The sequence below is a fragment of the Podarcis melisellensis genome, assembly GCF_964234715.1.
Source record: "Podarcis melisellensis genome assembly, chromosome: 3".
NCBI classification, from domain to species: domain Eukaryota; kingdom Metazoa; phylum Chordata; class Lepidosauria; order Squamata; family Lacertidae; genus Podarcis; species Podarcis melisellensis.
Genome location: NC_138530.1, coordinates 62,861,150 through 63,149,507, shown reverse-complemented (window position 1 = coordinate 63,149,507; position 288,358 = coordinate 62,861,150). Strand labels below are relative to the sequence as shown.

At 41.4% G+C, this 288,358-nt stretch overlaps 4 protein-coding genes across 4 annotated transcripts; 1 reads left to right on the top strand and 3 right to left on the bottom strand.

Annotated features, from left to right (window-relative positions):
- The first annotated feature begins 7,318 nt into the window (after positions 1–7,318).
- ENPP1 (ectonucleotide pyrophosphatase/phosphodiesterase 1) lies at positions 7,319–60,564 on the top strand. The gene is made up of 25 exons (XM_081907081.1): positions 7,319–7,656; positions 27,083–27,155; positions 28,290–28,406; positions 30,633–30,758; positions 32,440–32,500; positions 36,280–36,377; positions 39,588–39,667; positions 41,797–41,916; positions 43,217–43,326; positions 44,184–44,249; positions 46,101–46,173; positions 46,791–46,899; positions 48,102–48,233; positions 49,750–49,781; positions 50,059–50,186; positions 50,769–50,838; positions 52,489–52,576; positions 53,940–54,115; positions 56,003–56,036; positions 56,133–56,287; positions 56,655–56,790; positions 57,053–57,133; positions 57,618–57,750; positions 59,702–59,858; positions 59,945–60,564. The coding sequence occupies exons 1-25, from the start codon at positions 7,453–7,455 to the stop codon at positions 60,110–60,112; spliced, it is 2,727 nt and encodes a 908-aa protein (XP_081763207.1). The 5' UTR covers positions 7,319–7,452; the 3' UTR covers positions 60,113–60,564.
- Positions 60,565–73,460: 12,896 nt separating this feature from the next.
- Positions 73,461–77,686, bottom strand: CCN2 (cellular communication network factor 2). The gene is given in 7 exon segments (XM_081907186.1): positions 73,461–74,856; positions 75,676–75,887; positions 76,057–76,314; positions 76,771–76,990; positions 77,152–77,222; positions 77,225–77,464; positions 77,467–77,686. Coding segments are annotated over 7 exon segments (1,503 nt in total). The 5' UTR covers positions 77,672–77,686; the 3' UTR covers positions 73,461–74,559.
- A 22,341-nt stretch (positions 77,687–100,027) lies between these two features.
- On the bottom strand, positions 100,028–230,279 carry LOC309366303 (uncharacterized protein; the record flags this gene model as incomplete). The annotated part of the gene is made up of 27 exons (XM_081904754.1): positions 100,028–100,554; positions 104,511–104,718; positions 112,230–112,318; positions 117,710–117,802; positions 119,392–119,519; positions 121,230–121,317; positions 122,923–123,101; positions 127,026–127,122; positions 129,166–129,327; positions 131,213–131,267; positions 133,755–133,871; positions 150,547–150,668; positions 152,959–153,171; positions 156,754–156,875; positions 160,819–160,893; positions 163,401–163,473; positions 172,191–172,310; positions 180,240–180,377; positions 180,521–180,604; positions 182,893–183,018; positions 200,049–200,209; positions 201,621–202,371; positions 206,838–206,890; positions 210,996–211,087; positions 212,792–212,923; positions 228,933–228,973; positions 230,112–230,279. 27 exons carry the CDS (start codon positions 230,277–230,279, stop codon positions 100,384–100,386), a joined length of 3,858 nt encoding a protein of 1,285 aa, XP_081760880.1. The 3' UTR covers positions 100,028–100,383.
- A 1,164-nt stretch (positions 230,280–231,443) lies between these two features.
- Positions 231,444–266,279, bottom strand: MOXD1 (monooxygenase DBH like 1). The gene is made up of 12 exons (XM_081907157.1): positions 265,993–266,279; positions 258,554–258,700; positions 257,062–257,229; positions 256,845–256,928; positions 244,973–245,152; positions 243,096–243,198; positions 240,502–240,668; positions 238,739–238,930; positions 235,962–236,021; positions 234,739–234,881; positions 233,328–233,496; positions 231,444–231,724 (listed from the first exon to the last, which is right to left on the bottom strand). Exons 1-12 carry the CDS (start codon positions 266,245–266,247, stop codon positions 231,560–231,562), a joined length of 1,833 nt encoding a protein of 610 aa, XP_081763283.1. The 5' UTR covers positions 266,248–266,279; the 3' UTR covers positions 231,444–231,559.
- Positions 266,280–288,358: the final 22,079 nt, after the last annotated feature.

Below are 288,358 nucleotides of genomic sequence, written 5' to 3'. Positions count from 1 at the left end.
ATTTTCAGTATTCTGATATTCAGTGGATTTGAGACACTAATAATTGTGCCCCAGGTGAGGTTCCCTAACATGTAAACTGGACTTTTCCTTTATTATTTGATTGACTCCTTATTTAATAATCATACTCTTTGATTAAATATGCATAATGGCAGTGAATGTTCCCCATCATTCTCTAGTCTACATTCCCATGTAAGGATAACAATTGGCAGGTAACTTAGTGCTTCAACCTGCTGGTCTCAAACACCCCACCCTTACAATATGGGGGAGCCCCTAATAGGCATTTCACTCCTTTGCTCTAGGCTGCAGTCCAACAGGTAAGGTCATTGTGCCAAAAGCAAGGACAGGGACAGGTCAGATATGGAGAGCTGAGATGCATCTGCCAGTCTTGAGTCAGACCTCCTGCTGCTCTTTCCCCAGCATGCCCTGGGGCTGCCACACCTTCCCTATCAGCACCTCCACATCGCATGGCTGAGAGAGCTGCAATGTTGCCTGCTAGTCATTCCTCAAAAGGAAGCTTACATTGATTTGTCATCTCTATTATATGGAACTAATCACAGGCAATCCAGAGGGACTGTTTATGAAATCCATCTCTGCTCTAAATGAGCAGACAGTGAGTATTCTACATGAGCATTGGCTGAAAATAGGACTCTGAAATGTCAGTGTATGATCTGTCTAGTCTTTGATCTGTCTATGATCTACCATTGATCTGTCTGCTAAAATTGTAAAGGGAAGCCTGAATTTATGGGACTGTTCCTGTTGCTTGGCCGTGGTCTGCTAATCCCAGGAGCGCATTGTCACATTTGACCTTTGGTTTTGCTCTTCCTCTGGGATATAAGGAACTGCCGCAACTGCATGAGGAATGTTAGCTGGTGGTATGGAAGTGTGATCCTCCCCTAAACTTCAGTTGGCAGATGGGTTTTCTTTGTGCTCATGATACAGTTGGCTGCTAGTTGTAAGCAAATCCTATTGAACTCAGTGGCACTTTCTTCTGAATAAATTGCAGAGGATTGGACTCACATCTTTTTTTCTGGACTGAGCAAAAGTTTTAATGTTTAAATGTTTTCCAGCATTTCGTGGACACCAGTAGACAATGCATAAAGTTTTTCCCAGGGTGAGATGACTTTCCTGGAATCACAAGAAGCCATTAATGAAATGCTCCCTAAGTCTGTGTTACAACTTTAGAATTCAGAGGTTATTTGTGCAATGAGACTCAACTGGAGCAATGAAAGTCACTGTGTCAAAAGTTATTTCACTAGTTTACGAGTACTTTCAGATGGAGGATTAATTTGCAAATTTGTAAATAACTGCAAACAAATCATTCTGGTATCTGAAAACTGGCGACGGTTTTTAAATGGAATTTTCAAGAGAAAGAGTCAATCCAGATTAAATGAAGGGAAAATAGGGACTCACATTTGATTTCAACGACATCATGTGAAAGTTGTGAAAAACATGCATGCATTAACAGCTTTGATCCCATGATAAACATCTGTCTGGAAGCCCTCTGCTATACAGAGATGATTTATTTATGGTTGTACCAAAGTCAAATTGAGGCACAGACATCTGGGGAAAAAATTGCATGACATTTCAATTGTGGTATGACCTTCAAATTATTTAGAATTCCTAGTATGACTTACTCATCAAAAGGCTTTCCTAGGCTCATACGGTGTGCTTGAAACTGATTCTGTTCACAGAAAATATTCAGTTAATCTTAGCTTCACCCCTAAATCTACTGCTGCCACTTCTAGAATATCACTATTTGTGGGGTGGAATTCACTTGCAACAAACCCACTTGCAAAAAGAATCAGAATTTTTCCAGCAAGGAAAATGTTGGGGAAATAGCCGGGAAAGTGGGGGGATAACAATTGCTTGATACACTGCCATATAATCTACCTACCGAAAAATCAAAATGACTGCTTGATGGAATCATATAAGTTCCTGAATACTTTGTGCAAACAAATCCTGAAGTTCAATAAACAAGTCATCTGGTAGCAAGCTATGTCATAAATGAAGCGGATCTTCTACAACTGGCATTGGTTATGCAGAACTCAGAAGCAGTAGAACACGCAATCACCAGCATGGTGACTCTTAATGAATACTGAACATGCCACTCATATCCTCCCCAACCAAACGAGAACAAGATGATCAGAACAAGATGTCCTAACAACACCACAGAAACATCAAAATGTCCCCTCATACCGTTCCACAACTCTTCAAGAAAAAGAAAAACCCTGTAACCCACAAAATCCCAGTGATTCCAGATGTTATTTTCTCACTTCTGAAGAGTAAACTGGACATTGAATTTGTGGAACTTCTGGCTTTAGCTCTCTTCTAAAAGATCTTTGCTTTTCCCCACCTCAGTAGTAAAGATCACCCTATGGCCTCGGAAGTCTTGAAACTGCAATTCACAAACCATTTAATCATACCTTCCAACATCTTCCAGATGAAAATAGATACCATTGTTTATATCAAGTGAGGTTTGAGAGGGTTGCCACCAAAATATCACCTTGCTGACATTTGGACTAAATTGGTTCCTCTCCCGTCTGGTGACAAATGTGAGGAAAACCTGAAGAGCAAAGACTAACAAAAAGAAAGGTCTCACAATCCTTGGAAATGAGCTCATTATAGGACAGTAGCCGACATCTTACACAAGAGTCTTCCCCTAGAGTCTGGAGGAGAGTGCAACCCACTGAAATTTATTTATTTGCAGCTGGTACTGAACTTAATGGGACTTATTTATGAGTACATAAGATTACACTGCAAGGGCTGTTACCCTTGCTGGAAAGCTGTTTACCATCATTGCCTCCTTCCTCCTACTGATATCTCATATGATGCCTCTGAGAAGATCAATGGACCCATTTACTACTATGAAAAGGTTTTTGTAGGAATCTGAGCAAGTTAACAGAAATATTTTTAATATTTATTCACATACTGCATTAGTTGTCCATGACACCAAGGCTTAATTGGGAAGTCTAATGTAGTGCAAAACTCTAAATGGCTTGAATAAAAGTTGCTGAGCTCATTTTCCTAACAGGACTCATTTTCAGGAAGTTATGCTAGAATTAAAAATAGTTATGACAATGTTTACCTTAGGAAAACACAGAGAAAGAAACGCAGTGAGAGCTGATGTAATCCAACACCCTGAGATGGAACTTCAGCAGAGACCTCATCACTGTCATAGATAGACTACTATTATTGCCTTTTGTGAATTATACACGTTTCTTATTGCCCTCCCTAAAGATGTTTGGCTGGTGCTGATGGTGCAATCTTTCTGGCACCAGGCAAAAACTTTCTTATTTACCCGGACACTTTAAATTGCTGGTGTTTTAACATGGTTCAAGCATTGCAGCTGTTAGCTGTTTTATTATTACATTATAATCAATTTGCTGTACACTGCTGTGAAATCCAAATAGGCTGAAGGATGGTATACACATTATTCAAGTAAGCAAACACATAGGGTGATCTCCACTGAAGTCACACTCAGAGTAGGCTCATTGAAATCAATGGATTTAAGCCGTGTAAATCCAACGATTTCATTGAGGTTGCTCTGGGTATGACTAACATTGGCCATCATCCATAAGTACAGTAAATAATATAGACGAAACTAAGATGGTTAGTTGATTGATAACAAAAAACCCCAACAATTGGGGATTTGGATTTAAGCACACACACAAAAACACACACACACACAGCTCTTTGTGGTATAATTTTACAAAAGCACCATCAGGTATACCACATTTGCAGCATGGAAGCCACTACAGCACCACTCTAACCATGTCACTCTGGTGACCTGAGAAACCTCAGGCAACATGGGGTTGGTCTACAAATTACTGACCAGTTACCTCACTGAAAGCCCATTGGTGTTAATAATTTTTTATGTGCTGTTTAGCAAGCATGATCCAAAAACTATTTAGGCTGACACACAAGAATGTCAACCATATTTACAGTGCAATCTTAGGCATGTATTTCCAGAAGAAAATCCAATGGTGTTTAATGGGGATTACTCCCAGGTAAGTATACATAGTATTGCAGTCCAGTCCCATTGACATAAGATCAGAGTTAATGTTCTGGAGAGACAGTTGAACAGCAAAAGCCATCAGATAGTTTCAAACATTTTTGTTAATTATATCTTTTTATACAGACAAACATAAAAAATATACATTTTTAGAATGTTAAACATATCGTTTTATAATGCTAAACCAAACAGATAATTTCTGGTAATGTTTGCTCTCATACAAAGTGCTCTTTAACTTCCTAGAAAAGGTTCATAGAAATTTCATAAATGGAATTTGCATATGTATTGCTTGGCCTTTGTACCAGCTACTGTGGTTTTCATCCTTGCCCAGCAGTGTTCATTTCTGAACATAGCTAATATAATTTTAGCACAGTCAGTCAAATAGAACAACATCATAAAAAGAAAGAAGATACAGTTCAAAAGTTTAAAAGGGCTTGTGAAATGTCCAGTACCTAGAAAATGTTGAAAATTATATATGGGTGAGGGGGTTTTTGTTTCCTTTTTTGAGAGAAATGTAAATACAGCTTATGTTGCCTCTTTCCCTTTAAGCTTTAAGTAAGATGGATGTTAGTTCCATTATCCGGATGGGGGGAAATTATGAATGGAGGACTAAAAATGCATTTCAGAAGGCAACAAGCGTCAGTGCAAAGGTGACAGAACAAACCAGGAAGGTTGGGATACAGTTGCAAATCCATTTCCCAAATGGCTGTCAATAAGTTTACAAACCTGAGAAAAAGTATTTTGAAACTGCAGTTTTAAACTTTCATTCATGCACAGCAGTGGTAGAGAGACTCAAAATTGTTTTAAGTGGTATATGTGAAGTATTTGCCCAAATGTTGTTGCTCATCTGCACAGGGCTTTGCTATTGCTATATGGTGACTTTGACTATTTTGTTCAGTCCTGAGAAGTATGTAAAGACTTTTCCGTGGGCTTCCATGGATTTTTTTTTGGGGGGTGGGAACAAATGCTCCAAGCAAGCAAGCAAAAACAAACAAACAAACAAACAAACAAATGGCATCAGATAAAAGGTCTAGTGACTAAGGGTTGGCAGAGTGTTGGTAGATCTCAGCTGAAACCCTCTGTTCTTCCTCTAGCTTCTTTCACCTTCTCCACCTTTTAATTAATGGCACATGGCTAAAAGCAGATTCACAGCCATCTCCCCACTGCATTTCCCCACACATTGTTTGCAAATGTTCAAGGCAATGTAAATAAACAAATAAACAAGGGCCAGAGAAACCTGCTCTGTTAAAAAAAGTAGAGCCCTGCTGGATTTGACATCAAGCCTGGCATCCTGTTCTCATAGTGGCCTATAGGAAGCCCCAGAGCAGGACCTCAGTGCAACAGTGATCTATTCACTTGTGATTCCAAGCAACTAGTATGCAGAGGCATTCTGCCTCTGGATAGTGGATCCAGAACATAGTCACCATGGCTAGTACTCATTGATAACCTTATCCTTCCTGAATTTGTCTAATCTTTTAAAGCAAGCTCCCACCTTATGGGAGCAAATTCCATAGTCTGTATATGAAGAAGTGCTTTCTTTTTGTTGCTCCTGAATCTTCAACATTCAGCTCCACTATCATGCCCCCTCCCCTACTTGCCTTTTAACTCAATTAGGTAAAGGTAAAGGGACCCCTGACAATTACCGTAAGTCCAGTCGTCAACGACTTTGGGATTGCGGCACTCATCTTGCTTTACAGGCCAAGGGAGGTGGCGTTTGTCTGCAGACAGCTTTCCAGGTCATGTGGCCAGCATGACTAAGCAGCTTCTGGCAAGCCAGAGCAGTGCACGGAAGCACCGTTTACCTTCCCACCGGAGCAGTACCTATTTATCTACTTGCACTGTGTGCTTTTGTACTGGTAGGTTGGCAGGAGCTGGGACCAAACAATGGGAGCTCACCCCGTCGCTGGGATTCGAACTGCTGACCTTTCAATTGGCAAGACCAAGAGGTTCAGTGCTTTAGACCACAGCACCACCCATGTCCCTTTTAACTCAGTTACAAAGTGTCAAATGTTGCAAACCTTTTCTCATAGGGGAGCTGCTCCAGACCCTTGAGCATTTTGGTTGCCCTTTTCTGAACCTTTTCCAACTCTGCAATGTCCTTTCTGAAGTGAGGCAAACGGAACAGTGCACAGTGTTCTTAAGTGTGGTCTCACCATAGACTTGTATAATGATGTCATTATATTGGCAGTTTTATTGAGTGTATGCAAAGAAAGAAAAAAGGAAACAAAGCTCTCTCTCTCTCTCTCTCTCTCTCTCTCTCTCTCTCTCTCTCTCTATATATTACAGGTGTGTGTTCCATGTGCATTTACAAACGGAGCAACCAGCTCTTATATACACAGCATGTTTCCTCTGCAGTAATGTCTTAGTTCAGTGGGGATCACTTCCAAGTAACCATGCATCAAACTGTAGCAGAAATTCCAAGGAAGGTAAGTTTGCATTTGCAAGACTGTTTCTTACTGGATGTGGGAGACAAAGATGAACATCAGATAGTCCTTGGGTTTTGTTTTTAGAGATGGTATGTAATAAACAACTATTTCCCACGGTTCCCAAGCCTCATTCTGGTGGCCCATGCCGTATCTTGCATTAAATATTCATCTTGATTTTATTTGAATCTTTATTGCTTCTTTTATTGCATATTATTTATTGTATTGCATGTTACTGAACTACCATTTGAATTATGTGAAATGCAAACTGTAATACAACAGTGGGGAGAAAAATAATAATCATATAACACCTAGCACAGCACATGGCACTTGCTACAACAGGCAGAAAAACCATTAAGTGTTCACCAGCCAATTCACAAGTGGTCCATGGGGGACAAAAAAGTCAGTTCCATCTTTGGATGATGCCTTTCCATCTTTTTTATCCGTTTTCTGTTCCATTTTCGCCTGGAGAAGTGAGTGTGATTTCTGGAAGAACCTGTGCAAATAGGAAGGCTGGAAGTCTTCCCCTCGCCCAGCCACCCACTTTCCCTTCCTCTCCGCAGAGGAAAACGCTGCCTCTTCACACTCTCCCGTGTAAACAACCCCGGTCACCTTCCTGCGCCGCCGGCTTCTGGAGCCACACATTGCCATCTTCTCAGCTTCCTGACAGATATATAATAAAGCCCTTGTGGTGATGCTGATGACCATCCTCTAGAAAGCTCTTTCAGGGGGACCAGCAGCACAGGCTCCTCTTCATCTCCCGGGAAGGGTGCGCGTCAGAGGAAGGCTCCTGCGAACAGGAATGGGGGGAGAAGAAAAAGCCACCGGGCTCCCCAGAGAGAGCGCGCGGCCAGAGGGTGGGGGCGGGGGGAGGCGAGGCAGGAACCCGAGGAACCCGGAGCGCCGAGTTCTTCCCTCGCCCACCTCGCGGCCTGAGGGAAGCCCGCCAAAGCCAGGCAGGGGGCGGAGCCACGGCCCTTTTATTAGCCGAGGGCGCAGGAGGCGCCGGGCGAGAGAATGGAGAACGCCGGCCTGAGGAACAGCCAAGCCAAGGTGGCTCCTCCGCCGCTGGAGAAGGGCTTCGGCAGCGACGGGCCCGAGAAGAAGAACTCCGCCGCGGTGCCCATGCTGGCGGCTATGGAGGTGGCGGACGAGCCGGAGAAAGCGGCGGCGCTCAGGGCGAAAGTCAAGGAGCCCAACCCCTACAAAGTCCTCTCCCTGGTAAGGAGACTCGCCGCCCCCCTCCCCGCTCCGGAGCCAGGCGCCTCGAGAGACCCGGGGACGGAGCGGGCGCAAAACCCGACCCCCGGCCGGCAAAGCAGCCTACCTGGCAGGGCTGCCGTGAGGCTCCAAGGGGACGCTTCTCTTCCACGCAGTCACCAGCTCGCTGGGCGAAGGGAAGCATTCCAAAGTGATGGTTGGTGACCTTCGTCTTTTTGCAGAGGGAGAAGCAAATATTTGCTCGGGCCACTCTGTGAATCTGGCTAAGGGACCCAAACGATGTGGCTGGCATCCTAAAGTGACGCAGGCTTTGCTAAAGCACCTAGGCAGCAGCACAGCTTCACCGAGTGGGATGCCTCTAATTTAGGAGGAACAGCAAACATGCTGCCTGACCTTTGGCAAGTCATCTCCTCCCAATACAGGGGAGAAGGTTTGAAATTGGCCACCTACAATTTTCACTGCAACGATTCAGTGCCGTAACATGTGAAACGACAAGTGAATAAGAATAAGGTGCCCCTGAGCATGTGCAGAAGTAAATTTCCTCAACATTGGTTACTCACATTCCACACCTGCATGTGTTGCATCAGACAGTAGAGGATGTTAGGAGCATGCCAGATATGCTTTAACCACAGCATCTTCCTTTTTGAAAGTATTCACTAATAGGGAGCCAGCTGATTTAAACACACTAATATTAGGGCATTGAAAAACTTTGGTGTGTGGTGAAATGGTGGTTCGCCATACACTGGACTTAATAGCTGACATTGCCAATGATTCATGTCAGTAAATTAATATTCAAGAGTCTAGTATGGTATTTGCACTCTTTAAACTTTCCTTGGCACTTGACTTTAGAGTAGTAGTTGCAAGTTGGATTGCCCCACCTTTCTAATGCAAACTCATCTGGGATAATGAGGATGGCAATCTGCTTTACTGACTATCACAGTGAAGGAGCGAGAGTTATTCCAAATTAATTACTGCACATTACACAGGAGTGGCCTTCTGCATGTGTAAACTGCAGCATAATTTATTTCAAAGGAATAGTTTGAAGGTGAATTGAGTTAAGAGTATATTATAACCTGTTCTTGGGATGAAGTGGGAAAATAATATAAACAAACAAACAAATACAGTGAGTGTCATATTAAGATGCAGCTGTGCTGCTACCCTGCCCTGCATGATTATGCCTTATGTTCACTCCCATTGCTGACCCATCTTTCTTAATCTGTCAATTACATAGTGTGATGCTGGTGGTGAACTGAGCATTTTTCTTCATCATATTTTGATGGAAAATCTGATAAAACAGAATCGCTTTTTGAGAACTTCGCTTTACATGGAATTCTGGAGGAAAGTGTGCTAATATATCCCTCTACACATTTACTCCTTTTCTGAGATACTTAGCTGGGGTCAGGGCTGTCCCAGAGGAGAACATCTGATGCAGCAGTGTTCTGCTCTTAAGAGTGAGTCACACTTCTGGACCCAGCTCAATGGGTAGTAGTTAAAGCCTGGAGATACTATAGCCTTCACCATCTCAGGATTTGAGTGTGGAATCTTAAATCTCTTTAGTGGATCACAGTCCCTTTGACTTGTAACAGAGATATCTTTGATGTTTGTTTGAAAAGTCCTAGCCCTGGTTTTGTCTCATTGTTTAGTATGCTTAAGTGATGGAGTGCAGGCAGAACTGCATGGGTTTGTGTGTGCGCTGTTTGTGTGATTAGATATGTCTAATCTTTTGGAATTTATCTATCTGGCTCTTAAGAAGGTTGTTTGGAATGGAATCCTGCTAGGTATCTAGTTGAGAATTGTCTGAAGAAATGTTTGTTGCAACTCAAATAACTTGCATCAGGGCTTTTTCTCAGCTGGAACTCACCAGAACTCACTTCTGACACCTCTCAGTTGGGCGGTTTTGCCACTGGGAGAAGCAAAGTTACAGGGAACCAGGCAGAGGGCCTTCTTGGTAGTGGCGTCCTCCCTGTGGAGCACCCTCTCTCAGATGTCAAGGAAATAAACAACTATCTGACTTTTAAAAGACACCTGAAGGCAGCCCCATGTAGGGAAGTTTTTAATTTCTGGTGTTTTATTGTGTTTTTACTATTCTGCTGGGAGCCACCCAGAGTGACTGAGGAAACTCAGCCAGATGGGTGGGGTATAAATAATAAAGTGGTAGTAGTATTAGTATTAGTATAAGAGAACAAGGGAGAAGTTCATGGTGAATTCTGGCACCCCAATTTCTAGAAAAATAGCACTGGCTTGCATCATGTTTAAACAAAACTGGTGCCTACAGTATTTTGAAACACCCATAGTTACCCACAATTGCCAATATAATTGCTGAACCTGGCACATAAACTTTTAGAATTGGTTTACTCTCCACTTGTTTCATTGTATCATGTGTGCAGCAGGTGTGAGCCTTTACAATTTTTAAAAATAGAAGTACATATCAATTTAAAAAGGATTGCCTTTCCCTCTCTAGGTCAAACGTTCCCAATTTGTTCTGTAACATAATGAGCAATTAAGATGCTTGGCTATATGACTAAAATATGAAGGCTCACCTGCTGTCAGGTTCTAAACCGATTAATTGGGTTGTGCACAGTAGGCCATAAAACCTTTGAGGTATGGACTATGACCTTTGTAAAGTTAGTCATATAGTATCTTGAATATGTTGCTGTTCTACAGTATAGATGAGAAGAAAGAATGATAGGAATGGATAACATAAAAAAAAATAGATCTGAGTAATGACTAAATTTTATATTTTCAATGTAATGGAAGATCTGCCATGACTGGTTTTTCCTATCTCATAAAGTCCACAATATTACTCTTATACTTATTTTATCAGTCCCCTTTCTCCAAAGAATTAAACTCAAAGTAACTTACTGTATAGTCTGCTCCAGTTTACTCTCCATTCAGTCTCCTCTATCTTTTAGACTATTAAAACTACAAACTTTTTTGTTTTAACATCATGCCATTTTTCTCTTTCTCTCCAACGCTTTGCCTGGTGAAGAGTTCTGAAGAAGTGAAAAGCTTCCTTACTATTTTGTGACATTTGGTTGGTCCTAAGAAATGTATTGCTCTACTCTGGATTTTTCTATGAACCAACATGACTAAATGGGCCTTTTCTAGGAGGAGGATGCATGGACCAATGCTGTATCTTTGAAGCAATAACAGTGTGTTCCTAAGCATGTCTACTCAGAAGCAAGTCCTATTGAATTCAGCAGGGCTTACTCCAGAGCAGTGGGGGTTAAGATTGCATTTTAAATAATCTTGTTAAAAATATCAAGTTGTTAAGTACTGTTGCCTTTCCAACAAGAATACAGTATGGCAAGAATACACAATGTTGATGGGAAGCTGAGGAGCAGAGAGAGAGAATGGAGTATGATGAATGTGTCTGTAGGACAGTGGAATGTAGTGTGTTTGGTGCATTGATATGAAATGTCCTGTGTTTTGGAAGCTACTGCTGGGTATTTGGGATACCAAAGATTGTTTCAGGACTGCTTCTGATATAACATTTTATGCTTAAAAGTAGATGTCTTGAACCGTTGAAGATTTGAATATTCCCACATGGAGACATTGCATAGCGATTAGTCATCAATGAACTGCATCTGCGTATGACTAGAATGGAGGATTAGGAGCCGTTATATTTTGATTATTTATTTGATTATTTATTTAATTATACATTATTTGATTGACTTGTTTCATTAATTTCACTGCTTATAATTTTTGAATATTAAGTGGTATATAAATACCTGAAACAACAATAACAACTTATTTCATCAGTTTCTAAGCCACTCTTAATTATGATCCCAGAGTGGTTTGCAGTAATTTAAATGTTAATTATAAAATACAATATCACAGAACTAATTAAAATATCAAACAACAATAAATAACAGCAGACAGCAGATGACATCAGTTGTAGCTGACATTGTTACATCAAGTTCCCCCAAAGAACTGGGTGAAGAAGTGTGTTACTAAATGCCAGGGTGCTTCCAGACTTGTTATTTTTGGATGGGATTCAATCACATACTAACAAACTCAGGTTGCACAATTACAGTTGATTTGGAGGTCTTGTGCAAGAAACCAGCTTCCTCAAAAGGTTGTACTTTTTGTGATAAGGAAAGTGATGAGAAAATACACTTGCTATGATGCCATGCCGTCTAATCTTGCAACAACAGACACGAATGCTTAGTAAACATTCTCTAATCTCCCTGCAAACATATCAGGGCAAGTGCTCAAAAGCAAGTAATCTGGTAGCGCCTCCAAACTGTAGCAGTGCCACATGCATGTCCAATGAGAGGGAATTCCACAAATGAGGAAAAGGCCCTCTTTTGTTTTAGTGCACAGCAGGCTACAACCTATGGTAGAACAATGAGATGAAACAAGCTCTCAGGTCCAAGGCAGGCTGATATACAATATTTCAACATATGATGCTCATGGGAGCATAGAATCTTGGACTGGAAGAAGCCCACAGCATTCTCTGATTTCTTCCCCCCACTGCAATTTTTATTATTTTCTTTAAACAACCAATGTTACCACACAAAGTTGTTCCAGTTACAGTACAAGCTTTTACAAGGCAGAGTATAGTATGGAAGGAAAGCAAGTATGCACCAAGGTATTAATGAACACGGTTCTTGTGCTTGTAAAGAGTCACCTTGTCAAAGGGACCTTGTGCCTTGTGCTTTACCCCTCATCTAGTACGGGCCCCCACATGACCTTTCCACATAGAAGATTGAGAGGCAGGGGGATACACAGAGCGCTGACTCTTATTTCTGCAGAAGAGGTGCAGATACCAAATCTATCCCTTTTTTGGCATGCCCCTTATAACCCTCCTGCAAGAGAGTCCTGGTGTTATTTATCCAGGTTTCCATTAGCAGCTCCTAAGCCTTGAGAAGGCCATCAGAGTTTTCTATAGGTATATCAATGTGCTGTAAAGCATTGAGGCCAGTCATCTATCTTTCAGGTTTGATCTGGTGCAGAGGGATTCAAAAAGTGTAAGGGAGTGAGTGGATTCCTTTACAAGCCAGGTAAGCCACGAATAAGCATGCCTGAATCAGCAGAAACCATGTAATTGGTATCTCCTCCAGCCTCCTTCCTGATGGTTTGACGCCTGCCTATCAAGTCTCAGATTCTATAGATTCTCCCAGGACTGGAATTGCTGATATTTATCCAAGTTTGCTGGTTTTTGTATTAATAACTCTTCCCCCCACTCCAAATTGACCCCTGTCTGGTTGTGTGCTTTGAACTTTTGATGGTAATCACTTCTACCCAAATGAAGGAATGGTGCTGTTTGCATCTGTACAAGTATGTGAGCCAGGATTAAAATCATTTTGCTGCACGAATTTCATACCAAAGTTAGTCTAACAGAAAAAGGGCAGGATATCTAGGAGCTAACAGATCTAGTTCAATTGGGGGAGGCAGGGAGAGCACTGTCTGTCTGTATTTTCGAAATAAAACTTCTAAGTGAATGCTGTTTGATATGAACATGTGCAATTAATCACAATTTACAAGTCCAGTATTATATAGCATGGCCCATTAAGTAGTGTGATTCCTTGGAAAACTACACCATTCCTGCCAGAATGCATAATCGCCGTCTTTTTAACAGAAAGAGGCAACCCTGAGTCATATGCCCTTAAATCATATGTGCTTTGGCATACACATCAAAGAGCAGGTGGTTCTTTGCCAGTGAATAAATATGTACAGTTTTTGGCAATGTACAGCTGTAACTTTATACCTCAACTTCCTAATGAACTTCTTGGCTCTTCTGGACCGTGCACCTACATTTGCAGGCTTTTGTCCCTGCTTGCCTGTGTCTCCATGGCTGCAGTGCTATTCACATTTACTTAGGAATAAGCCTCACCAAACATGGTGGGACTTACTTTTGAGTGAGCATGCAGAGTATTGCCCTGTTACCATGAGAGAAGAAACCCATGATGAACCCCACTTAACCATTCCAACAGCTTGGTCCTCTGTTTCTTGATTTCAACTCACTGATAATCTGATACGCCTTCTAAACAGAGATGGAGAACTTGTGGTCCTCTAGCTTTTGCTGGACTTGACATCGGCTTTGCATGTAGAGGAGGTCCTAGGTTCCATCACTAGTATCTCCAGGCAGGGTTAGCAGAGATGCCTGCCTGAAATCCTGAACAGCTGCTCCCAGCCAGTGTAGATAATACTAAGCAAGATGGACCAATGGCCTGTTTTGCTATAAGGCATCTTCCTTATTATGTATTTCTACTGTATTTTAGAATTTGACAGCAAAACAACAACTCACCAGTTTTGTATGTAAGAAGTGCTGCCTGTCATATTGTTTTGTTGTAAATTCAGAGTGGTGAAAGGGAAAGCACTGAAGCAGTAGGAACAACAACCTATTGCTGTTTGCTTTTATTTAGTCAGGTACACTAATCTTTTTCAGAGGAAAGTTGTGATAGATTCAATATTGTGCTAGAACAATTCAAGGAAAATAATCTAGACGAGTTATCTTAAATAAGAGTGAATTTGTCTTACCTTTCGTGTTTCTCTCCTGTTGAACTTGGCCATATAAACAATCCTTTTGCACTTTCTGTACTTAGATATGTCAGCTATTAGTTAAGTGCCTGCTCCTGCATGAAAATGAGCCATAATTTCCTAATATACACTTGAATGCTTATTCACAATGACTGGCAATGATTCATTCAAAATTATCTTGTTCTTTTCAGTAGAAATCACACCGCACATACCAATAGTTTTGGAGAACATCCACTTTAGCTGCTAATAAGGCTAGCCCTTCGGCATATTGCTTTGTGAAGTTTAGGAATAATAATAAATTTACCTCTGTTAAAAGTAAACCCTGAGCTGCTAAAGGTCAAAGCAAGCTGAAAGGCATTTGCAAACACAATGGTTTCATATAGGAGAAACTGACTAAGCACTGCCACTGGCTGACTTCAAGCAATGTATGTTCTGCAACCACACAATAAATAAACAGGCAACCAGAAGGATAGGTGTGGTGGTGGGATGACTGTTTCCAAGTTCTGAGGGGTGATTGACCATGACATCCATATGTGGCTGCCAAATAAGTACATCATGATTCAAAGCATGGCACAAGACTAGCCCTTTGGAAAATCCAAGCTAATCTGGGTTTGGTCTCAGCCATGTGAAGTGTTCTTTATCATGCAGTTACTACCACTGAATTTTATGTGTATATATATATATATATATATATGCTTTCGTAGATTTTCACGGGTACAGGAATGCAGGTTTTGGTGTCCTCGGGTGTCTTCCCGTGTAAAAGTTGGGGTGTCTAGGCGACGTTTCGACGAGGTCTCACTCGTCATCTTCAGGCTGGTGCTTTCGGCTTCTTGTTACTGGAACAGAGCAGGATCTCAGTGTTTGAGTTCCTATAAATACTGTTGAGGGGGTGTGGTGTATAGCCTCCAATGTTCTGGGCAGAGAGGAAGTTCCCAGGCTAGTGTGCCTTTTCTTCTTTTGTTCCTTAATTACTTGAGGGATATCTTGAGTGATTTCTTGAGTGATATCCTGAGTACCACTTAGGTGGGTCATTAGGTGTGGATTAGTTGCTAAAGTCTTTGTGTCTTGACCTCTTGAACTTTGTGAAGAGTTTTTCTGAGAAGATGGCTGTACTGCACTTAGTTGTGCTCTGGCTTGGCTTCGTGTATAGGGGCGAGCTGTGGTTTTGTGGCCTGTGTCAGCCAGATCTGTGTAGGGATTGCAGGGGGGTGCAGCATCCGGAGGTGCCACCATGGTTTGGCTACTGGATGGTGTCTGTAATTTATCTGTGGAGAGGGTCTGGGTTTGGGTCTGGTGTGGTTGATTGGTGATGGCGTTCTGTGTGCCTCTGGATCTGGTGTCAGTTTTTGTGGGGAGGGCTAATTTCCAGATGTCTGGCAAGCGGGATGTGTCGTCACGCTTGTTCATGTTGTGAGGGTGTTTCTCTATCTCGATGGCTTCCATGATTATTCTCTTGTGGTGATGTTCCATGTTAAAGAGCAATTTGGAATCTGCAAAATTAATTTCGTGTCCTGTTTCTTTCATGTGTTGGAAAAGAGAGGAAGTTTTTTCTTCTTTTTTGACGGCATTCTTGTGTTCTGCGATACGTGCATTTATTCGTCTGTTTGTTTGTCCAATGTACGTGGCTGGGCAGACTTTGCAGGGTATTTCATAGACCCCTTGGTTTTCCAACTGGATTTTATCCTTGGGGTTTCTGAGGATATTGGCTATTTTTTGGTTGGTGCAAAAGGCTGTTTTGATATTGTGTTTATGGAGGATTTTGCTAATTTTATCTGTAGTGCCCTTGATATATATATATATATATATATATATATATATATATATATATAAAACACATGCATTCCACATGCCACGCTTCTGCAGTCATATGTTTGTCTTGGGGCAGGACAGGGCCAGCTCTGGTTTAGTATATAAGATCCCTATAATTTACATTGCACTTTTGCACACTGATTTGCTGGCAATTGGTATGGCTGACTGGTGGCAAAGTATAAGGCTGTGCTCTTGGATAGTTCACTCCACACAGGAAGGAAACACACAAGGTAGACGGCACCTCCTGCATATGTGTCTAAGGAAGTGTTGGTTATTCCTGCATTTTCAATTTACCCTAACACAGCACACCATGCAAGTACCAAAGGCTTAAGTTATTCAATACACTCCATGCACTCCGGAGCATTTGATTAATGAAATCATTATTTCTGGATCTTTGCAAAGTATACAGACCTTCTTTCTCCAAGGTGACAGATTACAGGAAACAATGTTAGTGTTATGGTGATAATGGCTGCTTTGCATGAAATATCCTGAAGGGTTGCATAATTTGTGTGAAATTGTCAACAATTTCAGAGGTACTAAACAAAATATCTTTAAGAAATAATGATATTCAACTGGGTTGGCTTCTTTTAAATCTTGTTTAGTCGTTTAGATAGTGACCGACTCTTTGTGACCCCAAGCACCAGAGCATGCCAGGCACTCCTGTCTTCCACTGCCTACTGCAGTTTGGTCAACTACTGCAATTGCTCTTACAATTGCAATTGGTCACCCCTTGCTTTTTCCTGTAAGACCAATTGCAGTCATTAACAGTTGTCAACAAGCTTGCCACACCTATCAGCCAATCAGCTTACCACACCTATCAGCCATTCCCACCACCCTTCTGAGTAATACCCCTCCCCACCCTCTCACTATATATAAGGGTCTGGTGACTTCTGTTTCAGTGTATCTGAAGAAGTGTGCATGCACACAAAAGCTCATACCAATAACAAACTTATTTTTTTTTTTTATAATAATGTTTTTATTTGCTTTTTTCCAAGGTCAGATACATCGTCAGTTATTCAACAAAGGCAGTTTTACAGAAAGAAAAGGAAAAAGGTTATAAGCAAAAAAGAGATCTTACTTTACAAAACAATTTTTCATGATCTACTGGACTTCCCCACATCTTCCATCCCCTGCATCTTTTTCAATAAAATAAAGTTACAGCAAATTAATACCTTGTTTCCTGTGTTTTGTACTTTCCTCAATTGTATATTAGGTTTAGGGGAAATATTGTTAGTTCACAATTCCAACAGTCCTCAATATAGAAACTTTACCCTAGACTTTAGTCATTTCATCATCAGAACTTAAATTCAGCAATATCAAAAATTTGAAATCTGAAGCTTGTTGTCTAAAAACTTAACAAATCCTCAACATTCACATAACTTATAATGTTTTTGTAAATAGTCCTTAAATTTTTTCCAGTCCTCTTCCACTGCCTCTTCTCCCAGGTCTCGGATTCTGCCAGTCATTTCGGCCAGTTCCATATAGTCCATCAGCTGCGTATGCCACTCTTCCAGCGTGGGTAGCTCCTGTACCTTCCAATATTTAGCCAATAGAATTCTTGCTGCTGTAGTTGCATATAAAAAGAAAGTTCTATCCTTCTTTGTCACTCTCTGGCCCACAATGCCCAGGAGAAAGGCCTCTGGTTTCTTAGTAAAGGTATACTTAAATACCTTTTTCAACTCATTATAAACCATTTCCCAGAATGCCTTCACCTTCGGGCATGTCCACCAGAGGTGAAAGAACGTTCCTTCAGCTTCCTTACACTTCCAACACCTTTTATCAGACAAATGGTAAATCTTTGCAAGTTTGACTGGGGTCATGTACCACCTATATATCATTTTCATAATGTTTTCTTTCAAGGCACTACATGCCGTGAATTTCATATCGGTGTTCCATAACCTTTCCCAGTCTTCAAACATGATGTTGTAACCAATGTCTTGAGCCCATTTAATCATAGCTGATTTAACTAACTCATCTTCCGGAACTTCCGGAGGCGGCGCGAAACAGCAATGGCGGTCCTCTTCGCGCTGTGAAGAGGGGCTCCGCGGAAAAGGGTCGTCCGCTACGGCAAAGCGGAGACCCGTTAAGAAAAACCACAGGTAGAGTGAGCCTGTGGTCGTGGGACTCGGCGGGCACCAAGAGCGACCTCGGAAACGAAGAAGGGACCCCGTAAGGGGCTCCGGAACGTGGAGGGGGTAGCGGTGCTGTGAGTTCATCGCTCTTTCCGCGGGAGTGAAGCCGCGCGGCTGCTGCTGATGAGCGCTGACCTTTCTTCCTTGAACATTCGATTGGAATCAACTTACTCGTGAGTAAGGTTTTTGAGATTTGGGACTCTAAATTTCTGAAATTTGGCTGAAAGCGGGAGACGTTAAAAAGGAAGTCCGTCTTCCGGCTCTGTTTAAACACCAAGCAAAGAGCTATAAATCTGAAGCGCTGAGAGGGACTTTTAAGAAGTTGGAGTACACCTTGCAAATTCGAATTAAAGTGCATGGAAAGTTAAGAAAAGTTGAGAATTTCTTTTTTACAAGAGGATATAGGCAGCAACCTCTTCCTTTCTCTTTTGTGTGGATTACAAAGTTTCAAAACAGCTCTCGGGCTGTCTGGATACAAAAATCATCAGACTGCGGTAACTGTATATAAGACTTTAAAGTTACTTTGGGGCTACTTTTGTGGTTACAAATAAGGAACTGTGCATGCACCACTGTAAAGAACACGTACTCTCTGCTAGTTTAAATGAACTTTTGAAGGTTCTACCCCTTGGTTTTCGGTTTTTCTTTAACTTTTGGAACTTTTTGGAACTTTTAAAGAGGGGAATTTAATGGTGGAAACTTTTCACCTTTTTTTTTCTCTTAACTTTTGGGAAGCTCCCCCTACTGGATTGTGGAATATATAGTCTCTGGGAACTGCAGGGTTTTTTGTAAAGCTTCTGCCTGGATGTTTACCTTTCGGTTTGTCTTTCCCATGGGATTTACAATTTGACCTTGCTACATGGACAGCTGTGGAATGAGTGGAGCCGCAAAAACAAGAGCTGCCAAAAAAGCAAAACAATCTGAGCTAATACAAACAACCTTGCCGGTGCAGCCTCGCAGATCATCAGTTCCAATAGTTACAGGTCTGCAAGAAGGAGAAATTAAACAGCCAGCTTTTCGGGACATGGCTGCAGGAGGACTAGATCCTGTATCTAAGGAAATTTTGGAACAGCTGGCAGCGTTAAATAAAAAGGCAGATGAGCAGGCCTCTAAGTTTGATCAGGTGACAGCCACAATCAACAAATTGACTGACCAAGTTTCTAAAAATTTAGAGGCCATTGGAAATTTGCAGGCAACAACAGCAGAAAATCGTAAATTAGCCGAAGAAGCAAATTTAAAGGCAGACCAAAATAAAAAGAGGATAGAGGAAGTAAGAGGAGAAGTAAGACCACTGAGCAGACAGCTTAATGAACAGCAAGCCTACCTGTCCATGGCAGAATTGAAAAACCGGGAAAGCAACCTTAGGATTAGGAATATACCAGAACTTGAGAAAGAAGATTTGATCAGCTACCTGACGGCAGAAATATCAAAGTTCTGGGGTATCGCAGAAGACAAGGACTTTAAAATTGTCACCGCCTTCAGGCTGGGAAGAGTAGCAAAGAAGGACAAACCAAGAGATTGCTTGGTCATTTTGAGATCTAAGCAAGAAAAAGATAACATACTCGGCCTTCATTTTAAAAATACATTGGTGATTCAGGGAAGAACTGCAGAAATCTTCAGAGACATTCCGAAACAGCTGTTGGATTTAAGAATTGCATATAAAGACCTCGCAAGCCTACTGAGAAACAACACAATCCCTTATAGGTGGGAATTCCCTCAAGGACTATCCTTCAGCATTAAAGGGAAAAAAGTGAGAATTAGATCAGCAGAAGACCAAGAAAAATTTTTGAACGACTACGGGGAGGACCTTCGGAAAGGAGTAGCAGGTGCCTGGCCACCACCTCCGCCTGGTGCATTACCTCCAGATCTTGACAGCAAGAAAGACACTCCTACTGGCTAACAATTTGATTCAAGATGTCTCTGCAGCTATTTAGTTGGAACATTCATGGTGCAAATTCCCCTGAGAAAAGGAAAAAGATTTTTCACATATTGAGAAAGGAACAATTGGACATCATATGCCTACAAGAAACACATGTGACTAGGCTCCATAGGAGAGTTTTAATTAACAAAAAATTAGGCCAAGAATTTGTTTCCTCAGACAAAGTTAAGAAAAGAGGAGTAGTGATTTATGCAAAAGAGAACCTAGCACCAAAGTTGATATTTAAAGATGAACAAGGAAGAATTTTGGCGATTGAAATCCAAACACAAGGAGAAAAATTTTTGATAGTAGGAGTATATGCACCAAATGAGGGGAAAGCGGAATTTTACAAAAAGCTGCATGAGATAATGTTGGATCATATAGACTACACTAACATCATTTTGATGGGAGATATGAATGGAGTCGTCTCTACACATATGGATAAGTCACAAAACCAAAATTTGACTAAAGATGGCAGACTACCTAAATCTTTTTTTGAACTGACAGACAATATGGACTTGATCGACATTTGGAGGACCAAAAACCCACTAGGTAAAGAAGGGACTTTCTTTTCTGAGGCTCACCTATCATGGACAAGAATTGACCAAATTTGGATAACTAGAGGGCTGGCCCCTAAGACAAAAAAAATAGAGATCTGCCCTAAAACCTGCTCCGACCATAACGCATTGAAAATGGATCTGAGACTTGTGCCAGCTGGATCCTTCAGATGGAGAATGAATGACACTTTGTTCAGAGATCAGGAGATTGTGAAGAAGGCCCAAAAAACGTTGAAGGATTATTTTGAAATCAATATGAATACCCCGGTGGACAAGAGAACAATCTGGGACGCAAGCAAAGCTGTAATGAGGGGGTTTCTGATTCAACAAAATTCTATTAAGAAAAAACTCTGGAATGGGAAAAGAGATAAGATTTTAGAGAAGATACGAGAGGGTGAAAAAAGACTTAGACTTAACCCAAAGTCAAAAGAAGTGTTAAGAGAAATTAAGTTCCATCAAGCACAATATGCCAAATTGATAAACCAAGAAGTAGAATGGAAAATTAAACAAATGAAACAAAGATCTTTTGAATCAGCAAACAAATGTGGAAAATTATTAGCATGGCAGCTGAAAAAGAGACACAAATTGAATTCTATTACCAACTTGGAGGTTGATGGAGAAAGTATTCAGAAACCAGAAGAAATTAGAAAGTGTTTCCAGAGATATTTCAAAAAACTGTTTACTCAAGGTCCACAGGCGGAGGAGGAGATTATTCAATTTTTAAAAAGTAACGGATTGAAAAAATTATCCCAAGATAAACAAACAACCCTGAATTACAGAATAACACAGCAGGAAATAGAAAGTGCCATTCAGAACATGCAATTGGGGAAATCCCCAGGCCCAGATGGACTCACCTCCAAATATTACAAGGTTTTAAAAGATTATTTGATTCAACCATTAGTGGAGGTGTGTAACCAAATTATGGAGGGGAAGGGGGCTCCGGAATCGTGGAAAGAAGCATTCATCACTTTGATACCAAAATTGGAATCTGAAAAGACTCAACTCAAGAATTATCGTCCTATTTCACTCCTGAATGTGGATTACAAAATTTTTGCTGACACTCTGGCAAGTAGATTTAAAAAAGTTCTGAATGAAGTAATTCATAAAGACCAAGCAGGCTTTCTCCCTGGTAGACATCTGTCTGACAACACTAGGAACATTATAGATGTTCTGGAGCTACTACAGACAAATTTGAACACAAGAGCTGTATTAATTTTTATAGATGCAGAGAAGGCCTTTGACAATATATCTTGGAAATTTATGAAGAGAAATTTGGAAGGGATGGGAGTGGGAGGGGCGTTTCAAAATGGTATAGAAGCAATCTATTCAGAGCAAAAAGCTAAATTGATAGTGAATAATGTGGTGACAGAAGAGTTCAGAATTGAAAAAGGAACACGACAGGGGTGCCCCCTATCACCCCTGCTATTTATCTCGGTCCTGGAGGTACTGCTGAACTTGATTAGAAAGGATCGGGAGGTACAAGGAATACAGGTCGGAGGTAAACAATACAAGTTGAAGGCCTTTGCAGATGATTTGGTTTTAACACTACAGGAGCCAGAATCTAGTACTAAAAGAGCTTTAGAATTAATTTATGAGTTTGGTCAGGTGGCAGGATTTAAGTTGAACAAACAAAAAACAAAGGTTTTGGCGAAAAATCTGACTTCTTTAGAAATAGATGAGTTTCAGAAAGAAACGGAGTTAAATGTGGCTAAAAAAGTGAAATACCTGGGGGTGAATTTGACCGGGAAAAATTTGAATTTATTCAAAGATAATTATGAAAAATGCTGGATTGAAATTAAAAAGGATTTAGAAAGTTGGTCAAGACTAAAACTTACCTTGTCGGGAAGAATTGCAGCTGTAAAGATGAATGTATTGCCAAAGATGTTATTCTTGTTTCAAACCCTGCAGATCGTGGATAGAGTGGAGTGTTTTGGAAAGTGGCAGAAGGACATTACGAAATTTGTCTGGCAGGGCAAAAGGCCCCGGATAAAACTTAAAATACTAACAGATGCTAAAGAAAGAGGGGGGTTTGCCCTGCCGGACTTAAGGTTATACTATGAGGCAGCATCCTTCTGCTGGCTGAAGGATTGGTTTCTACTAGAAAACACTGATGTCCTAGATCTGGAAGGGTTTAACAATGCTTTTGGATGGCATGCATATTTGTGGTACGACAAGGTAAAGGTACATAAATTGTTCAAGAGCCATATTGTCAGGAAAGCTTTGTTTAATGTCTGGACTAGATACAAGGACTTATTTGAAAATAAGACACCGAGGTGGTTGTCACCAACGGAGGCGAAGACCACCAAAGTACTTAACATGGAGAGTGGTTGGGCTAAATATTGTGAGATAATAGAAAAAGTTGGAGATAATTGGAAGCTGCAGAGTTTAGAAAAAATAAAGGACAAGGTGCGAGACTGGTTTCTCTATGCCCAAATTCAAGAGATGTTTAAAAAAGATAAAAAGATTGGTTTCCAGGTGGAAAAATCAAAATTAGAGACAGAACTACTTGAACCTAAGACGAAAGTGCTCTCAAGAATGTATAACTTGCTGCTTAAATGGAATACACATACCAATAACAAACTTAGTTGGTCTCTAAGGTGCTACTGGAAGGATTTTTTTATTCTGTTCTGAGGTGTGTGTGTGTTTTTTAAAGATGTTAGGAGCACCTTACTAACATTACAAAAGACGTAATGTCCACCACCATAAATGTTTTGCCTGCCTTGACACACACTTGGACCCTCAAACCATTTGGACTGCATAATTTCTTCTAACAATGCTTATTTGCAGAACAGCAAACATGGGCAAATCAGGACCAAAATCATGTTGCTTTCATAGTCCAATTGGTTTTCATCTGGAAGATCTTCCAAACTATTATGCCCTAGTGTTCATTGTCTAGCATGAGAAAATGTTTCCCCACTTATCTGACCACCTGCTGCCATTGCCTATAATGTTTGCAAGGTGATGCTTTCTGTTTTCCTCCCACACAGAGGAAGCAGTAAGGAGACAAAAGCTCATGGCTTGAATACAATTGTTTGTTCCAATATAAACAAGCACAAAAATACCTCTCAGAATAAACCAGAACATTTTCTTCTTTTCTCCGTAACCCCAAAGCCAACTCTAAATTTTTCTTCCAAAGTTCCATGTATCATTGTGACTCTCCTGCTCAAGAATGAAATCGGAAGCTGCAATTAATGGAAAGGTCAAATTACACTTTTTGAAAACCAATTAATTGCTCCCCCCCCCCCAAATCATTGCTTTGCATTTTCCCCCAGCTGCAGTCAAACGTTTTTACACATGTTCAGAGTAAGATTTGGTATCTTTCTTCAACTTTTCTTTCTAACTCCAAAGCAATTTGGATTAGTGCATTTGAATGGAGCTCAGCTGTTTGAAGAATAGCTGAGAGAGAGGCTGCTTAACTTTTCCCAGGTTTAGGGAGAGGGTAGTAAAACTGACAAATGAGGGATAGGATATTTGCTAAATTGGACAAAATATAATTAGAGGCAGTAAGAGATTTTACTTTCTTGGGCTCCATGATCACTGCAGATGGTGACAGCAGCCACGAAATTAAAAGACGCCTGCTTCTGGGGAGAAAAGCAATGACAAACCTAGAGAGCATCTTAAAAAGTAGAGACATAACCTTGCCAACAAAGGTCTGTATAGTAAAAGCTATGGTTTTCCCAGTAGTGATGTATGGAAGTGAGAGCTGGACCATAAAGAAGGCTGATTGCCGAAGAATTGATGCTTTTGAATTATGGTGCTGGAGGAGACTCTTGAGAGTCCCATGGACTGCAAGAAGAACAAACCTATCCATTCTTAAGGAAATCAGCCCTGAGTGCTCACTGGAAGGACAGATTGTAAAGCTGAGGCTCCAATACTTTGGCCACCTCATGAGAAGAGAAGACTCCCTGGAAAAGACCCTGATGTTGGGAAAGATTGAGGGCACAAGGAGAAGGGGACGACAGAGGACGAGATGGTTGGACAGTGTTCTCGAAGCTACCAACATGAGTTTGACCAAACTGCGGGAAGCAGTGGAAGACAGAAGTGCCTGGCGTGCTCTGGTCCATGGGGTCACAAAGAGTTGGACATGACTAAACGACTAAAAACAACAACAACAACAACAACAACAACATAATTAGAAGGGAAGGAAATTCCTCAAAGACTAAGAAGTGTGCATAGTTTGTGGCCAGTCCTTCACCATAGCATCTTCAAGTGGTACTTGGACTAGGACCATGTTGTTCTTTGGAGATGCATGGAAGCAAAGTGAAACGTGATTGAGCTTCATCTTATTCTTTGAAAGTTGGCATCCACAACCTAATTTTGCTTGTGGTGAGTGCTGGGTCAATGTAAAAGTGCCACCCTACTGAAAGTGGTTGTTGGTATATTGTTATGGGAAACATTATTGATAACTTACAATTTTAACCCCTAATAGGACTACTGTATCACATCAGATACTCATACTGTTTATTTAGTAAAAATTAATTGTACTGTGTATCCAATAAAATGAATGGTTATGGATCATTTTCATAAATATTCATCTTCCAGTTTGATTTGTTCTGTCGAAATCACTGGGATGTTCTTGCTAATCATATGGCTCAACATTTCCAAGTTCTAGGTACTATGCACTTGTTGTAAACACATGAATATTTTTGTAATGTTCTGAGGTTTGTGGTGCTGTGAACTTGCCTGTGTGTGGCTTGCATGAGAACCCAAAATGACATGAATCAGTGCAGCTCATAAGTAACATTATCATTTCTGTAAGACTTCCTCACCACAGGAAGGGATTCATCCTCTCTCTACCAACCATGATGATATTATGAGGACTACTCATTTAGATGAGTTATATCCACTTGTAATGTGAAACTATTCAGCTGTGGCATTTAGAGAGGTGGCATGGTGGTATTTAGGCATTGTCCAGTTTTTAGTAAACCGTCTGAGGTTTGAGGTTTTTACTCTTGCTACCAGTAGCTGAATTCTAAATGTACCAATTTTGCCTTCTTGTTTTTCAGAAAGATAATCTGAAAACTGTTTTATGCGCTTATCCCTTTAGAAAGAACCCTCTATTTATAATAAAAACAAATAAATTATTATTTCTCTTAGAACATTTACCACATTTGGCACCATCCATCAATGTTCCGCTCTTGTGACATTTCCCTGCATTTAAGTGGAACTTTCACTGGAGCAGCTCTGTTGGACCATCCTCAGAAATGTGCAATTTTCCTATTCTGATGTAATTAGAACTTTTCTATGATGCTGGGAAAACCCCCAAAATGTGACTTAACTTTCATCCTTTGCCTGCACCACAACAGATACCAGATGGCACCCAGGAGAGAAAAAGAGCATAATAACCCTCTTCTATTTGTGTGAAGTGACAACATTAAAACTTCAGCATTGCTGGAGAAGTTGTATGCATGCAAGCTCCTCTTGGTGTCCACAACCTTAGTGTTTGTGAAGAGAAGGCAGCTGTAATTGTTCTATGGTTGCTACATTGTGGCTTAGGTACGCCAGATAATTTTGATGAAAACAGAAGCAGAAATATTCATTGTTCACCTATTTTGCCCTATGTCAGGAACAGAAACCAATCCAGCACTGGTCCCCACCCATCACCCCTAGCCTGCAAATGAAACTTAATCGACGACTTTTTCTGCATTTAAACTGCTTTTGCTTTCAAGAAAATGAATGAACAGTGAGATGAATAACAGACTGGTAGTGCAGCAGAACAGAAACAACACTGATTGTGATGAAGACAAGTCAGAATGAGGGTGCATCTGGGTGCACAGCTCAGCGGGCCAGCAGGGTGGCCCCTGCCTGGCCCAGTGCCATGGGCATGGGGGAAAGGATCGAATGAGAATCGTTGTCTTACATCCCTGGGCCTGTGGTACTTACTATTATGGTACCTGCTTTGCTTCCACACCCATTCCCAATTCCAGCCATTTATGCATTAGATGTGGGGAAGAGCATATAACAACATAACTAAGTTGTCCTAGATGCTATGGTGGGACAGATTAAATGCCTGGCTGTCATGTTTCATGAGACATGTAACATGCAGTTCTAGCTGAACATATAGAATAGGTTGGTTTCTTGTATCACTGCCCTAATGCTGCTTTAACTTCACAGTGTAGTATAATTTTGGGGAATGTTGACTGATTGCTGTTTACCCTCTTGGTTGATTAAGAACTTCCAAAGAACATATTTAATGTGTGCCCTGTGTGTTGTTCTGCATAATGTACAGTAAACATGTGTTGTACACATGATGACAACATGTCAGAGCTGTGATCGCATAGACTGGGCAGAATTGTGCAACTTCTGTTAGCTGCAATTTGAGTTCACTCTGAAAATCTTCATCAATCATTCATTTGTTGTTAATTAAATCTGCTCTTGGAACGATTGTGCTGGAGTCACCAGGGCCAGCTTCATTTCAAGTAAAAGTAATTAAAAGCACTACTTCTGTTTGCATGAGTGAAGATAAGCAATGTGAATTGGTGTAATAAGTATATATATATTGACTGCTATTATCTCTTCTGTTCTAGGTATTATGTGTCATTGTGCTAACAACAATCCTAGGATGTATATTTGGGCTGAAACCTAGCTGTACAAGAGATGGTAAGTAATGAAGAATGCTAATATAAGTAGCTGAGTTTCTTTACATATAAAAGGTTCACCTTGCATTCATTAGGTACACAGCACCCACTATTGGTTCTGCCCTTTTTCCCATTTATGAAACTTTCCATTTGTCATAAAATTTCTGTAACAATCTTGTCATAATACACATTATGAATGCAAATGATAAAGTTTTTATTAGGCCTTTTTTATTAGGAAATCTTAGTTAATTAAATGAGGGATACAATCAGATAGGTGCACTTGTGGGAATGAGTACAATGAGTCCTGCTAGAGCAATGAGGCTTCCCCCCCTTGCTCTGTGCCCCCAAGTTGGCTCGGGGGGTTGGAAGAACCTCCAGGATCACACAGAGGTAGGGGAGGAGAGCTTGTTCCATCGGGCAAGCAGAAATGCTTGCATTTATGGAACAATCATAATTGCATGACATTAAATTGCACTCAAAGGCAAGTGAAAGTCAGACAGCCATCCTATAAAGTCCCTTTACCCAAAGCCCATGTACAGTGACTAATCCATTGTGTTTATAGCTGTGGTTCTCATGTTGCTTATGTTTCATGCAAAGGCTTCCACATTGTTTTGCCAATGGTACACTTAACATACTGCAGAAAAGGCAAACATACCAAACTTGCATTGTATGCTAAATGAGCTGTTTGAGGAATTGCATGGGTAGAAATATTTATGTGTGTCACATGAAGGAGACGTTTTAGTCAGCAGATTTAACAATTTTCCTACTTTTAGGCCAGTGCAGAGCCCAAGGACATCATTTGAGCTCTGCTTTCAGTTGTGGATTATCACTGGTAGAAATGGCATATTTTGTTGCTTCTGCACAGATCCATTGAGCTAAGTTTTCTGGTGAGGAAGAAAAACCAATGGGGCTAATCAAAATAGCAGTATTGCTGCACAATCTCTATTAGTTGCAGTGGAAGTCTGTTGGCTCATATATTTCTGCGCAGATTGCTCGCCATCCATGCACAATTTCCACAGTACTTTTTGTTAGACTAAGAATTAGTGAAGGGGATCTATTTTTTCATGCAATTTTACTCCTGGGTCCATGATGAAATGATAATTAATGTAGTATCAATGTTCAATTGCTAACATCAAGTAAATATAAAACATTTCAGTCAAAACCTGCAAAGGCCGTTGCTATGAGAGAACATTTGGAAGTTGCCGCTGCGACAAAGAATGTGTTAAACTTGGAAACTGCTGTTTAGATTTCCAAGAAGCCTGTATAGAACCGGGTAAGCATCACTTTTTTGTATAAAATTTGTTCCTGTTCTTGAAGCAGCTTAGCATGTGGGTGAGCTGGGAGACACGAACCAGCTGCTGTCCTCTTACAGCTGTCCCATTGCCATTTCAAACCATCATAGTCTGATTAAAACACTCTGCATTTTTCCTAAACAAAATGCTGCTTCTAAGACTACAATGGTTATTGCTGCTGTTCCATGAAAGTGCTTAGACATTTTAGAAAATGACAGAGCCTTCTGCAGGCAAAACAACTCAGTTGCTGCATACAAGGACCAGGTCAGATGTCCCTGTATATTGCTGGTCCCTCAGACTATCTAAAGATTAGTGGTACAGGGAATGAACTGGAAGGTAGGAGCGGTAGATGGGGAAGAAACGTGTGCTCAGTTCTCTCTCCTACCTATTACTTTCCCCCTTAAGTCCTCTCCTCTGAGCTATTTCTCACCACCTGTGGTTCCCATATATGTTTTTGAAATGGCTGGGGCATTTCTGAAATGGCTGAACAGGTTTCAGGCAAGCACCTGGCTTCTGCTTTCTCCCTTCAAAACATGCCTCCCCACTGCCAGCTCATCTGATGTTTCCAGAAATTTGCCATCCAATGCCTAGCTCGGCCCTAATACTTGACTCACAGAAAACACTATACGGTGGTACCTCGGTTTAAGAACAGCCCTGTTTAAGAACTATTCGGTTTATGAACTCTGCAAAACCAGAAGTAGTATCCCAGTTTGCAAACTTTACTTCAGTCTAAGAATGGAATCTGAACGGTGGAAGGGCACTGGCAGCGGGAGGCCTCATTAGGGAAAGTGGTGCCTCCGTTTCAGAACGGTTTCAGTTTAAGAACAGACTTCCGGAACGGATTAAGTTTGTAAACTGAGGTACTACTGTATCCTATTAATGTCATGCCTTCTTCCCACCATGAAATCCTATGGGTCATGACTACTTTGCTAAATTTCACCTAGCAGTTCTGTGAAAGTCAGTGGGGATGCATGAAAACTAATACAAATTTAATGTTTTGTTTGTTTGTTTTTTACTGATAATTCAGACTGATGCCAGATCAGCAAGGTGCAGTGGTTTTGTTCTCAGCATGAATAGGAAAGTTGTATCCTGACTTGAAAGGGAGCTAAACCATAAAGGCAGTTTAACACTTTTTTTCCTGTCATGTTTCAAGAATTTAGAATTGTATGGATATCAGGCCTGGCATAGGAAACGCCAAAGCCACAATGATTTTCCTGTTCCAGAGCTCCTCTTTCTTTCTTTCTTTTTTTGAAGCAGCACTCTGCTAATCCAGGAATTACAGTGATGCAATGTCAGGGGCATTGTGGAGAACTAAAATAGCAACCCCTGGCACTCCTCTGCAGGAGTCAGCTGCACCATTCTGGGGCTCTTTGTTTTTCTCCTTCTTGGTGCTCCATTGAGTGCTGGGAACAAGTAAAAGAAGTAAGGCTCCGCGGAGCCCAGAGTAGTGCAAAGAGTGGTGCTTCTCTGTTGACTGCTTCCACTGCAGCTGCCTGCCCGCTCAAAGTAACATGAGCTGTTGTACTGCACAGTTGCTTCCTGCTGATAGTTCTGCCATCCCCGTCTTCCCCAGAGGAATGCAGGCAGTGGCTCTTCTAAGCTGCAAGGTGGATAGGCAAAGAGGAAGCATCTTCTGGGCAAGGAGTGGAGAAGATGATGAGTGGGGAGGAGCTGCTGCCTGTTCTACTGTGAGCTGCCTGTGCTGGCAATGGAAGAAAAGCATGCTTGCCTTGTACTACTCTGGGTTCCACAGCCCAATAATGTTTTCTATCTTTCCTGATAGTGGAGGGCTGGAAGTCAAATGAAAACAAATTAAACAGGCTGCAGGAGTCAGAATGGCATAGAAGGTGGCACTCTTCTTTTGGCATTGGTTGCCCACCAATGGTAGCCGAGGTGGTGACTTCTACTACTTTTTACCCAGGCCCCCATCTGCTAGTTGAGGCTGCTAGGGATTGGGGGGGGGGAATCATAGACATGGAGGTTTCCATAGAGGGCACCTTGCCAACAACCCCCAAACCTGGAGTTAGACATATGGAGAAGATATTAAAATGACTAGCTTTTATAAAGGCAACATCTACAAAAGTGCCACCAAAGAAACGACGGCTCCTTTGATTTGTACCCATATAATTGCATTCAGATAGCCTTCTACACAATACCCAGCTCAGCCATAATTAACTAAAAGTGGGGCGGGTTCCATGCATTTGCAGCTCATATATGGAACTGTACCAAATTTCGGTGTGGGGAGAAGAATCGGCCAGAGTACCTCTGCTCCTGTTCAGAAGACTGTGTGGAAAATAACAACTGCTGTGTCAATTATTACTCAGTGTGTGAAGGTAAAATATTATGTTTGTTTTATCGCTGACTGGTTAAAAGCTGTGAAAGGGAAGTATTGGACTGGGTTACTTGCTCTATTTGGTCAAGGTATAGATAGCTGCTTTGATTTGAATAATCTAAGGAAACCTATCCTTGGCTGAGATCCAAAGAGCTACTGTTGCCATACTTGGAGTTGTCAAGCACATAGACACTTTATGGGGGGAAACAACAACAACTCTTATGTCAGGTAGCCTGTGCTTGAAAAACAATAAGTAAGTGTGGCGGATTATGCCCAGTAGTCAGAAGATCCAGGCAGGCTCCATCTGGTTCTTGCTGATCTAGGGCTGCCACAGTCTCCACAACAGCATTCTGGCAATCTTAGGAATTGCCCAAAGGATTTGGGCACATTCTGTTGGGCTTTGTCTTCTCTCCTTCAAAAATGGGTTTGCTATTTGGCATTGGAGGCTGCCGCTCAAGAATCACAATCCCACCAGTTAAGTGTAGCTGAAGAATCCTTTTAATCTTGATTCCCCACCAGGACCAGACTAGATGTAATTGGGCCAACCAAATAATTTTGTCACTCACATGTCTCCACCGTTCACAGATAGAACAGGGACTTTTGATGAAGCATTTGATTTTCACCTCAAATGGAGAGCATGGGTGGTGGCGGATGAACTTTCCATCATCCCTATCCTTCTGTCATGTGTTTCATTGTTTCAGCCACTTTTCATGGTCTGACTCACCAGCAGTAGCTGCATTGGGCTAAGAGAAAAATGGCTTGAGCAGCAAAGTTTGAAGGTGCAGCATGGGAATGGGCATAGGTCCCAAGACTGCTCCTATAGCTAATAATAATAATAATAATAATAATAATAATAATAATAATATGGGAAGCAGCAGCCATCAGGCCAGCTCTGCTGGAATAAGCACTTTGAAGATTACAGCTTATTATCTCGGGGGAGGGGGGTTAAAAAGAAATGCTGTCAATATTCAAAACAACGTTTTCTTAATTGCTGCTATTATAAGTATTTAGGGATGAGATACAAGATGTAGCTTAGGTGCACACTCCCACACAATAATTATTTTTGTTTTAAAACTTTTTTTTTAAAAAGTACTGCGGATCCCATCTTAAATTGCTTTAAATTCCTTTGGGGGGCACTTTTTATGGGGTATGGGGACAGCTTCAGTAGCAGATGGGACACCACCACTTCTCCTGACCTCCAGTTGAGCACATCTCTGCTACTTACTAGGAGATAGAGTGGAAGATAGTGGTGAGGTCAGTGCAGTACAAACACACCTGCAGAACCAATCTGACATTCCTGCTGGTGCATTTGTGCCATGCCAAGCTCCCTGTTGCCTGGCCCTTCCTGTCAGCCTCCAGATAAACAGCAGCAATGTGATGGACCAGAGGGTAGGTGAGTGGGGGGAGGGCAACATACCATCTGCAACTGGCAGCTTCTTCAAGAAACAGAAGCCCCAATCCCACACTTCTTTGACTCCCAACCTATATCTTAGAATGAGTTCCTAGAAGTTGTACCCCTACTTTTTTATGCATTAAATGGCCATGTTGATGGGTTTCAATGTCAGGAAATGCATTGCTTTTAACTTCCCCTACTTGCATATCAAGTCAGTTTCCCCCCTTCACATAACAGAATGCTACTAACAATTGAATAATATACTGATATCCTTCTTTTTGAAAATAAGGAAAGACAAGCTGGCTTGAAGAAAAATGTGAGGACTTAAATGAACCCCAGTGCCCAGAAGGGTAAGAATCTGTATATCTTTTGCATCTTTCTAAAAAAGAGAGGGTGATGTGGCACTGTCAATCTTTCTGTAGTGGTTGTGCAGCAACATCTGAAGGTGTCACAGTCTCTCATCCCTGCCATCCTTCCTGACATAAGTTTCTCTCTTCATATATTTCTTGGCATTTCTTGGCCCAGATTCATGTTCACAGAGGCTGATGGGATTTGGACATCTGAACAGCCATTAATGGACAGCCACCTATGCTTTAAACCATTCTTCCAGACTGATCCTTTCCTAGTTTTCCAAAAGTTTTTAATGAGATTATAAGGATTGAGCTGTTCATCATAAGGCTTGGCCCAGACTGGTTGTATTCAGACTTTCAGTGCTCCAACTAAAATTAGTCATTGCTCCCACAAGCATCAACACAAATGTTAGTGGTAGAGACCCAGCTAAAGTTAAGCACATTAATCCCATGGATTCCAGTTGGAATTCTAGTGGGGCAAGTCTCACTTTGTTCAAGGGGACTTATTTCCAAGTAAGTGCATATAGGATTGTTGCCTGAATATATATAACTTGGACTGGATCTTACCTACTGAGAATCAAAAGAGCAGCCGAGAAGGAAACAGTATCACATTTGGAGGTGTTTTGCCCTTCTAGGCATATGATGTGGGCCAGTTTAAATGATATAGCCAGTTAAAATAAATATTCAATGAATTCCCATCCCACTCTTCATCCCAAATGAGCCCAGGGTGGCAAACATAAAAAAAGTCAAAACAATACAATTTAAAGCAAAACAAAATATATTTAAAATAATTTAAAGACCAACTGAAACATTTCAAAACAATTTTTAAAATATCTAAAAATATTTAAAAATATTTAGCATATCTAAGAACATTTAAAAGTAATCACAAACCCTCACAGTTGCTAATTTTCAAAGTTGCCATGGCTAGTGTTTTTCAGCCATCAAATGTATTTCCTATTTATCTCCTATTTACAAGTCTGGTGGCAGGTGCATGCATGTTCTCAGTGACAGCAGCTAACCCAAGTCCACTCAGTGTTGGAAAACTCATTGTCATCTTGTAGAGCAAGGTAGTGCAATTTGATAAGACCTGACTGGAGTTTTGCTTTGCCTCTTTTTGTGGAATGAAGAATCCTGGTGTTTTGTCTGGATGCATTCTCAATGTTTGTGAACATTGTAAACAAGGCAAAGCTATCAATCTTCTTGGACATAACAGTCTCTTATATGAGGCAAACTGATTGACATATGACCAAAGGGAAACAGTTTGGATGAGGAGCGTACTATATTTAACTTGAGGTTTTTCTTGCCAATGCCAAACCAGAAGACAATTTGCAAAAAGAAACAAGTTACTTCCCAACCTGTTATTTTAAATTGGCTAGACATTTCATTCAGTTAAAAAATTGGCACTAAGCATTGATTTGAAGCTCTTATGCTGCCTGAGGAATATAACTTAAAAAGATTTCATATATATAGTAAACTAGCACTTCAAGCTTAGCCATTTTTCTCAGAAGTCCTACTAATTTCAGTGGAACATTAAAACAACCTTGCTGATCAGACCAAAGGACCATCTTGTCTAGCCTCCTTTTCTCCCAGTGGCCAACCAGGTGTCTCTGGGTTTTCCATAAGCAGGACATAAGCCCAGTACTCCCTTCCCATTTGTGATTCTCAGCAGCTAGTATTCAAGACACTCCACTTCTGGCACCATAGCCATCATGGCTAGTAGCCATTGATGAATCTTACTTCCCACCAAATGTGCTTCAGAGAGCAGCCTTACCATGATAAAATCTGCTGCTATTTAAATGTTTCGTTGACTATAAAATAAACTCTAGTATGGAACAAAGAGCATGTGTGTGGAGGTGCTATCCAACTTGCAAAAGAGAAAAGGAATGATGGCTAAAAACTAAACAGAAGACAATCAGCTGCCTGCTGAAAAGTAAATGCACAACATTCTTATAGAAATATGAGAATTCTGGGTACTTAACCCCAATCCCAAGGATATTCTCTCAGCCTTTGTTTGTGTTTTGTGCCCATTTTTTTGAGATGACAGGTTTAGAACAGATTTGGTGAAGCTCAGATGATACATCCGCTCATAAGAAAAGTACAGAACTCCTTTCACACTTTCTTCAGAAAGCGTTGGTACATTTCATCACTACATTTGACTTAGAGAGGTGGATCATCAAGCCAAATCCACTGCTAGCAGCAGAAAACCTGCCTGAAGCATGTCTATCTTATTAAACGCTCCTCTCCAATAGAGGGTACTTTGGTATATAGTGAATACCTAGGTAAACTTAAAAGATCACCCAACTATTTTAGCTAAATGTGTCAAGTCCATCAAAACTAATGCAATCTCGTATTTTTGCATCCTGTTCTTACAGATCCCCAGTGATCGAGATTCTTTTAATTAATTAGCTTAACCAGTGCCCAACCAGTTCCGCAGGTTTCCCAGACATTTTTCCTAAATCTTTCAGGCTCCGGTCTGAGCTCATTACAGTACCTCTTATATAAACATCAAGTGATTGCCATTCTCTTTAATGACAACCCTTTAGGAATGCCATTCCCCATCACCACTCCTCGCCGTCCCTCCAACAGTGTGATTGTATTGTAATATTAAGGTTTTACAGGGACTGATTTCTATATGAATGTATTTTTTTTTACTAGTTAGTACTTGCAATATTTATTACTTCTAATGATAACCCTAGTTTAAATTATATGCTTTTACATATCATTTCCAGTGCATTATATTATATTTGGATATATTTATTAAATTATAATTAACAATATGTTATTGTTCTATATTTATTTGACTTCTGTGCCTTGGGGGTACCATTCTTTCTAAAATGTGGAAACTAACTTGATGAAGCAAATAAATTGAAAGGACTCATTGTAGTTACCAAGGAGATACTGTAAATGAACTTTCCAGCATATTTATTGCACTAGAGTTGCCTTTGGCTAGGATCATGGCAACATTTTTTGAAGCCCCTTATGCAGAATATGTCATTATGCTCCTTGCTATGTGTTCAGCGCTTTTTTCCCCTAGATCAGGCGTCAGCAAACTTTTTCAGCAGGGGGCTGTCCCTCAAACCTTGTGGGGGGGGGGCTGGACTATATTTTGAAAAACAAAACAAAAATGAATTCCTGTGCCCCATAAATAACCCACAGATGCATTTTAAATAAAAGCACACATTTTTTGTCATTGTAAAACACCAGGCAGGCCTCACAAATAACCCAGAAATGCATTTTAAATAAAAGGACACATCCTACTCATCTAAAAACATGCTGATTCCCGGACTGTCTGTTGGATTTAGAAGACGATTGGGCTGGATCCGGCCCCCGGGCCTTAGTTTGCCTACCCATGGTCTAGATGTTCAGTCTTTTCACACAATGAAAAAGGGTGTGGAAGTATAGCTTGAATTTATCTAAATGTGTGGCTTTTAAAAATTAGAATTGGTGAGATTGGTGCCTGTTAACCCTATTCAGGTGTCAAACAAATTGTGGAGCAGGTGACTGAGGGCTGCTGGCACCTTTGCGTCTCTGCCGGCCTTTCAAAGGATCCTGGATCAGAGGGAAGCTTAAGCATATAGAGTGGCTCCCCTCTTCAGACTTTCCCTTCAATCTGTAGACAGCAGGGACATGATGGCATGTGTGGGGTCATTGGGTGTGGTCCCCTCTCTTATTTATGAGCACATGGGGGAGAGCACCCAAAGGGGCGTAAAGAGTACTTGGAGAAAGAGTGAACAGCTAATAAATTCTTGCCTTTAACTGTCTCATTTCTAATTGCTCAGGTTTTCAAAACCTCCACTGTTGTTGTTTTCCTTGGATGGATTCAGAGCTGAGTATTTGCACACATGGGGTAGACTTCTTCCTGTTATTAACAAATTACGTGAGTAGCTTCTCTGTCTGAGCCACAGCATGTTGATCTATTAAGAATGTAATAATAAATCTAAACAGTACTTTCCCCTTGAACATGTTGTCTGCTCTCATGAGCTTCTCACACTTCCCGTAAACTCATTTTGACCCAAATGAGGGTGGCAGTTTTATAGCGGCTGATGAGTCAAAAGACAAGAGAGACTTTGATGAAGCCAAGCCTGGATTCTATGAAGGACAGGCATGATTAAACAACTGTTACTGTGGCTGGACAGCAATCATTTTGAAAGTGACCACAGTTCAAAACATGGAAAAATTTGGCGAGACAAGACTCTTGGACTCTTAAGGAGTTAGTATTAGGGATGAGGGCAGAAGAATATTAAAAATAGAATATAGTCAGCAAGAATTTCAGTTGACTTGATTTTTTTTTTAAAAAAATAAAGCAGCAACTCACACAACAAATGCCCAACACATGGTTTATTTATTTGAATTTCAAGCTGGGAGAGTTGGGGGGGGGGGGAGAGAGACAAGACAGAAGACAGTTTTGCTCACCTAAATTGTTCCTGTTGACTTCTCTTCCTGTTCCCCTCTATCTGTCCACCCTGCTTTAGTGTCTGTGTCCTATCTCATCAGGAGCAGTGGGTGTTTTTGTTTTGTGGTGTGTGTGTGTGTGTGTGTGTTATAGAGAGTTGCAGTGGGGAGATGGAAAGCCCCATTGTGCGTGAAAGCTCCATCACATCATTATACTTGTGCTTGCATATCTCTAGATCATATCCATTATGCATACTGGTGTGTAGCACTGCAAGAGCAAAGTCTATGCAGTGGTATGCAGCATACTGAGAAAACAATGGAACATTGATTGACTATATAAAAATTCAGGGGGCAGAATTAGCCTGTAACTTAGCAACATAGTAATTCCGGGGCAGTTCATTGTTTAAATGTTTAGATATCTAAAAAGTTGTAAAGAGAGTGAGAGACAAGTGCTTAGTGGACATGTTTTGGCAACAGCACAGTATTTCTAATTTTACAATAATGTAAGCATTTATGTTGAATTAGCTTGCTAATCAGAACAGGGAACAGGTACAAACACATGCACACAAACCAGTTTCTAGAACAACTTTCTTTTGCTATGTTTATTAGCTACAGCTGTCACATAAACACAGGCTAAGTTCATTTGGAAGGTGGCATGACATAGCATTGGTCTAAAAACTCTAAAGCAAAAGTAGTCAGTATGGTGCCCTCAGACTCCTGTCATCCCTAACCATGGACTATGCTGCCTAAGGCAATAACACCATGTTGGCCACCCTGTTCTGAACCTTTGAGCCTGTAGCCTTCTATCATTCTGAGACAGAGGGGATGTTGGATACTTTAATTTTGAGATGATTACCAAATATTTTCCGTGAGTTGAATTAAAGAAGCAAAATGTTTGCATGTTTAGTTTCTGAAAATCTCATTTATTTGAATATACAGTAAGGAATGTCCTTGTGGATTTGCCTAGGAGGGTCAGCTGGACTTCTTTCAGGTCTTACCTAATGCTTCCTCATCCTGCTTAATAGTAGTGGGTGGTAGGGTAGCAGCGATTACCTGAAGGGAGAATGGGAGGTACAAGGCTGTGGCGAGGCCAGCACAGTGCAAACACACCAGCAGGAGCTGGTGGCATTGATTCCTCTGCTGGAAGGTCAGGCAAGTGCCATCACCCTGCTCTGCCATCCACTACTGCTCTTTAACCTGAAAAGCCCATAGTGTGAAAAGAGGATGAGGAGTGGAGGAATAAGGTCATGGGGCATAATAAAAGCCCAGAAGGACTCCTATCAAGGTGCCATTCGTTTGATCACTGTCACGGCCACCCAGGACGGGTCCCAGCTCACCAGAGACCTCACTCCGTTGCAGTTTATTTACAGGAAAAGTTTATTGAAGATTTCTGCTTCTCGTACAGTTCAGCATTGTGGGCGTACGTCTGTCACGTTAGACCGCTGAAGTCCCCTCTGACTCCTCCCCTCTTCCACACCAACTTAATAGCCTGGCTCTAGACCACCTCTTCCTCTCCTTTCTTTTCCGCAGGGTCTTCCTGCCCCCCTGGGTTCCCTCTCTCCGTGACTCGCCTGAGGCTGAATCCTCTGCCGCCTCTTCCCCCCTCCTTCTGGCTTTAGGGCCGGGCTCCTCCCCTGAGCTCTCTCCACTTCCGCGCGCCTCTACGTTTGAACTTGGCGCGCGTACGTTGCTGCTGACCTTTCTTTCGACCGCTACACCACCCCTTGTTCTGCTCTCCACCCTTTCCGGCTGAACACCTTGCTCCAACCCCCTTTCTCTGTTCTCTCCTAATCCTGCTCCCTCCGAGAGGCTGACGACTCCACCCCCTTTACTCCGTTCCGGCTGAGACGCCTCTTGCTGCGTCTGTCTTCCACTGGGCTCCTCTCCGCTTCTCCCTTCTCCTCCCTTTTGCTTGATTAAGGTAACCCCCTTTTGAGAATCCTCTGACTCGCTGCTCAGACTCGTGGATTCCCTCAGAATTCCGTCATCTTCTTCCTCATCCTTCTGCCCCTCCTCCCACTCGCTCTCCGTCTCCTCTGTCATCTCCTCCTCTCTCCCAGAAACCCTGACAATCACGATTACCCATTTCAGAGTGGTAATGAATGGCATGTTACTTTAAGAAATGAGATGAGAAGGGCATTCTTTAGAATGTGTTTATGGTAGTATAAGTTCTGGAGATTATTTGTTTTCTTTTTAAGTTAGCACTAGAAACCAAAGACTGTCTCTGTAGATTTCTAAAGATTTAGTTTATTGATCTAGCAATGTAGGGTGGTCATAAACTGAAAACCACAAGAGGCAGAACTCTAAAGTGGAAAACTGTTAGCGTCAAAAGTTCCTATGTTATGTTTACTCTCTTTATGTTTATGAGGGTCAGTTGACGCATTCATATTGCTGTGTGGTAGCGATTTGCTATACAGAAACAAATTGCTATACAGTAGTTGTTGTCTGGGAGGAACTCCCCATGGCTCCCCCAGACAGTTTATGTGAATATAGTTGCCACTCGCTGTCACTGCAAGCCAGTTGTGCTCCAACCAGCTACCAATCCATAAATGCAGCTGGGGAAATGACCTTTGGTGCAATTGACAATTTTGTCATATTCTTATAGCACTTTGTAAAGTATTTGTATGAAAATATATATTATCTGTCAATGTGGCATTGTTAGACAATTCTAATTTTATTTTGCTTCCTACAAAAGGAAAATGTGGAACATACGCTCATGGCATGAGACCAGTGTATCCATCAAAAACATTTCCCAATCATTACAGCATTGTCACGGTAAGAGCATCTTGGGATTCCTACACACACACAACCTATGGAGGGAGAAAGTGGATTTCATTCTATTTCATTTTCAGTTCATATCATTAGTAAGAGAGCTGTAGTTATGCAAAATTGTACAATATTGCAGTCAGCACGTTTTAAGAGAATTTTGGCTCTCAAGTTCCATTGCTTGTTAATAGTGTAAGGATTCTTGTGGGAAACAGAAGGATAACTGCAGAAAATGCATAATGCAAATGTGTACCTGTGAAATGCCTAGATGCTAATACCAAGGAGGCAGACCAGTTCAGAGAGGTGGGCAGGGGCGGAGGAGGAAGAAATTAGTTGCTTGCCTAAGGCAGAGCTTTCATTTTGCTTTGTGCATGATAGCTGACAGAGACTAAAAGGGGTAATTAATGAATCTCGTTATCCTTTTGCTAATAACTAGCCATTCTCACAGTCTCAGGAAGTGCTTGGTGACTGCTTCCCTCAAATTCAGATTCCTCAGTCAATGCCATTTCTTAAGTAAAACATTAGATCAGTGTCCTGAAAAAAGCAAATTAAGCCTTGTTATCATCTTTTTATCACCTGGATACTAGCAATTACCCCTAAGTAAGACTATAAATCCCAAGCCTGAACATCTGCATGTTGAGAGCAGGGGTAGCAGGGAATTGGAGTCTTAACAACATCTTGGAATCACCGTTTTGACTACCCTTTAGAGACTCATAACCATTTAGGGTGCCTTGTTACTGTCAGTACTTTGTGGAAGAGATTCAGTCACATACCAGAGCTTTATATTTGCACAATTAAAGTGGATTAAAGTACTCTGTAATTCTAGTGCAATGAATCCACTTAAAATCAACCACAGATTTTGTGGTTTGGAAAGTGATGGGGTGAATAAACGATTAACAGGAAGGTGTGTAAACCCCCTCCCAACCAAATTAGGAGGAATGCAGGATGAACAGGGGTGCCGACTTATAAAAAATATTGGGGGGGGCGGGGGCCCATACCGACTTATAAAAAATATTGGGGGGGCCCAAGACCTCCAAACCGCTGCTGCTGGGGGAACGAAAGGGGCGAGACCCAGGCTGCCCCGACCTTAAGAGAACCTGTGAGGGCTCGCCCTTTGCGGCAGCCAATTGGCTGCCGCCGTGGGCGGTGAATATGAATGAGCTAGGGGGAATCCCCGTTTCTCGCGGGGCTGACGCCAGCCCTGCGAAATTGTTGATGGGTCGAGAGTCCGCAACCCCACCCCCTCTCTAGATCGGGAGTGGCTTTGTTTTAACTCATTACTGAATGTATTTTAAAAGGTAACTATCGTCAAACAAGGAAAATAAAAAATACCAACATAATTTTGTGATTTTACAAAGCATAATATAACTAATAATTTTCTTAAATTATTGGGGGGCAGAGCCCCCCAAACGAATTTTGGAGGGGGCTCGGGCCCCCTCAGGCCCCATGGAGTCGGCGCCTATGAGGATGAATGTTCATTTCCATATAACTGTCCATAAATAAAGCAGCTCAAATGCTCAATCAGGACTGGACAAAGCTAGCCACCACCTAAGCTTCATGCGAGCAAATCGGGATGAACGCTCAATAAAGAGGTTTGCTGTAGGAGCCCTTAGACAAAATCTGGTGAAGCAGAACACTTATGTTTCTAACATTATACATGTGTGTAATGTGATATCTTTTGGCTAGTTTTTAAAAAGTATATTTTAACCTTTTGTTTTCCAAAAACTCAGTGACTTAAAAATATGAAAGCAGTCCATCCCTTTTCATATCTTCTCCCCACCCCTTGAGTCCATGATGCTAATTGAAATACCATTCCCATCCCAGCCTTTCTTTACCCTCTTTCTTGTTCTGTCTCTCTTGCCTTTCAAATTAACACTGCCTCTTTGTTAATCTTCCCACACTCGTTAAGAGGTGTGTCCTACTAACCTGATGTCCTATGTGAATGGAGAGTATGCCCTACAAGCACCCCAAACTCTGGTGGGGCTGTACATTATAGGGAGAGATTGGTAAAGATAAGCAATATGTCAAGTTGGTTGGACCTGCAAGTGTTATTGCTCAAATACAGTCCCTTGTCCTCAGATGGTTGGACGCAGAAGCAATGTTGATACATATGCAATGAATTAATCTTATTTTTTCAGGGCTTATACCCAGAATCCCATGGTCTAGTGGATAATAAAATGTTCGACCCAAAGAGAAATGCTATCTTCACTCTCAGAAACGTAGAGAAGTTTAATCCACAGTGGTACCAAGGACAGCCAGTAAGTGCTAATTATATTATATTTTACTTATTTCATATCCTGCCCTTCCTGCCAAAAGATATATGCCAATATATTATATAATATATGCTAACAAACCATGAAAGAATTGAAAATTTAAGTATCTTTTGCTTTTATTTATCTTTTTTTTAAAAAAGGAACCTATTCTAACTGAATATGTATTTATACTATTGCTATATTTATATAGCGTCATCAGTGTGCATGGCACTTTTCAGAGCACAAGAGGACAGGTCCCTGCCCCCAAAGAGCTTACAGTCTGAAATTCAGGGCAAGAGAAACAGACAAAAGAGATGGGGGGAGGGAACTGAAGTCAGGATTGAACTATCCAGTTATTTCAATTACACATGTTTGTATTAATTACAATTAATCTTTGGAACTGTGGTTGAAGGTGGGTTTGAAGGAAATTAAGCAAGGTGTTTGCATAAAGGTTCCTTGTGAAGCAGTTCCAGACAGACAGCAAAGCAGTAAGGGCAGAATCATTTCAGGGAACAGGTGATGGAACTGGATAACTGACCGTCAAAAGGAAAGGATATGTCAGTAAAGGTATAAGAGACCAAGGCCATGGAGGGTTTGAAGGTAAAGACTAGAAGTTTATTGATTCCTCATTGGTGCAGCTGTTTCAGTTTCACATGCTTAAGCTTAGTTAGAGGCTGTGTACACAGTCCTGTTTATTCTGCTGCTTTGGCAAGTGGTGTAGAAAGGAGGTTAGCTGCAATCCATTAGGTCCATTAATTTCAGTGTGTCTACTCTGAGTCAAACTTAGTTGACTAACACCCCATCTCTATCCTGTTGTTTATTATAACAGACAACCTTTTTTGATATAGTTCCCCAACACCCACACATCAATTGATCTGATTTGAGAGAAAGAACAACTTAGCTGTGTTTTAAGCTGGAAATGTGTGGGTGGCTGTAGGCTCCATTTGAGAAGAGCATAGGAACTAGAGAGTTGAGCCAACAGCTTCATAGAAAAGGTTGGTCTTTGGGGAATGATTTAGAGGAAGGAACAGAGGCGGCATCACACGGGCATTCCAGGAGGCAGTTTTAAGTATACAGGATGGCAAGGGAGAAACAGTGCAGAGGGCTTTGAGGGAGCAGGAGACCTTTGAACATCTGAACTCACTGCTAGTAAAAGTAGACAACTCTGAGCCACATGGGTCACTGATCTGACCTGACCTGGTAAAACGTATCTCTCCATGTTACTATAAATAGCTTTAAAATAAAGTTCACAAAATTCATCATTAGAAAGACTTAATGAATAGCAATTGTCTATCCTTTCATACAGATCTGGTTGACAGCTATGTATCAAGGACTAAAATCTGCCACGTTCTTCTGGCCTGGTTCAGATGTCGCTGTTAATGGAAGTTTTCCGGACATCTATAAAGTATACAATGGGTGAGTCTCTAAATTGACGAACAACAAATACAAAAAACCCAGAAATTTAAAAAAGTTTTGAAACAGCACATCTTATTTCTTCTACCAATATCACAATAGGAAGAACATATTCCTCAATTCATCAAATAGTCATTTGTTTTTCTTTTGCTTTAACAAGGCAGGCTCATCCAATCCGTCCTTGATTTATGTCTCATCCATGTCTATCTTCCACAGAAATGGCCTTTCACTTGGCCTCTACCCATCTTTTTCTTTAGAACTGCAACTCAGCCATCTTCCCCTCCTCTCTTCATCATCCCCACCAATGAATCCCAGACCGAATGAATTAATACAAAGCAGATACAAAGGGATGCAGGTGGCACTGTGGTCTAAACCACAGAGCCTAGGGCTTGCCGATCAGAAGGTCGGTGGTTTGAGCTCCCGTTGTTCACTCCCAGCTCCTGCCAACCTAGCAGTTCAAAAGCACATCAAAGTGCAAGTAGATAAATAGGTACCGCTCCGGTGGGAAGGCAAACGGCATTTCCATGCACTGCTTTGGTTTCACCAGAAGTGGCTTAGTCATGCTGGCCGCATGACCTGGAAGCTGTCTGTGGACAAACATCTGCTCCCTTGGCCTATAGAGCGAGAAGAGCGCCACAACCCCAAAGTCATCTGCGACTGGACCTAACAGTCAGGGGTACCTTTACCTTTACCTTTAAATACTAATAAATAAAGCAGGTACTTCAGTGCAGATACACAAACATTAAAAAATGGTCTGAGGTCAACAGAATCCACCTGTACAGATTTAATGGGTAATACCTGGTCACCGTGTTTTGGAGCTGAAGTCTTTTTGTTTCGTTTTGTTTTGTTTTATTATTTAGGTCAGTGCCATATGGAGAAAGAGTAATGACTTTTCTTAAATGGCTACAGTTACCAGAAGAGGAAAGGTAAGCATGACATTTCAAAGCTATACTTGCGCTTAGGACTGTTAGCAAACCAGGACAATGATTAACTTGAATGCTATTTGCCTTGGATCCAGACTGGGCTCTTCCACAAACAGAACAATATTTGACCCTGCGGAGACTCCTGCTGGCAGAAGTGGGAAGGAAGAAATTTTTGCTACTTCCCTTTTTTCTCCACCATCCTTCTTGCCACCTCCCTCACTGTTTTGGAGGGTTCCCCTGGTCCTCTGGAGTGGATTTCCAAGGCCAAGGGGAAGCACAGCAGAAGGAGAAATGATGGAATCCATTCCTTCATCTACCAGCAGAAGCATCCCTTGGGCAGAATTCTGCTTGTGGGATCTTGGGGACATCTATCACTGCATAATGCTGTGCATTTTAGCAAGACCACCGAGTTACGCCTGTTTCCATCTCCCTGTAAGAAATGTATTCAGTTTCTAACTCCAGATGTGTAGCTGTGGTAGCAACATACAGTGTGGCGGTACATTAAAGTGTAACACATTAGTTGTGGTATGAGCTTCCATAGTAAGACTGTACTGATGCAGCATCTGAAGAAGGCCCATGTGAAAAAATAGGGTCTTGCAGCAAAGTACATTTGTTACAGCATGATCAGCACTTAATCCCCTTTAATTTTCAGTGGCAGATACTTGGGTACACATTTCACTTTCCCACTGAAATCAGCAGGATTCATGTGTGCTTGACTTTGCATGGATTGTGGTCTTAGGCTGCCGCCATATGCACATCTGCTTGGGAGTTCAGCCCACTCATTGCTTATGGGGTTGGGCTGCATTGAACCACAGGTTTTGTTGTTTTTGCTTCAGTGAACAACAAGCAGTTTCCAGAGCCATAGTTATTTTAAGCTGTTGCAGAAAAAGCGATGAAAGGTCTTGTGGCACCATAAAGCCGTACATATTTATTGCAGCACAGGCTTTCATGGAGAAAAAAGCTTTCATGCCAGCGCATATATATGCATGCCACATTATTATTATTTATCATCATTTGTGTAGCACTTTCAAGGGTTCCAAAGTACTTTTGAAGGGTTTTCAAGTACTTTTCATGCATTATCTAGTTACAATCTTAACCAGCTTAAGTGGCAGAGTAATCTAACCCCCATTTGCACTGGGCTGGTGTTGGATTACATGTCCCTCTGCCCAGCCCTGTGTGCCACCTGTGTGCAGAGTTCCCTTTTCTGCCTGCCAAATACAATAGCAGCAGGAAGTGCTTCTAGTGAGTTTCCTGGCAGTGGCAACCAGCAGAGAACTCTAGGGAGGGGCTGAGCCAGTTGAGGATTTGTTTTGATTCCAAGCCAGCCCTGTTGCCATCGTGTGCTAGCATTGCCTCTGATCCAGGGCTGATCAATGTACCATTTCCCAACTGCTGGAGCAATTTCTCTTCCCCCTTTCACCTTCCATGCTTAGCAAGGATGTGAATGTGAATGTGCTGGGGCCCCCACTGCTCCATTAAACCTGCCAGACAGTAGCAGGATTAGGAGTGCATTCTCAGTCCTTGTTATTCTTCATATCTCTCATCTGGGGAGGCAGGACTAAGGATGAGGGAGAATGGCTTGCCTAAGGCTACCTAATGAGTTTATGGCAGAGGCGAGATTCAAACTGGAGATTTCTTGATTCATAACTCAATCTGTTCTCTTAGTTGGTGTGGCACACCTGTTCTCTAATATATGTAAGCTAGGATATTCAGCTATTCTGTAAGGTGTTGCAAGTCCCTTTCTTGTTCTTGGTGCACACTTATTTCTCATAAATAATATTGAATCTAAATATTTCCACGCTTCTCTCTGAATTTATATGTAAAATATTAAAATGTTGGTGCTGTTTGATATAGACCACACCTTTACACTCTGTATTTAGAAGAACCAGATTCCTCAGGCCACAGATATGGACCAGTTAGCAGTGAAGTAAGTAACTTCATATTATTTTACTTTTGGTTTTAATGTTAAGTTCTGTAATTGCTCAGGGATGTGATTTTTTTTTTAAAAAAAGAGATTTGTTGGAAGCTTACATGTACATAAGCAGCATTTTAAAAACAGCACTTCCCAGTTCACACCTAATGCTCAGCTAAACCATGGCATAGTGTGAATTTCTCTGGTCCTGCTGCTGCTGTGCTACCCCAGACTAAGCCTGTAATCTGCACCCCTCTTACTTGGGAGTAAGCCCCATTGAATTCAATGAAACGTACTTCTGAGAAGACATGGTTAGGATTGTGCTGTAAACCATGGTTTGGCTTAGCATTATGCATTAACCGGGCCATGGTGTATTACATGTAACTGACAACCTCTTAATTTAAGCCATTAAATATAAAAGATAAGACACATCTTTCTTCTAACTATATTTGTGATGCTTTCCAATATACCAGTCTAGATTTCCATTTGTTTCTGTGTATGTATGTCAGGCTGCAGGCCTAGAGATAAAAGTTTTTTCTATGTGAGTAACTTGTTGAAATATTGAAAATATTAACATTTATTTACATGTTAAGTTATCATTGGTTTTGCCTCTCCTTTTTTTCCCCCTGCAGGTCATTCTTGCATTACAGAGAGTAGACAGCATTGTTGGGCTACTGATGGATGGACTTAAGCACATGAACCTCCACAATTGCATTAACATTATTCTGCTTTCTGATCATGGTAAGCTTATTTAAATTATGCAGGTCTTGTTTGAGCACTTCTTTTAAAAACAAACAAACAAATAATAAGTATATTTTTCAATATTCTGGTGTTTTATTGGTTATATTTTGTTTTACTGTAATTTTGTGTTGAGCTACCTAGAGAACCGTGGTTACAGTGCAGCCTATAAATTTTATGTGTGAATGAATACATATTTTCTCTAACTTGATTTGGTTCACACGCTTCATTATTTGTAATATCTCATATCAGTATCTCAGAAAGGTCCAGAATAAATGGAAGTAAATCCAGTTTAAGTCACAGTGACTTACTTCCATGTTTAGGATTGAGGTGGAGAAACAAAAACATAGGCAAAAATTTGCAACATTTATGGTACAATCGAAACAACCTGCTGGGGTGGGGAGATTGGATCCAGCAGCTCTTGGGTTGTCCCAACTGTATAAATTCTCCACCCTGGCTCAGATGAGCAGCATAAATTATGTGAGCATAACCCGCCAACCCCCACACTGCCAAAAAAATGGGATGATCCAGGGGAGTGGCTGGAGCAGGAGGGAGAAATAGCAGCGTTACCCTGATCCCAAACCTCCTTCAGCTCTTTCATTAGATTTAGTGACCCGACAGAAGCTACACCATTTCCTGTAGTTTGGATTGCTCTGTTATTGAAATGTCAAAGTCTATTGATACTACAGTGGTGCCCCGCAAGACGAACGCCTTGCAAGACGGAAAACCCGCTAGACGAAAGGGTTTTCCGTTTTGGAGGCGCTTCGCAGAACGAATTTCCCTATGGGCTTGCTTCGCAAGATGAAAATGTCTTGCGAGTTCCTGCAGGTTTTTTCCCTCCCCCCCCTCTTTCCTAAGCCGCTAAGCCGCTTATCAGCTGATCCGCTGATACGCGCTTAACAGCTGATTGCTAAAAGCCGCTAAACCGCTAATAGCGCTAATCCGCTAAGCTGTCAATGGGCTTGCTTCGCAAGACGAAAAAACCGCTATACGAAGAGCCTCACGGAACGGATTAATTTCGTCTTGCGAGGCACCACTGTACTAAGGTTGCAATCCTATACACACTTATCTGGGGGTATGTTCCATTGAACAGGATCGTGCCATTTATTTGTTGTTCATGTCTTTCTAGTAATTTTGCTTGGTGAGCTATGTTTTCTCAGTGAGCTATTCTTAAAGAGAGTCTTTCTTTCTTTCTTTCTTTGAAGGAATGGAGGCAGCAAGCTGCAGCAAATCAGCATACCTCAATACATACTTGGATAGTGTTCAAGACTTGTTTGTAGTACCTGGACCTGCAGCTCGCTTGAGACCCCAAAAAGTTCCAGATGAGTATTACTCTTGTATGTAACTACTAGACTAATTTATACTACTTATTTGTGTGTGTTGCAACTTTCAAAGTACAGCAAAATAAATATTGGAACGAGCCTGTACTACAAGAGGTCCATAACAAAATATCCATGTCAAGCTTCTCTCCTGCTTCAGTCCTGGGAATGGTTGCCCTTTGTTTGACCAAAGAGCAGGTTAAAATGTAAACTGAACAAATAAATGAATTATTGTGTTCATTACCTGCATCTGAAACAACTTATAAGCACCAGATCACAAGACGCACCTAGTTTTTGTAGGAGGAAAACAAGAAAAAAAAATATTCTGAATCCCAGAAGCCAGAACAGCAAGAGGGATCACTGTGCAGCGAAAGCAAGAGGGATCACTGTGCAGCGAAAGCAGCGATCCTTCTTGCTGTTCTGGGTTCTGGGATAGCTGTGCAGCCTGCATTTGCTCCATAAGACGCACACACATTTCCCCTTACTTTTTAGGAGGGAAAAAGTGAGTCTTATAGAGCAAAAAATACGGTATATACACAGAAGTAAGTCCTATTGAATTCAGTGGGGCTTATTCCCAGGTCAATGAGGTAAAGATTGCAGGAAAAATTATAGAACAATGCATCATTTCACTGGAGCTTTTCTCTGTGTCAACACTTCAGTGGTTTAATCACTTGAAAGGCATAACTAAAGTGTTTTGGAACATTTAAGCTGGTTGGATATGGGGAGGTAAAAAAAGAACTCTAGTTTTTGCAGGCATATTCTTCAGGGTTATATACAAATGCAACCACTGACTATCTTGAGGCACAACCCCAGTATCCTATCAATATAATACAATACAATACAATAAGATGCCACATGTAATCATACTTTGGTAGAGCACGCGACTCTTAATCTCAGGGTCATGAGTTTGAGTCCCACATTGAGCAAAAGATTCCTAAATTGCAGGGAATTGGAGTAGATGGCACTTGTGGCCCTTTCGAAATCTACAATTCCATGATGCATTTTTAGTCCACAGTCTCTTAACTTTCTTTCGCAGAAGTGAATAAATGCAATTGATTTCTTTTGGGGGGAAATACAGAGCTGGCACATTTTAAAGCAATTAAACTGATTCATACCAAGGGCATGATATTTCAAAGAACACAAAACTTGAGTAGGTTCCAGAAAGATGACAGTTGCTGCTTGTTTTTATTTATTTAGACACTTCTCTATGTTTAACTAATGTACTGAGCACTCAGAAAAATCTCACATTACTCAAGTAAGTTGTGTGTTAAATGAACGATTGGAGAGCTTTTCAGCCAAGTTTGCCTGATGCCAGCATGGGACTGTCCACATTGGTTTTTGACACCCTTGTGTATGGTAAAGAGTTGCTTTTGGTGTGGATAAGGCTATGGCAAAAAAGAGAGAGTCATGAATGCTTGCTAAGGAATATGAAGTATTATGCAGTTTTTAAATCACCATGACTTATTAGGACATCCTTTATTTTCATTTTTCTTTTGACCTTTAGGTAACTAATTATTTCATCTAACTCTTCCAGTTGATTACGAAGGCATTGTAAGAAACCTTACAGTAAGTATAGTCATTACTCTCTGCCCAGTTGTAAAATTATAGCTGCATTCTTTATCGGGCTTGCCCCTGTGGGTATGACACCAGATCACATGGAAGTGGCTCCCATGATGGGGTGTGAGAGAGAGAGAAAGAAAGAGAGAAGGGGATCTGAAAGTTTTCTATAGAAGCATTTGAATAGGTTTACCTTTCGAGTTAATCAGGTGTTTCCATTTGGGAACACTTAAAATTTGCAAGCGTAATGGGGTTAAATATGTGTTTTTAATTTCAACATTTTCAGTGCTTGGTTCCAAATCAACCTTTCAAGGCATACCTGAAGCAACTGCTCCCCAAGCGATTTCATTATGCCAAGAATGACCGGATTGAGCCAGTGCATTTTTATATGGACAAGCAATGGCAGCTTGCTCGGTAAGTGGCCACTCTTTCGTTCCTGGCTATGAAAATTTAATTTTTTTACAGGGCCCATGAACTCTACTTGTGCATGGATGCATTGTTTCATTCCAGCACCATAACACAAATTGCATGTTTCTGAGTTTTGTTGCTTCTAAGTTGGATCAAATTATATATTTGTAACCTTCCTCGAGTTTTCCCTTCTGCTAGTTTGTTGGATTTTGAGGCTGAGTTAGAAGAATTTTAAGGAGCAGGACAAGGAGTTAGTCCTGGATATGGAAAGGGAAAAGAAGCTAATGAAAAGATTTGAGAAGCATCCATGGGCGTAGCTAGGATTTAGGGGGCGGGGCGGTGGCAAAACCTCAGTTAAGTATTTTTCTTTATTTACTTGATGGGAGGGCAGCCTCCTCCCCCCGACGCCCTTGGCTATGCCAATGGAATTAGCATTACATAGTCTCAGCAAATGGTGCTTTGAATAGTAGGAAGAGGAACAAACTGAAAAAGGAAGGTTTGAGGGTCAGTGGTTGCGCTAGTCAAGCTTTTTCTTTAATGCCGGTTGGCAGGTATTGCCAGTTATCTATTCATGTCTGTGTTTTGTAGGATGCCCTCTGAGCTCAAGTATTGCACTGGTGGATTCCATGGGTCAGACAATGCATTTGCAAATATGCAGGTAAATAGGATCTCTCCCCTCTGTGCGCTTCCAAGGCTTTTAATGATGCTGAGGTAGCTTTGATGCTGGGATCTCTATCATGTTCTCTTTCTATGTTTCTCACTCATTCCTGACCACTGACCCTCCTTGCCATCTAGACTTGTGTCCTGCCTACTTAGACTTATTCCAGTTACCTGTAATATGGGGCTGGGAGGCCCCTGTGAGCTCATCTATCTATCTTTAAAAGATCCCCCACTGTATTGCTTTCATGGGACTGTTCCAATTTCAGGTTGTCTTGACAGCCAGCATTTTAAATTATCTCACTTTTGATATTTGGATCAAGAACCCATACGTTTATAAAATGCCAGAGATATGGTATTTATCTTACTTTAAATTGCAGATTCTGTCCTGTTCTGAGTGTGATGGGGTGGGATGAGACTGGGTAACCCAACATTTATTCTTCTGTACATCTGCAGAGTATGTAGTCCAAATACATGGCACAGGTATCATCCTTGTATCAGCTCTTGTATGCTAGATTTTTGTGGTGACTGGAGCAGTCTTACCAGTGGCGTAGCGTGGGGGGGTGCAGGGGGGGCCGGCCGCACCGGGCGCAACATCTGGGGGTTAGGGGGCGCAAATCCACGGGTTAGGGGGTGCAAATTACTTGCCTTGCCCCGGGTGCTGACAACCCACGCTACGCCACTGAGTCTTACAGCTAGATCTTGGTTTTATTAAATGTGCAACTTGCATGAGAATTCAAAAGAATGGTCTTTGGAGGGGACAAGTAGTAGTTTAAGATCTTTACTGTAGGAACATCTGTTGTTACCGAGAAGCATGGCATGCTAATGTTCTTTATAACAAACAGCAGCGGCTGCACAAATAACAGCTGTTAAAAAAAAACTGCCACAAGAGATAAGAAACTCACTCGCCTTGAATGTAGCAGTCTGTTATTTGCTTTTGTTTGTCTTGATGGATGCAGCTGTAGTCTGAATAAAGGTACATTATAACATTTATGTGATGACTTCAATAACATTTGCAAGGAAATACATATTGTATTTGTTCAAAGAAAGTAAAAAAGAACCTCAACTGGAACATTTGCAACAATGTAAGCCTCCTGACAGATAATGTTAGATCAAACTTGGTTTTTTGTTTTGTTTTTAAAGCTGGGTTTCCTGTATGCTGTTAAAAAGGGCTATCTCAGTCTTACATGTTTAGATAAATTTAAGGGCTACATAGACACAGGGGCATAATTAGTCACTGTTTACTTCTGCTGGAGACAGTTCTGAAAAATATATGTGAACCAACTATATATTCCTCATACACACAGTCTAAAGTAGAGGAGTCTGTTGAAAGGTCGTTTTTATTTCCCCTGAAATAACTTTAACAGAGAATCATTTCAGATGAGCTTAGCCTGCATTTGTATTCAGATCAATTTAGCAATTATTAGTTAAACGCTAACAGTGCAACCTTATAGAAGTAGTAGAAATAGAATTAATCATGCCTATTCTCAGATAAATGAGAATAGGACTACATCCTAAATGGATGTTCCAAATGAGTATGTGTTACACACACACACACACACACACACAGAGAGAGAGAGAGAGAGAGAGAGAGAGAGAAAGGGAGATGTTCGTTTCATACATATAAAATATAATTTCTGTTTTATTCTAGGCTCTGTTTATTGGGTTTGGACCTGGATTCAAGATTCAAAATGAAGTTGATCCCTTCGAAAACATTGAGATCTACAATTTAATGTGTGGTATGGTAAAGTGGCTGCTCCCCACCCCCACACCTCACAAAGCTTTTGGAAAAATAGTTTTTGATTGGACTGGAGTTTTACATGCACATTATGGATACATTTCTTATAGTGGGAAACTGCTGGACTCTGCTGTCTCTTGCCCACGTCAATTTTCAATCTAATAACAACCCTACATTTTTTTTAGCCCTTTCTTGTCCTCTTCCTATTTACTCTCTTTCTATACGTGTATCATCTTCTCAGGATTTCCATATCTTACTATTTCCCCTTTCTTGGAGCTCTCTCTACCCATTGCAAACAGCCCCACACTTAAATAAGTGTTTAACTAGATATGAGGTTTGTGTGTGTATGTGGATATTTGAGGGACGTGCCAAGATTCATGGGTCTTTGGACATAGACAAGAAGCCAAATAAGCCTTCAGCTTCACCATAAAGACATGTTTTGTTGTCTTACATTTTGAAATGCAGTCTCAACATACAGATTCATGGGAGCTGCATATTAAAGCTCTCTTGCATGGCCCTTGATGACTTGATCCAGATTAATAGCTTGTTTTCCCCTTAGCATCAATAGTGCTATCATTTTCTCAGTGTGCATTTATTGAAATGGTTGTCCCTGTGCACAGACTTCTCTTTGGGAGAAAACTATTTGTAAATACTATTCACACTTGTGAAATCCCTGTCAGTTTGAGGCTGCATTGGACTGCTCTTTATTAGGGAATGAATTTCAGCCTATCGTGTATTACCAGCAGCATCACAGCCTGCAAGGGGCCCAAGCTTTTGCTTCACCTCTAGAACCTTTGTCAACAGTGAAGCTATTGCCCTGTGAAGGAAATGAGAGAGAAATTCTTGCAGTTGTAGACTATTCTTGTAGGCTGAATCAGGGTTGGGGTTGGCCAGTGTGCAAGTGTGCCTTATAGAAGGCGTAAGATCCCAAGCTGTCTTCTATACATATGACAGGCAGTGTTTCTTGGGTAGTGAGCAGACTATAATATACTGTATTTAAAGATTTGCTTGTTCTCATATGAGTCTGCCTACTCACTGATATCTTTAGAGGAAGCACAACTTCACATTTCAATAACGTCTGAGGTCCTTCTCAGTGGTAGTACCCAGGCTCTGTAATGCTGTCTCCCAGGAGACCCACCTGTGGCGTGTGATTACTTTATTTTACTGTCTTATATTTTTATGCTTATGATCTGCTTCCAGTGGGCCTTTCAGTTGATCACCAGCATAGATAGAATTAAAAAATGTCAGCAATTCTAAAGACATGGCATTTTCATGATCATAGTTGCAAATGGACTGCAGTACAGAAGTACGGTACAGAAGTGCACCTTTGAACATCTTTGCCATTGTTTTCTGAACAACTGTAGATCTACTTGGCTTGACACCGGCTCCCAACAATGGAACCCATGGAAGCCTCAACCACCTTTTAAAGAAGGCCAGTTATATGCCGAGACATCCCAAGGAAGAAAGCCTTCCTTCGACATGCCCTTCCACACAACAGAGAACCTCTGCAGATAACCGTGGCTGCCCATGTGATTTTTCAGTAAGTATTCATGAGACCAAAAAAATATATGTAGCAAAAAACCATGGAATCCTGCTTATGCTGTGTCAACATCACTTGGCATTCAGTGATGTCAATGAGGGATTTTTATTGTTTGTAATAAGTATTTTTTTAAAAAAAAACCCCAAACCTTTAAATATTTATATTTCTAACCCAGTCTTCATAACAATGTGATACCAGTGAGGGTTATCAACCAATACAATAATAACCCAAAAATAAAAGGAGCAGATAAAATCACAGCAAGGGCAGCAATAACAAGAATAATCAATATCTGGCCAGATGGTCACCCCTGTAAAGGCTGGATGGAATAGGTGGTTTTCTGTTGACATTGGAAGCTTATCAGTGTTGGTGCTAGTCATAGTTCAAGGGAAAGGACCAACCATGATGGCAGTGAGAGTGAGAGGTCTGTCCCTCAATGCTGCATAACAGATGTCACTGGGATGAGGAACAGCTAGGAGAACCTCAGCTGTTGATCTTAGCATGTTGTTTTATAACTTTATAAGTCATTACTAGTGCCTTGAATTTTGCTTGATAGCAAGAAAATTGGGAACCATTGCAACTCTCACAAGATCAGTGCAATAGGATCAGTCCAAGGATCTGTACCAGTGAGATGACTATCTGCCACATTTTACACTAGCTATAGCTTCTGAACCATCTTCAAAGCAAGCCCCACATACAGCTTATTACAGTAATCCAATCCCAAGGTTGTCAGTGCATGAGTCATAGAGGCTAGACTGTCCCTTTTCAGGAATGGCCATAGCTGGCAAACCAGACAGAGCTGGAAAAACAGCTTTCTACTGAGACCACACCTAACAACAATGCTGGAACAAGGAGAATTCTCAGACCATGAGCCTCCTCCTTCAAAGGGAAATCTTTCCACCCAGCCCAGCCCCCAGATGATGATGTGAATTCAATTGTTCCTGTCTTGGTCATCAGATTGGTCCTTTGATGCAGGGGCGCCGATTTATAAAAAATATTGGGGGGGCGGGGGCCCATACCGACTTATAAAAAATATTGGGGGGGCCCAAGACCTCCAAACCGCTGCTGCTGGGGGAACGAAAGGGGCGAGCCCCGGGCTGCCCCGACCTTAAGTGAACCTGTGAGGGCCCGCCCTTTGCGGCAGCCGATTGGCTGCCGCCGTGGGCGGTGAATATTAATGAGCTAGGGGGAATCCCCAATTCTCACGGGGCTGATGCCAGCCCCGCGAGATTGTTGATGGGTCGAGAGCCCGCAACCCCACCCCCTCTCTAGATCGGGAGTGGCTTTGTTTTAACTCATTACTGAATGTATTTTAAAAGGTAACTATTGTCAAACAAGGAAAATAAAAAATACCAACATAATTTTGTGATTTTACAAAGCATAATATAACTAATAATTTTCTTAAATTATTGGGGGGTCAGAGCCCCCCCAAACGAATTTTTGAGGGGGCTCGGGCCCCCTCAGGCCCCATGGAGTCGGCGCCTATGCTTTGATGAGTGGGTTAGAGACCTAACCCTGCTCCACAGCTAATCTGCACAGATCAGCTGAGGGGGGAGGAGGAAGGGCTATGTGTCTGTGATAATGTTGGGTGGTCACACCCATTGCTGGCATGTGACCCTTGCAGGGTAGGCCAATGGTAAATTTAGCCCTCAACCATTGACTATTTTAGCTGGGTCTGATAGGAGCTGGAGTTCAACAGCAGCTGGAGGGCCCATAGGTTCTCTGTCTCTGAAGTGGGAGAAAGCTTTGTCACTATATCCCCTCATGGGGCCCCTGTGATTGAGAGGAACAAAGTTGGAACATAAGAAACAGGACATTTTTGTGAAATGTTTTGCTTGGTATGATGGTACACAAAATGACAACCTCACCTTTTGCTTTCTCTTGCCACAGATTCAACAACAGATAACTTTCAATACTTCAGAAAGTAAGCATTGTAACTACTTAGAGAAAAGTATAAATTAAGCAGAAAATCTTTCCAGGAGAAGCAAGCTGAATTGTGTTTTTCTTCCTCCTGCTCTAGTAAAGAAGATTGAAAAATACAGTTTGCCATTTGGGAGGCCCAGAGTTCTCCAAAAGAAGCAGGTCTATTGTCTTCTTCACAGCTACCATTATGTAAATGGCTTTAGCCACAAGATCAAGATGCCTTTGTGGAGTGCCTATATGGTTAACAAGCATGTAAGTACATTAGTAATTAAGGACACAGTTTATATTTAAAAGGGGGGAAAGAAGTTATCAGGAGATGCAAGACTAGTGAGCCTAAACAATACTAAGGTGAATACTGATACTAAGAGCTAAACCAAATGGTTCTTAGACAGCACAGTGGTTCCCCATACTATTAGAGAGTTCTTTACAAGTCATATGTTCAGCCAGCCAAACTGAGACTGGAATAATTATTGGCCAAAAAAAAAAAAAAAGCTTCACAGGCTAAACCATTTCATAGATGGCAGTCAGTGTAAGGGAGACAATTGTGAATCTATATCTGGCAATTTATGTAATATGCGGTATGCATACACAGCAACTAATGCCCCATTTTGTTAAATAGGACAATTGGACTGCATCTTCAGAAGCCACCCCAAGCTGTTTCAATGTCGACAGTCGCATTCCTTCGAACCGCAGCCAGATGTGTTCATTTTACAAAAGTCACCCCCAGCTCAACTATGGATTTCTTTTCCCACCAAGTAACTCTGTTTTCTTTCTCATTTCTAAGCAGAGCAATTTATTAGCGTGCAAAGCAAGAGTTGCAGTTTCTGCTTTTATATATAAGATGTAAGGGACCGACTGATTTATGTGCATTGAACTGCCATGCAACAGTGCATGCGCACATCACTGCGACCCAGAAGTGGGCAAAAAAAGGGGGGGGGAATGGGGCATAAGCCTTTTTTTGAGACATTTCATTCAAATTTTGTAATTAATAGTTGTTTATACATTTTTAATTTTCAGATCTGATAAAGGATGAAAGATACAGTAAAATCGAAGCATTCTTATCAAGCAATATTGTACCAATGTACCATGCTTTCCATGGTAAGGGTTAATTGTGTCTTCTCTTTTTATTTTTAAAACCACCACCTGCCACCCAAACCCCTGAAACTCACTAATAAGTAAAGATGTTAGAAGCAAGTGTGTACTTCCTCAGTTGAAGAATGGTATGAGGAGGCAGCAGGGCTGACTAACAGAGGCAGGTGAGGGGCCTGGAGGGCAGCTTCTTGCACCTCCCTGTGCCGCCGCCCCAGTTTGCCTAAAAATATACAAATCAAGGGAAATCCCCAGGTCACAGAGGTTATGTATTATGAGGCCTCCAACATCCCAAAGATGTCATATTTGCCAGCCATCAGGGGATGGTGATATGTTCATGCCATACAAAACTAGTTTGACAAATAAGAAAAATAAAGGCAGCCTATGATCTTAGTAAGGGAAATGCCAAAAAGATGCCTTTTTATCCTGCATGTGTGATTGATAGGAAAGGTGCTTGTATTTCCTTGTTCAACTGCTCCCATTGCGTTTACAGTGATATGGAACTACTTTAATGCAGTCCTACTGCCAGCCTATGCTGCAGCCAGAAATGGTGTCCATGTCATTGCTGGCCCTGTGTTTGATTACGACTACAATGGCTTGTATGATACACCCGAGGAAGTGAAAAGGTAAACATATGTCAGTTGTAGCTATTTTTAAAACCGTATTACAATTTTATGGCACTAGCTACCATAGAAAAGTTCTTACTATGGTTAATTTCTGGGATGAAACATCAGATAAAATGCATTTTGTTATCTATCTATCATCTATCTATTTATCTATCTCCCATTTTTGTATTCTCAGCAATACTGATGGGCCAATAAGTCTGTTTCACTTTCACCTGAGTTCACCTAGAAGTTCATTGTGTTCCATTTCTGCAGTCACCTGTGATTTTATTTCTGTGGAAAGTTAGCGAACAATCTATATTTCAAGTAGTTCATCAGTTATAAAAAGGGGGAGGGGAAGAGTGAAAGGAACTCCTTATTAACATACACTGATATACGAACTGAACCAATCCACAACTCCCAAACTACAGTCAATAGATTTACCACATCTATCAGCCAATCACCCATTCCCACCACCCTTCTGAGTAATACCCCTCCCCACCCTCTCACTATATATAAGGGTCTGGTGACTTCTGTTTCAGTGTATCTGAAGAAGTGTGCACACAAAAGCTCATACCAATTAAAAACTTAGTTGGTCTCTAAGGTGCTACTGGAAGGAATTTTTTTATTTTGTTCCCAAACTAATGTGAGGATCAGAACTTACTTGATCCACCAATATTCATACTTCATACAAATCTTGACTCAGAAACCGTATCAGAATATGTTTAAATACAAATTTGGGAGGCCATAGAAATTTTGAAAGAAATGTGTTTTAAAATAGCATTTAAATATAGATCCATTCCGGAGCCCCGTTCGCATCCTGAGTAGAACGTAAGACGCGACTGCGCATCTGTGGGTCACATTTTGCCACTTCCGCGCATGCGCGTGACGTCATTTTGAGCGTCTGCGCATGCGCGGGCGGCAAAACCCAGGAGTACCATGCTCTGTTACTTCCGGGTCGCCGCAGAGCGTAACCTGAAAACGCTCAACCTGAAGCACATTTAACCCGAGGTATGACTGTATGTGCATTTATAAATAATCATTTATATTGCTTTATATTATTAATAATACAAAACACATGTACAGTTTAATATAATGGGCAAAGTTAGCCTAGCCCCCTCCTAAGCTTGAACACTCCCCCTCCTCTGTCTCCACAATTTTTTTGGAAGATTTCATTTCCACCTTCCCTTAACTGTGTTTTGTTTTGTTTTGTCTGAATCAGGGAACATGATTTAATGCTGACTGAAGTTTGTTTCAAAGTAAGCCTACACTAACCATAGGATCCCTGGTTCTGACTAATTAGCAACCACAGTTAAGGGGAAATGGAAGCAGCTACTTCTGGACTGCAGCTCAGCTTTGTGGGAGAGGAACAGAGAAGGAGAGCAGCCCAGTCATTTATGTAGTGCTGAACGAAGTTTTAGCATTCAGTCCGAATACAGCCTGTGAACCTGCTACACAGATACCTACTATCATTTCGACAAATTCAATTCCTTCCTTCATCTGAGTTGCTATTGTAATTTTTCTTTCTTTCAAAGCTTTCCTTAGGAAAACAATTCTAGTTTTCCAGTTAACTAGACTCACGGTTCTGAAGAGTTCTTTTGACTTATCATGAACTCTGCTCGAAGTAACTCATTAACAGCACCATTAACTGGAAAGTTTCAGTAGGTTTTCTTTAAAACGAGGAAGTAAAGCTTTTAAAAAAGAAAAGCTACTTCCAGAGAAACACATTTCATGCCTTTGACATCTAGGGACTTGATCCATCAGCAAATTCTCCTATATGATTCATTTCAAAAATGTTTTGTCACAGCAGAACTTTCTGGTGGGTTGCATTTAGCAGGATCAAACCATTTTAATGGTGTAGTTTGGGCTTAAATGTTTTGTCGATTCCGCTGTCCATTCTATTGTGGTGTGACAAAACTTTAAAAGCTTACAAGGACAAAGTCTAAGATACTGATTTTTTAAATTTTTATTCCAGGCTCACAAGTAATCCAGAAGTCCTCATTCCAACTCACTACTTTATTATCTTGACAAGTTGTAAAAATGTTTCCCAGACTCCTTGGCAATGCGAAGGGTCTCTTGACGTCGCATCTTATGTTATACCTCACAAAGAAGACAACAGTGAAAGCTGTGCAGTGAGTAATACCAATTTCCCTCCCTAAATAAGACAGGCGCACTCTGTGGCAATCTTTTACACAACCTTTTCTCTCTGCTCCAACAGAATGGCAAGCCTGAGTCCTCGTGGGTGGAAGAGAGAATTAAGTTCCATGCAACCCGAGTCAGAGATGTGGAACTTCTTACGGGACTAAGTTTCTACCATGACAGAAAACAGGCTGTACCCGAGATATTACAGTTAAAAACTTATTTGCCAAGCTTGGACAAGGCCTAATGTGAGTTTCTATACAGAAGGAGAGAGAAAGAAAGAAACTATATTGCACAAAGTAAATGTTTTAATCGTGCTGGAAGATACTTTGTTTTGAAGATGCTTGAGCAAAATGGGAGCTGGAAAGACTCTCTGCCACATTTGTATCTCAGGGACATTTTATGGACCAACTATAGCAAAAGAGAACAGCTTCTCCCAGCCTGTTATCCACATGAATGAGGTGGAAAGTTTTTGTATATTACTAAAGTCATTCTGCCAGCCATACGTAAATGGACGCACATGCAACGTCAACAGCTCTTTTCAACTCCATTTAAGTGTACTGGAATTACTTTATTTTTGTTTATAGTGGATTATTTGTGTTAATAGTGGATTAACTAAAAGTGAAACAACTGGCATGTATATTTTTAAAAAAAGAAGAAATAATATAAATACTAAATAAAGATACAGCCATGTTCCGGTGTTGTTTTGCAGAATGTACTTATGTCAAATACTTATAGAAAGAAGAGGCTTCTGATAGCTTTGTAATAGGCCTGTAATAGTTGCTGAAAAGAAAAGAAAAAATCACTAGCATATTTGTACTGCCCACTCTCTTTTCTGGAAATTGAAAAAATACTGATTTTAAGATACTAGTCCTTTTGAGTAACACATATTTGCTGGTTAGATTTGCTGGTATTGCTTTTAAAAAATAGGGAGAGGTTATCATTTGTCATAAAGATTCCCTTTCCCCTTTGAGATGCAGGAGAATCATTTAACTCAAACAGAATAAAAGTAAATCCATATATACCATTCAGTGTTAAATGCTGTTTTACACCTAAAAGATTATTCCAATTCCATTTGCCAAAAACCCTGATGCTGGCTGATCCCAACAACTCCAACATAGAATCCGCTTTGGGTATGGGATAGGCATCAGGCATGCTGATCTTATTAATGCTTCTGAAGTCTGTACAAAATCTAATAGGCCCACCTTGCTTTGGAATGGAAACTACTCGAGAGGACCACATGCTTAGAGATTCCTTGATCGCACCTAACTCTAACATCTCCTTTATTTACCTCCTTATCTTCTCCAGCACTTTTCCATTCACATGTTAAAGATTTCAGCATATTCACTCAGAACTTTCAAAATTCCCTTTTAACATGTTCAGGAATTCACTGTTACAAGAGAATGCTGGACTAGATGGGCCTGTTCCAGCTTCCGATGTACTTAAGTTGCCTTCTGTAAAGGTGATCCCAGTCACACTCCAGTGCTAAGTATTATCCACCACACAGAAATATGCACGCCTGGTGAAACAGCGCCACCAGGTGTTCTGGACACAACATTTCATGAGCGTTTGAACACAGCAAAACACAAACAAGTTCTGAAGCATTATTTTTTCCAAGACTTTATAGAATAAAATGTGGGCTTCATTTTTTTATGGCGACTGTTTGCCACTTTAAAATATTCATTTTGCAAATTGAAGTGACATACCATCACAAAATGAAGCCCACATTTTATTCCATAAAGTGTCTTTAAAAAGAAAAAGATCTCTGCTTGTCTGCTTTAGTTGGCAGATAATACAGCATTTGCCAACCTAGTGCCTTCCAGATGTTTTGGACTACAATTTCCCTCTCCCCCAGCCAGCATTTATTTTACAAATAAATACAAATATTTACAATTTATTTTACAATGTCACCTAATTGTAAATAAACTCCCTAAGTGGTTTACCATTAATTTAACCAGTAATGCTAATATAATTCTCCTCCTCCTCCTTCTTTTTCTTCTGTGATCACTCATAGCCGAGTAAGATTTGTCTTCCATAAACACGGTTTTAAAAGTTAGTCCGTAAGTGATTGTGGAGGCCAATTCTGGATCCACATGTCCTTCCATAGTGGGGACATAGGTTTCTGGATGAGAGTTGATCATGGTGTGGATTTGCCAAATGTGCCTTCCTCTTAGCACATTTCTCTCTTTCGTCCCGAGTTCAAGCTTCTTCAAAGTCCATGACACCTTTGGTAAAGGCTGTTCTCCAATTGGAGCGCTCGCAGGCCAATGTCTCCCAGTTGTCAGTGTTTATGCTACATTCTTTTAGACTTGCCTTGAGAGAGCCTTTGAACCACTTTTGTTGACCACCAGCATTAAGCTTACCATTTTTAAGTTCGGAAGAGAGTAGTTGCTTTGGAAGCTAATAGAATTATGCTGCCACCAACGTACATAGTTGTTGTAAATGGTAGCTGTGCTTCTTTTGCATATACTTAAGCTCTAATTCATGGGGAAACTCCTGACAAGTCCTCGGTTGGCCCTTGAAGACATTGTTCCGAAGCCATGCCCACCTGCCTCACACTTGGCACCATATGATGTCAGTTGTGGGATGGACAACGCCAAGGCAGCAAAGGAGTAACCTGAAGGCCTCAAGTGTTCTCTCAACTGTGAGCTGCACTGGGATTGGCTCCACTCAGGAGCTCCAGAATCCTGCTGTAAGTGCCAAATGCGAGTCCACATAGTTCACCTCCAGTCGGGAGCTTTTCATCTCTAGTCGTGAGCAATGCATCTGGAATTGTCTCTTGTCACCAGCATTTTGCCTCCTTTGTAGGCTAGCTTCTATTCAAGTCATTCTGCAAATGCTTGCTTTGAAATAAAATTGCGTAAACAAAGGAAAGTTTTTTCCTTTGCTGAGCAGCTTGAATTTAATTAGTGTCTAATTGAACTGCCACCAACTATGCTTTTTGCACTTCATTGCCATGTAACGGACAGTGCCTTTAAATTTTTCATCTTCTATATACCCATTTGTATATATCAACCAACTGAGGATCATGCTGTGCATCTGGTGAAGTGGACTCTAGTTCACAAAAGCTTGTGCCATAATTAAATGTGTTCGTCTTTTAAGATTCGGCAAGATTCTTTGTTGTTCTAGTCAGCAGACTGAGACAAATGGATGGGTTGGGAAGTGTTACATTGTTATAACTTCTCTATAATCCGGGCAGAAACAAAGGTTTTATCAGTGATGTTTAAGTGTGAATTTAAAAGCCACAGCCAATTGTTGTGCAGTGGCAGTAAAGGCTGCCCCTGGGGATGGAGGAGAAATTCAGTTCAGTAAATTTATCAAATTTGCACTTTTCCAAAGAGAACAGAAGCACAGTAATCCTTCTCTCTTATCCAAATTTCACAATGCAGTTCCTCAACCACTGTTTACAAAAATGCATATGTTAGGGGGAAGTATGCTTAAAAGTGAAGATGTTGGTGAAAATAACATACAGAAACTCATGATATCAGGGGAAATTGCATGCAAAAACGTGTGTGTTAATCAAAACTGCATATAAAAATGTGTTTATTACGAGAAAAATCTCTTGAAAATGCTGTGTAATTTTCATGAGAACTGAACTTAAGGGGAAAATGAGAAAGAGGATGGAAACTGACAGATCCTTTCATCTTTAGCTGCTACATAAGTCTCTGTCACATATTCCACCCAAATTTTGGAAAATACACAAAAGATGTACATTTATTTACATCTTTAATTAGCTACATTTCTCTGCTCCTCTGAAAAGCGTGAGTCCTTGTAAATAGAGCACTTTTTAAAAAAGCCCAACAGTAGCAACCTGAACTTGACAAGAAAAAGCACTTTTACCTATTTCTCCATTGGTGGGCCAAATTATATGGGGCACTAAATACTCTGAATGCTTCCAGATTGAGGGCCTTTGGTGCTTCCTAATCAGTCCATGTGCTGCATATGCAAGTACATTGGAAAATCTGCACTATTGGGCTCCCTCCACATGTCCTCCAGCACGTTCTGGCCACATAAAGAGCATGATTCTCTTCCCATTTTCTCACAGGCCCTCGTTGTTGTTTAGCCGTTTAGTCGTGTCCAACTCTTTGTAACCCCATGGACCAGAGCACACCAGGCACTCCTGTCTTCCACTGCCTCCCGCAGTTTGGTCTTTAATGGTTGCTTCCATCTATCTGGAGTTGTTCTCTTCCCTCAGTACGAGACAGATATTTATGCAGAGTGAACAGCTTCTTTCCCCCCACTTCCCGGCCTGAGGCTGTTCTGTGGCTCTACCACAGGAGGGCAATATGACCAACTATTCAACATTTTCTATGACAAGCAGCACCAACAAGAATAAATATGCATATGCAGGCAGTTTTGGCATTAAGAATGGTACAGTTGAGGCCAGTATGTAAACTGGAACATGGACCCCCTTACTATTTCTTGGGACTTCTCAGGCAATCATTCCAAAATATTCTTTCTTGGTGGGACTTTGAATGCTGCTGTGTGGAGTGCTCCTTTTCAGAATGCCAGCATGTCTTTTATCATTCCATCCTCCGCCCTCCATTTTCTACCCTCGCCTCCAAAAGCCAGTCAGCATTCTGTCACCAGTGAACATGCTCAGTTCTTACAGACTCAGAGCTCCTGGCTTTATTTTCCCCAAAACGTTTCATTAATATACCATACTGCCTCCAAAGGAACTTAGAGCAGCAATTCAGCAATGCTGGAAAATCAGCCTGAGTGCTTCATGAGTCTGGGTTTCCCACTTTCAAGTCCTATACTCCAGCCAAGGAGTGGGGAACCTGTGTCCTTCCAAATATTGGTCCCCAACTCTCATTAACCATGAAGCAGCATGGCCAATGGTCCACAATAACGGGAGCTGTAGTGCAGCAATATCTGCAGGGCCACAGGTTAGTCCCGTCCCTGATGTAGGCACTGGGGTTCAGTGGCTCTGAATAGAGGCTGTTGTTATTCTTTTTAACCCATTATTTTGTGTTTGAGGTTACAGGGGAAGGAAAGTAGGTGGTACTTACCTCCCTCCCTTTCACTACTAGGTGTCTCTGCTGGATAAAAGCCCCTTCCACTAATAGAAGAAACCCTGGATCTAAGCAATTTTCTCCCCTTCTTTAATCTTCTCTCTATTGTCTCGCAGCTTGTAAGCTCTTCAGGGACAGGAGCATTCGCCTTATTACTCTGTAAAGTTCTGTGCACGTAAAACATGTAATATCCATCGGCCACACAAAATGAATTTTACTTCACTATTTCTGGTGTATTCAAAACTGCTCACAAATAAAAGAGATGAAATACATTGGAATATAACCTGACATTAGAAGCAACAATATTAAAACACGTTAAAAGTAGAGCCCATGTTTGTTTGTTTTTCTTATTAATCCAATTCAGAGATCTTTGCACATTTCTTTGTCGGCACATGCATGCTATTGTGAGTGAGGATCTCCTGTCAGATAAATGGCTGGTGTGGTCAGCTTTGCCAACAGCTATCACCGGTTGAAGCATTAGAAAGAATGGATTGGCATGAGGCCTCCGCCCCGATAAACAATTACCAGTTTCATGATGTGAACACAATCTCAGTTTGGGAACAACATGTCAACCCTTTTTGCTCGATGTTGGACATATGGGCAAAACAATCCAATGCATATACCCCTCACTGTGCTGGATTAGATAGCAATGTCCCTCTAGCCTCCCCTAGCTGTCAAACAAAGCCAGCAGAAAGTCCCAAAATGGCAGGGTGGGGCTGAGCTGGTTTCACTGCCATCATATCCTAGTGTTGGGCCCAATCTGGGCCAAGCCATACTGTACCTTTTGTTTCCACCATGTACATTTGGGCTGTGGATGCAGTGCTAGCCCCACCAGTGGGAAATTCTCTTAGAATGTCAATGGTGCCCACCTGATAGGCTACAGAACTGAGTTCCGGCAAGTTCCAGCTGGGAAAAAGCCTTGGGGACATTTGAGAAGAGGCATGCAGGGCAGAAGGAAGATTCACAGTGGAAGCCTCCTTCTCTGTGTTGATGGGCCTTCCTTCACCAGAAGCTTATGTGTCACTATTTATGCTTCAGTTAAGAATGGTGCCCTTCCCCATAGTATAAATAGAGTTACCATAGTTGGTATGAGCAGTTGCTGCAATATTGGTCCAAGAAAATAAAATAAAAGGAAACTGATACAACTTGGAGAAACAGATCTAATAATAGACATAAATTTATGGGGTAAGAACCTTTGGCTGCAGATGTCAACATGCCTGCATTGGCATTACATATGCTAAAATTATAGATGTCAGCTTTATGATCGATGAAGCAGAGGACATCTACACAATCTATCTTTATTCACTTCTGGCCTACTTCTCGAATGGCGTGAAGTTTCACGGTGAATGCATATTTCTCATGGGAATTTCTCTTTCTTTCCCCACCCTCTGATGTATACTGAATGTGTGGCAGTGGTATTCTGAAATCTTGACCTGGATAACTTGGCTCTGTCACAGACCTCACTCCCCCTCTGCATGTTCACTGTGCACATGGGAGGGGGAGATATTAGCATATCCTGGATTGTTCTACCCGTTAGCAAGTTATTTGCCTCAGGCGGTGGATTTTATGGGCTGGCAGATCAGTGCCTCCCCAGCTCATCTGCTCCTGCCTCAGGACTACAGTCCTTGCCCATACCTGAGCCAACCACCTGTTTTTGCTGGCTTGACAATTATAGTTGCTAAGGTGGTAGTCAAGGGCCTTGTCAGCCACCACTCCCAGCCTATTGGACTATAGGAGTGCTGCCACCGCTTGTCCATTGCTTATGCTCCTAAAGGTTTGCCTAGGCCACTCACCTGCGCCTCAGTCTGGGGGAGGGCAATGTGGGTGAAATAGAGGCAATGTGGGTGAGGTGGCCCTGGAGAGCTTCACAGTATATTACAGCGAAATTTTTTTAAAAAAACATTTGTCAATGCCAAAGTGGCACTTTCCAAGGTCAACTTACCCACAGTGCCTCAGTCTGAGCAAAGACTCTATGATACTCAGAGCAGTACAGAGGCAAGATAGCCCGAGATGAGGCGGGTTGTGGAGGAATCAGAAGTGAGGAAGATTGGTAGCTCAGTGGCCTCAGGTGGCAAAATATTTTGTTTCTCCCCAAGCATATCCCTCACATGTGGGGAGAAGCCTGCTGCTGGAAGAGGTCAGGAACTCAAGTATGCAGCATCTGTTTGTATGTGTAACTCCCCGTGAGGCAGGGGATATCCACCAACAAATGCTCCAATAGTATCCCTGTTTTTGACAAATTTAAATGTATTGTTTAATATTTATATTTATGTTCTGCTTTTGCATGAGTATCACCTCAATTTGCAAAACCTTTGAACGTATCTAAATACAGTGCAGTCCTAATCATGTTATTCAAAAGCAAGACTCACACTATATGCAGTACTGACTCCCTTGTAAGTGTGCTTTGGAACAAACCATTACAGTGGTATCTCGGGTTACAGACGCTTCAGGTTACAGACGCTTCAGGTTACAGACTCCGCTAACCCAGAAATAGTACCTCAGGTTAAGAACTTTGCATCAGGATGAGAAGAGAAATTATGCAGCAGCGTCGCGGCGGCAGCGGGAGGCCCCAGTAGCTAAAGTGGTGCTTGAGGTTAAGAACAGTTTCAGGTTAAGAACGGACCTCCAGAACGAATTAAGTTCTTAACCCGAGGTACCACTGTACAGTGCAAGTTGAACCACATCTATTCAGAAGTCAGTCCTATTGAATTCAGTGGGACTTACTTGCAGGCAACTGAGCTTAGGGTTGCAGCCTTATTGTGGTTACAGAACAGGTTATCTTAAGACATCTTTTCCATTTCCTGTTTCAAGTCAGTCTGAAAATGTGGCATTTTGGTAACTTCCATTTATGGACATGTAGGGGAAATCCAGAAGGGTTTTTGTTTTTTGTTTTTAAAGGGGGGTGGGTGGGAGATGGAAAAATGAAGTTAAGAAAATATTAACTGAGTTCTTTCTGTTCTCAGGTTCCTCTTGTTTTTTGGGTACAGTCTTACATTGCTTTTTCTTCCCAGTTGGCTGGATGGACTTCTTGGTAACTGTTTCCATATGTTAAGAACATAAAACATAGGATAATCTATTGAGTTAATGCCGCACCCAGCCCATTTTCTAATTAGGGCAATGATCATGCCCTAAATGTATAAGATTCAAAAGGCAGCATTTTGTTGTGGGTTCAGGACTAGGGTGATGTTGTTCACCTTGTTGGTTTTATGCCTTTCATTATATTGCTAGCAAAAGTGCTTTTTTATAGCACTGTATGTTTGGGAAAGGACTTACAGTATTAAGAAAGAATGCAAATTACCTAACTGGGGTTTGCTCTTTCTAGAAAAAGCACTAAAAAGGAAGAAGCAAATTTTCTGAAGTGGTTCATGAGTCAGACAAATGGATTCTATTCAAGAGACTTATTTACCGTATTTTTTGCTCTATAAGACTCACTTTTTCCCTCCTAAAAAGTAAGGGGAAATGTGTGTGCGTCTTATGGAGCGAATGCAAGCTGCACAGCTATCCCAGAAGCCAGAACAGCAAGAGGGTTCGCTGCTTTCGTTGCACAGCAATCCCTCTTGCTGTTCTGGCTTTTGAGATTTGGAATATTTTTTTTCTTGTTTTCCTCCGCCAAAAACTAGGTGCGTCTTATGGTTTGGTGCGTCTTATGGAGCGAAAATACGGTATTTCTAAGTGGCTATGGATTGTGGTTCATTCCTTAATTCATGCCTTTGGACCATTATAACATCACTAGCATTGACAGCAGCAAATATGGAAGCATAAGAGCTGGACAACACTAATTATTTGATACATTTATGCCCTACCTCCAAGGTGACCCCCCATTTTATCCTTGTCTCAACCTTGTGAGGTAGCTTAGGCTTAGAGATTGGTCCCATTTCACACAGGAAGTTTATGATTGACTGGGGATTTTTGAACCTATGTCTCCCCACTTTGTCTCCAGCACACTAACCACAACACCACACAGCAACTGGCGTTGTGGGTCTGAGCCATGAAATCACCCTCCTGACAAAGCATCACTGCAGTTTACCTGGATGGGGCAGGCTGCTGTTGAGGTCAGGTTTGTTGGAGAAAAACAAATACATTTAAGTCTCTTGAGCAGTTAATGTTTCTTTAAAGCATACAAAGGCACTGTTTGTCTAGCAATGTAGCCAGCCCTTGTTTGTAGTCTCTCTGTTTAAGTTAACTCCGCCCCAAAAGCTGAACCATTTTGTTTTCTCTCTCCTGATATGCTGATACAAGGGCCGAATCTACACTGATCTGTAAAAACACTATTAAAGGCTATTTTTAAAAACGGTGTAGAGCTCTCAATGCAGTGCCCTCTGGTGTCACATTTTTATAATGCATTGTTAACATTATAACCGAGCAGTGTAGATTCGCCCAAGATGTCTGCGATTTCTCTCTTTCATCTCTACTCATCCCGTAAATAGTTTCTGCCAAGATAATCTGCCAAGATAATCTGCTCCTTCAACTCCAGAAGCTGTAAAGTGATCATTTCTATATAATTCATCCAGGCTGCAAGCTCTTCTAACAAGGGTTGCATGGATACATGGGCAAAACCAATCCAGTGCTTCTTGCACAGCCACAACTTTGCTATTGCCCTGCCCTAGCCGAGTCTGATTTGTGTAAGCTTCAGTGCTGCTGCTGATGGGGGGGGCGGGGCTCCACACCACCACTCCAGCTGCTACTGGTACTACCCAGGCTCTCAAGTACTTGAGTCCTTACAAAAATGCTTCTCTCTATTGATCACATCTGCATCGCAATGGATACTGAAGTAAAAACTTGGGGAAATCAACATGATTGCTCCTGGCACAGTCAAGCGTGACACATTTATAGACAAAGATTATTCTAGCTGGGGTTTGAGGAATAGCCAACACCTCCCCTTGTGTAACTCACACATCCAGCTAGGAAAGTAACATCACTTCATGAATCACAGCAGATTAACTGCCAAACAATCACAGTAGATTAATGTCTGAGTTTGGATGAGAAATTGTCAACGCCAGCAGGTGGTGTGGAGTTAAATAGAAAGGCTTCATTCCTTCTCTCTCTCCTGCAACTTCTGCCCCTGCAAAGAAAGCAGTGAGGCCCATCACTGCCTGGTCAGAGACTGTAGTGAAAACAAACAAACAAACAAACAAACAAACATGCTAACAAAAAACATATATGAACTCCAATAATTTCTCAGTCTTGGCCAACCCTTTGCTCCCCAGTTGAATGATTCTACAGTCACCATCCCTAGGTAGAGACAGAGAGCCAAAGTGATGCATTGGATATAGTAGTATGGACATGAAGAGGAGATGAATTGAATTGAATTCACATTCCCTGCCTCAGATATGGTATCACTAGGTGACTTTTCCACCTGTCATGTTCTCTCAAATAAGTCTTCTTCTTCTTCTTCTTCTTCTTCTTCTTCTTCTTCTTCTTCTTCTTCTTCTTCTTCTCCTTCTCCTTCTCCTTCTCCTTCTCCTTCTTCTTCTTCTCTTGCTAAGAAATATCACTATATTTTCTTTATGGGATTGTCCTCAAACAGGTGGGTCCACAGTACCTGCTATGAATTTGGGGCCAAGCTGACACCACATTTCTTACAAAGTCCAAATCAATTTCTATGCGGAAGGCTCTAGCATACCCTATTTACATGGAATAACCTCCTGGATGTAGCCCTGAATGCTTGGATGAAAATCTGGAGGTGGAAAGGAGAAATAAATAAAACTCATGGGTTGGGGGTTTTGTTTTGTTTTTAGTTTCTGGTAGGACAAAAATTTCCTTGATAATAGAACTGTGATTGCTCTACCAAATGAGCTAGGTAAAGGTAAAGGTACCCCTGCCCGTACGGGCCAGTCGTGTCCGACTCTAGGGTTGTGCGCCCATCTCACTTAAGAGGCCGGGGGCCAGCGCTGTCCGGAGACACTTCTGGGTCACGTGGCAAGCGTTACGAAGCTGCTCTGGCGAGCCAGCCCCAGCATAGCACACGGAAACGCTGTTTACCTTCCCGCTATAAAGCGGTACCTATTTATCTACTTGCACTTAGGGGTGCTTTCAAACTGCTAGGTGGGCAGGAGCTGGGACCGAACGACGGTAGCTCACCCCGCCACGGGGATTCAAACCGCCGACCATGCGATCGGCAAGCCCTAGGTCCTGAGGTTTTACCCACAGTGCCACCTGCGTACCAAATGAGCTATGGTATGTTAACTGCTATGAATCTGTGTGGTTAAAAGTTTATTTCAGTAAGTTATTCATAAAACTATGTTTCATAATCTCTAGATTGTCTCAATATAGGGCCAAGCCCTCCTGTTTTATGAGCACATGGCAGACATGAGTCAAAGTGGCAATAGAGGAGACAGATGTGAGAGGGAGTTTGTTCTGGAGATGTACACAAACAAATATGCATCACATCTAATTCTTTGCCATCTGAAAAGAAAGTGGGAACATGTCACAGGCAGCAACAAATTGTGCTGGGAGGATCCTTGGTGAATTTGGGACATGTGGAAGTTCTTTTCTGTGAGTAAGCATTGGGCTGATTCCAACTTGATTTTTGCCTTTTTGCTTTTGAATTTTCATGGCAGCAACACACAAGACTGGGGAAGTACAGAATTATTTTTTCCTCTCTTTCCTACAGAAACAGTAAAGACATCAGTAGGGTCAAGTCATGTTGCCCCATAAACAAAGGAAATGAAGATAGACAAGGTGGTAACAACAAGCTTCACAATGAACTGTTGTATGGGTCTTTTCATGAGATCTAATTTAATCCTTAGATTGTATCTAATCTCTGCAAGCCACAGAGATCTCAAAACACCTGTGCTGCAGACTGGAATAATTATAAGGCAATGTGTGTCCTGCAGGTGATGACAGTGTTGCTATTATTTTTAGATGGGACTGTTAAGATACTTTATTCCTTTAGAAGTAGGGGTATTTCTTATGCAGATATTTACTCCAACCACAGCAATGTAAAAACCAGCCTTCCACAATCAGTTGAAGGACTGAATAATTGGCAATTTACAGACTGTGTTCATTGACTTATGGGATCATTCTCTTCTTAATCCCCATCCTCTCTACAGTGGAAAGGTGCTATCGCTGGACTACTAAAGCACTTCTTCAATAATTTTAGTGGGATACTGTTCTTCCCTATATTTGCTCCTTGGGGCACGTCCGCTATAGCAATGAGTTCCCACCATTCCAATGATCATGCAGAGCTGGCCAAAAACATTCCACTCCCTAAGGGAGTTGTACATAATATAGTTGGATTGGCAGTGAGGCAGAGTGCAAGCCTTCATTTATTTTCATGCAAGAAAGGTCTTCCAATTGATCAAAATGAATGGGAGGTAGGAGGGTTGGTTGGAAAAAACTGATGACTCCAGAGAACTGACTTTGATGAGATTTATGTGACTTTGCTGGCTCAAACCTTAGGAAACTTGCTGCAGGGAAACCTAGAGTGTAATCTGGATTGGCTAGTGTCAATGAGAAGCAGATTGCAAACTTGAGGCTGCAATCCTGTGCATGCATGCTTGGGGCTAAGTCCCATTGAAACACTGCAGGTTTCTGCCTCTAAGTAATTTTGCGTAGGGTTATATATCGGCTTAAATCTAAGTTTTGCCACTGAATGAAATTCAAGTCTTGCATGCATTTTTATGCTCCTTCACAGACTGAATTATTAAGACAAAAATAACATAGAAAGCAATTTAGTATCATGTGACTAGTGACTTAGCAGCACAAGGAAGTTTCAGGATAGTGGGTGTGTTTTTCTTTCTAAAAGCAGAGCTGACAAAATGACCATATGTTAGTTTTTGAGGACTGAAAACCTGTTTACATGTTACATGTTCAGCAGTGTTGGCCAGCTGACATCTGGATGCTTTAGCTGAGATTCCTGCATTGCTGGGAGTCCCTTCCAACTCTACAATTCTATGATCTATGTCCAGTAACAAGGCTATACACAATATTGTTCTTGCCAGCTTATATATGGGCAATTAGTCTCCCAGCTCGTTCTCCTGCTTAAGCCTTCCGTTCATTCCAGTGTGCAGAACTAATTGCACCCCGCCAACAGGTTAGATACATCAAGAAATACCTCCCATTGGAGTGTAGGCCATGGTGCTATCAGGGCAGGACTTTAGGGCAGAAGTCCAGGACCCCACTCAGCAGAAAAAGAAGGGCCCTCAAATGAAGCACAGCTGGCTTGCCACACTGGAAAGTCATTCACATAACCATCCAAAAAAGTAGAGGGACATGTGTAAGCCCAGCCCAGAGCAGTTAGTGTGGAGGACTGGTGGCATTTACCTGACTTACCACTACCAGCGTTACCGTGCTTTACTGGAAGGGAGGTGGGAAGTGGTGGGTAGGTCATTGCAGTGCAAACACACTGGCAGGAGCAGCAGATTTTCGCATGGCTGCCAATGCTGTGGCAGAGGCAATCTCCCCGCCACCTACCTCATCCCATGGTAAGATGAAACAATGCAGGTGACATGAGGTGAGGAAAGGACTGCTGCCCCCACTTTTCATGGAGCACTACTGGTCCAGAGTGTAAATATTACTGAGCTGCTGCCATTTCCAGTAACTGCCCGACCCAATAAAATCATGAGAAGCACAAGTCAATTTATATAAAAAATAAAATACTTTATTTTTTTTCCAACTAGAAAGGTGCAGACATGTAACTTTTGGTCACACTTCTCAACAGGTAACAAAACTGTTCCCAGGTGGAAAGATTGGTCAGCTAACAAATAAGCCACTCATTTCGCTATAGTCCATGTACGTTCATTAAGGCAGAGAGAATCCGATTTCCCTCTCCTTGTCCTTGATTTGATGATGAGCTTCGCAAGGACTCTGCTGGTGCATCTTGTTCAGCAAAGCATCATTTCGTTTCACTGCAACACCTAACCCCACTAACTGAACTTCCCAAAGAGAATCTATTTCATGTGTTAAATGAATGCATTGGATTGTATTTGAATGATAAAGCCTTGAATTGTAAAAAAAAAGATGAGGCTAACACTGATGTATCAAAGCATTAACACAAAAGGGAATAAAACTTTAAATTAACTTAGATAACTGTACAATATATATATATATGTACACACACACACATACACACACCAGTATTTACAAGATCGTAATATTACAATATTAATTAAAAAAAATCTAGCTTGTGGCAGGCAAATTCATTGCCACAAGCTGTCCAGTCTAATTCCGATTCAGTCTGAACAAACCATTTGAATCAGAACTTCAAAGCAAAATTATTGCTGTTCTAACAGAACACAATTACTTAGCACCTTGCTGGGTGAGAATTTCCAGTCCAGCACCTACCATCACGGAAAGCCGTGACAGTAGCCTTGCTAAGCGTCCTTTCTGATTGCACTATTTGGTGGAAGACATGCTAACACACCATGAAAAGGCTGCACGAGATGGCACATGTCCCCTTAAGTAATCCCTATACACCACCCCCATATACTCTGTTCTGAGGCGCAACTTCATTGTCGTTCCTCACTGTCCATCTTATTATTACTATTTTTCCTTCAAACCAATGTTTGGGGTCAATAGACAGTTTTGTCTGAAATCACATAGAACATTCTGCTTTTTGTTTCCCCCCGAAAAGCAGACATTTAAATACCTTGTGCTATCGAATCACGTTTTACAAAATGAGATGCAAATTATTAAGTTCAAGTTGACCGTCAAGTTTTTCAAAGTCTCTTTTTGGGCTTTATGCCATGTCTCCATACATCTTCCTGGAGTAGACCGACTCAAAGATGTCGTTGTCTCCAGGGCAGTTGTAGTGACACGCACAGGTCTTGATAAACATCATTCTCTTTTTCATGACCTCCCCGTCGGGACACTTGAATTCCACAGGGAGGGTGGCTGTTCTGTGAGGGGTGCAGCATCGGCCATCGGTGCAGACGCCACAGAACTTGGCCCGGTAGGTCTTCACGCTGGTGCAGCCAGACAGCTCAAACTTGATAGGCTTGGAGAACTTGGGAGTACGAATGCACTTCTTTCCCTTCTGTTGAGAGAGGAAGAGAGAATTCATATGTTTACATATCAGCTACACAAGGCTCCCATACACATGATCAAATATCTTAGTTTATCTCTATGTGTTCTTTATTTTATAACTGTCCAATCTTAAACGTATTACGGTGGAACCAGACTCAGTTGAGATGAAGCCATGAGTTGTGGCTTACTTGCCCCACTGATTTAAGTGAGGCCTAAATTCAGCGAATTTAGCCTGCATACATCTCACTTGATACAATCCAACCAGTGTAAGCACTTTGTTTGTCCCACTGGTAGAGCTAAGCAAACACACAATGAAGTCAATGATACCTAAGGATCTTAAATCTGTCTAGATTATGCCTAGTAGGTATAAATGGAGTCTCGCTTACTTCAGTGGCATTTCCATCCACATATATCAGATTGTTCATGCCTAGTTCTCTTGAAAGTTTCACTCACGTTCATTAAGGTCAGCTCAAGGAACAACAACAGCCCTGTACAATGCATTCCCCCCATTGTTGTATCCAATGATGGCTTTGCCTTAGAGAGAAGTATTTCATTTCCCTCAAGGCAGGGCACCTGATGTTCACTGAGCTCTCTAGCCCACTTAATCCCCCTGCCTCCTCTCCCTTAGAAGCTGGTTGTGGGGCCCATTGAAACAGAATGGGACACAATGCAGAGAACTGCTGTAATTGGGTGGGGGAAGAGAATTTGAGTGAAGGCATGTTCCATTAAGGCCAAACCACTGGTGGATACAAACCCTTGTTCATAGCCACCAAGTGGATCTTAACAGTCACTATGTAGAAGTGCTCTAGCAAAGCGGACCCCTATTTACCTTGATGCTCTCCTCCAGGTCTGCTTCACATGGCCTCACCATGCAAAGTCTGCTTTGCTTCTCCAGTCTGCAGTGGGCATTGTCATTGGTGACTCTGGTGGAGATGCCCATTCCGCAAGTCTTGGAGCAGGCACTCCATTCAGTGGTCTGGACCAGGCAGTTGGCACGCATCATGGATAGGTCAGGTCCATAAGTGTCTTCCAGTCTATAAGCTGGAAAAAGAATAGCAGAAAGGGTTAGATTCTAGCACTAAGAGCTCATTCAGAAGGTACCGAATCCATTGATGGAGATCACAGCATGGTAAAGGCAACCATACTCCAGGAAGTGCCCTGTGTAGGCTATCAACATGGAGAGGGGCATTGAGAGAGCAAACCTACTCACCAGCAAGAGCAGGTCCAACTGCAGTCTGTTCTTTGTCTTTGGGCTCATCGCACACCCATTCCTCGCAGCATTTGCCTGGCAGCTTCACAGTTCGTGGGTAAGGGCAGTCGGGGCTGGGCAGGCGAACACCCATGCTGCAGAGAGGCACACAGCCCACAGCCCCGTCCAGGCAAGTGCATCGGTATTTGCAGCTGCTCTGGAAAGACTCGCCGCTCCTGTAAACCATGCCTCCAAAGACACAGGGGGCGCCGTCCCTTGCTGCAAACAGAAAAGAGGAGCCATTCATTAAAAACAACAATCCTAGAGTGACCAAGGAGCCTAGATTTCAGCAGCTCTGCCTACACATAAAGAAAGCGACTGAACATTTTGGGCATGCAAGGATGGACTCCTGTCCTTGGATCTGCCACCTTTGTGCACACTGGGGCTCTGATGCCTTTAACAGCTGTGCAACAGGCAGAAATTCAACAGGGGAAGCTTTCTCTTGCTTGCTAGAAGAGACTGAAAGCCCCCCAGACCAATCACTTGCACCAATCACTTCCATACACAAAGGGTGCTTTTTGTTTTAAGGCTGACTGAAGGAAGGGAAAGCATCTTAGGAACAAAAAGCTGGAATAGCGTCACTTTTCCAGGCACTAGAAGGGATTCCTCTCTGAACCTTCTCTGCTTCAACCCTGCTCGCCGCTTCCCCCTAGAGGCAAAACTCCGGGTACTCACCGGTGCAGACGCCGATCTTCCGGTTGGCCGGGGAGCCGAAGTCGCAGAAGAGCCCCTTGTGAGGGTCGCAGGGGTCTCTCTCGGTGCACAGCTCGCCCAGCTGCTTGGCGCACACCCGGCAGCACCCGCAGCCGTCTTGCACCAGGCTGACGCCGGGCGGGCACTCGGGGGGCGCGGAGTCGCACTGGCACTGCCCGCTGCAGTCTTGGCCGGCCACGTCCTGGGGAGACACGGAGGGGGGACGGAGGGGTCAGGATCGGACGAAGCCAGGATCGGAGAGACGAGAAGCCAAGAAGAGGGCTCCGCACCCAGCCACCCAGCGCCCCTGATCCCGCCAAGCCAAGCTCGACCCCCGTCGAGGCCGAGTGCAGGGGGACTTACCCGGCTCCAGAGGGCGACGACGAGCGCCAAGGCGAAGCTGCGAAGGAGTCCCATCCTTGCCAGCATGTTCAGGGCGACGGAGAGGGCGGCAAAAGCTGCGCGGAAGCGGAGGGGTTCCTGGTCCGGGCGAGGGCTCGCAAAATCTCCCTGCCTTGGGGCGAGAGAGGGTCGCTGCTGTACGATCTGGCTTCGCTGGGTGCAGCCTTCGTGGGAAAGCGCCTTCCTTTGGTGCGGAGTCCGCTGGCCTGTCTTGTTCTCCGTCTTGGGAGCAGAGGAAGGTGGTTCGGTCTGAGTCTCAAGCCGGCGGCCCGGCGCTTTTTATACACTCCCGGCGCCCGGGACGCGCCAATCGGCTGAATGGAGTCCTACACAAACAGCGACATTCCTGACATTCTTCTCCACCTTCCTGCCTCATCAACTCACACCGGATTGATCCTGACCCCTTGACACTCCGCATTCCTCCTGTCTGAAAAAGCTGGCGCACTTCAGCGCACAAAAAAGGCGCTGTATTTTTCACCATCGAAAAAAAGAAGAGGGGAGGAAAAAAAAAAAGGGGGGGGGACTTTTCTCCCGCTCCCAGCCTAGATTCTTCCCACCACCACAGACCTGATTTATAGGACTTAAAAATACGTCTCTTTTGGAATACTCTCTCTCTCTCTCACACACACACCTTTTTCAAAGGAATAGACCAGGATTTCACACCCACAAAAATCGCCCTCCAAATTGCATAAATGATATGTAAAGACACCTCCAGACCAAAGAAGAAAAGGATGAAATTATTTATTTCTTGGAAAGTATTATGATTTATAATAATAATCGGGGGTCACAAGATCCAAAAGAAAGTGCTTGCAAAAACTTTTGTGAAGGTGGAGTTCCACTTAATGGAAAATGTGAACCAAATGAATGGATTCTGTTAAAAAACATTGCCTCCGATCCCATCCAAACACTTGCTCTCCCCCATTTGAGTTTTTCCACATGTGCTTTATGAACAAACACATGAATGGATTAAAAGCTGAAATCATACAGTGTATTTGGAAACAAGATTCGTCTCCCCTACACTTGTTGAGAATATTCCGAGCCAATAAAATCCATGTGTGGAAACAATAAAAAAAAGACTGTGTTCTGTACTAGGTAAGGGCAATAAACCCTAAGAGGCTGCAGTCTGAGACGCACCTGGGAGCATGCCTCATTGAACTCAGCAGGGCTTACAACTTAGTAGACAGATTGTGCTTTAAGAAGCCTGTCTATAAAACTTTTGTATTGCTCTTTGTGCGAGAGAGGGAGAGGACAGAGAGAGTGCGTCCCCATTCCTTGTGATGGGAAGAGGTTCCATCTGCTTCTTCTCTTGATATTAATAGCGAGTGCCTATAGGGGGCATTGGTAGCTGAATGTTAACAGTGAAGTACACTTAACTGAGTGCATAAACACATAGCGGACTGTGGTACGTCTATTTCTCTGGATCTGTTAAGATCTATCAAGCACATCTGTGTGATGCACAACTGGAATGAATGGGAATAGCACATCAGCAGCACTTGATGTGCATCACACAGATGTGCTTGATAGATCTTAACAGATCCAGGGAAATGTAAGTACCACAGACCACTATGTGTTTATGCACTCAGTTAAGTGCATATTGCGGGAATAAACTCTGAAACAGCCCCATTTCTTCTAATGGGGCTACTCTGGAGTAAATTGGTTGGGGTTTAGTGTCATTGACTGAATTCCCTAGCAATGTGAATGGCAAAGGTTCTGCTGGGCTTAATAGGTGTCAACTTGGTCCCTTCTACATCTCCAAGATACAGTCTCTCTTTCTAGCTGGAGTCCTTCCAGAGAAACAGGTAAGAATGTGTGACACGATTCATCTCCTGCCATTAGTGAGGAGCAGAGAGTTTAAGTGGGGGGAGGGGATATGTCCGGGTGGCGGCTGGTGGGGAGAGGTTGCCAGGATGGTTGCTAGGAACAAGCCTGGGAATTTTTCTTTCCTTTTCCTTTTTATCTGGCCAAGAAGGGACAATATTGAAGCCTGACAGTTTTCTGCAGATTTCTTCAGACGCTCATGATTGACTTTCTGGCTGTTACCACCACCACCCCACCTCCTTAACAACTTGCTATGCTTTCTGCAACAACAACAACAACAAAACAAAATAAAAAATATTTGGGGATGTTTCTTATTATATCACCTAAAGCAATATATTATGCAGTGTCTGCCTTGCAATTGACTGTGGACCACTGAATCATCCTGGGATATTTTCCCTAATAAGTACTTTCTATGAATAGAGAGAGGGAAAGGGAGACTATTTGCCCTGAAATTCTTGGCAGAATCAAGTGAGGCAGAATGGAAGATGTGGCTCCACTTTTCCCACTGCGTATGTACTAGTCATTTGTAAGCAAGACATTCCACCCAAGCACTTTTGGGCTCCTTAAACTCCCCCCTCCCAGTGCCTAAGCAAACAAAATAATAAAAAAGAGAACCCATGGTATTTGTTGTTTAACGGCACAGATAGAGAGATGCTTTATTACGTTTCCCAGTTTGCTCTTCCTCAAAGAGCAGTGCGGCATACACCGTTCCTCTCCCCATTTTATCGTCACATCAGCCCAGTGAGGCACATTAGGCTAGGAAATTGTGGCTCGTTTGAGTTTACCCAATAAGCTTCGCAGCTGAGCAGAGACCTGAATCTGGGACTCAGTTAAGTTTGTGCATAGACAACACAGAACTGGTCCCCTGTCCCAGGGGTGGATCTACTATGAAACTAATGGATCTCAAACTTTAGGGCCCCTAATCCCAGAAGGGCCCCAAAAGTCACTTTACTCCATATTACTTTTAAAAAAGGGGGGTCTAATAGACCCCCATTTGAGTGGCACAACTCAAAGTTATTATTATTTTCTGTGCATATTTCAACAATCCCAGTGTTTGAGAGCTAGCATTACAGATACAAAGACCATGGGACATCAATTTTAATCAAAATTTGAGCCCCCCCCCGCGTGACTCACAACCCCTCCCTCTTTACCGCCATAGTAGCTTTGTGCTTGTCCGTAGTACTGTGTGTAAATGAGATATTGTGGAGAAAGTTGCGCCCATCTCAATGTTGGGGGTGGAATTAACAAAATATGGAAGCAGCACCAATGATCTTCAATAGTAATAATAATAATAATAATAATAATAATAATAATAATAATGCTAAAAAAGAGAGCAAAACTGAGATGTAGTAGTTAAGGTGGGTTTTTTTTAAAGGTGGTAATCTGACATGGGACAACCCCACTGAAGGAGATAGCAGCAGTTACCCAGAACTCATTGCTGATTGCGAAGGGGCTCTCATGACACTCCAAGCTTCAGGCCCCCTAAAATGTGGGTGTGCCATTGCCCTATCCTCAGCTTGGAAGTTCATCAGAATGTTTGCACGAGTCACAGTCTCTCAGCTGCTTAGCCTACACTACAGGGTCGTTGGGAGGCTTGAACACTGCTCTGAAAATGGTTGGTACTGGAATTGGAAGGATTAGCCAGTTACGGGCCTTTGAATGTCTCTTGATAGTGGTTGTCAAACCTTACAGATCTGGCATTTGAAATTATATCCATATGTAGCAACCTGTGTCCTCCACATCCATCCGTTTCAAAACAAGCATGCACAGGAGATGTTTCCACTGAATTTGGCTTGCAATCTGTCCTCTTCTTCTCTACCACAGTATAATATAGGATGTAGCCTCTTTCCAATACCACATTGGTTTTGTATAAAATAAAATCACCCCTTTAGCAGGAAAAGCCCCCATCTCATTTGTAAAAATCCCATAAAAGGGAATTATGCTAAGTAATACATATTTCCAAATTTATGAGGCATCCCAAAACCTCTATTTACTTGGACAGCTGCAAGCAAAAGGCTACACTTACCCACTTCTGAGTAAATAATAGACACACCAAACTATGCATAACATGCTTACGAAAATGGAAACTTTACCAGGTAATCAGAATGCCGCTTAAAAATGCCCTAATATGGTAGATGATCTCTGGGAAGAGAAGGGTTTTTAAAATAAAATGATCATACTTACTGCAGACTCAGAAATGACTGTTTCGAAGGGCCAACAGAAAAGGCTAGTAATTTAAGATGGCTTATGCCAAAGAGCCACACACTAGAGGGAAGGCAAAAATGAAGACTGCCAACTGGTGTGTGTGTGTGTGTGTGTGTGTGTGTGTGTATTCATCAATCATCTGCCTTGATGGACTGATTCATCAATCAGTTATATTTAAATAAATTCTAACAAGAGAGGTGTGTTTTTTGGGGGGGTCTGAGGCCCACTGAACTCAGTAGGTCTTACTTCTGAGCAGGCAAAGTATACTATAGAATTGCACCACATGTTGATTATAAATTAAAGCTTGCACCCCTGCCTTACAAATTACCCTGTATAATTTACGGTCCATTTGGGTGCTTCAAATATGATCATTTCTAAGCATGAGCAAAAACATTCCACCCAAGTCATCCCAAGAAGAATTAAAATTTGGTGCACATCCTTGGAACCCAACAACCTATCCCTGGTTGAGCCGTTCTTAATAGCCTATTGGAATGTAGAGGGATGTGCAAAATCCCATGAAAAGTGTGTGTGGTGGGGAAGGGATAGACTTTGCTAAGCTGAATAAAAGCTTTAGCTTTCATGAAGGAAACCAGTGAGTTTTCCATACAAAAAAGATCTATAGCAATTGATTGTCGAAACAAAACAAAAACTCCTAAAATACCATTTATCTAGTACTTTAGGGAGGGTGCTTCAAAATCATAGAATCATAAAAGCTGGATTCCTCAAAGTAACCTAGTCTAATTCCCTGCTGACGCAGGAAAACCACCACCACAGCATCCCAAAGGGTTGGCCCCCCCAGAGTCTGCTTTAAAATCTCCAGTGAGTCATCTCCTGCAGCAGTTCGTTCCACTGTTGAATAGCCTATACCACCAGGAATCTCTTCCTAATGTTGCACAGGAATAACAACAGTTTCAAATGGTGCTTTATTATGGGATACCATTTCAAACCTTTTTTTTATAATAATATTTATTAAAATTTTGTTTAAGCAATAAAAGACATACATAATAACATAATATTTTCCAATATCCACATTTCATTCTCATCATTGGACTTCCTCACAACTCTTGTTCCTGCATTCCAAACTCATAATTTGCCAGCAAATTATTAACTTGTTTCAATTCAATTCAAACTTAGTTTTAACATACTATTTATCCAAAATTTGTCTTTTCTTTCAATTGCATTTAGATTTATATTCCTTATAACTAATTTGTTGGAACCATGTTATTACAAATCTTACATCTTTCTTAACATTCATACAATTTACAATGTTTTTGTAGATAGTCCTTAAATTTCTTCCAATCCTCCTCCACCAGTTCTTCTCCCAGGTCTCGGATTCTGCCAGTCATTTCCGCCAGTTCCATATAGTCCATCAGTTGCATCTGCCATTCTTCCAGTGTGGGCAAATCTTGAGTTTTCCAGCATTTAGCGATGAGTATCCTTGCTGCTGTTGTAGCATACATAAAAAAGATTCGGTCCTTCTTTTGCACACTCTGGCCGACAATGCCTAAAAGAGAGGCCTCTGGTTTCTTAGGGATGGTATACTTAAATACCTTTTTCAGCTCATTATATATCATTTCCCAGAAAGCCTTCACTCTAGGGCAAGTCCACCAGAGGTGAAAGAATGTTCCTTCAGCTTCTTTACACTTCCAGCATTTATTATCTGACAAATGGTATATCTTTGCAAGCTTGACTGGGGTCATGTACCACCTGTATATCATTTTCATAATGTTTTCTTTCAAGGCATTGCACATTTCAAACCTAAATCTGGTGTGTCTTTCATGGATCAGAAAGAAATTCAGTGAGCCTCATCTATATATTGTTTTGCTCCATATGTGGTTGTTGTCACCGAACATGTTTTGTGCAGATTGGGGCAATGACAAAATATAAACTGTGGCCTGCATCACCAGCCTTTGTTTGGCCATGCCAAAGAAACTTCTGGCGCACCATAATTCATATTTAAATATACATACAGTGGTACCTCTGTTTTTTTATTTTTGAACATAATCTGTTCTGGAAGACCATTCGACTTCCGAAACGTTCGAAAACTGAGGCACAAAGGGCAGTCTGCAAATTCAATAGAGAAAACTGAAGGAAAAAAAACCTCAGTGGAAGCCATTGGACTTCTGAAAACGGAAGCATTTATTTCCAGGTTTTCTGCGTTCGGAAACTGAAACGTTTGACTTCCGAGGCATTCGAAAGCTGAGGTTCCACTATATTTGTATATGTTTGCCATCTGTTATGGATGCTTTAGTTGAAATTCCTGCATTGCAGGGGGTTGGACTAGATGACCCTTGAGTCCCTTCTAGCTCTACGATTCTACGATTCTATATACATATGCATATACATACAGGCTGTCATTGATACATAGGATTGTTAAAATGGAGTAATTTTGACTTACATGCAGGTGTTTATACAGCAGCTCCTTTTCAGACAGTATATTTTTTCTGGTAGAATTAGGAATTCACTATGTTGGCAACACGCTTGTGTTTGTACAGCTATATGTGGAATGTGTGTGTTTCGACATTCGCTTGAACTGGTGGTAAGTCTTGTAAAAAGTACAGGTGTGGATCTGTGGCATTCTTTCTTTAATGTTTATCCTGCTTCTTTGACCCGACTCCCCCACCCCCCTTCTCCTCCTCTCATTCGATGCCTTGCCCCCTTCCCTAAAGAAGTCACTTGATCAAGTATCAGACATACTGAAAATCCTGGCAGGACTGCAGGAAAGTGGCTAGACTCAGAGTGTTTGTGTACTTAAAGAAAGAATCTTGCACATTTTCAACCTTCAGTCGCGGCTATTTTCTTATAAGAGCCACTGGAGGTCTGAGCCAGCCCTCAGAGCGGAAATCAAAAGCTCCCAGAGAAACACACCCAAAGAATGTGAGCCCGATCCAAGTACTGTACGCAATGTGCACAGAGGACTGGTCAGCCTTAGAGGAAGTCTAGCCGTATATGGACATCTGGACCCTGAGCTATTTATCATCCTGATGGGCTCATAGGCTGCTGCGGTTCAGACCTTCCTAGCTTGCCTCGGGTTTAATGATGTACATTAATGCCCCTCTCCAAAAGCTTGCCAGAATATTTCCCCAAAACGTTTAATAAATATTATCTTGTGCTCCTCAAGGATCCTGCTCAGCCCCATACATTAAATGTGTATTTGCTTAAAGAGCCGATTCCAAGCAGGGCTTGCTGCTCTGCTTCGGAGCTGGAAATGAAGTACAAATAAAGCCGTTTGCCTTATATCCGGAATTTGCTTCTCGTGTTTATTTTTTTAAAAGTTCATTCACTGGCTCATGTGTGTGCGCGCACACACATTTATACATACACACATACAAATACAGTGTGCATGTGTTTTGAAATGATATAAGCTTCCCAGTTGAACACACCAGCTATGAGAGCTCCAAGATTTTCACCTATTTTGTCACTTATGGTCTGTTTTAGAAACCATGTGATTATTTCTCAGAAACAGCTATATTACTGGTTATATGAGGTATATAAAAAGTCACCACAGCAAATGCTACAAATATTCACTCCCTTTTTGGCAGTTTAATCTTGAATCTATTCAAGAGCAGGTCCTGAGCCACACTGTGATGCTTTCCACCCTCTCCCCATCAATGCACACATGCTAAATCTTGACATGACTCCTGCATTGTCCTGCTTAAGTGGTCTTGTTTAGATCTGCAACTAATCAGTTAATTTATGCTGGGCTTTATTAGCTGAAGACGAGAGCCAAAGGTTCTCACCCAGTTCACTGGTAAGTAAAGTGACCAACTTGGATGGATTGCACATGGCAACATCTGACGGAGTGGAACCAGCAAGTTAAATTCTGAAAAATTGTAGTAGAGTGGAGTGGAGAACAAGCCATTCCACACTTAGAAAAATCTAGAATTGATTGCAGCACCAGGAATAGACTCAGCAATCAACTCTGGACATACATAGGCCTGGTTGACAATAATGCCAATTCATGGTTTATTCAACTATGGTTATCAAATCATTGGTTAGCATTATGTGCAAATTCTGCCCCCTGGCTTAACTATGGTTTCTTTTCTACCAACAAACCACAATCTGAAGCCCTTGTTTTTAGCTTATGAAGCCCTTGTTTTTAGCTTATGAACCTTGGCTTGTTTTAACTACAGCTTGGCATTGTGTGTGAACACAGCCAGCATCCTTCTTTAACCATTATCTTTTTTTGGTTAGCCCATTCCTGATAGACACCAAACTGGCAAGACCAGGTAAAAAACAAAGCACATTTCATAGGATAACTTGTGGTTAAACAAACTGTGGCTTAGTGGTATGTGTGAGAGAGCATTATGCTACAGAGAGGTCTAGCATAACTCCTTGGGTCATGCTTAGATCTTCTTAAAGGTATAGCTTATATCAGTGGGGAGATGTATGTTATTCTTGATCCCTTGATCACTTCTGGACTTTGGTTGAGGGTAGCTGTATTCAAATTACTGCTCAGCTTGTTGTGGGTTCTTAGACTAGCCTGCTTGTTGTTGTGAGAATGGAAGGGGTAATTCTGAACTCAGTAGTGAAGGCAGGGAGAGAGTGCCTTAAAAACAATCTCTGTTGTTTCCTGAATTGTATTGTAATCATTAGAAGAAATGGGACTTAAATTATGCCATTGCCACCAGCAGCTTTAATACGATTTTAAAAATAAATAAAGAAAGAAAAAAACCTCTTCAGATAATACTCTCTGCTGTATATTGGCATCTGTTCTGCATCTACAGAATACAATTAGGCCCTCGCTGATTAATGAGATAGCCTTGAGCATGTTGAACAAGACATGACTATTTGTGTTATAAAGAGCATTAATAATCTACCAGCTAATTCCTTTGACATCCTAAAAGTGTTTTAGGATTTTATAGTGGCCTCCATAATGACCTCCATAAATAAGGGCAATATAGTTAGGACCTTGGAGAACTTGGAATCACGTTTCAACTTGTAGCAGCTTCTGTGATTTGAGACCATGCTTTTATCAATTTGTGGGGTCTGCCCCATGCCTGACTGAAGTGATCAAACTTAGGTAAGTGGAGGAACTTTAACTCTGGTATCTACTTCCTTTCTTGATCTCGCACGAATATGTTTTATTGGCATAGAATCACACAGTAACGCACATCTGTTTACTCAGGCCTTCACTGAAGTGTTGTGTTGACTCAGAGAATCTCTCTCTCTCTCTCTCTCTCTCTCTCTCTCTCTCTCTCTCTCTCTCTCTCTCTCTCACACACACACACACACACACACACAACCCCCCCACACACAGTCCCCTTTTCTGTTTTGTGATGGCTGTTTACTCTGTTTAGAAACATATCTATACCCAAAGAAAATGACAAGCAAAGTGTGGAAACTGAAAGAAAAATCAACTAAACAGCTGCAATATATTAATAACTTAATATAGCCATCTGCCCTCTGTTTTGGAAGATATTTCAGATTTGATTTTTAAGTCTAGCTGGCGTGATTCCCAGTAGAGAATGTCTAGAATGCACATGATGCAAATATAGCCACACTGGTGATGACGCAGAAGGAAACTTTGGAGATAGCCTGGGAAGACTGAAGTAAAACATCGAGGGCTTCCTTGTTGATTCGCAGATTCTTGCCATGCCAGCGCTCAGAAACAGCATGTCTAGTTTTCCACAAAGGTTCCAGTCTAACAGAAGAAAATGCATGTAGACAAATCTGCACATCATAACCCCATGAAGAGGGAACAATGTGCTTTCTCTAGGTAATATACTGAGTCTCCAATACATAATGGAGCCATTAAGAACAATTTTCACATTACCTGGTCAGTATGCACTTTCTCTGGTCAATATGCATAGTCTCCAAGAGATAATGAAGAATTTCTACATTTCCTGGTCAATATGCATAAGCTCCAAGATACAGTGGTACCTCAGGTTAAGAACTTAATTTGTTCTGGAGGTCCGTTCTTAACCTGAAACTGTTCTTAACCTGAGGTACCACTTTAGCTAATGGGGCCTCCCACTGCCACCACACAATTTCTGTTCTCATCCTGAAGCAAAGTTCTTTACCCGAGGTACTATTTCTGGGTTAGCGGAGTCTGTAACCTGAAGCATCTGTTACCCCCAGGTACAACTGTACAGTGACAGGATTATATTGCCCAGTAAATATTGATTGACAGATTGATATTTACATTCATCAGCTTTTTAAAAACAAGGTTGTATACAATGTTAGCCATACTCAGAGAAGATCCATTGAAATTACTAGCCATGACTAACTGCTTTATTCATATCCAAGTAAAACTTTGGATACAACCAGTGCTTTTTTCTGGGGGTATGCATACCCCTAAACATTTTGTGAATCTTTGTACTTTTGTCAATTTACTATATTTTTTTCCTCCCAATTTGAACTATAAAATGGTGATTTTCTTGAGTCAAAATGAGAGTACCCCCTAAACATTTGTTCAAGAAAAAAAGCACTGGATACAAAACTGACACAATAATCTCATAAATAACATAGCAAAAGCATTACAATCTGAATAATAAGGCAAAAAATGCAAATACACTTTAGCAGCTCATCCCATACTAAAATAAAAACCAATGTTAATTCTCAAAACACTGATTGAATAAAAGTGTTTTTGCACATGTGATGAATATTGCAATGGATGGATCGATCAAATTTCCTTAAGGGAGGAATTCCATAGTACTGTTACAACCACTGAAAAGGCTCTATTGATAGTAGAGTTCAATTTTTCCTGGTTGTTGCCAGATGGTGCATTTTCCAATGTGACACCATATGCACACATGTGATCGAAACTTGAGATTAATCACTTGCTATTTATGCACATTCTCTGACATCCCTTGTAGACTGTTATATCAACCAACCAATGTAAAAGCATCCCTGTGTATGTTATCAAATTAATTCATACTGGTTCAAGATCACTTTGCTATCAGCATGTCTACTCAGAAGAAAGCCCTGCTAACTTCAGCGAGACTTACTCCAAGGAGTGGTATGTATAGGATTGCAGCTGAAGCATATAGACTGGAACTAATATAGAACACATCCAGTGGAAAGTATGCATATTGCCTGAGCATGTACAAAAATCCCAACTGTCCTGCCAATTCTTGCACATTCTCTGGCATGCCTAGGAGACTCTGCATATTTCCCAGGGAGAGTACAGAACCTTCTGCTTATACCGTCATTGTGTGTACATTCTTGGATGTGTCTTTTGCCTAGGCTTGTCTGGTGGAGCCAGCTGGTGAACAAACCCTTCTTCAGCTGCTGGTACAAGGCCTTAATGGGCCTTCCCTGCCGGAGGCAAGGCTCTAGCTTGAACTAATGGTGAGATGACACAGCTCATTGGTAGAGTATATGCGCTGCATGCGAGAGGCTCCAAGTTTGATCCCAGACTCTTCCAGTAGCAGTTTCTCAAGTAGTAGGGTTGGGAAAGAAGTCACCTGGAAACCCTGGAAAGCTGCAGTACTGGATTCAATTGACAAAGGGTCTGAGTAGGCTAATAATAATAATAATAATAATAATAATAATAATAATATATTTATTTATACCCTGCCCATCTGGCTGGGTTTCCCCAGCCACTCTGGGTGGCTTTCAACAGAATATTAAAATACAATAATCTATTAAACATTAAAAGCTTCCCTATGTTTGGCAAGGAATAGCCTCATATATTCATCTCAGACTTGGGAGACTCTGCACATTGACCATCCAGTTATATCAAATGCAGCACATTCTTCAGTGTCACTGGGATATAATTACTGTTAATGAGAGAATGAGCATATTGGTTGGGCAATATGCAAAACTCCATAGCATTTTTAAAAGCACAACAAAAGCATATGGCTTTCCCAAAAGAATCCTGGGAAATGTAGTTTCTTAAGGGTGCTGGGGACTGTGTGGGGAGTAAACCAGTTCCCAGGATTCTTGGGGGGGGGGGGGTTTCAATGTACAGTGGGGATGTGACTCCTGGGTGATGCAAATGAAAAAGGAGAAGCAGTTCCTGCTACCTGCTAACTCCCTTGTCTTATCCCCCTAGGCAGCAGTAGGGATTGGGTCCAGGGGCAGAGTGGGAGCAAGCATGTGATGGGAGAGAGGGGACCACGGAGAGCATCGTCTCTGCCATACCTGGAACTGGACCACTGAGAGCTCCACCATATCTGGAGCTGTCACCAACAAAGATACGCCACGTGGTATCTGAAAGATTACATAGTGTGTTCCTGGCCTCTACTTCTAGACATTTTAGAAGTAAAACCAGGGTCTTCTCCCTGAAGAAGACTGTTACGGAATTCCTGTTATCAAAGGCTGTCATGTAGCTGTGAAACCTTTACAGGGGTTTCCCTTCATCCCCATGCTGCAGTTCAAAAGCGAAGGCTGTGCTTTGCTGTGTTTATTTGCTCCTTCAAAAACCCACCTTAAGGAGAAGGCTGCAAGGGGTAGTGTGTATCAGACAGTGCCACTTGGCTGCAACCTAATACTGTATGCCACAAAAGGCACTGAATATGGGAAGCTAACTGCAGGGTGAAATAAAAAGTGTGCTCAACAAATCAAGGGATGCAGAGCAGCAGGTGCTGTGGATGGGCACTTAGGGCCGTTTTATTCTTGCTCCGAGTGGTCACTCCCATGGCTGGAGAAGACAACCAACCAAGCTTCTCCTTTGCTGCAATTGCACATGCAAGCAAAATGATAATGCACAAGCATTCTTTGTTTTGTATAGTAAAGACCATAATGCAGATCAAGGAACTGTGGCTGCTACATCCTGTGGATAAGCATGGTGCTAAATATAAATCTGTTGGGAGAATGCAGGTGTGCATTAGAGCATCCTCAGTCCCTCTCCTCACTCATGTTCACTGGGTCCCCCTTCAGCCTACACATTTCATTACAGATACACCACATCTGATATGCTGCACACCGAGTGGAGGAGAGAGAGCTTAGTAAAATTGTGGCAAAGGAGGGATTGGCCATTCGGTTAATATGGGACAAAAGGTAACAAGTGAGAGGTTTCTATTAATGTGTTTGCTTGCCACAAAAGTTATTTAAATTTTTTGGCACACTTTATGGATGTGGAAGGGGATAAATACAGCAGGAACACCAACCCACACTATTGTGTTGGTGGAACATCGTCTGTTGGTGGGTAATGGTGGGTACAGCATCACAAGTAGATGTGTCACCGTGGAGCTGATGTTCTTGTGACCTGTGCCTTGAGAACTTCCCTACATTGAGAACCTCCCCTTCTGAGGTGGAGGACAATTTTCTGTGTTGGAAATACCATATAATTCATATGTAGATTGCTGTGTGGGAATTGTTTTCACTGGGGATACCAGATTGGAACCCTGTTGACTGTCATCCACAACCCAAGGCACGAACATCACATTCATGTCTACTGGAAAACTGATGTCCATGATTTTCATACATGTGGATTGTATGGGGTTTACATCATGAAGGAATATATCAGCCCTGATTTTCCAGCATTATGGTCCCCAGTTTTTTGGGGTGATCATTACCAGAAAGGGCATGTACGTAAACCCTGAATTTTTTTTGGGGGGGGGACCATTTCTTGTGATAAGGTTAACAATATGAGATATAGTCAGATAATCATACTCTCTTGATTTTCTTGCTGAAGAGTCCATTGAGAAGAGGATTGCAGTTTTATCCTCTTTTCCGGCTTCTTTTTCTTTTAGTTTATTTCTTGTCTGGCTGCTTCTTAGCCTGCTTCCAGTGTCTATTTTTTTAAAGTAGTGCTTCACATATGAAGTATGCACGAAGAAACCAAAGTGGGCATGATTTTGACCTAACATCATTTTAACAGTGGGCACATTTTACAGTCATATTAAATAGATATTTTAAAACACATACAGCTTTTATAGTGCTGACAGTTTTTTTTGTCTTTCAAACTTGTCTACATTTTATATTGCAACATAGTTTTCAAAGCAAGCCAAAGATAACAAGTTTCTAGTTTTAGCTACTTATGATTTCTTAGCACAAACTTTCAAAGAAGATCAAACAGGAAAGAATGCTTTTCTCATCTTGCCATAACTACCCCAAAATGCATTTTTGGGACACTGCTCTAAACAATCATGTCATGATGCTCAAACCAAACACAGAAAATTTCAGAGATTATGAAATAGCTTTGGATACTCTTGAAACTCTTCTGAGAAAAGAGAACGTGTGAGTTAGTGATGAACAATATGCCAACAAAAAGAGTGAAATGGTTTTTCATTCTCAGGCCATCTTTTCAGGTGTTTTAATATTCCTTAAGACAAAGGAATTAAGTGCTTGTTCTTATGTCATGGGAAATAGCAATATCATCAGCTCCATTCTATGTGAGCTCACTTTCTGATGTGACCGGAATGGCATGGGAAAAGAGCTTAGCAAAGTCGGACTCAGGACAACAGGTAAAGGCAAGCTCCTCTTACTCCAAGTCCAGTTCCTAAACCCAGACACCATGGTGTTCTTGATAACACCACCAGGATTTCAATCGAGTCTGTCTTCCCACAGTGACAGAGAGGTCTTCCTGCAAGCCTTTCCATAAGACTGCAATGGCATCTTTATCACTACATGCAAGGAATCCTGGGTTATGTCATTTCCCTGGCTTCTGATACGCATAGGGAGAACTCAGACACTCAGCAAAACTACACTTCCCAAAATCTTTGGCACTAGTTGTAGCATTTAGGGTTATCAAGGAAGGAAAACAAAAATCTGGTTTAAAATCCAAACTGGAGAAGAACTTTCCAGGGCAATGTTGCTTGATTCATAATGTAGTTAAGGATTATTAACTGAACAAGTTCACATCCCTAGCCATGGAAATGTGAACTTCAGTGATATCGCTACATATTTCTCCTGTCATTTGAGAACTGGTGTGGCCACATTCAGCAGGAATGTTCAAATTAGAATTAAGATCCAGTCCAAAAATCCTTGTGAGGAACTATGCCATTTCAGAATGGGGTGAGAAAGCTCCTCAGATCAAAACCTTCCTGTGTGAAGAAACTGCTGGGAGCTTCTGACATGGGGGTGCTACCAAGTAAGGAAAGTTCTTTCCCCTCTTCCCCGAGCCAACTCAAGCTTTTGGAGGACCACTGGTCAAGACATTCTTTATGAGGCCTCCCCCATCCTGCAACTTGAATTGCTCCTCACCAGTCATGATCACATATACTTCTGCCCCTCATCATGAATACCACCTGTTGGCTTGAATATGGAGCCAAGGACTAAGGCGGCAGTGGCTGCTACTGCTTCTCCTTTGTCTACTGTACCACCATTGTCTGAGCCAGAGTGAACAAACAGACTGGAATGGTTCACAGGAGGGGCAGGTCCACAGGGCTCTTGTCAGTGGGGCCTTGTAAGGACGGGGAAGAAATTCAGTTCACATTGAAAACTGGACAAATCAAATTCAAACTTCCTGAAACAATGCACAAACTGAAATGTAGCCATCTTTTGAAATATGTGCTCCTCCAAATTTTGCAAAGCAGTTCTTCAGCCACGTAATGTGTACAGAAATGCATAGGCTTGCAAAAAATGTGTATTATAAGAAAAATTGCACAAACATATGTAAATGAACTTTGCACTAAAATGCTGAGGGAATTTTCATGAGGACTTCCTTAAAATTAAATAAATTTGCAAACTGATGTGAAAATGAATGGAACCTATGACTGGAAAAATGAGAAGCTGAGAGAAACGGAAACTGATAAATTTGCCCATCCCTAGGCAAAGGCCCAACCATGCTGACCTAGGACCCGGGACCAGCCTCTTCCAAGTCCTTAGGTGGCAGTGGCCTCTGGGAGGACTGAAGCTCCTGCTTTCCTGCTTTATGTCACAGAGATTTTTATGGGCTTTTGGCATTCTCAGCCAGCCCTGGCAATCTCACAGATTCCCTGGATCTCATTAACTGCTGTGTTAGAAACACACAGCTCTTGTCGGGAAAATAAAGCAGCTGCAGTTCTTGCAGAATCCAGAATTCTAACAGCAATTCTCAGTGCACTAAAACTGGACCGGTGTGTCTAAAACTCAGTTAAACTCTTCCATCAAAGAGAAAGCCAACTGGGGGTTTCAAACTGCTTAGCACTCCTAAATCAGAGCCAGATTTTCAAAGCTTTCAACTCTCATTAAAGTATTAAAATAATCAAGGGATTCCCAAAACTGCTGAGCATCCAGTATCTGCCACTGAAACATAGAACTAGCAAGCATTATGGGTGCAAAGAAAGAGCTGTCTGAAAAACCAAGCAGATTTGTTTTTGTTGTAGAAGTACCACTGAAAAAGCACTGAACACTTAATGTTTTGTAAAGTTTCCAGCTCTGATGGGGAGTTATAGTTAGTTTATTGTCTATTTAAAGTATATAACCTAAGATGATGTAGAAGGCACGGAACAACAAGATGATAAAAGACCGCCATGGCAGAAAAACAATGGAGGTTGGAGATGTGGACACAGTAGAAAAGATGAATAGGACAATATGACCTTGTTGTTGTTGTTTAGTTGTTTACTAGTGTCCGACTCTTCGTGACCCCATGGACCAGAGCACACCAGGCCCTCCATCTTCCACTGCCTCCCACAGTATGGTCAAACTCATATTAGTAGCTTCAAGAACACTGTCCAACCATCTCATCCTCTGTCGTCCCCTTCTCCCTGTGCCCTCAATCTTTCCCAGCATCAGGGTCTTTTCCAGGGAGTCTTCTCTTCTCATGAGGTGGCCAAAGTATTGGAGTCTCAGCTTCAGGATCTGTCCTACCAGTGAGCACTCAGGGCTGATTTCCTTAAGAATGGAGAGGTTTGATCTTCTTGCTGTCCATGGGACTCTCAAGAGTCTCCTCCAGCACCATAATTCAAAAGCATCAATTCTTCGGCGATCAGCCTTCTTTATGGTCCAGCTCTCACTTCCATACATCACTACTGGGAAAACCATAGCTTTAACCATACGGACCTTTGTTGGCAAGGTGATGTCTCTGCTTTTTAAGATGCTGTCTAGGTTTGTCATTGCTTTTCTCCCCAGAAGCAGGCGTCTTTTAATTTCGTGGCTGCTGTCACCATCTGCGGTGATCATGGAGCCCAAGAAAGTAAAATATCTCACTGCCTCCATTTCTTCCCCTTCTATTTGCCAGGAGGTGATGGGACCAGTGGCCATGATCTTCATTTTTTTTATGTTGAACTTCAGACCATATTTTGCAATCTCCTCTTTCACCCTCAATAAAAGGTTCTTTAATTCCTCCTCACTTTCTGCCATCAAGGTTGTGTCATTTGCATATCTGAGGTTGTTGATATTTCTTCTGGCAATCTTAATTCCGGCTAGAGATTCATCCAGCCCAGTCTTTCGCATGATGAATTCTGCATATAAGTTATATAAGCATGACCTTAGACTGAGTCAAAGCATTTGTCCATCTAGCTCAGTATTGTCAACACTGACTGACAGCAGCTTTCCAGGATTTCAGGCAAGAAATATTTTCTACCCCTACCTGGAAACACCAGGAATTGAACCTGAGACCTCTGGCATGCAAAGCAGATGTTCTGCCACTGGGCTATATCACTCACAGTGTTGAGCGATGGCCCACACAAAGTGGACTTGTGTCATGAACCTGAAAGTGCTTTCTCATGGAGAATTTACATTGTGGAGGATTAATTAATGTTTTAAACTTTGTATCTAGCATATTTTATTGTTGCAAACTGCTTCAAGGCCTGTATGGTGAAAAGCATTTTTTAAAAAATAAGCGAGCTAAATAAATAAATGATCAAAAGGCAAAAGTGTAATAAAGAAATGAAATTAGTTTTGTGATTGGTTTCTTTTCTGTTTCATTTGTGTTAATGCAGCTTTGGTGTTGATGCATTTGGGAGAATTGAAAATGGGTGTGTGAGGAGAAAACCCCCACCAGTGTTAGCATGTGTGTGTATGTGGGGTGGGAAGGAAATAGTTTATGAAAGTGATAAAATTATAATCGCTTCCTTGCAGAAGTCTGCGTCTAATTTTAAAACTTAACCAGAAGCTGAATCATCAGTGGGAGTCAGAAATATTCCATGTCATTTGAAGCTTATTTTTGTCCTTAAGTCTTTGTCCAATTCCTTTCTTTTTGTGACAAGAGACAGATCCCAAAACTTCTTGAGACGACTATTTCTTATGTTCCTATGTGATTAAATTAGGGTTATATCTTGCACTGCTTTTGAGGTTGGATGGAAAAGGACTATTTCTAAATGGAAAACACTTATTCTAGGTATCATTTCAAACAATACATTTTTGGATGAATAACAATATTCTGAAACACAGATTAATAAAGAAATACTGACAGATGTTGGAACTGCAGGGTGCAAAAGGGAGCCCTGATGATGGTGATAGCAATAACACTGGTTTACTGTTGTTCCATTCAATGTTCCAAGCAGTGATGTTTAGAATTTTCCGTTTGGTGTAGAAATCAAAAAGAATAGAAATATGTATAAAACCAACATGCTATAATTGTCAGAGAGCTACAGGAAAGATTTATGGGATAGGCCCACCTGCTTTTAAGTAAAATAGAGGAATCAGGCAGGAATGTCCATTGTTTGCAATCTATTATTGGAACCATTAGCAGTCTCCATCAAACAAAACACATGGACAAGAGGAGTGGCAGCAAATGGACTGATTCATAATTTGATATATGATGAATATTTGATACTATTCATCTCATGGATCTGTTCAATTACTGTCAGAATGGGATATCCCAATGCTAATAACCCTCCAGTTTTAATATTATGATAAATCAGAACAGCATATTAATGGAATAACTGAAGAGTGCAAATTCTTATTTGCATGGGTATATATGGGATATACAGTGGTGCCCCGCAAGACGAACGCCTCGCAAGATGAAAAACCCGCTAGACGAAAGGGTTTTCCGTTTCGGAGGCGCTTCGCAAAACGAATTTCCCTATGGGGTTGCTTCACAAGACGAAAAAATCTTGCGTCCCCCGGCGGGTTTTTTTTTGCTTTTTTTGCCCTTTTCCTAAGCCGCTAAGCCGCTTATCAGCTGTTCCGCTGATAAGCCGCTTAACAGCTGATCGCTGGAAGCCGCTTGACAGCTCTAGCACTAATCCGCTAAGCTGTCAATGGGCTTGCTTCGCAAGACGAAAAAAACGCTAGACGAAGAGAATCGCGGAATGGATTAATTTCGTCTTGCTAGGCACCACTGTATATGGGAGTCAACATCTAAAAAAGCTCAACAACTTTGACCTGACCCCCCCCCATGGGTAGATCATTGCCAGTTTTTTATTCTGTGAGTAGATCACAGTCTCTTGGGAGTTGGACATCCCTGATATATATAATTATTTCCACTCCTTGAAAAGATGTCCAGGGATTTAGAAGAATGGATGATCTATCATGGCATGATTGCCAGGCAGATTTAGGATCTGTGTTACCAAAAAAGCTGTGTTGATTGCAATGTGAATATCCTCTCTGACTTCTTTAGACTGCCACCAGACACATGAAGCTTGGTGGCTATCCGTGCAGTGTCTGTTCTCTATGTGGTTGCACCAGCAGGAAATGCGGAATCAGGTCTACCCGGATCAATCGTTCTGCCACCCCACCTTGTTCATAATCAGTGAGAAGGGGAGCTAGCTGGAGTGTGATTCCACTGGCAGTGATGGAAACCCTGTTCTCCCAGCTGTAGAAAAGAAACAGTCTCATTCTCTTCCTCCTGTATATTGAAAAAAACAGTGTTTGTTCACCGGTGAACAAAAGTCTTCAACTGTCAGGCTCCCAAATTGTCTTCCCCTTTAGTCTGAATTTCCAAATTATGAAATGATTGCCCGACACAAATATTTACTGGTATCTGCCTTGTTTTCTGTTCTAATTCGGGCCTTATTCATTGGAGTGTTGACATTCATTGTGACATCTGGAAAAGGTTATAATGAGTATTTTCTGTGTCTTGCCCTTTTATTTCTTGGAACACGTCTGCCCATAGCGCATTTAGGTGGAAGTGGAAATGGAAATGTTCCTTGCAAGTCTTACAGGTTGTTCAACACATGAGTCTATGTAACAGGGATGGTGATCACATTATTTTCACTGGTCAGACAGTCTATTAAGTTTGACTTGGAGTGGAGGAAACAATATAACACCTGAAGACGAGCCAATAGAGGTTTGTTATGCAATGCAAGGGAGCCCGAAAAAGGTTGTTTCCAAGTTCTGCTGGGAAGTACACCATTCATACACTAGTTATTCCAAATGTTAACCTACAGACCAGTGAAAAATTCTTGAATTAACTTACAGAATCAAATACAGATGGAATGACAGGATATTCTCAGAAAGAAGTGACTCGTTGTTCATGATTAAGTAGATAGTGATGGATATTTGACAATTTACTATTTTTCCAAAGAAGCTTTATGTACCAAAGGCTAAACAATAACATTAAGGGTTATTTTATTCCTTGAAACAAATCCTAAGGGTTTAAATAAAAATAAAAATAAAAATGTGAATGTCAGTTGTCTGAAATGGGAGGAGACATGTCCTTGGAATGTAAAACAAGGGTTTTGTTTTTTGAACATATGGCAACACTATTTGCAAGGAACATGATTCTTTTTTCCTTTTTTGCACTTGATGTCAATTGCATGCCTTCCACAAGTGGTTTTGAAGGATATGTTCTATGATCCTAACCAGGTTTTCAGGAGAACCGGGTGGCAAACTTGTATACCCCAGGTCTTCCACTATACTAGCAGGCTTCAAGTCTTGGGGGTCTATGATTTTTTATGAGGGTTCCAGTACACAGACCCACAACACCTGTCATGCTTTCTCTTTTTTTGAACTGTTCACCAAATTTAGCTGCATCTATCAAATGAAATGCTCAGGTGCCATAGCTCAGTTGTTAGTTCAAAAGATGTCTCTCTTGTTCCATGTTTATAGATATTGTTCTGTATTCCACTGTAGCTGGGTCTCAAAGCAGCTTACAAAATAAAACTATAAAATATACTTAATTTAAAACATAAATTTAGAGCTTCTTGGGATTTTTTCTGTAGTGATGAAGGCTTGCTTTTCTCCTTTTCACTCAAGCAAACTCAAGAAAGATAATGGATTGTTAGCTTTTGAAATATGAAGGAATTGGCACGACTGATTTAACGTATTCTAGATTCAATTATGTATCATTTATACTGTGGTTAGAATGATCCCCACCTCCCAGAATATGATTTTGTGAAATGGCTTGAGAAGACTTCTGAAAGCTCAGATATGAACATTACCACATTACTTAAATTATTGTCAATAAAGGGATTATGACGTGTGCTTTTAAAATGGAGAACTTTGTCTATGAGTTCCAGAAAAACGTATGCATTAGAAGTAAGGACTGATGTGCGCATCATGAAATTAGGTGGTGTGCTCAATTTCCCTCTTTTCCCTTTTAAAACTCATTTCTGCGTAAGGTGGATTAGGAGCAAAATCTTACTGAGCTTCAGACTCGGAACACAATGAAACAGCAAAAATACGCAAACCAGATTACTTGCTTTGTTGCTTACGTCTACCAAAACCCCATTTACAAAACCGTTCTTGTTTTCAGAGGGAGGATCATGTAGTTCAATAATAACAGAAACAGTTTAGTATTTGTAGATTAGATGCTAATACACAAACAGCATTTTTTTTAAGGAATGGTTCTGGATATATGACCAAATAGATTTTTAAAGATGAAATATTTCTCCCTCTGATTTTGAAACAGAGATGGGCAAATTTGTTAAATCCCATCAAGCTGAAACTATTAGATAATATATTCATTTTCTCTCCCCTGTCAGCAAAGCAGCCCAAACAGTTGTGATGGGGAAAATGTCTTGACACCAAACTATTATTTATAGACACTGTCAGGGAACTGCCATCAGCTCAGAGGTGAGAGGTGGAAGGGCAGTTGGGTTACAGGGAGCCTCCAAAGCTCCTGAGAAGCAGCACTTCCTCTGCGGAGGAGGGAAGCCCCGCCTCTAGTGGGGAAGAGATGTAGGGCTCGGAGGATGCAAGAGAGAGCCAAAACACCGTGCATGAGCAAAGGGGGAGGGAGGCAGGTCCCCCTTTGCCCACACCCTCTCTGCACAGTCGGTTTACGCGCAGAGAGGGAAGGCGTAGGATGGGGGTCAAGAGACTACTCTGCTGGGGAAAGTTTAAGGACCACCCACTGCCAGATTCTGCTAGCGATTGAGCAGACATGGACTTGAGACGGTGTGCACTGTAAAGGTTTTGTACAGATATAAAGCCTGGAAAAGACTGGTGGGAGTCTTGCCTGTTCGCTCTCGAGCAACCACGCCGGCACCTGACAGATACATATGCCTTTTACAAAAAGAAAAAAATGCTCATAAACAATTTTTTTGTGTCTTAGGCTGCAATCCTATACACACAAACTCAGTAGTAAGTACCATTCGAGTTGAGTGGGATTAACTTTTGAGAAAAATTGCATAGGATTGCATTCATTGTTTTAATCATAAAGGTACACACACAAACACAAACACACATATATAGGAAATAACATAAAAGCCATGCCAATATGTATATTGATTATTAAAACTATGAATTTTATTGTGCTAGAAGTAATTAAACAATTATGTAGTTAAGATAACTTTGCTAAAGGGCAAACAGAAGTTGTTTTGGGAACAGAAAAATACTGTGTGCCAATGATAGTACAGTATATTAAAGTATTAATTTGAATTTAAAGAGCTGTTATTGGTTCTGTGAATGTTACTGGAGTTAAGCTGATCTAGTCTTACAAGGAAGCAGATGTTTCATGAAAATATTACCCAGTACATGAGTACAGTGGTACCTCAGTTTTTTAATGTAATTCATTCCAGAAGACCGTTTGAATTCTGAAACGTTCAAAAACTGAAAACTCGACAGTCGACAGCTAGGATCTTGCACTCAGAGGAAGCCGTGTAGCATATTCGACTTCCAAGGTGTGTTCGAAAACCGAAGCATTCACTTCTGGGTTTACGGCGTTCAAAAACTGAAATATTCGTCAACAGAGACATTCGAAAACCGAGGTACCACTGTATAGGGTAATAATGTAACTAAATATATTGAATCATATATAGTCTTTGAAGAAAGTAGAACAATCTTACCACAAATTTCACCTAAGTCTCTATTGCACTGGGAATCTCTAATGATCAGCACTGACTACAACAACGTTATTTGAGGTTTGTACACCAATCAACAGTAACTTTAAGCAAATTCTTATATATATATATGAGATTTCCATATCTGGGTCTTCTTGCATTGCTGGATTCACCTTGCAGTTCTGTGTTTCTAAATCACACTCATATGAAGCTCATCTTCCAGATCTGGAATAGTGTTTGGGACTAGTGAAAGAGGATTCTGAACTATGCCCTCGTGGATTTCGACAAACAAGGGGATGTAGGTAACAAAATCCAGGAAAGATAGAACACCTGCTTTTCCGCGGTTGAACTTCTGCAGGGCCTGAGAAGAAAATTTCAAAGAGAGCTTTAACATTATGAAAGTTGGTTTCATAGATTCTTAGTTAGAAATGCATGGAACCTCTTATAATTTTGCTTGACGATGTCACACAATGGACTTAGCAACATATATGCCCTGATCTAGTAGGGTGCAGTGCCTTGGGGGCACCACAACTAACAGGTGGGGGTGCATCAAATTTTGTCATTTGAGATCCCAATGTCCACCACTGCCATAGACAGGGCTCCCTCAATGCACCTAGAGGAGCCAGGAGTACTGAAGAAGTGCTAGCAACTCTTCAGGGACTTTGGATTAGGGTTGGGTTGTCAGACATAGAAGTGTGATAGCTAGAAATGCCTACCAGCTCCTCATCCATAATTGCTACATTGGAGAGTGGGACTGAAGTTAAACAATTCTCACTAGCCTGCTACAGATCCTGTCAATTCTTTAAGAAGGCTGTGGATTTTTATTTATCCAAGAACCTATGTTGGTATATTTAGAAGTACCATGAGCATAGGCCTAGCAGGAAAAATTCCATGTCAACCTGGTTACATTCTGTTTTACTTGTTGGTTGCTGTGCTTGCTTCTTGATAGCTGCCCCTAAATTTGAAGGGGGAAACGTTTTTATCATGTAATGACCAAAGCCCAGCTCATGAGAATATATGCTGGAAAAACCGAATGTGTGTATAGATGTGTGTTTAGAATGAAAATCTGCACCAATGGAGAAATAGCTCCCTTTCCCCTCAGCATGGAACTACTGAAAAAAAGATTATGCAAAGGCTATTTTGGAGCAGTTAGCAGAGATGCCCAAGAATGAAGCAGAGTACATTTTGGATTCTCCAAAAGGTTGTATCCAGATAGGATTTGGAATTCTACTGTTCTGCTTTTAACCACCACATAGGCCAGTGATCATTCAGTATGTGAAAACAAAACCCTGATGAAGGAGCCTGCTAAAGTCATTAAGCTGAATTACATAAAAGCAAACCTCAAAGAATGGTTAAAATGATTAGACTGCTTGTTCACTGAAGATCAAGTTATTTTCCATGGTTGCTTCCCAGCATGGAGTATTTAGTCACTAGTGCCTTTAAAGATCCAAAAATGGGACAGGAGGCCTCTTAACTATCATCCTGCCCTGTATGCTTGGCACCAAATTCAGACGACTTGGAGAAGTTTCGTTCAAATTGCCTGTTTTTTTCTCTTCTACTTTGTATACCTTTCCGTAAGAAAGCAGGCCTATTTTTAGGAGCTGGCCGATGAAGCTGAACCCAGTGGTTTTGACTTTCACAGTTGTTGTTTTTCCTTCCATTAAATCAAAAAGCAGGGGGCTTGGGGATTATATTAAAGCTTTCCTCTCTCTTCCTACAAAGTGGTGACTTTTTAAAAAAGTGTCTACAAGTTCTCTTCACATTTCATTCAGATTGCTAGTTGTTATGATCCTTAGCATCCCTCCTCCTCCTCCTCCTTTCCAAGGTTGCAGGTTCAATCCCTGTATGGGGCAGCTGAATATTCCTGCATTGCAAAGGTTCTTCTTCCACTTCCACTTCCTCTTCCTCTTCCATCTCCTCCTCCTTCTGACCTACTTACTCCAGTTGACATGTCCAATTGGCTTCTGTTTGGACAGTTCAAGGACTGAGTTGAGAATTGTAGCTTTACGTTCCAATCCTATTGATTGGCTGTGATTTGTGTTGCTACCACTACAGCTGGATCCGTTTCCTGGTAAATGGTTCAAAGCTGCCATTTCCACTCTGCTTGCCAGATAAAATCCTTGGAACAGGGTTTAAAAGGAAGCACGAGGTTGTGCTTAGGAATTGTAATGTGGTGCATTGGATACGGTATAATTTGAAATTGGTCACAGTGGGTTACTCAGGTTCAAGTAGTTGCTCAGCTACGAAGCTCACTGGGTGGCCTGGAAAAAGTCATAATCAGCCAACCTAACCCACCAACGGGTCATTGCAAGAATAAATGAGGTATGAATTGCAAAGCACTCTGTGCATCAAAAAATAAAATAATAATAGAAATGATAGTTGATCATAATCACATCCACTTTCATTTTTGGGATGTCACATACATGATTAGCACAGAAAGCATTAGCCAACGAGTGCTGGTAGCTTTTTTTTGGGGGGGGGGTCATTTTTATTTGATTTTACAAATACAAAGTTGTAATAATCTGAACAGATATCCATATACAGAGATTACTCCAAATGTCGCGACTCCCCCCCCACCTCCATGGCGTCCCATTTTAAACATGGGCAACTGCATATTCTTCCATACTCTAAATATTATCGCAATCCATATTGTCCATGGTATTTGTTACACTTCAAGTAGAATCAAAATCCTGCCAGTGTTTCTATCTGCTTACAGTGGTCTCCTAAATAACTTATAATTTTTTCCATTCCTTTATAAAGCTTTTGTCCCCTTGGTTCCAGAGTTTTCCAGTCAGCTTTGCCATTTCGGCATAGTCCAACAGCTTGGTTTGCCATTCCTCTCTGGTAGGGACGACTTCTTCTTTCTGTCTCTGGGCTAGTAGCATCCTTGAAGCTGTTGTTGCAAGTGCTGGTGGCTTTCACTTTGCCAGCAATGGTGCAGCTGAAGCATTGTATTCCATGTGAAAATGCTAGAGCTCCTGCATCTGACCTTATGAGCTACCATGTCAGTGCAGCAGCAGCTCATAGGATTGGGCTACCACTATGTGCTTGAGATTGCAGAGAACAGATTGCAGAAGACCAATAAGAGTTCTGGCGTGAGAAACGGAGGGCAAAAGAATGGCAGATAAGATTGTCAATAATGTGAAATAATGCACAATAAGTCCAAGGAAGCATGCATGTAGCCAACTAAATAGAGTAGACCCATTGACATTAACATATCTAGATTAGTCATGATCATTAATCTTAACAGGACTAATCTGAGTATGACTAACATTGGATACAAGCCTGGTGTGCCAGTTGGGGGGGCGCACTTTGGGCTCCCCTGAAATTCTTAAGGAGGGGATCAGACCCCATCAATATTGAGCGCCAATGTTGCTGTGCTCTACCTCAGTGCGTAGTGTCACGTGGTGCATGACATCTGACATCGGCCCCTTAATAGTGAGGGCAAGCTGGCGTTCCTGATACAAGCCACGTGCTGTGATGTGGCTTCAGTTCCTCAGAAAAGTGACCACTGTAGGAAGCTCATTGTAGCATCAGCTGAACGATCTTTGGCATTGGAAAAGCTTTTGGCGTCATTATGAAAAGATTCAAAACCAGTGAAGCAGTGTTTCTCTGTTTTCAGCTATAGAGTACCAAGTTAGTTCAATCTTTCACCTGCTCCAAAATGGTAGTTGTTAGAATATGTTTGTATGGACATAATAAGAGTACAGTCAGTTAATGTACAAAATAAAATAAAGGGTCAATAAAGCCCTATATCTGTTTTGTAATAGAAGGAAATGTGACCTATATCCTTTTCTATGAAGATAGTGAGAACTGAAGAGTTTATGAATAAGAAGCAAAATGGTTAAGAGAGAAAAAACATCTGAATTGACCTGACTTACTGTATGTGTCAATGAAAAGATCTGACCTTATAATCTGCCTTACCTGCCAAATACCTGCTGTATATAATTTATACTAAATACTAGTGCCATTTGATACTCTCTCATTCTACTAATGCTACTCTCAGCTGAAAACAACTAGGCCAAACGAACTTTGGTTTTTATTATCTCCAAGGCATATATGATGTTTTGGATCATACATGGTACAGTAAGCCTAGGTATGGAAGATTAAAGTCATAGCAAGGATATCCGTCTCTACAGCTTTATGTTTAGCTCTTCACTGTCAAAGTGCCCCAGCCTCTGGAAAGTATCATATAAGTATATAAATATTTCAAGGGGCGTGGGTGAAAGTGATCATCTCAGGAAATGCAACCAGAGATTTTGGACTGGTGCCATGCAGCCATGAAAAGAAAATGGGATCGTGAAGGGTTTGACTTACAAAATTAATAGCCTCCAAGGAAAATCCACCTGCTGCCAGCTCAAGTGCCAGTCGGCGAATGCTGACTGATCCTTCAGTCGTTCTGTTTGTTATCCTTCCTTTCTCTCCTTCATCGTCCTGGAGGAGATGCCAGAGATCTTTTGCTTTCTCAATACGAACGCTTAAGGCTTCAAAATCCAATTTATTGACCAATTTCTTAATCACTGGGCTATGGGTGAGGAAACCAAGATAAGAATCTTTCAATATCTGCTCCTTTTTATGAATTACAAAAATGAAATTACTCTTCAGATTTTTAGCAGTAGAGTGATAGGGATTGTAAATATTTTTCATTGATAGAATGTTTCACATAAGGAATTAAAGCTGCAAGAATTTAATTCAAGGTTTGACAAAATTATAGCACGGATGTCATAGTCTTTTTCTCCTTGAGCACTTTTCTTACTGGACTGGCTCAACAGAATGTTTACTAATTGCACATGGATCTGGCCATTTCTCTATTCCCAACAGGTTGCCACCGGCACCTACAGGGCACCAGCAGCTATTTAAAATGTCTTTTTGGTTGGAATCCTCCTGAGCTACTGACACTAATACCCACCTTTTGTGGATGAGGCAGTGTTGACAGTTTCAAACACCTGCTTATTGCTGATTAGTAGCAAGCACAGTTTTCTAGAAGATTCTGCAACTCTGCAAATGCAGCTCTGCATTTTGTAGATCTCCAACAGTGAGCACAAACATGAAGGGATGCATATTGCACAAATAATTGTGTGTGTCTCCAGGGTGTCATCATTTTGCAGGAGGGATTCAATCATAACCTGGAAACTGAGGTTTGCATAATTGAAATGAATAAAAGTGCTCTGTTGCCCTAGTGCAACAAATCCACTTTTTTCCAATGGGATTTTTGCATTTAGGAAAGTGATGGGGAAATGCAAGTGTTGAATGCTGACATACAAACAGCCCACAAGTCAATCAAGCTGAATGCTCAAGGAAGAGGTCAAGAGCCCTTTGTGAAGTGGACTCTCTTGTGCATGTCAGTCATGGGAAAAGCCTGCAATATTGTGACTATTTGACTGTTTATGAGTCATGACAACAAAAGAAACACTTTCAGGATTGCAACCTCAGTGGCAACTTAGTGCCATTATTCCCTTAATTTCCCAAGCAATGAGCACAGAGCTTTGTTCCGCAAAGCCTTAAGAAAACAGTAAAGAGGAGTTGAACGTGTGCCACATAAATGGCCCAGGCTGCTGGATTAATTGTTGGCACTCACAAGGCAATGGGCAACCTTCCAGTTGGGACATCATTTGAAGTGCGATGGTGCCAGCCTGATGTATTACTGGGAGGAAGCCAATTCTGTACAAAGCAGTTGAAGAGGAGGTGACACTAAGGGGCAGAGGGAGAAAAGAAAGGGAGTGCATCCTGAGGTTATTGGTATGTCCTACAGAGACTACCAAAGAAAAATGTTGTTGTGTTAATTGGGTGTGTTAGTTACACTATTTTGCAGATGAACTTGCTAAAAATACACATGGAACAACTTTAGGTTCTAAAGAAGGAATGAAAAATGTGTGTAACTGTGAGAAGAAAATTCATGAAAATGAAATGTTTTCTCTATCAGTATAATGCTTCCTGTTTGGGGAGGATGCCAGCAAAATTGCTCATCTTGTTTTGGTACCTAGTTCCTAGCTAGGTTTAGGAGTTACTGTCTATCTTCTCCTTCTCCTTCTCCTTCTGGCATGTTCACATTCCATCTGGGAAGTGAAGAGGATCACCAAAGCCTCCAATTTTTATGGTGTTGATAGATCACCCTTGGAGTCTCTTGGTGTGTTTGTGCTCGTCATGCTTTATTTGGCAATGCTGGGCTCACATCAAGGGTAACCAATGCGGTGCCTTTTGGATGTTTAGGATAACGACTCCCATCCTCCTATTGCCAGGTGCCATGTTGGCTATCCCTGACTTACATGCTCTGATCCCCAAGTTGCTGATGATAGGAGAGGAATCCATTTTAAATGGATTTATCCATGGAATCTTGCAACTCTGACCTAATGGAGCGTTGCTTGCATCAGACCGCCTCTTGTATGGAGTGCTTGCTTATGTCTCAACAGCTCACAATGTTATTTTTTTCCAAGGCCCAACTAATGACCAACAATAAGCTCTTTGGGTAGAAGAGTTGGTGCAAAGAAGCAAAATTTGTAAACCCAAGAATTTGACTGCTATCGTCCCATCATTATTAATAGGATTTGTGTTTCTGGATTGTATGCAGCATCTTGAGTGCCTTGGCTAGGCGGTGCTGGTGAATTATAAAATTGCCAGATAAGCTAATACAGAAAGCCATGATCTTTTGCTTTTTGCATCAGTTAAAAAGGCACTTTCCATGTTAGAGATTAATAGGAAGGGGCTTGACAAAAAAGGCCAGTCCTTTAGTATTAATGGATACGTTCAATAACTAAAATAATATTGGTGAAATTACATTGATGGTTTTTACCTATGATACCTAGAGAGGCTTTTATGATAATAAATGTGCCATTATCAGCTGCTGCAGAGGCAAGTGGGGAATTAATATTGCTTTCAGAATCTGGCTGTCCAATTTAGGAAAATGGATGCTGAACGAGATGAACATATGGTCCGACCCTTCAGGGGTCTTCTTTTTTTATCGACTACCTTCAGTCTAGACACCATGGAAACTTGTGTAGTTGGCTCTTTTTTCCCACAAGAAGCTTATTTTGAACAGAAGTCTAAAATCCGAGAATTGACAAGATCAAATCAATACTATCACAAGTGCACAACTCACTTTCTGGCTGTTTTCTCAAGCATAGGTACTATCTGTTTTAGGTTCTAATAACATTCATACTGGCCAGTGCTCTTTTCTGGGGGGATGCAGGGGTACGCGTACCTCTAAACATTTTGTGAATCTTTGTACTTCTGTCCACTTACTGTATTTATTTTCCCCAATTTCAATTATAAAATAGAGATTTTCTTGAGTCAAAATGAGAGTACCCCTAACTCATAGGCAGAAACACACACACACACACACACCAGCCATACAAGTTTTCTCCTTGTGTTTTGCTTGTGCAATATGGACATCTTCCACTTAGAAGGTACAAAGGAGCTATTATGACTATTATGTTTTTTTAACTCTCACCACCCCCTGCCCTGGTAAAGTATTCATGAAGTTACGGGAACGGCTAACTCATTTAGAAAATGTAATGTAAGCCCCATGACTGATACAGTATTGCATCAAATTCCAGTTTACTAAAGGGAGGAGAGTGGATTATTTTTGATGCAGCCCCTTTTCAACTGCCTTCTTTACTGGAAGAGAACAACAAATCCCTTTTTATTCCAGTATAAGGACTGTGAATTGGTAAATATTTTGAGAATTTTGCCTGTAGTGTTTGCCTACTGAGACATTTAAAAAAAATGCCAGTGAAGTCGTACGGCTGGTAAGACTATTCAGTCATACCTTTGCTGCCCTCAACTTCTTCAAACCTCACACCAGTAAGAAAGACCAGCGGGAGTCCTGCTCTTCCTTTGCAGCTGTCTTCCTCGTAAACATCACCCATGGTATCCCATTTTATAGAAGCCACAAAACATCCCATTAAGCTTTCCCATGGTCCTTTTCTTCATGGCCGTAGCACAATATGGCTGCTGGTCATGGAATCGGACATTTGATCATATTTAGGATCTGCACAATAAAAGGCATGCCTCAGCTTCACAGCTAACATGTTTTCATGGAATTATTCTGTTGGATAATATGCTTTTGTTTATCGTTTTTAAAAATGAAATCTATGTAGCATACAGTCCCGTCAACCTTTTTTTTTCTTCATGAAAGAATGTTTATACCTGCGGGCGAGGGCTAATGCACTGAAAGGCCTGCATTCATGGGCAGAGTATTAAGCGATTCATGGTTGCCAAGGTAAGCAGAGAAGGCATCCCCTCAGCAACTCTGATGTGTCTAAAGGAAACAGTCTCCAAGGAAACAAGCTAACTTCCTTGGAGACCAAAAATGTCCCACTTTCTTAGGTGCAAGAAAATAGTCAATCCTACAGCAAGAAGCAAAGGGATGCAATGTGTTCTATTTTTAGTTTTTCACAGTAACTTAATTTAGATTTTGCCCAAGGGTATCATTTAATTTCAGGGGGCACAGGGACTAATGAGCCACCATGGTAGAACTCCTGTCTGAGACCAGAGTCTCTTACATTTGCAAGTGTTGTGGAAGGGAACAGACCGTTTATCCTACAACAAAGTTTCAAGCATCAGCTGCAGCAGTGTTTATAACCACAAGCTTGTTTTCAATATTGCAATCGGGGGAGGAAAACATCATGAAAGCTTTTTATTGGTGGCCTCCTTATACACAGCTGCTATCACATTCCCGTCAGGTTTCATAGATACAGTGGTACCTCAGGTTAAGTACTTAATTCGTTCCGGATGTCCGTCCTTAACCTGAAACTGTTCTTAACCTGAAGCACCACCTTAGCTAATGGGGCCTCCTGCTGCTGCCGCACCGCCGGAGCACAATTTCTGTTCTCATCCTGAAGCAAAGTTCTTAACCTGAAGCACTATTTCTGGGTTAGCAGAGTCTGTAACCTGAAGCGTTATGTAACCCGAGGTACCACTGTACAACACTTTTATCAGGCAAATGCAATAGCTGTCCATAAGAGGCACCCTTTGATGATCCAAATTAAGGATGTCCCCCTCCCACCCACCCAGGAGTCGAAATTTGTCATCTTGACTGTGACACTTGCTTTGAAAAGACATCAGCGTGCCACTTTCATCAAGAGTCAAGACAGTCAAAAGTAGTCTGGGAAGTCCCACTTTATCTGCCACATACAATTTTGCTTATGACATATGACGTCACTATAATACATTTGCAATCATGCCTCTGTCATTGTCTCTAACAGTCCAGATGGCATATCTAATAGATATCAGTCTTCCCCACTCTGTCCATAAAAGTCAACTCGATCTTCTCTTTAAAATTTATCTTTAAATCTCACTTATTTTGAAAAGCTGTTTTCAATTTGTTTTCCTGTATCTGAGGCTAGGGATTTTAGCAAAGTTCCACCTGGCCCATCACATTTCAGTCTCTCTTATGTGTGCTGCTGTGTGTTTTACACATACTTTGGGTGCCAACATGTAGAAGCACCTGGGGTACAGTCACACTGCATCAGTCGCCCCATTTTGAAAGCCACAACAGAGTAACTGGAGACTGGGCACTAGTCAAGATCATATAGAGTTGTACTTTGGATCTCAAATGCCTTGGCTCCCGAACAAATTGGCTCCCAAACATTTGAAACCCGGAACTGAGTGCTCTGGTTTTTGAACTATTTTTGGAAGTCGAACATCCAACGGGGCTTCTGCGGCTTCCGATTGGCTGCAGGAACTTCTGGAATGGATTCTGTTCTACTTCCAAGGTACGACTGTATATGGGCACATTCCCAAATTCACATAATTTAATACGTGCTCCAGACCTGGGCTTATAACTTCTGTCTTCATTTTATCATTTAAATATTTTTAAATAAGTTTCTAAAGTTAACTAGTTGCCTGTGAGAATCAACAAGACCCAGCCTGAAGGCATACTGTGCTTGTGATGCAAAGAATCCCCTCAACTCGTCTGTGCTTACTGGTGGAATGTGGTTGGGCTTGAACAAACCTTCCTCACCCCAATTTCCACTGACTCCCCTCCTGCTCCAACTCTCTGTACCACATCTCATGCTGTTTGGGAGGGTTCTCTGACCTTCAGGAGGAACTTTGTGGAGAGGGAATATAAGAAGCTGCAGTGGGAGCTAGCAAGTGGGGGAGCTCCACAGAGTATAATACACCTTGTTCTTTTTAGATTCAAACCAGGGGGCAATTATAAGGATGTTTAGGGGATCCAACTTCCTTGCCTGCTTCTATCATTGGAATTTAACAGTCCTGTTTCAAAACTTCCCAAAGAAACCTTATCTTATTTCTACTGATCTGGAACCAGAGATGAATTTTTATTATTAAAAATTGAATATTGAAGGATTCATCATTCTGCATGCAGATGGTTGTTGCACATGAAACTAGCTGACCTTAAAAGCCTGAGCTATTATTAGACATGCATATTTATTCCATATGCCTCTTTGATTAAGTTTAGAAGAAGGCAAATGAAGTGAGGAGCACTGAAGTGACCTTCCCAGGATGTATGGGCAGGGTGTATGGAGGTCCTGGGGTGCCCAGACAACAACCCCCCCTCTTGGCATCACTGATGTGATCCAAAGGAAAGGAAAGCAATATGTTAAGCACCATCTTGGCTGTAGGAGTTGCCATAAGGAGGCGTTTAAGATGCCATCCAAGAGTCTTAGGGACACCACTGCATATTTTTGTAGGATATACTCCTTAGCCCTTTCTTCTCCCAAAGCTATCCCACAAGACAGTGGAGGTTTAGGATTACAGTATTCCATCTCCTAGGTTGATGAGCCTCATCTGCCCTTCGCTTCCGTCTACAGCATATACAGAAACTGCCTTCATGACCACTGGACCCACTATTGGTATCAATACATCAGAGCCTGTACAACTTTGCACACAGGGGAAGGTCCTAACTCACCAAGGGTTTGAGGCCCATCAGCTACCCTTACCTGGCTTAGACGGCCAGGCTAAAGCTGGGGCATGGTTGCTGTCACATGAGCCACAGGTGAGAACTGACTGCAGGGTGGGACCAAAGGTGGAGAAATACTCCAGAAGGAACACAATGTGCCCCCCACCAGAGGTACTACCACTCCCCTAACATCCATACATCCCAGAGAAAAAATAAAGTGGATTCAAGAAATTATGCCATTTTTTTTTTAAGCAATTCCTGAGTTCTGCATTTGATTAGTTTTGATGGTAGCCCTAACTGTAAGAATAAATGAACTTCCTTTAGGAACAAAATATTTTCATAAGTGATGCACATTGTGAATTCAGCTCTTTACCACAACCTAACTATACATTATGCTTTGCCTCAATTGACAAATGTTTATTGACAGAAAGCATGAAGATGACACATTGACGAGAAGGCTTGACATTCTCATCCAAGGATGACTTCATCAAACTGACCACCAGACAAATAAACAACTTGGTTCTTGTAAAATGAATAAATTGATATGAAGTCACTGGGAAGATGATAAAATTTATTTTGGGCTTTTAAATATATAGACAAAACACTTGAATCACTTACTGATGAACCCAATAAACCATAGCAGGTTCATGCTAAGACCAAGAAGGAGGCTCAGCCAGACCGAGTACCTCTGTAATTACTATTGTTACAGTAAACATTTTTTACAATTAAGTGTCTTGTGTTTACACTTCTCATATATGTTGCAAATAAAGCAATAAGACATGGATCCTACAACAATCATAAATCAGAAACAAGTAGAAAAAAATAACCCCAGGTATAACTGTTCCTATACTATATACACATGGATTCATTCATTTGACGTTTAAATAAGAAGGAAATCATTTGTATTAGAGCAGCAAGATTTATTTGCTAAACTGTTTGCAGATTAACTGTTATGGGAACATTTTAATTGGAATGACTAGAACCATACACATGTCCCAAAGCCCCAGAAGTGATGGAGTGGATTGGCTCTGATTATATGAACTGGTTTCCATCTAAATATTTCCCACCAGCTGTTTTGCTCTGCCTTCTTTTCCTAAAATTGAAGCTGCAAAATAGCCACAGTCACTAATCAGTTTGGTCACTGCAGATGGGCTTTGGTTTATATTTTCACTTACTCAAGCTGTGTCACTTTCTCAGACAGAGCTGCCACTACACAGAACAGTTCGAGGTTTAGCCTGTATTGTTGACCTGGGAGTTCAAGAATCTGGAAGAGAAAGAAAAAGCTGCTTGCATATATTGAAAGTCACTTGGGTTAATAATCAGTGCCATCAGCTGATGAGCCCTGTCAGCTCACGAAACCTTTGTCCCAAGCCTATTAAGCAAATGTAACATAATGGTTCTATGATGATCTTATGCAATAGTCATTGGCTAATCAAGGCAGGTCATTGTGGATGGGAAAGATGGAGAATCCTCTGTTGGATCAGAAGCCATGTGCAGAAAATGATGCCAAATGCATGGTTTCCAGAGGTGGCACTCTCCCCAGCACCACCACTTGGAGGTAATATTCATGCTTCTACAGTGGATCAGGAACCATGTGCACAACACAAGACCAATGAACCAATGCTTTAAAAATGAACTATGTGTCACTATGTGTAGGTGGATAACCTAAAAAAGATAAAATAATTAAAAGCAAGTAATCTCCAAAGCTGCTGTCAGGAATTCATATATAAAAGGGAAAGCCCGTTTTTGTGTTTAAACTAAGGTGTTAGGAAACACAACTGTTCAGCATTATGGGCCATTTCCTTTGTAACCAATGTAGTGTATGCCCTAATTGCGTTAAGCTAACAGAAAGCATAAATCCTGTGGATAAAAGAAAGTACGTTTCTGAGGAGTTTTAGAACTGCAACTACAAATAGTGCTGCATATCCACATAGCCTCATTTATGGTGGAGTGAGAAAGGTCAGCAGCAGAATCTATGGACACTGAAGCTGTATTTGGAACAAAGACTGCAAGCCTCAAAAGTGAAATATTTTGTGGATCTAAGACATAATGATAAGCATTTTGGACTCTTGAAAAGGTTACCAGTCTGAGGCACAATGGGAAGCATAGTTAAGAAGAGAAAAGTTTCCATTTAACAGAACTGGCCTCTATTGTGTCTTCTTCACTGCATCCTGAATCACCTGTTTGCCTATTTTAAGGAAAGTTGGAAAGTGCTTATCAGAAAGGTAATAATAATAATAATAATAATAATAATAATAATAATAATAATAATAATTATTCTCTGGGTTGTGCTTCAGGGCTGATGAGCTTAGTGCTGTTCTTTTCTTTAGAGGGTCCAGCACTCAGGAGAAGCATCTTCTTTCCCTCCAATGATTCTGGGCCCTGATATATGACCATAGTGGGATGCTATGCTGGGAGCAGGGCCCAGAGGGAAGGATAGTCCAGTGCAGCTGCCTAACATTTCTGTTTCAAATGTAAGGTTTTAAAAGATTAAATTATCCTGGCCTCAGCTACAGTGGGCCAGCTGAAGCCCTAGACACCCAAACGGCTCCCCCTAGTCCTGCATTTCACTGCACTGAGACCCGCACCCTCAAAAGCTCACACAGAAAGTTTTAGGATCATGACTGTGCCTAGTGGTTTGTCCTAGGCATCTGGTATTCAGAAGGATACCAACTCAACACTACTCCAGGCTGCAGTGACATCAGCACATAGAATCATACATGTTGGAGGCGGCGGATCTTAGCAAAAGTGGTGCCACTATCAGAGTTCTTGAAAAGAGCCCTCCCTCTAAGATGTTAATGTCCCCTTTCAGCAATAAAAACTGTGTGTGTGTGTGCAAGTCCTCTCAGTGGAATGAGAAGGACATTCTACCAAGTCTTGGTTTTTATTGAAGAATTCCACACCAGACCCCAAATAGCATCTGCCCCACCATAATTCCTGCATTAAATTACTGGCGCAATATGTTTATTGCCGGTGGTTAGCTTTTAGCCTTTGAAATAGTTATGATGTGAGCCGTTTTTTATACTACAGTTTGTAAGGAGAAGTTGTAATTCAAATTTGTTTTGCAAAAACTTCGACAGACTGAAGCGGTCTTATTTTTCCTCCACAGTGTTTGAAGGTTGGATTAATCTCCTGCAGATTTTTTTATATAAAAAATATCTCAAATAGTAAGCACTCAATACCTTTTTCTCATGTGCTACCTGGTATGTGCAGCAGCCACAGCAGCAGTATAGGCTCCCTATATCTGACTTCCTAATCACACTACTCGAACATCGCTTGACAATGCAATTGTTGTTCATACTTTAAATTAGATGCAGAACATCATAAGCTCCAGACTTCAATGGCCATTGCATATAAATAGAATATATTCCAAGAGCTGGTTGGATTAGACTCAAGCAATGACATGCATGTGTAGCTGAGTGGTCCTGATTTCCCTTCTATGCTTCCATGATTTTCTAAACTTATTAGGTTACAGCCAATGAAGTCACTGCAATGGAGCATCTCCCCCACATCACTTGTGCCTTCAGCATCTGCTCTGGGCTTCCCCACAACCTTCCAAAGCAGACTGGGGGGCAGTGCATGGTGTGAGGGGAAGATCCATTGCATGAGCAGAAATTCTGTGTGTGCAATGACTTTTCCAGATTCAACCCTCTGTACTGGGGTAAGCCCAAGGGGATGCTTGGATCACACCCTCTTGGTGATCTTTCTTTCTTTCTTTCTTTCTTTCTTTCTTTCTTTCTTTCTTTCTTTCTTTCTTTCTTTCTTTCTTTCTTTCTTTCTTTCTTTCTTTCTTTTAGTGGCTGGCAGTTATTGTTTTAATAGCATTTGAAAAGCACTGGTCTCTTCAGGGAACATTGCCATCCTTTCCACAAAATGAGGATCTTGGCCAGCTTGAATGTGTGGCAAATTATAGAGCATTCTCCTCCTAAAACATACAGTTGTGGATATCCTGAAAGGAAGAAAGTCTGCTGGTAACTCCCCTTGATATCAATCCCACAGCAGCCTGCCCTCCACCCAGATTCCTCCTTTGCCTCAGAAACCATGAAAGTATAACATGCACCTTCCTCTCTCTTTGTTTGGATTTGAAGCCAGGTAGGAGCAGCAGCTATCAATTTAGGTAGATGTACAGCTGAGTAAATAAAATGAAAGGCAAGTATAAATGTGTTTCCTCATGCAAAGTTTGAAAAACAGGTTTGGCAGAAGCAGAGAAAAAAAAATCTAAACAAAACAGGAAAAGAGGGGCTGCTTATAAATTATACTTTTTTCACCTCAAGCTTTTTCGATAGCCCAGAAGTAATAAGAACGGGTGTTTCTTGGACTGGCTAGGCAGGCATTCCAGCTCTAAATGGCTTCCTGTTCAAAATGTTCAAAGCCAAGAAGAAAGCCAAGAAGACTGAGGGCTCCCCCCACTTTCTGGGGTTGGTTACAAGTGTGTGAAGCATGAGCTTTTATTTCTGGCCAATGCAAATGTTTTTACTTCTCCCCTCCAGCCCCCCAGAAGGATGGCAAAATGTGACCAAACTGTTTTCTTCTTCAGCTAGGAAGTTCAGTGATTAGCCTTCAGTTAATCTGTAAACATTCACACTTCCCGTTAAAGACGGTTTGGGGGCTGGAGGAGAGGACCAGTTCAATGTCATTCTGTGTTGGCATCCACACATGTGGAAGGCCTGCTCCACAACTTAGGCTGAAGTAACATGAGGGAAAGCTTGGATGTTTGAGGGTGCGAAATGTACTAAACCATTTCCCTCCCAATACACCTGAACCTATAATTCACAAATTATAAACTCTAGGCCCGGTTTTGGTTTTTTGGTCACATCAGCCTCAAATATTATTTAGTACGGCATGTTCTCCATAGATTTTCTTTACAAAATAATGAACACCCTAATTATGTTGCTAAGAGTGAAAATAACACACCCAGAAAAAAAGGGTATGTAATGAGTTGTGCCACAAATGAACCAAGGAAAGATCACTCTTGAAACCACTGGAATATCTTACGTCCAGATTTATTTGGTCCTTCAGACCAACCAACAGCCTTTCCAGTTACCGTTTTTTCTAGCTTCTTCTGCTTCTTCTTTTTGAAGATGAGGCTATATTTATTAAGTGCAATAATCCACATAACTGTGGAGTGCTTCATTTCAATACCTTGGAATACACTCAGAATTTAAAGCAAGCACGGTAAATGCAGCCGAATGCAAAAAAGCTCTTAATAAGAACACAAGGAACCCCCTATTGTATAAGACAAAAGGCCTGTCTTGCTCAACAACCTGCTTCCCCCAGCGGCCAAACAGATGGTCGTTAGGCAGGAGCTAAAAGCAATAGATCTCTTCTTCAATAGACTTCTCCTGCTCCCCAGGACCTGAAATTCAGAGGCATTGCACCTCTGATCCTGGAAGTAGTAGTACTTGACAATGGAATGGGATTACCATTTTGTCCTAAATGGTACTTTGGTATAACCAAAACACAGATGATGGAGTTCAGGTGAATGGTATCTTTGAAACCTTTGCACTTAAAAGAGCTGTTCTTTAGCTTACGACTGCATAAAAAACCACTGAGAACAAGATGATGTCACCACACTATGCCTGTTCAGAAAAAAGGGGTGGGGGGATCTGTTTGTGGAGAATGTAAGCTTTTGTTTACAGCTTTCAGTTTCAAACACGGTATAAATTACAAAAGATGTTCAGTAGATAGGTATCACTACTCCAATACTATTCTAATATTCTAGTCTCTGATGTTTTAATCTATGTATTAAACACGTATTTGCAAGCTTGGATACCATCAGAAGCACTACATAGTGTACTAGAGTAGATCTGCAGGGCTGATGAAGCACTCTGCACTCCAAGAATACTCTACGAATGCAAAGCCAGAGAGAATGGGAAAGGACAGACCAAAGGCGTTGAGACTGCAAGGCCGATGAAGGAACTTGGCAGCGGAAATGTAGCTCATTTTTGCATCTGTGACTTTTAAACTTTTTTCCAGGGTGCTTTGTGTATGAGTGTCTATATTTTCAATCTGAATATAAAACAGACATTGGCTAGAATCCTTCCAGAATGACTGGAATGTATATTTGATTTACAAACAGCCTTATAGTGCCTTTTCTCCCACAATAATAACAATATTTATGAGAGGCACATTCCAGACTAAAAGGTATTCTCAGCTTTTGCAAACGCCCTGACTTCTACAGCTCAGCCCCTCCGACTTCCTTAACTATACTGGGCAGGGTGGGATGGAAGAATTTCATTTGACTGGCACATGTGATTCACCCAGGTGGCATCTAAGGTAAAAGGAAGAGTTCAAGGACCATTTACAATAGCTGAAGGATTCCTAAAATTTCTTATACCAGGTAAGAGAAAAATCTTAATCCTGTTACATGAGCCTAATATACTTCAGACTATTTTAGTGAATCACTGCCATTACCAATATACACAGCTATGTACTGCATTAGCTTTCCAGACACTGAACACAATGTTGGCAAAATTGATAAAATATAAACCTAATGAGTCAGCCGCCAAACTTTTTTTTGTGTGTGTGTGTGTAATCTCCAAGACATACAGAAGACAGCTCAGACATATTGCCTTTGGCCCAGCTGCAGAAGTATTGGAAAAGCTTGTGTGATAGCAGTCTAACTGCTGACAAATGGTACAGTAGTAGAACTTACATGGAAAATATAAGAGAACTCTTTTGGAGAAACTAGGCATTTGTTCACATCCTGGAGAGCTTGTTCAAGGTCATTTAGGTCAAGCACAAAATCCTGGAAAAAAAGAAAATACAGAAAGTTATATTGGATGAAATACCCCATCTTCATCTTCTTGCTTTGTACAATGTGATTTAGACGCCATGTTCTGGCCTTCTGCTAACAACCCACTGTTAGTAGAATAGCAGAGTCTAAATTTGCCACACCCAGTAGCCTTCCTACTTGGATGTTCTCTGTCACCCAGACAATGGCGGAGCTTCATGGGGGGGGCAGCTTCGATGGCACCCTACTGGGATTGCACTGCCAGGGGCAGTGCGCTCCCCCACACTCCTCTTCCTCCACCAGTGCACCCCGGGCCCCCTTGACTGTGTTCCCATTGACTCATCAGCTGTAGCATAGTGACTCCAGAAAGTGAGTCTGGTGCCATCCAGATCTCATCCTTCAATGCCTTCACTTTGAGACAGGATGTGGACATCCTCAAAGAATGAGGCAGAGATGGGCAAGATTTGAGAAGAAGCTGTACTCAGCCACAGGCATGCCAATGACGGCCCTTCTCTTCTTGTTTGTTGAAAGAGTTTTCGCTGTCACTGCAAGGCAGCGGTGGCACTCTTATAAGCATTTCACTTCTCAGGGGTGAGATCTGAGGTGGCACTGGCTTCTCCCTAAAAGTGGCAAAGTGGCAGCCAACAGCCTTTGTGCTGGATTGAAGTGTGGTGTGCAGTGATGCAGCTCCCTTCAATGTAAGAAGGTGGTTTCCAAATGTATTTTCCTGGGGGTTCTGGATTTTCAGCAGTGGTGAGCAGGCAGATAGCAATGGCTAGGTGCACATTCACTCTGTCATCCCTCCCAATCTGCCACCTGAGGCAAAGGGCTCAAAGTGGCTGAGACTGGATAAGTTAGCTCAGTCAGTTTTGGCTTTTGCTGGTCAGTATAGTAGTATTCTGGGAAAGAAGCTGAACAGCTCTGCTTTAATCCTTGAATGTCTCCCAAGTCACTGATAAAAATGATGTGACAGTGCAGTTGCAAAGTGGAAACACAATGCTCTCTGGCACAATAATACATTCACAGGGCTGACAAATATTAGCTAATTAGCTATGTGGAACACAGCTTTGCAACAGCTTATAAATCATAAAATAATTTATCTTTTTCCCCAAGATATATTAAAAAAACAAGTGCACTGAAACAGTTGTAGGAGCACAGAACCTTACTTTAATATTTTTTAATAGCCACAGTTACATTTTTTGTTGCTGTATATAGATGTCTTACAATTTTTATATAATTTTTATAAAGTTCTGATCATGAAACTTCCCCCCACTCACCTTTAAAATTATGGGAGCCTTCACAATCTGGTTTTTCACATTTATTTGAGCACTAAGTTAAAACAGACAAAGATGATATCCCACAAACTTTTGGGATATGTTTGCAGTGTAGTTAACATGTACCTTAAAGGTAAAGGGACCCCTGACCATTAGGTCCAGTCGTGGCTGACTCTGGGGTTGCGGCGCTCATCTCACTTTATTGGCCGAGGGAACCGGTGTTTGTCTGCAGCTCACCCCGTCACGGGGATTTGAACCGCCGACCTTCTGATTGGCAAGTCTAGGCTCTGTGGTTTAACCCACAGTGCCGCCCGCGTCCCTAACATGTACCTTATCTGGGTGCAATCTCTGATATAGAGCACTTTGTAGCCTTCTTTCTTCTGAAGGAATCTTGGAATTCTGAACAATTGACTCTAAATAAGCTTCTTTATTTTTCTGTTCTAAAATCCTCTTTGTATCTAGAAAACAGAAAGTGAAGGAGACAAATGAACAAACAAAAATACTAGTAAAACAACTTTATCAAATAAAGTAAGATTCTCAGGATTCTGAATGAAATCTGGAAGCAGCATCTCAGTTTTTTGTGGTTTCTGAAGCATATGGCATCCACAAAGAAATTTGAGAAATTTGTTTGAGAAATTTGATCATTTCCAATTATTATATAAAGCCACCTGATCTGCACCTAGGGATGGAAGATTCTGTCAGTGTCAGTTTCCTCAATTTCCCATTCTTCGTCTTTGATTCAGTTGCCCACATTTCCACAGCTGTTTGCGACTATTAATTAAAATAATCTTCATTAAAATTCATCAGCATTTTATCCACACGTTCCCCTATTATATGCATTTTCTACACATTATATGCATTTTCTACACATTGCGGGAGGCAGTGGAAGACCGGAGTGCCTGGCGTGCTCTGGTCCATGGGGTCACAAAGAGTCGGACATGACTAAACGACTAAACAACAACAACACATTGTCTAGTTGGAGAACTGCATTGCTAAATTGGGCAAAGTGAGAAGTTTGAAGTCTAGCAGGGTTTCAGTCTGTGCATTGGGTGGAGATGTGTGAGTTGGCTAGTTTCTCCTTAAAATGCATACAAAATTGAATCTCTCCTGGGAAGAGTTTGTGGTCAAGGGAGAGTCCTAAGGACCAGAGAAAGATGAATGGATGTCCATATTTGGCTCCCAGGCCTCAGATTCCCCATCTCTTTTTTTTATATCACAATATTCTACTGTGAAGGTTTTCTGGTTATTCTGGTTATTCTTTCTTTCTTTCTTTCTTTCTTTCTTTCTTTCTTTCTTTCTTTCTTTCTTTCTTTCTTTCTTTCTTTCTGTAACCCTCTTGAACTCCTACTTACAGTTGGCAGGGTATAATCTTCATTTTTTTCTTAGCCCACAGCAGCACATAAGGTTCAGTTGTTTTCAGGGAGCCTTGGGCACAGTCCAACTCCATTCTACAACCCCCCTTCCCCTATCCTAAAAAGAGGAGATCTGTTCTGTAGGGCCAAATGTCCCATTACAATGTGAATAAGGAGTAATGGGAAGCAAACAGCCTGCTGACATTTCTGTTTCTTCCTTAGTGCTGTGACATGATGAGATAAGAGAGTGAAAAGGAATTCCTGAAGTTGCCTGGGGATATTTTTGTTTCCCAAATGAAGACAACCCTTGCCAGTAAATGAAGATCCGTAAGAATCAAGTTCAGCTTGCAAGTGGCCATGGTAAACAACTGGAGGGCTCTGATAGCATATTACAAGACATGCTTTCTCCACAACATCCTTGTGCAAGTATTAAAAAAAGAAGAAGAGGATTTCCTGACTGGGTACATAATGAAACAGGGCAAATATTCTGAAACCAGAAAAATGCAAATAGCACTATCAGTTCAGATTCACATGGTATCACCTCTCTGTGTTTTTGTACTAGGATGTTTTTTTGGGGGGAAATTGTTAATAAAAATAAAATGAATGGGAGTTGTTCCTCTATGGCAGGGGTGGCCAGCCTGGTGCCCTCCAAAGGTTACTGAACAATTCCTGTCATCCCTGACCCCCGGTGGGACTTTGAACAATAATGTCAGGAAATGTGAGGTTGGAATAGAACTCATCATGTTTGTGCAATGAAAAATGGCTTGTGATTTACTGTTCTCTATTTTAAAAAGTCACGTTCATCAAAATACTTACCACTCAGCTCTGATAATCTTGAACAAATTTCTTTATACTTGCTCCAGAAGAATTTTATTTTAAGGTCAAGGTTTTCATATTCATCAGCCTCAAATCAAAAATAATGTTAGTGTCAATTAAATGGACCCCCAAAAGCAAGTTTTCATACATATTTCCTTCTTCACAGGCACAACAGTATCCTGGCATTAGTGCAATGGATTTTCAATCTAGTAATTTTTTTGTGGGCAAGGAAAGGTGAGAAAACAAGCCTTTAAGTTCTAACAGACTCTTATGATACTAAGTTACAAGTGCAGAAACAGAGCTCCCGCCATTTACAATCTCTGGATTCTCTTAGATTCACTCTTTAATTTATGTGATCTCATAAAAAAAGGGAGAAATCAGGCAATTATATTTGTTTGTTTTCCTTATCCTGTGTTGGTAAATGGCTGCTCTGATACCTTCACTGATACCTGCATATGATAATTAAGATTTCTTGTCACTTTGCAGTGGTTCTGTAATCTGGTTTCTAACAACCTAAACCCTGTAGATCACATTGACGTCTTGTGCTAATAAGCACCAGAAGTGACTTATTGCCATCCGCTTTATCAGTGGGGCAGGGAAAAATACTTCCTGAAGTGATTCTTGAAGTGTAGCTGTTCATAAGCAACTGAAAAAATAATTATTCTTGTGCAAATCTTTCCATATGGCCTTCCATCCCCCAAATATTGCTTTTCCTTTAGTTGCTACCAAAGTTTACCCAACATGAAATTTACAAGGAGAATCTAGGAAGCAAAAGTTGGGATTCTGTTGAACCTAATTACTGTTTTTCATGAACATTTTCAGCAGCATCAAAATAGGCACTCCTTTCTTGGCAATTTTTTCTGAGATTCTTTTGAACATGTTTGTGCCAGGGCTAGGCAGTGTGCGGCAGCCTGAAGTAGGATGAATGGGCTATCAGGGCCAAGTTAAAATTTATGTAAACCATTAGAGATACTGGAATGTATCAGGACTTGGGAAGACCTTGTTGCTCAATGAAGGCTTGGTTGGAACAGGAAGTGCTCTTATTCTCTTTCATGAATAGGAGGATCCAGCGAGATCCACCTTCACTGACATCTTTTTGGCGCCAGGTAAAGATTTATCCTCCCCACCCCTCCCAGTCTTTCGATAGACTGAGATGATGCTGTTACTAGTGTGCTGCTAAAGCTGCTTCTTACTGTTAGGGGGATTGGTTGTTGTTTTGTCTTTATAATCTCTTTATATTAATGTTTCTAAATGCAACTAGCAAGTGGCTGGGGAAACTCAGCTGGATGGGTGGGGTATAAATAATAAATTATTATTTTTATTATAAGTCCAATTAACAGCTGGCTGTCAGTCTGAAGGCAGGATGTACAATGCAATCCAGCGGGAAGCAGAGCTGGGCTTTGCATGGTCAAATGCCCATTTAGAAAGCTAGTGCCTTTGAACCTTGTATAAATTAATATGTTATGTCATGAGTGATTACAAGTAATATTGCTCAAGGTGAAGCTTTAGAGGCCAACTATCACTTCCTATTATATACATGCAACGAAGTCAGTTGACTTTAACAGGACTTGCGACCATATAGCTAAGTACAAAATGTATTTACCTTCTTGAATTAACATCACTGTTTTATTATGTTACCAACATTTCATCAAACAATGATCATGAATGGAGTGATGCTTGCTGCTTATTTTACCTGTTTGACCAGCATAGATGAAAGTTTAGAGGATGGAATTCCACAAAGGTTGTCCCCCTTTCCACCCATGTTTAGAAGAAGCTTCGTGTCTTTGCCTTTCCGCCTCTTCTGTCCTTTCTTCTGCTTAGTTGTGTTGGATAACTGCGCCGTCATTGTTGCCTGGAGTTGCATTCTTTGATCTGACCATTAAGAAAGATCAGGTTGTAGCCATTTATAACGTCTATTTTTGCCCACATCCATCACTAAGCTTAAACTGCCAGTATAACATTATGAGAGCTATTGGCACAGTTTGTTTGGATATTCCATGAGGCGTACCCCATGAAACAAGAATGATTTAGTGTTGTTTGTAGAAGAGTGGTAAATAATGTGGCCAATTAATTTGTACGTTCTTAAGGACTACACTGTGAGGTGCACAGTATCATGCAATTTGCAAGAAAGCAATTCCTGGCACTGGTAGATTTTGAATATTAACTGCCACCAAACCCAGGAAGGAGAGTGTAAGCAACTATGTATGGATGACTAGTTATATTGATCGGATAAGGCTTTCTCAGATTTTTGGAAATTTGACTTATATCTTCTCAAGGACCATATTAGAAATTTTGATATGTCAAAGTCAGCTAGGTAGACAATTCTAAGGACCAAATTAGATGATACATGGAATGTGTGATTAACACTTCTGTCCTGCACTGCAGCCCCCCACAAAATTGCCCTCCAGAACTGCTTTACACTCAGAGAGTGAAGCTGCCATTGATTAACTCCCATTGATTAACATTGCCATCATCCTGATCCTCACAGCTGCTTTTTAAAAACTAGCCATTTGGATTTTAAAACAAAACAAAACAAAACAAATAACCTGAAATGCAGTCACATATTCCCCATAATATATAGTTTGACCCACACAAAAGTATTGCCTTGTACATATTTTTAAGAACACCAGGATTGGCTCACCATTTATAACCAAATATGAAGTATGTTTGAACATAAAGGAAACTTTATGAGGGCTTGCTTCCTTCATTTTGAGTAAGTTATTCAGTGAGGAACTTCTTTTTTGAAAAAGAAGAAGATAGATATGAAAACATTCCATCCATTTGCACAAAAATTGCTTTGAAATTAGATTTTTTTTGCACATATTATGTATGTGAAAGTCAATTCTCTTGAATACCATGTTCAGAAGTGCACAATAGCCCCAGATGGGTTTGAAATTAGAGAACAGCATTAAGCCAGATGAGTTTCATTTTCATGTCAAAATGTGCATAACCTTTTCCCAGCCGTTAATCAAATTTTACAAAAAAGGGAAGTGTCTTCTGTTTGCCCTCCAAGCTAAGGATTCTAATCACAGTTAATGCAGAGCTAGGCAAAATATCCCAAACCCTGTTTGGTCCTACAGCCACTAGAGCTAAAGCTTAGGCAGTGGCCTTTATATGCAAGTCTGCCTTTAGCTCATGTGAAGGCAGGCAAGGCTTGGGGTGGGATCAGTCACATGAGCTAGCTGGAGTTGGGAGCTTACAGTGAGTATGCATAAAGACTTTACTGAAGCTTTTGCTGAGTTGGATTCAGGAAGTTCCTAACTCTTAGCCAGGCATGCTTAAGGATCACACAAGTCTTTTGTCCCCAAGCTTTGGCAGCTTCTCTGAGCTGTGCTGGGTGAGCTACAACCATCCATTGTGGCCTCAGAGGAGGACTGTTTTTTGAGAAGAATAAAAGGGCATCTCTGGGAGAACATGGCTAGCTGTGATCTTTTGGTCAACAGTAATATGAGCTCATGCGGTAGTCGCACATTCTTCCATTCCCCAGTAGCACAGTGTCTGAGCTCCAGAACATGAACATGAAATAGTTCACAGTGTGGAATAATGAGCAGATTGTGCAATCAAGAATTAAGTTATGAAGAAATGCAGACTCTGTGCTTTGGAAACTCAATTTAGTACTATGAATGGAACCAGCTGTGAAAAAGGGGTATGTTGTGTGATGAAACCACTTGGCAAAGCCAATGGAGGAGGAGGAGGATGCACATGACTCCTGCTTTTAATCTGCAACGGATAATGACGATGCATCAAGAGCTCCAAAGAGGCAAAGCATCCAACCAGAGAGGCAGATTTTATCAGAAACCTGTTGGGTTACTGCTTTGTATTAATCAACAAATGTTGACAACTGACCAAGAAGACAGAGGGTGGTTTTAATATATATTTTCCTAAAGGCATTTCAGCCACCGCAGAACCAAAAGTACAGCCAAAGCTCTGCATGCCTAGCATTTGACAGCATTTATCTGGACTCCCCAAACAGGCATTTCCCAAAGGATTTAACATTTCTATTTGCCAAATGCAGGTGGACAAGTTGTAGCTTATAATGTGGTCATTTTACATCATTCTGTGTGACACCTGCCTGCCTGCCTGCCTATCTAATCTATATAGTGTACTGACTGACTACAGGCTGTCCCCGAAGATAGGCTGGAAACCAGGTTTTATTTTGGGGATGGGGAAGAAGAGTGGGGAATCCATGTGATATATTGGCTAGTGTGTAATTTATCTACCAAGAAACAAGCACACAATTCAGCAAAAGTGGAGCCGTGACTATGGCTGTATTCCTGTGCATGCTTACCTGGCCCATTAACCTCAATGGAAGCTCTGAGGAAGAACACACAGAACAGGTCTAAATGTTTATTTGACATTGGCAGGACTTAAGTGAGCTTCAATCAGTATCATTCAGGGCTGGCACTAGACCTTCAGAATGTCCTCAGCACAGTGCTACTACTGGACCCCCTACTCTCATGGTCATGACTACACAGTATTTTCTCTATTCTGTTGTTGCAGCAGCAACAACACCCTGCCAGCCCCCTGGAAGCATGTTAGTGGTTGGGCAGGTGGCAGTGCCACTTTTGAATGGGAACCAAGCTTGGTTCCTATCTATGGTGGCTACTTGCCATCTTTATTTATCCAAAATGTTTCCCCAGCTGGGTTTGATAGATGTTATACATCTACAGACTGCAGCATTGCAGTGTGGATAGATGTGAGCCACCACCATGGATGGGCACTGAGCTTTGTTGCCATTCAAAAATGGCACCATCACCTGCCCACCACTAAAAACAGATGTCTGAGGGCCTTGTGGGCCATAGCAGTGAATGGTGGTTTGGCCAGGCTAGACTAGTAAGGAGCTCTTTAGAGCCTCTGGGCCCCTGTTCCTGGCACCAGGCTTGGACTCATTCCATTGCCTTTAATGAGACACAGAGCCATTCAACACATTATCCATCACACAAATTCTGTCACCAGCCATTCCAACTAGCTGCATCAGAGGGAGAGCTGAGAAAGGAAAGATCCCTTCATTATTCAACATTATGCTATCTGAATTTGCTTTCCTTCATCTCCTCCATTTGCCCCTTTTGCATCATGCCTAATATAATGTAAGCCATTATACAAAACAAACTGTAGTGAAAAGAGGAAAACTGTGGTGGTCAAATTCCAGAATGTACCATTTCAGACTGCACATGAGAACAGTGCTTGAACCCTCTCTAATGTAAACACACAAAATCCTCTGTATGTGAGAGCATACCAAAAGGAAATTTTAGCATAATCATATCACTGATGCACTAATTTAGTACCCGTAGGGAGCATTTCATTCAAAAACAAAAGCCACCAATCTGAACCCACAATCCAGAAAAGTCATGCATTTAACTGTGTGCTGAACGTGCTTTAAATATATGGTGTGAATGTGCCCACAATCTACCACTTCATTCTGCACAATGTGCAGGCAGTAGTGGTCACAGTTTTCTTCTGCAGAACAGGAGAGAAAAAGTCCCGGGCTACATTGAAGAAGCCGACACTGTAGTTCCCCCGCATAGCAGCACTGTCCCTATTCCTAGAGGGATGTCAGCATGGGAAAGAGCTGCAGTGTGGCTTCGCTTATGTGATTTAAGGCTTTAACACATTACATGGAAATGATTGTGTTGCAGCAACACCTACATCACCAGTGCAAAGTGAAAAAGAGACCTAACTTCTTCCTTTTTTTGCACTTCAAGTGTCTACAGACTCTGTTCTTTTCCATTACAATCTCTTTTTCATAGCGTTATTCCTGTTTTTCAGTGAGCTTCTTCACTGTTTAAATAATCTTGCCTTGAAGTTCTTGTACTGTGTTCACAATGTCCTTTTTTCTTTCCAAAAGTGTCTTCATCTTAAACTGCATTTTTTCCAGTTGATCTGATACAGATCCCTGTGAGGTAAAAAAAGAACAGAAAAAAAGAACAGCGCCTTGGGATTTTAAAGGAAGAAGAGGGGAAAAGAAGTTCAGCCATTGACATTTGTTCTCTCCTGTTAATGTGAGGTAAGAAATTAAAGGCTTATCATCCATAATTATGTCAGAACACAGCTTGGGGTGTCTGTGTTGTTTAAAGCTGCTGGTGTTTCATTTTTCTGCTGTTGTATCAAAAAGGACCCAGGCAAATGCAATCACCACAGAATTCTTGGATCCAAGTTATTCTTCTAGTAAGTGGCTTTTAAAAAATCAAAAAGGCCTTTTTTGCTTTTTGGCCATCTGCTTATTACAAATAATATCAAAGAAATTCTGAGGGCTAAAGATCTGGTGCTCCCAAAAGTTTCAGTGGCATTTGAGGAGAAAAGCAATTGAAGAAGGAGGCGGTTATAATCCAATACCACATGCCTGGGAACAAGTCCCATTGAATACATTTTATCAAACATCTAAAGGATGGTATTGTTACACTGGATTACTCTAATTTTCATGTAAAGTTACCACAAAATGGGCATCTCTCTCTCTCTCTCTCTCTCTCTCTCTCTCTCTCTCTCTCTCTCTCTCTCTCTCTCTCTGTGTGTGTGTGTTTCTTTTCTTTTAGTAAATCAGCTTCTGAATAGCCAAGTCTCTTCCCCAAGAGACTGTAGAGTTTTGCATTCATAATCTAAAAATTATGCAATTGAATCACTGTCATGCAGATGACTAGATCTTTCCCTGAGCCTGACCCTAGCTAGGATCATGGGTAGGCAAACAAAGGCCCGGGGGCCAGATCCGGCCCAATCGCCTTCTCAATCCGGCCCACGGACGGTCCAGGAATCAGCATGTTTTTACATGAATAGAATATGCCCTTTTATTTAAAATGCATCTCTGGGTTATTTGTGGGGCCTGCCTGGTGTTTTTACTCAGGCTGAGGGAGCCGGCGTTTGTCCATAGACAGTTTTCTGGGTCTTGTGGCCAGCATGACTAAACCTCTTCTGGCACATGGAAATGCCATTTACCTCCCCACCACAGCGGTACCTATTTATCTACTTGCACTTGTATGCTTTCAAACTGCTAGGTTGGCAGAAGCTGGGACAGCAACAGGAGCTCACCCTGTTGTGTGGATTGAAACCACCGCCCTTCTGATTAACAAGCCCAAGATGCTCAAGTTATATTACCTTAAGAAGGCTGCACATTATCTTGTTATGTTAAAAAATTTTCTTGGGAAATTGACTAGATGAGACTTTTAGTGACATGACATTTCACCACTCCTTTGATTTAAATGGGATTCAGGGAAGCCACTGCAATAGCAGAGCTTAATGCTCAGGGTTCCTAAGAAATATAAATTCGCTCTTTATTTAAAGATGAAATTTATCTAATTCACACTTTCCAAAATAATTGGCAAACCATAACCCAGCTGTCTTTTGAAATTCACAGTTCTCCAAGTTTTGCAGTGCAGATCTCCAGGCAAGTAATACACATAAAAATGCAGGTCAGAATATAAATGCATCCATTAATGCAAATAAATGAAAAAATGTGTGATGTTAAGCAAATTGCTTTGTAAATAAGTGTATATTGGGCAAAAAAGTATAAATTGGGAGAAGTTTGAACTAAAAAGCTAACAAATTTTCATCAGGGCTTTTTAAAAAAGTAGATTGGTATAGAAATGCAGAGAACTGAATTTAATTGTCATGTTTGGCCTTTTTTTAGCTGCTGTTTTGTTTATAATGTTTGGTAGATTATAATTGTTAATTATATTTGTTAATTACTTTCCATGATTTCTGTTGTATTTGTGATGTTCTATTATGTTATTGTTATTCACTGTTTGGAGCCGCTTTGAGATTCATTTGAATGAAAAGTGGCGCAGAATACAACAAATCAAATAAAATTATAAACTTTGAGTTTGGGAGCTTTGGGGATGTCAGGCTCGCCATTTACCTCTACAGAGATATATGCACCTGAGTGAAATTTCATGATTAGCATTAATGGAATGCAGATTGATCGCAACAACTACAAATCTCCACTCACACTTTCAAGAATCATTTGGATCCTTTTCTCAATGTCAATGTTTTCCTTTGCTTTTTTCTGTATAAGGATTTCTTCTACGTGATCAAAGCCGCCAGGCACCTGACTGAAATTTGCATTTGGCATTTCAGTAGATTCCTGGTCTCTAGGTTCTTCATCAGGGTCCTTAAAAAAAGTACAAAGAAATAACTGTTATACTTTTAAAATGCAAGCACTTTGAGCTCCAAGTGCACCATGGTGCGCACTCTGAGCTGGTGAACATTTGCTCTGAAAGTGGGAGTGACACAAAGGGGGAGCCCTAGTATGCAAATGCGAAAGGGTCTGAAAGTTTCACATCAAACGAACGTGTTGAAACATCTTTCTTCAGTGTAGCAATGGCAGTTAATAATAATAATAATAATAATAATAATAATAATAATAATAATAATAATAATAAATTATTTGTACCCCACCCATCTGGCTGGGTTTCTCCAGCCACTCTGGGCAGCTTCCAACAGAACACCAAAACACAATAACCTATTAAACATTAAAAGCTTCCCTAAACAGGGCTGCCTTCAGATGTCTTCCAAAAGTTTGGTAGTTGTTTTTCTCTTTGACATCTGGTGGGAGGGCATTCCCCAGGGCGGGTGCCACTACTGAGAAGGCCCTCTGCCTGGTTCCCTGTAACTTGGCTTCTCGCAGCGAAGGAACCGCCAGAAGGCCCTCAGCGCTGGACCTCAGTGTCCGGGCAGAACGATGGAGGTGGAGACTCCATCACATTACATTAAAATGTCTTAGGGCGGTGTGATTACAAAAATAAATATAATAACTTGCCCTAAGAGGCAGAGAGTGTGACAGAAAGCGCTTCTAGACTGGAACTGGCCCTACTCATACATGCAAGATTTTTTAAGTTTTTGTTTTGCTGTGTCTATACAATGTCATTGCCATCAGATTGCCAGCCTGCATTCCTCACCCCCCTACCTTCCCAATTTCATCTTCATTTACCATTTCTGGAGAAAATCTGATACATTTTTTATAATTTAAAAAACATAGCCAGTGTGTGTGAGTGAGTGAGAGGGATATGTGTTTTTAGCCTAAAGACAACAAAAATAGAATGGTAAGGAAAGAGCTGTCAGAATAGATAAAGCAATGAGGTTTTTACCATTCTCAGGGAAATGGACAAAAGGAGTGAGAAATAAACTATTCTGTGGCACTGAAAAGAAAAAGATAAAAGCTAAGAGATACACTTGGGATGATGAAGTTCCAAACTTGTACAGGATGTAAGTCCTTATCTTCTGTGTTATTAGCAGACTATGTTTGTCACAGTTGCTATGGCTCCAGTCAAAATTAGGAGAGACTGGAAAGGTTGTACTTTCTGATTGTCAGAATATCAAAACAGAGGGTAAGATTGTGGCAAAGCGGGCAAGATAAAAAAGGGGAATGGAAATGAGTACACAACCTCAAGGTCACTAAACGTTTCTGTTGTCCCATGTATTGTTAGCAACTACCGGTATTTCTCCTTCTTTCATAACAAAAAACCATATATAACCTGTTGCACCATGATAAGTAAGGATCCTACACTCAATCTAACTCTGCAGCATACATGATTTCTCATCCCACCCCACATTTTATCACCACGAAGACCTTCTGAATAGTTAAGGTGAGATATGATGACTGCTTCAAGGTCACCAAGTGAGCTTTATGTCTGACTCGGAAATGGAATTGGTCCCAGTCCTAACACAGTACAGTGGTACCTTGTGTTAAGAACTTAATTCGTTCTGGAGGTCCGTTCTTAACCTGAAACTGTTCTTAACCTGAAGCACCACTTTAGCTAATGGGGCCTCCCATTGCTACCACGCCGCTGCAACGTGATTTCTGTTCTCATCCTGAAGCAAGGTTCTTAACCCAAGGTACTATTTCTGGGTTGGCAGAGTCTATAACCTGAAGCGTCTGTAACCCAATGTGCCACTGTACTCTAACCATGGCTTAAAAGAGAAAAATATTTGGTAGAGGCTGAACTATTTGTAGAGAACACAAATTAAGTTACCTTTGGACTTCCTATGTATCTTACCTCATGACTGCAGTACTTTAGGAAAATTCTTTCATAAAATGATAAGCGTTCTGGACTTTGAAAGGAAAAAAATGATGTTAAAAAACAGGAAAGCAAAGTTACTTCACATCACATTCCTGTGTAAAACAGCCACAACAGATTGAACTGCTGTGTTCTTATTTTATCATCACCATGTTTTAATATTACAACATGTCATCTCAAACACGACACACATTCAGCTGCTGAGTTATGTACACACATGTCTAGCTCTTCTTGACATGGGGCTGGTAGAATGGCAATACTCACTGCAGAGGCTGGTGTGTAAATAAGCAGAGATATATGCTAGCATATATTTCTGACCTCATGCCAGGGCAGGGAACCTGAGGCTTTGCAGATGTTGTTGGTCTCCAAGCCTCATCACTCCCAGCCAAAATGGCCAATGATAACCCAACAACCTATGAAGAGCCACAGGCTCACCATCCTTGCACCACAGGCAAAACACAGCCTGACCTTTGGGCCATTTGGATATCTAATCAAAACTACGACTGTAAAACTCGCTGGCATTGTTTCCGGGAAGACCCTTTCTTTATGTTATTGTGGGTACAACAAAAAACTACAGTAGATACTGTAATTTCTTTTGAGCACCATATCTTAACCTTAGAGCAGTTTTGCAACGTTTGCAGGTTTTAAAATAAGACGACAAATTACTATATATACTCTAGTACATGCCACAAACCTTTTTAAAAAGGGAGCTGGGGAGCGAAAAGTCTGCCTTGAAGGTAGAGGGCAAGATGGATGGCTGAACCAGTTTTCAACTTGCTGGTATGTCTGTCATGCAAATTGCCAAGCCAGCCTCGCACCAGGGGTGAAGAAACTGCTGTGCCTGCTCTTTAATCTTACATCTGTCTTCACCCACCAATTTGTAGACTTTCCATGTTTTAACATCTGCATTTGACTAATCTTCGGGAACTGCTGAGGTTATAGCGAAATAATGCAGGGGTAAGTAGTATTCCTAGACAGTATTATTTTACTCAACCTTTTCCTCCAGGGTCTATTTTTCTTATCCGAGAGAAAAGGAGCAAAATAAGAAGGCAGCCTAAGAACACTCCCAGTTTTTTTTTTGGTCCCCCTTTTGGCAGGTCCCCTCTGCCTTTTTTGGCCTGGACTTTACCCAGGTGCAGGGGAGGATGAGAACTTGCTGACATTGGGTCTGAGACATTTAAAATGTGAAGAAAGGGAAATTGGAACCTGCCTGTGGTTTGAACTGTAACAAGAGATCAAAGGCGGCAGCTTCCAAGCGCAAAGGGAAGGGTGTATTAGTTTGGGGCGTAGCTCTGAATCTTTGATGCAGGACAGTCTGGTCACACAAGAACACTGAACCTTAGCATTGGGATCCTTGTCTGCAGTTACAGTTATTTGGAAAAAAACGTACCTGTCTGAAAATATATATGTTTTCTGCATTTTTACTGCTTTCCCTATGCTAGGGCGTTTGTTAGCAAAGTAGCACACATGGCTTTGCTTAGATGGGAGAGGTGGAGGGCCTTAGAAGTTCCATCAGCTGCTCTGGACTTGCTCCGACACTTCCTGTTTTGCCCATGTTTCACATCACTGATACAACTGGTACAGTTTTTGGATGTCATCCAGTGCTGTGTTTTGTAAAAATAAAACGAGGTTCCAGTGCATATAGCTTGCTAAATTGTAAAAGGCCTCTCCCACCTTTCCATTCTCCCTGCACCTCTCCCTCTTTCTCCATTTGATTTGTGGTCAACTTTTAATTAAAAAGTTTTAATTTAAAAGTTGATGTTGAAAATCATTCCAAGAAAAAGGTGCTGGTTCTACAAAAAAAGCACTGGTTGCACCCAGTGAAGTTGTCTCATCCATACAACAGCTTTTGATTGCACAATGGAACTTCCTTTCCCTCTGCTCCCCACATGCCCCTCCAAATCTGTTCCGGGTTTTCCCTCTAACCCCCCCCCCAAGTAGATTTGTGGGTGCTCAAGGGGGAATGAAAGGGAGTGGAAGTTCTGTGGCACAGAAGAAGAAGTGTGAATTTTGAAGGGCAGCTATGTAGAATAGTTTGCGCATTGTTTCAGAAAGTATGAATTAAGTAGGTTCACTTCTAAGTGTGAACTGAATCAAATTTCTCCCCCGCCTCTGCTTTTGAGCAGGCATGGGGCTTCCCCACTTTCTCTGTGTCATTTGAAAGCCTTCCATTTTATGCCTTGACCAAGATGGCCTTAGGTCTTTAAATGCATTGTTACTCACTGTGTTTCATTTTCTGGCTACCCAAATTCCTTTAAAGGCCAACGAGAAGGAAAAGACCTTATTTCAGCACATATTTTCTAATGACACAACCTTCCTTCAACTCTTTTTGTATATAAACCATCACGTCATTTCACTCGGCTAAGGAAGGGGGAAGTATACGAGTACGTGTCTTTCGACCATGAAGTTGCTAATATTATTCAGGCAGTGTTTCATTCTTAGACTGGTTTACATTCTTTCCCAGTGAGTGAATGTGATAAGCACAAGTGTCTATTTATAACCAACAGTGGATTAGACTTACTTAATGATGCAGTACTTGGTTAAAAAATCCAGAATGGCTGGCCTGACTCTTTGTGTTTCTTCCATCATAACTCTATTACTCTGGCTCTTCCTCCAAAAGCCTCTCTTGATATGTGGCCTGTGGCAACACAACAAGAACAACACCCACATAGTGGGGGAAAGTGAGTCATAAGTGGGGTTTTGAGAGACACACTTCACAAATTATTCCATTAGAAGAATGACAACATATTATGGAGTTCTGGGGGGAATTTAGGATATCAGGTTAATTCATAAGCCTCGCTGAAGGTTGATGACATAATTTGAAAGAAGCACTATTCTTTGTCTGTACCTAAAGTGGATAGTGGGACAATACAGTATTTTTGAAATAAGATAAATGAACAGAAGCAGGAAAATGTATGGTCCCACTCATTAATTTGCCCTCAACTCCACTCATACTCTAGGAGATTCTGTTAGCCCCCATTATCCTACTCAACCAGTAATTTAACATGCAATTTCCTATTAGGGCTTTTGAACCAGCTTCTTTTTGGATCTGGGCAATCCAGGGGACATCGGGAATGTGAGCACACCTGTTTGCCTGCCTCCTATATAAAGAGAAAATAATATAGATGAAGGGAGACCATGTGGTGCGCCTGATATTGTTGGATTGCACCTTCCATCAGAACTGACCACTAGTCATGCTTGCTGGTGCTCCTGTGAGTTGGAATCCAACGACAGCTAGAGGGTACCCCATTACAACCCCTGACATAGATATTCATCCCACTCCCTGTCCTATTATGCTAGCATATCTGGAAAGAGAGCACAGAACATTTTGACAAAAAACAAGTGGGACATGAAAAACAAAAAACCCAAGTGTTTAGTCTTCCAACCAGCAATACCTTCTTCCAGGATACGGCATTGCATTTCCCTTCCTGGTTTTCTAGTTTTCCTTCAGAAGACACTTAATATTCTGTGACTTGAGTATGGCTTGGTTATTCTTTAGGGCTGCAATAGGCCCCTCCCTCATATTTTTAATATAGAATAATTTCCCCAAGAATGCTGATATCTCCTTCCTGTTTCTCAGTGGTCTCATGTTGCCTACAACCCTGCCAAACCATACTAGCTGAGTTCGTTCAACTGTGGCCTGAGGGGGCAGAGAAATGCTTTGCTTTATATCAGGGGTCAGCAAACTTTTTCAGCAGGGGGACGGTCCACTATCCCTCAGACCTTGTGGGGGGCCAGACTATTTTTTTTTGGGGGGGGATGAACGAATTCCTATGCCCCACAAATAACCCATGATGCATTTTAAATAAAAGCACACATTCTACTCATGTAAAAACACATTGATTCCACAGGCTGGATTTAGAAGGCGATTGGGCCGGATGTGGCCCCTGGCCCTTAGCTTGCCTACCCATGCTTTATAATTTGTATGCTATTGCTGTTTTAATGCCGGTTGTTGTATTTTATCATATATTGAAGGCACTGGAATCAAACAACAAAGGAGGAGAAAACACTGAAAAATGGCAAGAGCTGCTGAAGAAAATAATATAGCCAGTGTGGTATAGTGGTTAAGAGCAGTGGACTCGTAATCTGGTGAACCGGGTTTGCGTCTCCACTCCTCCACATGCAGCTCCTGGGTGACCTTGGGCCAGTCACACTTCTCTGAAGTCTCTCAGCCCCACTCACCTCACAGAGTGTTTGTTGTGGGGGAGGAAAGGAAAGGAGAATGTTAGCCGCTTGGAGACTCCTTCGGGTCGTGATAAAGCGGGATATCAAATCCAAACCCTTCTTCTTCTTATATAGAAGGTTTATCCCTGGGTTTCCCAGACTGATTCCCAGACTCATTCCCACAACCACCAATAATCCTGTGAAATATAGTTAACCTCCCACAGAGCTACAACTCCCAGCACTCTCAATAAACTACAGTTCCTCTTTTTGGGGAGGATGCTTTATGTATGCTGTGTACACAATCCAAGAAATGAAAAAGAGGGTGTGGCTATGCAGATAAAGGAATGCAGGGGAGGGGCCAGAGCTCCGTGACTGAGCACATGCCTTGCATGCAAAGGGTTTCCCCAGCCTGCTCCATACTGTGAATATATTAGGGTTGCCAAATTCCCAAAAGTGAAAATTTGGACAAAGATGTCAACCTTTTTTTTTTTAAGTTGTTGAGGGTTTTTTTGAGGAACGTTTTTGGGGGGATTCATTTAAAAATTACTCTAGCTGCCATACATCTGGGTGGGAGACTGTGGCTTTCTGGCTCTTAATTGTTGATTGGGTGAGAGGCTGACTTGGTCACTTTGGCAGGAAGGTTAGGGAAGGGGAGCCCAATAGGGGAGCTTGGTGACACCCCCACACACACTTAGGCTCCTTTGAGGGTGATTGGCAGCTTCTGAAGCCTGCAGCTCAGGGCTGTAGAGCCAGGGACAAGACAGGACCACCTCTGATGCAAAGTTGCCTTATCAGTCTGGAGTTTGGGAGGCCTGTGGGGTAGTGATGCAGGAAGTCTCCTGCTCACGTTCATAGTGTGGCCGAATAATCTGGATATGCAGATTCACTGCCTCTGACCTGGCAGGGATTGGACTACAAAGTATAGATAGCTCAGAATGCACAGCATGAGACCCTTAATTTGGGTTGTCACAGGTTCAAGCCCCATGTTGGGAAAAAGATTCCTGCATAGCAGTGGGTTGGATTAGATGACTCTTGCAACTCCACAATTCTATGGTTGTGTGATACCCTTATAGCTGGGGGATTTTCCTGGTTTGTGGTCAGCTCCCACACCTATTGTTTCCCTCTGCAGGCTTGATCTACCATTGAATAAAGTGACCATTATTCAGTCCAGCTACATATGCACAAACCTTCATCTCAGCCCTTGGCCCTTGGGTGAGAGGGAGGGTGAAAGATGGGACACAAACAATAAGAAGACTATGGCTATTCTCGAATGAGACTTAAAGTGGTATTCTACTGCAAGGATGCCTTTCTGCAGTGAGGTCAGTGTCGAAGTATTTTGAAAATCCCTTCTGTAATCCAAACAAGCAGAAAAATCATCCGACCCGCGCCTCTCAGACTTTCTTTGTTTTATGAACACAGTTTTTTAAAAACATGCATCATGATCTCATCAAGAGGTTTTGAAATCGTGCCTTTCAATTGGAGCATTATGTGAAACAGGACAGCCGTAGGGATATGGTGCAAAGGCTTACAATGGAGCATCTGTAAAGATTAGGTAGTTCCTTGTGTGCGGGACAAATGCCTTAATGTGAGGAGGATCACAGGAAATTTTAGTCTATAAGCTTTCAAAATACATTAATAAAGGGATTCAGTTCTAGCCAGAACATTCACAAGGAAAGCAGATGCCATGTCCTTAAGTCACCCTGCTGAATAATCTAGTACAGTGTCCCCATAATCATCATCTCCCCCTCCCTTTGCCTTCATGAGGGTTATGATCTCTCAACCTTGGTGGTGATGGCAGCTACTATAAGGCTAGTGGTATCCAAAGTTTTGTCCTGCATTTTCTGCCCCCCTGCCAACCACTCTCCATACATTTATGAAAAAAGAAATTGTTTTGTTGTACCTGCTTTATTGCGATGCCCAGTCCCATAATCATTATCAAAAGACAAATCTGGCCCATTCATTGGGTCCCAGATGAGCAGTCAATCTGCACAGTGAAGTAGGCTTCTGCTGCAGATCTGCTCAACGAATGTGTACGGTCCGCAACTAGGCTATACAAAGACACTCTGATGTATCTGCTTAAGTGAGCTTGGTATATCTGGGCCACCTAAACATGGTCCCTACCTCTTCTAATTTGGGGCAAAGGTGGGAATTGTAGTGATTATTTGGTATAAGAAGTGCGTTTGTTAGTAGTATCAAAAACGGAGGTCACATTGCTGCTACTGATGGGGAAGTAGAGGGGGAGCGGCAGTGATGTTGGTGTGATGCAATTGCAATGGTGGGACCATTAGATTGGCTCAACCAGGGCATTTGCACTGCATTAACCTCACCATTGAAGACAGGAGTGCCTGGCGTGCTCTGGTCCATGGGGTCACGAAGAGTCGGACACGACTAAACGACTAAACAACAACAACAACGAACCCCACCACTGCATCCCCCACTGACCTAATAAGCAGCAGTAACTCAACAAACCAGAGGTCAGGTGAGCATTGCTGCTCCACCATGCCATCTGCTACTGCACACCACATATTTATTTATTTATTTATTTATTTATTTATTTATTTATTTATTTATTTATTGCATTGATATACTGCCTATATAATGAAGTCCTCATGGTGGACTCTGGAAGTTTGCACACATGGCAGTCAGCCTAACATTAAGCACAAAAGTAACTATTTCACAGCAAATGCACACACCATTTTTTTCAATATTCCCTTCAGTTTTCATGCAAAACAAATACTTCCATTAAATATACACACACCACCATTAGTTAGTCATTTTAAATATTAGAAAAAAAGATCTCCAGCATGTGTTAGATTTCCATTCTTTGTAAATCCATGTGATCATCCAAAGGATTTGGAAGACTTAAGGCCTACGCACAGTACAAATGCAAAAGGAATAAGAAGAAATAAAACTCCTGCATTAAAGAGCTTTACTGGAAGAATAAGCTGGGATAAACTGATCATTGCTGGCACTTAGTGTTCTTTTTCTGTTGCAAAATGACATTAGCACTCCCAGAGAATGATCATAATGACTAATTGAAAGCATTATTGTTTACCGGTTAGCTGCTTATTTTCTGTCAATGGCAACAAAAGATTACAGCTAAACATTTCCAGAAGGCAAAATGACCTTTATTGTTTTCTGTTTGAGGCAGGTTCATGTTTTCGTTTTAACTGTGGAGAGATTCTGACAAGGTCAACACTGCTATCCCTAGCATCACATAGCATCTCAAATAAAGTGTGCCCATACATCACAAATGGGTCCTGTTTAACTTTTGGGACCAGTTCCAGGTTACGGGAAACGCAGTAATATGGGGAAATACATTTGCCAGAAATCTAACGCTCTGAAATACAGTGAATCATGTCCAAGAACCTTTGAAATCTCTGATTTATATGCCCTTTCTTGTTCATTTTTATCTGTTCATTTTAGTGTATTCATATACCATATTTCTTCCATTATGGAACTCAAGGCAGCAGCCTTCTCCCATCCAGGAGTCATGAGTATCCAAGGTAGCTACAGTCGCAAAACATGGGTAGAAAGCCAAGGGGTTTGCTAACTGCTAAAACAATGGGCTGTCTCATAACCCTATGGTTAGACTCCCCTTCTTCAAGAAATAGGGCTGGGAATTCAGAGAAGGAATTGCCATCAGGGCCAGCCCCAGATGTACATGCAGTGGCGTAGCGTGGGGGTGCAGGGAGGCCGCCCGCACCGGGCGCAACATCTGGGGGTTGGAGTTAGGGGGTGCAAATCCACGGGTTAGGGGGCGCAAATCCACGGGTTAGGGGGTGCAAATTACTTGCCTTGCCCCGGGTGCTGACAACCCACGCTATGCCACTGTGTACATGCAACAGCAGAAGCACTTGAACGATAGGCTACCATTGTGCTAGTAACTCTCCAGGCTCAGTTCTCCACATTCCACAGAACTTTGTGATGTGTTTAATAAAGAAAACCTCACAAAAATTCACCAACATGTGTGAATTTATCCCAATATCAACATTTTTGCAATGCAAATTCCCCTGATAAAATGCATTTTGAATACTATTTTCAACAATATATACATTTTATTGCACACTTTATCCTAGTATATGCATTTTTGCACACATTACGGGGCTAGAGTACGGCATTGCAAAATTCAAGAAAGAGTCCGAATTTTGAAGGATGGATGTGTTTTGGTTCGTGTATTCTTTCAGAAAGTGTGAATTAAGTAGGTTCACTTTTAAATGACTGCATGGAATGCTTGCTGTTGACTTGATAGGCATCATGGGAAATTATGGGTGAAAGTTAATGAAATTTATTTAGGATCCAGTATTGTGAGTTTTGGAGTACCTTTTGTGAAGTTTATGCACACCTACTTTGCTGTTAAATCATACTTGTGTTGCTACAGTCGGCTAGGATACGTTGTAAAAAGAATTCATTCAAAGTGACTTCTAGACAAAAGTGCTTTTTCTCCAGGGCTGTGTTGAGGGAAACTGAAATGTTGTGCATTACAGCACTGTTTTGCGGTTCCTACTTTGACCTTCACTACCACTAGGAGGGGGAAAGGTCATTCAACACCTCCTAGGCCAGGGCCTACGTGGCCAGAAGGCTGGACTGTTCTCAACAGTATAAAAACAAGTTAGGTTGCTTGTTATTATTTTTATAACTGCCCCTCAGGATGCGAAATGCCAAGGGCAACATACTAAAAATATAGGTACTATTACGGCAACTTCAAGAGAGGCTAAATTAAAATGCTTGGAGACCAATGCCAACTGTTTCCTGTGCTTTTGCAAAAGAGAGATTTAGTTTCCCTGGCAGACTGGCAACAAATGGGTTATAATGGGGAGCAAGGCATGAATATTATCGCAGGTCTTTTTCCAACTTAACCCATGTGAACTGTGCTAATGACCACACAGTGATAAAACTATTGCTCCCTCCTTAGTATAAAGCTGTCTTTTATGGGCACATTTGGATTTGAAAGCAGACTCTCTTGTTGGGTTTAAATAAGGAGGTCTCCTTGGCAATCAGACTCCAGCTAATTAAAACCTGTCCATCTGTTTAGCATCTGAATGAAAGATTTGCAACTGGAAAGTGACCATGAGGCAGCAAAAACATTTTTCTAAAAAATAAAAACAAAAACATTCATGGAATGTCAAGGGCCCTCCAGGAATATCAACTAAGAAAAGTCACTGCAAAACCAGCTCATTAGCAGACGAATCAGAAAATAGCCAAGTGACGTTTACCACAAAAGCTCATTTAAACCCAGACATTTCATTCTCCACAGGTTTATCAGAAGCTGGGATTTCTTTCCCCCCACTCCCCAGCCCCGGTAAGTTATGCTAATAGCAGAACAAAAAGCCCATGCTTCCAAATGTGCATTGTGAGGAAATTCTCTGAATATTACAAATAATTGCATAGCAAAATCTGGTGGTAGTTTCTTCTCACACCTGCACCCCAGCCTAGTGCCAAGATGCACATACATCTGTGTAGTCGCATTGTTTTCAGTGGATCTTAAGTATAAATTTGATATGCAGTAGAAAGTGCCCCATCAATAAATCTATTTGAATGGGCTTGGTATTCACCTATGTGGCAGCTGTTGAATGATAACAGAGATTTTGTTGTTGTTTAGTCGTTTAGTCGTGTCCGATTCTTCATGACTCCATGGACCAGAGCACACCAGGCACTCCTGTCTTCCACTGCCTCCTGCAGTTTGGTCAAACTCATGTTGGCCGCTTCTATAACACTATCCAACCATCTCGTCCTCTGTCATCCCCTTCTCCTTGTGCCCTCCATCTTTCTCAACAACAGGGTCTTTTCCAGGGAGTTTTCTCTTCTCATGAGGTGGCCGTGGCGAAGGGGCTTGAATAACTCAGAGAAGCTATGAGCTATGCCGTGCATGGGCACCCAAGATGGACAGGTCATAGTGGACAGTTTTGACCAAACGTGATCCACCTGGAGCAGGAACCGGCAAGCCACTCCAGTATCCCTGCCAAGAAAACTCCATGGACAAAGATAACAGAGATAGACTAATGCAAACCTTTTGGACAGGAATCCCTTAACAATACCTCACAACATAAAACAATCCACTGCCTATCCTAATCAGATAGCAGCAGCTGGAGTGGAACCTTCTATCTAACGAAGGATTGCATTTCTTACATAATGGGGAACCAATAACCACACCTGCTGCCATGGTTAAATATTAGATGCCTGTCTGGTTCTCCAAGCTCTGAGGGCCTTCACTGCGAGAAGTGAAGTTATAGAAAACCAGGCAGAGGGCCTTCTTGGTAGGGGCGCCCACCCTGTGGAATTCCCTCCCATCAGATGTGAAGGAAATAAACAACTATCTGACTTTTAGAAGACATTTGAAGGCAACCCTGTATTGGGAAATTTTTAATGTCTAATGTTTTATAATTTTTAATGTATTGTAAGCCACCCAGAGTGGCTGGGAAACCCAGACAGATGGGCGGGATATAAATATGATAATGATAATGATAGGTAGGTTAATTCAAAATATCAAAATATTGTCATTATTTTTAAATGCAGTGGTATCTTGGTTCTCAAAAGTAATCTGTTCCGGAAATCCATTCGACTTCTGAAACATTCAAAAACCAAGGTGCTGTTTCCAATTGGTGCAGGTGCCCCAGAAACAGTAACCTAAAACCACATTGGATGTTCGCCTTCCAAAAAACATTTGAAAACCGGAACACTTACTTCTGGGTTTTCGGCGTTCAGGAGCCGAAATGTCCGAGTACCAAGGCGTTCGAGAACCAAGGTACCGCTGTAATGGTTTAATTATATATTTAGATTGCAACTTATGGTGTGCAAATTGTACTGCACTGGACCTATTTTAGTAGGCCCCAATGGCAAAATTGATACAGCACAAGCAGTGAAGACATACTTTGGCTTATCCACCAACTGCATTTTTGCAGCATGATCCTGCAGCATCCAGGCTATGGAATGGCAGAAGCCTTGGCAACGTTTACATCATCATTGCAAGAGGGGGTGTCCCCGGGGTTTCTGTTCGTCCGTCCATTCATTCGTTCATAACATTTATAGACCACCTTTTAGGGCCAAACCCTGATAGCTGCATTAGCATAGCTGCAGTGAGCTGGTCATAAGAGCTGGATCAAACCAAATGTATGCCTAGTCCAGCATCCTGTTCCCCACAATGACCAACTAGATGCTTATGCCATAAACTTTATGGAGAGCCAACAAGAAGGTCCTGGATACAATTGCCTTCTCCCACTGTTGTTCCCCAGGACTGGTATTCAGAGGTGTGCTGCTTCTGCTTCCTGGAGGTAACATGCAATCATTTGGACTAGGCCAGTTGTGGCCTTGTGTAGTTCAAGATGCTTCTTACCCATTCCTTCAACCCTTTCCACTTTTAATATCTGTAAGGCAGATATTAAGGCAGCCTTTTATATGGCCCGTTCCCTCTTAGATGACCCTTGCCTGAAACCATGGAAAGTGTCTGCCAGACATTGCTAGCAATACTGGACTGGGTGGACTAATGGTCTAACTCAACTCGACCTTCATATGTAATAGCTCAGGTCAGTTGAAAAGCATCATACATCTGCAAACTCCTGAAATATATTCAAGCACTGAACTCTAGATAGACGGGAAAGTCTCCTTTTGGTGGAGTACTGTTGACTTCATTGAACTTTTCACTGGGGTGAGTTTTGCTTCCTGCACTTACAAATTGCTCATTCCCACTACCATTGGCAAGCAACTGCAGTATCGATGAGATCATTGTTTGCTCTTTGGAGTTTATAGAAGGGAGCTGCAGCCGGATCATTTCCCTCATTGTCAGATTATTTAACGAAAATGTCATTTAAGTTTACAGTATTATAAAAGAAATGTTGCTCTTCTGGTTTATTGTTCATCATAGCAAATAATCAAACCGCAACTAAGTCGAAGGCTTGGTGGATTCCACCCCCCCCTTCCCCCCCTTTTTAGCATAACCTATGTTTGAATATGAGAGTGATTAAAATCCATTATGTTCTGGCAGAAATTCACTTTCTTCTGGCTGGGAATGCCGCCTGAAGAAAGTGAGAAAGCAAAATCAGGGAACAAAATGTTTCCTGATCCCAAGCTGCACAATTCCTCCATGTGTTCGTAACAGACTGTGCAGCAAGCAGAGGCCTCCGAGGCATGACGTCCCCTGTTACCTGCAGTTATTTTGCGGTAGAAACTGCCACTTGAAAAACCGTGTCACAGGCTTGAATCCAACTAGTTATTGCACAGGCAGAATGCCTTCCACGTAACTTAATTTCCACCTCCGTGTATTGCATGCACCTCCGCAATTCCCCCATCTGCTCTCAGTTTCCTGCACCCCTATGGAGAAGATTTGAGGGGATGTGGGGTGCACACAGAGGGAGGAGAGGAGGGGAAGTTCTGTTGCGCAAGCAGAAGCCATTCCGTGTCATGCCGCTGTCAGTCAAGGAATGTACAAAATGAGGAATTAACTCGTTGTTGTCTAAAGTACACTTATAAGTTGGGAAAAAGCACGTCTATCAGTCCTTTGATTCTCAACTACTCCTAGGTGTGCACTCGATGAGGCAGTTGCAGCAAAAGAGAGGCCCCGTCTCAACTTCAGCTTATCCATCTTCCCCACCTGAGTTGTGTGCAAGCAGGCAAAGATTACATCTGTGTGTAACCTGCTTCTGCTCATCCCTCTACAATTCTACCTGGTCCTGGGAGACAGTGGAGCAGGAGAAGTAGGGGCAGGAGGAGGAGGTGAGGAAGCCCTTGTGTCTACACCAGCCTTACTTATCTCTCCCTCCTCCTGCATCAAGTGTCCTTCACTCTCCAATCCTGCAACTTCTCCTGCCTCTAACTCTTGTCTCCTGGCTGCTACAGATTCCCCCAGACCATGGGACCCTTCTTGCAAGTCATCTCCAACCCCACTTCACCTGGTGCCCATGTATCAGTATCTGACCACCACCCCTGAGTGCCCAGCCAGTCCCTGACATCCCGCCTCACTCAGTTACTCTGTTGAGTTCAAACCTCAAAATATAAATATGTATTTGTTTAAACAGCACCCATCATTATGTAGCTGGAAGGGAGACTGTTCTTGCACTTGCGGGTTTTCCACAGGCATCTGGTTGGCCACTGTGAGAACAGGGTGCTGGACTAGATGGGCCTCTGGCCTGATCCTGCTTGGCTCCTCTTATGTTTTTATCAGTGAGTATGGCCCAGGGGGATGTCATGATCCTGAGGCCTGCCTCCCCATCTTATCCAGCCCTGAGGAAAAGAACTATTCACTAGGAGTGGGGAATGCTCAGAATTACCAGACTAACAGTTCTGAAGCTGCTGCTGCAAAAAAGGAAAACAGATGATGACCATTTTACTGTGTATCCAGCTTGCTTTCTGAATGCCGGTAATGCAATCTGAGAAACATGTTTACAAATATTTCAAACCCTCATGAATCTTGTGAAGGAAACAAAATAGCAAAGGACAGGAACTCTGATCTTTATACACGATATGGGTGTAACTAATGATACAAGACTACCACATCTCCCATCTGTGCAAAAGATGTGCTAAAAATAATAACAAAAATAATCACGTCATTGTTTGGGGGGGCGTTTGGAAGCAGTAATGTTAGCAGCCCTACAGAAGCCAGAGAGTGAGGCAATGTCTTGCCACAAGTCAGTGATAATGGGTAAGCAGACCTACAAATTGAAGACCTCCCAAGCTAAATGGCATGTGAGCAGTCCTACTGTCAACGCTTTTGAGCAGCTGATATCCTTCTCAGCTGAATGCTGAATCCCTTGCTTTGATTTGTTTACCAGAAAACTGTAGGAAAACTTCACATCTTTGAGATCACCTCACAATAATTCACGCGGGGGGGGGGGGGTTCATTTGCCAAAGATGGTCAGGAATTTTAGTAGGTATGAATTTGTAAAAACTAGGGAAGAAGATAGGATGTTGTTAGCCAGTCCTTGTAATGAAGGACAGTGTGATTTATATGGTGGAAATCCCTCAGTATCTCTGTGGAACAAGTAAAGTAAAGGTAAAGGGACCCCTGACCATTAGGTCCAGTCATGACCGACTCTGGGGTTGCGGCGCTCATCTCGCTTTATTGGCCGAGGGAGCCGGCGTACAGCTTCCAGGTCATGTGGCCAGCATAACTAAGCCACTTCTGGCGAACCAGAGCAGTGCACAGAAATGCCGTTCACCTTCCCGCCGGAGCGGTACCTATTTATCTACTTGCACTTTGACGTGCTTTCGAACTGCTTGGTTGGCAGGAGCTGGGACCGAGGGATGGGAGCTCACCCCGTCGCAGGGATTCAAACCACCAACCTTCCGATCAGCAAGCCCTAGGCTCTGTGGTTTAACCCACAGCGCCACCCACGTCCCTTTTGTGGAACAAGTAGTGCTGTGCAGAAACCTGTCCTCCATCAGGTCGCATATAACTTCTCTGATACCATCATGAGACCAAACATCATGAATGCACAAGAAAAGGGGCATCTGGATGTTCCCCCTGCCCTTTCTCGGCCCAATGATTCAATTGAAACTGTCATCCCATATCTAAAATTGTGACTGGCTAGTGTCCCCCCCCCCCAGGCTGTGTTCCTTGTATCTCATAAATAAAGCACGTCTCATTGCTGACCCAAAGTAATGTTTGTCACCTTTGTCACTGCTTCTGTGATCTGCTGCCCACACGGATACTCACGTGCAATGGTAGCCACCTCAGAAGTAAAAACAAACAACTCCTTTCAGTGTTTTGGTGTTATTTGCATGCAAAGTTTATAAAGGAGCTACTCACTGGAATACTAAGAAAGATAAACAGATGGCAAAACTCTAAAGCCTGTTTCTGGAAACCTACTTGGAGAGAACAGCTAATCCATTGTTCAGAGTCTGCAAAATATTATGAGTCTGGAGTGGGAAATGGATGTGGAGAGAAATCCAAGAAAACAAAGTTCAAGGAGCAGAAATTCACTGCGGCTTTCCTGAACCAGGCACAGAAGCCCAAATGTAGAGGAGAGACCATGTGGGCATGTAAAAGGTGTGCATATGGGGCAGTAGAATGGGGAGGTGCATAACCAGAAGACAGCAGCAACATAACTGGCTCTCTAAATTCAGAAATGCCAATATAAGAGTTTCCCCAGCCTGATGGGTAGAACTGTTTGTTAAGGGTTAGACTGAAAGCAGCAGCTGTTATGGCAACAAGGTGTGCCAGTTACATAACCATGGCAGAGATGTAAATGGAAAGGCAAACTGAGCTTTATTTATATCGGCCTTTGCAAATTAAATAGGAAAGGAAGGAGGGACAGACAGACAGATGAACAGAAAACTGTCCCAAAATTCAAAGAAGTATGAACTTCAAAGGCTAGCTGTGATTTGGTTTGTGCATTGTTTTGGAAGGTGTGAATCAGGTAGGTTTGCTTTTAAATGTGAGCTGAATTTCTCCCCATCCATACGTGCAGGAAATTTTGTCCACTACTGATCTTCTTATTGGGGAAACCCTGATATGTTTCCCAGCAATGCAGTTTGGAATCTGTGATTCTAACAGATTTGGGTCATAACTAAATGTTATGGAGACACACGACTCCTGCCAAAAATGGCATCCCTGTGCTCGGTCCTGCTCTAATCCCTTGTAACATCTTGTGAAACTCTGCGTTGAAGTAATCATTTATTTGGGCTTTCATCAGATTGGACCTCTGAAAGAATTCCAGCTGACAAACATTGGTAAATCCCGGGATTTGCACAGTGAGAAGGTTGATACTGAGTTTCGTCTACTAGAAGAGAGGTAAATATTTAGCCCTGGCTATTTTTATCTAAGAAATACTTGGACAAGTGCCAGAGTAAAGCATCTAAGCAAGGCAAGGCCCTGAAGGAACACTGTGAACTCAACCAATCCCCCACCCCAATAATTTATTTCTCTCCGCAACTTTCTACTCAGAAACAAAAAAGGATGCAGACAGGAAATAGGATTCCACATAGGACTACAATTAATAGGAAATGACAGGCATAGCTGGAACTTATAAACGGCGATCTTTGTATTGGCTAAGAGTTGTTGTTGGCATCTGTCTGGTCTCGAGAGACAATGGAGTGCTCCTCCAGGGGTGAACTTAAACCACTGCATTAGCAACACTGAAGTGACCTCCCTGGGTCACAAGCCTGGGCAGTGTGAATGGAGATCCTGGTCAGCCCACTTGACAAGACATTCCCCCTTTGTCCTTGCTGATGTGGTCCAAAGAAAAGCAGAGCAATACATTTGGCACCAGCTTGGCTGCAGGAGTTGCCGGAAGGAGGCGTCCAAGTCACCTTGGGGACTCCACTCCATATTTTTGTAGGATTTACTCCTTAACTTTTTCTTCTCCAAAAAAAAAGGGGGGGTTTTTGACAGTGGATGTTTAGGATCAGAGTTTTCTTCCTCCTAGATGGGCTACCTTCCCAAGTCCCATCTATCTGGGTAAGACAGGCTTGTTCAAACTTGGCCCTTCAAGTGGTTTTGAGACTACAATTCCCACCATCCCGGACTATTGGTCCTGCTACCTAGGGATCGTGGGAGTTGTAGGCCAAAAACTTCTGGAGGGCCGAGTTTGAGGAGGCCTGGGCTAAGAGTAAGGTCTGAAAATCCTCTATGCCTACATAATGTGGGATGCACTTTCTCCAGTATACGCCCACATGTCCAAGTAACTGTGGTGGCATTCATTTTTATCACAGGCCACTTGGTTTGGATGTGATAGGAAGACGCTTTAAGATAAAAGTTACTTTACTGGAGGCAAGCACCTAATAGTTTGAAATAGCTTGCATGAGAAGGGAGGGGCCTTGTTCTCTTCCCTACTGTCTCTTTGGCCTGTGAACTCATGGAAACAAAGAAACCAAACCATTAAAACCAAACACACATGCTCACATCTATGTTTGTGCCAGACAAAGCAAAGGGGAAATGGAGAGTATTCACCCACCTTGGTCAATGTCCAGCATAATAATTAGGAAGGGAAATTTAGTTCACTTCCTGATCATCTGTTGATTACACATTCATTCTGATTTGTTTGTTGGCGTGATATCACTTCAAGCAATCCTATGCCTAACCCATACTTTTCAATATACTTTCCTGCCACCTCTTTTATCAGAAAAACTCCCACTCTCTTTTTGGGATGGGGGAACAGGTTTGTTGAGCAAGAGCACCAAATCCACTTTAACGGCATAACCCAAATTTGCCAGTAAGTGATTCAATCCTACCTCAAAATAGTGATGGACCCTAAAAGTTCTAACAAAGAGCAGCTCAAAGAAACTAAGGAATCACTTTCCCAAAGAAACATACAAGGAACTTTACACAGGCTCTTCTTTTTCTGGGAGCACAGGACTGGAAGAATTAACTTGTGGAGAGTTAACTCTCAGAGCAGATTGGCATGTGCAATTTGGTGCCATTTCCCCCCTTTGTGTGATGTCCCCACTGTGCAGAAATGGACACATTCAAAGGGGAGGGAGAACATATCTATTTTTAGGGAAAAGTGCCTCCACATAAAAAGCAGCCCCAGGCTGTGTTTTGCTGATGCTGTGAACAGAGGCGTTACTAAATACAGATGTTAGATGTTGTGTCTGTCATGTTTACTTTTTGAGTGGTGTGGAGCACCATGCAGAGACCAAAATAAACTCAAAGTGGACATGCAGATTTTGTTATTCTAATAGCATCATATATGCACTCAAAAACACTCATAAATATATGGAAAAGTAATTTTCAGATCACAGCTTCATCCCAAGACCTAAAGCCATCCAGGGCAAGCTGGAACAACAGTGTAAATTCTTTGTAGCAGAGGCTTTTTCCTTGAATAAATATGTAACAAGCTTAGACCCATGAAAAAATGTTCATGGTTTGTGCCAGGTTAAATCAGATGCACATCAAAATGTGCATCCGAGAACAGATGCTGTCTAACAGAACAGCTTTGCTGACAACATCTGCATTTAGATGGGCTTCCAAATGTCCATTTGAGAGCAGATATTTTATAATTATATGGCACTGATTTCTGCAGAATGAGCACTTGGATACAAAACTGTGCGGCTTCTACTAAAAGCAATGCATCACCAATAGGCTGTATCTCCACTTGACTGCATATATGGATGTGCACTCAGCTTATCCCACCGTCCTTTAAATTTGCAATTTACAGTATATTTGGGGAGTAAGAAAGGAGCTTGGACGAGGTGGGCCTGGGGAACTCCTGCTCTGACACCAGTGTCCTGTCCTGCAATTGCATGGCTGACTTGCATGAGGGAGATGCATGTGGGAGATGGAGGACATGCACTTATCAACAAGCATCAAATCCACGCCCCTCCCCTTCCAGACTGCAGCAGGGCTCTGCCCATCACAATTTAAAGGATCTGGTAGACAAGTAGGAGCTACCTGGGCTCAGAGAATTTGAGTTCCACATTTTGTCCTATCCCTTCTTCTTCCCATTACCTTTAAGACTGATGGGGTCCAAGATCTCAAACCAAATTATTTGCTTTTAGCATCCAGTTACATAACTGCATAAGCAAGCAATTAGAAAATAAATGGCAGACACATTCGCTCATGTAGCATTCTAAAATAAAACCGACAATATTTTTCCATGCTAAGAAAGATGTAAACAAATTGTTCATAGGTGAACAAAGATGGTTTAGGGGGTAAAAATAAGTAAATAAATAAATAACTGTCCTCCTACAAGGTAGGGTAAAGGAACTGGGCATATTTAAGCCTGGAGAACAGAAGAACACCAGAGGAGAGGAGGATGAGTACCTAAAAGGCTGTCACAAGAGGACAGAGACTTGTTTTCTGTTGCCCAACAGAGTAAGGCTAGAAGTAATGGATTTAAATTAAATGAAGAAGGGCGAACACAGGAACACAGAAAGCTGCCTTATGCCAAGTCAGACCACTGGACCATCTTCTGACAGAGGCTATCCATGGGTTTAGACAGAAGGTTCCCCCAGCCCTACTGGGAGATGCTGAGAATTGAACTTTGGACCTTCTGTATGGAAAGCAGAGAAGAAACAAGAGCACATAGCACTTGTGTCTGACTGCGAAGTGCAGCTTGAAAAGAAAAAGAGAACTTTTTTTTAAGAGTGGGAGAAGTTGGCTAGGAAAATAAGAGACATTCCCGAAGGTAGGCCACAATTTCAAACAGATACGCTTTGACTATGCTGACGTTTCAGCTGACAGTGTCCCTTTTACTCTAGCTGACTGTGGTACCTACAAGGGCTTCCTCTTCGTGAGACCAGCTCTTGGCAGGCACTCGCCCTCCTGTTTCCCAGTGACGAGAGCCTCTGCTGCTTGTTCATTGGTTAGCCTGTCGTCACCAGCGTCTGGAGGCTTTTCCTGTGGAAATAAAAAAGACATGGGCAGGAGAGCAGACATATTTGGTAATGTTTTGCTTCAGAGTTTCCTTTTTCACAAGACTTTTGCTTCAGCAGCAAAAATTCTAGAATGCAGTTTGGGGAGCAGGAAAGAGAATGAGAGCAAGAAGACCTTGGAACTGATTCTAGACAGACCTCAATGCTTATAAATTTGTCAAAGTAAGCCAGTTTAAAAAACACATGAAGAAGCCTTATTATTTAACTGCAGGAGATGGTGATATTTAAATAAGGAGACAAACCAGATCACTGGTCCTGTTGAGGATTACAATTCAGGGCAGCTACTTGCTAGTCTTTCAAACAGTCCCTGGCCTCGTATTGTCATCATCCTCTGTGCTACCCATGTTGTAATTTTAATGGCTTTTTAACAAATAGAACTGAAACATTAGAAAAGATTTTAAGCAGCTTACGAGGGAAACAGTCTGTTCATAAAGCACAATGCCCTTATTTATCACAGGACATCTTAGGTACTTCTGCTTATTCCAGTCAAGTATTTGAAACAATTGAAGCCCACTTTCCAAGACACAAGTGAACAGCACAGTTGACCACTTCATATATATTTGTTGACTGAGCAAGATTACACAGAAGTAAGCACATTCAGAGAATAGGCTCTCATCTACTACTACACTATATCACTCTACCCAAAGCCATCCAGCCCACTGTGTATAGAAGACAACAGTTTCTAAAACCCATAGTACATCAGGGATCCATGGAGTCGCTTGCAACTATTAGTTATACTTTGTGTGAAGAGGCACCTTATTTCATTGTCCTAAACATCTATCCAATCATCTCTTGAAGTGGGTGCCCAATAGTTTTTTTGAATTTTCAGAGCCAATAAGTATATTTCTGTATTTGTTTTGCCTTGCCCTGCTCATGATTGCCTGCTTTAATTCAGCATGATTACTCACTGAAATATGATGACATTGCTAATATACTGAGCTCTGCCCCTTTTCAATATGCTAGATCCATATACAAAACTTAGCCCTGTCCTTTCTCCCTTTATTGGATTAACAATAACATAAGCCGGCTCTCCAGAAAGTGTTTATTTAGGACACAGTTTATTGCATTAAAAGGAAACTCAGAAATCTGGGAAGACCTTTTGGATGCCAAGAACCTCTCTTGTTCTTTCTCTTTTTTGGAAGGATTGCCATTGGTTTTGAGAAAAGAGCTTCAGGAAAAATATTATTCAAGTGAGATAATTTCTGTCTCACCAAAGAGTAATTTTCTTTTGACATCAAATGTATCTATCGGAACTCCCTGCTGTCTTCATTACTAACATCAGTGCATGTGGCTTAATTTATTCTCCCTGATGTTGCAAATTCTTTTCTTCAACCCAAATGCAGAAGTTTGAAAGGCAAAAATAAACTTAATTTGTGGTAAGTTCTCTGGAATGTTAGTTTTCAGTCCCTAGGAATGTTTGGCCATGGAGGATCGTCCTTTCTTCAGACAGTGGAGGTTGGAAAGGGTGGTCCCTCAGAAGCATGCCAGGCTTGTAATTCCATTGGGTGGTGTCCTGCATTAGTCATACTCAGAGTAGACCCATTAATTTCAACGGGTGGAAGTCAACTAATTCCTAGTCAGAGTGCCCTCACTGAAATCAATGAATCTAAGTCATGTTGATTCACTTCCAACAGGTCTATATTGTGTAGGACTAGCATTGCATACCATCCAATGGAATTAATGTTGGGCATCGCCCATTATTCACACATAACACTGTTCTCAGGGCTGCAGTCCTATACTGTGAGTAAACTCCAATGAATTCATTGGGGCACACTTCTAAACAGGCATTACACAGCTTAGCTCAGTTGGTTAGAGCATGGTGCTGATAACACCCAGGCTGCAGGTTGAACCCCCTATGGGGCAGATGCACATTCCTGCATTGCAGAGGGTGTGTGGACTGGATAATCCACAGGGTACCTTCCAACTTTATGATTCTATGTATAGGATTGTACTGTCAGTAAGGTTTCACAATGACAAACCCAATAGTGTGGATTTGGGAATATTTCCCTTAAGGCTGCTAGCTGATGTTTTTATTTCAAAGGTGGTAATTTCAACTATCCATGTACAGTATTTATCTACCTACATGTATAACAACAACAACAACAACAACAACAATTTTATTATTTATAACCCACCCATCTGGCTGGGCTTCCCCAGCCACTCTGGGCAGCTTAAAGCATATGTATGCATGATGTCCTTTCCTTTTAAAGCAAAATCTTTGTTTTCAGGTGTGAATTTGGTTTTGATATACTTACTATTTTCTGTTTGCACTTGTCGTTACATTCCTCGAATGCATCCGATGGTATGAATGTGACTGGCTGAACAGGATGTGATTTCATTCTTTCAGCAGAAGTATACTGATGTACCAGGGAATCTGGTTCTCTTTGATGTGGCATATTATATTCCATTGGGTCAGTGGAAAAAACCAAATACTTGTTCTTCTTAGTATCGGAAATACTTTCTTTTTGCTGTGCAAAAAGCAAACACAAAAGTATTGAAATGAATTTATGCCAGCAAAAGGTGGATGTTCATAGTATTGTTTCCATCGTTCATTCCATTTTCACCCATTGCTTGGATAAGTTATTCATAGGACTTGTATGTTCCATTCCCACTTGTTCAAATGGCAACCCTAGATGTATAGTGTGTGTGTGTGTGTGTGTGAGAGAGAGAGAGAGAGAGAGAGAGAGAGTGCGAGAGAAAGAGAGAGCACAAAGATGTTCAAGTGAGTGCTACACTAGGCCTGCATATATTGTGATCCACTAGGCCGAATGTTACCTATCCACGGTTCTGTGTTCTACCAGGGAGTCAGGGACTTGATGAACTTCCTGCTTCTGCTCTTTGCTTAGGACAAGGGATATGTGTGTGTGTGTGTGAAGCACCACAATATTCAGCTGGCAAGCTACATTCAGCTTGGTGGGTCACACATTAAACAATTAACATTATAATGCAAATCTGTCCCCACACACCCCTCCTGTATCAATTGTGCATGACTGGATTGCAAGTTGTGGCCAACAGTGTCTTTTCTTAGTCCCAGAGTTTCCAGGACGTCATGGAAGAGCAGTTCTATTTAACAAGGCAGAGTGAAAGTCCTGGTGGTTATTATTAGCAAGTTTAATTCAGGATTGCTCTTAATTTACCACTGTATCCAATCCACAATACATATGTTGAAAATGTCCTTCGAGGTGTCTTTGGCCCCCTCAATATTTGTTGGCAGGAGGGCTGCCCACCCTCAAAATGGAGGGGATGGAGGAGGCTGAGCGCAAAGCCAAGTGTGTGAGAGGAGGAGCTGAAGACCACTGAACCCACTCTGCGCTTGGTTTCCTCCCAAGAATGTCACATAGTGCACATGGTGTGTGCACATGATGTCGCACACCGGGCGCATGACATCACACACAAGCAAGGCATTAAGTGCACATGACGTAACACATGCATGAGACGTGCTGGGCCCCCTCAATCTTGGACACAAGACGGCAGCTCTGGTAAATGTAAATCAATCAAATTCAGTTCCTTTCCCCATATTAAAGTCATGCTACAATTAATTCAGGCCACTTCTGCATCTAAAATCACCAGTGTACGAAAAAATTGCAACATACCAATGTCAACTCATAACACAAAGATTTAGGAGGGCTACTTCAATGACACAATTATTATTTCCCCAGTACCATCAGTGCTTTACAAAGCATTGTAAGTCCATGGACATATACCAGACTGCCTGTCTTCTATACTGCATGAAGTGAGAAGGACAGAAGAGAGACAAAGGTAATAAAGGGATATATATAGTAACATGCTGTTACACACACACACTTATACAGTCCATACTTCCAGACACCTTCTCTTAGGTTTCTGGTAAGCATCTGAATATAGAAATATAGGAACCAATTACTTGACACCTTCCTAGCATATCACTGCAAGGTCAGGAAGGACAGAAATTTTGATTGGGCAGGAACTAAGCAACTGGCTCTGTTTATGTTGCTTACCAAGGAGATTGGGTGTAGCACCATCAGATCACACATGCTTTGCATGCAGAGGGTTCCAGGTTCAATCCCTGGCATCTCCAAGTAAGCCAAGAAAAGATTCCTGCTGGAGACTCTGTAGAGCCATTGCTAGTCAGCGTTAACTGACGGCAGCTTCCTAAAGGCAGCATGGGAGGATGGTTCAAACAATTCAAAGGGACTGTGATGTTATTATTATTTTAATCAAACATCTAGAGCATTTCAGGTCTGGTGTTTGTTTGCCTGAAGGGAAATGGTTTGCAAGCCTTGTGGATTTATTACACATTTGGGGGAAATGGTTGGAAAATGCATTTATCAGACAAAGGCAACCTTTGTCTCTTTCCCGCCCATTTCTGCTCCTTCTGCTTTTTCTATACAGATGCACACATAGCACAGAACTGAACAAGTTCTCTCTTTTTTACTGTTTGTCTTTTGTTTACTTTATTCTTTTGCACGTGTGTGTGTGTGTGTGTGTGTGTGTGTGTGTATGTTTTAAGGAAATAACTATTTTGGGGGTTGCCATATGGACTCAGAGGTCTCCAGCCATGGAATCTTCCTTGAAATGGGACAGAAATAGCTGCCTTCAAATAAACTGTGTAACTAAACACAGATGGCTGTTTCATGAAGACACAGCACTTTATAAGGTAGACAGGACCACACCCACACACAGTGAATCTCCCCTGTTCCAGTTTCATTGAAGATAGCACGTCCTGTGAAAGCAAACTTTGCTGATCACTGGCTTAGAGAAACATCATGTAGCCCCATGAATCATCACCATGAAAAAAGTTTCCATGCCCTGTAGTTTATAAAACCCTAGACATGGTTTAAGGTGGATAAACCTGAAATCTGACCTGGCTCTTGTGTGTTCATTTCAAGTTTGGAGATTTTCCCCTCTATCCCCTAATTGTCAATGGTGCAGTTAAGATATTCTGGTAGTCAGATTACTTTTTAAAAATAGCTACCCCAGTTTTGGAATATTGAGGAACATTTCTTAATTAGGAAAAAAGAACATGCTACAGGAATTATAGGAGGCACACACAACTGATCTCTCTCGGTCTGAATGAAAGAGAAAGCTATGGCTTTGGAGCAAAGAGCATCACAAAAGTCCTGATGACAAAGGTGAGAATCAGAAATTCAGCTGCTAACAAAAAATATGTACAGTACAGAAATACAGCTGTATGAAAAATGTATGATGAACTGTGCAAGCTAACATCTGATGCACATAGGATGCCCAGCCCAATCTAGCTGTGAAGGCAAAATATTCCATAAAATGCTGATAATTCTACTGGATTGTATAGTGAGCTATGAAATTAAGGAAAGTAATAAATAAGTAAAACAATTACACTCCAATTACCTATTATAGATATTGTAGCTGTGACCTGTGAGTGAGTGTGAACTTAATTGCAGTAAGTAACTCTTAATAAGATAATATCCAATGTTACTAATGGTCAGAGTAGACCTACTTAAATCAATGAGTTTATGTAACTTAGGCTCATTGAGTTCATGTTGAGTCTACTCTGAATATTACTGGCATTGGCTATCACCGATAACTTTCTAAACCATTTGGTTTTACTTGGTTCACTGCTTGCTTTCTAATAAAAGGTAATCTTGCTGCAACCAGATGTAATGGATCTTGTAATTGAACAAGGGAAATCATTTTTAGATGTTTCAACAAAAATACTAAAATGTCTAAAAGTAATTGAGCAAGCATTATTTGCACAGCTGTTTCGTTCTCCTTTTCCCAGAATATTTTGGCTCTATTAGAAAAGCTGGATGTAGTGGATAAAGTCACCTGTAGATTCAACACAGAACCAGCAACTCCCATGCATGTTATATATATATAGAGAGAGAGAGAGAGAGAGAGAGAGAGCGCACTTCCTATAGCCACAGCCGCCCTTGCATAGCCATCCTTATATTTACAATGACCTCTGACTTAAACAGAAAACCCCAGTCTGTATATAGTACATGATATTGCAAATTTCCTTCCAAATTTAACAAGCAGGATTTAAGCAATTCTGTGTAAAAATCTACTAAAATGCATCCGATTTTTGTTCTCACTTGTAGGGGCAAACTTTCCATGCCTAATTTGCTGCTAACTTCAGATTTGCCAGTTGATTGAAGAGATACAGCTGACAGCAATGAGGTTTCTTTATTTGGATCACTATTTACTCCATGAGTTCCTGAAAGAATGGAAGAACAGAAATATAATTGACAAAATCTGTTAAAACCAAATGTAATACAGAAGGGTGAATAGTGTGTGTGTTTTTTAATTACCAGAGACATGTGCTTCCTATATCTCGGAGCATCTTTTTTATTTTTTATTTACTTGGTTTACTATTTCTCTGCCTGGGTAACTTTAGATCGCTCAACGTTATCCTGATGTCAGTCAGCAACTTGCAGCTCCTCAGTGTTCCTACAGCAGAGGTGGGAAACCTGTGGCCCTCCAGATTTTGCTGGACTCCAATTCCTATCATGTCAATGTTCAGAGATGATGGGAATTGTAGTCCAGCAATACACAGGTCAGCATTCAATTAACCCATCCTGCCAGCACAAGGATTTCTGGTTAGGCAGTGGGACTTTCCCCTCTGTTCTCCCCCTGTGTGCACCCTCCCCAAATCTGCTCCAGAAGGTTGATAGAACCTCTAGAACAGATTTAGGGGGCACACTGCGGGGAGGAGGGGGGAAATGTTCCATGGCACAAGCAGAAAACCTTGCGCCAATGGAACATTCTTGTAGAGCTGCTTTGAATGCAACCCATCACTGTTCCACAGTGATAAAGTTAGATCTTAAATGTGGTCAAGCATTTCAGAGGGAATAGAGACGATGGACGGGAAGCTTTTTAACATGTTTTCTCAAACAAAATTCTCTGATTGGGACAATTGAACGTTAGCTCTTTTTGAGCACAGGATTTCTGAGTGGCTTGTCTCCTATTAAATTGCCATTACTCACTTCCAACAAAAGAGAGCTGTTCAGCTCTTTCTGGTTTAAATCAGTTGGTTTTATTCATTGATTTTGGGACAGGATTAGTGGAACGGATTGATCGGGAACGCCAAAAATGAGAGAGGTATCCTCGTATGAGGAATATTACTTTTCACACACATTAAATCAAATTAACCCTTGTTCCTTTCGATCGGTAAAGAGGATGGCCAGATGCAGCCAAGGAAAACACTTTCAGTCATTTCCATGGCTGTTTTAATTGGCAAAGCCTGCATGTCAGATTACTCTGTAATCCATACAAGAATGTTGTTGGGAAAAGATGAAGCATGCCTGACTTATCAGCCATATTCATCCTGGTTTCCTCAGAACATTGCAGCTGCAATGGACTGAAACTGGCAGCTCTTGGAGCGTTCTCAGACCAAGGACCACAAAAAGGTCTCTCTCATAATCACATCCTTACGGAAATGTCTCGAAACGCAGGCACACCTTGATCCACCATAATGAGGAGAGGCAAACCATGAATTTGAAAAGAAAGGGGGGAAAGGCTGGCTTGGATGCACTTCAATGAAATGGTTAGGTCCTAATTAATCTTACATGTTAACTGAACTGGAGCCAAGTACGCTTTAAAGTTGTGAAGTCTGGCACCCAAACCATTCCAAGGCCAGGGAAGGGTAGTCACAGGAGATTGGTATTATGAAGGGTTGCCAGCTACTGAGTGAGCCCTGGAAATCCTGGCACAGTCCCACTTGCCTTTAGTGCGTTCATCTGACATTAAAAAACCCCTCATTTTTCAAGTTCTTCTGCACACAGTCAAGATACAGGCAAGACACAGGCAAGAGACTTTTTTATATAATGAAAGCAGAAAATATTTTTGAGAGCCATGGTGTATACCGGATTCTGTGCATCACACAAAAGCATGGAGCAGATGTTTTAAATGGTTTCAAAAGGGCAGCTGCCAGAGAAAGGTGGTCTGTCATGTTTTGGGGGCAATTTTTCTTCTAGCCAATGTAAAAAATGAAAGTTTGTGTTAGCATGAAGAAAATGCATTGTTAACAGCTTACACACAAACAAATTTCATGTACAGTGACTGATTCTGTGTGGAATTATCTGACATAGTAGTGATGTAGCACCCGTAGCCTTAAAGAAAGGCAGTATCTGTCCATTTTTATTTGAAGGCGAACATATATTGTTAGAAATCAGTGGTTTCCAAGATTCCTGGGTTTCCTCCTTATTAGTGGCCCCTCAATACAAAGATCTATAATGAATATGATGAACAAGATTCCTTTTCCTTGATGTCCTGCATGGAACTTGATGATCTGAAATAAGATCCCTTTAAAATAAGGAGTCTACCTTAAAAAAGGGTTGTCTGGAAACTCTTTTTGTCATGACCCAAAGTAAGGTAAGGGGTGTGCTACTGATGCTTTGATTTACTTAGTCATCTTCCCAGTACTTTACAGTTCCAGAAACTTTCCAGCCTTGTCATCCACACACTGTTTTGGAAAATAACATAGAAGCATCATTTAGAATAGGATTTTCCAAACTTTCTAAAGTTTACAAAGCCTTTATGGGTTTTTTTTGAGGACCCACTGGCTTGCTGTTAGGTAACTCCTTCATGTTGCAGATTTATTCCTTCTAAAATGAAGTTTTGGGGCGTTGAAGATTTCCCCTTTTTCAGATGTTAAAGCTCCAAAGAGTCCCTGGGTCTTGAACTGTCAATTTGGCAAAGCTAGTAGTTGTGCATTTAATACGGGGGGGGGGGGCGGGCGGACAAAATATCTTTCAAACAACGATGGAACCAGCTTGTCCCTGAGCTCTTATTCTTATTACATTTTGACCACACAATGCTTTCTCAGTCAGAGATCTCTGTGGATTACTTGGGCAGGCATTTTACAACCTATCACTCAGAGGCTGAAACTGCTGCCATTTCACCTTTTGACTTTTTCACTCAAACAATTAAAAAAGCATATTCTTTCATGATTCTTTGCAGATTATTTTAAGTGAGTCCAAAGTTGTCTTTCTGTCCCCGCTGCAGTGGCAACAAAGATGCATTGTAAAGCAGAACTGTTTGCTTGACACCAGACCTGTTCAAAAAAGAGGAAACGCTAACCTTTTCCCCCACTCAATTGCTGTAAATCTTTCACCTTATGAAAGCAGTATACAAAAGTGCTTTGGAATCATTTAAAAAAGGGGGGGGGGGGAGAAATAGAACCCCGATCAATACCTATCTGTCGTCCTCTTTGCAACAACTCCCCTATCCTCAAGGTAACAGTCTGGGGCAGGTATATGACCAAAACACATTTTTAGTTCTGCCCTAAATTCTCTTACTTTTCAAGAAATATATCAAAGAACCTTAGAGAGTCAATGAGAGAAAGGTTCATTTAGTCCAGCATCCATTTCTCACAGTGGCCATCCAGATGCTGATGGGGAGATGCAGAAACAGGACATCTGTGATGCTACATACTTCCTACCTGTGAACCCCAGCAACTGATATCCAGAGGCAGATCTTCTCCAACTGTGGCAGGAGAGTGATTCATAAAGTATGAATAATCATTTTTTAAAAACTGAGTTCCCTTATTTTCAAAGGAGTAATGCATTTCCCTGTATTTTTCCTTTGAGTTTGCAGCTAGTCCGACAAAGGGCAGCAGAGCCACCATGGGGCTGAGGCCACCAGGACAGTTGTACTGGACTCAAACACAGCTCCTAGTAAAGTTCTGTGGAATGTATGGTGTGAGAACATATCTCCAGAGGCCTCTGCAAGAGCCCTAGGTCATGGTCTTATGTTAGCTACATACCTGCGAGTAAGGGACGTGGGTGGCGCTGTGGTCTAAACCACAGAGCCTCTTGGACTTGCCAATCAGAAGGTCAGCGGTTCGAATCTGCACAACGGGGTGAGCTCCTGTTGCTCGGTCCCAGCTCCTGCCTACCTAGCAGTTCGAAAGCATGCCAGTGCAAGTAGATAAATAGGTACTGCTGTGGCGGGAAGGTAAATGGCATTTCCGTGCGCTCTGGTTTCCATCACAGGGTTCCCTTGCGCCAGAGGTGGTTTAGTCATGCTGGCCACATGACCCAGAAAGCTGTCTGTGGACAAACGCCGGCTCACTTGGCCTGAAAGCAAGATGAGCGCTGCAACCCCATAGTCGCTTTTGACTGGACTTAACCGTCCAGGGGTCCTTTACCTTTACATACCTGCAGTGGAATGAAGCAGTTGAATGGACTGCAAGTCTCCATGCTGCAGGTAAAGGGTGCCATTTTTTAATTCTCCTGTATGCAAAAAAACAAACAAGCAAGCAACTCACTGCCAGTAAAAAAATTATTGATGAAACATCACGTGATGTCTCTGCAAACAAATCAGAAGGAATACTAAATAAATATCCATTATCATCTAACCTCACCACAAACTTTGTATAAACAAATCAGGATGTATGTTCAATAAATGAGTCACCTGGAAGTGACCTAAGCAGGTTTCAGTCTCAGCTCCTCATTTATACAATGGGAATGATGCTACCTTCCTTTCCAAACAGAGGTACTGCATTTTCAAATTTCAAGTACAATCTAAACGATAAATATTGCTGCAGCAGAGCAGAGTGCCCAGTATGGCACTTCTCAGCTCTTTGGTATAATGGCTCATCTAAGCCAGGGCAGTCCGCAGATGAGGCAGCAGCAGGAGTCCTTCAAGTGGAACCCTGAATGGCTGAACTCAAAGGATAGATGGGAGTCAAAAGGAACAGGGTGGGAAAGAACAGTGATTCCAGCTACAATAACAATGCAATTCTGTGCTTAGTTAATTTTGGCAGTAAGAATATGGTAATAAGTTTTGTTATGTTGATGTGGTGCCACTGAAAATCAACACACTTAGGGCTGTTTCCCATACTGTGTCATGGGAATGCTCCCATAATTCAATCCTATGTCTGAAAGTTTTTAACATGGTAAGTTATTATGCATGCATAATCCCCTGGGGAAAAAATATGCATGCATGCTAAGAATGTGTAACTGGATTAGTGCTTGAATAACTTTTATTGCACTAATCTGTATACCACAGCAGTACAAACTGGATCAGTAAGTACCATGTCTCCCCTTAGAAGTAGCTACATGTTTAAAGTTTGACTTTCTTGTCTCCTAAGAACAGAGTATAGAAAGCAGCCTTAATAAGGGATATGAAATGGTGATTTTAGAGAGAAAGTAATAGAAAGCAACATGGTAAATCCTATGATTTATCACATCTCACCTAGCAAAGTGATGTGGGGGGATACGTCAGCTAGAGTGCTGCTTAAAGAGCCACACTTCAGAAAATCTGTTTGTGAAAAAGTATCCTAGCCTCTTTTTCATATCAGCAAAATATATCCTGGGGCTGCATAGACACCACAAGGAATACTGGGTGATATTCAGCAGACCTGCTAAAATCAAATTCCGTAAGGCCATTGGTTTCAATGTGTCTGCTCTGAGTATGTCTAATATTGGGTCTACCCCATTATTGGTGCTGTCTTCCAAAAGCCCAGCTGAGAAGCAGAGCCAATCAGAAATAGCACTTGGGTTGTGATGTTCATGGAGCATATTGCAGGATACAGTAAATAGCACATTATTATATCCCCTCAGCTTAAGCCAATCATACAGGATGTGAGCACTTGTTCAGTTGTTTTCACAAATGATGTTCCTATATGCTTTTAAGCAGGCTTGTATGCTATGTGATTTGCATTGTTATGAATTGGAGTGGGCAGACTCTCTACAATCTCTACATTCACTGACGCATCATAATTTGAAAAATTCATAAATTTCTGAATTTAGCAAGGGCTGGGAATGACACCAGCTAACTTCCTCGCGGGGCCAGTCTGGTGGTGGTGGGTTGATGCTGATGGCCAACAATGGTGCTGATGGCCCCTCAATGGAAGCCATCAACCAGGGAGAATGCTCTGGCAGGCACAGAGGGCAGTTGCCAGGGTAACGGGGGTGTGATGTCACCACAAGAAGAGAGAGTGTCCTTTTACAGCAGAGGTTTGGGGAACAGGGGTTTCTGGGAAGAAAGAGCAGGAAGTGGGCAGAATTCCATGTGGGGATTGAAGGACAGCAGTCTTGTTGGCTGATGCCTCTGAGTCTAATGCTGTGCTGCTGGGGAGGGCAAGCCCCCTCTTGGGATGTAAATGCTGTGAACTCCCTCTCTTTAAAATTCAGGTGTAAATATATGGAAACAAGCCATATTTCTAAGACACTGCAGACTCCATTGTGCCTTGGTTTTCCAATGGAAACACAACCCTGGTTTAGTGCCCAGGAGGCCCCTGGAATTTTGCTACTGTTCAGCAGAGATTGTTTTTTTAGGGTGGTATCTGTGACCAGCTAATCACCAATATTACAGAACAAGCATCAAAAGCAAGTTTGGAAGAGCAAGTCTTCTTATGGAAAACATGCTTTTGTTAGGTGGCTTTACATTTCTAAAACAGTGACTGGGATTAGCAGCTATGAGTGGCTGGTTAGCATGTTTTTGGGGTGTGCAATTGCACATATGCTTTTTAGGAAAGTGCAACTTTTTTTTTTAGCCCTTGAGATATTTAACACTATTTATAATGCTGTACATTTTAGCATGCGAAGCAGCCAGGAACATTCTTGGGGCTTCTGCTGCGATACTGACCAGCCAGGCCGCCAGCTTTCTGTGGGCAACATATTTTTTCAACTGCAGTTCCTTTGAAAAGGACAGGCAAATATGCACATGTAGTTTACATACTTTCTGTGGTTTGCATATTCTGTGGCTAAAAATATCCAAACCCCTTTTAGCCCACCTTCAGAATCAGACTTGAAGTTAGACTGGGATGCAGAATCCAGTTCTTGTGAGTGTCTCATCCTTCTTTGCGTCTGGGGGAAAAAATTGAAAGAGAAGGAAACCTTAGACTTCAAGCATCTGACTTTGAGTTAACATTCTTGTCTCTGTTAAAGAGCAACAGCTCCATATGTCTCTATAAAAGGAGAAATGCACAAAAGTTTGGACAGGGCATGAGAACACTTATTAAATCCAATACTTGGTCAGGGAATCTTAAAGAAAATATTGTTTGATCTTGGATCCTTGCACCATTGAGAGAAGCAGACGCTTGTGGATTGTTGGCAGCTTAGCTTGCTCATACTTTGCTATTCTAACTTTCTCAACATAAAAGGGTGCAAACAGAATTTAGCTGAACTGGAATGAGAGTGGGTGGCCAGTCAGACAAACCCCAATTCCCAGCCCTGCAAGCTTGGACAAATGAGTAGGGTGTGGGACAAGTTGTCGATTTTCATTGCATTTGAGCTGGCAGAGTATGGTGCAAATCAGAAGAAAGGCACAGATGAATATGGAACTGGAGCAAAATGTTATGGAGTTCTAGGAAAACATCTCACAGACATTTATTTGGTAAGTTTTCAAGTCTGGCATAGAGGTCCACGTTTATCACAGAGCAAAGCCTCATGCAGGGTTGAACTAAAACATTTTGCTGCCTGAAGTAGGGAAGCAAATTATGCTCTTGTCCAAGCTCCAACCAATTTATTTTGACATCTCAAGCAAAAAAACAACAAAAAAACCCCACAAGCACCTCTCCCCACTCCCTGACAATAAAAATATAATAGTAAATTGAATAATTAGCAATTTGCTGCCTTTTCATGACACCCCAAATCAGCAGTCTGAGGCAAATGGTCTCATTCTGTCTAGTAGCTGGGCTGGCCATGTTCTCATAAAGGACGGGAGATATCTGCCATTAACAATTTGCAGTCAGTATTCCTTCTTTGTTGGAATGTTCCTAGCTCACTGATGGCTTGAGGTAACAGCTTGCTAATAAGTTTTTTTTTAAGTACTTCCTGATGGAGAAAGGACTTGGTCACATCAGAACAGGTTCCTGATCAAACAACATGTAGGAGCAGCTCTGAATGTAGGTTTTTTTTAAACTCCTAAGAATATAATTCAATGTAAACTTACTCAAAAGTTCCATTGAATTAACTGGTCCTTACTTCATAGTAGACATCTATAGAAAGGCCATTTTTATCCATTGTGATATACAGGCAGCAACCATTTTGTATGGGGGTTCAATTCCTGGCCCCTGTGCCAGTCGGTAGAGGGCACATGAGCCCCGTTATACCCTGTTCTGTCCCCATTCCACCCCCTGCCCTCTTCCGGGTCAAAAATGACCTGCACATTGGTGGTCATGTATCAATCAGAAGCGTGGAAAATGGTAGGTGTCTGTATTGTAAATAGAAAACAAAGCGTTCCAGTTCATGAGCTAATGACATCACATTTCAGATGATCTAGCAGGGCCAAGCCAGAGATGCCTGCATTCAAATCTATCTCAGGAGCATACTTCTACGGTTACTACTGGTTGCTAAGTTCTATAACTTGAACTGGGATCTAGTGCCTGAAGCACAGAATGCAGAGAATACTGTTGTGTTGACCAAGAAAAGGCAGAAGACCAGAAAGCCAGGTTCCTACTGTTGCTCCTATGATCCAGAAGGTTAATGTTTCCACTCAATCACAAAGGCTGAGGTTGTACATTCCTGTTGCTTCTACTGCCAGGCCAGCAATCTAGAATTGGCTCAATAACATTCTTTTTGTTTGTTTCTCTGAGCTTCCCTGGGAAATACTTGAAAAAGGCAGTTGAAAACAACAACAAACAAATGGGTGAAATGTTTGCCCCTTCCCATGCCAGTCTCACCATTTCTAAACAAAACACCAAGTCTTTTAGATGGGAAAAAATGGTAACAGGAAGCTGGGAAGTTGTTTGCCTCTCCTTAAATTGAAATTATGCCCTTGTGTACATTGCGCAGTCAATCACTTCCTGCAGAAATGTGTGTGATTGGTATCCTGGTCCAATTCAAGATGCAGAAGAAAGAACAAATAACATGCAGCTTTGTGGGAGATGACAGGTCATTCCAGAAGCAGCGAAGACTAGTTAGGCAGAGGAAACCATAACCCCTAGATCCAAATCTGAAGGAGTCTCAGCCTGAACCAAATGCAGAGACTTTAGTAGGATCAGTAGGGTAGGGTTTATGCTCAGGCCATAAGGCTCCTAATTGAGAGCCCAGTCGCAGTGCTGCCCACCCTGTATCAGTATCTATATGTAATATATGCTTAATAACTCAGGCAGACAACGATCTGGATTAAAAAAATGGCCACAACTTTATTGATTACAGAATGTAGGTGGAATTTTGGCTCAGGCACTGGTTGTAGCCATTCCAGCCTCCTACTGGAGGGCTAGAACCAATGCAGGGTTGTGCCAGGATTGTGGCCTCTCCAAGCGTTAATCTACTGAGTTGGCCGTCCTAAGGCCATTCCTGGAAGCCCTATGGACCATCCGTCACATGCTTGGCTTCACGACAGGAACATCCACCTAGACTCCTTTAATGGGGTACCCTGAAAACGCTGCTGGATCATACTGGGAATGCACCACTTCACCCACGATTGAAGACTAGGATTCCACCCAATGCCTTAACCACCATAGTTGTGATGATTTGCTACGAGGAAGGCCAATTCGTCTACAGGGGAAATTCTTTCCCGGCTTCAAATATGGCAACCATCTGCGACCACAGCAAGGTCAGGAGAAACAGGAGAAGCAAAATAAGGTTAAACTGCGAATTAAAGGAACGGAGGATTGTTAAAGCAGCAACCTCAAAGGCAGAAAACATTTTAGAACAAAATGAAATTGACCTGGAAAATAAAGAAGATGAATGATAAGGGGTGGGGGGTGGGTTGCTTCTCTGCCAACTGTGTTGAGACCGGACAGGGCTGCCAGCTTTTATGCCTGGCCGGCTGCAAGAGTAAGCGTGCAGTCAATGTCTTCTCAGCCTGTGAGGCACACCTACTAGGCAGGCCACTGATTGGCCCATTTGTGATGCTGCAGGAGGCAGGAACTTGAGCCGGATGTCCAGGAGGACAGAGGAATTTCCCTAACAGCCACCTGGCCATGTGTGCTCTGTTCTCACTGTCCGGGGATGGCAGCTGAGCTCAAAAGGCCGCAACAGATGCCCACCCAGTAGGGGTAAGCGTCCATTCTCTATAAAGGTGCAGGGAGGAGGTGGCTAAAGTAAAGGAATAAGTTCTGCCATGACATCTGCAATAAGGGAAACAGGGAGAGAGGAAACACAAGCATTTCCTACTACCTTCTGAGGAAGCTTGGAAGAAAAGTCTTGTGAATGACTGAGGCACTACAGCAACAATTTTCAAAAAAAATATTGGAACTAAACCGAGATCAGTGGAATGAACTGGTTGATACAGGAACAAAGGGAGTGTTTTCTTCACTTTTTAAAAAAAATCAAAAGCAACTTTAGCTGAATGAAAGTTTAAGTGGAAGATTGGTGGTGGTAGTGGAGGAGGAGGAAGGGCTATTTAACCTTTCTTCCACCATTTTCCACATTCATAATCACCATTCATAATCACCACAATCAGAAAAAGCATCTGAAGAGAAAATAGTTAAGCAGAAACACTCCATGCTTCCTGCTGCCAGTTCCTCTCAAACTGTATCTTGAAGCTGTTTGATTTTAAACAAACAAACGGAAAATATACATGTTTGCATGATACATCTAATTTGGCTCTAAACCTGTCTTTCTCCAGCTTGATTCTACTGCTTCCTTTTTTTTCTACCCACAAAAGCGAAACATACTTCCAAACAATGACGCCTGTTGCTCTTCAACAATACTTCAATTCAAGCTAAGGTTATGGGACCATCACCTGTGGATAAACTATCAAATGCCAGGAATTGAAGGTTCACCATCTGGTCCATTGAGTGAGTTCCAGACAGTGTCATTCAAGTGTAGTTGTGGAATGTCAGGCCAAAAGGGGGCATGCCCTCGTTTAAAAAAGCAATGTTATGGTCATTACTGAATGCAAAATGCAGAGTTTCTTTTTCTGAGCAGAGTTTGATTTCAGCACAGTGGAATTTGATTCCACTTTAGTCTCACAAATGAACCAGGAATATTAATTTTATTAGTGTATGAAGGTGAGGGGAAATGCCTTCCCACAGCCCTTTTCAAGTCTCCCTACATTTTTCACAACTAGAAATCAAAATTTTTGGCGGCGGCTGTATCACCACAATAAGGATAAATACAATGTTTATAGTCTGCAGTGCTTTAGAATTAAATGGCAGGTAAGATTCTCATTCCCTTATCAGTTAGCCACACAGGTAACAATCCAGTGTAAAACTGTTCTCCTATTGGAAATTCACTCCAGAAATTCACTAACAATAAAATGCCACGTTCCTCATTTTGCCAGGACTACAATGTTCAGTACAATCCTATGAATATTTACTCGGAAGTAAGACCCAGTGTCTTCCAATGACGTTCACTCTCTAATAAGTGTGCTTAAGATCACACACTTATAATCAATAAGTAACACTGTTATTGGGTGAAAGGGAATATCCTGTGGTTACACTTCATGTTCCAAATGGGCTCACTCTAAAAGCAATGACTCAGTGGCATTTGCACACTAACTTCTTCCTTTTTGGTTTAAGCAGGAATGCTTTGAACAAAGGGGTTAGAAAGTCAAGTGAGCTGATCCATCTGTCTTGGGAGCACAAGAAAAAGCAGGACAGGGCACTGGGAAGCCAATGGAGTTCTGAAATACCATAAAATAGACCTTGAAATAATATCAGTATGGATGAGCACATAACAGAGAAGACCTGTGTTTTTAGTTGTCACATGGTGGCAAGTCTAAGAAACATATGTGTAACTTCAATGGGGATTGGGGTTTGAATTTGCCAGAAAGAGACAGAGCAGGATTAGATATCAACATAAAAGTATCAGAGTTGTGCTACCCAACAATTAAGGAAATCAGAGAGTTTAATAGATGTGAATGATAGTACAGTGGTACCTCGGGTTAAGTACTTAATTCGTTCCGGAGGTCTGTTCTTAACCTGAAACTGTTCTTAACCTGAAGCACAACTTTAGCTAATGGGGCCTCCTGCTGCTGCCGCGCTGCCGGAGCACGATTTCTGTTCTCATTCTGAAGCAAAGTTCTTAACCTGAACCACCACTTTAGCTAATGGGGCCTCCTGCTGCCGCCGCGCCGCCAGAGCAGGATTTTTGTTCTTATATCTGAAGCAAAATTCTTAACCCGAGGTAATATTTCTGTGTTAGTGGAGTCTCTAACCTGAAGCATATGTAACCTGAAGCATATGTAACCCGAGGTACCACTGTACACTAGAAACTGGTGTTTCTCCTGAACTCAAAAGAGGAGACAGCTTCTGGCCCTTGAATAGCTATCCAGATGTTGGATTTTCAGCATGCAAGCTATATATTCTGAAAATCCCTCCTCTGAACAGCTATTAGAGGTTCTGGATCCCTGTTCTCTTTTGCATCTTGTCATCTTAGCAGTACTGGGTAAAGGCCCCACCCTGAACCTTCAAATTTTCTGCTCAATATCTATTAGTATCTATAATATTGAACATTCACTTGGATGCCCAGAAAGAAAATAACTTTTAAAATCCACGTGATTGATCAAAAACCACAATGGGATTCAGTCCCAATTATTTCAGTTGCATGGGCTCTATTCAAAGTGCTTCAAATGCTAACATTTAACTGGATAATGCTCAGAGTTTTAAAGGACCAGTTGCGTTTCAAAAAACAAATTGATTCTGCAACAGATGCAACAAGCTTGTGTTTAATATAAATCTGCTTGCCCTGCCTCCCCGCAGAAAGCTTACACTCAAGGATCAGTGAATTTGCAAATCCTTTCCCACTTAACATGTAAGTGGTGCTATAGAAAGGGTTAGCTCTTTGTTGCAATATCCTCTTCCAACAGCAGCTGGCTGCTATTCCTACTTCCATAGAAGGGTACATCCTGGGTCCTAAGCTGTGCAGGCAAACAGAGGCTCTATACAGTGATACCTTGGGTTAAGAACTTAATTCGTTCCAGAGGTCCGTTCTTAACCTGAAACTGTTCTTAACCTGAAGCACCACTTTAGCGAATGGGGACTCCCACTGCCCCCGCGTGATTTCTGTTCTCATCCTGAAGCAAAGTTATTAACCCGAGGTACTATTTCTGGGTTAGCGGAGTCTGTAACCTGAAGCGTCTGTAACCTGAGGTACCACTGTACTGGCATAAAGGACTAAACTGGTAGCTAGTAGTTTGGCATCAATTTTTTAAAGTACATTTTATGATTTATTAATTTAAAAAAAAAAATATTTAAAGCCCTGCTAAAGAAACCATAGTTAGTGAACAAGATCATGTTGATGATTTTCTTTGCTGTTGCTGAACTTTTAAAAGAGAATCACATTTTAAGCAGTGCTTTTTTCAGGGGCTACTCAGGGTATGTAGTACCAGCACCTCTTTTTGGGTTGTTTTTTTAAGTATGGCACTTACTGTAACTACTTTATGATGAGTACTGGCACCTATTTTTCTAGGGGGGGAAACACTGATTTTAAGTATTTTTTTAAAATTATTCATTCAACTAAAATCTCATGCATCATGTTTATGGGAGCAATGAATACAAAAAATAGATTGGATGGGAATATTAAATTATTGCACTCAAACAGGATTATAGGAGCTTATTTCCTTCTTTGCTTTCCCTAATTCTTCTAAAACATTAATACAGCCAAAAGGTGTTGTTTGTGATGCACCAACACAGAGGCAAACCAGAGAGACTCTAAAACAATCTCTTTGGTGACAATCCTTAAAATCTTTGGTCTAGCGGCTATTCTGTGGCTCCTGCTCATCTTTTCAAGAGAAGAGGCTATACAAAACAAACTATTTCTGTACAAATCCAAATAACCATTTATTTTGGTAAAATTTATACCACCAGATTCTACTTTTAGCCAGGAAGTGCAAACAAAGCATGGAGACAGCTTGTTCCCTGACCCCAAATTCATTCTGTGTTGCTATAGCATCACCCTTGAGAAAATGGGGCTGGCTCTTTTCCTCTCCTCAGTTCTGCTCAATGGGCTTTTGTCAGCTGTTGAATTATAGCATTAAAATTTAAATACTACAGATTTAATGGAGGATTATTATGACACCCTGACACATTCTTTCTGTTGCTGCGGGAAACAAACCCAGAGAATGAGCAGAAGACATTCAAACAACAACAAGGAGCTTTTAAGCCACAGTGATGTTGCATGTACATATATTTGGTAACAAGACGAAAGGCTCCAACCTTGATTATTATTGTTTCTGTACCAAAGGAGACTCCAATGCTGCACAGATCACAAACCCTCTCAAATTAGGGTTGCAAACAATTGCATTCTTCCCCGCTGATTGTCATTCCTTTTGCAAGCTCATTTGTTTTGTATTCACTGAATGGAACTTTTTGCTTTACCTGTTCTTAGCCAAATACACATAGAAGGGGTGTGTGCATGCATACACATGTGTGTATTCTTCCATAGCACACACACATTGATTCATGAAATGAATGAAGGGGAGAGGGAGAAAAATCTGTAGCTGGCAGTCCCTGAATGCTGAGTTTGCATTGCATAGCTGTATGTATCTTTGGGAAAGCAGATAAGAGTATACAAAGAAAATCCCATCATGGGAAAATTCAGAAATGACAGGCCGGATGCTGACATTTTACCCCTAGCATCCCTTCAGATACTGCACAAGGCCTCCAGGAGCTGCACAATACCACAACTCATGATGTTTTGCCAATAGCATCTGCTGGTTTCTAATGCTAGTGGCAGCAGCACGAGGCCACAGCACCCTGTGGTGTAACATTCCTGCATTTTTCAGAGAATGAAAATCACCCTACAATGTACAATGCTACGCGATGCATTTATTATTATTTTTGAGACATACTTCTGGGGCAGAGAGGAGAGGGTGGAGTACTCAGCATTCTGTATGCCTCTTTACAGCAATAGAAATGTACTTAATGAAAAGGATGCGACACAATTCAAACAGCAAGACGGCACCTCTTCTTTGGGGAAATTTTAAATCATAACTAAAACATAAATAATTCCCATTTCAAAATCGCATAAGATAGTCTTTATTAATCATGATATTATTTACACATTTAGTCTGTGAAATGTGTATACTCAAAACTGGTAAAGATTCAGGCAACACACAAATAAAGATAGATTTTGGGAAGACGTGTAGGGGGAGGAGAGGTAGGAAATCTTGTGCTAGCACTAATTTTGCCCTATATTTTGAAGTCTAGATGAAAGGAAAAGGTACCCACTTCTAAGTACCTAATCAATACAGAAGTAAGTATACATCAAACCTTTGTTCGTGGGGGGAGAAGGGACATCCTGTTTTCTCACACGAAAGCATGGTGGCCATTTTGGGTGCCATGATTTTGCACCAAGATCTTGCCCAGAAAAAAAAGCAAAAATGCAAAAACAAAACAAAAACCCAAAATAGCTTTTTCTGGGCTGCAATCTCACATGTGCATCCCCTAAGCCATGGGTAGGCAAACTTGTAGTGTCATGTTTACAGAATGTCTATCTGTCCCAAATGAATGAGGATATGCAAAGCTTACACTCAAAAATTGCATCAACATACAAATGCTAGATGGTAAAGATTACCTCATTGGCCCTGGAAACATTATGTAACCCAGCTCTGTTGTAAGTTTTTCAAGATAGATTCCTGAGTTAACAAATAACACTGTTCTGGCGGGGAGATGGGATGGATTGCATACCTGGTTGATCTCGGTTAAATTATTCTGCTGCCCAAGGTGAATGTCAATGTCTTTTGTTGAGGACTTTCTTCTTTTTACTTTTTTTGCCAGTGAAGTGTCGGTTTGCCTGAAGGATGACTCCTGTAATAAACAACAGAAAGCTTATAAAAGGAAGGTGGGGTATAAAATTCATAAATATATATTTTTAAGTTGGATTTGATGGATTGATTGATTTCAGAATGTATAAACTGCTATACATTCAGTGAACACCCAGACAGTTTACAGAAATAAGATACAAAAACATAATACAAAATACAAAACTTTTAGAAACTCATATTGCCAGGATACACAGGAAACTTCTGATAAATAAGAGATTAGGACTGGAATTTATTTCCTCAGACAAAGTTAAGAAAAGAGGGGTGGTGATCTATGCCAAGGAAAAATGGGAACCAAAAATGATTTTTAAAGATGATGAAGGAAGATACCTGGCAGTGGAAATCCAAATTCAAGGAGAAAAGATTTTAATTGTTGGGGTTTATGCACCTAATGAGGGGAAGGCAGAGTTCTTCAAGAAGTTGCATGAGACCTTAATGGACTTTATGGACTTTAAAATCATATTGATGGGCGACTTGAATGGAGTTGTCTCCACAAACATGGACAAAGCTCAAAGACAAGTAATATCCAAGGATGGGAGACTACCAAAGACTTTCTTTGAACTCACTGACACCATGGACTTGATTGATATTTGGAGAACAAGGAACCCTCTGGAAAGAGAGGGAACCTTCTTCTCTGAAGCAAAAATGACCTGGACTAGAATTGATCAAATTTGGATTTCTAGCAATCTGGCACCAAGAGTGAAAAAAACAGAAATCTGCACAAAAACCTGTTCCGACCACAACGCAGTTAAGATGGAAATGAAATTAACAACGGCTGGAACCTTTAGATGGAGAATGAATGACACCCTATTTAGAGATGAAGAAATTTATCAAAAGGCCCAAAAAATAGTGAAGGACTATTTTGAGATAAATTTAAGAATGGAGGTGGAAAAAAGAATAGTATGGGACGCAAGTAAGGCCGTGATGCGTGGTTTCCTAATTCAGCAGAATTCTATAAAGAGGAAAAAACAGAATGAGAGAAAGGAAAAGATTTTGAAACAGATAAAAGAAGGAGAGAAGAAATTGAGATCTAAACCAAAGTCTCAGGAGATTTTAAGAGAAATAAAATATTACCAGACACAATATATGGAATTGATGAATCAAGAGATAGAATGGAAAATAAAGCAAATGAGACAAAAGACTTTTGAATCAGCAGACAAATGTGGGAAACTGCTGTCATGGCAACTGAAAAAGAGACAAAAGTTAAATACTGTGACATCCTTGGAAATAGATGGGAAACTTGTTAACAAACCGAATGAGATAAGTAACTGTTTTCAAAGTTTCTTTAAAAAACTGTATGCACAAGGGCCTGTAAATGAACAAGAAATGGAGGAATTTGTTAAAGAGTACGGACTACCAACAATTACAGAACAAAATAAAAGGATTTTGAATGAAAAAATTACAGAACAGGAAATAGAGGGTGCCATTCAGAATATGAAATTGGGGAAATCACCAGGACCAGACGGCTTAACTGCGAAATACTACAAAGCCCTCAAGGAATGGTTAATACAACCATTGAAGGAAGTATGCAACCAGATACTAGAGGGGAAAAAGGCTCCCGAATCGTGGAAAGAAGCATTCATCTCACTTATACCGAAGACAGAAACTGAGAAACACCAAGTTAAGAACTACCGCCCTATATCACTCTTGAATGTGGATTACAAAATCTTTGCAGACGTTTTAGCGAAAAGATTTAAGAGAGTACTGGCAGAGGAGATTCACAAGAATCAAACAGGCTTTCTCCCAGGGAGACATATGTCAGATAATGTGAGGAATATTATAGACATTTTGGAGTTGTTAGAGGTGGACATCAATAGAAAGGTAGTTCTGATTTTTGTGGACGCGGAGAAAGCCTTTGACAACATTTCTTGGAAACTTATGAAGAAGAATCTCCACGGGATGGGGGTAGGCCAAGGGTTTGAAAACGGTATAGGTGCAATATACTCTGAACAAAGAGCTAAGTTAATTGTGAATAATGTGGTAATGGATGAAATACCAATAGAGAAAGGCACACGACAGGGATGTCCTATATCCCCTTTACTGTTTATATCTGTCCTGGAGGTTTTACTAAACATGATTAGAAAGGACCAGCTGGTAAAAGGAATACAGGTCGGAACTAAACAATATAAGTTAAGGGCATTTGCAGATGATTTAGTGTTAACTTTGCAACAGCCAGAAGCTAGTACCAAAAGAGTTTTAGAATTAATGGAGATATTCGGCCAGGTCGCAGGATTTAAACTAAACAAACAGAAAACAAAGGTGCTGGGAAAAAATCTAACAAATGAGGAGAAAGATAGGTTTCAGAGTGAAACTGGGTTGGAAATAGCAAAAAAGGTTAAGTACCTGGGGGTAAATTTAACGTCTAAAAATGTGAATTTATTTAAAGATAACTACGAAAAATGCTGGTCAGAAGTAAAGAAAGATCTAGATATATGGTCTAGGCTGAAACTTTCCTTGTTAGGCCGAATCGCTGTTATCAAGATGAATGTACTGCCAAGAATGTTATTTTTATTTCAGACGTTGCAGATTCTAGACAAAATGGACTGCTTCAAGAAGTGGCAGAAAGATATATCTAAATTTGTCTGGCAGGGCAAAAAGCCTAGAATAAAATTTAAGATTTTAACTGATGCAAAAGATAGAGGGGGCTTTGCCCTGCCAGACCTAAGACTTTATTATGAATCAGCAGCATTTTGCTGGTTGAAGCAATGGCTACTTCTTGAAGATACAGACATTCTTGATCTGGAAGGATATGACAACAGTTTTGGTTGGCATGCATATCTGTGGTATGACAAGGTAAAGGTCTATAAAAGCTTTAAAAACCACATTGTCAGGAAAGCATTGTATAATGTTTGGAATAGATATAAGGATTTATTGGAAAGTAAAACCCCTAGGTGGTTGTCACCAATGGAAGCGAAAGCAGTGAAAAAACTTAACATGGACTCTAATTGGCCTAAATATTGTGAAATTTTAGAACATGATGGTGAAAAACTGAAGCTTCAAAGTTTTGAGAAGCTAAAGCACAAAGTTCGAGATTGGCTACACTATCGTCAGATAAATGAGACATTTAAGCAGGACAGGAAACTTGGTTTTCAGAAGGAGAGGTCAAAGCTAGAAACAGAATTGTTAGAATCCAATACTAAGAATTTATCTAAAATGTATAATTTGCTGCTGAAATGGAACACACAGGATGAAATGGTGAAATCAGCTATGATTAAATGGGCACAGGACATCGGTCATGATATTATGTTTGTTGACTGGGAACAGTTATGGACCACCGGTATTAAATTTACGGCATGTAGTGCCTTGAAAGAGAACATAATGAAAATGATCTATAGGTGGTACATGACCCCAGTCAAACTTGCAAAGATCTACCATTTGCCCAATAACAAATGCTGGAAATGTAATGAGGCTGAAGGTACTTTTTATCATCTTTGGTGGACCTGCCCAAAGATTAAGGCCTACTGGGAAATGATCTATAATGAAATTAAGAAAGTCCTTAAGTGGACATTTGTAAAGAAACCGGAGGCTTTTCTCTTGGGCATGGTCGGCCAATTGGTACCAAAGAAGGATAAGACATTTTTTATGTACGCAACCACAGCAGCAAGAATCCTGTTGGCAAAGTATTGGAAGATGCAAGAATTACCTACTCTGGAAGAATGGCAGTCGAAGGTGACGGAATACATGGGACTGGCAGAGATGACCGGCAGAATCCGAGACCAGAGGAAAGAGACAGTGGAAGAGGACTGGAGGAAATTTAAAATATATCTTAAAAATCATTGTAAAATTGTGGACTGATAAGATGTTAAGGGGTAAGAAACAAAGAATTACAGCTGTAAATCTTAAACTTTATTAATTTAAAAGGGACTTGATTAAAAACTGACTGACGAGTTGCTCGAAAAAATGGCAAAAGAAGGATGTAGCGAAGGGAAGGCATGGGGAAGTCAAATTATTGTTGTATGTTTGTGATGTATGTGTTTTGTTTTGTATTGTCTTTGATATGTGTAAAAACCAATAAAAATATTATAAAAAAACAAAAACAAAATACAAAACTTTATTTATATATTTATTTTAAAACAACAAAAATTATTTACTGTTTGATTGTTAGGTGTTTAAAATATGCCCTTGCAAGTGAGTTCCAAAGATTTCCCTCTTCCTTCAGCATTCGAAAAGACCACACATTTGGTAAGTTAAAAATTGCTTTACTTACAAACTCTTCAAAGGTCTGGTTCATGTGTTTTTCCAAACATCAGTCAGAAAAGTTGCATGGGTAGTAAAACTTAGCATAGTTACAAAACTCCCTGATTATTGGTACAGTCTTTCCTGGAGAAATTGAACCTAGGACTCTCTGCATGCAGAGTATATGCTCTACTATTGAGTTAAAAAACCACCAGATCCACTATGATGGTGTAGGGAAAGCACACTATGGAGTGGAGAGTGATGAGTTGTATCTGTCAGTTCAGAGGAAAACGGTTTACCTAGATCTGGACCCACCCAAAGAACAATCAGAACTAATAAAGAATTTGCGGGTCGTTCTTGACAAAATTGAACTCTTCAAATTACATTATTTTCTCCCCATACCGCAAGTATACCAACTTTCAAGCCATGCAAAAATTTACTAGAGCTTTTTATATGAAAGGTTTACAGCTATTTTTATTATGCTTTCCAAATTCGTTTTAAGTGCCCTGTTTCCAGGAAGCCTTATTTTCGGTAAGAAAGTGTGTCTTCGGAAATCACTTTTTAAAAAGAAAAATTGTCACTGGAAAGCAAACTTCCAGTTAAACAATATTTGGAACTGAAATAGTAACAGCTTTATTTTTAGGGTTTATTTTTATAAAAAAAGAAAAAAGAAAAACATCACTTTCTCTATTAGAAAAGATAGTATTGAGCAAATGGGTGCACTTGGAACAAAGGGAGGGTTGAAGGTATGGAAGGAACTGGTCTAATTTTGATTTAATGTTTCCAGCTTAAGATTCTTACCCAGTTCTTCACTCTACACTTCCACAAAGCAATTCTGGGCTAAAATGGCTCCCTGCCGCTCCCTGAACCAGCACTCTATGCATTGCTCTCCTGCCTCTACCGAACACTGACAACAGAGAAAAGCGTGCTTCTCAGCAAACCACCAGCTAGTTGGGTTTTGGAATTACGTAAGGTTCATATAGTTAAAGCTATGGTGTTCCCAGTAGTGATGTATGGAAGTAAGAGCTGGACCATAAAGAAGGCTGATCGCCGAATAATTGATGCTTTTGAATTATGGTGCTGGAGGAGACTCTTGAGAGTCCCATGGACTGCAAGAAGATCAAACCTCTCCATTCTTAAGGAAATGAGCCCTGAGTGCTCACTGGAAGGACAGATCATGAAACTGAGGCTCCAGTACTTTGGCCACCTCATGAGAAGAGAAGACTCCCTGGAAAAGACCCTGATGTTGGGAAAGATGGAGGGCACAAGGAGAAGGGAACGATAGAGGATGAGATGGTTGGACAGAGTTCTCGAAGCTACCAGCATGAGTTTGACCAAACTGCGGGAGGCAGTGGAAGACAGGAGTGCCTGGCGTGCTCTGGTCCATGGAGTCACGAAGAGTCAGACACGACGAAACGACTAAACAACAACAGGCTGAAGGCAGATTGCTTGTCTCCCTTCAGCCTAGGCCAGTGTAGTGTACCCTCCAAGATTCCTCAGATGAAAACAGGGACATTTCTCACTCCTCCACCAACTGACCTTTCTCGATCCCCCATTTTTTTGCTCCCACCCCAAGAGCATTTCCTGTCAGAAGAAGGGAGAGTGCCACCACTGTGGCCAACGGGCACAGCATAAATGCCCTCCACTGTCATAAGAAAACCCTTACATCACAATTTTATATTATTTTATCTTTTGGTACAAAAAAGAAAAGCACCCACAAATATATTTTAGAAAGGGACAAGATTAGACATGAGTGCACAAAGCATTGCCCTCTGCTCTGCTTTCCCCTTCTTCCTGCCCAGAGCTGTCCTGCCCTCTGCCTTCCCTTCAGAGAGGACACACCATGCAAGGCTGGGCCTTGGCGGCAGCAGCCTCTCCTCTTCCTCAACTGCTGTCCAGCAGTCACTACGAGCTGCCCAAGGGAGGAGGCCAGGAGCAGCAGCCAAGGAGAGGACATGGAGAGGCAATGGAATGCTCCCTTGCCACTCCTGCCATGGCTGCTCAGGACAAACACCAGCTCATCCTCCCTCCTGAGCTTGGTGGTGCTGGCACTGGTGGAGGAAATAGGGACATCCCAGGATCAAATCAAAAGCCATAAAAGGCCTGCCTTGGGGATGGCAGCTTAAAGGACTGCAGGGAGGGGGTAGGATGAATTGGCCGCACATGCCCTCTAATCAATTTCCCCAGTAGGCAACCTTCTACCATTTAAAGGTTTGCAAGAGACAGCAGTAATTGGCCTGGGAGAATACGTACCCTCTGAGTCAAATTATCCCACAATCCTGACTTTCCTGACTTTCTATTTACACAAACACACTACAATGCTTCCATATTCCATCTGATTTCCCTTTTCATCAACCTATAGCTTCTTTTAGTTTATATGTATAAAAAAACTGTAAAACTGACTTTGGAAGGAGAAAGGACTGCCACAAAAAATATTGTCCCTAACCCCACTAATCTTATGGGTTTTATATCAAAAGACCTAATTGTGCTAAACAGGAAGCAAATATATGTCATTCATATTTTAGCATCATGAGTTCTGCGTGCTCCTTCTCATCTGATAAAAATTACTGATTTGCACAAAAAGCAAGCATTTCATGAAATAAACTTCAGTCACAAGAGCACAAGCCAATTTTAGAACATTTTCATATGGTTAAATATGCTTTGAAATTGATAAAATGTGAGATACACTTCCCATAAGAACTTCCTTCTCTTAATGTGACAAGCAACTTCTAGGGAGGTTCAAATGGAGATGCCAGCCTATATTTATAAAATACCTGGTCAGGACCAGGACTGGATATTAGGTGGGAAAAACTCAACTTGATGAGTTTGGAGTAGGTCAGGTGTGGGGATGGTGGATAAATTCAATTCAGTTTGCATTTAAAGCCACATTTATCATATTTTCACTTTCCCAAACAATTTGAGAACTAAAACATACCCATACTTAGAAATGTACATTTATCCAAATTTTGTGATGCAGTTCTCCAACCAATCACTGCTGACAGAAATGCATATATTAGGTAAAAGTATGCCTAAGAATGAATATATTAATAAAAATAATATACAAAATATTTTATATTAGGAAAAACTGCTTGCAAAAAAGAAGAAGAAAATAGATTGAACATGGGGGGAGCACCAATCACATCTCCTGTACTTGTTTACTGAACATACAAAGATGATTGTGTGAATAACTGGTATAAATCTATTGTTAGCTTTTTCTAGTAGTACCACAGTTACATTTTTGTAGTGCTTCCTTTGCAAGTACATTTAAGAAAGTTTTTTTTAAAATGGCATTATATGTTATTATTAAATATCTGTAGTGCCAGCAATAAACAAGATATTTATGCATTGCCTTCTTTTACAAATCTGTTCTGTAGCATAAAACTAATGTGATGGTAGCAATGATGATTTATCGGCTGCTTGTTTTCCATCAGCATTATAATGGCTGCAGTTATGTTTTGGGAAGCTGCTAATGATCTACCTTGACTTCATCTACTACAACTGACATGACATCATATGCCTAGCCATGCTGATCCACTTTATAATAAAACAACCCAGCTAAAATGAAGGCGCAGTGCTTCACTTATTAGAAGCTTCCGGTTCATTCTTGTGGCTGTTATGATGCCACAAACAGAGTCACTTAATGGATGAAGGGTCAAACCTACCAGCTTCCTCATTAGGAAAGGGTGAACGTGTGACTAGAGCCTTAGAACAGATCGTATTCTTCTTTTGCAGTTTTTACCTTAGAGTCATCAGATTGTCTGCCTTTATCTCCATCCACTTTATCTTCATTCCAAGGAGACGGAAACTTGGAAGGAAGGAAACTTTGCTGCTCCAGAGCTGGCATCTCATTGGTTAACTTCTGCTGTGGCTTCTGAACCTGGAGAAACGTGAACATGACAAAAGGTTGCCGCAACCTTCTAAAGGATACCTTTTCTCCCAATTCAGCCTTCCAAAATCATGCTTCTTCTTCTTCTGGCCCTCCATCTGCTGCTGAGTTTCTTTCAGCATTCATTCTCTCACCTTTTGTTCCAGGAGGATCTCTGAATCTCTATCAGAACTTGGTACTTCTTGGTTCCCAGGTGTCTCCATCACAGGAAGGAAAGACTAGGTAAAGAGAATGACAGCATACCAGATGTTTTTAGAACGTCAGCTCTTCAGGGTGTTTTCAGAAGTTCTTGGACTCAGGAACAGTGGCAGGCAAGCCGGAAGCACAATGGGAAGTACTTCACTGAGGAGCTGCTGTCCATTGCGGGAGGTGTGAAGCTACACTCATACATCATCTTAGGCACATTTGACTTTAATGATGTCAACATGGTTGCAGGCAGGATGGTTGAAATTGTGCAAATCAAGTCCCAAGCAAGTCTGCAAGCGTAGCAGGTCTTTTTGTGCCAGAGCTGCTTGGGGATGCCTGGCACAAAAAGAGCTTTTAAGCTTTCGACCTTGCTTGAAGGGCTAGGCCACCTCAGCGTGCTGGATCTGGTTAGTGATATGCATGCTCTCTCAATAGGGAGCACCTTCAATGGGATAAACATTTCAAATTTGTTTACATGTGCAGCATAGACGTGAATAAGCTGTTAACGATAATATAGTGGTTATTAGAGGACAAACTGAACAGAGATATCCTTCTTGGGGTTCTGCTTTTAGTGCTTCAGTAGAGTGTGATATAAAAGCTTGTTTCGGCAGAGTGTGATATCAAAGCAACGAAGAGCAAACTGTAAACAGGACTCAGCTAGGGAATAAGGAAAGGAATGCATTCAAATCTCAGTGATCTGCTAATGGGTTTTTACTGGATTATTTTGCAAGGCTCCAGACTAACTCCAGATTTTCAAAACTGTCTCTCAGCCAGCCAGCCAATCTTCGTTATTTTTAGTTAGCTCATTTACAGTTTTCATTTTATTGCTCTAATTTGTGAACAGCTGTGCCATCAAATTTAAATTCCAGTTCTTGTTTTGTTTAAGGTTAAGTAACTTTTTCCTTCCAGCTAGATGTTTTTGAAACGTTAAAGGAGGCTGGAGAAGGGACAAGATGCCTGCATTATTATTATTTTTAAAAAGACTCAGCATGATAGCTTCTCAGTCAGTGATCTATATTATTCCAAGTAACTATTTTGCCATAGACAATGGTGAACAGCACAAAAAAATACAAGATCTTTCTGATTGTATGACTAGAAGGAAAATCATGTTGTTGTTTTTCAGAAGAGTTGGAGGCTTCATGAAGAAACACCAGTGCCTGGACTGTGCACTCTTGTCTCACAATCCTCTCTGGGAACTTTACTTCCATAATGCATTTCAATAAAGAAGAAAATGGATAAAAGGAGAATGTACACCATGCCATGAATCATACTACCTCTGACTTAAAATTTTTTTGAACTTGAGTAAGGTTTTTGGTTCTTTTTATATAATTACTTAAAGCCAAAAGATCTATGTGTGTTCATGTACCACTAGGCAAAATGGCCTCTCCATTTTGTGACCTGATTCACCACAAGGAGTGGGAACATATATATTTTTTTTGTTTGGAGGGCAGAGTGATCTTCAGGGGGGTAGACAAAACATCCTGGAGCTCTTAATGTAGCATCAGGCTGGCAATTGAGGGGCGCTGAGGGAGGAAGACAGCTACTGCAAAAAAGAAAGAGAAAACAATGCAAAGTGTGTGTGAGGGAGGGAGGGGAAGGAGGGAGGGAGAGAGAGAGATACCTGCCATTTCTTGCAAAAATGGCCCCATTGGAACAAGGCATTCTGTGAAATCTAAAACGGTGACTACCAGCCCAACATGTTCATAAAAAGATCATACTCCCAGCTGCTAAAATACATAGGAATCCAGGCAAATTTGCCTCCTTTTTGTTACCAAACACCTCTTCCCTCTCAGTTCCAAATGATCAACCTTCTCCTGTTTCTGGTAGCCTCCCAGGGGCATTGTATGAAAGGAATCTGGCTACCCCAATCTGGCTACCCCATCTTTTTTGTGTGTGTCACAACATACCACTATTTCCAGGGTATTTTCAGATACATTTTAAAACAGGCCTGGAAAAAGGCTTGCTCTTCATATCCGCTCCAAATGGCTAGAAATTTCACTGCACACAGGTGGTGTAGTGACAATAAAGGTTTTATTATTATTATTATTATTATTATTATTATTATTATTTAAATAGTTTTTAAAAAGAAAGACAAAATAAAAGGCAGTTCTTGGACCTCTTTATAAAATTGTAAGTACTTTTCTGAAAGTTTCAAAAAATCCACACAGAGGTTGAAAAAGGGACAGGACCAGCTTTCTGTCTGTGAAATATTCACAGACCCAATTTCAGTGGGACTTACTAACTTAGCTTCAGTCCATTCCAATGTAAATAATTTATTGATAACACAGTGCAAACTGAACTGAGTAAAAGTCTGCATTACCGGACAGTTCTTATCAAAATTCTCATGCTGAGTAGGATTTGAAGCATTTGGTGCATTTGAAGGGTTCTGTCTACTGCTGCCTTCTGATAGTCTTATCCGTTGTAGGGAAGAGCTATCTGATGCCATCTGTTTTTTAAAAAATACAAAATTTTAAAACAAATGTTATTCATATAAAGCAGTCCACAAAACACTTCTTTGCTTTCTAGGTTACCTGTTTAAAAAAACAGAACCACTGACAACCTCTCACTTTAACTTATATTCATCAAAGTTCTGTCCCCTTAAAGATGGTTGTTAAGACTTAATTTCAGTTAATAATGTCTGGGAATATATAACAAATAAGAAAAAATGAACTACTCGCAGAAGTTGAAAATAAATATTTCTTTCTACATTTCCCCCAGAGATGGAGGACTTGGGGCATTCTAGAATGTGGGAAGTACATGCTGTCCTTGGCTGTCAAAACATTAAAATTTTTGGGTTGTATCAGAAAGCAAAGGAAGCAGGAAGTGTATGGGTCTCTTGGTCCCCGATCCCTATGCTTTTCAGAATGTTTGAAGGCACTCTGTTATCTACAGAACATGAGCAAGTGTCAAGCCAGTTCAGCCAAATTCATCTTTAGTGTATAGCTGAAACATAGTGAATAAGGTCTCCATTTATATTAGGCTGAAAGATTTTCCACCATATGTGGAAATAATTGTTGCACACAGATCTACTAAAGTGAACAAACAAATCCTTACATATGCAATACACTATTGAACAGGTAATTTTAGCATCCAGCCCTATGATCACAATGAGCAAACACCATCCAAAATCTGTGTACCATTAAGACTTAGAAGTGTTTCACTCATACCATCACTGGCCTACTTTTCATTTCACAGAGAGACATTATGAAATCTTAAATATGGTTGTAGGATTAACATACTGGGAAAATTCAAAAACATAACCATAATTAAAATACATTGCAAGCTTTTTTCCTCAGTACTCATCTCAACTACTGGATAAGCATATATGCCATTCTGTGGAAACCTCAAATCCGTGATTGGTTTCAGGTTTTTTGTTTCAATGTGGGAGATTTAAGCTAGTCAACTTGAATACAGAATAGAAAAAAAAAGTCCGGAGCTGTTTTAGAACATACGGTAACTTTTTCTGGAAATTCCCCTTTTCTCTCTAGGCATTTATCAAAGCATTTATGTGTCACAGGCACATACACCATACTTCAAGATTTCCAGGATCATTAAAAGTAACTATAGAATCTTTTGATAATTAAGAGCTTGGTTTGTGTTTAAAAGAATTTGGTTCATGTTGGGCAAATGAATGGTCTTCAACTGCAAACAGATACTTTGGTGTAAACATATGGTATCCTTTTAAAGAATGCACTTGACATTGGATGAAAAAGCAACACACGCTAGGGTACTAGTGAAACTGTATGCTCCAGTGATGTTTCCTGCTACACTTAAAGCCTGGAGAATGAAGAAGCCATTATAAGAAAATTAATATTTTCCCTTAATCGCTGTTGTGCCAAGAATATGTTTGAATGACATGAGGATTTATAATGCCAGCGTTCTGAATGACACATGTTGTGTACAGATCTTAAAATAAGACAAAACCACCACTAAGACCTGATTTGGTCCTACATAGTCAAGACATATGTACTCTTGGAAACCACATAATTTCAATAAGAGAGTTAATCAGTTCCTTGTGCAAGTCCTCTTTGTGAGAAAGCACAGCTGATTTTCAAACCATTAACCAAATTCACTAAAAGCACATTTTAGCATGCTGCTTTCCCCAAAGAATCCTGTGAGCTGTAGTTTACTCTACACAGAGCTACAGCACTCCATGTATTGTCTTCTGCTATTTATGTAAGAACTCACTTCAGAGATAATGATAAATTAAACTTCATTATTGATAATGCCTGGGAGCATGGACAAATTAGAAATTAAATCCTCCAGCCAGGTCACACCTTTCTGGGTACTGATGTCCTGGGTCATAGCTCATTTTTTTAAGGAGCCATGTGTCAGATATTTAGTTGATAATGCATAATTACACCAATAACCCGGAATGAACTACAGTTCCCAGAATTCTTTGGGGAAAGCCATATGCTTTCAGTGTATGGTGTGGATGTTAAATTAGTCAACTTCAGGATGGGATTAAGTCAGGCAGAAAATTTTAAGAAATTGGAATGGAGCGACGCTAATAAACATAATTGACTCTCAAGTTAGAAGATTTTAATGCTAAATTCAAGTTTTGTTTCTTAGTGCAATTTGACCTATGAAGTCATCTTCAATAATGTTATACTATGCTGGAACAGGAACAAAAAACAAATGAACTGCTCTTCATCAGGCCAAAAGATTACAGTATTTGACAAAATTCCTTTCACTTCATGCCAATTACCACCCAAGTGTCTGAGGGTAAATTTTGTGAAGTGTTTCTCTCTTTCCATGAGGATAATATATGGTACATGGATGTAGTAAATTCAGATAAACAACCTAGCAATAGAAACAAACACACTGTCATATTTTGAGAAAGGATTGACATAAATCAAGGGCAAAGGCTTTATATGTTAAACACTCTATTGTGCCTGTTTCCAAAATGCTGCTAACGCTTCACCTGTTGACCTATAGCCCATGTTGTTGTACAAGGAGGTCTGTACAATTTATGAATACTGTAGCCCCAAGTGAGGGCTGTTTAAATGGCCAGGAAGTGGACCTGAGGGAAGCCTTCCCACTCCCATCAGTTCCACCCCCTGGCCCAGGCAATGTCCAGGCCTGCATCCCATTGGCTAAGGCAGGCCAGGATCTGGTTCCTGATAGGCTGCACGGGCTTACACCCACACCACCCATCAGGAAGGGGCACTGAAGCTAAGATTCCCTTGTTGGGGTCCCCAGTGGAGCCTCTGCTGTCCTGCAACACCGCCACACCAGAAGGGTGAGTGGACTTATTCTACAAGGAGGTCTGTACAACTTAGTGAATACTGTAGCATCGGATTAGAGAGATGGGCAGATATTTTTGTATTTAGCTTTCCATTATGAGCACCAGGAAGAATGCATACACCTGAGTTGCAATTCTTTCATTCTTATAGCCACACATTCACGGGTGAACTTTTGGAAAGGGCTGTGGTGCAGTGGAAGAATCTCTGCTTTGCATGCAGAGGGTCCAAGGTTCAATCCCAGGCATCTCCTGGTACATTTGGGAGTGCTTCCTGTCTGAAACCCTGGAGAGCCCTGCCAGTCTGTGTAGACGATATTGAGCTATATGGACAAATGGTCTCACTCAGTATAAGGCAACTCCCTGAGTCTGGGGATAAACATGTAAAATGGAAATTGGCGGTCATTTTCAGCAAGAGATTCAGATCTCTCAACACATTCAAATAGCACAAGGTGCAGCCTCTCCTAAACAGTATCACTTCAGTCTAGGGGTGGATCATATGTTGAATGTCCCTCCATTATTTAAAGTTTCCCTCTAGGAGAAAAATATGATATCCAGAATGTGATGCAGACATTCTGCTCACTTGTAAAGCCTGCACATGAGCAGCGAGAGTGGAGATGAGCACACTGAGCTCAATATCCCATTGCCCACCAACTCCTGGAGGGCAATCACCAGTAGCATGAGGAGCTTTCACCAGTACTGGAGGTTCCCCACTTCAGGCTGTCACCGTCTATGAGTTGGAAGGAATAGAGGACAAAGCTTAGCGCATTTGTCCCCGTTCTTCCCACTTGTGTGCAAGATTTACACTTGAGCAGAATAGCTACATAGGGCTATAGAATAGCTACATAGAGAGTATTTTTAGATGACAAAGCATTCTAATATGAAATTCCAGACTTCAACCTTAAGTGGTACAGTCCAGATGGACCACACCATATATGATTTCTGCATATCAGTGCTCACACCACATTGCTTGGAAATGTGGAAGACAGGTACTGGGCAGCCATTTGGTACTGTAGAGTTATTCTCAGGATATGGCTGTCATTGGACTATCTACTTCTCACATATTTAGCCCTATGGGACAAAAGCGGCCAAATCCCAAAGCTGCTCATGAAAAAAATGCCATGAACCACTAACATTCTTCTTGCTCTTTAAAATGGTCTAATTTAAGAAATTGAGAATTTTTTTTAAAAAGTCTGAAAGTATTTTTTAAAAAGTATGCCTCCTTCAACCCTACGCCAAGTCTTTGCCTGACATAATATAAAGGTCTGGTTTATAAATTAACTGCAAGACAGAGTTTATAATGGAAATAGCTATTGACCCTTGGCTGCGGCAGTGCATTTTCTGTGGCAATATTAAGTTACAACTCTGTTCCCTGGGCACAGCCTAGTGAGTTATATAACAGTGGCCATTGCATGATTGCTCAACTTCCTTTACCTAACCCTAATTGCATGCTGGACATAAAAAAAACCCCTCTTCTATGACATGTTCAGCAGAGACACTGCTGACGCCACCAACCTCATCCACTGTTGCCTTTTAAGACGCTCCAATGAGATGCAGCATGCAGGTGCCACCCACCTTAAAAGGATATTTTGTTTTCCTGTCTCTCCTTTCCGAACTGAAAAGCGGTTTCTGACTAAAATGAACTAGTACAGTAAAATATTTGAACTAATAGGAAAAGGCGAAGCTACATGTACAGGGCATACTGTACTTAAGATTTTGGCTTAAATGTGAGACAGCCACCCAGACGAAGGAGGGAGGGAGGAAAGAAAGAACACCTACATTAAAAACAAAAGGCCTCCTTGTAAGCTCTTTTTAACAGCACAAGCATCCTAGAAACAATTAAGTACCTCGGGTTAAGTACTTAATTCGTTCTGGAGGTCCGTTCTTAACCTGGAACTGTTCTTAACCTGAAGCACCACTTTAGCTAATGGGGCCTCCTGCTGCTGCCGTGCCGCCGGAGCACAATTTCTGTTCTCATCCTGAAGCAAAGTTCTTAACCCCAGGTACTATTTCTGGGTTAGCAGAGTCTGTAACCTGAAGCGTATGTTACCTGAGGTACCACTGTACGCCAAATGTTGTCTGGGTTTTGTATGCCATCCAATCAGCTACATTAGTAGCACTGTAGCAAGTCTCTCCTGTGAGAGGCTAAAGAAAGACAGCGAAGCCATGGGGTTGAATGAAGTCAGCTGCTGGTTAGCTTTTCCTCCTGCACAACTATCTTCTCAGCAGCCATTCCATTTGGTGACTAGAGTATCAATTCATTCATTTTTCTTTTATGTTTCATGTCTATTACATTGTGAAATAAGAAGCATAATGTTGGGATTTTTTGGGTGGCAGGTGGGGCGGGGTAATATTTTTAGGTGCTTCCAATCCACTTCTTACTTACAATTGTTGAAATGAAAGAAACATCTGAAATAAGTTAACACTGTGCCAACTTCCCCTCTGCTTCACCCTTCTCCCTCCTGCTACACAATAGCAATCCACCTGTTGGAGATCTAGCACAGTGGATCCAGTTCCCTTGACAGGCCACTGATGGGTTGTTGTTTTTGGTTAATCTGACTATGCACAGGGATGGCTCTACTCTTGATGGGGTTACACTTCCCTTGAAGGAGAAGGTTCGTAGCTTGAGAGTATTCCTGGATCCTTTGCTGTCACTCGAGGCTCAGGTGGCCTCACTGGCTCGGAGTGCTTTCCATCAGCTTCGGTGGCCCAGCTATGCCCCTATCTGGACAGGGATAGCCTAACTACTGTTGTCTATGCTCTGGTAACCTCAAGGTTAGATTACTGCAATGCATTCTACATAGGGCTGCCTCTGAAGATGGTTCGGAAACTTCAACTAGTGCAGAATTCAGCAGCCAGGTTGCTCATGGTTTGAGCATAATACACTGATCCGGGTCCGACTGCACTGGTTACCAATTAGTTTCCAAGCCTAATACAAAGGGCTGGTTTTGACCCATAAAGCCTTAAACGGCTCAGGACCACAATACCTCAAGAACCGCCTCTTTCCATATGAACCTACCCTGAGATCATCTTTGGAGGCCCTCCTTCATGTGCCTCCTCCTTGAAAGGTCCAGAGGGTGGCAACACGAGAACAAGGCCTTCTCTGCAGTGGCTCCCTGTCTGTGGAATGCTCTCCCCAGGGAAAACAAAAAAAAATCCTTCCTGTAGCACCTTAAAGACCAACTAAGTTAGTTCTTGGTATGAGCTTTCGTGTGCATGCACACTTCTTCAGATACATGCACACGAAAGCTCATACCAAGAACTAACTTAGTTGGTCTTTAAGGTGCTACAGGAAGGATTTTTTTTTTGTTTTGACTATGGCAGACCAACACGGCTACCTATCCGTAACTCCCCAGGGAAGTTCACCTGGTGCCTTCATTATACACCTTTAGGCGCCAGGCAAAACGTTCCTTTTTAACCAGGCCTTGGTTGATCTGATTTACCTCCTATGCCCTTTTAAAATGTGTTGGGGGGAGCTATTGGGTTGTTGTTTTTATTTTTATTAGGTTTTTTGTGATTTTATATATTGATTTTATTCTGTGAACCGCCCTGAGACCCCCGGGTATAGGGCGGTATATAAATTCAATAAATAATACAGTAATAACAATACTGTGAAACTAATGAAGCTTCAGCTTCGGGGCCCCTAATCCTGAAGGGGTCCCAGAAGTTCACATTACTCTAAAAAATTGGGTCTAGTAGACTTTATTTGAGTCACACAACTCAAATTACTATTATTATTGTATATATTTCAACAATCCCAAAGTTTGAGAGTCAGTAGCACAGAAGTAAAGGTGGAGTGTTATGGTACCATAATTTTAAGCAGTTAATGTTTTTTCCTCTAGGAAAGGCCAACATTATCTGGTGTTTACCCAGTACCATTACTTCACAGTTGAGATATCTTTTATCAAGTACACAGAGTGACCCAATTTCCTAGGGATCAGAAGCCAGTTAGTAGCCAATTTGCAGGCAGCTGCCTCATGCAAAACAGCCTGTTTATTATATATATATAGTTTCTGTGGCTAGCAAACAGGACTAGTTTAGAAACTGCTTCTATAACACGTCTTCAAGTCAATGACGCACTCCTGTAAGGAGGAGAAGGTTTTCTAATTTGCAAGCCGTGCCTTTCTCTACAAACCTGCCAAATAGCTCAAGTGTGTAATTGTACTTTCTTTTCTCTCTCTAAAAAAATCCCTCCTTAAGAAAACAAAATAGCTTTTCTTAAGTTTGGTTTCGGCTTTCAATGACTCACAAGTTACTCCTTATTGGGGCCCTCTTGTTTATATGCAGAGCATTTAGGACACGTACTGAAATGTTATCCCTACAGAAAGCTCAATAGCTCTAAAACCCCAGAGCCCCCAGTGCAGAGGAACAAGTAGCACTCTGTGCCAACTTTACAAGCCTAGAATAGTGCTGAGAAGCTGGCCAGCCAAACTCCTTGTTTTTGGAGGATGCTTACCAGCTCAGTTTTGCTATCTGCCCTGCATGCTCAAATATACCTCAGTTTGTCCTGCGGAACTAATAGTAGCTAAGGTGCAGTCCAATGGCCTGAACACAATTCAACTCCTCAAAACTCTTTTTTGAAAAGTAGTATAGAATAGAATGGGAATTTGGTCATGTATGGTTTTGACTGGTGGGGCAGAGTGGGTGGGTGGAGTCATACATCTCCCCCAGTAACCAGCCGCCACTGGAAAATCCAAAGGCTCTGCTCCGGAAAAGTGAAAATATGCATAGGGCTGGGCCTGGGAAGGACCCAAATGTGTAAACAAATCCAAGCCAAGCCCCATCTCTGCAATGGAGTCTTAGGGAGGAAAGGGATTTATCAAAATTTTTAAGAAAGTGCCATGGACGGGGTGCAGAAAAGAGAAGATCCCACTGGACTTTCTCTGTTGCACCTCAAAGAGTCCCCTTCATAGCACGAGGAAGGAGATAAAGGGGATGTGTAGACTGGGTAAAAGCTGCTGCCTCCATTGCTTCTGCCCAGCCCTCAGTGTGAGTGTTCTTAAATGAGTTTGTTCGCTCCTGCACACCTGGTTTGGTGTGAAGGCATCTGGTGGTGGTGCTCTAGGGAAGGGAGAGACTCAGCTCCCTTGCACAGTGGTTGCCTGGGATCACGTTGTCCATCATCCAGGGGACATTGTGTGTTGGGTAATCTTACCCTAGGAGCCCATTTCTCAGGAGCTGAAGCGCTCTCATTCAAGAGGAGCAGCACCATACACCTTCCTGCACCACTTAATGCATCAGGTTAGCAAGGAGTGTGCCTAGTGGCTCGTGGTGCTGTGGTGAGGCAGGCTGGGGCCCTGGGTGGTGCCCCCCCGTGAGCTCCTGGACCTTTGGTCTGGCCCGATCTGGCCTGCCTAAGAGGGTCAACACAAAAGCGGTGTTAGCCACCTGGGATGTGAGCACCATTGAGGTGGAAGGACAAGGAGAAGAAGCCTTTATTTTACATGCCACAATATTTATCAAATTCATCATCTCTTGACCTTGGTACTTTAGCAGTGTTGTTTTCTGTCAAATGACATTTGGTGCCAAGGAATCAGCATAAAAAGTGGAACAAAAAGTGAACATTGAGCAGTCTAACAGATCTACTTCTATACTATTTAACAGCATTTGAATACAGTTTAATCACCAATTGCCATGTGTGGGTGGGGAGTGGAGAGATTTAGCTTTTTCTGGATAATTTTGGTTAGGAGCAGCTTTCAGATTACCCACCTCTGATAACTCAGATGAACACTTCAGAGTTGAGATGATGCAGAAGGAACAAGTCCTTCAAATGTGAATATTCTCTTGCCTATTCACAAGATTAGCTCAAGGTATTTAGTTAACAGAAGCGTCAATTCACAAGAAGAAACACAAACTGCAACAATGAAGTGCCTGTCTCCACCTGGTGTCCATTATTCTACATTAACTAAGCAGTCCAAGTAAATATATGAACATATTTCCTGAGTACCATTATCTTTATATTCTTCAACAAGAGTTAAGAATTAGGTTTGTATGCTGCTATTGTTGTTGGTTTTCTTGGAAGGCAGACTTCAAAAGCAAAATGTGAACATTTAAATGCTAAAATGCTACAAAATTTTGAATTTTATGTTTCCTCCTGACATATTTTTCACCTGAACACTGGGTGGAATACTGAAAGAGAGCACTGAAATAGTTCGCGAACTGCTCTGCTAAATGAGAAATGCAGACCCTGACTCAAAATGATGAGATTATCCATTGAGACAAGGGCTGGTGAAGCATGAAGTCTGAAGTGCTTCAATAGTGCTTTTGTCCTTAGGTCAGTCCCTCAGGGAACGCTGAATGCTGTGTCAGCAAAACGAAGATGCATTAAGCTGCAGGGCTGGGCGCCTGTATATGCGGGCACATAAAATGGTCTTCCTTCCAATGCACCAAGGGATTTCGTGGGGATGAAGTCTCTGGCAGTTATTGTGGGAACCACCCTGATGTAGGAGAAGGATGGGACCTGCCCAGTGGCTGAGTTCATCTTCAGAGACTGGTGATTTCAAATAACAAGTGGCTGCAAACTAGTAGAACTAGATGACTTCCACATCTTCTGGGTGTGACCGTATCACGGAATCTGAGAATCATGGGTGTTTTAAGAGGATAACTCAAGGGGTTTCAGCCCTATACGCATAGATCTCAAGGAGGTTCACAAAACAATATTACAATATAAAAAAAACAATATAAATTACAATGTAAAAATAAGAACCAAAACCCTTCATCACAGGGTCAGGTTTTGTAAATAAACCATATATCCTAAAGACACCACAGTCTCTGCTATCCCTTATTCCAAGGAAACCAAACCCTGGAATCCCTGGAATCTCACCCTGCTAGGAGATTGGGGTGACCTGCAGCAATATAACAAATTCAGGTTGCATGTTAATATGCCATACTGAGAACATCAAAAATTATCTTCCAGCAGTTGTGCTGTCTGTTGGTGTATAATAGATAAGAATTGTGAAATAATTACAAATTAGCTGTAGAGGATAAAAGTTTTTTTTATAAAACCATGTGCATATTCTTGATACACTTTGCTCTTTCAATGAATCTGTCTTCTTACCTGATTGCATGAAACTCAGATATAGCAATCTTAATTGCAGTTACATTTTAAAGAAAGTAACCTGCTCTCCATTTTAAATATCTGAAAGTGCATAGAAGCTGAAGTAGGAAAATGAACCTAAAGCCAAGCAATGCAAGACTCCAGTATACATTTTAAGGACAATTTCTGTTTTGCAGAATTTCCATTAATCTTTTAACTGGCAATAGCTTAAGCTGAAACTTGGATTAGATTTAGACACATGGTAGCAATGTGTCGTCCATTTTCCTTCTGATTGCCTTCCAAACAAGTGCAACAACTTTGTCACTTTTTACAATTCCACAGAACTTTGAAAGAACAATCACTAATTCTGCTCACAGCTGCGTTTGGTGAAGGGAGGTGGAATGAAAGCACGGTCACTATTGTTTGTGACTAATCATCCTAAAGAAACTTGTTGGCTCGTTTTCACATTATTTTCTTTTCATGTTTTGTCCTCCATTACCACAAAATGCTTCCGCTATTATGGTGCTAATAAATTTCTCGGTGGGAAACTATTAAAAACTATAACTGATGTAAAAAAAGAAAAGAAAAGAAAACAAACAAACCTCTCTTTAATCAGTTTCTCATGCCAAAGCTTAGCAGCAGTGAGCTGGTCATATGCAACATAATAAAAAATAGTTTTAATCAGTTCCTTGCAAGAGCACTGGCTCAAATGCTGTTCGGTGTTTTCCCATTGCTATTCTGCCTATAGATCAGGAGTAGCCAATATGGCGCCCTCAAGATGTTGCTGTACTACAACTCCCATCATCGCTGATCATTGGCCATGGTAACTGGGGCTGATGAGAATTACAGCATCTGGAGGGCATAATGTTAGCTAACAAAGTTTTAGCCCAGAGGTTACCAAATTGTGGTCCATGAGCTTTATTCAGGTATTTTGTGGCACATCTGTAAAAATAGAATTAAAAAAACTTTACAGCATTTAGCAGATCACATCACAGTCTCCAAGACCCTTAGCAACTTTGAAATGGCCAAGAGGGTAGGGGAAGTTGGGGAACCATTGCTTTAAAATTTTATGAAATTGAGAAATATATACAGAAGCCTATAGAAAACATAGTAGTGAACTTTGCAATGGAGGCCACATCAGTGGTAAATATGAAGTGAGAGCTGGACCATAAAGAAGGCTGACTGCCAAAGAATTGATGCTTTTGAATTATGGTGCTGGAGGAGACTCTTGAGAGTCCCATGGACTGCAAGAAGATCAAATGCATCCATTCTTAAGGAAATGAGCCCTGAGTGCTCACTGGAAGCACTCCTGAAGCTGAGGCTCCAATACTTTGGCCACTCATGAGAAGTGAAGACTCCCTGGAAAAGACCCTGATGCTGGGAAAGATGGAGGGCACAAGGAGAAGGGGACAACAGAGGACGAGATGGTTGGACAGCGTTCTCGAAGCTACCAGCATTAATTTGACCGAACTGCGGGAGGCAGTGGCTGGCGTGCTCTGGTCCATGGGGTCACGAAGAGTCGGACACAACTAAATGACTAAACAACAACAACAAAGGGAAGCTAGACTTCAGGGACCAGGCACTCAAGTGTAACACTGCCTGAAATGATTTTGGAACAGGTTTTTCCATATTATCATGCAATATAGAGGCATAAATGAGCAGTGTGTATATCTAGCAATTTGCAGACACTCTCAGCCACAAATCTGATAAATGACAGAGGGCAGGAAGAATGGATTTTAGAATGAAAAGCAAAATTTTGTAGAATATTAAATTCTGATTAGTATAGCAGGGTGAACCTAAGAGTTTCCCCTGAGTAGTCAAGTGCAGAACATCGGGCCCATAATCTGAGCCAGGTTCACCGGTAAAATGCTTTGTCCGCCAGGACTCAATCCTGGGAAACAGGGTGAATAACAAAGATAACTGAACTTCCTCTGAGCTTTTATGGAATGCTTTTCCTTTAACAGTCGATATACACTGAAGATTGTGGGGTGTCAAAGTTTTCAGCTAAATTCTGCATGGTTCTAGGCAGTCCTGTGATTAACCCCACCCCTCTCTCTTTTAAATGACCTACTGCGTTCCAGTGTATAGAGCAGGATGGCATGGTGGTCTTCTATCAAGAAATAAACTCATAAAAGGAGGGGGAATATCCGTTAAAGCACAGGGTGGCCTCCAGAGTGGAGCAAAGGATTTTGTACAGTGAGACATGAATCTTGAAATGCTGCAACATCTTCTTTTAAACCTGTATAGAACCAAAAGTACCTCCCTATCAGAAAGAACTGGGCTAAGATGTTTTGGTAGGAAGAGACACATTGGGACCCTGGCACAGGTATTATGTTTCTAAAAACAGGGAAAGCACACTTTCAAACTGTAGTGAAGAAATGAAAGAAGAATTTTATCCACTTTGTTCTGCCAAACATGAAATCAGAGAACTAACTAAAGCATTTGAAGTATTTGGGTCAACACAATAGTTCCCACAGTGGGTACAGCATAGAATATGGCAGAGTACACGGGGTAATTACTGAAATACCAGAAAGGGAGGATCCTTTTTCCATGTTCACGCAAGCACAGCCCATTAATATTCCAGCATCCATTACCTTCCAACAACAGCAGGAAATTTGATAGCTGAAAGGCGGGAGCACTTATCTTCAGTTTACAATCCAGTATTAAAACATTTAGACCAATATATCTACTTACAGTGGCAATGTAATATCATTGTACAGGACACTGTGGTATCCCAGAAGATGGTAGTCAATCCTATACACTTATTTATGAGGGTGGCAAGTTTTTGTATTTGGTACTTAGTTGAGTGAGACAATAAGAACTTCAAACTCTAGTTTCAAACATTTGCTTTAGCAATGGAAGAGGAACATCATAATTAGCTAAAGACTACATTTGTTTTACAGAGACCTTGCAATATTGGGGTTAGATAGTGTTTATCTAAGGCTGCGGTCACACCACCATTTACTGCGCACTCGCTGAGTTTCCAGTGAGAGCCAGTGTGGTGTAGTGGTTAGGAGCGGTGAACTCGTAATCTGGGGAACCGGGTTCGTGTCTCCGCTCCTCCACATGCAGCTGCTGGGTGACCTTGGGCCAGTCACACTTCTCTGAAGTCTCTCAGCCCCACTCACCTCACAGAGTGTTTGTTGTAGGGGACAAAGGGAAAGGAGAATGTTAGCCACTTGGAGACTCCTTAGGGGAGTGATAAAGCGGGATATCAAATCCAAACTCTTCTTCTTCTTCTTCAGTGTTGGGTTTTTAATCCAAAACAATAAGTATCCTGCAATTTGTTTTACGATACAGTTGTACCTTGGAATTCAAACGGAATACGTTCTGGAAGTCCATTTGACTTTCAAAACGTTTGAAAACCAAAGTGCGGCTTCTGATTGGCTGGTGGAAGCTCCTGCAGCCAATCAGAAGCCACGGAAGCCCCATTGGACATTTGGCTTCCAAAAATAGTTCCCAAACCAGAACTGAATGCTCAGTGAATTGAGACAGCCAGACCTATTACTATCCACATTTTCTCATATACTTTAAGCCACTGAGAGCAGCAACAAATATTTCAAAAACAAATCACGCATAAAGAAGTGTGGATCTCTCGACAAGGTTTTGTACCAGATTTGCAGATCTGTGGCTCATCTGCAAAAGTAGAGCTTAATATTGAACCACCCTGAGACCTCTGGGTATGGGGGTATATAAATTTAGTAAAAACAAACAAACAAACAAACAAACAATTATCTTCCATTTTCTTACCAATCCCCCTCCCATCTAAGGCATTGCTTAGTTCCTGGGTTTGTACTGAAGGAAGCCTCACTACAAACAGTGTGTGTATTAGATTGGCAGAAGGACAGGAAGCAAAGAGTCAGAAGCATCGGGGGGGGGGGGAGAGAGAGAACAGAGCTTGCACAAAATTTTTTAGAAAGCCAATTGGACAGCCAGAGAGAAGAAGAAAAAGGAAAGGCCTGTGAGGAACAGAGACAGATGGATAAGTGTGTGCCACATAGAAGACAGACAGACAAGAAAAGTTGGGGAGAGGTTGGGAAGGAGGAGGAGGAGGAGGAGGATTAAAGTCTGCCTTTTTCCTGAAAGTAAGGTAATCCCTGAAGACAGAGCCTTCTCTGTAGTGGCACTTTGGCTCTGCAATGTTCTATCTCTAGGGGAGTTTGTCTGACGCCAGGTGGCAAAAAGGGCCAATTGATTTCAACACTGCTTTATCAGTTATGCTTTAATGGCTTGTCTTTTGTTTTGATGGTTTACATTCTCTATTTTGAGTAACCATGCCATGGGAATCTTAGATTTTTGAGCAGGGTACCAAATAAATAAGAGGTTTCGCCCCACAGTCTGGTGATTACGCGGCTAGGAGGGGTGGGAAGCCATGGAATTCACCAATCAAAGTGTTGGCTACAGTCCTCTAGTCATGCTAAGTATCACCGTGGCAAAGGAAAAAGGAACTCCAATCAGATCCAGTGCTGAATGCAAACAGTTGGGGAAAATTACTGGAAAAACACATGCAAACCACATCAGTGATAATGTAGTACATTAGACCTCCTTCCAAAACACCTAATGAGCGAGACAGGAGCCACAGCAAAATAAACTTCCTAACGGGGAGATATTTTAGGGCAGGACTACTTGTCTAGTGGTTTGACATGATCCAAATTAGTTCAGCAGGGCACTTGTTGTGTACATTATCTGTGATACTGGTGACCTACGTGTATTTCCAGACAGCACTTTCCTGAATGTTAAACAGGCTGGTTGGACACTTCTAATATTCACAAATCACAGCCAGCCAGTCATTCCTGTTAGTTCAGCCAGGCAGAACCATGGCCTGTAGAATCAGAAAAGGATAGGCAGTCTGAAACAGCAACTGTTTCATGAAATCCACCTACTATTTTATATACCTCAGCATCAAACTCCCATGCACTTTGTTGAAGATACCATGTAATACTTTGAGTCCTTCTCAATGTGCATCTGAAATAATGGATTTTGTACCAAACAATTTTAAGTACTGTACTTTATAACATAAATAAAAGTTAAATGAATGCTGCTGAAAAAGAACCTGCCACATCTTCAGATTTTGAATGTGCATATGAAGATTGAAAGTTTCTTGGATTGCAAATGTATATAGAATTCTATTTTGTGCTACTCCACTATGCTGCTAGGAAAAACATTTTTTTTTGTTACCGACATGCCTTCTTGTTATAGACTGCAAGCTTCCCTGATCAATTTAAATTTTACTTTTTGTTACCTGCAGCCAGAAACTAACCCACCCAACTGATCAACTGCTGTTTAGCAAAAATGTCTCTTATAGGCTGGAAATCCACAGCTATGTAGGTTGCATGATTAATTTTAGCTGATGTGGTTTGCAGGTGGTTTCTGGATGCCATGAGCATGGCTGGCACATTGCAAAAGAAACAGGATGCATGCTTCAGATATCTAATATTACACGCGCATAATTAATGTGGTCCACATGTTGTTTGCAATATGTTTATGAGGTCTTGATGTGGTGAGGGCATCACTGATGTGGCTTGCTGGAGATTTACAAGAATTTTTTCGATTTGTTTTTGTTCAGGGAGAGGTTGATCTGGACTCTACAGTATATTCATCACTGCTTGGAAGTTTCTAACGATATCTTGGCACACTACCAACAGTTAACAGCATAATATGGGCATTTTTTTAAAAAAAGGTATCTGATTCTTGAAGCCACGAGGGCTTTTGAAGCAGCTAGGTGTCCATCATATTCTCCGAAGGACAGACCACCCACATGAGCAGTGAAATGACAGATAAAAATCTGTTGAAATCAGGTGAAAATACCTATGTTTTGCCAACACCAGCTGGGATGAAAAGCAGCCTACCTCAATGCATTCCCATCTTTGTTATTTTTGTGGGAAGATGAGTTGAACTGAAAGTGAATAAGTAACTGTGTAAGCAGAGTCCTCTTCAAAGAGTTATTTCTTTCCCACTGGTAAGCTGGTTCCTAAACACCTACAAAGGAAATGTCTGTTGGAGTGAAAAACACTGAACAGAATCCATGTTATGTGATATTTTGATTCCCCCAAGGACTGAGAAGTGAAAGAACCAGTTCCCTGAATGCTCCCTGAACGTTTTTTCGAGCTTTGCTTGGAATGTTTATGGAGTGGGGTTATAATCCTTTGATTTGCATCTCTCTTCTTCATCTTCTTCTGCTCAACATAGTGGCCAGGATCCAAAGAACAGCACAACTAGTGCTGTGTGCCAAAAGAAGGCTTGAGCTTATGTTTTTCAAACAGCAGCCAACATGCCTTATGGGACACAATGTTTGTGAAACTAAGGATGCTTTCAGAAGCAGTTTGTGAACTATATTGCATGCAGGCCTGCTCTTCAATAATAATAAAACCCCCAGAAAATCCCATTGGGCATGCTTAAACCCTACAGCGTACCTAAAGTTGCTCTCTGGACTATGGCTATTAAGTGTAGGTCAGCACTGAGTGATTTGAAGAATGTGCCCATGTAGAAAAACACACGCACTTAGTGCTATCGCCGATATTAATCTAAGTAGAATCTAGGTCAAATTTTCTTTGGCATCACATGTTTGGAATCTTGCTGAAAAATTCTGGCAGCTTTTCCAAAATCCTACAAGATTCTGTCAGATCTGGGTCACATTCATCACCTGTAGCATCAAAGAGATGGGGTGGCACACACAGACAAAGAGAAAAACAGGGAGAGAGAGGGAGGAGAGAGCAGGGGCAGGGAAGGAGATATGGGGTACAAATAACTAGAGAAAGTGATGAGGTTGCAGAAAGAGGAGGGGCATGTAATGAGGCAAACTCCACCTACTTCTGGCTCTGATCCCAACACCACTGGAATAAAGTGCCAGTTTACCTCTAAGAGTGGCTGGGGAAACCCAGCTAGATGGGCAGGGTGTAAATAATAAAATTTATTATTGTTGTTGTTATTGTTATTGTTAGATAATGCAGGAGAAAAAGGTTCCCTACTCCTTATGTAAATGAACTTTTAAAAGCTATGGGTTGTATATGTCTGAATATGGGGAATCTTTTTTATGTACAGATAATATGCTGAGAAGTAATCAGATATAGAAAAAAACATAAGGAAATGTATTTCTTTTTAAATTTCAAGCATGAAATCAAGCAATCTACTTCTGTTGTTTGCTTTTACAGAAGATCTCACTTTAACTCAGGGGGAACTTAAGATAATATTCCTGTACCTGAGGTAACTTGACCTGGATGAACTGGGTTGGCTCTTTCTCACTCTTATGCACGTGGAAGTTTTCCTGCAGAGATTTGATGTTGTACATACGATCGTTAGAGAAAGGAGACACAGGCCTTGTGAAGATTTTCTTGTGTTGTACTTTAAAGGCTTTAGGCTCTGTTAGATATGGAAATGAGGGAGAGAGATGGATTTTCGACAGCATTCTTAAAACACAAGGAAAAACATGTAATGGCTTCTATACAGTGGGCGTGCTACATGTATTGAATTCTCACTGAGAAAGGATTTTCCCCTGAACACACTATTCTCATTTATGCCAGGGGTGGGGAAACTTTGGCCCTCCAGATGTTGCTAGCAAGCATGGCCAATGGTCAGGGATGATGGAAATTGTAGTTCACCAACATCTGTTTATGCATACTTGGTGTTTGCAAAGAGTGAATTCATTACTTGACTGTGGATCCTTATCACCACTGACAAGATATCAGCATGCCTAAGGAAACCCCAAGGTTTGCAGAAGTACCAAAAACTTAAAGGAGCAAAAGTTCAGGGGGGAACCCTAAACATAGTCCAATAAAGAATTATCATGCTCAGTGACCACAGAATGCTGACCAATGTTGAGAGGTGGTAAAATGGAAGAGTATGGCAGAAGGGGGAATGAATGAGGAACGGAATGGATTTTCCTGGAAGAGGGCTTGGATAACTGGTTCCCACATTACACCACATGGCAATGCTTTGTTACAGTCCCACTTGTGAAAGTGGAATTTTGAATGGTCAGGATGGTAGTCAGTGCCAAAATTCTACGCATAAGAGATGTCAGCAAACACATGAAATGCCTCAGCGCACTGCAGGCTCAAAGTCCACATGGCTTGAAAGACTTGTCAGACTTGGTAGTATAGAGCAGGCTTCCTCAGCCTTGGCCCTCCGGATGTTTTGAGACTACAATTCCCAGCATCCCTGACCACTGGTCCTGCTAGCTAGGGATCATGGGAGTTGTACAAAAACATCTGGAGGGCCGAGGTTGAGGAAGCCTGGTATAGAGTAAGATCACAGCAGTGAGATCTCTTTCTCAGACTGCTAACTGGCTATTTATGTCTTCTATTCTCTTGCAGGCACAAAGCAACAATCCCATCTTTGCATGCCAGGATTTTGCATTCCAACTGGATAGGTAAAAGGAAGGTCACGGGGGATCTGAACTGGAAGCATTGCCAAGTGGATTGCACTGTGAATCATTTGGGAGCTCAGTGTTCCTGCTATGTGTATATGAGGCTCGATTATGTATGTGAAATAAGTTACCTTACAGATGCCACCTTGGGAGGCTTAGTCCTGAAAGACAGCATGTAAGTACTTTAAACAAAATGCCTTTGTAAGGTTTTTAATGGTTCACTACAAATGCAAGGTTGATTTGACCTTAAAAGGCACATTCATCATGGTTGCCAACTTCCTTTGGTAAGGAAAGGCTTGCCGAGTTCTCCAAAAGTTGCCAAATGACAGATGCTGCTGTAGGTATTTAAAAGGGGGAGTGAGATTAAAGCGTGTATTTATTTTTTTTTAAGGCTGAAAGGCAAGCTACCTGTCCAAAGACCACGAGGTCTCTCACTTAATCCTGGAATGAATGGCTTGTGGGGGCTGTTCTGCAAAAGACCATGTTGTTTGAGATATACTGTTCTCTCGCCTCTGGACATATTTCGTAAAGACTGGAGCAGCATTTTTTCCTCTTCCTCACGAAGAAGTTTAGGTAACATCATTATGGAGTTGAAAACAGTTGACAGTTTATTTCCTTTATTTTCTTGTTCTTCTGCACATCTTAGATCTTTGAAATGGGATTGCTCAAATCCTCTTTTGCCCTTATCCAAGTTCTTCTGAAAAGGCTCTGGTAGACATATCCTTTGAAAAACAAACCAGCACCCATCATCAATCTGTTGCTCCTTGTTGGACGTTTCTTGAGTTGCCTTCTCTCCATCAGGCCATTTATTGACTAGAGTCTTTCTAAGGAACTCGATGACAGCTGCTGCATCTCCTCCTTTGACCTGGCAACTTCTCAACAACCTTAGAAGCACAGCTGAATTCTCTACTGACTGGATGTGTTGTGAGTTTAATGGCTCAGAATGATCCACGATAGACCTCCGTTGAGCTTCTTCCACAACTTTACTGACATTTGGACCTCCTATGATGCATTCCTGCTGAATCCCACAGTCATATTCTAAAAACTCTTTGAGCAATTCCAAACCAAGCATGTCCTGAGTTTTATGTACCATAGTACAGGAAGCAAGTCTTCTCATGTGTTGGAGTAGGTCGGTTTCTGCAGCCAGACGCAGTAGCTGCTGAAAAAGAAAACCCAAAGACAAGTCACACTTTAGCCATCTCCTCTTAAAATAATCCTGGGAGAATTAATTAGTCCAGTACAAATCAAGTTTCATCCCAAATAATGACTCAAATAGATTATTATTCTTATTCTTATTAAAAATGGGGAATTAATTCAAGTATGTGTAAGTATGGACAATGTACAATCTTTCCCACAAATTTATTCCTACTTCCTTTCAGAGCTGGCAAGGGAAAAGAGATCATAAACAGCAGTGCCCATACATCATAAACAGCGGCACTGTTAGCTAGCTCCATGGGTGGCTTGAGGCTCAGAGTTGAGAGAAATGCCAAACAGTGCAACACAACAGGGCAGCAAAGCTCAAATGGCTTGCTTTAATCAAACCCATAGAAATCAGTAGGGATACTTTGGAATATGCTGTTAAAGCTACAAGAGATGGGGGGAAGACTATTTTGCTTCCTGGGTCAGAAAATCCCAGTGGTGACCCTCCAGTGATGCTAAATCTTATTACAACTAAACCAAGACATGGACAATTTGCTACACTTTTAAGAGTACCTCTAATAAACCATGGCTTGGTATTATGTGCAAACGAAACCTGTGCAAGCATACCTTGAGGGACAGTTACATGCAAATCAAAACAGCCCCCAACCCCTCTTATACCTGAGTTTCACCTGTGTCCCCTTGCTTTCCCTCCCCAGCTGTTTATTATGGCTCAGCTCCAAAAACAAGTGAACAGAATGAAATTAATGGAAAGAACATTCCCACCATCTTCTCTCCTTGTGCCTCCTGAAAATTCTGCATGGTTGGGTGTGCTGTCCTATATACAGTGTGGGATGGGATGCAATCCCCAAATCTGAACAGAACCTCCCCCCCCCCCCATTTTGGTAATTCCCTCTCCCCCAGCAAGCTCCTTGCCCATTAGACAGCTTTCGGGGTGAGCCTCATATCCTCTGAAGAGGCTTTTAAGGGGGCACAGGCAGCTTAGAGGTGGTGGGGATGGTTTAGGATTCCCCCCCTTCTTTCCATGAACTTTCTTCCATATACTTATCTTAGGATCCAAGCCTATATCTGTACAAACATCAATTAAGGACAAACCGATGAATTTTGTGATACACATAAATCATGTTGTAGTAAGCATCCTTCCACTGCAAACAGAGCCCTTGCCACTGCGTGACATGCAAGCTTCATGCTACAATCCTCTGCAATCCTTCCCTTCCCCATAGGACAATTAAAACACTTAGCCCATCGTCCTTTGAGACACTATCTGACTGTTGCCACAGGCCTCCCTTACAACAGTCTCAGCTACTTCAGTGTGACACTGGGAGCCACTTAACCCCCATGTCTCACAGAGATCAGATTCAGCACCTTTGTGTTATGCTTAAACCAGTGGCGTAGTGCGGGGAGTGCAGGGGGGGCCGGCCGCACTGGGCGCAACATCTGGGGGTTAGGGTTAGAGGGCGCAAATCCACGGGGTTAGGGGGTGCAAATTATTTGCCTTGCCCCGGGTGCTGACAACCCACGCTACGCCACTGGCTTAAACTCCCATGCTGAGGAAGAAGTACCCCACAATTACTTGATTTGAGTGAAGAAATGAGAGGACTCTGCTTTTGAAAAGGGAGTTTACAGCAATTTCAAGCAGTAAATGCTAGAATTCTCAAGACTGCATCTTTCAGAGTTTCCAGGTCAAAGAGCAAGAAGCTACTGTCCTTTTCCTCCAGTGCTAATGAAGCTACCTAACAACAACAAGAAGAGGCATGGCAGCAGTAAACCACAAGTAATCTGTAAACTGTCAGCATGAATGGAAATTGCATCCCATGAGGAGAGAAACAAGTTCTCTCTCTCTCTCTTTCTCTCTCTCTCTCTCTCTCTCTCTGTGTGTGTGTGTGTGTGTGTAAGGTGTGGGTCTGATGTGCCCACTTCACAACTATTTTCCAGAGATGGATGAGTGTCTGGAAAAGGGTGTTTATGAAAATATTCTTCTGCCAATTGTCTTGCTGTCCTAAAAAGCAGTGGAGCTGGTGAAGAAGAGTAGGGGAAAGGAAGAACTATCCCCCAAACACAAAAACACTCAAGTGGCCAGTCAGCGAATGCCTAAATTTCTTTCTGGCATGGCAAAATGCACTCCTCAATAAGATCACTATAATCTAGGAGATGAAATGGAATATGATGGGACACTGTCCTGTTTGGCAGCATTTGCTTTCTGAAGATGCACTAGTTCCAAAAAAACGACAGAGCACCATTTGTCCGAGCCAAGATCACTTGCCTTGCCATGGCGATGTGGGAAGCTGAAAATGCAAGCCATGTGAACTGGTACCAAGCTCGTGGATAAACAGATTTCTGCTTCCAGTGCTAGCAATCCCCAACTCACCTTATTCATCCATAGCCATCCCTATTTGGAAGTTATGTTTTCTGGGGCTGTTGCCCATTGTTTCTAACAGTGACACTACTGAAGAATTCCCAATTAAAACTTTAATAGGCAGAAAGCTGTTGTAAAGCTAGCATGTGATATGCAAATTTTAGATATTAGATTTATATATGGGAGAGAGAGAGTTTTATTTTTAAGAAAGACAGATGTTGATGGGGCAATCAGTGTTAAAAAGATTGAGCTTCTAGCTGCTGGGCCAAAATGCTTCAACTATGTTTCAGTGCATTAAAGACGGTCAGGTTATGCCTTGGTTTAGTTTCAGCTTTTTGCATTCCTCAAATGAGCATGTGATCAAACAGTCCTACAGTACTATGAGCTGTAGTCCAATCTATACATTTTTTTAAAAATGTTGTGTACAATGCATATGCGTCACTTGCAGAGGCAAGTGAAATAGTTCAGGTTGTTACCAGTGCCACCTGACTTATGCTCATGCGGCATATCAACATGGCTCACAACAGAATGTTAAAATTTCACAGCAAACCCTGAATCCTGGCAACCACAGCAAGTCCTTGTCTCCTCCTCCTGTGTGTACACGGAGTGAGAGGCGGTGACTGAAAATGAGGGTCGGATTATTTACAAGGGGAAATCTCGGAAGCTTTAAATATTTGTGGCTGATGTTAAAAAAAATCGCAGAGAGTTAATTGGCAGAATCTGGGACCAGGGAAATGGCATTCAGACTGATTATTATTTCTAAAGTGACCAGGAAAAGTGTGCAGTGCCAAAGTCCAAGTGGCTCTAGATATTCTGAAGACATTGGGGTGTGGTGGGGAGGTGCTGCAGAGAAGAACAACAAGCAAGTTACATTTAGTCTTCCGTTGCTTGTTTCAGAATTCTGAAACTGGAGCTTCTTCATCTCCCCCTCCAGGGTGATTCCAGAGCTAAAAGAGACAGCGCACATATGTCCACGTGAAGAAAGAAAGGTGGATCAGCTGTAGACCTCCTACACAAACAGAAGAGGCGCTTTTTCTCCCTTGTTTCAAGGGTCCAACATGGCTCTCACTTTCCTTTATGAGTATTTGTTAATTTATCCTATAAGGATCATGGTGTTAGGCATCATGAGACTTGAAGAGCCCATTCAACCGCCAGGTGGAGATTCCTTGCTCTCTGCACCATAGGGCCGCTTTCTGAAGGAAGGAGCCATAAGCAGTTCAAGCTGGGGTGCTAACAGTACAGATCGGAATGCTCTCAGGCATGGTTAGTTGCATTGCTTATTGAACTTAGAAGATACCTTTCATTTTATTGGTTTAATAAATTTATATCCTATTTTTTTTTGGGGGGGGAATCCTCACAAGGCAGCAAAGATAAACAGATAAACAGTGGTACCTCGGGTTAAGAACTTAATTCATTCTGGAGGTCCGTTCTTAACCTGAAACTGTTCTTAACCTGAAGCATCACTTTAGCTAATGGGGCCTCCCACTACCGCTGCGCAGCCAGAGCACGATTTCTGTTCTCATCCTGAAGCAAAGTTCTTAACCTGAGGTAATATTTCTGGGTTAGCAGAGTCTGTAACCTGAAGCGTATGTAATCCGAGGTACCACTGTACTATGCAAGTATGTAAATACACAATTCGAAACATTAAAACAATCAATAACATGCAAATAGTAAGACCATAAAATAGGGTGCAATCAAAATAAATCAGCCCGTGTGCCAGTGCTTCCGTGCCTGCTGTAGCTCAACATAGGCAGTTTATTAAAAGAATGTGGAAGACTTTCAAGCTTTTTTCCCCTCTTTCGTACCAGTTCCCTGCCAGCCTGCCTCCATTTTGCACCTTCTCCTTGGTACCTATCACTATTCCAGGCACTGAACCAAGGCATCTGGAATGGTCAGTTGTGCTGCTGATTTTCTTGTTTAGTGTATTTTCTCACAGCTACCAGGTTCATATACACACAACATTTCTGCAAAAATCAAACAGCATGTGGTACATGTATAAAATGTTAATCAGCTGGCTTATATTTTGAATGACTACCATCTGTGGTTAGAGAAATATGCTCAAACACAAACCACCCCCACACGCAGAATGATAAAACTGCAATTGGACAGACCTGTATAGGCAATGTCAGAGATTCTGGATCATCTTCAGGAATCCCATATGTTTCTGAGGGGAAATACATATCAAGTAATAATAAATGTATGTGAAACACAAAAGCAGCATTCCTTCAAGTACAGCAGCTGTGAAGCAAATGATTTACGCCTGCTTACCAATGACTGGGATGGCACAGTTTCATTCTGGGAGCACAGTTCCCAGAAAACTGACCTAGTTTCACGTCAAAGGGAATTATCTGAGGTGATTGTTCTGTCAGCAGGTCATGATATTCTTCTTCTGGAAGTTCTGTTTTAGTACAATTCTTTTGCTCGGGATAATATTTATGACCTGTTAGCAGATTTGATCGGCCTGGCTGCTCAGATGAGGGAACTTGTCAAATGGTATTATTTGAAGACCAATTCAAAGGCTACAATCCCTCACCACAGAAGCTCCCAAAAATGTTTATGCATGGTGGTGACCTACTGAAAGGCCAGAATGTCTGGAATCAGTATCCCCATGGGATGGTCCCAACTACAAGAGCTGCCTTTACACCAGCAACAGCAGTTAAACTGTGAGCAGTTTTCAAATGTTATAGCCTATATGGGGGATGGTCGTATGGAAAGTTTTCTTTTGGCAGTGGTAGTCAAAGGCATTGTGGTCTACTTGTGGGAAGGTGAAATGTTTGAATTGGCTTTCAGAGAAGCATTGCATTGTTATTTTGGTGAGCAGATGGCGAGCATAGAGTTTGGAGGGGATATCCAGCAAGCTCATGGGGCGGTAGTTTGGGGGGAGGGTTTTATCTCCTTTTTTGTAAATTGGCATGATGATGTTCAATTTCCAACCAGTTGGAATTTGAGCTGTATTATGTATGTAGGTGTAGAGCTTAGCCAGGATGGGTTGCCACCAGTCCATATTCATTGTTTCTAAAATACCACAAGAGATGATTGATAGCAAGCAAGGTCTGTGTAACAAGATACTTAAATGCATTTCACCGAGAGAAGCAATTAATTCAAAACATTTAAAATGTGAATAAAATCTTTCAATTTTAATTCAAAATTTGATCTCAGCATTCAGTTGTGAAGGATGTACAGAAAGGCTAGATTCTATGTCTTGACAGTATACCAAAGGAGAATAGTGCTATAAGTTTACCAAAGGTTTATTAATGGTTCAGCCTGCAATCATGAAACCAGCTCTGTTGTTACGTTTCAGAGAAAATGTGGTTTGTTTCCATGAATGGGCAACACAACACAATTCTAACTGGGGCGGGGGGTATTCCTTTATGAAAAGGCATCCACTATGTTCTGAAATGCTTGAAGAAGAAAAAATTATCCAGACAATAAAATGCCTCTTCCTTGAAGGTATTTCAGACACTTCAATGACACATTAAAATGTTAGTTTGTTGTCTTCTCGGTATAATTTTGAAAACATGATGTGATCCAAAGTATGTGTTTTCAGTCTTGCATGCCACCATCCAACCCCTAGTGATGTACTTGCTCCATGTTCATTACACTGTACAAACTTTCTATTCATAGTTTTCCTCCCCAGTATAATTTTTAGAGGGTAGGCTGGAATTTCCTTGTGTGGCATATGGCAATCCTCCACCTGAAGGCTTGCTCCAAATAAAAGTTTACATTCCTCTGGCATCTCCCTTCAGATGTAAAGGCATGAGGTATGTGTGTCTTCTGTTGAATAACCATCTGCATTTACATGTTCTAGTGGCAAAAGGTACATAGTGTTCTTACACCGTACGGGCAGCAGGAATGTCCAACTCTACTTCCTCTCATAAATAATACATAATAGACAAGACTTTTAAAATATGCCAGTTAAAACTCCGGACTGGCCCTTCCCACTCCAGGTACGAGAGCTAAGAAAGCTTGAAATAAATACCGCAAGAGAGTTGGGCCTAGCAGTGGGAGGTCAGCTATGGTAACCACAACCTCCTTTTTGGATTAAGGGGAGATAATTTCATTTGGAGGCAACTGCAAGAGGTCGTGAGGTGATGGACGGCAGTGGTCTAAATACTTCTGCGAAGACATCAAAAGTGGGAGAGGAATTTTGAAAGAAATGTCTAGGTCTGAGAGTCTGTTTTATGTCACTTCAGCTAATGCAAACAAACAACTTGTGTTGGCGTTGCTTTTTAAAAAAAGATATGACAGAGTGTAACAGTAATTAAAAGTTATGATGGATAAACAAAGCACACATAGTAAATAAAAAAATACATGTGTAGCTCAAAATAACATATATAACCCTGCATTGCTCAAATAGATAATGTTTTTAGTGTGTGCACTACAGTAACTGTCCATTGATATGAGGCCACAAAAATGTTTTGACTTTTAATGATGACTCAACCTGAAACACCATCAAAGGACATACTACTAAAATAACCACAGAAAGTGAGAATATAGCTGCTGCAATCCAAAGCCATGAGGAATTCAATCCCATGAGCATGAAAAAATGCAGAGGATTATTTTTTAATATAAATAGCAGGGAAGGGTGTTTTTTAATTTTTTTGTCTGACAGATGGTGATTTCAAAAGTCCTCATCTCTATGAGCTAGTAAGAAGACGCATATTATAGCAAGCAAAGCTTGAGTCTGAGATGTAACCTTCTTTAAGTAGCCAGAGTGCCAATGCATAAGGCTGATGAGTGGAACAATTTCCTCAGCTATGAGGAAGCTATGAGAACTGGCTGGATGTTTTTATGGTTCGTATACAGCAATTAGACCATCCTCTCTAGTCAATTTGAAGTAATAATGGTATTCACAATGCTGTGAGGAACTAGAAGTATATACTGGTTGCTTTAGGACATTTTGGACTAGGACTTGCAAGAAAATGTGGCTAGTTGCAGGGCTTTTGGGAAGCATCCCTGGTCTTGGCGACTGCAACTTTTATCTGTTCATTCCACCAAGGACATTTCCTTAAAATACCAAGCACCTCATCTGTTTTTATGATAAGGTTCTTAACAGACATTCTTTACATGCTCATTGAAGACACATCTGTTTGTCTGTGTGAAGATGCTGCATTGCAGCATGATAGAAATCTTTCTACGAATGCATGGTCTATGGGGGAGAACTCCAGTGCAGCTGAAGTTTTCTGCAAATGCCATAATGAATGTATGAGGTTGGAGGCTGCTGCTGTGGTGTCACCCTCCATGTCTATTCACTGAATGCACAAAGAGCATCTCTCAGGGGCTCCTATGCCATTTCTCAGGCCAAACTGCCCCACAGTTAGGAAGGATATACAATAAAACGTTAAAAGCATCAAAAGCTAAGTAAATTCTCAAAATAAAATACAAAACCAGCACAGAACAAATAGCACATGTTACTCAGCACCAAAATTTAACCCACAAAGACCAATGGAGGTGTTTTTGTTTTTTTAAGTGTGTTGAAAAGAGTTCAGAGACAGGGCCTGCCTAACATCATTAAAAATGAGGAGCTAATGCAGAAAAGTCCCTGCCTCATAAGCCTGGTAGTTTTTGCAGATGGGTGTCTCAGTAGGGTGCTTCACTCTTTGGCTTAATCGGTTTTCCTAATGTCAGTCATAACGAGAAGTTTCTAGCCCTCATGGGTAAAAAATCCATTTTAACTCCTATAGTCAGCAGAAGGTCCCTGTTAGCTATGAAAGTATATGGGGGGTTTTCAAGGCTGGGAAGTACTGAGCCCTGGGGAGAGCTAGAACTGTGTGAGCTTGGAGATTGCAGGAGCAAACCTAGGTTTGGGAACATAGGTGTGGGCACCACAGTGCGGTAACTAATGTGGTATCTGGAATTGGATTTTGGCTTAGACTGTGGATTAGGCTTCCACAAAGCACCAGGGTTTAGTGGATTTGCGGGCTGCTTTTCTGGTGGCACTTTGCTGGAGAGACTAGAGCAGACAGTTTGCATGCAGAAGATGTGAGACTCAATACCCAGCATCTAATCTCCAGTTAAAAGGATCATGTAGCAGGTGGTGATGGTAAAGGTCCATGCCTAAGACTGGCTGCTGCTGGGCAGGGCATGGAATGTGGGGCTGGATGAACAAATAACTTGACCCCGGAAAAGCTGATCATTGTGATGGAACAGTGAATTGGTGCAAATGACAGGAACTGAGCCCAGGTCAGTTGATGGAGTGTGGAGCAAGCACAACCTGTGAAATGATGTTGTAACTTCCATGTCATTTGTTTAAAGTTGTTATTACTCACTCAGGCAACCTTCTTGAAGTGGAGATGCCAATGTCTTTTTGCTAAAGTATGTGTACCCTCCACCAGTGCGTATCGGCTTCTCATGATGAAAGCTATAAAGCAAGAAGGGATATTATAGAAAGATCACTTCCCAGATCCTATGAAACGGAGCTATCCCACTCCCCTATGACAATCACTCCTTCTAATAGCAAATGCAGTACTCCTGTGCTGATGGAAATTAAACCAGAAAGGATCTCAAGTGGTATTAAGCATGCTTGAGATAACCTCAAGCATTGCAGCAGTGATGATTTAAAAAACCACAACAACCCTAAAGAGGGCAACTCCCACAAAGCCCAATAAGAACTGGACATCCTCAAACATCAAAAGACCCCCCGCCGCGGGGGTTGAACCGCCGCCCATACGATCGGCAAGTCCTAGGCGCTGAGGTTTGACCCACAGCGCCACCCGTGTCCCTGTCTGAAAGCATTACCATGCTGCAAAACAAGCTGCTGTACAGTGGATATTTTGTAGATTATGGCCTGGAGCATCTGTCTGGAACAAGCTGTGGCCCTCCAGATGGTGCTGGACTACACCTTACGTCATCCCTGGTCACTGGCTGTGCTGGCTGGGGCTAATGGAAGTTGTAGTCCAGAAACATTTGGAGGGCTGCAGGTTGTGCACCCCTGGCCTAGGATAATAGAGGTGGAGGAGGCCTAGGCCATCTAGTCAACCCCACTGCTCAATGCAGAAAATTTAGAGCTAGAATATGTCCAACATGTGGCTGTCCTGCCTGTATTTGAAGATCGAGAGCCCACCATCACCCAAAGTAATTGGTCCCAGTAATGAACTGCTCTTACTCCCAGTGCTCAGTCACAATGCACCCCCCTATTCCTCAGTCCCACTAGAACTTAGCCTGTCCTCTGAGAGCAAGTTTTTGTTCAGAAGACACTTCAGAAGATTAAGAGGTAGAATAATGGTGGATATACCGTACTTGGGGAAGAAATGTAATCTGAAAGTCATCTTCCTCAATCAATGGGAAGATTAACAACTTTGGGAAGAAAAAGAACTCAACCCTTTCTTTGATGTTATTATTAGCTCCAAAGAAATACTTTCAAGAATTAAGTGACTTGCTACAGTTAACTTTCACAGGAAGTACTATAAAGCAGGAAATCTCATTTGTCAGATGTTTGCACTTGGTCTCTCTCTTTTTTTCTGTAGAAAACAATGAAGCATATTCTAATACAGATTTCCTTTATTTAAGATCATTAGCCAAGTTGGTTTACTACTGATCCAGCCTAAAAAATTCTTGTTGAGAATTGAGACAGGATAAGTAGCTGTGTAGAATAGCAGGTACATATTATAATAAACTCTTAGCAATAGAAGGTACATATTATAATAAACTCAAAGCAATGCTAAAGGGGGGGAGTAGACATATTTAGTAAGTTATAACAGAATGACCACCACTGCTGGCTAAAATTTGAATTTTGTTGTAAGTCAGGGGTAGATGAATTGCAACCTCACTACTATAATTTAATGACTAAGACAATTACTGCTCTACAGGAGATGTTTTTTGGGGGGGACCCTCATGTGTTGGTTTACATTAATGCTGTCCTGTGTGGCTTAAAATGGAGTTTGACAGAGATTGTAGATGGGAGAACAAAGTAGACAAATAGATATTAGCGCGCACACACAATTTGTAGTTACATGAGGAATCATTTCAGATGTCATTTCTGGACATTAGGAATCATTCCCCCATTTGATTACCTGACCATTTAGCAGGCAACACTATTGCTTTTGTCCTTAAATAGGATACTTACTGTTTCTGAATGTTTCTGTCACAGCCATAGCAGAGTCCATGGAGAGGCTGGTTGTGGATTAACTCTACACAATAACTCAAAGGTTCTGATATCTTTTGGATCAACTGTGCTTGTTCCCAAAAAGGAACATACCTAGACAAAACCAGAGAAGAGATGTTTTAAATATATTTGTTATAAGATTAGCCATTGAATTATATTATATATAATATCATATGCCAGCAGACTTAAGGAAGCTATCAACAACAAGAAGGCAAATTGATAAACACATCACTAAAAATATGAATACCAATAAATGAAAACCAATAAAAAGATGAAAACCCATTTCATATAACTTTTAGGTATTTTAGAAACAAGAAACTTCTTATGCAGGCAGTTGGACCTGTGAATGACAAAAGAGTCAAAGGTAGAAAGAGCAGATTGCAAAGAAGCAGAATGAACTCTTTGCACCTACCTTCACAGGAGAAGATGCAGGGCAGATCCCTGTGCCTGAATTCTCTCTCTCAGGAAGGGAATCTGAAGAACTGATCAAACAGCAACCACAAAAAAAACAACCAATGTACTGGGCCTTACTAGCAAACTAGAAATGATAAAGTACTAGATCCAGATGTCATGACAGATGTGTGATGTTACCCATGTGACAGAGGTATGTTACATTATGCACAGTGTGGAGAAAGCAGATGGAGAAAAGTTTTTCTTCCTCTTTTAATAAAGCCGAACTCTGGAAGATTCAGGACAGATAAAATGAATCACTTCTCACAGCATATTGTAAAACTGTGAAATTCACTACCGCAAGATGTAATGATTCCCACCAACGTGGGGAATTAAAGGGGAATTGGAAAAATTCCGAAATGATAAGGCTAACAATGGCTACTAGTTATGATAGTGAGGGGGGGGGAAGTATTTGATCCCCTGCTAAATTTGCCCGTTTCCTACCCAGTCCCTGAGATCATCTTCCGAGGCCCTCCTTTGTGTGCCTCCTTCTCGAGCGGTCTGGAGGGTGGCAACACGAAAACAAGCCTTTTCTGCAGTTGCTCCCTGTCTGTGGAATGCTCTCCACAGAGAAGTTTGCCTAGTGCCTTCATTATACACCTTTAGGTGCCAGGCAAAAATGTTCCTTTTTAACTAGGCCTTTGGTTGATCTGATTTACATCCTATGCCCTTTTAAAATGTGTGGGGTTTGGTGTGGGGGTTTTTTTTGGGGGGGGGTTATAGCTTGATTTTGTTCTGTGAACCGCACTGAGACCCCCGGGTATAGGGAGGTATAGAAATTCTAATAATAATAATAATATTAATAATAATAATAATAATAATTCTACGCTACCCCATAGCTGCCTAGTTGATGAATAACCAGACAAGACAACAGCACATAGATTCTTGCATTGCAGGGGGCTGGACCATATAACCCTTATGGTCCTTTCCAGCTCTTCAATTCTGTGATTCTATGTCATGCTTGTGAGCGTCCCATAGGCATGTGAGAACAGCATGCTGCACTAGATGGGTCTAGCAGCCCTCTAGCGTTCTAACAGTGAAGCCATTCGAAAACTGTTTTGCATTTGTACTGCAGCCATGTTCATTGATATTAGTTGACCCTGGCGCAGTGTCCTTGAGAGGTGAGGTCTTACAATGTCAGCCTGTAAAGTGGATGCCATGAATATAGAGTTTTACTTCAACCTTTTTTCTTTCTCCCCCCCCCCCCCTTATTGGCAAAGCAGCCCATTCTAGAGATGAAAGAAACCCATCTTGAGTTATGGCAGTTGTCCGCCATGCACAACATGTTTTTCAAAACAGTGGCGTCTTCTGCATCCTGTTTGGCGCACCTCCCCTTTTTATTTTCAGCATCAGAAAGAAGGTGTGGGCGCCACACACTCTGATGAGCAACACAGGAACCAAAGATAAAATGAAGAGCATCTTCTCTGTCCCATAAATAAGACCTTTGCTGCCAATGCTTTGAGTCTAAGCCATGGATGCAAAGCAAAGATGAGGTAGCTGTAAAATCTGGCTTCTCTCTGGAAGATACATTTTAAAAGGTAATTTATTGCTAGATGTTGCAGGATCATCAGATTACATTCACTTTCCATTACCACCAAAGGTGAATGTTTACTGTTTGCCCAGGGAAGTTGTGGAATCTCCATTGAAGGCCTTTAGGGAAAAAACATCTGTCAGGCATGATTTAAAGCGTATACCAATTCCTCGTTAGTTTTGGGTGGCTTTAATGAAGGCTCCTTTCCAGTGTTACATTTTTAAGGTGGTTTTTTTTTTTTAAGGCTGCAATACCTTGTCCTCTTTGCAGGCTCGTTCATTTCTGCAGACATATTTTTACAGAGTTAAGGAATTTAGTTACTGAAGTATCAAGGAGAGAATCTGAAGAAATCCTGATTCTGAACTTCCAATGGCCACCAAAATTGCAGAAAACTTCATTTTTTATTTCATTTTTTATTTTTGAGGTTTCAAGCAGCACTGCTGAATTAGAAGTTAAATGAATTTGGGTGGGAAAAATTATTGGGCAAATTTTCCTATTTCCTATTTTGCTTTCATTTCTTAGCCTATGTTACTGTTGTTTTGGATTTGCCTTTAAATTCTGGGCCAATTCACATGCATTTCTGAGGAAGTACACTCCTCATGTGAGATATTTGTCTAGAATCATTTCCATATGACAGCTGCTGCATTTTCAAGCCATCTTCCTGAGGTAAGTTCTCTAACTGTCATGTATGAGTGATTTCAAACAAGCCCAAAGAGCTGGAATAGTTCCTGTATGATTTAGCTAAAGGGTTTTTTATGATTTGGGGTGAGGGAATTACTTTAGTAAAGCATTTGGGGACTCTGGCTGATGGCAGCTATCAGCAAGGTCAGTTGCTGGCTGAGGACTTAGAAGGAACCAAGATGTTGTCTGAGGAACACAGTATGAAGATTTCTGTAGAAAATACTGTGATAGCCTTCTAGCCCAAAATCTGATGAAGAGATTTCTACAGATTAATAAAATGTGTGTTTGTCTCTTACAGCTTCTCTCAATATACCTGTTGAAATATATATATATATATATATATATATATATATATATATATATATATATATATATAACTGTTCCAGTTTAGTGAGAATGGTGAAACAGCTGAGGTAAAATTGCTGCATGCTATCTCCCTCCAATGGCAAATGATGGTATTTGTTCCCCAAATAAAAGATGTTTTCTAGTTATCATTTAATATCTAATGTCCATAAGGATTTTCTCATTTAGGGGAAAAACACCACCTCATGTGCCTAGTAGAATTTATGGAATGAGTTGTCTCTGAAACACAGAAGCTAGAAAACAGAAGAAATATCAGAGAAGCCCATTTATCAGAATTATCAAAATCAATGCTGAATCTGAAGTGGACAGATTTGCAAACCATGGTATACAGTAAATCATTAATCTGATGTTTCTTTATTTGCCTGAAAAATATGATAATAGATACTAGAGATGAGCAATGCTATCATCTACTGGTAAAGCCATTCTGCATTATCCATGCCATAGGCCATATTATTTTCTATGAAAATAATAAATAGAGATAAATCAGCTTTCTGAAAGGGGAGAAAATGTCAGCATCACAGGAAACCTTACTGCTGACATCAAAAGGAAATTTCAGGCTGAAACTGCTGAATTATAATTTAGGAGAAAATTAAATTGCAGACTTGAATTGAAACAATCAGAGGTTCAAGAAACTTTCTGATTTAGCTGCCTGACAGGAACTGTGAAATAAGACTTTTATCAACCTCAGAAGAAGCAGGGACTGCACTGGCTTTCTAGGCAACAACTGACACTGGTCTGGTATATATTATTGTCTCTGCAAGCTTTAATCTAATTGGTTGGACCTTGAATCATTCAATTCCCCCAGTTACTGCACTCAAACAACTCTTTCTTAAAATAGATCTAAGTTCATCAGGTGACTCAATGGTACAAGGTGTGTATTGGCTAACTAATTTGAACTTTGGAGCACTGGAATAAAAATAAGTACCGAAGTGGGGTTGTTGTTTTTTCTTCCAAAAGTATCACAGGGAAAGGAAATAAAGTCCAAATGAAAAACTCTGTTAACTAAACAAACATTCAGAGGTCTGAGTGGAACATGCCATGGAAACCTTATTAGACACTTGAAACAGCTCTTAGCACATAGCGTTCCCTCTCACCGGTTCCTACAGGAAATACTAGCGAACAAATATTTATTTCCCAAATTTGAGTCATGCTGGGAAATAATATTTTGTATGTTCCTTATTGTAGAGCATTAGAATCAAAGCATCCCAACTTTTTGGACCCACTCAGTAGAAACTATATGCCCAATATTCAAGGTGGGTTGTTGTTGTTTTTTGAAACAGTGGTTTTTCCTCCACATATAGTGATGAAAACCCAGTTAGAGATTTAGATACATCTTCTACTAGAGGACCCAAGTAATTTGGGTGCAGGCCAAACACATCAGTTACGTTTTCGTTACGCTTCTTCGCTCCCATTCATAGCCAGGCCTACAGCCAACCACTTTGGAAAGTTAAAGTGAGCTGCGTGTTCTTGAGCTGTGATCAAGTGTTTCCCCACATATAGGCTGGGTGGGAAAAGTGGGTTGTTCAAAGGTCAAGTAGACATTCATTAATGGGAGGAGAATGGGACTGGAGTTCTGTGGTGGGGATGAGATAGTTAAGGTTTCCAAGAGCAGACTGCAAACCAGAAATGGTTTGCACTTCAGGGAAGGGAAACAGTTTTGGTCAAAGGGACTTAGCCATTCTCCAAAAAGAAAACAAAAAGAGTGGTGCATGCTCTAGTTATCTCCCGCTTGGACTACTGCAATGCGCTCTACGTGGGGCTATCTTTGAAGGTGACTCGGAAACTACAACTAATCCAGAATGCGGCAGCTAGACTGGTGACTGGGGGCGGCCGCCGAGACCACATAACACTGGTCTTGAAAGACCTACATTGGCTCCCAGTACGTTTCCAAGCACAATTCAAAGTGTTGGTGTTGACCTTTAAAGCCCTAAACGGCCTTGGCCCAGTATACCTGAAGGAGCGTCTCCACCCCCATCGTTCTCCCCAGACGCTGAGGTCCAGCGCCGAGGGCCTTCTGGCGGTTCCCTCATTGCGAGAAGCAAAGCTACAGGCAACCAGGCAGAGGGCCTTCTCGGTAGTGGCGCCCGCCCTGTGGAACGCCCTCCCATCAGATGTCAAAACGATAAACAACTACCTGACATTCAGAAGACATCTTAAGGCAGCCTTGTTCAGGGAAGTTTTTAATGTATGATATTTTAGTGATTTTTGGTTTCTATGGAAGCCGCCCAGAGTGGCTGGGGAAACCCAGCCAGATGGGCGGGTACAAATAAATTATTATTATTATTATTGTTGTTGTTGTTGTTGTTGTTGTTGTTGTTGTTAAAACAGAAGGACTCTCGTCTCTTGATGAAGCCTAAAGCTGGTCAGCATTGAATCAGGTGATGTTCTGACAGCACTTCAGCAGTGAAATTGAAAAACTCTACTGGTGGAGATTCTGTCCACATCAGACAAAATGTTGTTGTGATTTATGTCAGTAGTTATTTTTTGTCCCTCACTTAAAGAATAACTGCAGCTTAAGAGGCCAAACTTATCATTATTGCTATTGATTATGTCTCTTGCTTTTTACATGAAAGTGTCACCAAATAGGGAGCACCATAAATTACTGCATCTCATTAGCTCAGGGCTGGCTCTGTTGTGTAGCAGGTGGTACCACAATGGTGGGATAGAATAAGGTAAGAATTCATGCCTCAGTATTTACTATTTCTTTTGGAGATTTCTTAAGCTGCTCAAAATTCCCATCAAACAGTGCACAAAAAAGTTAAAACACAGCTGAATTGGACAAACCAATTTAAAAACAATATAAATGATCATTAAAACACAAGTATAATCAATGCAATTTTTTATGTTGGAAACTAAACTATAGGCAGCAAGCTTTTTTTTAAAAAAGTTGGACTCAGTGCAGGTGGAGGGAGAGGGGGCACAATTTGTGCTTTGTTTGAGGTAGCACAACAACTTGGGCTGGCACTGCATACTTCTGAAAAGAAAACTGCCTGAGGCACTGAGGGTCGATTCACAGAACATGACAGTCTTATGAGAGCACATAAAGTACTGCTGATGCAGTTATGGCCTGGCCATAATAACATGGCAGCACTGTTTGTGGGCACATGGCATTTTTAGAGACCCTTTTAAATTTTGTTCAGTTGCACTGTCCTAGGAAACGCTGGATTTTGAAGACAACCATTATTCTTTGCATTAATTCTGACAAGTCATTAAAAGAGGGTGGGGGAGGGAATCCTTGCTGACAACTTTCGTGGCCAGTGACTGTGGCTGCACAGCCAAACATCCACACACTTCTGACAGTGCTGGTATTAAAAACTGTCTACTGTTTAACAGAATGGGAGGGAAAGGCCTCTATGTTTTGGCATAGTTCCATTGCTCTGCTGCTTGAACATATGCCTGTCATAAGGTGAGATTATCTGAATATTCGGTCTACCGTGATCTGCGTAAGTTGTTTTAGCAGTCATGTACCAACTGCAAATACTTGCCTTTCTCCTTCCTGTGTCACTGAGCTTTCTCCCTTTACCCAAGACACCCTGGCAGGCTTCCACAGACAGCTGTCTCACTCACCTTGACTCGGTCATATTTATTAACTCCATCTGGATAAACACAGCTGATTAGAAGTAGCCTGGCTACCTTAACTCAGCAGTCGTCCCCCCTTCAGAACCTCTGGGTCAAAGTAGCAAGCTATCTTGATTGTCACAGATGCCTCAACAGGGTTGTGTATAAATAACTGGTGTCTCTGAGCCTGTGCAGCAGGAATGGAAGCTTCCAAAACAACATCTTTGTGCATGTTAGCAGCGCAAAGGAAATAACATCACTGGTACAAATTAAATAGCAGGGCTGAGGCTTACTAAGTACACAAGATGTAGCTTCTTTTCTACAATCACATGGTATATAATTTCTGTGAAACAAATAAATAAATAATAGCTGCTGCGGAAAGGTCAGGTATGGGATGCCCTGCTGATGGCATATGCATGACATACAGTGTTAAAGAAAGTCAGAGAGCCTGTTAACCACAGTGACTGGGCAAATGTATGTTCCAGTCAGGTCAAAGAGGGGAAATTACTACATACCCCAAATGTCTCTGCCCTAGAACAGCTGGCCATGGAACCAATAAGAGGGGAGGGCACCGTGGACTTCAGTGGCACCTAAGGCCTGGTGCAAGATGCAAATGTTGCTGAACCAACTGGTAATAGTGATCATGGTGTTATCAAATCCAACATCTATGTAAGTGAACAATTAGACTGCAGAAGACAACACATTAGACTTCAGAAGAGGGCATTTCTGAATGAAGCCAAATGTTGGAAGATTTACGTTAAAAAAAGTATTCCATATGCCTCTGAGTACCAGTTGCTGGAGATCATGAGTGAGGATAGCACTGTTGAACTCTTAACTTTCTCAGGGACTTCCCATGGAGATCTGATTGGCCACTGTGACAAGAGAATGCTGAACTAGAACGACTTCCAGGTCAGTTTTGTGTTTTTTTTCTGTGACATACCTGACAATTCCAATTGTTCACGTGGAAGTGAATAATCCCTTCCCATTATGCTGTATTATGGGTTTGGAAATGAGTCTGAGTGAATGGCAGATCAGTTGAGGTACCTGCAGAAGCTCCAGGCTGGTGCAATGATTGGGCCCAATGCTTGTCAGGGCAGGCTGTGAGACTGGGTCAGGCAGATTCCAGGTCAGGCTCACCCCTCACTCGGAACACCCGCTTCAGGCTATCTGCTGAACTCCAGTTTTGGGGATGCCACTGGTGAGCCTTCTGTTTGGCAGGCAGAAGTGGGGGGAGGGGGTTGCCAGCATCAACTGAATGGCAGCCTGTCAGTGACACAGCTGGCATCTTCAGCTGACTGAAAAAACAGAGGGAAGCCTCAGTCCAACCCAGCACCACCACCACCCAGCATAAGGAGGAAGTTTAGATTACAGCCTAAGGCTTTAGAGTGAAGAGATAATTCTCTAATTGCAAGGTGGTCTTCTCTGTCTGAACATGGCACACAAATGTTATTGTTAAGAGATTGTTGTGTGTCATACAGAGTGATTGTGAGGAGACAATAGAAAGGATGCCATCTTTCAGGATGCTGTATACTAATTGACACATTTAATTTACGAATGCTTCCTTTCCTCTTTCAGTATTGCATTATCAATACGAAGAAAATATGTGCTAGATTATTCTTATTTTTTAAAAGTGGCCTCAGAATCAACCATTCAGTGTGAAGATTGCAAAGAATTGCAGGGATGGATTTCTCTTTTTTCAGCAGACGACCAATGCCACCAGGGGACATTCTGTGTCTTTTAGGGGGTTTTCCCAGGCTTGTAACTCCAACAGCAAAGTTGTTGCTGAGCCTGGCTCAAAAAATAGCTTCGCAAATGGCAACAAAGGCATTTCTTATAACAAAGTGCTCCACCATCCTTTTCCATATTACCCACTCTTTTCTGTAAGGAAAACTTTATTTTAAAAAATTGAATGTTTCTCAAAAAAAATCCCAGAAATAGCACATCTTCAAGTTTTAAAGCAATATGAAATGCTTTTTAATGTAAACTTCAGCAAGTTCAAAAAATAATAATCACGGTTTCAGCCCTACAGCTTTTGCATGGAATGGGTTTTAGATTTAATCTCTAATGTGAGGAAGCTGCTGGCTCTAGACACCTCCTGCCTTCTGCCATCCATACATTTGGCTGGCCTCCCCCCCCCCCCCCACTGTCGGCTGAATGTTTGGTGAGAATGAGAAAGTGCCAAATCTAATTCATATCCTGCCTTTCTCCTTCCATGAATTCCAAGGTGTCATAATGTGTGTCTCACTCATCTAAAAACAGCTGGTGGCCTCAGGGGCCTTCAGACCATAACCCCTTGTGTGTAGGACCTTGTGTGCATATAAGGATTCTTCTCCTGCTTACTAAATGAACAAGTGGTGGGGGTGAAAATGAGGCATGCATCAACACTGGAGGTTGACGGACATGATCCTACTTCCCAGGACTGGGCAGAGCTTGTCTGAGGTCCAAGGCAGGAGTCTTTTTGGAATAAATTTATAAGCTCAAGTAGCATAAGTCCTGTGGGCCCCTGGTGGGAGTCCCCAGCCAGTTTTGCCCTCCAAGGTCTGGGGCAAGTGTGCCCAGCTGCCCCTTCCCACCTTCACATGGTCCTTCTACTTCCCCCTCGCCACATGTGAAAGTTGTTCACAGTAATGTCACACACATTTTTGTGTATGAAACATATGCCCAACTAAGCCTTCAATGGGAAAACAACATCAATATGAATAGAGCTGTGATAGATCCCTCTGACACATCACATCATCCTGAGTATTTCGGTATGACATCTTTTGGTTCCAACTTATTGAAGTTAAACCATGTATCAACTACACTGCTTATTATCCATGAAGCAAGTTTACCTTGAAGATCATATCCCCTCGGCCCCACAAAATGTACAAACTGGAATATTTCACCAATACAACTTATTGCATTGCTTAGTTTACAGAAGCCCCACTCACTGAGGTAGAGCAAACTGCTCATTGCTCTCATCACTTTGCTTTTGAGATATCTATTCTCTCCTGTTACCATAAGATGGCAGCATCCACTCAAAAAACGCAACTGCTGTGCCAAGTAATTTGTGAGCAAGTCTCCAATGTCTTTCTGGCAGGTTTTCCTTTGTGGGAGTTTTGCTTTGGTTTATACCCACCCTTGGAAATGTTTGTATGGGTTGAGGAGTGGGATAGTTCTGCAAAACAGAAGCCCAGAGAAGCCTTTGCCATTCTTTAACTAAGGATCTTCAAAGGGAAGACTCCAGCACGAAACTGCTGAATTTAGAAGCAATTGTGATAAAAGGAGCAAGCAAATTGGCTGAGGTATTGCCAGCTATGTTAGACTTTAGATATCACTGGAGGCAAGCTAGTTTTTCATCCAAATAACCCCCAAGAAAGGTATTAAACAAATTTGTATCCTATCCCAGATCCCCCTAGATAAGTTTCTCTTCAATTCATTTACCCCCAATTACTTTCCCAAAAGATCCTGCTCCAAATCAATTAAATATGCTTTAACTATCCTCCCAAATAATCCACAGCCATAGAAAATTTATTTTCTCAGTCAGTATCCTGCCTAGTATCAATATTGCGCTCTAATTCAATGTTCACCCATTTTATTACCCACCCAGAAACACTTAGAGAAAGATGCTCCATGGGGCCATTCCTAGCCATGCTGTAAGTTGGTATGAAAGATGTTCCATGATGATAAAAAATTGTATGGCAGCCTGTATGTTGAGGGTCAGGGTAGGTGGTTCAGGTTAATAGCTAGTGCTGCATTTGTCTAGGCAAACGGAAAGCAAAGAAAGGCTGTTGGAACTATGTGGGGGATACATATGATAAGGTAAATTATGGTGGTGAGTGAGCTGATATTCACAAATATATGCATACATTCATAAGGAAGAGCTTGAGATGAAGATAGGGGATTTAAAACCTAGAGTTCTACTGGCCTGTGAGATTGTTGGCCCCTTATCTTTTCCAATAATTCATGTGGTAGGTCCAAAGCCTGATTGGAAGATGAAATATAATCTTCCATGAATTCCTCTAATCTTCTTTTAAAGCCACCCAAGTTAGTGGCCCTCAAAACACCTTGTGGGAGCAAATTCCCTAGTTTGGCTATGCTGTATTAAAAGGTCCTGAATACTCCACCATTCAGCTTTTTTGAAGAGGGAGAAAAACTTTTGTCTGTCCACTTTCTCCGCACTGTGCATAATTTTATACTTCTTTATCATATCTCCTGTTACTTACATTTTCTCTAAGTTTTCTCTAAGTTAAAAAGCCCCAAATGCTGTAAGTGTTCCTCAGAGGGGAGCGGCTCCAGCCCTTGATCATTTCACTTGCTCTTTTCTGAGCCTTTCCCAGTAAAGGGTAAAATATTAAGGCATAACGCGGATGGAGGAATAGTTTGCAGCACACTTTGGGCTACAATGGAAGTGGAATCTAATGTAAAAAAGGGAGGGTGATAGCAGTTACAACTTACATACATTTAGGCGCTGAGACTATCAACAGTACTGCAGTGAAAGTAAAATACCATATATACCAGAGGTTTTCAACCTTTTTGAGTCCACGGCTCACTTGACCAACTACAATCTTTCTGTGTCACCCCTGTGGGATTCAGGAGCACAGTTATGTCACCCCTTGCCTGCAGAGCTGGCAGCCTCTCATACTTTTTCAAACACCCTCCCTTGTGGAGTATTCCCTCGGCCTCCTCTCCTCTCCCCTCTCCTTGGGAATCCTCTGGGCAACTACAGCTGTTGTCCCTGGTCTCTGAACTGCCCCCTTCTGCCCCAAAGAGAGGTGCCTCCCAGAGGCATCATTGGTCTGTGGAGCTTATAGCTAGGGCTGCTGCAACAAACAGCTGTGCAAGCCTTTGGGAGGGAGAGACGTGAGAGGGCATCAGAGGAGGGAGGAAAGGAAAGAGGGACAGAGGCCAGTGTTGCTCTCAGCACCCTGGTCCATCATTCAAGGCACCCCAGGGTGCCACAACACACTGATTGAAAGCCACTGATTAAATCTATCTATCATCTATCATCTATCTATCTATCTATCATCTATCTATCTATCTATCTATCTATCTATCTATCTATCTATCTATCTATCAATCATCTATCTATCTATCTATCATCTATCTATCTATATCTATATCATCTATCATCTATCTATCATCTATGTATCTATCATCTATCTATCTATCTATCATCTATCTATATCTATCTATCATCTATCTATCTATATCACCATCATCATCATCTATCTATCATGTGTGTATCAATTCTTATTTCTAGTAGACTATTCAGTTACATGCCTCATCAGTTAACAGATTGTATCAAAAAATTCCACACACAGGACACCACTGTCATTCTTCTCAGCTCTGCACTGATGTCACATTGTCAGAAACAAGCTGTATCATAAACCTTTCCTTTTCTGGAATTCAATACTGTACCATACAGCAATATGGCATACCACTGTAACATTTGTAGCTTGTCAGCAGACCACGTTTTCCATAAACACTCACATAAATTACATAATTTTCACAGACTAAGGTATTTCCTGTTTCTGAAGAAAAAACTTTTCTTCAGAACCATTTCACTTCTTCCCACTAACCCCTCAGGAAGAATTCATTGCAACACTTTATTGATAGCTCCAATGTCTCCACAACCACCAAATGATCATTATCAGGAAATGGAACTTAGAGATGTGAGGGATTGTTTCTCTTTTTTCAACCCACTAAGCCAATTAACAGATTTGCCTTTCCATTCAGAGGCAGCCACAATGGAAGTTCTGGTTTCGTCAGCCTAAGTGCAGCAGAGACAGATTATGTCACGCTGCTTCACAAAAATATCTCCGGCAGACTGTTTGTGACAGAAATAAGTGTGCTGTTTCAGACAAAGGCTGCTTGTTCTGCTCGCTCACCCGATGCTCCGTAGCACTTTAAGTCTGTGAGAGCTGCTGCTACAGACATCCATCAAGGTCAAATGGCAAACTGGCAAATTGACCAAAATAAATGAGGCATGTATATGTAAGATGGAGGGCTTGTATTCACAAGAAAAAGGGCAGGGGGAGCATTAATGTACACTGCAGCTGGGAAAGTGGTTCTTGAAGAGTTTTAAATAATATCCTGCAATAGTGCAGTTCTCATGCTTCACAACAGTTATACTCCTGAAATGTTTTGTTTTGTTTTGTTTAAAAGCATTAAGTGTTGAGAGGCCTCTTAATGATACCACACTAATTGCACGAAATGCTGTTGCCAAATAAGTGAATAAACCAGAGGACTAGAAGTGCTGCATCACTGGGACACCACAAGTTGCCCTGTTATGCAATTGTGATCTGAAGACTTCTTCATGTGTTTGTTGCCTCTTGGTGTTGTCCTTCTGGGGCCAGTCAGAGAGAGCAAGAAGCAATGCTAAGCTCCAAGAGGCTCTGGTACTCAGCCATGGAGATCCCTGCTGAGGTGGGCTTTAGGAAATGCTCATTGATACCAACTCCTATTGCCAGCTCTGCAGTGTGGAAAAGTGACGTAGATCTTTGGCCCCTTTGCCTCTGATCCCCTTTCCCAACCCGTTCCCTGAATTTCAGCCCTATATTTCTAAGGTAAAGACAGGTCAGAAACCCTGGATACAGTAGAGCGTTCTCTCTCTCTCTCTCTCTCTCTCTCTCTCTCTCTCTCTCTCTCTCTCTCTGTGTGTGTGTGTGTGTGTCTGTTTTTCCATAGAAAACAGCACATGGAGTATTAAGCACCCCTCTCCTACTGCTTCCCCTTTTCCATGAGTGCTTTGAAACAAAAAAAAAAAAGCTGCCAAGCTAATGCTACACACAGCTGTATTGTAAGATGTAGTTCGGCTGGGAGGCTCAGTGGTTTTAGCAGCTCCATAAAACTAGGTGGGGGGGGGGTCACACAACAGGTCTTGTTTTCCCATCCCTGCCAAGAAGAACGTCACCCATGAAATAGATTCCTGGTGTCATAAGGTAAGGTAAAAGGTAAAGGACCTCTGGACAGTTAAGTCCAGTAGTCAAAGGCGACTATGGGGTATGGTGCTCATCTCGCTTCAGGCCAAGGGACAGGGCGTTTGCCCACAGAAAGCTTTCCAAGTCATGTGGCCAGCATGTCTAAACTGCTTCTGGCACAACAGAACACCGTGACAGAAGCCAGAGCATATGGAAACCCCATTTACCTTCCCACCACAGCGGTACCTATTTATCTACTTGCACTGGTATGCTTTCAAACTGCTAGGTTGGCAGGAGCTGGGACAGAGCAACGGGAGCTCACTCTGCCGTGGGGATTCGAACTGCCAACCTTCTGATTGGCCAGCCCAAGAGGCTCAGTGATTTAGACCACAGCACCACTTGCTCCCTGGTGTCATACTGCTCTCAAAAAACACCTTAGAATGCCGCCGCCCCATGCCAAATCCTGAATGACAGGTGGAGATTTTCTACAGTGTTGATATACTGAAATTTTCTTCCTGGAACTGGAGTAATTTATATATGGAAACAATGTGGAATCACAAGATCCCCTTAGCAAGAGATTATTCAAAGCCTAGTTTCATTAGAAACAGGGGGAAGGGGAGCATAAATGCAGCCAAAAGAAACACTGCTGAAAGCAAAACTGATCATTTTCATGAGTCAATAAATGTTTCTATATCTGTAGATCTGGTGGCTGTAATGGCTGGTTACTATAATAACCGCTGGGAAATAATAGAACAACATAATAGCAAGTTAAATAGCAACGGATTGAATACACATCTCGATTATGACAAAGCTGCTTCTGAGTTAACTGTCTGTGAACTGTGTTTATTTTAACAGTTGCAGCAAAAGAAAGTGGTAGAGAGTTACTTTCTTCTAAACTAGCAACATCAGTTATATCCATGCACTTTCAGACATCGCTGTAAATTTAAATAGAGGGATGTGATTCTGTTCCTCATGCTAACATGCACGTAAGAGAAATACAAAGAAAATACAAAATACAAATCTAGAATGATGAAACAGCATTAAATCCATCTGTAAAACCAACAGAAAGAAAGACTATCCGGCATTACTTCCCTGAAAATGCCTGGTTGCTAAACAAACTTTCAGAGCATGTGGCACCTGTATGCCTCCCCGATTCTGTCCCTGGCGACTCAGCCAAAAGTAACTTCCTGGTCCAGAAGAATAGCTATACACATATTCTTTGGACTCTTGTATTTGTGACTTGATTTTGTATCTGATGTTACACCACCAGCCAGTTGAACCGTTACAACCATTACATCCATTTTTAAGGGTGGGGGAATATTAAAAATATCTAAAGTGATTTCTTTCCTATCATGTGCTCTGCTATTGCATATAATCACACAATCAAAATCCCACCATCACTGCAGTGTCAGGCTCATGAGAAGTAGCTGTAGAACACAAATGTTAAGAAATTCCAATTTAAAAGCACAAATGGCATTTGACCTAATTCTTGCCAATGTTAACGCTGCCCTCGGGATTATGTATAGCATAAATAAATACAGACAGGAATCTGATAAAGCTTTTGAATCCTGACAAAATGTAAGCAGTGTGGAGTAATACAAAGAGGAAATTAATCTCAAGGGTTATTGTCAAAGGCTTAAATTCAACTAAACTTGGATAAAATGATCTTGAAGAGTCTTTTCTTCTTCATTATATGTAACATTACAAGATGGGTGAAAGGCCTGAGCTTTGAAATTTCAAATGAATAATTGTAATGATTTGTGGAAATATGTGCCAAACCTGGTAAGTATAAGTCTGAAAGAAAAGTTGTACAAGCTGCTTTTTCATTGGTGCTTAACTCCTCAAAGGGATAATCATACAGTATTTATAATGGCTCTAACGAACACAGTTGGAGATGTAAATCATATGGTCTGGTCCTGTCCAGAATATATGGTCCTTTTGGCTTATGGCAATTCATGAAATTGAATAATTCACAGAATATGCTCTTTCTAGGAATCCTTTGGTTACCCAGCTTCATTATGTTTATGATATGGTTCACATAGAAGCTAGAGAGATGGTTATTTGCTTACTGAAAAGTGTGTGGATGGTAATCAGTCCCAACTGGAAAAAGCCTAACCCTCCTATATTGGACGATTGGTTATTGAAACCACGGGACATAGTTCAGATATGTAAGTTGTTAAATGTGGTTAAAATGTGTGAGAAAAAAGTATGACAATCCATTTATTGAGAAGTGGAGTCTGTTTATTTACTAAATACTAATAACTAAATAACTAATAACTAAATACAGGATAATATTAATCCATATACTGTTAGGAACATTATAAAATTTAGCTGAAATTGCAAATAATAATTGAAAATTTCATTTTTATTATGGACTGAAGGATAAATATCTTTCTTTATTAAACCAAAATGTATCTTTCGGAAACTTGTACATTAACAAGTTAACATTGCAGGTCAAATGCCTGTCAGAATAGAAATATCTTGGCCAATCAGCAAGGAGACTGGGGAATTAAAAAAAAACCTCCTAGGTAAGGAGTTCTACTATATAAACATGATGAAGATCCTTTTCTTCATCCCAACAAGCATCTAATGTTGTATTATCACATCACAGCCATACCTTGAGATATCTCCCCACAAGTAGGAAAAGCAACCATGAACCTAAAGAAAGAAAAGAATGAATTATTTTAAGTTAACATCTGTTGAGACTCTGACAAGATTTAAGGAGGACATGCTGAAAGGCTCTAAAAAAGCAGACAATATCAGCCCCATATCATGACTGTATTCATCAGATATCTCAGCCTCTCTCCAAAGACCGATTTGTTTGTTTGTTTCTGTGGCAGCATACTAGCTGCCCCTAGCATGGGCCAAGGATAAACACGTTTTAAGGCAATTGAAGGTGGCATTCCCAGTCCCATGATGCAAGATTACATCTTTGCATTTCTTTTGCATTAATATTTCCTCTGATCGAAACCCTTGTGCCAGTTTTGTTTTCTGGATTGAGAAAAGTGAGGAATGCAAGTGCACACTAAGGTTAACTGTAAAATACAGTTGTACCTTGGAAGTCAAACGGAATCTGTTCCAGAAGTCCGTTCGACTTCCAAAATGTTTGGAAACCCAAATGCGGCTTCCGATTGGCTGCAGGAAGCTCCGTCAGATGTTCGGCTTCCCAAAATAACCAGAACAGTCACTTCTGGGTTTGGAGCGTTCAGGAGCTGAAATGTTTGGGAACTAAGCTGTTCAAAAATCAAGGTATGACTGTATACAATTCTTATCTGCTTCAAATCTGTGCTTTAATTATGTAGGAGAGAGCTTTGGGAGGAATTCAACATAACCGTAAGAAGATTGCTCTGTCACTGAAAGCATTTCTGTTTTTCTGATGGAAGGATCTCCTCTTTCTCCTCTGCTGTGCACTGCTCTGGAGCTGCTACCATGGCCTAACAGGTTACTCCAATATGTGTGTCACATTAACATTCATATGAAGTCTCTAGTGCCTCATCCTCTGTGCTGTTTCTATAGGAGAGTTCAGTGCCGGTGTGTGTGTGTGGAGAAACAAAAGTCCATCTATGATAATCATACACAAACATGTTCCATTATGCTCCTTTCCCATAGGCACTGTTTCTGAACTGTACTTACCAATGTTTATTACTCACAGCTGTTGTAAAGGGATGTAGACCTAGTATGCCGAAACTGTACATGCCAATACACAACTGAACAAGCAATTGACAGACATTATACTTTACTGCCTGTTTTTGTACAAGTGTGCAAGGTCAAAGGATGTTAGGCGACAAGTTCTTACCTTTTTGTTCTCACTGTTGCATTTAGGTCCAACATATTCCATTTCCACCTGAGTTTCGATTTTTGGCAATCTGTATCCTGATTTCCAGCTCTTTCCCTCCATTGCTGGGAATTTAGTATTTACACATTTGCTTCCATATTGTTTTGTTAGAAATGTCCTTTTGCGCATGTTTGCATATATTGCTGAATCAGACTTCTATTTCTTTGTGTGATCTTTAAAAAAGCCTGATGCCGTCAAAGCATAAACGATCCAGTGCTGCTTGCTATCAACGTTAGGAGTTTTATCTTCTAAATGCCTTTTGCCTGAATGGCTTTCCATTATCTCAGAACCAAAACAGAATGGTTGGTAACAACAAAGTTGCATTTGTTCATATTCTGTTAGGTTGACTGCTCATGAAAAAGGAATAGGGCTTTGTTTTATTTATTCCAAACCAAGTCAGCAAAGGCCTTCTGCCATAAGCACACATTTACCAAGCAATGGAAAGCCATATTTGGTAAAACACACCTACTTGTACCTACTTTGTAACCAATTGTATAGCTGTTCAGAAAGTGTAGAAGCTTTTTCTCATATGGCTAGCAGTGAAAAGTAAACAGGAAATCAAAGGTAAGGTATCTAAACTGTAAATTTCTCCAAAACCATTGGAAAAGTGAAGTGAGAACATGTGTTTGAATGGCTGCAATCTGCTAAGCATGTTTACTGTGAAGTACATTTACCTCAGATCAATGGGATTCCTTCCAAGTAAACATTTATAAAAGTTGTATAAAATAGCATTTCCATTTATGGCCAAATGATGCGGCTGAAGCTAATAGTATTTATCATGTCAAATAAGCTGGCAATTTTTAATGCATAAAGTCACACATTATGATAGTACACTTGAATGGCAGACCAGAATATCAGGGTAAATTGCTAATCTGAGTGAAGGTTTTTCCCCACACATGGACACAGGACTTCTTATATGGATAATAACTAGCCAGTATCACAGAAACAGACTTCTATGATTCTGCTTCATTCATGTTTGTGATTTACAACACTTTTATGGCTTTTGTTGAAGGAGTAAAAAAGTTTGCAGAACTAATATGGCACTGGCAAGAACCAGCTCTACAGAAAACCACCTTTTTATCTTACATATATCAAGAGCAGAGGTGAAATAATTCAACAAACTTCATGATTATTAAGGTTACATAGATAAAGTTTAGTTTATTACAATGGTATCCAAATACAGAGCAGCTTTTTCCATGGTGTGTTGTGCCAGGATGAATAAAATGAAACAATACCAATCAATTTAGATTGCAAAAAAGAAATATCCCCCCCTTTCAAATGAGGTGAACACTATTTTGAAATGAATTTAGTTTATTAATATGTAAAAAAATAAATCTACAAGAGCAACAGTGCAAACATTTCAGGACTTGCATGGCACAAAAAAATGAAAGTGAGTACAATCAGAGTTATTATACAAAAGGCCCACTCCTTCTTGCAGCAGTGGGTGACGTGTACAGAACAATCAATAGAGTTAAAAACAGATTGCAGTTTAAGCAGGAAGTTGAACTACAGACAATTGGTTCTGTCCTGTATGGTCTTTCTATTTGAGGTGGTGAAGTTATCATTCCTTGTATCTGAAATTTAAAATGAAATAAAATTATAAGCTGCATATACTACTGAGCTATATAAAGAATTTAGTTGACATCTGTGCCTTATCTATATTATTAATGTATTACAGTTTAAGTCAGGGTGCAGATCCAAACTTGGGTCTCCAGCTGTTTTTGGAGTACAGTTCCCAGCATCCCTAACCACTGGTCCTGCTAGGGATGACGGGCATTGTAGTCCAAAAACAGCTGGAGACCCTAGTTTGGGAAATCCTGATCTAAGTAAGCACCAATACCAACAAAACAGAATACTCTGGCAATTTATTATTATTATTAAGCATTTACACCTATTTACACAGATTTATTCATCCCAACTAAACCCAATGGCCGTAATCAACAGCTAGTTACTTTCTTAATGCCCTTAAAATCTATTATCTAAATCCTTGCTACCTTCTAGCTTCTGAGAGTACTCGGTTTCTTGATAAGACATTATCCCTCCTTTATAGAATTTATGGTTACTAAAGTACTTTGCAAATCCCCAAGACCATTCATATACTGAATAAGTATATTCAGCCAAGATATATGTGAGCCCTTTTAAAGCGCCTTTTGCTTCAGTCTTCACACCATCTGACAGGCAAGCAAGCAAGCAAGTCTTTCATTAATGATACTTTTCTGTTTTGTCTGAACTGGGAAATGATAGTAAACAGCTTTCAAACAAATCAGGATATTAATCAGACTTCAACCACAGCTACATATCCGGCCTTGTTCTAATGCCATTAACCAGTTGGAAGGAAATGGGAAACAATAGTTAATGGTAGACTTCCTGGTTTGTTCACTCACCCATGCAAAGAGAGGAGTGATGGAGCTGGGTGCACACTCAAATGGCTCATTCATATATTGCCTTATTAATCTCAGATATGATTGTCCAATATGTTCCACAGAAACTGAACTAGATGGTTTCATCAGGCAAGTCAATTCTTACATTGTTAAAGGATGCATTGTGACTACTGAGTTACAACCCCTCCTTCATGATGATTTGTGGTGTGATTTAGCATGGTGGCATCTGCCCTTTGGAACTCAACTCCCTCCCACTGCATATCAGACAGGTGCCTTTATCCTGGTTGGTATCTGTTCTGGACATGAACCTTTTTTTAGCTATTTGACCTAAGCCCCTAAATTAACAAATATTACCTCCCTAAAAAAGCTCAACAACATTGACCTGAACCCCTAAAAAAAGGGAGCATCTTTCCTAAAAAAAGTTAAACAAATTTGACCTGAATCCCCCCCCCAATGGGAGGATTTTCCCTTAAATAAAGCTCAAGAACTTTGACCTGAACCCCAAGGAAAAGGGGTAGATCACTGCCAGGTTATAATCGTGTGAGTAGATCGTAGTCTCTTGGAAGTTGGACATCCCTGATATAGAAAACTGTTATATATATATATGCCATTTTATTGTAAATCACTTTGGCATTCCTCATGATAAATGATTCATAAATGAAATAAATAAGAATTAAAATATCTGATGCAATCCAGTCACCCTTTCCAACTTACAACCACAACACATTAATAAAATATACAGATTAGCAGTAGCTCAAGCAGTTTTTTGGTTGTTGTTTTTAAGGATTACACTTACTGTCCACTCTGCATTGTCAGTCTTGGTACATCTTACATTCACTGGTAACCTAAGAACAAAGTCATTGTAGGAAAGGCCCTGTTCTTTGGACCATTTAAACTTGTTCATTGCATCCATGAAAGACAGGTTTTTGTATTGTTTTGGACTCTTGATAATGAATGGCCAAGTCCTGAAATAAAAGCAAAATGAAGCAAAACCCACCATTATTACAATAATTGTACCAAATATTTAGAATGCTGCCTCTCTGAAAGAAAAAAATATTTTTATCTGCTGTGGTATTAATGTATTAATACCAGCAACAACAGAATGACTAATGCATCCATTCTTTTTAATATTTATAATGAAAAGTTCCAATGAGCCAGCCCTTATTGCAGGAAATGCATCTCTTAACCAGGAAACTTGCACCTGAGGCCCTGTCCAACCTATAGAAGAGGGAACTCTATAGAGCAGAGGTTTTCAACCTTTTTGAGTCCATGGCTCCCTTGACCAACTACATTCTTTCTGGGTCACCCCTGTGGGGCTCAGGAGCCCAGTTATATTACCCCTTGCCTGCAGAGCTGGCAGCCTCTCACTCGTTTTTGAACACCCTCCCTTGTAGAATGTTCCTTCAACTTCCTCTCCCCTCCCCTCTACTTGGGAGTCCTCTGGGCAGTCGCTGTTGCCACTCCTGGTCTCTGAGCTGCCCCCCTGTCCCACAGGAGCCTGGGAAGAGGATGTCCCCAGCCTTGGTGGCCCAATGGAGACTGACTAAAGGTGAATGTGAGGCTACCGCCTAACCTTGGGAGGCAGCAGGTGCTGCTGGGCCTGCATGGTGGAAAGACTCCCTTTCAGCACTGAGCACTCAGCTCCCAGGTGGGCCTTGCATACAGCAAGAACAAGAAAGGCTAGTGCACTACCTATCTGCCTGGCCTCCCACTTGCCTGTCTATTCCCAACAGCAAGGGCTGGTGGAGCAGCTGGCTGGGCTCCCTTGCCTGCTTGCATGTTTACTCTGAGGTCGCCTCAGCTCCTGGGAACCAGCACCGCCTAGCCAGCCCCAGAGGCACCAGGAGCTTGCAGCCAGGGCTGCTGCAACAAACAGCTGCACAAGCCTTTGGGAGACAGAGACATGAGAGAGCATGAGAAGAGGGAGCAAAGGAAAGAGGGACAGAGGCTAGTGTTGCTTGCGGCCCCCTGGCCATCCTTCAAGGCACCCCAGGGTGCCATGGCACACTAGTTGAAAACCACTGCTCTAGAGCATGCGAAGCATGGTGCATCTCGCCCACACCTCCAAATTTTAATACATTGTTTATGTTAAGTATTACGTATCTTAAGGACTGTCTTCTCTCCCATGAGGGATATAACAATGAGTGATATATCAAATGCAATATATAGTTTTGCACCTCCTCAGCCTATGAAACCACCTTGCTTACCTCACTGGTCTGTATATTTCTTTAACGCCAATAAACTGAAGTTGTTCCATTATGTCTGGGATACTTGCACATCGGGTAAGATTTATTCTTGGATAATACAGAAGGTAGGATAGGCACATTTCATTTCTGGTGCTAAGACCACCCTAAAAATGTGAACAAATCAACAATACACACTTCAGGATTTTTTTCAGATCTCTTGGTACCTTTGTTGAGGCTTTATCAAGAATGTTTCCTAAAATTACTCCTCTTCTTATCAATAATCATAAGAAAATGCAGATAATGTCCAAAGCAAGGGCAGCAAATAAAACTATAAACTGTATGAATGGCACCCAAGCCATTGTTTATTTGTTTACTGACTGTGAAACTTTTATTCTTTTCTTACTGCAGCTGAAGTAAAACAGTAGATGGATTATTCATAACAGGTGCTGCCAGACGACTGCAAAAGGTTTTTTTAAAAAATAAAAAAATCTTTCTTCTAGAAGCCTTCCTGCTGTGCTGTTTTTTTTCCTGAACTAGGACTGTGTGTGCAAATTTCAGAAAGGTAGTGTTGACAGACAATTCAGTCCTAGAATCTAAGCTTCTCTACTTATTCCGAAACCTGACTACTACTGCCCTCTGGTGTTACCTCTGTATATCCATCATGGTTGCTGCTGCTGCCACTATGTACATAAAACACTAAAAGGATGGCAAGAAAAAGGAGTAGCAGTTAAGGATATAGGACACAGGGCATGTGGCAAAGCCCACTGCCCAAATAACCTTGTTCTCTGTACCCTCAAAGTAAAAGTTGGATTTTGTGGCCCCAAACCCACAAGTAAATAACAGAGCCTTAATATGGTGCATACAAGCTAACCAAAAAGTATGCTAAAGGAAGGTTAATATCTTATTTGCTGTGTAACTACCATACAAATGACCCACGGAGGTGAGACTTATGTCTCAATTATGTCCCAATGGCAATGAGATCATTGTAATATATAAAGCATTGTTCTTGAATATTAGATTGGGTCTATTATGCTACACTAAAATTATAGGCAGCAAAGAGGGCCAGATGCAATTTCTCTGGCATCAGAAGTAAATCTGCTTTATAAGTTTAATAGATCACCTACAGCAAAGCTCTAGCAGCCTTGCAGCTATCTGCCAAGAGTACCTAAATGCCTCAAAACAACATTTCCTGCAACATTTTTATCTGAAGACATTTCATTCTGCCATGTCATAAAGTTTCTTACCCAAGTCATATGTGATCGATTTAGGGTACTGTAATGACATTCAGTGACCAGATTATCTCCCTGAAATACAACATTTAAGGCAAACACTGTTACAAATGATAATGTTTAAAATATCTTAACAGTTTTGAGAAATTGAGTTTTAATATTTTGATTTTTGAAGATGTAGAGGGTAGGCTGAAATTTTATTTTGTGCCACATGGCATTTATATTTATCAGTAAAAGCATATGTAACAATTTGTTAAATGGAACTGTAAAATACATTGTAACACAGATTCCAGTTTTCACTGTTTCTTAGAACCAAAATCTACAAGTAACACAATCACAAAAATCAAATGGTCAAATAGCAGCAATGCATTTCACTGCTGAATTACAGCATTCTCTCTTAGCATAGTTTCTTTTCTTCAGTACCAAAACAGAAGCAGCAAAGACCATAGAAAGAAAGGTTTGTTGCTATGAATATTTGGGATTTGGTTAGGAAGATAGTAGATCCACAGAGCCATCCCAGCCAGGGAGCAGCAGAGTAGAGTCAGGGTCGTCTTACCCATGGGCACCCAGGTGCCAGGCTCTCAGGGGCGCCAGGCTGAGAGTCTGGGGCCTGAGAGTTGAGTCCGGGGAAGAGCCCGCCTGTCGGTCAGAGCGCCATGCAGGGCTCTTCTGCTGTGAGTGGCTCTGCGCCACCCATTCAGGGGCAACGAGCCAATGAGACACTGAGGTGGCCAGCTGGTTCCGCCCTCCTGCGCACCTGGGACTGGGCAACTGGGGAGGCACCGGCCGGATCTTTGCACCCCGGCGCCGCATATGCTTAAGACTGCCCTGAGTGGAGTGGCAAATCCCTCTCACTGGATCATGGACAGAAATGAATTATTTAAGCCAGGAGGTAGCAACGCTTTTAGTTTGTAACTTCACCAGCAGGTTCATGTAAAACTCTAGAAAGTAGTTGCCCCTAATGAAGACAGAAAAGGCAAAATACTCTGCCCTGCTAAATTTAATTGTTCAGGGCCTCTTTAGTCTGCCAGAAAAGCAAGACCTGTGATACTATTCCCAGAAAGGACATTCATAGGTAAGAATAAAATATTTTTCCTCTGATCAAGGGCAAGTTGATGCATGCACCTTGCTTGCAAGCAATGTAGCAAAGTGGCATCTTTGGAAAAGAGTTCCTGAACAGCCAAGTTCAACTCTTCCCTGCAGACCCACACCAAGGTCTTCACAATAATCCTGAGAGACAGTAACTGACCCAGTGTCAGCCAGCGAGCTTCAGGTGTACTTTCTTGGGTATAGGTCCCATGGAACCCAACATAACTTACTTCAGTGTAAACATGGAAATGATTGGCCTGCTCAGCTGCACACTTTCTTGGGAGTATGGGTCATAAAACGCAATGGAAGTTATATCTAAATAGACATGCAAGGGATTGTGTCAGTAACACAGCAGGCTGTGCCTTGGAACCAGTAAGTCTGCTACGTTCCTGCAATCTGACTGGGGGCAAACGAGGCACAACTGGGTTAGGGATAGGGATGAGTTGCGCCTCTCATCTAGATGGATTCTGTTCTCAGTGGCATCCAATGAATGATATATACATTACTGTGGAAGCACATCATGGGCTGAGAAAGATAGAAACTGGGACATCAAATGCATATGTTAAGTGGGCCTGTGAGGCATATGTGGCTGAGAGCTCATTCGAATGTACTTGCATACAGCCAGTCCAGTCACCACCACACAAGGATTAAACATTTTGTAGGTCACTGCAGATACTTCTAAATATTCATTTGCAATAGTGTGGGGAAAGCTTAATACTGCGAGGAGTGGTAGTAGCAGAACAAAACAGCTGCCCAAAGCAGGCAGAGAACTTTTGGAGGATTATAAAGTGGCCAGCACATGCCCAGTGGTCATGTTTATGAATCTTAATACTGTTATTATTGGGGACAATAATGACAACACTTCTCAATCAATGACACTAGGGTCATCTATATGCCACTGCATGCATCTCTCTTTCTCTCTTGATATCTCTTTTGTTATTTAGTAGTCTATTTGGGAGCTTAGAAGCAAGTTGACTATTTGAAGTAATATTTGATCTCCCCACAATAAGAAAGTTGCTACAGGCAGCAAATTTTCCATGTTTGCAAATGCATAACAGTATTTGTCATGACTAGCCATCCTCAGAGCCCTGAGGTCTATCAGACAGGCTGCAACTGACAAATGCTGACAGATTTATATGGTGAGGAGCCTTTCAGTCTCAAGTTTCTGCAACTCATATTTAACTCTTATGGCAACCCAAAGTTCTTATCAGTAACAAAAACAGCAACAGCCCAAAGGAAAAGCTTATCTTAAACAGAACATCAGTTTAGAGTGAAAGGCTGTGAACAGAGAATTAGGAATTGAAAAAAACCAAGACCTCGAAAATGATTCATGCAAGTAAACATTAGGTTCATTGGAATATGAAGTAATAACTTTTACTGATAAGCCACAGCACAAGACGTGCAAATATATGTAATTGTAGCCTAATTACCCTTCTTTAACAAGACATGCTGATTTGGGGTGGGGCCATGACTGGGGAGAGAAGTGAGGAGGAGGGGGGGGCTTCACCTGTCATTTCTCTACTCCAAATGGAAGCTTCTCTTTCCCTCCCCCCATCCCTGCATGGAACAAAATGTGTGTTTTGCAATGGCAAACATGAACTTTTGGTCCATGCTGTTTAGGAGGAAAAATGGGGGGCAGCTCAGCTTGGAGAAATGGCAAAATGGCAAAAGTATTATTAAATGAAAGAAGCACTGATTCCTACTGGCAAGATGGTCCTTTCTTCTTTCAGATACTGAAACTCCTGGAAGTTGAAGTCAAACTCATCATCATAGGCCAGAAGTTCCTGCTCGTCACCCTTGCGGAAATGGCGCATCCTTATACCTCTACCAGCAAGGTGTGCATGGAGGAGCACTGCAAACACATTAATTCCACTTGGCCTCTCAGCATCCAGGGCCTGAAAAGGACCAGTGAAACTTATCAGATTACCACAGAGGGTGAGAGGACATTCAGTATTAGAAGAGCATATAGACTGCATTGTAATATGCTTACAAAAGCCATTATCCCCTCACCACACACACACACTGTAGACAGAATGTTAAAATAATTCCTGCACACATAAGAATTTATTCCTTTTCAAAATAATAATTTTAAGGCAGAGACAGTCCTACAAAAGGGAAAAAGAAAGAATCCTTTAAAAAACCTCACAGCAGAAACCATGGAAGCATGTGTAGATTTACAGAGCAGTAATTCAAGTTGTCAGCTTAGTCACTGTCCTATGATGGCTGACCAGCAGAACAGACTTTCGAGCTGCTTTTGCTTTCCTTAAAACACTCAGACGTTTGCAAGGTGGGGAGGGGGAGTTTTGGGAGCTAGAAAATTAAGCAAACTCAGTCTTTAATCACCTCAACTATTCCTGCTTTGTAAGTTCACATCCCATCTCAACAGCCCTTCCAGACCAGTCTATTCCCTCCCTCCATGAGTTTCCAAACACAATATTATTCAGTATTTTAAATAGCATTGTTCGTTCATTGTTTTGCATATGTGCCATTTATTGAAAGTGGAACTCTCTTCCCCAAGAAAACAGCAAAGCACTCTGAATATTTTGAATAGAATATATTTGCCCAGCTGCCAGAAAACTGGTAACAAAGCTCTACAGAATGAAAGTCAGAGTTATTAACTGTAGGTTAGTTTTAAAGCACATTCTGTAAGATCAGCAGGAGAAGAAAAATAAAGATCAAGTATTTCTTTCACTATTCCCTGTTCTATTTTCATTTGATTTCATTTAACAACTTGCATGCTGCTGTGAGGGATCCAAAGGAATGGTATATGTGCCCTAGAGTTAACTTGGATTCAAGAGTTTGACTTTTTGCTTCCTCGTTACAACTGTTGAAGAGACAGGTCAATTTTAATTACAGTGCAAAGGGTTTTTCAGCAGAGAAAAATGAAGTTAAAAGGCTGAGCTACACGTGCAGTTCTGTCTCATGTGCACACAAACCATCTTTTGATCCTGGACCTAAAGGTAAAGGTAAAGGTACCCCTGCCCGTACGGGCCAGTCTTGCCAGACTCTGAGGTTGTGCGCCCATCTCACTCAAGAGGCCAGGGGCCAGCGCTGTCCGAAGACACTTCCGGGTCACGTGGCCAGCGTGACATCGCTGCTCTGGCGAGCCAGAGCTGCACACGGAAATGCCATTTACCTTCCCGCTAGAAAGCGGTCCCTATTTATCTACTTGCACCCGGAGGTGCTTTCGAACTGCTAGGTTGGCAGGCGCTGGGACCGAGCAGCGGGAGCGCACCCCGCCGCGGGGATTCGAACTGCCGACCTTTCGATCGGCAAGCCCTAGGCGCTGAGGCTTTAACCCACAGTGCCACCCGCGTCCCTGATCCTGGACCTACTGTACTGCAAATGTCTGTATAGTCATGACTGTATCAGTACCCACTAGTTCCTTCAGAAGAAAGCAATTCAAATGTGCTATTTTCAGATAATGCAAAGAATCACAATGAAGTGAGCAAGGCAGGAGACATACTTCCTCTAGGCATTCCAAAGTGCAGTGACCCTCTGATGTGAATTCTGGCATGCCCGGTGGGATATTGTGGAAGAGGCTGACCCAGAGACCTGCTTCAATAACTCCAGCATCGTAGCTCCTTAAATCTGGGGTATAAAATAGCCTCAGCCCAGAGTTATCTATCATTCCTGAGAACAAAAGAGCAATTGTCAGAAGCAGCCATAAATCAACATAAAGTATCCTATCGGGGGTTTTTTAAAGTCGCTTTGGGACCCACTTGTCAAGTTTATGCAAGAAAGTACTGTAATGCAAGGGAGAACCTGTGCTTAAGACCGGTCAAAGGGGGTCACAAAACTGGGAAAGCTGTAAATAAGGTATTGTCACAAGAAAGTGGTTAATTAGAGCAGGCTGACTTCTGTACTTTTCTGACCTGAACAAAAAAAAATAATGTATGCGTCCGTGTTCCTTGTAAGGCCTTTCCAAATAGCCACTCAAGCACAATAAACACATAGTTATCACTCTGTTGTTGTGGAGTATTATCTAAGTGTCTCTCTCCACCACCCACACCAAGGAATCACATCTGAACTGGCAAGCACTTAAGATGCAGTATTCATCAAGGGGGTGGAGGAATGGATCCTTCTGTAATGATCTGGAGTTCTGTCAGGGATATTTATTTGATAGTATTTGGTAAGGCTGATCATGAGCAACTCTTTTCTGTCCCATGTTCTCTCCATTTTGTGATGTTTTCTAAATTTTATTTATTCCTTCTTATATACAACATATATATAACAGCACATATAACAGTGGTGGACAAAGGTAAGTCAGGATCTTGGGGTGATTTCTGGCAGATCAGCAAAACTTTCTGAATCCCAATTGTTTAACAATAGCAACACTAACATACTTAAAAAAAAAAAAGATAGCTTGCCAAAACAAATATTTTCTTTCCTGAGTGGAGGAATCAGGACTTGATTGGCACGTAAAAGGATTGTAAGAACAGTTCTGGTCCTAAAAAGAAATTATTTGGCTGAACATGTTTAATTTAATGATAATAATGTGCCAATTAATGCATCCTGGTCCTAAATTCTAAGCGTACAGAAGTTTGCCTGTGCCATCATTTTGATCTGAGTCTAGTTTGGGAATCTTAAAATTATGCTTAAATAAACGTAGATCCATCATGAGTGAAGTTTACCTTTTCCCTGATACATAGGACCGTAAGTGAGGGGTTTTGTTTTCTGTTAAGCTATTGTTTAATTTGCTATACTCAGTAAAAGTTAGGACTGGAGCCCAGGTCCCACTTCTTTCAATATTAACAGCCTTTGATGAACTATATCTATAAAAAAGGGGGGCTGTCCAATACAATTGTGATTTTAAAGGAATAACAAAATTAACAAATCAGCAATGCTAGAAGACAGAAGCAATCATTTTGTCTATGGTGAGCTGATTTCAACAAATCTCTGCAGTGTTTTTCCACTTTCGTAATATGACAGGACAGACAGTAAAGTGTACAGTAGTTGGCTATCAGCATCACTGCATGTCTTATCACAGTTTGTCTTATGAAATATCTTATCTTTTCTGGTTCAGACAGCCCTTTCTCATTAATATGAATCTTTTAAAATCTAAGACTTTAAAGTTTTTAAGTGGCTAATTGTTGTTTGGATTTTTCTTGTCTTTTAACATGCTACGAGCTGTTTTGAGTGGAGCTAATCTCTCACAGCCACTGTGCAAGAGAGTCAGCCAGACAGCCAGTCTCGGAGTAAATCCCAAGTCCCTCCCTCCTCAGTCAAGTAGCTCCTCGTAGTATCAAGATAGTATCTGCAAGGTCCTTGTTACCCTAGACAGACAGGTCAAGTTGGAAGTATGGAAAACCCAGTTGCACAACACACCCAGACAGGTGAGGAAGCATTTGTTTTGGAAAGGAAAACTACTCAGCACATGCAGTCAGAGGCAGTCAGCCTATGTGCCAGAATTTCTGTAAATCAACATTTACGAAAACTGATGGAAGCTTCCAAACTTGGCTATACGTCACCCAGAGGCTGCCTTGTTTGGGTGACTGATGCAATAAATAAACAATTGTATTATTTCCCCCCCCACACACAATATGTTGATAACTAAAACAGTACAGCTTCAAAATTTCATTCAAATGTTGATCTGTAAAAAGTCAAAATGACTTTGATGCCATGCAAAAATATTACCACCCATCACATCTTTAAGAAATTCAGAACTAAAAGATGTGCATGTTTCCCCAATTTTTTTTTGTGAAAAAGTTTATCCTTTTGAAATTCAGATTAAGTTGTGCAGTGCAAAAAGAAGAGCTGCAATTTCACATAAATACTGTACCTGGAAGTACAGCATATACTTTGTTCTGAAGCATATGTTAACCTGTGCTTCCATGTACAGTATTTCAAACATTGCGTTCTCCACGTGAATATGGGCAAGAGCTAGGACAAGCCCAGGATGTTCACAAAGAAGATTATCATCAGCACTGACACTTTAAGAAAAAGTGGGATTTCATTCCCTGTTAGCTGTTTCATTTACTGGGATGAGCAGTATAGGAAGCCTATACATTTGGCATATTTTACTAATTTAGAAAGTTAAAAAGTAGTTAAGACACATACCCTCCATGTATGATGGGTTGTCATAATGAACTTCCATAAGCACATACTGAGGATCTGATGCTGTCCCGATAGATAAGCCAACATGAGGAGGATATGTAAAGCCCTAGAATTTCAAACATGGAAACGCAATTAACCAGGTTCTACCAAAAGTTCTAATAATTTAGTTTGGAACGTATTTCAACCTCATATGTCAACTAGAGAAAATGGCAGATCCCTTAGGACTGACACTTACCAGAAATTGCTGATACTAAATATATCTATGTCTGCAGGTAAACATGCAGTAATTTGGGGGTTTTGTGTACCATTTGTGTATATTTCGTATTTTTTTACTATACATACATTTGCTCCCATCATTCTACCAAAGGGGAAAACTGGTACTGATACTTGGACCTTGTTTACCTCCTTTCCTTATCTGTTGTTGGCCAAAGTGTAATGAGGGTATATCACTATCAGACACTATAGTAACAAGCTTAGGATCAGTGTACTGTATGGTTGGACAGTGTTCTCGAAGCTACAAACATGAGTCTGACCAAACTGCAGGAGACAGTGGAAAAGAGGAGTGCCTGGCATGTCCATGGGGTCATGAAGAGTCAGACACGACTAAACGACTAAATAACAACAACTGTATTCCAAATTCATAGATTTATAGCCTGCCTTTCAATGCATACAAAGATTGCAATGCATTTTAAAGAACAATGTAATTTTCAATTTTTAAAAAACAATCAACAGCTAAAATTCTTCAAGCACATCACATTAATCAATCAAAAAATGCAGACTACGGTAAAAACACTTCTCAGTTTTCCTAAAAACACCAGCAATGATCAAAGCACATATATTCCACTAAGGAGAGAGCTCCAATTGAGAAGGCCCTGTCCTTGCTCTCTGCTAATCTAACTACTTACTGGTAGACTAGAAAGGAGGACCTCAGAGCCTGATCCAAATGTTCAGGCACCTTGAATTGAGCTGCCTAGAAAAGACTAGGCAGCCAATGTAACCAAAACATAATAAGTTTGATATGATCTGAACAGCTAGCTACCCCAAGCCTATAAGCTTCTGCACCATATGCAGTTTCTAAACTATCTTCAAGGACAGCTCATGTACAGCATAATACAGTAATCTAGCCTGAGCATAACCAAAGTATTTGTTGTTGAGAATAAGTGAGCTTTCTCTAGATAGGGGTGTAGCTGCCCAACCAACGTAAGATGGCAAAATGCCCCTCTGCCCACACAGATGTTACCTGTGCATACCTTGCCCTTCTGTGGAAGCACAAACCCATCTACACCCAGATGCAATTCTCCATCCAATCAGATTTCTCAGGCCATAGTTCTTCCCTCATCTGGATTAAATTGCTTGACCTCATCCCACCCCAAACTGTTATTATTATTAGTAGTAGTAGTAGTAGTAAAATTTGCATACTGCTCTATACCCTCAGATTTCCCAACTGGAATTTCCCAATATTGGATCATTTTTTTCTTAATCTAGGCTGAGTTTATACAGGTTTATACCACAGGAATCATATTATTCTGAGTAATGACATATAATTTTAAAATTATTCATTGTTGTCTCTTGTTTACCTTGGAAAAATTCTCAGAATACAGAAATGTGCTCAACAGCTAGATTTAATGTTGATGGTATTTAACCATCCTGAGACCAAGTTCAATTTGTTCCATGTAACAATTTTTGGCTCAACAAGACTCCGGCAGCTGGGCTTTAGATTTCATCATGTTCAATACAAGCAACAACTTAGAGAATGTGCATCAATCGTGACTAATTTAAGTCCTACTGATTTCAATGGACTTCTGCTGCCAGAGTTCATTAGGTGAATTCTGCCCATAGTGTCTATTAGCAAAATAAGTTACAAAAACCATATATCTTACCTCTCCTCCAATGGCCCAGGCAAAAATAACTGTTTCACAGGTGAGGAATGAATCTGGCATGTTTGGATGATAGCACTCATGCCCATAGTCCAATACACTATCATTCAGACTGCTGCTACATTGATAGAGTAGAATGTGATGAACCAAATTTTCATGGCCTTTCTGTATCAATGGTTCAACCTGTTAATGTAATAAAAGTCAATGAATTTAATACTGTTTTATCTTAGCAAATGTTAACAGCATTTGAAGAAGCAGGCCCCAGTCTAAATAGCTACAATCACAATTATATATTAGTGATATAATGAAAACGTTTAAATCATTTTGTGAAAAATTACACGTCTGACTTGGTGTTTGGTTTGCCCTGACTTGGTGTTTGGTTTGCAGATTATTCATGTGCCTTACACATTGGGAGGGATCATAACTCAATGGTAGATTACACAGTTTGCATGAATTATTTTTCAGGTTCCATCCCTGTTTGTTAGCTAAGGCCAACCCATCTAACCAGAATGTTCTCTTCTCCCATCCTGAAGACATCCTGGATAGGCATGCTTCCATTCTGCAAGCATGGGAAAAGAATAATAGAATCATAGAATTGTAGAGTTGGAAGGGACCCTGAGGATCATCTAGTCCAACCCCCTGCAAAAAATGAAGAGAGTCTGTGGATACATGTAAAATGGATGGCTGGGGAGTGTGATATGGCACAGCAAAGCATATACTTCTTAATAATATAATTATGTTATACTAAGACATAACAGCAACAACACAGACTTTTATGGGTATGGTGAACAAGAGCAGGACCTTGATTCATAGTTAAACTGGGGAGGACTTTGAGTAAGGCCTCCTCGCTGCTTTATTCTGCCCTGTAGGAGCTATCATGGTACCGCGGAAGCGAAATAAAACGACAACCAGTTTTCACACACTGATCATTTCAAAGTAAGTACAGTAAAGATGCAGGGTTGTATCTCAGATTTCTGTAGTTTCCGCCATCTTACATGCCCCCATGTAAAAGGACAGGTGCTCACACTATAACTAGTTTCTGAGCTATCAGAAAAGGGAAGAGTAGAAGCATAAATGAAACCCGCAGTTACATTGCCCTAAAACCAATGGCAGTTTTTTAAACTGAATGCTACAGTGTAACAATGATGACAAAATCCACCTACTTTTGATACAAATAAAATAAGACGGGAACCAGCAAAAAGGCTAGGAGGATGTTCTATTGATCTCTGCTTGAAATAACGGAGTACTTGCCCAAACGTGTGATACACCCACCTGCCTCTAAAGGACACCGACACCTTCTGTTCTTCTACTCAGAACTTAAAGCAACAACAACAACAACCTCTCCTTCAAAGCAATGGATCATCACCAAAGTTGGCAATCCTTTCACTGTCAGTTTCCTAAACATCAATTCAAACAAGTATTCTTTTGTTCGGTTCCCTTTCTATTGAAAAAGAGAATCTTCCAAAAGGTAAACAGTTTATGTATAACGCCCTTCTGCCTTTGCCAGACATTTTGCAGGAGGCTTTGTAGTCTCTCTCTCTCTCTCTCTCTCTCTCTCTCTCTCTCTCTCTCTCTCTCTCTCTCTCTCTCACACACACACACACACACACAGAGAGAGAGAGAGAGAGAGAGAGAGAGAGACAGAGACAGAGAGAAACATTCATGAGAAACATCAGCCCATTAATTTGACAATAATTATATAAGGTGACAAATCACTGTCTTTACAGCTGGACAAGAGGCTGAAAATAACCCCTTAATTATCTGACTTGTGTAAAAATGCATGCAAATATATATTGTAAATATATTTTTCATTACCCATTAAAAGATATGGCAGTTACCAAAAAAACAAAATCCTTTCAAGCTTAAGATGACAAGGGTGAGAATTTCAGGACATAATAAAATGAGACTTTTATCTCACATGCATACATTTTCTTCTACAGAACCTTTTAAATACCTGGTGGTTATATGTTGTGTTTTATGAAATGTACTGTAAGAGCTTTACAGGGCTATCATCCATGAGAAGTATCCAATTCTGACTGATACAGCACTTTTGTCTTTATATATTCAAAGTACACTCAAGAGCAGCACCGAAGCGGGTGAGGAGACAGAATGCAAGCAGCCCTTCTACATTTCTGTTATCTGTGTGGCTGTGGCTATTGCTATCACAGAGCTAGTGTGTTGGGGAACTGCTTCCTCCCAATGCTTACTCCACAGGTGTGGTATCAAGAGTATCTCACTGATGCTCTTTGCACACAAACCTATTGCCATGTTGAGCACTTGAGCACTTCCAGTACATGTCAACACCTGCTGCAGAATATGAATGTGTCAAAGACCAATCGCTGTTACTGCACTTCTCCCATGGAAAGAAAGAAGCATAATGAGCCCTGGGCCAGAAAAATATCAGCAGCAATTAAATGTGGCAATGACAAGTGGTTTGAGTGTACACGCTTGTGGATGTGTCTATAGGGAAGGCTTGAATATAACAAGAGAGGCATTTGTACCTATTCCAAGGACAGGCCAACTCAGTCTGTACTGAGGACTGAAAGAGCTAGACAGAGCCAAAGACAGGGAAGAACAGGGTCGGATTTAGGTTTGATGAGGCCCTAACCTATTGGAGGTAATGGGGCCCTTTATATGTCCAGCTGTCCTTTGTCAACAACAAATTGTAACTGTTTTTTTGTGTTGAATATATGCTATATGGTAATTTCTGGACCTAATACGTATCTAAAGCCATTTGCCACTGCTGCTGTATGGAGGTTTCATTTTATTTGTTGTTTATCTTATATTTTGGAAATGTACATCCAGGGGTTTTTTCCCTTTAATTTTTTTGGGGTCCACAAGAGAGCGGGGCCCAAAGCTGTAGCTTGTTTAGCTTATATGTAAATCCGGCACTAGGTAAGAACATAATAAGAGCTTGCTGGAACAGACCAATGGCCTATCTAGTCCAGCATCCCGTTCTCATAGCAGCCAAACAAATTCTTCCCTTTCCACCCCAGTGGAAATGACATACTTTCCTTAGCTACCAAAGTAAAAGTAAGAGATGGTACAGGGGCAACTATGGAGATTTCTTACACGGCTACTTCCTTCCACGACTCTTATATGCCCTACTAAAATTCAGGTACAGGCTTAGTCCACAATTTTGCCCACACAGCCTCAGGAACAAATCTATTTTGCTATTAGCTCTATTCTTTGCCTTTGCAGAGTCCACTGGGCTTTTCCCTCTACACATCCCAAGGTCTCCCCAGCCAGAGGAATATTTGAAATCAAAAATTGACATTTGACAACCCTAAGATCGTGACCCCCATCACCGAGAACAGAGGAGTCAGCTGCTTTCTGTCTCTTCATCTTCCTAGGCACATCTTGGGTTATTTATATTATGAGTGCACAGCCAGGGGCATGTGCATTTTATTTACTAGTGCCTAGTATAAAAAGATTCTCTTGCATTTTTTCTTAACCTTAAACAAGCTGGTCAAATATTATACACCTTGCTGCTGACATCTGTAAGAGCTGAAGTAATGCTAGGATTCTGTACTCTCTGAAATGCTTTGGAGTCTGTGTTTGCCTTCTTAATAAGCATGTTTTCATTTTAACCAGAAGTAGTTAAGACATTGGGTGTATTAACTTGTTTTTTCTGGGAGAAACCACCTACATTCCTTGCACTTACACTACCTTAGGATATGTGGTGTAGACGAGTTGACAAGAAAATCAATAACTGGAAGAAGGAAGAGGTTTAGAAGCTTTTATAAATCTAGTACTCCACTGTGAGTACTAGATTTCCAGACAGCCTGGTATATGAAATGGCTTTGGTAATAACAGTAACAAATTATAACAAGAACTACAAGAAAATGTCTTTTAAGTTGGAAGGAAAGTAAGACAGACTCCTTAGGTTCTCCATAATTGACAAAACACATGATGAAAACTAATCTAGGATTTCAAGGAGAAGAAATTGTGATGAAACTCCCTAGTTTGTTCTTCTATTTACAAAATCATTCCTAACAGTTCTTTTCCAATAATTATACAGTACAGTAAGCTCACAACTTACACACATTTAACTTTGCCACATTCAGCTTTATGCATGGGGCAATTTATTTATTTATTTATTTATTTATTTATTTATTTATTTATTTTAAGGGCTGGAAAGAAGGTGGCTTCTGGGGAAAATGCCTTTGGCAATCTCACCCGCCATTGAATCCAATGGTTTTTGACTATATGAGATTTTGGCAATCCCTGGAACCTAATCCCTGTGTAATATGCAAGCTTAATGTATGCTGTTTTAAAATTGGAAAGGAATAATGACATCATGGATATGTAGTTAGTTTTATTGTTAATTATATTTCACAAGTTTGTGGACTAAGCAAAATAATAAGGATTTGGTAAAGAATTAATTAGCATACTTTCATAATTCACAATATCAATCTTGGGTGATAAACTAAATGGCTAAGCAATATAACTAGCTGCAGAGGGCTGTGCCCCTTTTGAGAGTAAATATACAGTGTTTCTAAGCTGCAATGTATTTGCTATGTGTTGATTGATTTTATATATCATGAAATATTTGTGTTTGTATTTAGAACAAATATTTTTTCCTCTGCAGTTACCTGCAAGATTACACTTACTCCCTTGCTTCCCCCCAAATACCTTTTGCATTCTATATGTTGCTAAAATTTCAAAATAAAAAGGCAACTGTCAAGTTCAAGTTCCATGAACAAGTTGGCAAGAAATACTGCAATGTCACCTATAACTCTGATCACAGGCAATGTTCTTTGTCTGCCTGACATTCCCTCATGCTAGAGGCTTGATGCTGAGACCCTCAAACAGTTACTATCAAAATGCAATTAGTATGAATTTAAAGGAGCCAAAGAATGAAAAACACATTTTAAAAAATATTCTTTCCTATAAGGCATCTCAAAATTATGTGTGATACTAGTTCTGATTAGGTTCTTTTATGCATACTGCAGCCACACAATCATATATGTATCAATGGGAGAGCATCTGGGTGGATGCTTAAGGCATTGGGGGGGTGTGCAAAACTATAGGAGCATCCATATGAAAAGAAAAAAATATATTTCATTGGGGACCAGGGTCCATCTTTTAAGATACGTGTGTGTGTGTGTGTGTGTGTGTGTGTGTAGCCAGTGGGGCTTCAGGTGCACATTTTCATCATGATGTTTACCCCATTGGTAAAATTTGTCTTTTGATCCCCCCCCATATTTAAAACCAATATAAAGCATAAGTACAGTGGTACCTCGGGTTAAGTACTTAATTCGTTCCGGAAGTCTGTACTTAACCTGAAACTGTTCTTAACCTGAAGCACCACTTTAGCTAATGGGGCCTCCTGCTGCTGCCGTGCCGCCGGGGCACAATTTCTGTTCTCATCCTGAAGCAAAGTTCTTAACCTGAAGCATTATTTCTGGGTTAGCGGAGTCTGTAACCTGAAGCGACTAACCTGAAGCGTATGTAACCTGAGGTGCCACTGTATTAGTAGGGCTCTATGCCGCACACTGTTATGAATCAATACAATTCTCAGAACAAAATAATGTATGTGCCACAACTATTTTGTCTTTCCATCTTCAAAGAGATTGTGAAATAACATGTCAGAGACTTTCCCAAAGGCACATTTATGCAACATTTTACCAGAAATTGTTCCTTTTGGGTTGAAATAAACACTGCTTACTGGCAGTAAAGAGAAACAATGTTCTTTGTGGCTGGCCAGTTCATCAAAATTACAGTCCTTTACATAACTGCAAAATGAGAAACAAGAAAACAGCCAGATGTCTAGTTATTTGTTTTGCATGACAAGCTTTCTAGGGAGAGATTTGGTTTGAACCGTTATTCAGCATTAGACAGATTCCAAAACTGTTTTAAGCTCTCTCTCCCTCTTCCTCTCTCTAGATATCCTTTTGTCATATTATCTTTAACTAATTAACCTTACAATCCAATGGTCCTTGGTGGGATTTCCCAGGGCTCACAGGAAGTATGAAATTTCCCTGTACAAGAATGGAGAAAGAGGGAGAGGAATGGAGGGAGATCAGACATTGGATGCCTCCGCCACACTGAGGAAACCTCCTTGGCCCTGGCCCAACTCATGTCACGCTTCCAACATAGGTAGGGCTGAAAAGGAGCAGGCACAAAGGATATATAGGATATATTTCAAAATAAATAAATAAATCCGTGCTGGACTTAAGTATGTGTAGTAAGAATCTAAATCAACGGCAATTTTTAACTTCCAGATTGTTTTGTGATTACCGCATTAGAAAAAAAGAAGCCTGGTTGCTTCCTTCTGCCATCACTCACCCAGGGCTCGTCCCAGTTGTCCCATGCCTAGAAAGCATGAATGCAAGAGATTTTCCTGTGAAAACCCGCTCTTTAGTGCTGAATTGGAGCAAATGTCAATCAGCAGAAAACCTGATTAATGTTTTCTCCGATTCGGCAGCAAAGATTGGGATTTCCCAGGGCAAAGCAGAAGTGTGGACAAGCCTTTAGCTATTCAACAACTGCTCCTGTCTAAGCAAAATAAACATTCCATCTATGCTTTATAATAGCTTTGGAAGTACTTTGTTGTACCTTCTGGGAAGCATACATACAAAATAATGGCAGAAACAGGGTGAATGTCACAGTGTTCCATATATTCTGTGTTACTAAATACTAAATACTAATAGGGCATACGGAATAGGATTGAAAAAATAATGTAACATTTAAAATGTCAGCTGGAATGGGTATCAGATTTAGAAAGGATTACAAGCGCAGTATGCAAACAAACAGAAAATCAGGAATTTGTCATTAAACAACAAAAAAAAAAACTTCAGATGGCTGAACGTACACATGGAAGCCAGACCCTTTTCCAGGGTGACATCAGAAAGACATGGAACTTTGCTTATTATAATATCCCATCTCCCCCCCCTTTTGTTTGCTTTTCTTCTTTTGAAGTTGCAGCTGTAAGCTGTGTGCATGTGTGTGTACTTTAACAACTATTCGTCCAAAATTTGAGCAAGTGAAAAAATGATACTCACTCAACATTAATCTCATCTCTCAAAAATGATTTGGAAGATTTGGTCAACTGAAAGTAGGAATGTAACTAAGCCATATGCTAAGTGTTCTGCCTTGCCCCCTAGATCCTGAGGTCTTCTAGAGGGTCCTGCAGTAGGACCCTCTAGCAGATCTCCACACTGCCAATGATCTTAGGAGATGTTGGATCTGGACTGCTGAGGCTGCTGAAGAGGCCAGACACCATCTTGGCTCTGCAACCTGCAAGACCTGCTCCCTGCCTTGCACGCCTTTCCCCATCTGGTCCGGGAGGGTGCTGTTGTGAGGTTGTTGCTGCTGTTAATGCTATTTTTGCATTTTTATTCCGATCTTATGATTTATGTGGAAATTGTTCGGTCTGGTTGTACACTTTTTGATGCTTTGTTGATTGCTTATGACTACTTTTTCTATGCTTGTAGGTAAGTAATCTTAAAAGTACGTTGTAAGCCACCTTGAGCATGGTTTTAACTTTGGAATGGTGGCATACAAATAAAATGATAGATTGATTGATTGTCATCCTTGCCCCTGGGCTGGAGGCCATCATATCAGCTGCCTGGGTTCTGGGCCACTTCTCAGACCCCTACACCTCACATCTGCCATAGGGTCACAATGCTCATTCAACTCAATGGACTTAAGTTACTGGAATTAATTTATTTCAGTGGGTCTAGCCTGACTTAGATATCACCCTATAAATTTATTGTGAAAGAATCAGAATCCATCTTGAGCATAATCTTTTTAAATGTTTTTAGAACCTTCAGCTGTAGATCATCTTCAGTGTTCTTAGTTACTTTGAGCCTTTGAGGATAAAGTGGGTTGTAAGTCAAAATAAATAAATAATTTTGGAAGTTTAAAAGGCATAGCCAAGCTTGCAACAAAGAGAAAATCCATCAGATCAAAGGACCCATAAACAAATAAGAAAGATTTGTGATATTCAGCTGAACATTTTACAGACAACTTGATTTTATGGAGCTGTGAGAGCTTTGAACAGGTAGCAAATGCTTAGAATGCAAAACTTCACATCACTTTTTTTTGGGGGGGGGTCCTTTTCAGGAAAAAAAAGTGATGCAATTTGCATCAAGCAAGATGCAGGGCAGGCCACAGAATAATAAGTAGGTACTGTCTATCATTCAAGATAAGAAACAGTGCTCCCATTAAGTATCAAATGCTGTGGCTGCCCCTTTGGCTTCCGATCAATCATGCTCTCAAACTGGAGCCCCTTTGTGTTTTGCGCGCTGTTGGATTTGGCATTACTAATACGTTCCTGTGTCAAAAAGCCTAGTTACCCATGGTAACAAGATTTTTGAGAGTCTCTTTTTAATGAGACTCTACTCTGAATCTAAAAATTATGTTTAAGTAGCATCTGCTAGCCTGTTCCAGGGCAGATAAAATATTTTGGCAACTTGTTCTTGGCCCTGTCAGAAGCACAGAATTTTGCACTGCCTGCCTGCCTGTCTCTATTTAAAAGTATTTATATGCAACCCAATGAGGAAGTTTTGGGAGCAGTTTACAACAAACATAAAAACAGATAAAAAAATACAATAGAACAGGTCAACAGTAAATACAAAAACAAATAAAAATGCAACAGAACAGGTCTATCTGCTTCTCTTGCCACCCATCAATACAGTTGCTACTCATTTTCACACTGTTTTATGTGCTTTACTGCTAATCTGGAACAAAAGAATTTACACTGAATCTCTTTTGCCATTCTGTTGCCTTTCAGCCAGTTTAAGGAGTTCCTTTTGGAGCTTTTTGCACAAACCCCCAAATAATTTGGTGTCATTCACGAACACGGCTTCTTTGAACAGTTGGATAGCCTACCAGCATACAAAGCTGTCATATACCATGTCAGACCACTTCGAAATACTAAATGAATGTGGCTTCTCAGAGCTTCAAACAGGGATTTCACCCAGTCCTATCTGGGATTTATTTATTACATTTATACCCCATGCTTCCTTCCTGGAGCTCAAGGCAGTATACATGGTTATTCCTCTTCCCATTTTATTCTCAGAACAGCCCTGTAGGACAGACTGGACTGAGAGACAATGACAAGCCCAAGTGACTGGCTCAATAGGTTGCCATTAGTATCACATGTGCTTGTGATAGTCATCTATGTCCTTACATGCATAGCCTCCTGCTGCAGGATAATGTTGATGGGGTTAAATCGGGTTAGAAGGGGTGCAAAATGGAAGGTTGAAATAAAGAAATGATTCCTTTGAAAATTATGAAGAGCACCTACTATGTCCAGACCCTCATCTGGAAGTTGCAGTTAGGATGGTTAAAAGGTCAAGCACACAAGTCAAAGGCCACTCATGACATCTGTTGATTTAAGAAACTTGCCAAAACTAGGTGGGTACAGATTACAGTAAATGATGTAAACTTAGTGAAAGACCGGTGCAACTTAGGAGGTCAACTTTTTTAGCCATGACAGCTGGTTGTAGTTACTGGCCATAAAACTGAATTGTGTCAGCATCTCAAATTTTCTCCCCCACCCCTTCTACCTAGCCAGGTTCAGGAGAAGTTCGCAACTTGGATGAAGTGGAATCTACTTAAATTACCAACTACAGTGATCTTACAGAGCAATCAGAACCTCTGCCTGGAAGTGGTTGGCGTTGATGCAACACAGTAGATCACAGCTGCATCCACAGCCCCATCACTGGAACCATACTGTGCCTATCAATTCCCCAAACACCCTGTTTCAGGCTTTTTCCATGGACTTCTGCCCACAGGGATACCACTAGTGGTAGCTTCCAATCCATGTGCCATTGGGGAAAGTGTACAGGGCACACTTCTTGCTGCCAGGGCTCATGTTCTGCTGCCAGAATTCCCCCACCAGCAGCATGGCAGATTAGGAGGTGGGCTAGCTCCAGCCATCCTTCCCCACCCCCCTTCTAACTCGAGACTGAACAGGTGTTGAAATATACAGGAGAAACAGTTTCCAACTCATTCAGCTGCATCTTAATACTTTCATCATGTGAACTAATGTGAAACTGTGGTACTTCGTAATTTGTGGTTACATATTAAAAATGTGTGTCCTTGTTAACATATACTCCTGGTATCTGTTTATTATCTAGGTACCAGAATCAAAATGAAGTCTGTATCTAAGAACGGAGAAATAAAAATCTTCCTCCATCACAAAAGGTATTTGTGCCAGCCATGTAAGAGCCCCTTATACCATCTTCAGTTGGCATATGAAGGGCAAAACAATAGTCCCCCCCCCTTAGATTTCTGTCTAACAGAGGATACTCCCTTCTTCAATATCTATAAAATGTATACAATTTGTAATCTTCATATATTCATTTAAATAAAACAGATACCCAAGAAAACAATAAGAGAGGCACACACAATATTTTCGATAGTAGCTATTTAATAGTTTTAGTGAAGGACTTGAGAGTCTTAATTTTCATTACATGGGAGCTAGTATTTAAGAAAGCCTTGAGTGGTATACATAATGCATAGGCTGGGTTTTTTATTTTATTTTAGAACACTCAGGACATTAGTACTATATATAGGCAAACATCAAATGCATGGAATTGTGCCTCTGGCATCTGTGGAGTTCTGCAACTTAAGCAAACTAAAGCATGATGCAAGTGCACATCTAGCCACAAGACATGTTTGCAGGCATAAATAAGTGTTGTTGGCTCCCTTAAGAAAATTGCATATACCTTGGGTCTCAAGATTTGTAAAATTTCGTAACTCATATGAACTTTTTGATTTATGTAACATATTTAGCTGGATAGGCATTTACTTTCAAAATAAAAGTAGTAGATTAAGAAGTTCAGAATAAGAAGCAAGTCTTTCTGTAATCCTATAACTTCTTTGGTAAACCCACCACTCCTCACAAAAACTGTGGAGTTACATAAAGCCATCTTTGCACAATGTGATTCAGAGATTACAGTAAGCCCGCAATTTACATGGGGGTTATGTTCTGGGAATCATGCCTAAAGCCAAAATCGCGTATAGTCAAAACACATTGGGTTCCATGGCAGGTGGGATTGCCAAAGTCTTTTCCCCTGGATGCCTGCCTCCTTTCAACACCCTTTTTAATTAGGTAAAATTGTTTTGCCAAGCACATAAACCTGAATGCACCCAAGTAAAATATGTGTACATTGCAGACTTACTATACACCAAACTACCTGCCTAGACCCTATACATTTGCCTCAGCATGTTTGTATCATGCTAAACAGTCATAAATGTTGGCACATGAGATCCTGAACATTAATGAACAAGCACAATAAGTCTTGGAATTCCATCGTATCAACTGAAGAAGCACAAGTATATCCAGCAGTATTAAAACAGCTGATGTTCAAAAACAGTATTTCTTAAACTTAACCAAAATGGCTTTTATTTGGGGGGTGGAAGGGGGAGCTGTTTCATCATCATCATCATCATCATCATCATCATCATCATCATTTATTATTTATACCCCGCCCATCTGGCTGGGTTTTCCCAGCCACTCCGGGTAGCTTCCAACAAAGATTTAAAATACATTAAAAATACATTTCAGTACTCCTAATCAAATCCCATTTCGAGGGAACTTTCATATAATCATGTTTCTATCCAAATTAGGGAAAACCATTTACGGGTTGATAGTAATTCTCTCCCCACACACAAACATGCATGGATGACCAACCAAAGCCCTTTTTTTCTTAAACTTCTCTACAGTAAATAAACATAACCAAGGCAGGACATAAAATACAACTAAAGTTAATGCAGCAGTTCAGATTTTTAGATGCTGAAAATATGATCCTCTATTTCATGGATCTTCACTGTTTTTAAAATGTGTGTGCAAAAAAGAAAGCCTTAGCAAAAAGTGCTATCTTATAAATACATACATATATGTATCTTGATGGCATACCTGTATCACATGATGCTTTTCATGTAGTGTAGGTATCTTAAACATTTGGCACCAATATGTTGTATCTTTGTCTGGTATAGGCACCTGTCTTAATAAAAGGAAAAGGAAAGGCAAATATAATATAAAAGTATCTGATTTCTGCTCCCTGTACAGGTAGCTAACAGTTCCACCCATCTTACCCTGATACTTAATAAAAGCAAAACCCAAAGAAACTTACGCCTTGGTTTGTCAAGTCAAAATACGGCAATGAGGGAGCGATAATAGCAGTCTTCTCTGGGTTCAATAAACGAAGACTCTTTGTCCCTCGATTTGAACCATGGTAATTTTGAACTCCTTCTCTAAAGTCTTTGTCATGGTATGCCCATATCACCCTCACTGTGCTTTCCTAGAAAGGAAAAAGGAAAAACTTTACTGATTAAGTATGCAAGAAGATGTCACAGTCAATCATGACAGCTTACCAGATGAATCTGCCCATATATAACAGCCTTTCCTAATGATAGGTACCCCTGCCCGTTCGGGTCAGTCTTGCCAGACTCTAGGGTTGTGCGCTCATCTCACTCTATAGGCTGGGAGCCAGCGCTGTCCGCAGACACTTCCAGGTCACATGGCCAGCGTGACAAGCTGCATCTGGCGAGCCAGAGCCGCACACGGAAACGCCGTTTACCTTCCCGCTGGTAAGCGGTCCCTATTTATCTACTTACACCCGGGGGTGCTTTCAAACTGCTAGGTTGGCAGGCGCTGGGACCGAACGACAGGAGTGCACCCCGCCGCGGGGATTCAAACCGCTGACCATGCGATCGGCAAGTCCTAGGCGCTGAGGTTTTACCCACAGTGCCACCTGCGTCCCTTTCCTAATGATACCCTTCTTATATTTTAGACTACAACTCTCATAAGTCCCACCACCTGGCTAGGGTTGGTGAGAGATAGTCCAGAAAGATTTAGGGATTTAGTAAGGGATTCTTTAGTAGGGGATAGCTGCATTTTATCTTTTTGTAGTTCTATCACTCTGCACTTCATTTTGTTTTGTTTGAATTTGCTGTTTAAAATAGTTTTGTCTGCTTTTTATACAGCCTAAATATGATCAAAAAAGCAGTCTATAAAGATTTTAAATTTTAAAAATCCAAGAACATTCATTTCACCTATACTAAAGCGTTCTGTACTTCAGGCAATGCCTCCTTGTGGAATTGAGATACAGTGGTACCTCTGGTTACATACTTAAACCGTTCCGAAGGTCCATTCTTAAGCTGAAACCGTTCTTAACCTGAGGTACCACTTTAGCTAATGGGGCCTTCCCCTGCGTCTGCGCCGCCAGTGCACAATTTCTGTTCTCATCCTGAGGTAAAGTTCTTTACCCGAGGTACTACTTCCGGGTTAGCGGAATCTGTAACTCAAAGTGTTTGTAACCTGAGGTGTTTGTAACCCGAGGTACCACTGTATTCTGGTACCACCAGAATCTGTAATTAAACAAACTTCTATTAGGCATAGAGCTTTTCAGTGAGAGAGAAAAAAAGCTCAACAACTTTTCTGTCCGGATTTTCACGTTTTGAAATATGGCAACCCTAGCATAGCATAATGGTTAATTGATCCAAGAATGTGAAGCTCACAAACAGCTTGATTTTTTTTGGGGGGGGCAGACTGTTTTATCTCTTGATTCATGATTTAAGTCTTACTCCCCTCTCTCTGAGTCAGATTGATCGTCAACTACTTACTGTTATACTCTTGTCGTTGGGGTCACACGTGTGAAGTTGCCGGCTGAAAGCTAGTATCGTATGGGTACTATTTTCCATGGCATATTCCAGATGGTAGTCCTGCTGTGAGTCCTTTTTCAATGTTCTGTCTGCATTTGTAAAATAATCCTGTTGAAGAAACAAACCTGCTGTTACTTTTTTTTGTTTTGCTTTAAATAATCTGAACTCAACAACCTTTTGAGTTTTCTGGGAAAGAAGTGTAAAAGGATAAGTTGTAATTTTCTAAGAAAGTATTTTATATTAGCAAACAGGAAAACATCAGAATTTAGCCACCAGAATTTATTTTTTAACTGTATGCATATATTTTCATCTGCGCACCTTACAAAAGAGGGAAGGAAAGAGCAGAAAAAGAAAACAAAGCAAATTTCCCAACATTGTCACCATGAAAACATGAAATATATTGTAATCAAAATAGTTACATTAAAAGATCCATGTGAAACATTTTGTACAGATGATACTTCTTTGCATTGCACTTGTAGGTTAGAAGTGTATCCATTATGGTTTTGCTCTACATTTGTAGAATGTATAAACTAACTTTTAAAAGTCTGTTGTTAAAGTGTATCTATTTCAAAGCCCTCTTCTGTTTCATGTTTTAAAATCTAGGAATAACATGTCTGCATTAATGAACAATCTAATACCCCCAATCCTAAACCTATGTTGTTAGTTCCTTCTATTTCCTTGGAACCTACTTCCCAGTCCACATACGGAAGGAAGTTATTCATAACCAAGTCAGTGTGTGTGTGTGCGTGAGTGAGAGAGAGAGAGAGACAGACAGACAGAGAGACAGACAGACAGACAGACAGAGAAATATTAAATAGGAATATGATATTGTTGTACACTTTGTATGTGCCAACCTACAGGAATATTTTAATGTTTTTCTGAGGAAAGATTATCCTAGTTCTCAATGTTAGCAGACATATGATATAATGCATAAGCTGCATTATAGTGTCATTAACCTCTTCACCTCTGAATTCTTTGTCATAATGTGCAGCTGGCTTTCTGAATCCTCTCTAGGTCACCATAAGTCCTGTGACTGACTTAAAATTCTATGATGCTAATTCACAAAAAACCTTCCATAGACTTAGAGACCAGGACAGTAATGCCATCTAATTTTCTCTTCTTAGCTTGTGGGGGCATTTGTGCATTTGTTCCCTATTTTGCTCAGAGTGAGTTTGCCAGGTCCACACTCCAAAATGAGGTGTTGAGTCAGCTGTAGCTACTATGATTTCATATGCATTTTTCCAGCAGTTCTTTCTTTCTTTCTTTTTTAAAAATAAATTTATTAGAGATATATGTAAAAGAAAGGGGTGGGGGTGGGGCAGACAACAGACCAATAAATAAACAGAAACTAAACTCAAACAATTTGGGTGGATAACCCAAGGTATGTATCTCCAAGAAAACCAGTATATATCAGTGGACAAACATTTCCAGTCCGCAAAAGATAACTCATGTGACAGATCAACAAAGATATTGACATTCAGTCAGTTCACTCACCTGCCTCCGGTACCTGCTATGAGGCAAAATATTCTGAATTTACATGTTACCTTGAATTACTCTATTATCATGATCATCAGAGCAGCTTTGTGTAAGGAGTTATTCTCTGCCTGTGATGTAGCACTGTGTGGCTCTGCATCACAGTGGCAACCCCCAGCACTGTATATAACTGTAGTCTGCCCTAACCTCAAAGACATATGTGAAGAACTATGATAATGACTCCTTGACTCCATCAGGATGTGGCTTGGCAACCCCAGGAAGGATAGGAAGATGGGTCGGGGTGGGAGCTGGAAGGTTGGCACCCAGAGATGGAGGAAGGAGGTCCTCCCCTTTTGGCTCTAGAGGCCAGAGAGGTGGAAGTAGATTTGCTAGTTTTCTCCATCCCCCCAACTGTGGACCAGGCACCACCTTTGTAGGTAAGATCACATGCACCCCCCAGACAGAGCAGACATGTGTACCTGTGGCAGACACACAGGACAAGACAGTCTTATGGCAGAGTTTGCCCTGCCTTATCTTTGAAAACTTGGCAGGAGGGGAATGTCACTTGTTGGGACATCTTCGTAGCTTCCATTTGCTTATGGACCTCTTGCCTTGCTCGTGAACCTTGGAATCCTGACTTCTGGGAACTTGTGCTTGTCGCTGAGCTTGTACCACTATGAACATGAACAGAGACATCTTCCTTATTCTGAAGTCACAGATGCTACCAGTGGGAGCCTGTCAATGGCAAGAACGATGTCAGCTCAAAATATTGTGTAAAGAGAGCTTTAGATCACTGCTGACCACATGTGATGTGCTGTTCATCCTGGATGTAGACTATATAATGAGAAAGTTTAGCATGTTTTGAAGTAACGATACTGCCGAAAATCAGCACTTTTTTAAAAAGAAAACTACCGTAAGCAATTATTGGCTTGTGGGTGTAGTCAAACAATTAGATGTCTTTCATGCACTGGAAGTAATTTAGAAATTGAAGCAACACATGGTAAGTTGATTTTACGGATCATAAAAGATGAGGTATATAATTTCCTACAGATGAAGGCATTGATGATGAATTGCTCCTCACATGCTGTTGACCCTGCTCTCACTCTCTCAAAAGAGATTTGCAGTTGATATGGTTTCTGATTAGTGCTATACAAAATGGCAAGGAGAGTACTTTCTTATGGATGTAGTAAAAATATGTAAATAAGCCCTGTTTTATCCTTGAAGAATGTAAGCAGAGCTGCACAAGGAACCTTGGGGGGGGGGGAGGAATCACAGCTGTCATTCTATCCTTGAACAGGTGTTTTTATGGAGAAGATACCCTCCAACTACTTGACAACCTGCAATATACGTTGCCTCCTTCCATTTGTAAAGGAAGTGAGAATAATATGTTCAACTACACTGGGGCACTCCAACACAAAGGGTCACAAGATTATTTGATAGCCTGATTATGCAATTTACCGGGGCATATGGGCCATTATGCTTGTGAGATATAAATTTTGTTCCACGTGAATGCAAATTATGGATGAGTGTTCATTCTGTACCACCCAAGTCAGACTAATACAGTGACTAGTGTGCAAGGTCCACATTCACATTTGGCACAAGTTGAGGGACGAGGTGGCGCTGTGAAGGACGCGGGTGGTGCTGTGGGTAAAACCTCAGTGCCTAGGGCTTGCTGATCGCATGGTCGGCAGTTCGAATCCCCGCGGCGGGGTGAGCTCCCGTCTTTCGGTCCCAGCTCCTGCCCACCTAGCAGTTTGAAAGCACCCTTAAGTGCAAGTAGATAAATAGGTACTGCTTTATAGTGGGAAGGTAAACGGCGTTTCCGTGTGCTGCGCTGGTGCTGGCTTGCCAGAGCAGCTTCGTCACGCTGGTCATGTGACCCAGAAGTGTCTCCAGACAGCGCTGGCCCCCGGCCTCTTAAGTGAGATGGGCGCACAACCCTAGAGCCGGACACGACTGGCCCGTACGGGCAGGGGTACCTTAAGCTCTCAGCTTAACTTACATGGTTATACTGTGAGGGTAAAATGTTAGTCTGAGATTCACTGGAAGGATTCAAATGTAATAAAGAACCAAAAGAAGAATTGCTTCAGGCATTTTTAGGTGGGGAACCATTTAGAATTGGCAGGCTGACAAGTCCTTTATTATCATTTAACCTGGCTTTGGGGAATTATGCAGGTTTACAACCTAACACAACAGAGACCACACCCTGCCCCTCTGGCTGGGTTTCCCCAGCAGGGTTTGATTAATTATAGCAGAGGGTCCCAACCAGGGCTATAGGTATTTTGTGTATCTGTGGAAAACCTGAGAAGAGGGGGGTATCTGTGAGGGATTTTATCTTAAAAATAACACTTGTTTCTACACCTCATGGTAAAAGACTAAAACTTCATAAATTGTGTCTTTTCTTCACAATTTGTTTCAACCTTGTGGAAAACCTCTATCTGTACTCAACACTTCTTCAAAATGGTTGTTGAATTACCGTAATGCAGATTTGAACACATGTTGAAAAGAAGCAGGTCTGCTGTGTGGAAGGCCAGTAAATATGGAGCGAGCTGCCAACTACTATGTTTTGTTCTGGTTTCTCAAGTGTGAATGCTCTTACACTACAAACTCTCAGCCCATAGTTAAGTCAATACCGGGAGGCTTCGTACTGAAATGCCTCCAGCCAAACACCAGCTGACATATAAAGTGTGTGTCACACTGACATATCTCCCCTTACTGCTTTTCTATTTGTTTCTCAGCATTTCTTTGTTTATGTTGGCATGAGTGCATTTAAAAGAAGAATATGGTTCCGTTCACCATTTTCTCGATTTTCAGTTCTGATTGTTCCTCTGTAACATCTCAAAATTGATTGTATTTGATAAAACAAATATTCTTCGTTATGGGTGTCAGCTAACAAGCAAGGGTTGTAATGAACACAGAGCTATCAAGTATTAATGAAGAGCTATTCACAAAAGGATTTATGCCTCAAGTAAGGGCTATTTTTGTGCAAGAATTCAACAGAAGGGTTTGCAATGCAACGTTCTGTAGAACTTGCACAAAACAAGCATTCATAAAGAAGGATTACCCTCTGCAAAAATGGATCTCACAGCTACTGCAGGCTGCGGGTGGGATCACACAATTCCAGATAAGGGCGGAGACCATGGAGGAGGCAAGAAAATGCAAGCTGTGTCAATTCATGAGCAAAAAAGAGAGGGTCTTTCAAAAAGCTAGATGCAAAAATTAGAGCTGCCTTGAGCACTCTCATGGCAAGTAATCCGCCGAGAAACTCACTTTGGCAATATTGCAGTGGCACTATAACTACAAGCGCAGACAGACTGAGCAATTTCTCTGAGGCAGCACCAATCAAGTATCTTTGCTTCACTGCACTGAGGTACATGTGCTTTTTCCATGCTTAAATGTATTCATAATAATAGCTCCACCCGTCTGCAGCTACTTTGCTACCATTGGCCTGCAAATGTGTCTGTAGTGAGTGCTCTCTCTCTTTCTCTTTCTCTTTCTCTCCCCCCCTCCCCCTCCCCCTTAGCTCAACTCTCACTCTTTTCCCACCCCTCATAGAACAGCTATTAAGCATGCTTGAGAGACCACTCTTATTTAGACACAAGTCTTGCACTTTCCAAATAGTTAGAGCTGGGTTCGCACTCTAATCTCTGAGCTCCTGGAATGCTCGGCCACTAATGCATCCTTCCAGGCTCCCTCTCCACTCAACCACAGTTTTTGAAAGAATGTGTGGACCCTTTGTAAAGTTCTTTTTTTGTCTCCATAACATAATTGCACCCTTCAACCTGATTGATCTATTTACAAGGAGTTAGCAGAAGCATCTTTCAAGTTCTGTTTCATCATACCAGATACTGAAGCAAAAGCCCCAGGTAACATCAAGAGGCACACAGAGAGATAATTATTTATATTTTTTATTTAAAAGTTTTCCTGATCTCTAGTACTTGGCATATGTTTTCTTTTTTTGGGTGGGGATGTGGGAAATCAATTCCTGGTGGGGCATTTAAATTTTTTTAAAGTCTATGAAAAAAGAAAGCTCTGGCTTGTTTGTGTATATATGTGTGTTTTTCTTATGTGTAAAAACACTTCAGTTCCACTGTTCAGATCTTCCACTATGAACTTTCACAGATCGATCAGCTAGATGTTGATCTATATCTTCCTTGATGGAAGCAAAGCAGTTTTATCTAACGGAGCATATGAATTGCAAGTTTCTTGGGAGCAGGGCCTTTAAAAAAAAAAAGCCATGTAAAGCACCATATTGTGTGCACCAATATGGTGCAAACATAATAATTCACTTTTGTTTACTTATATAAACATAAGTAAATACTAAAGAAAAAAAGATAAATGCCTACTTCGTGGTAATCGAACCTTTATATTGTCACTAATCTGTGCTAGATGATATAAAGCAGTTTCCTGTGTTCCTACAATGTGGCTGGCTGCTAAGTTTACTCATGAGCCTTTTGTGAGGAACTTTATCAAAAGCATTTTGGAAGTCTAAGTATATAATGTCAACCAGATCTCCCCCAATTGAATACTTGTGGACACACTAAAAGAAATCCAAAAGGTGTGTGACACAAAACCTTCCTTTGCAGAAGTCCTGCGTGTCAAGGTTTGTTCTTTTATGTAACTGCAAACTGATGTAGAAATCTGATGAACTGAAGAGAGTGGGAAAATGAGAAACTGAGGAGAAACAAAAATCTACAGATTCGCCTATCCCTACAAGGGGACAAATATTCAACATTCTATTACTAATAATATTAATTTCTGAATCTGTGCCCATGAAGTGTGAACACAGTGGCGTGAACATTGGGGCTTGTCATCATTAACAATGCTAAAACTTAGGGCTGCAATCTTAAGCACGCTCACCTTTAAACTCAACTGAACACAGATTTAGATACTATGCGTGCTCTGTCAATGCCAGATGAAAAACAGACAGATGAGAGGCAGAAAATTACTTGTATGTCATTGCCTTTTCCTCCAATGAGCATGCTACCCATCTGGTCACTCATCTACCCACCTTAGAAGGGTCTTACATGGACCCAAGTCTTGCCCAGGGATCAACCCTCAAACCTGCTGAATTCAGAACCAACTTCAGCACCAGGCTTCTAACCTGGGAGATAAAGCTATTCATAAAATAGGTCAAATTTTTAAAAACGCTTTTAAGCCTTCTACTACTTTCTGTCTCGCATAGGATTGCTGGCACACACCCTCCCCATAAAAACACACGCCCCGCACATGCCAGAATAACCCCAATACATGTTTGAATGTTTCCTCATATTAATTCTTTTTACAACCCAGCAAGTTCACGGAAAACGGGTAAGGAGGTTTTCCGAAACCTATCCCTTAAGAAGCATTGGTAACAGGGTTGTTTTTTTGTGAACCGCCCCGAAGATCTTTTCATGGAGGACGGTATATAAATCGAAAATGATAATAGTAATAATGGCATGACAGTAATGACTATTCAGGAGAAGCAAGCATGAGATCCCATTTTGCCCCTTGCCCCAAACGGTCGCGATTTGGTGGCTGTCCCGTTGCCTTTCACTGCACCAGCCACTTTATAATGGACCCTCGTGCTCTGAGCAGTGGCGTAGCGTGGGGGGTGCGGGGGGGGCGGCTGCACCGGGCGCAACATCTGGGGGTTAGGGGGCGCAAATCCACGGGTTAGGGGGCACAAATTACTTGCCTTGCCCCGGGTGCTGACAACCCACGCTACGCCACTGGCTCTGAGCATGCACAGAGTGCACGGCTGCCCATTCCACTGAGCAGCTGGAGCCTGGACCCCTAAGGAGCTTGGATCCCTGGTCCTGGAAGGGGGAGCCAGCCCTTCTTCCCCTTCCCTCTCCCCCAATGCACTTGTGAGCCAGACCCCCGCCCCGGATCAGATCGTACGCTGCCCCCCCTCCAGCGCTGTCCAAGGCGCCCGTCCGCCTCACCTGCAGGTAGGGCTTCCCCGCGTCCAAGCCGCCCAGCACGATGTCCGCCGAAGCCATGCCTCCCGTGGGCGAGAAGCCGAAGCCCACGTAGCCCGCCGCGCGCACCTCCAGGCGGAAGGCGATGGAGCTGCCCTGCGCAGCCCACGAGAGCCGGTAGCGGGACGCCCCGTCCAGCACGGCGCTGTGCGGGTAGTGGCGCCCGGGCACGGCGGGCAGCCCCCACAAGAGCAGCAGCAGCAGCGGCCAGCGGCGCATCCTCGTCGCCCGCTGAACCCGCGCCAGGCGCGCACCTCAGCCGACCGCTAAGCTGTGGGGACTGAGCTGGCCGAGGCAGCCTCCTGGCGCCTCCGCCAGGCGCCGCGCCTGCTCATTGGACGGGGCGGGCGCCCGGCGTCACCCCGCCCCCGCGGAGTCAGCGGGCCTCGAGGGCTGAGGAAAGCGCGGGAGAAGGAGGAGGAGGAGGAAGAGAGCGCGACCTGGCTGAGGAGCCCTGAGGAGAGCTCCTGAGGGGAAAGAGCGAGGGGGCAGAAGCTCGCGGCTGGGCAACGAGGAACCCCCTCCTCCCTCGTCAGACAGGCAGAAGTTCAACAGGAGAAGCCTTTGACACGTGCTCCTCTTCAGAGTCCTGCTGCTGAGAGGCGAGCGCGGGAGAGAGGTGGCACGTGCCTCGTGGACGCGGGAAGGAAGGAGGGGAGCGACGCGCGCCCTGCCAGGCGGGGGGTTTCTCAGGTACCAGGTAGATAACAGGCAGCACATCCAACAACTGTAAGCCTTAGCAGGGCGGTGCCAGGACACAGCCTGGTTCTGCAACAGGTAACGGAGTCAACCTCTTGGTCCTCCACTCTTGGCTCTAGTGGCCAGAGAGGGGAAGTAGATTTGCCAGTTCTCTCCATCCCCACCAGGCACACCAAGATCAGACAGAGCAGGCATGTACCTGCGGCAGACACACAGGACAAGACAGTCTGATGGCAGAGTTTGCCCTGCCTTATCTTTGAAAAACTTGGCCGGAGGGGGATGTCACTTGTTGGGACATCTTCGCAGCTTCCATTTGCTTATGGACCTCTTGCCTTGCTCATGCGCCTTGGAATCCCGACTTCTGGGACTTGTGCTTGCCACTGAGCTTGTACCACTATGAGCATGAACAGAGACATATTCCTTATTCTGAAGTCACAGATGCTACCAGTGGGAGCCTGTCAATGGCAGGAACCTGTAAGCCTCAGCGTGGCAGTGCCAGGACACAGCCTGGTTCTGCACCCCTCTAGTCAACATGCTATGTTGCAGTGCGTTTGCTCCACCAGAGGTGCTGCTGCTGCTTGACCTCTAAGTGGTTTCCATAGGTGGCCCCTTTCAGGTGTCAGAAGTGCTGCTTTGGCTGCACTGCACTTTGGCCCCACTGCCCTGAACTGAATCATAGAATTGTAAAGCTGGAAGGGACCCTGAGGATCATCAAGACTAGAGCAGGGTTTCCCAAACTTGGGTCTCCAGCTGTTTTTGGACTGCAAATCCCAACATCCCTAGCTAGCAGGACCAGCAGTCAGAGATAATGGAAATTATAGTCCAAAAAACAGCTGGGGACCCAAGTTTATGAAACCCTGATCTAGACCAACCCCCTGCAATGCAGGAATATGCAGCTGTCCCATATGGGGATTGAACCTGCAACCTTGGCATTTTCAGCACTATGCTCTAACCAACTGAGCTATCCAAGTTGATCCTTTCTTAGCAGGCCATGTGACTGGTGGTCTGAAAGAGTATCTTTAAAACAAAACCCCACAGTGTTTTACATCTTTTTCAGTCAGTTGCCCCATCCCCCCAGTGCCATTCAGGCAGCTTAGCCCCACAGCATTGAACCCAGACATTAGGTATGGAATGAAGGGAAATGAGACCCTTGCTGAAGCGAAACAGACCTGGGAACCATATGCTTGTTGCCTTGGGTTCTGTGGTGGAAGAAAAGTGCTATGAGAAAAATAATCCAAGCTGCAGCCTGGACAAGACCTAGTGTATCATGTAGTCAGTAGGATTGGGACATTAACTGTCTTACCCTATCAACAATCACATAGTGAAAACTACATTCCAAAAGTTTTAAATGAAAAAAACACACATCAAAAACATAACCAGCTTAGCTGCTGTTTAATAACCATTAATAACCAGAATGGCTGAGGCAACCCCGTCAGATGGGCGAGATACAAATAAGTTGTTGTTGTTGCTATATAACAACCTTGTCATATTTGGAGTAAGGCTGGGGAAGGGTAGGTTTTTAATCACCTTTTCTGTGCATGGCTATGGACTAATTTGGGATTCTAATTGTTAACAACTGTGAACAGATGGAATATTCATCCAGACACAGTTAACAGCATTTTAGTGCAAACTCAGTTGTGGAAGAAGCTGATGTCTGTACGAACCTAAGTTTCCACACACAGCAAAGAGGACTACTTATGGTAAATGGAAAGCATTCTGAAAGGCTTGATATATTACGGTCACTTTTTTAAAATATCAATAAACAAAAAACAAACCACACATGATTTAGAGAAAGCAGAGGAATGCCAGACTTTCCAAAAAGCTCACACTTTGGCTGATCCCTGCGATGGCTGTGTGTACATTGCCATTTACTCCAGCTCCAGTGCACTCCCACTGCTGGTGTTTGAAACAGAGTACACATGATGTTGGCCACAACCCATATGTATCCTGAAATTTCTCGAGAAATACAGAGGTTTGATGTGATTGCCCTCAAATCAGCTTCTGTCTGACTTGTGAGCTTAAGCTGAGGTGTGAGAGTTGAGCTGAGGTGTGAACATTTCAGAAAACCTTTGTGCATGCTCAGATGACTGCTTCATTGAATAGGAGTTTAGTGGGGTCACAGGCATGGGGAAACCAAACAGGTAAAGCTCATTGGATGAAGACCTCTCCAACGTCTGTCTAGTATGAACAGCAATTTAAAAATGGAATGGGGCAGAGAGGAGAATGACCTCACTGCATTTTAAGCTGCTAATGTGTACATAGCCAGTGTCTTCTGGAATTATGTCCCATTGTGAAGCACATTTATATATTTTCTTTCTTTCTGTTTGTGTATGTAGGCTTTAGGACAGCATGTAGAGAATGGGATCTAATTCACAAGAAAGGGGTAGCAAAAGGACACCACCCTGTATGAAAGTAAAAGGGAGAATTGGCATTTATTTCAACCACAATGTACACTTTTCACACTTTAGTTTGTAGATAAAATGATGTCATCATAGAACTAAGGAGATGGAAACCGTTATTAAAAAAAGTACTATAACGAAGGAAAGAGGCCAGGTTTTAGAAGTGGCTGGGGGTAGGTGGGGGTTCATGCCAAGTGTGTGGTACACAAACAGAGCTTCTTACACTTCTTACACCACACTGCTAAATTAAGGCATGAGATCACATGTTTCCACTTAGTCTTTTAAGCTCACTTTTTGAAACCTTCCTTTAAAGCTGTGCCATGTAGAAATTTCCAGCTGAAATAGTTCCTGCTTTAGACGTTCACATCTTCATCTCAAACACCTTCCTCCATGGCTCATGGTTCAATGGGGCAGATATTCTGAAAATGTCTCCAAAGCTTGAATGTCCCCTGAGCCTTCAAAGAGCATTGCCTCCAAGCTATCAGGCTTTTCCACACACTTATGTCCCTAGTTTAAAACTCATATATCCATCAGTGGCCTGTGTGCTAATTTGTTTGGAAGTTTAGCAAGCTGTACAGGACTTTATCCAGAGAAGAGGTAAAAGACCTTTGGATAAAAGTGGAGAAGAGCCATTTCAAGCTAGTGAAGAGGGGTAAACTACACACACAAAAAGTCCAAATTGGATTGCTGCTAGTATCAGCAGTACATAACTTTGGGAGTGCACTTTACACTGAGTTACAAGGTTAAACTGACTTGAGGCTGTAAGAGGATATACTGAATGGATATCCGAGGGTTTTAAAACGAAGCCTGGATTATAGAAGGATCTACTGAGTGCATTAATTCTCAGTAATCACAGTTCCTATAACTGTTGTTCTGATTTCTCCAAGATTATATCTTTTTCAGATAATAAATCTAGGGTACTCTTTTAGGGCTTTTTGTAGGTCCAGGATGCAAATACAGAGCCTGTGCTTTTAAGTTTCCACATGCCTTGTGTCTGTTTTCACAGTCTGATGAATGCACATAGAGTCGGGTGTGGGACCTGCCGCTACAGCCCTGCTCCCTGCTGCCAGATGCGTTCATTTAGCTCACACTGATCATCTGAAAATAGCTTATCGTTATTATCCCTCTTGCTTAGAGGGAGGGAAATAAAACTGGGACTGAGTCTCTTGCTAAGTGTCATCCACTTAGCATCCAAAACTGGGCCTTGAGTTCTAGTCACCAAATTAATTACATTTCCTACCTTGTGGCTTTTACCACAGCTCTGAGTGCTTGTCGGGTGAAACTTGGGAGTAGGAGAGGATGACCAGTTTTGGTTGATAAATTTAAGCTTGAGTGACAGAATTGCAAATTTAATAACTGTCTTAATGAAGGCAATGTAAATGTGATGGTAAATAGAACTTGTTTAGTGCTGACCTTTATCAATAAGCTTTTAGGAGGCCAGTGGGAAATGTTAGAAAACTCTGACATTTACAGAAAATCTCAAGGTCAACTGAGCGTTGCCAGTAAATTACAAAGTTCTGTCCTCATTTCCATCATTTAGTATTAAAGGACAAGGTTCACCATCGCTAGTTTGTACTTTCCCAAAACAAACCTTGTGACATAAATATATCTGATTGTTTAACAGTGAATCTCAATGCCAAGCAATTAGCCCCAACAAAGAGCTACCACCTTAGGGTAGATGGCAATATTTTCATTGGAGCTGGGGTAAATGTTGAAAATGTGACTCATTCATTTATGCAGTTCACTGGTACATTTCAAGAGCCACTTGTATCTTCTGTAAATTACCAATTTTTATCTTAATTTCTATCATAACAATTGCTGTTGGGCTCTACTAGCGCAACAGTACATTGCTATGGATTCTTGAGTTATTATGAATGCTTGTAATGGTCAACGTATTGTTATACAAATTTAAAATGTGAGAATATGGAAACCAATCAATTTCTGAATGCTTTGGGGATTTGCCAGTGAACAGGCTATCCTTTCACCCTACTTTCACTATGAAATTGTAAAATTCATTGGGCTATCAACATGATTTCTCATGGGCGCCTTTTCATCATTGTGGAGCTGATGTTGCCATTTGGTATTCTAGGTAGCTCCAGACAAAGAAGCAGACTGGACAACAGCTAGAGCATGGATAGTGCAAGAATCATAGAATTGTAGAGTTGGCAGAAACCCTAAGGGTCATCTAGTCCAATCCCCTGCAATGCAGGAATCCTGCCCACAGACGTCCCTGTACTGTGATTTGAAGTGCTGTCAACTGGGGCTTCAAAGCACAGTATCACATGATGTCCCTATGACATCAGGTTGACCCACAGGTGAGTAGCCCTGTCCACCTGTGAGTTTCGGCATGCCAGGAGCGCGGAGATAAAGATCTGGCCTGCTGGGCAGAAAAGGTTCCCAACCCCTGGTGGAGAATTTCATCTCTTCTCCAAATTATTTGCCTCACTTCCTTGCGTTCCCTTCCTGAGAAAGTTAGTTGAAGCACATCTTCTGCAGTGAGGACAAAGAATTCATTCAGCTTCTCTGCAACTTCCTTTTACTGCTTTAGCACACTTTTCACTCCCATGTCATCCAAAGGTCCAACTGCTTCCTTAGTCAGCTTCCTGTTTCTAATGCATTTTTAAAAAATGATTGTTGGTTTAAATATTTTTTAGCAATTTGCTCCTCATATTCTTTTCCTTTTGCTCGCTATTGCCTGCTTGCATTTCTTTGCCAAAGTTTGTGTTCCTTTTTGTTCTCTTTGTTTGGACAAGACCTGTTTTCTGAAAGAAGCCTTCTTGCTTCTAAGTCTCCTTGACTCAGCTTGTGAACTATGTTGGCACCTTCTTGGCTTTGGTGGTACCTTTTCTAATCACCTGAGCTTCAGCACTCAAAGCCTGGAACTCCCTGCAGGGATCCTTCTTTCCAGTCAGAGCATATTGCTAGGGGTCACATTCTTTTAGAGATTACCCAGAACATTGCAGCACCTTCTTGGCAGTAGCTGTTTTCTAAAGAGCCTGTTTTCCAATGATCTTGTGAACCACTGTTGCAGCCAACCATCTAACACACCCATGCTGACTCAGACAGTAAGGCCATTTATTTAAAAAAAACATTTATCAAGAAACCACAAGCAAGGATCAGCCTGGTGTTGCCAGCTTCAAAAGAGCTTATTCCTATGTTTATATAATGGGTTCAAAAAGCATGCTAAAGGCTGCTCTTCATTCATGAGGCATTATGTTTCCTTTCTTTTTAGCACAGGGATATGGAACTTGTGACTCTCGGGGTGTTGTTGAACCACAGCTCCCTTGACCATTGTCCACACTGGCTAAGTCTGATAGGAGTTGGAGTCTAACAACATTTGGAGGACCACAGGTTCCCCATCCATTCATAGATCCTTCCACCCATTCAAATGATAGTGCTTGTTGAGCAGGAAACATGACTGTGGTTGTTGCCCCTCCTGCTGCCCCATATGTATGTTCTGGTGAAGGTCTGAAGGAGCCTATGCACATTCAACTTGTCAAACTGTAGTCCATGTATTACGGATGCTCAAATAGGGTCTGTAGTTGCTCGGACAAATCCTATGCACATAGCTTGTATGTGCACATAGGTTCTTTCTCACCTTCCCCTGAGCACCTGTGTGGGGCTCTTCCACATTATGATTTTTCAGTTTTGTGTACAAAACATAAAACATATTCAAAATTCCACCATAGATAATTCTGGAAGGAAATTTATTTTTCAAAGGGGATAGGAATTATTGTGTACCAGGTTTCTAGTGTAAGACTTAACATTGCCCACCTGCTGGTCTACTGCAAAATTTCAGGATCTCTTTAGCAGTCTTGCCAAATGGCAAAACATGTAAGCTGGTAAGCTGGACATGCAGGGAATCAATCTGCCAGCTTCATCAACCATACAAAGAACTCTGCACAGATCAAACCATGTTACTAGCAAACCATATATATGGTCATGTGAAATGGCTGAAAATCAGTTTTTAATCCAAGTGCTTTGATGTAAGTGTGCTATGGATTAGGCTACTAGAGATCCAAGCAATCCCATAGGGCTTAATTTTTAAGAAACAGAAATGAATTAAAGTCCTGTGTATCTGAATTAAGGTTCATCTGAGCTAGCTCACAGCTAGTTAAGTTCAACTTTGCATTAGTTTTAGAAGAAGGAATGAAACCCATACATTTAGCAAATTTGCAAAGCACTGCCTTTACATTCTCAATGATCCATTAATAAGCCAAGCTCTCTTCCACAAAGGAAAAATATTACACTACCATTGGCACTCAACTTCCAGAATTTTTAAAAAAGTTTTGATTTGCTGATTGAGAAATAGGAAAGTCAATTAAGAAAAGAGAATGGACCACAGTTCAAGAGGATCTATGGAGCCGTGATGATTGATCAATGTTAAATGGTTTCAGGAATGTAAATCATGGCAATTATGCAACTAGACATGCAACTAATTTTGTAAATTATAGTTTTTTGCCATCTAAGGAGGACCTTTTTGATTTTGAAAATCATTTTGATTATAGAGCATGGATTGGTTTTGTACTCCCTGGCAGTGGCGTAGCATGGGGGTGCAGGGGGTGCTGGCCGCACCGGGCGCAACCTCTGGGGGGGCGCTCGCACTCACAGCTCTCTGCCCCTACCTGGCTCACTCACTCTTTCTCAGTTAGGGGGTGCAAATTACTTGCCTTGCCCCGGGTGCTGACAACCCACGCTATGCCACTGCTCCCTGGACATTTTTTAAATTTTCGTTTGCTGTCCCTGTCTATTTTAATTAAGTTTTAGCACATTTATTTCTGGTTGATCAATTTTATTTCCAGTGTGCTAAAGCAACTTGAGTATATATTTAAAAAGAAAAACAGAAAGTGGGGTATCAATGCTTTTAATAATTCAATAATAAATACTGTGCATGTTGAAATCAGCAACAGCAAATAATACAACAAAACAATGGACCATAACCCAGCAAATATTAACTGCAACTAAAACCACAATTTCTGTGTGAAAGAGCACATAAAATGCAAAAATTAGCAAGAAAGGAAATGTTGGGAAGAAGAAACAAAGTGCCGTCTGAATGCAGCCTTAGAGTGGGTATAGAACTGAGATGTAAAGCATTAAAAGGGGATTGTAAAATATTAGTACTGTACAGTCTTGATCCTACAAGGTGAAGAATATCTTCAAATGTCTTTATGACACAAAGGCTTTGTAAATGTCCAGTATAGCTCTTGGTTCAGATCTATGAGTCAGCTGTACTCACCCTTTTTAATAACAGTGAAAGGGATTAGGGTGTGGATGTGACAGAAAATACCCAGCTCTGCATTTGTTTCTTCCTGGGATAAATATTTTGAACATCTTATATATGCCAAAAGCAGGTGGGGGGAGAATAGAGGACAGAGGGTGAAGAAAGAACTGGGAGCGGATAGGGGATCTTTACCTGTCCTTTGGACCCACCGGGAAACTCAACAAACCTACTGTACATGGAACTGGGTGTGGAGAGTTCAGCTAAGTGGGCAGCACAACTGTGGACAACCTGAGGAAGTAGCATCCACCTTGGGCCTGCCCATAAAAAACAAGTCTAGAGTGAGAGAACAGAGTGATGCCTGCTATTTACAGGAACTCTTCTAATTGTGAGGCTTTTGTGGGTTAGCTGAGATGTGTGTGTGTGTGTGTGTGTGTGTGTGTGTGTGTGTGTGTGTAAATTTGCATGAATGTAACTTTTTATGTAACTGCATTTTTGTAATATTTTGCTTAATTTGTTGCTTTAGTTTTTTGTATAGCACTTACAGTTTTTTAATGTATTAATCAGTATAGAAATTAAATAATCAATAATCAAAACTTAGAGGTTTCAACTGTGTGGGCATCACAAAAGGTCAGCAATAGTTTTTAGTACAAGCTCTATTTTAAAATAAAAATAAAAATTGAGCAAATCAGTTAACACAAAATAACAATTACTCATCAAACTCAATAGACACTTAAAAGGTTAAAGCAGATGCTGCCAACTTTTGGAGGGATACAAAAGTCACCAATGATTAGATGGTGGTTTTGAGAGGATTTCTTGGTAAAAAAGATAAATAAGGATCTATACCTCAGATCCATGTTTTTGCAGCACTGGCAGTTACCAGATCCATGGTTCTTATGTTCAATCAATGGAAGCAGATGTGGTCTGTGATTTGGCAGAGGTGGGGAACCCGTTAAAAAAGTCTAGTGGGTTTTAAGACTCCAACAGCATCTGGAGGACACCAATTTGGGGAAAGACTGGAGTAGACTAGAGTTTCCAAAACTTGTATTCTGCTGTTGTTTGACTACAACTCCCATCATCCTTAGCTAACAGGACCAGTTGTCAGGGATGATGGGAACTGCAGTCTTAAAACAGCTGGAGATACAAGTTTGGGAAATCTGGACTAGACAATACATGTGCACACAATTCTTCAACTTTTTGATGAAGGAAAGCTATGGGAGTCTGCAAGTCTGAACAGAGGAATTGGCTGCTTAGCCCTTTCTCCTCTGGCCATTCTTCTGCTAAAAAAGAGAAACAAATTCAAAGGAATTTGTTTGCATCATCAGGAGGAATGTTTTTTGTCCCTGGACAGAATTTTAAGTGGCAAGACTGGAGGGGAAAGGGTTAAGGTATCTCCTCTTTTTGCTGTTCCTCTGCTCAAACTTGCAGCATCCTTAGGCCACACATTAAGTTAAAAAAATATGTCAGGAGATGTATACTTCATCTGCCTTGAAACATCTCATTTGACCTGAGTCAAATGGTAGTCTTGGGAATTCTCAGCACATGGGAGCATAATAACCCCCAATAGCCTTTGTGGGATATTCTTTAGAAGATATGAGCCCAAGAACTTAATCTTCTTTGCATTAATTGTGATTCCTATTTTTGTCCTGCTCAAATCCTCCTAATGGAAAGCAGAGGAAGTCAAGCCCTGCCTTTTAGCAAACCCCAAAGCTAGAATCTGAATGGGAAGTCTAATTTTCCCCCATCTTGATATCAACAATTAAATCTAAATTAAAATGTTAATTAAATTAAATCTAAATTAAAAAAAAAATCTGCCAAATTTAGTTCTCATACAGCAGTCGGAAATGTGTGGTGCTGTATAAGCTTGAGTAAAAGAAAACTGTTTTTGTGATAGGTAAGTAAAGGATTTCTAGTATGAGATTTAAAAACAAAACATGAAAATTGAGGAAAATGTTAAGTACATAATTAGGGTAAGCCATGGTACTTTGATCATGGCAATAAGCTATTAGCACAGAGGCTGCCATGCATTTGCAGAGAGAGCTCAGTGGTCTTCATATGTCTAAAATAGAATCACTGATGAATAAATGCATAACAACAAACTTCATTTATTTAGTTAATTCAAGTAACTGTTTTTATTTAATTAACAATTGTAGAGAACTGTTGTGTTGAATCCATCATGCCAGCAGGTTTTCATGCTTCTTTCTCTGCACTGAAGTCCTCTCTGCTATCTAAAATTCTCTCCTGAGGGATGAAGCACTGTGGTGATCACACAGAGTCCCAGACGTTTAACTGTCTATTGATCTCTGTGCCACCACTGTGCTTGCTTCCCCGCTGCCACCAACTAGTTACTCTCTGGGGAAACACTGAGTCCAGACAGTTGTTAAAAGTGAACCAAAAAAAAGTTTATTTTACAAACATTAACAAGTTTATGGTTTCTCCGATAATATTCCTGTTAGTACCTTAACTTTAGTTTCTTTACCGGCCTATACCTTCCTAATACCTTCTGACTGATTATCTCAACTGTTAGACTGTCTCCTCTTAACAAATTCTCTCACTCTCTCACCCCAGACTAGCCCAACCCACAGACTTATCTGTCTCTTCTAACTCCAGACTGTCTTCTCAACCACCCTAACTCTAACTCTCTCCCCTCCAAAAAAACCTCTGTACTTAAACCTTTAACCTGTCCCCTGGGTTCACATTGGTTAGTCATTTTACAATTAATTAACCCTTTCCCTATGAACCCAGTATGATGTCACACACCTAGGAGGGCAAACGCCACAAGCACCCTCAAGGAAGACCTGGGATGTGTCCTTGGCCTTTGGTGGAAGAAAGGAATGCTAATATTCAGTTGGCTGTGATTCCTGAGTTGCCAGGAGTTGGACTAAATGATCCTTGAGTCTCTCCCAACTCTACAGTTCTATGACACTATGATTTATGAAATTGCTTGCATAAATTAGAAGTTTTTTGCACAAGCTGGCTCCACCAGTTTTTAAACTCCCCACTTGAAACTGCTGCCTGCATTGGCTTGTGAAGAGACAATCAAGTGCCACCATGAATACAGTTGTAGTTTTAGCTCACTAGCCTACAGTGGTCTCGTTCAAACATCACAAATGTTTCAATCCTGACCACTTTGCTTCTCCCCACTTGCGTTGGAAGAAACTAGTCACAGTCCCTGGCTTAGTGTTACATCTGAATCAAGGATCACAATTTATTTCATTCCCAAAGAACCCACAATCTGTAGCCAAGGTTTATTGGTTTACTGATTTGTTGGAGCAAGAAATGCCACAATTTCTGGTGCAGAAATAACATTAAGTCAGGGAATTGTTTCCATACCAGTGAGGATGAGAGAAAGAGCCTTACCATGACATGTGAACTGGAATGGCCTGGAAATGCATTCAATAAGTCTGATCTTGGACACTGAGACATGTGCGAGTGACCAGCTTGTGGATTAATAGCCTCATATAACAAACATGCTTAAGACAAATTAATGCATGAAGGGGTTAACACCATAGAACAAACTGTCCTGCCAGGCTTAGCTAGATCACTCCCCCTTATCTTGGGAGGAAGGGTTATCAAGCCTTTGTTCTTCCCATTCTTCCATGTGAACCCTACCAGTAAGGATGTCTAAACTAGATTCTCCAAGCTTAGTCTGTGTGTTTTAAGTGAGCTGTCTTTGTGTTTCTATACTAATAATTTAGAAACTCTCACCACTTTGGAACCTAAGTTTTACTGTCTATGTCTCCTGACTACCATGTGGAAAAGCACATGAATCTGGCGTCTGAAGACTTTGTAAGTAAATCATTTTTAACTTGCCAAACGTGTGGTCTCTTTCTATGTTAAGAGAAGAGGTGAACTTTGGAAGCAACATAAAAAAAAAGGTAAAGGACCCCTGACAATTAAGTCCAGTTGCGAACGACTCTGGGGTTGTGTTGCTCATCTCGCTTTACTGGCTGAGAGAGCCGACGTTTGTCTGCACACAGTTTTTCCAGGTCATGTGGCCAGCATGACTAAGCCGCTTCTGGTGAAACCAGAGCAGTGCATAGAAACACCATTTACCTTCCCGCCAGAGCAGTACCTATTGATCTACTTGCATTTTGACCTGCTTTCGAACTCTAGGTTGGCAGGAGCAGGGACCAAGCAACGGGAGCTCACCCTATCGCAGGGATCTGAACTGCCAAACTTCTGATCGGCAAGCCCTAGGCTCAGTGGTTTAGAAATTTCAAAAGCTTAACAACCTATATTTCCACCCTTCACTTTGCTACATATTTTGTGATACTAAATCTCTACTGGGGTGCTCTCACCCAAGAGTACTTGCTCCAAACCTGGATCCATACATCCAGGGAATTCTCCTTTAAATCTATATATATTTTCTTTAACCAAAAACAAAAACCAATGCAGCTCATGGTAAGCAAGGTGTCAGCAATTTCAAACAGGTTCCTAGCAGCTGTCAAAAGTCTAATAGCTGTTTTGAAGCAGCGTTGCATTGTGGGTTAAGCTGTAGCTGTCTCATATACAAGTGAAGATCATATTCAAGATCATGGAGGTTTAAACTCATGGTGGTAAACTAATAATAATGATAAATAAAAACTTTGGCCAGAGCCAGAGAAAACTGCAAATGCTGGAGCAGGGTGGGGAAATCAATAGCCAGGGTCTCATGCAGAAGAACACCTACACATCTGCTTCAAAACTTTATTGGACTAAAGCCCAGGGTTGCACACTGCTCTCAAAAAGCATTAAAATGCTCTCTGGGGATAACAAAAAGCTGGAGATTTTGAGCTGCTCTACTACCGTAAAAGTGTTAAACTGCAGTAGTAGTAAGAATTTTATTTGTTTAGCTATGAGCCATTACAAAGATAAAAGACATTCAGAGTTGAGCCACAAATTGGGCTCTTAATTTTCTGACAGCTAGCGCAAATAGAGAAACATGCAAAGTAACATAATGTTTCTTGTCCAACAGCAAAAAGCACACAAACTCACTTGATTTAGCATCCCCCCCCACCAGCTCTACTCAGATATTTTTCATAAGGATCTTTATATGGAGGGCACTGTGTAATGGAGTGAACAACATCCTCTATAACCATTTTACAAAACACACAGAAACTCTGTTCTAAGGATATATATATATATATATATATATATATATATATATATATATATATATGCTTTCGTAGATTTTCACGGGTACAGGAATGCAGGTTTTGGTGTCCTCGGGTGTCTTCCCGTGTAAAAGTTGGGGTGTCTAGGCGACGTTTCGACGAGGTCTCACTCGTCATCTTCAGGCTGGTGCTTTCGGCTTCTTGTTACTGGAACAGAGCAGGATCTCAGTGTTTGAGTTCCTATAAATACTGTTGAGGGGGTGTGGTGTATAGCCTCCAATGTTCTGGGCAGAGAGGAAGTTCCCAGGCTAGTGTGCCTTTTCTTCTTTTGTTCCTTAATTAGAGAATAATCATGGAAGCCATCGAGATAGAGAAACACCCTCACAACATGAACAAGCGTGACGACACATCCCGCTTGCCAGACATCTGGAAATTAGCCCTCCCCACAAAAACTGACACCAGATCCAGAGGCACACAGAACGCCATCACCAATCAACCACACCAGACCCAAACCCAGACCCTCTCCACAGATAAATTACAGACACCATCCAGTAGCCAAACCATGGTGGCACCTCCGGATGCTGCACCCCCCTGCAATCCCTACACAGATCTGGCTGACACAGGCCACAAAACCACAGCTCGCCCCTATACACGAAGCCAAGCCAGAGCACAACTAAGTGCAGTACAGCCATCTTCTCAGAAAAACTCTTCACAAAGTTCAAGAGGTCAAGACACAAAGACTTTAGCAACTAATCCATACCTAATGACCCACCTAAGTGGTACTCAGGATATCACTCAAGAAATCACTCAAGATATCCCTCAAGTAATTAAGGAACAAAAGAAGAAAAGGCACACTAGCCTGGGAACTTCCTCTCTGCCCAGAACATTGGAGGCTATACACCACACCCCCTCAACAGTATTTATAGGAACTCAAACACTGAGATCCTGCTCTGTTCCAGTAACAAGAAGCCGAAAGCACCAGCCTGAAGATGACGAGTGAGACCTCGTCGAAACGTCGCCTAGACACCCCAACTTTTACACGGGAAGACACCCGAGGACACCAAAACCTGCATATGTATATATATATATATATATATATATATATATATATATATATATATATATATAAAAAATAAAATGGCCTTCCAGAAAGACAGGGGACATAAAAAGTCTCAATTCTGAAAAGTAATTCTACATGCATCCAAAAGAACTAACTGTAACATATGTGGAAATAAAATAAATGAAATGTAGCGCATGCGAATGTAAAGTTTCTTCTTGGATAGAGTGTGGTGCTACTGATAACACCAAGGTTGCAGGTTCAATCCTCGCATGGGGCAGCTGGATATTCCTGTATTGCAGGGGGGTTGGACTAGATCAGTGTTTCCCAACCTTGGGTCTCCAGCTGTTTTCGGACTACAATTCCCATCATCCCTGACCACTGGTCTAGATAGCTAGGGATGATGGGAGTTGTAGTCCGAAAGCAGCTGAAGACCCAACATTGGGAAACACTGGACTAGATAATCCTCAGGGTCCCTTCCAACTCTACAGTTCCATGATTCATCACATGTAGTGCTATTTTCTAGGGAAAGGTATGCCAGAACTCACCATGAACACTTCCTTGTTCTCTTATAATGGCAATGGTGTCCACCTGAGAGGTGCTGGAACTGAGTTCCGGTTGGAAAAAGCCCTGTTCACATTCCAGATGGGCATGACTCACAAAAAACGCAACAGCATCCAATCTCTAACACCCAGAGACAGATATAATTCCCAGCACCCCAGGAAAAGGAACTAATAAAAGCCTCAAACCCCAAAGCTTTCAGGGATGCTGGATTTTGTAGGTTAAGTAGCATAACTGTGGAGAAGTGGTGTGCGTAAATCATGTCACAAAATCAAAGGATCTTATACATCCTATGGAATTTATATCATTTAGGTACACTGTGAGAATCCTGTTGGTTTTTTAAATGCTAAAATGGTTAATAAAAATATGTAACGTATAGAAGACAGCTGCATAAATACTGCAGCCCAGAGACAGCACTGACAGATGCCGTCTTGCTGACAGATTGTGAAGACAAACATGTAATTATTCTGTCATAAAATTTTCCAAGATATTTCAACATTAGGTTTATCGCTAGTCTGTTTCAGTTGAAGACAATGGCATGTCCTTTCAAAGCTTCCAGAAGAAAGCTTATGGCATGTTTTCTTGCCCTGGTTGGGGGAAAAAACCATTTTGGTGCTAACTTAACTGCAATGGGAAGGAAGGAGAGAGGAAGTATGGGTGATTAGCAGAGTTATTTTGTATGAAGATGAATCTAACTGACCCGTCCCTTTTGCCATTCTGGAGCCACATCCACTTTAACATATGTTGAACAGCAATGTGATGAACTCAGCATCTATAAACCTTGACTGCCGCTGTTACAGATAATGCTCTTTTTGTCCTCATCATGAAGTGTAAAGGATGACATGCTCAGGAATTCTGGAACTAGGAATTCACTGAAAGTGGAGACAACAGGGAGACAGATGCCTTTTAAAGTTAGGAACTGAATTTGTCAACGAGAGGCTGAAATCTCATCTTAAGATTTTGGTGCAAAGCATAGAGTTTTGCCACCAAGGGAACGTCCAGCCACCATTCTATGCAAGCAGTGTTCCAGTGGGGCTGACTGCCTTTAAAGTGCTCTGCATCTTATGATTTTTTAGTGATTTGATTGTACGTCACCATGGGATTCTTCGTCTTATTTATTTGAATGGGGTTGGTGGGTCAGAAATACTCTTATAAAATAAGATTAAAAGTGTGCATAGGATGGAAGCCTTACTGCCTCTTGTTTTGGTACAATAGTGCTTGGTATATCTAGTTCTGCTAGACAAGGGGTGCTCAGTTTGATGTTCCATTGATATTGTGGAACACCAGATCCCATAATGCCTGATCATTGGCTGTGCTGGTTGGTCGGGTGGGAGCTAGATAACATCTGGAGGCCACCACATTGGCTACATTCTTATTACAGTGGTACCTTGGGTTAAGAACTTAATTCGTTCCTGAGGTCCATTCTTAACCTGAAACAGTTCTTAACCTGAGGTGCCACTTTAGCTAATGGTGCCTCCCGCTGCCGCTGTGCTGCTGGCACGCTATTTCTGTTCTCATTCTGAAGCAAAGTTCTTAACCCGAGGTACTATTTCTGGGTTAGCAGAGTCTGTAACCTGAAGCATCTGTAACCCAAGGTACCACTGTACTCCTGAATGTGTGAGTTGTAGATGACTGGCGTTCTAATTCAAAGCACTAATCACCAGCTATGTGATTGCTTGTGTGTGTGTGAAGTGGGGAAGTAACTGTAGCAGGCATAGCAAAAATGTTCACTATTCAGAAGATATAGAAGCGATAATGTATTTAAGTCAGTGTCACCACTACCACCTTAGGTACCCAATGGGAAAACAGTGGAATAGAAAAGGAAGTGAATTCACAGATGATCAAAACTGTGCCATGAAGAAGGAAGCAAAATACCAAAAGTACACATATCAGCTGCTGAAAGCTCCTTACAGGTCGCAATTCAGTGTTTCAAAGATCTTACAGTGATGACACCTTGAAACTTAAAAAAAGGAAAGAATCTAAGAGTTGAAATCTTAATTAATAGTAGGATTTCTATACAGGCTGAAGCCACATCTGTGTGCAATATAAATGTGAAGGTTTTATCCTACTACAGGGACAGTGGCTCACCATATCTTAGCAATTTTCCTAGTATAATATTTTTCACTAATATAATTTTAATGCACAGTTTCTTGAAGAAACAGAATTTGAAGAAGAGTGGGGTTCCAAAAATATCTGTGTTCTTGCTCATCTATTGTTTCAGCAAGTGCAAATTAGATAGGTTTACATTAAAACTTGAACCAAACTGATTTTTTCTCCCGGATGCATATGCAAGGTTGCTCAGGGCAGAAGACCTCTGCCTGCTGCTGAAATCCATAGCAGGGGAGAACAGGTCTAAGTGGTATTTAAATTATCAGCAGGACACATAGTATAGCACCATGGCATTATACAACTTCAGAATGCAGGTAAAAAAAAAGTGTGTTTAAATATGCTCCCATTTCAAAATCTTTCACAAAACCAATAAAACGAATTTATGGCAAGCTGTGCTTATTTAGTGAGGCTAGAAGAACATTACTGAAAAAGACATTTATCATAATAAGGCAAGGTGCTGTGTTAAAAATGTATTAAAAATGTAAAAGAATGAAAATACAGTCAAATCCTGAATATCTTTTGAGAATGAACAGGAAGAGAGAGAAAATAGGGAAATGAGGATGAATTCTAATGGGAGAGGGAGAGAAGGGTCCCCCCCCCCCGTTTTCAGAAGAAAATTAAAGAAAGCATTGGATTGTATTATGAACCTGCAACTGAAGAATGAGCACATGGGATTTAGTTTCCTTTGATGAATGGCTGTCTCCATTCCATATCTCCGTTGTGGCCAAATCCTGCAAAATATGTTTTAAAGCTACAAATAAATGCTTTGCAGGTAGGGGCAGCATCTATACTGGAGAGCGTGTGGGAGTGGATGGATGCAGTGAGAGGGAGTTCTAAGGCAAGATCCACTCTTTCCTTGGAGAGGCAATTAGATTTGAGCCCTTCAGAGATATTCCCTTTACCCCCCCCCCAGCACCCCAACTTAAATTGTGGGAAAAAAGAAAAGGTCAGTGAGAGGTAACTGACTGTGCAGTCTGTTCCTGTCACAATTGTGCCTTTTGCCCCTTCTTTTGGTATGTATATCCGTCATAACAGTAAAACGTACACACACAGAGATATGTACAGATGTTCCCTTATGTCAAGATGCCTTACAAGTGCTGGGAAAGAACCTCATCTTTCCAAAACAGCATTTGCTTTAAAGCGTCCTGGCACTGGACTGCTTTCATCTAAAAACTGCAATCAGCTTCAAATATGGGGCATTTTGAAGCAAAATGTTCTCGCTTTGATACGATTGTGGAAAGTTGTGTTTTAAAGAGATCCTTTCTTAGCTTCTCTAGGGAGTTCACACATAGGAGAGACACACAGCATAGGTAGTAGGCAGAAGAAATGAAGCTGTATTCAAGCCAAATCCAATACAAACTTATGTCATAAATAAATCCCATTTAACTCAGCGGAGTTTATTTGTAAATGAACATGTATTGAATTGCACTGTCAGGATGTCAGAAGACATAAAGGAAGCGGGGGAGGGCAGCTTTCTTGCATTAGGGAGGAGTTTCTCACTGAATTTAATGTATGAACTCTAGTCCTGGAAGGGAGTACCGGTAGGTTCTGGAAAAAGTGAGGAGTTATGATGGGGATATGCAATTCACAAGTAGACTTGGAAACTATGGTTAGGTGATGATGCTACACACTGGAGGCAAAACCCAGTATCTCCTCTGCCTGCCATTTATTAGCTCCAAATCACCCCAGCGATATTTTTTCCTCTTACATCAAGTTCTAAAAACCCCAAAACACCGACTAGCCTTTGGCAAACTTAACTAGATTGATACGGCCTGGAGGGGGTAAATTGGTGTTTTGTTTTCATATCTTTTTCTCTTTTTTGTAAGTGTTATACATTGGAAGCAATAAAACTATATGTGTTGGGGAGAGAGAGAGAATTCTAAAAACATGTTTTTAGCACTCTTCTTTCCCATCCACTGACCCTCTCTGATTCTGTAAACATTCACCCCTTGGTCATACCATTCTCCACTATCTCAGCAAATCTCAGGACCATGGACTTGGTTGGTACAACATCCAGTTTGGCCCTCATTCATGGAACTGATGAGAAAAACAGTAAAACTCTTCACAGCCTGGGGAAAAGGAGGGCCTCCTGTTTTTCAACAGCGATTTATCATGCCTATTAACGGTAGTGTTTTAAAATATATGTTTATTATGCCCTAAGGCAGCTTCTGTGATATTCTCTTTAGGTTAAGTGAGCTCTTTTGAAGTCCTGCAGCCAAAACATAATTGCACATATTTTTTAGTATTTTGAGGGCTAAAGTTAAATGATACTGTAGGTGTATGGAACAGCCTCCTGTTGTGTTGTTTTTCAAAAAAAAAAAAAAGATCATGAGATTGTGATCAGTTGCTGAGGGCATCCTAGTGGTCCCTCTCACCACTATTTCTTTAGTCACATTTGGAGCATCCCATGACTGCATATTATTATTATTACTACTACTAGAAACTGTTATGGCATCTGCTGTATAATGTCCAGATTAGTTTGGAGAAGTTCTGTTAAAGCTTTTTAACAGAACACTGACAACACAGAGATGTCCAGCAGAAGTTCCTCACTTGTTAAAAGCAAGCATGAGGAATTTGTAATACTGTATGAGGTCCATAAACACACAGAAGATGCATGCTGCACTGGTGACATGCTTGCCAGGGTCCTGTGACTCCTGGTTTTACAGACATTTCCATAATTGATGTCTTTTTGACTTAGCAGCTAGGAATCTCCTAGGAAGAGTATCCAGAATTTAGCTATCCAGCTAATTTTATTCATTTATTTAATTGCTCCCTGTGAAACATCCTGAAGCTACTTAACAATAAAAAAATCAACAGTACGGTAAAAGGTAAAGGACCCCTGGACAGTTAAGTCCAGTCAAATTCAACTATGGGGTGCAGTGCTCATCTCCACTTTCAGACCAAGGGAGCCAGCATTTGTCCACAGACAGGGAAACATGTGGCCAACATGTCTAAACTGTTTCTGGTGCATGGAACAGCGTGACGAGCGCCCGAGCGCCCAAAATGCTGTTTACCTTCCTGCCACAGCATTACCTATTTATCTACTCATGCTGGAAAGCTTTCAAACTCCTACGTTGGCAGGATCTGGGACAAAGCAAGGGGAGCTCACCCCGTCATGTGGATTCGAACTGCTGACCTTGTGATCTGCAAGCCCAAGAGGTTTGGTGGTTTAGACCACGTCCCAACATATCTAGAAGACAATTTCCAAGTCCAGTACAGGCCCAGGCTAGGATAAAATCCTCCACTTAAAAGGCTAGTTGGGAAAGGAAAATCTTCAACAGGTGCCAAAAAGATAATAGGGGTAGCACCTGTCTGATATGTTATAGGGGTGTGTTGCTGATATGCTTCAAATCTTCAGTCCTAATCTCTGCCTCTAAAGGACTGTGAACTGAAACCAAATGTTGGAATACTTCTGTGTCTTTTTTCAACTGGTGTGTTGCTTAATTTCACTTTGAAGTGTACAGCTTTGGGATCATTTCCTATACTTGTGATTTGATGGACAATAATAATACACCATAAAATGACATTTTTGTGAGCGCATGAGTGAGCCCTGCATTTGCAGATTTATTTGAAACACTTCTGCTTCAGCCTTTACTCTTGCAAGAAAGACTTGGTGTGTTCCACTTCTCCCTCCCTCCCTCCCTCTGAGCTGCCAGCTGCATGTGTGGTTCACTCTTTGATAGCAACTCAGGTCTTTAGGACAAGGATGGGGAACTTGTGCTCCTCCAGACAGCAGGACTCCTAACTCTCATCAAACCTAGCTGACATGGCCAATGGTCAGGGATGATGGGAGCTGTGGTCCATCATCATCTGGAGGGCTACAGGTTTCCCATCACTGTAATAGGTCATCAGGTGCACTAGATGCCACTATGTCTCTTTAAACCAGTTTATACATTATAACTTCATCTCCTAGCAAACATGGAAGTATTTACCATTGGAGGTTTCTTGCGGCTACAGGTTACCTAGGGAATATTTACAAGGCTAGTACTTTTCAGTCTAAAATAGAACGTAGACATTTTCCAGCCAAGTCTTTTATTTCATTCTAAATAGGTACTTGTGGCTAAGTGACATGTCCAACCCCACCTTCTGACATTAAATCCCAGGTGTTTGATATTGGGTTTAAATATCTAAAGCAAATTGGTACAAATTCCTCTTAAGGAATTAAATTGCAATGTCTGAGGTTTTGCTGTTGCTGTCCTGGAATTAAAATGGTACTTTAAAAAAGAAATCCCTTAAACCCAAAATATGTACAACACAAACTCTCTTAAACTAGTCAAAACAAGTCTTGCCTACTAATGAAGCTGGCAATGAAACAGAAGCCAAAACAAGTCTGGGGATAAGAGGCAATTTCGATATCCACTTTTCATGTACGTGCAAAGGAAAGGGAGATACTGAGATACAACAAGAAAACAGGAGCCTTTTGGCCTTTTACCTTTGGAAGGTACATTTAAATGATACCTCTATTTAAATGATACATCTATGATTAGATGGCTAGGGTTTAAATCGCTGCTCAGACATAAAGCTTCATAAATACGATACAGGTATAAAGAGCCACATTCTCTTTTGCAGCGATCATTCCTTTATCCCTTCTGTACTGTGGAGGAAGATCTACATAAACATACACACACATTACTTTTGGGGTAATAAATTAAGGAAAGGTGTACAAACATCACTTCCCCAAGGAAGCCCCAATGATGGCAAAACCAGGAGGCTGTAACAACCCTCCGGTTCATGTTGCAATGCATCATTCTGACGTTTCTCCTTCAACTGCACAGGTCACTGAAAGAGCTGCGAGAAACGCATGCTTCCTCAAGGTTAGGCCACTTTTCCATATGTGGAGAAGGGAGTATTAATCGCAAGGAATGGGATACAATCAGAGCAAACCCACATATTACAAAGTTCCAAAAAAGCTTACAGCTTTCCAAGTGTGTTGTTGGCAAATTGAATGCTGAAGAATCTAGGCAACAAGAGCATTTGGCACCCCATCTCTCACCCCACGCTATACCCTCAAAAATGGCTGAAAGGGAACATGATTAGTTCAGCCACTAAAAAAACTAGTGCACATTTATACATTATTCTTGTAAATAAGAAAGGCTGAATTGCAAAATTCTAGATCAATTTCTCCACAACAGTTGTGGGAACAAAAATACCTCATTGCACATATATTAGAGGACATTTATGGAAAGGTTTC

Bases quoted from the DNA above. Each gene is read 5' to 3' on its own strand.
- ENPP1 (XM_081907081.1), top strand. From the start codon at position 7,453: ATGGAGAACGCCGGCCTGAGGAACAGCCAAGCCAAGGTGGCTCCTCCG. The intron at 50,187-50,768 runs GTAAGTGGCCAC...TGTGTTTTGTAG, and splicing joins AAGCAATGGCAGCTTGCTCG to GATGCCCTCTGAGCTCAAGT. The intron at 56,037-56,132 runs GTAAGCATTGTA...CTCCTGCTCTAG, and splicing joins AACTTTCAATACTTCAGAAA to TAAAGAAGATTGAAAAATAC.
- MOXD1 (XM_081907157.1), bottom strand. From the start codon at position 266,247: ATGCGCCGCTGGCCGCTGCTGCTGCTGCTCTTGTGGGGGCTGCCCGCC. The intron at 256,929-257,061 runs GTAAGTTTCTTT...TTATTAAGACAG, and splicing joins TTGACTTGACAAACCAAGGC to GTGCCTATACCAGACAAAGA. The intron at 234,882-235,961 runs GTAAGAAACTTT...TCACATTTTTAG, and splicing joins ATCGATCACATATGACTTGG to GGTGGTCTTAGCACCAGAAA.